The 274,466-nt window shown below is 41.6% G+C and overlaps 2 protein-coding genes and 2 pseudogenes across 31 annotated transcripts; 1 reads left to right on the forward strand and 3 right to left on the reverse strand.

Moving 5' to 3' along the window:
- Window positions 1-19,665: 19,665 nt before the first annotated feature.
- Window positions 19,666-167,392, reverse strand: si:ch211-266g18.10 (neurofilament heavy polypeptide). 30 transcript variants are annotated; one of them, XM_046349866.1, is made up of 82 exons: window positions 167,008-167,390; window positions 151,187-151,396; window positions 150,952-151,035; window positions 150,766-150,858; window positions 150,069-150,212; window positions 149,840-149,938; window positions 149,630-149,749; window positions 148,994-149,113; window positions 148,071-148,121; window positions 147,855-147,881; window positions 137,801-138,061; window positions 136,385-137,647; window positions 123,838-124,530; window positions 113,566-113,634; window positions 113,076-113,219; window positions 103,923-104,024; window positions 103,602-103,682; window positions 102,778-102,861; window positions 90,584-90,664; window positions 90,416-90,463; window positions 82,372-82,419; window positions 82,236-82,283; window positions 81,740-81,784; window positions 79,621-79,668; window positions 72,425-72,472; window positions 72,288-72,335; window positions 72,003-72,047; window positions 71,839-71,868; window positions 71,672-71,719; window positions 68,032-68,061; window positions 67,818-67,865; window positions 67,679-67,726; window positions 67,386-67,430; window positions 67,038-67,085; window positions 66,519-66,566; window positions 66,289-66,336; window positions 66,070-66,117; window positions 65,639-65,683; window positions 65,475-65,504; window positions 65,308-65,355; window positions 64,282-64,311; window positions 64,068-64,115; window positions 63,929-63,976; window positions 63,636-63,680; window positions 63,288-63,335; window positions 62,764-62,811; window positions 62,535-62,582; window positions 62,316-62,363; window positions 61,890-61,934; window positions 61,378-61,425; window positions 60,859-60,906; window positions 60,629-60,676; window positions 60,411-60,458; window positions 59,985-60,029; window positions 59,472-59,519; window positions 58,953-59,000; window positions 58,723-58,770; window positions 58,504-58,551; window positions 58,073-58,117; window positions 57,910-57,939; window positions 57,743-57,790; window positions 56,714-56,743; window positions 56,499-56,546; window positions 56,073-56,117; window positions 55,560-55,607; window positions 55,022-55,069; window positions 54,792-54,839; window positions 54,142-54,186; window positions 53,250-53,342; window positions 53,066-53,113; window positions 45,849-45,896; window positions 45,551-45,634; window positions 41,351-41,395; window positions 41,023-41,088; window positions 39,214-39,261; window positions 39,050-39,097; window positions 30,126-30,167; window positions 26,590-26,631; window positions 26,369-26,413; window positions 22,746-22,790; window positions 21,994-22,026; window positions 19,666-21,778 (listed from the first exon to the last, which is right to left on the reverse strand). In XM_046349866.1, exons 1-82 carry the CDS (start codon window positions 167,027-167,029, stop codon window positions 21,693-21,695), a joined length of 6,735 nt encoding a protein of 2,244 aa, XP_046205822.1. In that variant the 5' UTR covers window positions 167,030-167,390; the 3' UTR covers window positions 19,666-21,692. The 30 variants fall into 30 exon arrangements, with proteins under 30 accessions (XP_046205822.1, XP_046205823.1, XP_046205821.1 ...); XM_046349867.1 differs by having other exon boundaries at window positions 21,994-22,029; window positions 41,041-41,088; window positions 167,008-167,389; XM_046349865.1 differs by having other exon boundaries at window positions 21,994-22,029; window positions 167,008-167,389.
- Window positions 127,154-128,973, forward strand: LOC124035933 (annotated as a pseudogene).
- A 19,108-nt stretch (window positions 167,393-186,500) lies between the features above and the next one.
- On the reverse strand, window positions 186,501-192,457 carry LOC124035934 (collagen alpha-1(X) chain-like). Its single transcript, XM_046349899.1, has 3 exons — window positions 192,326-192,457; window positions 191,791-191,938; window positions 186,501-188,760 (listed from the first exon to the last, which is right to left on the reverse strand). Exons 2-3 carry the CDS (start codon window positions 191,921-191,923, stop codon window positions 186,914-186,916), a joined length of 1,980 nt encoding a protein of 659 aa, XP_046205855.1. The 5' UTR covers window positions 191,924-191,938; window positions 192,326-192,457; the 3' UTR covers window positions 186,501-186,913.
- A 37,802-nt stretch (window positions 192,458-230,259) lies between these two features.
- On the reverse strand, window positions 230,260-251,835 carry LOC124035935 (annotated as a pseudogene).
- Between the last annotated feature and the right edge of the window lie 22,631 nt (window positions 251,836-274,466).

The following is a 274,466-nucleotide window of genomic DNA, read 5'->3' on the forward strand; positions in this document are numbered from 1 at the left end:
TTGTAGAGCATGAACCTACAGGAACGGGCCACCGCCTTGATGTTGGTTGAGAACGACAGGGTGTTGTCCAGGATCACGCCAAGGTTCTTATCGCTCTGGGAGGAGGACACAATGGAGTTGTCAACCGTGATGGCGAGATCATGGAACGGGCAGTCCTTCCCCGGGAGGAAGAGCAGCTCCGTCTTGCCGAGGTTCAGCTTGAGGTGGTGATCCGTCATCCACACTGATATGTCTGCCAGACATGCAGAGATGCGATTCGCCACCTGGTCATCAGAAGGGGGAAAGGAGAAGATTAATTGTGTGTCGTCTGCATAGCAATGATAGGAGAGACCATGTGAGGTTATGACAGAGCCAAGTGACTTGGTGTATAGCGAGAATAGGAGAGGGCCTAGAACAGAGCCCTGGGGGACACCAGTGGTGAGAGCGCGTGGTGAGGAGACAGATTCTCGCCACGCCACCTGGTAGGAGCGACCTGTCAGGTAGGACGCAATCCAAGCGTGGGCCGCGCCGGAGATGCCCAACTCGGAGAGGGTGGAGAGGAGGATCTGATGGTTCACAGCATCGAAGGCAGCCGATAGATCTAGAAGGATGAGAGCAGAGGAGAGAGAGTTAGCTTTAGCAGTGCGGAGCGCCTCTGTGATACAGAGGAGAGCAGTCTCAGTTGAATGACTAGTCTTGAAACCTGACTGATTTGGATCAAGAAGGTCATTCAGAGAGAGATAGCGGGAGAGCTGGCCAAGGACGGCACGTTCAAGAGTTTTGGAGAGAAAAGAAAGAAGGGATACTGGTCTATAATTGTTGACATCGGAGGGATCGAGTGTAGGTTTTTTCAGAAGGGGTGCAACTAGAAACTTGAAATGAAACCCCTTTCTCACAAAATTTGAAACGTGTAATATCTGAAAATGTAGCTAGCTAGACTATCTTACCAGTATACATCATGGTTGGACGTGTCTCCTGTCTGATACCATGCATGGTTGCCCTTAGTTTGACAATGTAATCCAGACTGGTGCTTTCTCCATCTCCTTAGCTATCATACTCAAATTCCACTAATTTAACAACTAGGTCCTCTAGAAAGTGGAGAGCATACACATAACGTTAGCTAGCTAACAGTACACTTTAACTTGACATTAGGTTTAGAGTTACTGACCAGCTCCAATACACAGATGCATGCTATGTGGCAGACCAATCAAAATTCATCTTTCGGCATGTCCAGCACACTCATTATCTCAGCCAATCATGGCTAGCGGGACGGTTGCTCACTTTGTCTGTGGCTTAACCAACTAGGCTCGTAATTTAACCATTTTATTCATATTAACAGATGGCACAAAAGTTTGATATTAAGGCACATTAAAGTTCAAATGTTTGAGAAGTAATTTCTGCCAAAGAATGCATTTTGATTAAAAAAAAACGTTTTACATTCAAACAGCTCTCTTGTGAAGTCATAACTTGTGACATATTTTCCTGAATCAGGTCGTATTTATGATGATGATAGTAATGTTGATGCAAAGTGTGATAAAGATGCTACTGAGGGTAATAATCATGATAATGATGATGAATTTGATGATAAAGCTGACTTTACCTTACCATGAGGAGCTTTCAGCACGTTGCTTTGTAAGCAGCCCTCCACACTCAGGTGTGCAGCTACAAAACAGGATGTAAAAAAAAACATTACCCATTAAACTGCGCATATACTTTCTCACAAACTTAAGACATAAAAGTAAAGCATTGTGATACAAGGTATTTAAATATTCATATCCGACAGCCCTCATTATGTATGAGTAGGATCCCTTCAAGTCATGGTCGATGAGGTAAAATGTCAGGCCTGTTGTTGACATACTTGATCAGTGGGGGTCCTTGCTGAGGGTCTGTGGGGGCTTTGGGGATCTTGTTGGGGGCTGCAGTGCTGGTGGTCTCTCTGTCTGGCTAGGTGGGCACAACCTGAGACTAAACATAGGAACAACGAATAGTGTTTTAAAGATACATAAACAGAACACACACAAAGCTGGATTGTTGTTTATCAAAATAAGTTGTTTCGCACACAAACAAAACTCACTCACTCACTCACTCACTCACTCACTCACTCACTCACTCACTCACTCACTCACTCACTCACTCACTCGTGGAGCAGAGCCTGCTGTCTGGATCATCAGGGCAGGCACACACAAAGCTGTTTGTCTTAGCAAAGCAGAGATGAGTACATCCTCCATTATTCACCCCACAGTGGTTAGTGCCTGAAGGGAAGAGAAAAGGCTTACTTTAACCTGTTAAACTCTGCCGCCCTTGTGTGGCATTTTCACAATGGCACATATCTAATCAAATTGTATTGGTCACATACACACATTTAGCAGATGTTATTGCTGGTGTAGCGAAATGCTTGTGTTCCTAGCTCCAACAGTGCAGTAGTATATAACAATTCACAACAATACACAAATCTAAATGTAAACGAATGGAACTAAGATATATCTAAATCTTAGGACGAGCAATGTCGGAGTGGCATTGACTAAATACAGTAGAACAGAAGACAGTATATGCATTTTAGATGAGTAAAGCATTATGGAAACATTATTCAAGTGGCTGGTGTTCCATTATTAAAGTGGCCAGTGATTCCATGTCTATGTGTATAGTGCCATGCGAAAGTATTCGGCCCCCTTGAACTTTGCAACCTTTTACCACATTTCAGGCTTCAAACATAAAGATATAAAACTGTGTGTAAACTTTTTTAACAAATCAAAAACGGAAAAATTGGGCGTGCAAAATTATTCTGCCCCTTTACTTTCAGTGCAGCAAACTCTCTCCAGAAGTTCAGTGAGGATCTCTGAATGATCCAATGTTGACCTAAATGACTAATGATGATAAATACAATCCACCTGTGTGTAATCAAGTCTCCGTATAAATGCACCTGCACTGTGATAGTCTCAGAGGTCCGTTAAAAGCGCAGAGAGCATCATGAATAACAAGGAACACACCAGGCAGGTCCGAGATACTGTTGTGAAGAAGTTTAAAGCCGGATTTGGATACAAAAAGATTTCCCAAGCTTTAAACATCCCAAGGAGCACTGTGCAAGCGATAATATTGAAATGGAAGGAGTATCAGACCACTGCAAATCTACCAAGACCTGGCCATCCCTCTAAACTTTCAGCTCATACAAGGAGAAGACTGATCAGAGATGCAGCCAAGAGGCCCATGATCACTCTGGATGAACTGCAGAGATGCTGAGGTGGGGGACTCTGTCCATAGGACAACAATCAGTCGTATATTGCACAAATCTGGCATTTATGGAAGAGTGGCAAGAAGAAAGCCATTTCTTAAAGATATCCATAAAAAGTGTTGTTTAAAGTTTGCCACAAGCCACCTGGGAGACACACCAAACATGTGGAAGAAGGTGCTCTGGTCAGATGAAAACAAAATTGAACTTTTTGGCAACAATGCAAAACGTTATGTTTGGCGTAAAAGCAACACAGCTCATCACCCTGAACACACCATCCCCACTGTCAAACATGGTGGTGGCAGCATCATGGTTTGGGCCTGCTTTTCTTCAGCAGGGACAGGGAAGATGGTTAAAATTGATGGGAAGATGGATGGAGCCAAATACAGGACCATTCTGGAAGAATACCTGATGGAGTATGCAAAAGACCTGAGACTGGGACGGAGATTTGTCTTCCAACAAGACAATGATCCAAAACATAAAGCAAAATCTAATCGAGAATCTGTGGAAAGAACTGAAAACTGCTGTTCACAAATGCTCTCCATCCAACCTCACTGAGCTCGAGCTGTTTTGCAAGGAGGAATGGGAAACAATTTCAGTCTCTCGATGTGCAAAACTGATAGAGACATACCCCAAGCGACTTACAGCTGTAATCGCAGCAAAATGTGTCGCTACAAAGTATTAACTTAAGGGGGCTGAATAATTTTGCACGCCCAATCTTTCAGTTTTTGATTTGTTAAAAAAGTTTGAAATATCCAATAAATGTCGTTCCACTTCATGATTGTGTCCCACTTGTTGTTGATTCTTCACAAAAGAATACAGTTTTATATCTTTATGTTTGAAGCCTGAAATGTGGCAAAAGGTCGCAAAGTTCAAGGGGGCCGAATACTTTCGCAAGGCACTGTATATAGGGCAGCAGTCTCTAAGGTGCAGGGTTGAGTAACCGGGTGGTAGCTGCCTAGTGATGGCTATTTAACAGTCTGATGGCCTTGAGATAGAAGTTGTTTTTCAGACTCCTGGTCCAGCTTTAATGCACCTGTACTGACCTCACCTTCTGGATGATAGCGGGGTGAACAGGCCGTGGCTCGAGTGGTTGATGTCCTTGATTATGTTTTTGGCCTTCCTGTGACATCGGGGTGCTGTAGGTGTCCTAGAGGGCAGGTAGTGTTCCCCGTGAGGTGTTGGGCAGACAGGACCATCCTCTGAAGAGCCCTGCGGTTGCAAATGGTGCAGTTGCCATACCCGTTGCCATACACTGTCTGTGTGGGTGGACCATTTCAAATTGTCAGTGATGTGTACGGCGAGGATCTTGAAGCTTTCCACCTTCTCCACTGCAGTCCCGTCGATGTGGATAGGGGTGTGCTCCCTCTGGTGATAGTAATTCAGTTACCTTTGCTTTCTTCAGAACAGGAACAGTGACCATCTTAAAGCAAGTGGGGACAGCAGACTGGGATAGGGAGAGATTTGTCCTTAAACAATCCAGACAGCTGGTCTGCACACGTGGCTAGGATGCCGTCTGGGCCGGCAGCCTAGCGAGGGTTATCACGCTTAAATGATTTACTCATGTTGGTCACGGAGAACGCGACACCACAGTCCTTGGGAGTGGCCTGTGTCAGTGGCACTGTGTTATCCTCAAAGCGGGCAAAGAAGGTGTTTAGCTTGTCTGGGAGCAAGATGTCGGTGTCCACGACGTGGCTGGTTTTCCCTTTGTAATCTGTGATTGTCTCGAGTCTGAGCTGTTGAATTGTGATTCCACTTTGTCTCTGTACTGACGTTTTTCCTGTTTGATTGCCTTGTGGAGGGAATAACTACACTGTTTGTATTCAACCATATTCCCAGTCACCTTGCAATGGTTAAATGCGATGGTTTGCACTTTCAGTTTTGCACGAATGCTGCCATCTATCCACGGTTTCTGGTTTGGGTAGGCTTTAATAGTCACCATGGGAACAACATGTCCTATACACTTCCTGATGAACTCAGTCACAGTGTTTGTGTAAACATCAATGTTATTCTCAGAGGCTACCCGGGAACATATCCTAATTCGCGTGATCAAAACAATCTTGAAGCATGGATTCTGATTGGTCAGGCCAGCATTGAATAGACCTTGGGTACTTCTTGTTTGAGTTTCTGCCTATAGGAAGGGAGGAGCAAAATTAAGTCGTGATCTGATTTGCAAATGGGAGGGCGGGGGGCTTGTAAGCATCTCAAAAAGGCAAGTAGCAGTGGTCTAGTGTTTTTCCTAAGCGACTACAGTCTACAGTCAATGTGCTGATAGAACTTCGGGTAGCGTTTTTCTCTAATTTAATTTGTTAAAATTCCCAGCTACAATAAATGTGGCCTCAGGATATGTGGTTTCCAGTTTGCATAATGTCCAGTGTAGTTCCTTTGAGGGCTGTCGTGGTTTTGGCATGAGGGGGGAATATACAGGGCTGTGAAGGTAACAGCATATATTTTATGTTTCATGAAAGATATTTCGATTTTTTTTAAAGACAATTGCTTTTGATTGGTATATAATTTTGTATTTTTTGACCGTAAATGACGGGATGGAAATCCCTTAATAATATCCTGTTGGAGATAGGGGGCAGTGTTTTCACTTTGAATTAATTGCGTGCCCATAGTGAACTGCATCAAACTCTGTCCTAAATTACTAATATATGCATATTATTATTACTATTGGATAGAAAACACTCAAGTTTCTAAAACAGTTTGAATTATGTCTGTGAGTTTAACAGAACTCACAGGGCAGGCAATCTTCCAAACAAGTTTTGAAATCCTGAAAGTTGGGGCAACTTTGACGTCATCGCCCCCTCCCTTCCGAACAAGTTATGGAACTGGAAACACTTCCTACGTCTTCCACTAGATGTCCTCAATGAGTAGAAAGTGTAATGGAGCATTTGCTGTGAACTTTGACCTAATGGGAGGGAAAATAGTCGGTGTCGCAAGAGAATGCCATTTTGTTGTGGCGCATTTCTCTGTGAGTGCTACGGCTGTTCCAATCAGCCCCAGATGAAAACGAATGATCCGGTTGGAATGTTATTGGATATATATGATTATAACATCCTGAAGATTGATTCTGCACTTAGTTTGACCAGTTTTGTCGACCTGGAATATGTCTTTTGGAAGTTTTCATGCAAGTTATCCTGGACCAGAAGTCAGTTTTTGGGCATGTGAGCTGAAAGTGATAGCAAATGCTGCTACTTGGACACTAGTATTATGGAACAAAACTATTTATTGTGGAACTAGGACTACTTGCACTACATTCTGATGAAAGATCATCAAAGGTATGGGAATATTTATGTTGTAATTTTGTATTTCTGTTTGACTCCAACATGGCGGAGAAATATTGTTACGTCTGAGCGCCGTCTCAGATTATTGCAATGTTAGGCTTTTTCTGTAATGTTTTTAAAAAAATGTGACACAGCGGTTGCATTAAGAACCAGTGTATATTTAATTATATGTAGAACATGTATCTTTAGTCAAAGTTTTTGATGAGTATTTCTGTTATCTGGCGTAGCTTTCTATAATTCCTACGGATATTTTTTTTATGAACATGGCGTCAATGTAAACTGAGATTTATGGATATAAAATGGATATAAATGCATATTATTGAACAAAACATAAATGTACTGTGTGTCACGGTCGTCCTCCTCTTCATCTGAAGAGGAGAGGCGAGAAGGATCGGAGGACCAAAATGCGGCGTGGTATGTGTTCATCATGAATTTTAATTAAGAAAACACTGAACACTGAAACACTATACAAAATCAATAAATGAAATAACAACCGTGAAGCTAATTGAGAACTGTGCTGAAACAAGCAATCAACATAGACAAACACCCACAAACAAACAGTGCAACCCAGGCTACCTAAGTATGATTCTCAATCAGAGACAACTAATGACACCTGCCTCTGATTGAGAACCATACTAGGCCGAAACATAGAAATCCCCAAATCTTAGAAAATCAAACAGACTGCCCACCCCAACTCACGCCCTGACCATACTAAATAATGAATACAAAACAAAGGAAATAAAGGTCAGAACGTGACACTGTGTAACATGTCATATGACTGTCATCTGATGAAGATTTTCAAGAGGTTAGTGATTGATTTTATTTTTAATCCTGCTTTTGTGATTTTATCTTTGGCTGGAAAAAATGGCTACCTTTTTTCTTTGGTTTGGTGGTGGTCTAACATAAATATATGTTGTGTTTTCGCTGTAAAATATTTTGACACGAAACTCTGACAAGATGGGTAGATGAACAAGGTGTTTATCTTTCATTTGAGGTATTGGACTTGTTAATGTGTGGAGGTTAAATATTTCTAAAGAATATTTTTGCATTCCTTGACCCACCTTTTCTGCTTAGCGGGGGGATGGAGTTCCCCTCGGGGTACGCCTCGCCTCAAAAGCTGAATGTAAGGTTCAAGTGCAAGGTTTACTCAACAGATGAAGAAGAGTTTGTAGAGATTCACAATACAATGTTGAACACTTTTACTGTTGTTGAGTAAAAAAATGTGTTTATCTTAGTTCTAAACAAGGCATGTAAAGTGGCTTGCGATAATATCCCCCCCTTCACATTTTTCCTATCTTGTTGCCTTACAACCTGGAATTAAAATATTTTTTTGGGGGGGGTTGTGTAAAGTTGGTGAGGGAGATAAAAGTATTTGACCCCCCCTTACCCTTTGTTTTTACAATGCTGCTACTCGCTGTTTATTATCTATGCATAGTCACTTTACAAATGACCTCGACTAACCTGTACCCCTGCACATTGACTGATTACTGGTACAAGGCATATTGCCTTGTTTCTGTTATTGACTCATTACTGGTACTTCCTGCATATTGCCTTGTTACTGTTATGAAATTTTATTGTTACTTTTATACTTTTTTTTTATACTCACCCCCCCCCCCTGGTAAATGTAGTAAATCAAATCTAATCAAATTGTATTTGTCACATACATATGTTTATCAGATGTTATTGCGGGTGTAGCAAAATGCTTTTTTCTTGAACTGCATTGTTGATTAAGGGCTTGTGACTAAGCATTTCACAGTTGTATTCGTCTCATGTGACAAATACCATTTATTTGGATAGATTTGATTTTAACACATCCTGGCCAGTGAGGATAATTCTAATCAGGGCCAGCCACAACCAAACAGAACCAACCTCGAAATCAAACATTTTATCGAATACACATTTGAGCAAAACTCCAAACTCTATAAACTCATAATAAACCATAACACAGTGAGAGAATCTGTTTACTGTGTTTTATTGAATTACCCAATTACTGACATATATGGCTGTGAATCTTCATTTGCTGATTAAATTATCACATTTCTGGCTTCTCCATGTTAAGCATTAGACCCATGATTGAGTCATTAATACAGCCACGTCTGCCTGACTCTCTCTCCTGCTAATTTACCTCTTCATCCCAAATCAGGCATATTAATAGGCTGCATTCAACATTACCGTTCATTCATCAATCTCGGCTGCTCACATTTGTTTTGCATCATAAGGACAGTGCCATCTAATGGGTCACCTTTTACATCCAACACCGTATGACAACAAACACAGAGTCAGCAAGTCTGTGCTTTCAACATACCAGCATCCTGGTGATGTCATCATATTCTGTATTCTTCTCCCAAGAGTTACAGTATATGACGTGTCCAAATGATAAAAGCTGCTACATCTACCTCTAGTCCTCTACCTCCACTATCTCGCTGTCTTCTCTCTCTGCCTCTCTCCTATGCATCCTCTCTAATTCAAGGGCATCCCTGTCCTATGCTATAACACTGAGCGAAGCATAGGGAGCAACATATTTTCAGCAGTTACATACACACACAAGGTCACCCAGCCCTCCACTAGATTTCTGCCAGTGTGGTAGACACCTAGGATAGGAATGATAGATGCAGTGTTTCCCTACCATTTCTCCCACTGGTCTTCCATCCACCCTTTCTCTCTTTCCCCTCCGGAGTCCATGCTGCAACTGAGGGCATCCACAGAGGAGAGAAGGAGAAAAGGGGGGGAGGAGGAGGGGTGCTCAGCTGGGTCGATAGGATAGGCATACAATTCAAAGCCCTGCTCTGGTTATCCCTCCTTCCTCCTGTCGCCCTAAATGTTCCTGAGCCCAGAATGGGAATATAGGAGTATCGTAATTAAAGTCACTTGGCTCTGTCATAACCTCACATGGTCTCTCCTATCATTGCTATGCAGACGACACACAATTAATCTTCTCCTTTCCCCCTTCTGATGACCAGGTGGTGAATCGCATCTCTGCATGTCTGGCAGACATATCAGTGTGGATGACGGATCACCACCTCAAGCTGAACTTCGGCAAGACGGAGCTGCTCTTCCTCCCGGGGAAGGACTGCCTGTTCCATGATCTCGCCATCACGGTTGACAACTCCATTGTGTCCTCCTCCCAAAGCGCTAAGAACCTTGGCGTGATCCTGGACAACACCCTGTGGTTCTCAACTAACATCAAGGCGGTGGCCCGTTCCTGTAGGTTCATGCTCTACAACATCCGCAGAGTACGACCCTGCCTCACACAGGAAGCGGCGCAGGTCCTAATCCAGGCACTTGTCATCTCCCGTCTGGATTACTGCAACTCGCTGTTGGCTGGGTTCCCTGCCTGTGCCATTAAACCCCTACAACTCATCCAGAACGCCGCAGCCCGTCTAGTGTTCAACCTTCCCAAGTTCTCTCACGTCACCCCGCTCCTCCACTCTCTCCACTGGCTTCCAGTTGAAGCTCGCATCCGCTACAAGACCATGGTGCTTGCCTACGGAGCTGTGAGGGGAACGGCACCTCAGTACCTCCAGGCTCTGATCAGGCCCTACACCCAAATAAGGGCACTGCGTTCATCCACCTCTGGCCTGCTCGCCTCCCTACCACTGAGGAAGTTCAGTTCCCGCTCAGCCCAGTCAAAACTGTTCGCTGCTCTGGCTCCTCATTGGTGGAACAAACTCCCTCACGACGCCAGGACAGCGGAGTCAATCACCACCTTCCGGAGACACCTGAAACCCCACCTCTTTAAGGAATACCTAGGATAGGATAAAGTAATCCTTCTCACCCCCCCCCCTTAAAATATTTAGATGCACTATTGTAAAGTGGCTGTTCCACTGGATGTCATAAGGTGAATGCACCAATTTGTAAGTCGCTCTGGATAAGAGCGTCTGCTAAATGACTTAAATGTAATGTAATGTAATTAGCAGCGGCAGGAGCAGCCAGCGCAAGGTGCTATTAGGTAACCGACTCCTCTCTTCTCCTCTCCCACCGAGAGCCTTTTCTCAAATCATCAATGTTTACACTGTCCCAGATGTACATCTGATGCACTATACGAGAGTAGAAAGACAGAAATAATTGTAGGATGGCTTGGCTGGGCTGAGAAGAGACCTCTCCAAAACATATCCCTCTTCAATTATTCATGGAGCAGATTGATCATGCTCAGGTTTTTCTCATCCTCTCTTTCTCATTATCCCTCTCCCTTTCCTATTTTCCTCCACTCTCCCCTTTTCTCTAAACAAGATGGATGAAAGGAGACAGGGGGATCTGTTTCATCTCCAGAAGGGGGGGGGTGTACACTCCATTAACCCTGACCTTCATGCCACCTTCATGCCTTCTACAAAACTGTGTGTGTGTGTTTGTCATATTTTATTGAACACAGAAGGCATACGAAGCACGATGTATATTGTTGAAATATGATATGTTGTGTATAATATACCGGATCATTTATGTATTATTTCGGTTATGAATGTGCCTTAGTGTACCTTAGTATATGGCTCCCACTTTTGCCCACTTTTGCCCATTGCGCTGTGGCAAGTACAGAATAAATGGAGGAAGTTAGGCCTTGTGTAGTAGGGGTCCTAGCTAGACGCAGGAGCAGCAAATTCTTTTGAAAATATATAATTTCACATAATCTATGATCTATATTAATCAGCGAATACTTTTGTTTGGTTATTTAAAGGAAGAAAAAAAAATGTTGCATCATATCCCTGGATCTCTGTGCTCTTTGCCTTTTGGGAACTTTGTAGACTGTATGCATCAGAAATAACTCTGCTTCAGCTTGGGCAGTGACTATGTCAGCAAGGTAAAGAAGTCACTACAATCAAGCCAAAATAATCCGTAAAGGATATTTAACGGAAGGAAGAGCCGCTTCGGACACATGCTGGATACAGTTCTAACTTTCTATTTCATTCGGGAACGCAAGGACAGCTTAACGGAAAGACTTCAACTCCTAGAATTCTCTTGCCAGAAAATACCAACCCTACTGTTATGATTGTTTACACTGAGCTGCACTGGAAACGCAATCATGGTTACATTAAGACAGCATGGAGCCTGCACGAGATATGGAATAATGTAACCATGATGGCGTTTCCAGTGCAGCTCAGGCTTTTTCTGCCATTGAAACTCTTGGGCGGCCACCAAAGCATTTTTTTGGGACGCCCAAATAAAGAAATGCTGATAATCCGCCCACAAAAACCATATTAACTCCATCAGAAATTATGCATAAAATGTCTGCAATACAGTAATCTCCCGAGCAGAAGGCGGTGCTGGTGTGCACACATCATCTATGGAAAAACAATGTTCAAGACGATACACAACATTTCTGTGTCACCAGAGGATTTTAGTTCCACAGATCAATTATTAGACTGTATTAGTGATTTAAATATTTGGATGGCTCAACTTCCTCCAGCTAAATCAAGACGAGCAAGATAAACCACAAGGTAAAAAAACCTAGGTGTCATTTTAGATTCTGAACTCAATTTCAAATCACACATTATGTATGTGACCAAAATAGCTTTTTACCACCTCAGGAACATTGCTAAGGTGTGGCCGTTTCTTTCTCAGGCTGAAACAGAGAGAGTCATACATGCTTTTATTACAAGCAGGTTTGACTACTGTAATGCCTTCCTGTCTGGTCTATCCAAGGAAGCCATTGGTCAACTGCAAAAAAGTACAGAATGCTGCAGCACGGGTACTGACCAAAACCAGACAGAGAGCACACATTACGCTGGTTTTAATTGTGTACCCCAATACATATTAGACATGCTTTTGAGTTATGTTTACAGTAGGTCCCTCAGGTTCTCTGGCACTGGCCTTTTAACTATTCCAAAGCCTAGAACAAAAGGGCATGGAGAGACAGCCTTTAATTGCAATGTCCCCAGTCTCTGGAATAGCCTGCCAGATTACCTGAGAGAGGCCGAAACAGTGGACATATTTAAAAGAGGTTTTAAAACGCACCTTTATACTAGCTGGTAAATTCGCTCTGGCTATCTACTCCGATTTCAGACCACGGGTAAGATAGTCTAGCTAGCTACGTTTTCATATATTACACATTTCTAATGTTGACAAAGTATTTTCAGTTCAAGTTAGAGTTTACTGTTCGCTCGCTAGTTGTTGGACAAGTCTGAGAGCACTCACTTTGAGATACATCAGTTCAGCAGACAATGCTGTTAGTAGGCCTACGTGCAGTAGACTTAGCTAGCTCTTGTTCATATTTTCACAGAGATACGAAGGGCAACATTGTTTCATTCTTTACCTCTCAAAGCATGAGGCCAAGATTGGAAGCTACGGTAAGGTGACCATGAATACATTTGTGAATATAATGTTTACATAAACTTCTACTTCATTCTAATAATTGCTTTATACAATGTAAGAATTTATTATGTTTGGAAAATGAACTGTTAGTACTAGTGAGCCAGTCACTGAGACTCAGGATGAAGTTATTGAGGAGGAGGAGCAGGTTGAGGGAGCTCAGATTGGGCCAGAGAGACAGTGGTGAGCAACGAGTCTTCATTTAGAGACTTGATCAGCATAGATAATAAATCCAAAATATAATTTGTGACTATGTAAGTAGCTTATAAAGCCTTTAATATGTATTATTAGCAATTTATTCACTGTTTTCCTATTCTCACACTTCAAGTAATGTATTACTAGTTTTTTTGGTGTAAAGTGGTGTAAAGTACTTAAATAAAGTTGCTTTGGGGGGTATATGTAGTTTACTTTACTATTCATATTTTTGACTACTTTTGCATTTACTTCACTACATTCCAAAAAATAATAACGTACTTTTCACTCCATACAAAGTACTTGTTATATTTTTATGCTTAGTAGGACAGGGAAATGGTCAAATTCACATACTTATCAAGAGAACATAGATGCCAGCTTCCACCCCAAGCCGTAAGACTGCTGAACAGTTAATCAAATGGCTTCCCGAACTATTTGCATTGACCCGGTCATGATGTGACTATCATTAATATGAGGACTGCTTTTTATCGAATAATTGCCTACTAGGTTGAATTATTACTTGATTAAATTAATTAGGTAACAATTAACTGTTTAGGTATCTGGGGCACCACGGGAAAACTTTGTTTAATGAGTTACTGTTTTCCCAAATTAACTCAAGAATATATAAATATCCTACCAGTCATCAATGAATAATTTCCTCATATCAGTCTCATTTTGAACAGCGTACACTCCGCAAATCTGCACAAACCCGGGTCTCACTGATCATTCTGTACCACACAAGTTTATTTAATTATTTATTTACTAACAAGCTAAATGATAGCATAAGATACACACACAGTATAGGTTATTGATTAGAAACATAATATGATGACAACGTGTCCCGAGCGGACCAACATATTAATCACATGTGTTTCACAAGATGGAGACTTAAATGAGAGAGAGCGAAAGCGTGAGAGATAAAAAGAAACACTTGGATATGTTTGTAAACTACTTAGTTTAGCCCTAATACCTTGCCCCGAACTGCCGCTCTTATGGGTAAGAATAAATACTAAATACATTTCTGTTGTTTTCAACCAAGATCTCATCGATCACTGCCTCATTGCATGCATCCATAATGGGTCAGCGGTCAAACGACCTCCACTCATCACTGTCAAACGCTCCCTGAAACACTGAAACAGGATATTGACCTCATCCAGTCAGTAGAGGATGCTTGTTTTTTTTTAAATGCCTTCCTCAGCATCTTAAATAAGCATGCCCCATTCAATACATTTAGAACCAGGAACAGATATAGCCCTTGGTTCTCTCCAGACCTGACTGACCTTTAACCAACACAAAAACATCCTATGGCGTTCTGCATTAGCATCGAACAGCCACATGATTTGCAACTTTTCAGGGAAGTTAGAAACCAATATACACAGGCAGTTAGAAAAGACAAGGCTAGCTTTTTCAAGCAGAAATTTGCTTCCTGCAACACAAACTCAAAAAAGTTCATGGATTCTGTAAAGTCCATTGAGAATAAGAACACCTCCTTCCAACTTCCCACTGCACTGAGGATAGGAAACTCACCACCGATAAATCCACTAGAATTGAGAATTTCAATAAGCATTTTTATACGGCTGGCCACTGACACGGCCTGCAACGGAAACATGCAGTCTCTCCTTCACTGCAGCCGAGGTGATTAAGACATTTAAACGTGTTAACCCTCGCAAGGCTGCAGGCCCAGACGGCATCCCCAGCCGCGCCCTCCGAGCATGCGCAGACCAGCTGGCCGGTGTGTTTACGGACATATTCAATCAATCCCTATACCAGTCTGCTGTTCCCACATGCTTCAAGAGGGCCACCATTGTTCCTGTTCCCAAGAAAGCTAAGGTAACTGAGCTAAACGACTACCGCCCCGTTGCACTCACTTCCGTCATCATGAAGTGCTTTGAGAGACTAGTCAAGGACCATATCACCTCCACCCTACCTGACACCCTAGACCCACTCCAATTTGCTTACCGCCCAAATAGGTCCACAGACGATGCAATCTCAACCACACTGCACACTGCCCTAACCCACCTGGACAAGAGGAATACCTATGTGAGAATGCTGTTCATCGACTACAGCTCGGCATTCAACACCATAGTACCCTCCAAGCTCGTCATCAAGCTCGAGACCCTGGGTCTCGACCCCGCCCTGTGCAACTGGGTACTGGACTTCCTGACGGGCCGCCCCCAGGTGGTGAGGGTAGGCAACAACATCTCCTCCCCGCTGATCCTCAAAACGGGGGCCCCACAAGGGTGCGTTCTGAGCCCTCTCCTGTACTCCCTGTTCACCCACGACTGCGTGGCCACGCACGCCTCCAACTCAATCATCAAGTTTGCGGACGACACAACAGTGGTAGGCTTGATTACCAACAACGACGAGACGGCCTACAGGGAGGAGGTGAGGGCCCTTGGAGTGTGGTGTCAGGAAAATAACCTCACACTCAACGTCAACAAAACTAAGGAGATGATTGTGGACTTCAGGAAACAGCAGAGGGAACACCCCCTATCCACATCGATGGAACAGTAGTGGAGAGGGTAGCTAGTTTTAAGTTCCTCGGCATACACATCACAGACAAACTGAATTGGTCCACTCACACTGACAGCGTCGTGAAGAAGGCACAGCAGCGCCTATTCAACCTCAGGAGGCTGAAGAAATTCGGCTTGTCACCAAAAGCACTCACAAACTTCTACAGATGCACAATCGAGAGCATCCTGGCGGGCTGTATCACCGCCTGGTACGGCAACTGCTCCGCCCTCAACCGTAAGGCTCTCCAGAGGGTAGTGAGGACTGCACAACGCATCACCGGGGGCAAACTACCTGCCCTCCAGGACACCTACACCACCCGTTGTTACAGGAAGGCCATAAAGATCATCAAGGACATCAACCACCGAACCACTGCCTGTTCACCCCGCTATCATCCAGAAGGCGAGGTCAGTACAGGTGCATCAAAGCTGGGACCGAGAGACTGAAAAACAGCTTCTATCTCAAGGCCATCAGACTGTTAAATAGCCACCACTAACATTGAGTGGCTGCTGCCAACACACTGTCATTGACACTGACCCAACTCCAGCCATTTTAATAATGGGAATTGATGGGAAATGATGTAAATATATCACTAGCCACTTTAAACAATGCTACCTTATATAATGTTACTTACCCTACATTATTCATCTCATATGCATATGTATATACTGTACTCTACAACATCGACTGCATCCTTATGTAACACATGTATCACTAGCCACTTTAACTATGCCACTTTGTTTACTTTGTCTACACACTCATCTCATATGTATATACTGTACTCGATACCATCTACTGTATGCTGCTCTGTACCATCACTCATTCATATATCCTTATGTACATGTTCCTTATCCCCTTACACTGTGTATAAGACAGTAGTTTTGGAATTGTTAGTTAGATTACTTGTTGGTTATCACTGCATTGTCGGAACTAGAAGCACAAGCATTTCGCTACACTCGCATTAACATCTGCTAACCATGTGTATGTGACAAATAAATTTTGATTTGATTTGATTTGATGTTTTCCACCTGGCTACCCCTACCCCGGTGAACAGCACTGCGCCCCATTTCTGCTTTTCCCAAATCCAGTCAGCTGATGTTCTGAAAGCGCTGCAAAATCTGGACCCCACAAATCAGCCGGGCTAGACTATCTGAACCCTTTCTTTCTAAAACTATTTACTGAAATTGTTGCAACCCCTATTACTAGTCTGTTCAACCTCTCTTTCGTGTTGTCTGAGATTCCCAAAGATTGGAAAGAAGCTGCGGTCATCCCTCTCTTCAAAGTGGGGGACACTCTAGACCCAAACTGCTGCAGACCTATATCTATCCAACCCTGCCTTTCTAAAGTCTTCGAAAGCCAAGTCAACAAACAGACTACCGACTATTTTGAATCCCACCGCACCTTCTCCACTATGCAATCTGGTTTCAGAGCTGGTCATGGGTGCACCTCAGCCACGCTCAAGGTCCTAAACGATATCTTAACCGCCATCGAAAAGAAACAATAGTGTGCAGCCGTTTTCATTGACCTGGCCAAGGCTTTCAACTCTGTCAATCACCACATCCTCTTCGGCAGACTCGATAGCCTTGGTTTCTAAAATGATTTCCTCGACTGGTTCACCAACTACTTCTCTGATAGAGTTCAGTGTGTCAAATCAGAGGGCCTGTTGTCCGGACCTCTGGCAGTCTCTATGGGGGTGCCACAGGGTTCAATTCTTGGGCCGACTCTTTTCTCTGTACATCAATGATGTTTCTCTTGCTGCTGGTGAGTCTCTGATCCACCTCTACGCAGACGACACCATTCCGTATACTTCTGGCCCTTTCTTTGGACACAACCTCCCAGACGAGCTTCAATGCTATACAATTCTCCTTACGTGGCCTCCAACTGCTCTTAAATACAAGAAAAACGAAATGCATGTTTTTCAACCGATCGCTGCCTGCACCTGCCCGCCTGTCCAGCATCACTACTCTGGACGGTTCTGACTTAGTATATGTGGACAATTACAAATACCTAGGTGTCTGGTTAGACTGTAAACTCTCCTTCCAGACTCACATCAAACATCTCCAATCCAAAGTTAAATCTAGAACTGGCTTCCTATTTTGCAACAAAGCTCCTTCACTCATGCTGCCAAACATACCCTCGTTAAACTGACCATCCTACCGATCCTCAACTTCGTCGATGTCATTTACAAAATAGCCTCCAATACCCTACTCAATAAATTGGATACAGTCTATCACAGTGCCATCCGTTTTGTCACCAATGCCCCATATACTACCCACCACTGCGACCTGTACACTCTCGTTTGCTGGCCCACGCTTCATACTTTTCACCATACCCACTGGCTCCAGGTCATCTATACGACCCTGCTAGGTAAAGTCCCCCCTTATCTCAGCCCGCTGGTCACCATAGCAGCACCCACCTGAAGCAGGCACTCCAGCAGGTATATCTCTCTGGTCACCCCCAAAATCAATTCCTCCTTTGCCCGTCTCTCCTTCCAGTCTTCTGCAGCCAATGACTGGAACGAACTACAAAAATCTCTGAAACTGGAAACACTTATCTCCCTCACTAGCTTTAAGCACCAGCTGTCAGAGCAGCTCACAGATTACTGCACCTGTACATAGCCCATCTATAATTTAGCCCAAACAACTCCCTCTTCTCCTACTGTATTTATTTATTTTGCTCCTTTGCACCCCATTATTTATATTTCTACTTTGCACATTCTTCCACTGCAAATCTACCATTCCAGTGTTTTACTTCGCCACCATGGCCTTTTTTTGCCTTTTCCTCCCTTATATCACCTCATTTGCTCACATTGTATATATACTTATTTTTCTATTTTATTATTGACTGTATGCTTGTTTTACTCCATGTGTAACTCTGTGTTGTTGTATGTGTCGAACTGCTTTGCTTTATCTTGGCCAGCTCGCAATTGTAAATGAGAACTTATTCTCAACTTGCCTACCTGGTTAAATAAAGGTGAAATAAATATAATAAAATAAATACAAATAAGTAATGCATGTATATACATGATGAGGGGAATCACCATAAATGCACTATTTCGCAATCAGTCATCTTTCGCTCTCCACAAAAACATACGTGTTAACATTTTGTACAGGCTAAATGGGAATTTAAAGGCATTTAATGTACCAAAGTATCACATTCTTCTGCAATAAATACATGTTTTATGGAGAGGTACCGAAACTGATAGACGGAACAGTATCAATATTTGGCTACACATGTACTTCATTGTCAAAATTCAAGTTGTCACTTTAATTAAAAACATAAAATTAGCCAAGACGCAATTTAACTTAAGTAGAAGTAGGTTTATGTGTTGACTGCTATCCCAACTTGTCTTTCAGAGATTATAAAGTAATCCATCAGAAATGTTATAAATCTGTTCATAACATAGCACAAAAATACATAAAATTGTCATACATGCATTATTATTACCACTATTGTTGATAATATTATAATTATATAAATAATATAAATAATTGTTTATATTACTATATCACTTGATTATATATGATTCCTAAGTTACTATACGCATAACAGAATGGTAAACTGGACTTTTCTCCCCACACCTTATTTCAACCAGTTTACCAGTTGCGTAAATCCTACCAAAAAGGACACTACTCTGTGACACTCATGAGCTATGCAGCTGTTCCTTTTGGTCTATCAATAAATAGATAAGGGATACAAACGTTGATTTTGATCATTAATATATGTATTCTCCTCTCATGTTCCAGTTAGTTTAAGGTCCTTGATGGTGTAATCCAGTGCAAGAAATTATGTTGATACAAATAGACAACAACAACTTTAAATGAGTTCAAAATAGATTATCACACAAAATGAAATATTTCAACGACACCTGATTGCAACAAGTGCATTCCAACGGACGTGTTACCCATTAAAAATTATTCTTCAAACTCATTCTGGAAGTTCAGACAATGGAATGCTTAGAATCAGCACCCCTATTAAAATGAGGAGCATTTTGTAGAAGTATAGATGGTTGATCAGGCTTCAGAACACCATGACTGAGTTTGCCACTTGTCAACTGTGGGAAAGCCAGAGGGTGTTTTATCAGAATCTGGGAGCTCTCATGGACATATAGGTTATGGTTATTCCTTTCCAGACATATAGTACATACAATACAAAAACAACTTCACAGACTTCGAGGCACTAACATAATTGTTTTTAATGTGAGTATGAGGTCCCTATGAATTGATGAAAATCGTTATGCTTCCTCAAAGTTAACAAACGCAGACTGATGAAGAGGAATAGAAGAAAATGGAAGAAAGCAATATAGCCTGAAAATCAATGAGGAAACATATTCAGCAACAATGGAAGTACTATCTCATTGTGAGTTACCATAGTGAACAGAAGGGCAAGAAATGCAACATTAAAAACAAAAACGTCCCACAAAGTAAGGTAAAAATCCACTAAGGTTGTTGTGTCATTTCAGCAAGCAAGTACCTAACATCAGATTTGGACCAAACCTTTTTCTAACAAGGAGTAAGACATGAGGAATCGAAAGAAACTATCAAAAGCCACCCACGGACACCACACACCCCACGCCAATCCCACCCTAAATAAAGAGAATACAGTATTAGTTCTCTATGTTTGACGAATAGTATGGAGCTGTGAGTCAGTGTTATTTCTTCATCCTATGTAATGTATTCTCAGTGAATTTGGTAATGTTTTTTTCTTCCTGTTCAGAGAAATTAATCATTTAAGTTAGGTTAATGCCCCATCCTACATCTTGATATGACAATGTTCTGACCACTAGATGGTGCTGTTCCAACTTGTAGTTATTTTTTTCAGAATCCCCCTCAGTGTTAAAGGGATTGTTCACCCAAATGGCATATTGTTTCCTTAAGCAGTTTAGCATATTGTTCCCTGTAAGCAGTTTAGGGACAAGTTATGACAGCAACCCATGTTTTGGTTTTGTTAATCTGGCCGGTGTTTGAAATGCTAACTTTTTAGCATTTGTGGCACAAATCCAATGCAAGTCAATGGTACCTATATAAGCATTTCCAAACTTCATATCTAAATCATCTGTCAGTAACATAACATCTTTAAATACTTCAGAATGGTTTGGACATGAAGCATGAAAATGCTTATAGAGGTACCATTGACTTGCATTGGAGTTGTGTCTGTTTGCATTTGAGTCAGAGGACAACAAAACCAACACATGGGCTGTTTAATTTATTTGTTCAAAGACTGCTAACAGGTAAGGAAACCAAATGTAATTATGTAATTTAGGTGAACTGTCCCTTTAACATGAAGTGGGGGAGGAATTCCTTAAGAAAAGCAATCCTGGATGTTAGGGTCTACATTTATTGAATGGCCAATTTGGGTGGAATCAATTTGCTTAATTTCTCGAAGATCAAATTATATTTCAACAAAATATTGTTGCAGGAACACTAATCTTATATGTTCCCTAACAGAAACAATTTCAGTACAATCTGAGAAGGTGGGTGTCGAAAGACTCTTTCTTGTGAATTTTTTAGATGGAACGACCCACTGATGTCTTAGTATGAGAGCAATGATATAGAGCCCATGTTCATGTAAATAAAGCGTAATTCAGAGTCCACAGCAACAGAGCAGCAGTCTGTAGTCCAGCCCAACCAAGCTCCTCCCCCAAATTCTAGACCAACACTGCTCGGCTTCCATATGCAGCTCCAATTCAACTGAATGTGATGACAGACAGATAAATTGCTTGCACTGCGCTGAGAATTTGAAAAGTATGAAAGCCAACGGTACAATCTGTGTTCCAATTTGTTTGAATATACCATTCAATTGAGACAACTGACAACTATCAAAGCGGGAATTGAATCAAGCGAATTAGCATGGCCCTAAAAAAGGCTAATCTGCAGATGAAAACACAGTATGCATTGTTTCATTCAAAATACTTATGTCATGATATAGATCAACTCATGCCATATCAGCTATCAAAAACAAAATATAACACAAACACATTTGGACAGGAATGATGTTGGCTACCCATGAGAGCTCAATGAATTCACTCAAAGTGCTTTGCTGTCCTAGGTTTCTGTTGAAGACCAGCTCAGGACGCTAGGCTGCAACATAGCAGTAGTGGATTCCATGGCTTGGTTTTATTATTAACTCCACACTAAAAGGTGTCGCCCATCTCGTCCCATTGCTTTCTATACTGTGCTCTTCACTTGGCAGGGCTCTCACATCTGGAGAGGTGAGAAAGGGTAGAAGGGATACTGGGCCTCATCTTCATCCACAAAAAAGCACTGGAAGTAGGGCATCTCATCTGAAAATTATCCAGAGTATAAAAAAATAGAGACAGTCCACTTCCCATCATTAGCTTATAAATCATTTGTGAAGCATTTATGTTGGCCTTATACTACACAGGGCTTATGAAGGCCTTATAAGTTATACTTGATGAAAAGTGTAACTGGTATGTGATCCATATACTGCTCTTAAAATATAATATTTGGAGTGCTACTGTGTGAAAATAATATTTACCTTCTGTGGCGAAGGGGTCTGTTATAACAGGCTCTGCTGTTGAAGAAAGAGGTGATGATTTTAATGTCACGATGATCAATGTTTCAATGAGTCTAGACGTTCATGAGAAACACAGACTTGAGCTAATTGTTTTGAGGATGGAAACCTCTGTAAGTTACGTTTTGGAAAGAAGAGGTGTGGAATGAAAGAAACGTTGGTCGGGGGTGGCATAACTTGCAGGACTGGTATGCTGCAAGTGTCTTTGTTTTGACATGTTTATTTTCTCTAACTTTGCCCTCACCCTAACCACCCTCTAGCATGCTTAAACCAAACCCTACTCTCACGTGGCTATCTTTTACAAATCTCGTCTTGTTGACACAACTATTAGAAGTTTGGACAACCCTTGTGTTTGATTGCGAACTAGATTGTTGCAAGTCAGAATTATTTTCATAAATACCACTTCTGTTATGCAGCTCCACCCAAGATACATATCTGATTGGTTTGATAAGTGGCAACAGGTCACTATCACTTCTGACTATCTTTCTGCCAACAAATGCTACCCTAACAGATGCTACCCTAACCCATAACCACTTTAACCTCTTGTGCATGCATGCAAATTACGAATCACACAATGTTTAATTTTCTTGTGAGATGAAATTGCTTCAGAATCACGGAGTGCCTTTAGATTTCAGTTGCTGAATAGGATAGAATAGGAATAGAATTAAATAGAAAAGACTAGAATGGAATGGAATATAAAAGAATAGGGGTATTACCCTTTGCTTTCTCTTCTTTGGCAGGCTTCTTCTCAGCAGACTTTTCTATATTAGAAAGGGATACCAATAAAACAATTGTTATGCGTTTCTGAAATCTTCTAACCATTTTTGTGCCATTTACCAGGTTTCCATCCAACCTTTTTATGTTAGTAAAGTACAAAGTACAAAATGTCACAGCAAAATTGTTGGTAAACTATGTCGACAAAACAAAATACGTTAGACAAGGTGGGATCTTTTAGAGTCTGTAAAATTAATTTTGTGAGAAATAGCAGTGGAAACGTCTTTATGCGCAAATATTGATATAATAACCATCTTATTAAGGTTGGTGTCACGACTCCTACCGAAGGTAGCTCCCCTTCCTGTTCGGGAGGCGCTCCGCGGTCGTCGTAACAGGCCTACTTGCTGCCACTGATCCCTTTTCCCCTTTTCCGTTTATTGGTTTCACCTGTGTCTGTTTTAGGCTGATTGGTTTGGCTTTATTTACCAGCAGGCCCGCCTGTGTTTGGGTTTTTTGCTGGACTGTTTAAGTCCCCGTGTTTGGGGCATTTGTTCCCTGTGCACTCCCTAGATAGCCTGCCATTAGGGGCAGGGTTGGTCAGAGAGGCCACGGTTCCACTCCACCAGAGCGTAACTATGATGTGGGGAACCGGGAGTTGTTAGCGGTGGTAAAAGCCCTGAGGGTGTGGAGACACTGGCTTGTGGGGGCTAAGCACCCTTTTCACATCTGGACCGACCACCAGAATCTGGAGTATATCCGGGTAGCTAGGAGACTGAATCCACGTCAGGCAAGGTGGGCCATGTTCTTCACCCGATTCAGGTTCACTCTGTCTTATAGACCAGGCACCCTGAACACAAAGGCCGACACGCTGTCCCGTCTCTATGACACGGAGGATCAGTCCATCGAGCCTACTCCCATCCTTTCAGCCTCGAGGATGGTGGTACCAGTGGTATGGGAGGTGGAATCAGACATCAAGCGGGCATTGAGGGCGGAACCTGCGCCTCCTCAGTGTTCGGCTGGGCCTAAGTACGTGTCGCTTGGTGTTCGGGACCAACTGATTCGGTGGGCTCACACCCTACCCTCATCGGGTCATCCTGGGGTGGCGAGGACAGTGGGGGGCCTCCGGGTGAAGTATTGGTGGCCCACCTTTGCTAGGGATGTTAGGTTTTATGTCTCTTCCTGTTCAGTGTGCGCCCAGAGTAAGGCTCCTAGGCACCTTCCTAGAGGGAAGTTACAACCCCTCCCCGTTCCACAACGGCCATGGTCTCACTTATCAGTGGATTTCCTGACCGATCTTCCCCCGTCTCAGGGGAACACTATGGTCTTGGTTTTCCACCATAATTTCCAAATAAATTCATTAAAAATCCTACAATGTGATTTTCTGGATTTTTTTCTCATTTTGTCTGTCATAGTTGAAGTGTACCTATGATGACAATTACAGTCCTCTCTCATCTTTTTAAGTGGGAGAACTTGCACAATTGGTGGCTGACTAAATACTTTTTTGCCCCACTGTATGTTGTGTTAACCTCTCTATGGTAGGGGGCAGCATTCGGAATTTTGGATTAAAAGCATGCCCAAATGAAACTGCCTGCTACTCTTGTCCAGAAGATAATATATGCATATAACTGGTAGATTTGGATAGAAAACACTCTAAAGTTTCCAAAACTGTTACAATAGTGTCTGAGTATAACATAACTGATTTAGCAGGTGAAAACCTGAGACAAACCTGAGAAAAGTAGTTTTTATTTAATATTTTTAGTTTTCTATTCAATGCCATTACAGTATCAATTGACTTAGGACTCCATTTGTCCATCCACAGTTCATATGCCTTCCACTAGATGTCAACAGTCTTTAGAAATAGTTTCAGGCTAGTATTCTTATAAATGAGGGAGTAAAACCAGTCTGAACGAGTGGACCCCAACGTGACGCAGAGTTTTTTCAGGCGCATGTGCATTTCTTGTTTAACTTTTATATTGACGACGTTATTGTCCGGTTGAAATATTACAGATCATTTAGGCTAAACATCGTTTGACATGTTTCTATGAACTTTACGGATACATTTTGGAATTTTTGTTTGAGCCTGTGGATTACTGAAGAAAACACGCTAACAAAACGGAGGATTTTGGATATAAAGAGACTTCATCGAACAAAAATATATTGAGTAAATGAATGTCTTCTGATTGCCACCATATGAAGATCATCAAAGGTAAGGGATTAATTGTATCTCTATTTCTGAGTTTTGTAACCTTCTGCTTGGCTGGTTACTGTTTGTAATAATTTGTCAACTGGGCTATGTTCTGGGCTAGGTATGTTCTGGGCTAGGTATGCTTTCGCCGACAAGCATTTTATAAATATGTCACTGTGGTTGGTTTAACAAGAAGTTAATCTTTAAACCTATGTAAAATATGTTTTGTTTTCTGAATTTTTATCATGAGAATTTCTGTAATTGAATTTGGCGCTCTGCAACCTCACTGGATGTTGGCCAGATGGGACGCTAGCGTCGCACATACCCTAGAGAGGTTAAGTTCAAAGATTCAAAATACCGATAGAACTGTTGAAAAACCTGTATAAATCACTTCATTCAAATAGAAACAGAACACTTTACATTAAGTTACGGTGTTGGGTTTATTAGTATTTTTAAACAGGTAAAACTCAAACCTAAAACTCATTCAAATTGTGGAATCGTAATTTTGGTGCTTGTCCAATAGCAAGTTTATCTATCTTATGTCTATGGGTGACTCCCTTTTGAAACAAATGTGAAATAAAATGCACTATTATTAAAGAGAGAAAAGAGAGATCCATGCGATGACTCGTAAAAGCGGAAAATATTCCGAAAACTAAGGTGTGGTGAGCTTTCAGCGCCTGTCGGCTGCAGTAGCATCACCCAGGTGGGTGGGTTTGTTGGAGTTTGCTATATGGAAAGGTGGGCAGAACGTCAGAGATGGTGAAATATACAGTACGTCCAGAAGCTCCCGACTTGTCCATGTCTGACTGACACACTCCCCTAGCAGTTACCGCAGTGCTCGCTCCACTCAGTGACCAACGATGCACCGTTCAATTCACTTTTTATTTCCCTAAATCTAATACTTATTTTAATTTAATTTTAGTCTGTATACTGCAATTATGCTTTTAGCTTGAGAATGTGAACAAGATCATATAAACCTTACTACGTATTTAATAAAAGCAATAATTGACTACAGTATAAACCCGTTATTTTACAGTGAAAGAAATGTGAATGAAGTAGCTACTATACCTTTAGGTATGTCTTAATGATAGAAGCGGCCAGCAACGTAATTGTTCACGATTTTGGAAAAGACTGTCCAACTTATTCATCAGGGTTATGAATATAGGGTAATCAATCTATTTAAAGTTAAACACTGGCATAAACTGAGGTTAAAAAAAAGAGCACATAATACAATGTATTCAGGTTTACTTCAGAAACTGCAAAATAAACCAAACAATGATTCATGGCTGTATAGCGTGCTAAATGTATTAAAGCACACACTTCAACTCAAATTGCAATACCCTGAAATTATTCCAAAAAGGCAGTCTAGAATGGATCAAACAAGTTGGCTTTGCAACAACATTCTGGCATTTCTACAGCTGCCAAACAATACATGAATACCTTTCATTACAGGGACTGATTTGGAAGCCTTTTCTTTGGGAGTATCTGCATTGACAGGAGAGAACACAATCTAAAGAAATAGGACCACTCCTTGATCTTCAGACATTTCAGACTGTTTTTAAACAGCATTCAGTAAAGGTAAGGATGATATTTAGATACTGTCAATGTGTGATAATTATAATAATTAACATTGTTGATGTGTCAATACTGGAATTACCTACCTTTTTTCACAGGTCTGGCATTCTCCTTTGGAGCATCAGGCTCTTATTGAAAAAAAGAGAGGGATACAGTGCCTTCAGAAAGTATTCATACCCCTTAACTTATTCCACATTTTGTTGTGTGTGCTACAGCCTGAATATAAAATGAATTACATTTTGTTTCTCTCACCAATCTACACATAATACCCCTTAATGACAAAGTTAAAACATTTTTTGAGTATTTGTTGCATAGTTAGTCAAATGTAATACAGAAATATAGTATACCATTTACATAAGTATTCACAACCCTGAGTCAATACTTTAAAGAACCACTTTTGGGGGAAAAAATTACAGCTGTGAGTGTTTTGGGGTATGTCTCTAAGAGCTTTGCACTCTAGATTGTACAATATTTGCAAATTATTATTTTAAAAGTTCTGTCAAGTTGATTGTTGATCATTGCTAGACAGCCATTGTCAAGTCTTGATATAGATTTTCAAAACAATTTAAGTAAAAACTGTAACTAGGCCACTCAGGAACATTCAATTTCATCTTGGTATGCAGCCAGCCTGAACCAGGTTTTCATCTAGGATTTTGCCTGTGCTTATAGCTGTATTACGTTTATTTTTAATAATAAAAAACTTTTAGTCCTTGCCGATGACAAGCATACCTATAACATGATGCAGCCACCACCATGCTTGAAAATATAAAGATTGGTACTCAGTGATGTGGGATTTTCCCCATACATAACACTTTGTATTCAGACAAAAAGTAAATTTATTTGCCACCCTTCTGGCAGTATTACTTAAGTGCCCTGCTGCAAACAGGATGCATGTTTTTGAATATGTGTATTCTGTACAGGATTACATCTGTCATTAGGGTTAGTATTGTGGAGCATCTTCAAAGTTGATGATCTATACTCAGTTCTCCTAATACAGCCATTAAACTGCCTCACCTAAAGCCCATTCTTGTGGGAAGCTGCTATAAACCACCAAGTGCTAACAGTCAGTATTTGGATAATATGTGTGAAGTGCTTGATAATGTATGTGATATCAACAGAGAAGTTTATTTTCTGGTGATTTAAACATTGACTGACTAACATCAAGCTGCCCACTCAGGAAAAAATGTCAAACTGTAACCAGTGCCTGCAACCTGGATTAGGGTAGTTACGAACAGCATAGGAATTAAATCATCAATCATCACATTTTTACTAACACAGATATTTGCTTTAAAGCAGTATCCAAATCCATAGGATCTAATGATCTCAATATACTGTAATAGCCTGATTGACGAGGAATTGAAAAAATTGTATGGTTGAGAGGGATGAGGCAAAAGGTATGGCAATTAAATCTGGCAGCCCAACTGATTGGCAAATTAAGACATCATGTGACTAGACTAAAGAAAATATTTTTTTAAACTACACTATGAAACAAAGATAGTAAAAATCTTTGGTGCACCTTAAATTACATTTTTGGAAAGAAAATAATTTATTTAGTCAGAAGGTTCATTCATCACAAAGCCCACTGATATTACAAACTATTTTAATGACTTTTTAATTGGCAAGATAAGCAAACTTAGGGATGACATGCCAGCAACAAATGCTGACACTGCACTTCCAAGTACAGTGCCTTGCGAAAGTATTCGGCCCCCTTGAACTTTGCGACCTTTTGCCACATTTCAGGCTTCAATCATTAAGATATAAAACTGTATTTTTTGTGAAGAATCAACAACAAGTGGGACACAATCATGAAGTGGAACGACATTTATTGGATATTTCAAACTTTTTTCACAGTTCAAAAACTGGAAAATTGGGCGTGCAAAATTATTCAGCCCCTTTACTGTCAGTGCAGTAAACTCTCTCCAGAAATTCAGTGAGGATCTCTGAATGATCCAATGTTGACTTAAATGACTAATGATGATAAATACAATCCACCTGTGTGTAATCAAGTCTCCGTATAAATGCACCTGCACTGTGATAGTCTCAGAGGTCCGTTAAAAGCGCAGAGAGCATCATGAAGAACAAGGAACACATCAGGCAGGTCCGAGATACTTTTGTGAAGACGTTTAAAGCCGGATTTGGATACAAAAAGATTTCCCAAGCTTTAAACATCCCAAGGAGCACTGTGCAAGCGATAATATTGAAATGGAAGGAGTATCAGACCACCAAGACCACCAAATCTACCAAGACCTGGCCGTCCCTCTAAACTTTCAGCTCATACAAGGAGAAGACTGATCAGAGATGTAGCCAAGAGACACATGATCACTCTGGATGAACTGCAGAGATCTACAGCTGAGGTGGGAGACTCTGTCCATAGGACAACAATCAGTCGTATATTGCACAAATCTGGCCTTTATGGAAGAGTGGCAAGAAGAAAGCCATTTCTTAAAGATATCCATAAAAAGTGTTGTTTAAAGTTTGCCACAAGCCACCTGGGAGACACACCAAACATGTGGAAGAAGGTGCTCTGGTCAGATGAAACCAAAATTGAACTTTTTTGGCAACATTGCAAAACGTTATGTTTGGCGTAAAAGCAACACAGCTCATCACCCTGAACACACCATCCCCACTGTCAAACATGGTGGTGGCAGCATCATGGTTTGGGCCTGCTTTTCTTCAGCAGGGACAGGGAAGATGGTTAAAATTGATGGGAAGATGGATGGAGCCAAATACAGGACCATTCTGGAAGAAAACCTGATGGAGTCTGCAAAAGACCTGAGACTGGGACGGAGATTTGTCTTCCAACAAGACAATGATCCAAAACATAAAGCAAAATCTACAATGGAATGGTTCAAAAATAAACATATCCAGGTGTTAGAATGGCCAAGTCAAAGTCCAGACCTGAATCCAATCGAGAATCTGTGGAAAGAACTGAAAACTGCTGTTCACAAATGCTCTCCAACCAACCTCACTGAGCTCGAGCTGTTTTGCAAGGAGGAATGGGAAAACATTTCAGTCTCTCGATGTGCAAAACTGATAGAGACATACCCCAAGCGACTTACAGCTGTAATCGCAGCAAAAGGTGGCGCTACAAAGTATTAACTTAAGGGGACTGAATAATTTTGCATGCCCAATTTTTCAGTTTTTGATTTGTTAAAAAAGTTTGAAATATCCAATAAATGTCTTTCCACTTCATGATTGTGTCCCACTTGTTATTGATTCCTCACAAAAAAAAGTTTTATATCTTTATGTTTGAAGCCTGAAATGTGGCAAAAGGTCGCAAAGTTCAAGGGGGCCGAATACTTTCACAAGTATGTATATGTATGTATGTATATGTGTATGTATATATACATACACACACACACACACACACACACACACACACACACACACACACACACACACACACACACACACACACACACACACACACACACACACACACACACACACACACACACACACACACACACACACACACACACACACAAAGGAAAATTACATTTTTGACTGCACTGGGCCTTAAGAACTTACCAAATTTTGGCAGCCCCTCAGAAAAATTGCTTTGTTACATGAAAAAGCTTAAATGCAGCTTAACGTCAGCAGCTGAACACTAGGTAAATACCTGTCTTTACAGGGACATGTTTGGCCGTCTCTTTGGAAACCACTGGTAGTATAGGAAATAAATGTTAGCGTACAATTCAGTCAGTGGAGGCTGCTGAGGGGAGGACGGCTCATAATAATGTCTGGAATAGAGTCAATGGAATGACATCAAACACGTGGTTTCCATGTGGTTGATACCATTCCATTGATTCCCGTTACAGCCATTATTATGAGCTGTCCTCCCCTCAGCAGCCTCCACTGATTTCAGTGTTTGTCAAAAGGGGTTGTAATAGTTCTGTAAAGTTATCAAAAGGGGTGTGAATCTATTATCTAAATTGTTTTGTTACATTACAAAAATTGATTTCACAGTATTAAAAAACACACACAGAGAACAGAGCCTTCACCCCTTGACTTTTTACACATTTTTTTTGGTGTTACAACCTGAATTTAAAATGTATTAAATTTGGATGTTTTTGTCACTGGCCTACACACAATAACACATAATGTCAAAGTGGAATTATGTTTTTCGGAATTGTTATTCATTAAAAATGAAAAGCTGAAATGTCTTGAGTCAATAAGTATTCAACCTCTTTGTTATGGCAATCCTAATTAAGTTCAGGAGTGAATACTTGCTTAACAAGTCACATAAGTTGCACGGACTCTGTGTGCAATAATACATTTACATTTACATTTAAGTCATTTAGCAGACGCTCTTATCCAGAGCGACTTACAAATTGGTGCATTCACCTTATGACATCCAGTGGAACAGTCACTTTACAATAGTGCATCTAAATCTTAAAGGGGGGTGGGGGGTGAGAGGGAATACTTATCCTATCCTAGGTATTCCTTAAAGAGGTGGGGTTTCAGGTGTCTCCGGAAGGTGGTGATTGACTCCGCTGTCCTGGCGTCGTGAGGGAGTTTGTTCCACCATTGGGGGGGCCAGAGCAGCGAACAGTTTTGACTGGGCTGAGCGGGAGCTGTACTTCCTCAGTGGTAGGGAGGCGAGCAGGCCAGAGGTGGATGAACGCAGTGCCCTTGTTTGGGTGTAGGGCCTGATCAGAGCCTGGAGGTACTGAGGTGCCGTTCCCCTCACAGCTCCGTAGGCAAGCACCATGGTCTTGTAGCGGATGCGAGCTTCAACTGGAAGCCAGTGGAGAGAACGGAGGAGCGGGGTGACGTGAGAGAACTTGGGAAGGTTGAACACCAGACGGGCTGCGGCGTTCTGGATGAGTTGAAGGGGTTTAATGGCACAGGCAGGGAGCCCAGCCAACAGCGAGTTGCAGTAATCCAGACGGGAGATGACAAGTGCCTGGATTAGAACCTGTGCCGCTTCCTGTGTGAGGCAGGGTCGTACTCTGCGGATGTTGTAGAGCATGAACCTACAGGAACGGGCCACCGCTTTGATGTTGGTTGAGAACGACAGGGTGTTGTCCAGGCTCACGCCAAGGTTCTTAGCGCTTTGGGAGGAGGACACAATGGAGTTGTCAACCGTGATGGCGAGATCATGGAACGGGCAGTCCTTCCCCGGGAGGAAGAGCAGCTCCGTCTTGCCGAGGTTCAGCTTGAGGTGGTGATCCGTCATCCACACTGATATGTCTGCCAGACATGCAGAGATGCGATTCGCCACCTGGTCATCAGAAGGGGGAAAGGAGAAGATTAATTGTGTGTCGTCTGCATAGCAATGATAGGAGAGACCATGTGAGGTTATGACAGAGCCAAGTGACTTGGTGTATAGCGAGAATAGGAGAGGGCCTAGAACAGAGCCCTGGGGGACACCAGTGGTGAGAGCGCGTGGTGAGGAGACAGATTCTCGCCACGCCACCTGGTAGGAGCGACCTGTCAGGTAGGACGCAATCCAAGCGTGGGCCGCGCCGGAGATGCCCAACTCGGAGAGGGTGGAGAGGAGGTTCACAGTATCGAAGGCAGCCGATAGATCTAGAAGGATGAGAGCAGAGGAGAGAGAGTTAGCTTTAGCAGTGCGGAGCGCCTCCGTGATACAGAGAAGAGCAGTCTCAGTTGAATGACTAGTCTTGAAACCTGACTGATTTGGATCAAGAATGTAAATCAGAGAGAGATAGCGGGAGAGCTGGCCAAGGACGGCACGTTCAAGAGTTTTGGAGAGAAAAGAAAGAAGGGATACTGGTCTGTAATTGTTGACATCGGAGGGATCGAGTGTAGGTTTTTTCAGAAGGGGTGCAACTCTCGCTCTCTTGAAGACGGAAGGGACGTAGCCAGCGGTCAGGGATGAGTTGATGAGCGAGGTGAGGTAAGGGAGAAGGTCTCCGGAAATGGTCTGGAGAAGAGGGGAGGGGATAGGGTCAAGCGGGCAGGTTGTTGGGCGGCCGGCCGTCACAAGACGCGAGATTTCATCTGGAGAGAGAGGGGAGAAAGAGGTCAGAGCACAGGTTAGGGCAGTGTGAGCAGAACCAGCGGTGTCGTTTGACTTAGCAAACGAGGATCGGATGTCGTCGACCTTCTTTTCAAAATGGTTGACGAAGTCATCTGCAGAGAGGGAGGAGGGGGGAGGGGGAGGAGGATTCAGGAGGGAGGAGAAGGTGGCAAAGAGCTTCCTAGGGTTAGAGGCAGATGCTTGGAATTTAGCGTGGTAGAAAGTGGCTTTAGCAGCAGAGACAGAGGAGGAAAATGTAGAGAGGAGGGAGTGAAAGGATGCCAGGTCCGCAGGGAGGCGAGTTTTCCTCCATTTCCGCTCGGCTGCCCGGAGCCCTGTTCTGTGAGCTCGCAATGAGTCATCGAGCCACAGAGCGGGAGGGGAGGACCGAGCCGGCCTGGAGGATAGGGGACATAGAGAGTCAAAGGATGCAGAGAGGGTGGAGAGGAGGGTTGAGGAGGCAGAATCAGGAGATAGGTTGGAGAAGGTTTGAGCGGAGGGAAGAGATGATAGGATGGAAGAGGAGAGAGTAGCGGGGGAGAGAGAGCGAAGGTTGGGACGGCGCGATACCATCCGAGTAGGGGCAGTGTGGGAGGTGTTGGATGAGAGCGAGAGGGAAAAGGATACAAGGTAGTGGTCGGAGACTTGGAGGGGAGTTGCAATGAGGTTAGTGGAAGAACAGCATCTAGTAAAGATGAGGTCGAGCGTATTGCCTGCCTTGTGAGTAGGGGGGAAGGTGAGAGGGTGAGGTCAAAAGAGGAGAGGAGTGGAAAGGAGGCAGAGAGGAATGAGTCAAAGGTAGACGTGGGGAGGTTAAAGTCGCCCAGAACTGTGAGAGGTGAGCCGTCCTCAGGAAAGGAGCTTATCAAGGCATCAAGCTCATTGATGAACTCTCCGAGGGAACCTGGAGGGCGATAAATGATAAGGATGTTAAGCTTGAAAGGGCTGGTAACTGTGACAGCATGGAATTCAAAGGAGGCGATAGACAGATGGGTAAGGGGAGAAAGAGAGAATGACCACTTGGGAGAGATGAGGATCCCGGTGCCACCACCCCGCTGACCAGAAGCTCTCGGGGTGTGCGAGAACACGTGGGCGGACGAAGAGAGAGCAGTAGGAGTAGCAGTGTTGTCTGTGGTGATCCATGTTTCCGTTAGTGCCAAGAAGTCGAGGGACTGGAGGGAGGCATAGGCTGAGATGAACTCTGCCTTGTTGACCGCCGATCGGCAGTTCCAGAGGCTACCGGAGACCTGGAACTCCACGTGGGTCGTGCGCGCTGGGACCACCAGATTAGGGTGGCCGCGGCCACGCGGTGTGGAGCGTTTGTATGGTCTGTGCAGAGAGGAGAGAACAGGGATAAACAGACACATAGTTGACAGGCTACAGAAGAGGCTACGCTAATGCAAAGGAGATTGGAATGACAAGTGGACTACACGTCTCGAATGTTCAGAAAGTTAAGCTACGTAGCAAGAATCTTATTGACTAAAATGATTAAAATGATACAGTACTGCTGAAGTAGGCTAGCTGGCAGTGGGTGCGTTGTTGACACTACACTAATCAAGTCATTCCGTTGAGTGTAATAGTTTCTGCAGTGCTGCTATTCGGGGGCTAGCTGGCTAGCTAGTAGTGTTGTTTACGTTACATTGCGTTAAAAGAACGACAATAGCTGGCTAGCTAACCTAGAAAATCGCTCTAGACTACACAATTATCTTTGATACAAAGACGGCTATGTAGCTAGCTATGTAGCTAGCTACGATCAAACAAATCAAACCGTTGTACTGTAATGAAATGAAATGAAAATGTGATACTACCTGTGAATGCGACCGGGTTGTTGAGTTTATATTCAGTAGACGTTGGCTAGCGTTGGCTAGCTGTTGGCTAGCTAGCAGAGTCTCCTACGTTAAGGACGACAAATAGCTGGCTAGCTAATCCCGGTAAATTAAGATAATCACTCTAAGACTACACACTCTAAACCTAAACAACACAATTATCTTGGAACGAAGATACGAAGACAGCAAAGACAGCTATGTAGCTAGCTAACACTACACTAATCAAGTCGTTCAGTTGAGTGTAATAGTTTTTCCAGTGCAGCTAATCAGTGGACGTTAGCTAGCTGGCTAGTGAAGACTACGTTAGGACGGAGAAATACGATAATTACGCAATTATCTTTGATACAAAGACGGCTATGTAGCTAGCTAAGAAGAAATTGCTAAGATTAGACAAATCAAACCGTTGTGCTATAATGAAATATAATGAAATGTAATGAAATGTAATGAAAAAGTTATACTACCTGCGGGAGCGAAGTGCAATGCGACCACTCGCTCCAAACCGGAAGCAGGATAGTGTCTAACATTATTAATAGTGTCTAACATTATTGTTTTATGACTACCTCATCTCTGGGCCCCACACATACAGATAATTGTAAGGTCCCTCAGTCGAACAGCTAATTTCAAACACCGCCCCACTAGATCCACAGACAATGTAACAGCCATCGCACTGCACACTGCCCTGTCCCATCTGGGCAAGAGGAATACCTTTGTAAGAATGCTGTTCATAGACTTTAGCTCAGCATTCAACACCATATTACCCTCCAAGCTCATAATTAAGCTCAAGGCCCTGGGTCTGAACCCCGCCCTGCGCAACTGGGTCCTGGAATTCCTAACGGGTCGCCCCCAGGTGGTGAAGGTAGGAAACAACACCTTCACTTTGCTGATCCTCAACACTGGGGCCCACAATGTTGCGTGCCTAGATCCCTCCTGTACTCCCTGTTCACCCAAGACTGCATGGCCATGCACGCCTCCAACTCAATCATCAAGTTTGCAGACAACACAACAGTGCTAGGCCTGATTACCAACAAAGACAAGATAGCCCACACGGAGGATGTGAGGGCTCTGGGAGTGTGGTGCCAGGAAAATAACCTCTCACTCAACCAAACAAAGGAGCTGATTGTGGACTTCAGGAAAGAGGCGGAGGGAGCACCCCCCTATCCACTTTGACCGTACCGCAGTGGAGAAGGAGGAAAGCTTCAAGTTCCTAGACGTACACATCACTGACCAACTGAAATGGCTAACCTAATTGACAGAGTGAAAAGAAGGAAGTCTACACCGAATATAAATATTCCAAAGCATGCATCCTGTTTGCAAAAATGCCCTAATGTAATACTGCAAAGAATGTGGCAAAGCAATTTTTACTTTTTGTTCTGAATACAAAGTGTTATGTTTGGGGAAAATCCAATACTACGTATTACTCCCCATATTTTTAAGCATAGTAGTGGCTGCATCATGTTACGGGTATGCTTGTAATCAGACCGGGGAGTTTTTCAGGATAAAAAGAAACAGAATGGAGCTAAGCACAGGCAAAATCGTAGAGGGAATCCTGGTTCAGTCTGCTTTCCACCAGACACTGGGGGATTAATTCACCTTTCATTAGGACAATAACCTATATTACATGGCCAAATCTACACTGGATTTGCTTTACAATAAGACAGTGAATGTTCCTGAGTTCCTTAAATCTGCTTGAAAATCTATGGCAAGACCTGAAAATGGTTGTCTAGCAATGATCAACAGAGCTTGAAGAATTTTGCAAAGAATAATGGGCAAATGTTGCACAATCCAGGTGTGGAAAGCATTTAGAGACTTACTGTCTGAGAAACTTCGCAAAGCAAATTCACGTCATCACGTCATGTGCGCAGCTGAACATTATAAACTGGAAAACACTCGGTCTGTAGAAACAAAACCAATTTTCAATAAATACAAATACAAAACTAGGTTTTGCGTGGATTACGCGACGCGGTTAGCTTTTAACAGCAAGGACCGCTATTTCTTGTCCTGGAATCCCCCTTAACAGACAAGTTTAAGCTTGCTCGATGGACACGCTAAGCTGTTAGCCAACAAGCTAAGGAAGTTGGTATCAGATTAGTTTTTCTCTGGAGAAATAAATTAATGGTTCCAGGGATGTAGGAGCTGCATATATTAGGCACTGTTTCGGGATAAACCAGACCACTTGGAGTTCCAATGCGGAAATTGTTTACTTGCCGAGGACTATAGGCATGTGGTGGCTTCATTGATCTTGCAGGTCGCCAGCCTACGTAAGAAACTGGGGAAACATAGGGTGATAAATGTTAAAATTTTCTACGCCCGTGGCTGGGCTGCATTTGCTCTTGTTGGATGCATCTCCGCCTTTTCACTGGCCGGTGTTGCCCGGAGCTCCACCATCTGATAGCAGAGTAGAAGGAGCTCAGCAAGAGGAGCAAGACAATCACCAATGGTTGCATGTCACGGGCCATGGAAGCCGAAGACGGCGACTTCTCACAAAGCAGTATACACTCCCAACAAGAGGCCTGGAAAGGATACAAACAGTGACCAGTTTCGCCGTCCTGGAGCCTGATCTTCCTGCACCTTCGCTGCTGGGGGTGCCTGTGTCTACAACTACGAAGTTGACAACCTTCATGTGGCAGGCCTCCAAGTTATCCTGCCTATCTCCTGTCCATAAAGGTTTCTTTGAATCCTGAGAAGCGTGGGAGTGGGCAGATTTCCTTGTCCTTCTCGCCAGCTGTGATTCTGGGCTGCTCCATGGTAAGAAATGTGACCGTTCCTTGTGCAAAAACAATGTCTTATCCCGGAGCTTGATAGTGTTTGTGATATCAGAGAGTTATATTTTCTGGGTGATTGAAATATTGACTAGCCACTCAAGAAAAAGCTTCAAACTGTACCCAGTGCCTGCAACCTGGTTCAGGTTATCAGTCAACCTACCAGGGTAGTTAGAAACCACACAGGAATAAAATCATCATTAATTATTGATCACATCTTTACGAAAGCAGTATCAAGATCCGTCGGAAGTAGTGATCACAATATACTAGCCATATCGAGGAAAACCAAAGTTCCAAAGTCTGGGCCTAATATAGTGTATAAGAGGTCGTACAATATGTTTTGTAGTGATTCCTATGAATTTTTCATTATCAATTTTTATTATCAAAAGTATGTATAACATGCCAGCAACAAACACTGACAATACACATCCAAGTATATCTGACCAAATTATAAGAGACAATCAATGTACTTATAAATTCCGTAAAGTTAGTGTGGAAGAGGTGAAAAAAAATATTGTTGACTATTAACGATGACAAGCCACCGCGGTCTGACAACTTGGATGGAAGATAATAGCGGACGATATTGCCATTCCTAATTTGCCACAACTTCAATTGAAGCCTTCTAGAAAGTGCATGCCCTCATGCTTGGAGGGAAGCTAAATTAATTCCGCTATCTAAGAATAGTAAAGCTGGCTCAAATAGCCGACCAATCAGCCTGTTACCAACCCTTAGTAAACTTTTGGAAAAAATTGTGTTTGACCAGATACAATGCTATTTTACAGTAAACAAATTCACAAGACACTTACAGCATGCTTATAGAGAAGGACATTCAAGAAGCACAGTACTTACACAAATTGGCTAAGTGAAATGTGTGATAAAAAGACTGTGGTTTCTGTTTTGTTAGACTTCAGTGAAGCCTTTGACATTATCGATCATAGTCTGCTGCTGGCAAAAGTAATGTGTTATGACTACACACACTGCTATATTGTAGATAAAGAGTTACCTGTCTAACAGAACACAGAGGGTGTTCTTTAATGGAAGCCTCTCCAACATAATCCACGTAGAATCAGGAATTCCCCGAGACAGCTGTCTAGGCCCTTTACTTTTTTCAATCTTTACTAATGAATTGCCACTGACTTTGAGGAAAGCCAGAGTTCCTATGTCGCACCTGGACTACTGTTCATTCGTGTGGTCAGGTGCCACAAAAAAGGACAATTGCAATTGGTTCAGAACAGGCCACGGCTGGCCCTTGATGTACACAGAGATCTAATATTAATAATATGCATGTTAATCTCTCCTGGCTCAAATTGGAGGACAGATTTACTTCGTCACTGCTTGTGTTTATGAAAGGTATTGACATGTTGAATGCACCAAGCTGTCTGTTTGAACTACTGGCGCACAGCTCGGACACCCATGCATACCCCACAAGACATGCCACAAGAGGTCTCTTCACAGTCCCCAAGTCCAGAACAGACTATGGGACGGCACACAGTACTAAATAGAGCCATGACGACATGGAACTCTACTCCACATCAAGTAACTCATGCAAGCAGTAAAATTTGTTTTAAAAAACAGATTAATATGGAACCTTATGGCAGCAGCTAATGATCCATAATAAATATGAATACAAAATACCACGAAAGACTCACAGCTGTAATTTCTGCCAAAGGTGATTATTCAAGATATGGTAGTGTGTTATGTTTCAAATAGTTTTTACAAATGTTAGACTTTTTCTTCCACTTTGACATTACAGCGTATTTTGAGTAGATTGTTGACAAAGAAATTACACATTTTTATCTCACTTTGTAAAACATTTTTTTTTTTTTAAGTTAAGGGGTGTGGAGACTTTCTGAAGGCACTGTACATATAGAAAACAAGCTATATCCAGGGGTCATCTGATCCGGAGGACATGAAAACAGAGAATTAACAGAGATCCAACAGTGATTAAAATGAACAAAAACGACACCTGTACCTTTCGTTACAGTTGCTGGCTTAGCCTTCTTTTTTGTAGCTTCAGGTTCTAAGTCAAATACAGAACAGTTTTGAATGAGACCCTATCTAAATAACAGTCGAAGGGTATTGAGTTGACAGAAGACATGAATGGGTGAGCATGGAAACTAAATCCATACACTGTACCTTTCTTAAGAGGGTCTGGTTTGTCCATCTCTTTCACACCCTCAGGTTCTGAAACAAGTAGGAACAAGAAATGACATAGCATTATTACAGCACGGCTCTTAACTGAAGATACAATAAAAACATCAGCTTCAGGACAAGATGATTTTGCTTTTCCTAAAGCTGATTATTTCACAATTTTTGTTGAAGTGACAACATTACAATGTCATGCAAACATTACGTTTGAGTCAAATATTGTGTAGTGTTGATTGACAATGTAGGCTGTGAGGGGAGGATGTGCCTTTAAATGGTGGTGATGGTGGATGTGCCTTTAAACTGCAGACTCCCACTCCGAGGGTCACGTATTCAATCCCAGTGCTAGCCACTAGTGGTGCGCTGGTCAGCTGTTTGTTCATCTCACTCGCCCGCAATTGCTAATAACCCATCTGCATCCACCTGCCTATAGTTGATAAAGTGAAAACCTGTGGCCCGCTGTAGGTTATAGTCAGAGACTGTTTTTAAATAGGTTTCTAGGCTACATGCTGCTTCTCTCCTGTCATTAGCCTTTATGTTGCCCTTGAAGACGAAATAGAGCTCACCAGAATGTCCTAAATTGTCAGAATGAATGATTCAATCTAGTTGACATTGGTAAAGTTTTCTCTTTCATATCTGCTCCTTTTGAGGAGCAAAGCCATTTGGGGACCAGGGATCAAATGCATAACAAATGCATAACAATGTAAATAGTCTGGGTGGCCATTTGATTGTTCAGCAGTCTCATGGCTTGGGGGAAGAAGCTGTTAAGGTGCTTTTTAGACCTAGACGTGGCGCTCTGGTACTGCTTGCCATGCAGCAGCAGAAAGAACAGTCTATGACTTGGGAGACTGGAGTCTTTGACAATTTTTTGGGCCTTCCTCTGGTCCTGGATGGCAGGAAGCTTGGCACCAGTGATGTATTGGGCAGTACACACTACCCTCTGTAGCGCTTTACGGTCGGATGCTGAGCAGTTGCCATACCAGGCGGTGATGCAACTGGGCATTGTCCGTTTTGCCTCAGTGAATTGACATGAACGTTTTCTGGTGGTTTCCAAAAGCATTTGGCTACATACAGTTAGGTAATAGGCTTTTGCACTAATGCAAAAATAATGAAAGAAAACCCTAATGTAGCCTATAGATATAACCCATCCATCAACCCATCCATCATCCATTTCATGATAATTTCTTTTTTATTTATTTAATCTTTATTAAATAAGCACATATTCAGCATCTCTACAATTGTAAACATAGTCTAAGGAGCATGAACAAGTATTAAGAAATGAGTTACAAACAAACAGAATCATATCAGAATGATTGGTCAGTGTACAGGAAATTATGGATGTCCCCTCACACTGTACAATTAGAAAACCAATCTGTCCATTATTACCACAGTCAAATCAGAGGTGAAATCAGGGGTGCCCCGCATTTTGCACTGAGGCCGTCTTCACTGAGGTTCGGGGAGCCACACTGCATATCATGCCTTGCCATCAAATACTCCTGAATTCATAATGTGGGATGTTTGACACACTTGGAATAGAAGCTTCAAGTATTAGTTGATAAATATAAACCTTTTATGAGTTATATGAGTTATACTTAGAATAATAGAGTATTGAAAATAAACTAGAGAGATTAAACCGTGTCAGTGCCTTTCTTTAGAAGGGCTGGTTTGGTATATTCTTTAAGAGCAGGTTCTGAATCAAATTACACAAATATACATATTTCACCACAACTGAATCAAAATAAATGAAATGACACGTAATTCTATCTTTTGCTAAATGAACGTTTCCCTGAAAAACAATACCTTGAATTGAATCAGTACCTTTCTGTTGAGATACTGGTTTGGCCTTCTGGTTGGGAGCCTCACGTTCTAAACAAAGACACCAATTTAAGATCAATGATAATAGTTCTAATGGAGGTTAGGGCATACATAAAGTACAACTAACAATTTCTATTAAAAAAGTTTCCCAAAGTCAGACATCCGGGAATTGGAAATCTAATGTACTGTATATGCTGTAGACATGAATTACATGCTACCGTTACATAATAAACAACAATGAAATACCAAGGATGCTAGGATTGTTATCAAATAAACTCATTAAGTAAGAGAAGTGGGAGTAAATTCTAATTACCTTTCTTTGCAGGGGCTGGCATGGCCTTTTCTTTAAGAGCAGGTTCTGAAAAAAATGAAAAACCAAAATGTTTACTGCATACCATTAAGTTATATTATGTGTGAGGAACTGAATGGGACAGATATTGTAATAAGAGCCATCCATATTTTGCTATAGCTGCCTCTTTGGCTTTCCCTTTATAAGCTTCAGACTTTAAATCAAACAAGAATAAAAACAATGAGAAGCCATGATAAGTGGAGCAGTACTCTACTAACAAACACAGCTAACAAACAAAAGATGAGCATAAGTATCTAGGTATTCTACAAAAGCCCCAAACATTTGTAGATATGGAACATCAATACCTTTCTGTACATGGACTGTTTTGATCTTGTCTTTGGAAGTGTATGATTTAGCAGGAGAGGTCTGAATAATATCTCTTTGTGCATTTCAATTTTAACATTTTCATTATGCATTACATTTCTTATGCAACAATTTGTGCATGCCTTAGCCAGATATACACTACCGGTCAAAAGTTATTCAAGGGTTTTTATTAATTTTTACATTTTATACATTGTAGAATAACAGTGAAGACATCAACAATGATGAAATAACACATCATGAAGTAAGCAAAATAAGTGTGAAACAAATCACAATATATTTTATTTTTGAGATTCTTCAGAGTAGCCAACCTTTGCCTTTATGACAGCCTTCACCAAACAGCTCAAACTGTCTCTAACCAGGATAGAAGGAGAAGTGGGAGGCCCCGGTGCACAACTGAGCAAGAGGACAAGTACATTATAGTGTCTAGTTGAGAAACCAATGCCTGACAAGTCCTCAACTGGAAGCTTCATTAAATAATACCCACAAAACACTAGACTAACGTCAGCAGTGAAGAGGCGACTACGGGATGCTGGCCTTCTAGGCAGAGTTCCTCTTTCCAGTGTCTCTGCTCTTTTGCCCATCTTTTATTGTTATTGACCAGTCTAAGATATGGCTTTTTCTTTGCAACTCTGCCTAGAAGGCCGGCATCCCATAGTCGCCTCTTCCCTGTTGATGTTGAGACTGGTGTTTTGTGGGTACTATTTAATGAAGCTGCCATTTGAGGACTTGTGAGGTGTCTGTTTCCAACAGTCCTGATCGGTGCTTCGTTACTTGTCTTGGCCAGACGATGTGCCACTGATATCTTTGGCAGCTCTTGCAAGCACCTTGTGTAAAACAGTGCCATGATTGGTAAGGGAGGGTGTGTTGGCTAATTGCTAGCCAGCTTACTAGTTAGTGCGTTAATAGATAGCTAGCTAAGAGACAAATAATCGAATTACAAAAATCACTAACAGAACGGATAAACACAATTTATTTTCAACAAGAATGATAAAAAAATGCGATAGAAATATGATTATATTAATATACTGATGTAATGATTAAACGAGTGACTTCGAGGCTAGTATGGCTACAATCAGGCAACAGGACACGATCCGGACAGGAAGCTATGTATCGTGTAGGAAGTTGAGCGGAAGTGGGCCTTGCTTCGTAGTGCAAAAGGTCTATTGGCATGCTTACTGCATGAATGTCAACCAGAACTGTTGCCAGAAAATTTTAAGAATTTGGCAGAACATCCAACTCATCTCACAACTGCTGACCACGTGTAAACCCTGCCAGCCCAGGACTTCCACGTCCGGCTTGAACCCTTGCCCAGTAATGTGAAATCCATAGATTAGGGCCTTGATTTGCTTTTAACTCAGTAAAACCTTTGATATTGTTGTATTTATATTTTTGTTTAGTATATTTGCCATATATTTTCAACTGTGCTGTTGTGTTTCACAAAAGTTCTGAATCTATATACAGTACCAGCCAAAAGTTTGGATGCACCTACTCATTCAAGGGTTTTCTTTATTTTAATTATTTTCTACATTGTAGAATAATATAGAAGACATCAAAACTATGAAATATCACATATGGAATCATGTAGTAACCATAAAGGTGAACCACTTAAGCCTACCCCTTACTTTTTCGAATATTCTGTTAAAAATTGTGCAACATTTCAGCGTCCTACTATTCATGCCAGGAATATAGTATATGCATATGATTAGTATGTGTGGATAGAATACACTCTGACATTTCTACAACTGGTTAAATCACGGCTGTGACTATAACAGAACGTGTGTTTCATCAAAAAGCGCAAGGAAAACTGATCACCGAAAACTGGAAAAAATATCAATGCGCCACTTGCATGTATTGTCTATGGGGCAGCAAATTAGATGGGGCTGAGATTGCAAGTCCTACAGCTTCCACACAATGTCAAAAGTCTTGTCAATTGCCTGGGTGTTGTTTCTTGGTCAAACGAGTAAGAGAGACCCCATTCCTTCCGGTCTCCGACAGGATGTTTTGGAAGAGAGATTTTAATTTATACCATTTAATTTAATTTTACCTTTATTTAACCAGGCAAGTCAGTTAAGAACATATTCTTATTTTCAATGACGGCCTGGGAACAGTGGGTTAACTGTCTGTTCAGGGGCAGAACGACAGATTTGTACCTTGTCAGCTCGGGGGTTTGAACTCGCAACCTTCTGGTTACTGGTCCAACGCTCTAACCACTAGGCTACGTCGCCGCCCCAACCATGATTTGAAGACGTGGAGCTATTGAATACACATCGCCCCGTGATCAATTTGATAGATTATTAACGTTTACTGATACCTAAAGTTGGATTACAAAAGTATTTTGATGTGTTTTGTGAAAGTTTATCGTCGACTTATTTAATTTTAAAAAATGACGCGTTTTAAAACGCTGTTTTTTTCTGGATCACACACTTTTCATAGATCGATATTTGGGGTATAAATGGACCGATTTAATCGGACAAAAAAGACCCAATAGTGATGTTTATGGGACATATAGGAGTGCCAACAAAGAAGATCGTCAAAGGTAATGAATGTTTTATATTTTATTTCTGCGTTTTGTGTTAATTATTTTGTTTACGTCCCCTTCAGGTATTTCGGGGTGTTGCATGCTATCAGATAATAGCTTCTCATGCTTTCGACGAAAAGCATTTTAAAAATCTGACTTGTTAGCTAGATTCACAACGAGTGTAGCTTTAATTCAGTACCCTGCATGTCTGTTTTAATGAATGTTTGAGTTTTAATGAGTGCTATTAGCATTTAGCGTAGCGCATTTGCATTTTCAGATGGCTAGATGGAGCGCCTGCGTGTCGGGTGGGCTTAAGAGTAAACAAATCAAAATATATTTGAGATTTGAGATTCTTCAAAGTAGCCACCTTTTGCCTTGATGACAGCTTTGCACACTATTGGCATTCTCTCAACCAGCTTCATGCAGTAGTCACCTGGAATGCATTTCAATTAACAGGTGTGACTTGTTAAAAGTTCATTTGTGGAATTTCTTTCCTTCTTAATGCATTTGAGCAATCAGTTGTGTTGTGACAAGGTAGGGGTGTTATACAGAAGATGGTATTTTACCAAATAGGGCTAAGTCCATATTATGGCAAGAACAGCTCAAACAAGCAAAGAGAAGCGACAGTCCATCGTTACTTTAAGACATGAAGGTCAGTCAATTCAATTCGGAAAATTTCAAGAATTTTTTAAGTTTCTTCAAGTGCAGTCACAAAAATCATCAAAGGCACACTTAACAAGCATGGCTAACACAGCATTCTACAGCGATATGCCATCCTATCTGGTTTGCGCATAGTGGGACAATCATTTTTCTATCATTTTTTTTAATCAATATTGCACACAATGATTCCATGCATTTTTTATTAATTTGTAAAAATGTCTAAAAATATAATTCCACTTTGGCATTATGGGGTAAATCTCAATTTAACCAATTTTTTTTAATTCAGTGTAACACAACAAAATGTGTAAGAAATCATGAGGTGTGAATACTTTATGACGATACTGTAAGTACCATGTAAATATGTAGGTATTAGGGACACTTGCTGGAAAGTGGAATCTTAATATCTACTTACTAATGTAAGAATTTTGTATGGTTAGGAAAGAATTTTGGATATGAAAATTGCAAGAATCTCTCTGGCTCTGATTTTTTAAAAGAAAATCAGAAAATCAAATATTCGGTGTACAAATATTGTTGGTTTTGCCTTATCATTGTGCATTGCAAGGTCTAAACAAAACAGAAACATTAAAGATGTGTTTAAAAGTTTAAAATAATGAATACAGTGGGCATAAACATGGATACTATATTTAAGTGATGCCACTTACCTTTCTTTACAAGTACAACTTTAACTCTCTCCTTTGTAAGAGAAGCATTTATGTGACTGTGATTTCTGTGAATGACTTCAGGTTCTGTCAAAAAAAGACCATACAATCCACATCAGAATCTTTCAAGTCTTAGGATGAAAATCAACGTAGAGAAAATGTGTCAATTTCTATTAAACCTGTTATCTCAAAGTTGATTTATGTATTTATTCAAATACAATCTAACAATGGCTTCACTTCCCAAAGTATGAAAACATTCAATGTAAAAAAGAACAATTTAAAAAATGGGGGACGTTACTACCTTTGATTCCAATGTTTGGTCGTGCTTTCCCCAGTGGTGCAACAAGTTCTAAACAAATAAAACAATTTAGTATACTTTATTAATCGCAGTAAATGAACAACTCCAATATCTTAGCTTTGCTTTACCTTTCTATACTGGTGTTGATTTGAAATTCTCTTCTATAGGAACTTCAGGTATTAAAAAACAAAAATGTAATAAGAAGGAATCACATTTTTATGACAAAAAAGACAACTATATTGCAGAATTGGGTTAAAATCCAATCATTTAAGTTAAATTAAATTCAAATTTCAAAAATCTTCAAGTTATGGAACTAAATAAAATTTGGAAAGGTAATTTAATAAAAACAGTTTGGACTGTTTGAATTGGAATGTATTATATTTAGAATTGTATTAGGATCCCAGTTATATATATATCATGTACCAGTCAAAAGTTTGGACACACCTACTCATTCAAAGGTTTTTCTTTATTTTTACTATTTTTTACATTGCAGAATATTAGTGAAGAAATCAAATGATTATTATGAAATAACAAACATGGAATCATGCAGTAACCAAGAAAGTGTTAAACAAATCAAAATATATTTGAGATTTGAGATTCTTCAAAGTAGCCACCTTTTACCTTGATGATAGCTTTGCACACTCTTGGCATTCTCTCAACCAGCTTCATGAGGTAGTCACCTGGAATGCATTTCAATTAACAGTTGTGCCTTGTTAAAAGTTAATTTGTGAAATGTCTTTCCTTCTTAATGCGTTTGAGCCAATCCTAGGCAAGTCAGTGAAGAACTAATTCATATTTAAAAAATAACGGCCTACCCTAACCCGGACAAATTGTGCACCGCCCTATGGGACTCCAAATCACAGCTGATTGTGATACAGCTTGGAATCAAACCAATGTCTGTAGAGACACCTCTAGCACTGAAATGCAGTGCCTTAGATCACTGCGACACTCGTGAGCCCAAATAAACAGTCCATCATTTCTTAAAGACATGAAGGTCAGTCAATCCGGAAAATTTCAAGAACTTTTAAAGTTTCTTCAAGAGCAGTAGCAAAAAACCATCCATCGCTATGATGAAACTGGCTCTCATGAGGACCGCCACAAGAAAGGAATACCCAGAGTTACCTCTGCTGCAGAGGATAAGTTTGTTAGAGTTAACTGCACATCAGAAATTGCAGCCCAAATAATTACGTCACAGAATTCAAGTAACAGGCTTGAACATCAACATCATCTGTTCATAGGAAAACTGCGTGAATCAAGCCTTCATGGTCGAATTGCTCGAAATAAACCACTACTAAAGGACGCCAATAATAATAAGAGACTTGTTTGGGCCAAGAAACATGAGCAAAGGACATTAGACCGGTGAATATCTGTCCTTTGGTCTGATGAGTCCAAATTTAAGATTTTTTTCTTCTAAGAAATGGTGGATATTACTAGCCTGTTCAACCTCTCTCATGTATCATTTGAGATCCCCAAAGATTGGAAAGCTGCCGCGGTCATCCCCCTCTTCAAAGGGGGAGACACTCTAGACCAAAACTGTTATAGATCTACTGTATATCCATCCTGCCCTGCTTTTCTAAAATCTTCGAAAGCCAAGTTAACAAACAGAACCCGACCATTTCGAATCCCACCGTAACTTCTCCACTATGCAATCTGGTTTCCGAGCTAGTCATGGGTGCACCTCAGCCACGCTCAAGGTCCTAAACGATATCATCCCCACATTGTTATTTGTCCTTTTGCACCCCAGTATCTCTACTTGCACATCATCATCTGCACATCGATCACTCCAGTGTTAATGCTAAATTGTAATTATTTCGCCTCTATGGCCAATTTATTGCCTTACTTCCCTACTTTTCTACATTTGCACAGACTGTACGTAGATGTTTTTAGTGTGTTATTGACTATACTTTTGTTATGTGTAACTCTGTATTTATGTGTAACTCGGTGAAACATGCTACCTGTCCCAGATCTGCTGTTTTCAACTCTCTAGGGAGTAACTCTGAGTGATTGGCTATGAAAAGCCAACTGACATTTACTCCTGAGGTGCTGACCTGTTGCACCCTCGACAACCACTGGGATTATTATTATTTGACCCTGCTGGTCATCTATGGAAATTTGAACATCTTGGCCATGTTCTGTATGATCTCCACCCGGCACAGCCAGAAGAGGACCACCCTTCATAGCCTGGTTCCACTCTAGGTTTCTTCCTAGGTTCTGGCCTTTCTAATGAGTTTTTCCTAGACACCGTGCTTCTACACCTGCATTGCTTGCTGTTTGGGGTTTTAGGCTGGGTTTCTGTGCAGCACTTTGTGACATCAGCTGATGTAAGAAGGGCTTTATAAATACATTTGATTGATTGTTATTTTTGTCGTACTGCTTTGCTTTATCTTGGCCAGGTTGCAGTTGTAAATGATAACTTCTCAACTAGCGTACCTGGTTAAATAAAGGTGAAATAAAATTAAAGGAGGTGTGATGGTGTGGGGGTGCTTTGTTGGTGACACTGTCAGGGATTTATTTAGAATTCAAGCTACACTTAACCAGCATTGCTACCACAGGATTCTGCAGCAATACTCCATCTGGTTTGCACATAGTGGGACTATAAAAAAAAAATTCAACAAAACAATGACACACCTCCAGGCTGTGTAAGGGTTATTTGACCAAGAAGGGGAGTGATGGAGTGCTGCATCAGATGACCTGGCCTCCACAATCACCCGACCTCAACCTAATTGAGATGGTTTTGGATGAGTTGGACCGCAGAGTGAAGGAAAAGCAGCCAACAAGTGCTCATTATATTTGGGAAGTCCTTCAAGACTGTTGGAAAAGCATTCCTCATGAAGCTGGTTGAGAGACTAGTCAAGGATCATATCACCTCCACCCTACCTGTTACCCTAGACCCACTCCAATTTTCTTACAGCCCCAATAGGTCCACAGACGATACAATTTCCATCACACTGCACACTGCCTTATCTCAACTGGACAAGAGGAATACATATGTAAGAATGCCGTTTATTGACTACAGCTCAGCATTCAACACCATTGTACCCTCCAAACTCCTTATTAAGCTTGAGACCCTGGGACTCGACCCCACCCTGTGCAACTGTGTCCTGGACTTCCTGACGGGCAACCCCAGGTGGTGAAGTTAGGAAAAAACATCTCCACTCCGCTAATCCTCAACTCTGGGGCCCCACAAGGTGCGTTCTCAGCCCTCTCCTGTACTCAAATCAAATGTATTTATATAGCCCTTCGTACATCAGCTGATATCTCAAAGTGCTGTACAGAAACCCAGCCTAAAACCCCAAACAGCAAGCAATGCAGGTGTAGAAGCACGGTGGCTAGGAAAAACTCCCTGTACTCCCTGTTCACCCACAACTGTGTGGCCAAGCACGCCTCCAACTCAATCTTCAAGTTCGCAGACGACACTACAGCGCTAGGCTTGATTATCAACAATGATAAGACAACCTACAGGGAGGAGGTGAGGATAGGATAGGAGTTTAGGAGTGTGGTGGGAGAGTGGTGTCAGGAAAATAACCTCTCACTTAATGTCAGCAAAACAAAAGAGATGATTTTGGACTTCAGGAAACAGCAAAGGGAGCACACCCCTATCCACATTGACAGGACATTGATGGGAAAGCAGTGGAGAAAGTGGAATGTTTTAAGTTCCTCGGTGTAAATATCACCAACAAACTGAAACATACACAGACAGTGTGGTGCAGTCTGCACAACGCATCACCGGGGGCAAACTACCTGCCCTCCAAGACACCTACAACACACGATGTCACAGGAAGGCAGAAAATATAATCAAGGAGAATAATAACCCGAGCCACTAGCTGTTCACCCTGCTTCCATCCAGAATGCGAGGTCAGTACAGGTGCATCAGATCTGGGACAGAGAGATTGAAAAACAGCTTCTATCGCAAGGCCATCAGATTGTTAAACAGCCACCACTAGCACAGAGGTGGCTGCCTACCTACAGACTTGATATCATTGGCCACTTAAATAAATGGAACACTAGTCACTTAATAAAGCCACTTTAAGAATGTTTACATATCTCGCATTCCTCATCTCAAATGTATATACTGTATCCTTCACTATCTATTCTTTACTATCTATTGCATCTTAGCCGCTCAGTCATTGCTCATCCATATATGTTGTACTTATATATTCACATCCCATTCCTTTAGTAGATATTGTGTTATAGTTTTTGTTGTGGAATTGTTAGATATTACCTGTTAGATACTGCTGCACAGTCGGATCGAGAAGCATTTTGCTACACTAGCAACAACATCTGCTAACCATGTGTATGTCACCAATAACAGTTGATTTGATTTGATTTGAGAATGACAAGAGTGTGCAAAACTGTCATCAAAGCAAAGGCTGCCTACTTTGAAGAATCAAAAATAGTTTTTGATTTGTTTAACACGTTTCTGGTTACTCCATGATTCCATGTGTTATTTCATAGTTTTGATGTCTTCCCTATTATTCTACAATGTAGAAAATAGTAAAAATAAAGAAAACCCTGGAATGTGTAGGCGTGTCCAAAAGTAACTGTATGGATGTTCATTAAGCAAAACACTTCATACTATTTCATAATACTAAGTCCCATATGACTGCGTTGATACAGTGTGGTAGTGGTTGTGCGTTTGACTCCCACGGTAGAATTAGAATTCCCAGTTGTAACGGCTGTTTGAAGAAGAGGAACAAGGTGCAGCGTGGTATGTGTTCATGATTTTTAATAAAACTGAACACTAGAACAAAAAATAACAAAGCGGAAACAAACAAAACAGTTCTGTCTGGTGCAGACACACAAAACAGAAAATAACTACCCACAAGACACAGGTAGGAAAAGGCTACCTAAGTATGGTTCTCAATCAGAGACCACGATAGATTGAGAACCACACCCAGCCAAATACACAGAAATAGAAAACATAGAACACAAACACATAGAATGCCCACCCCAACTCACGCCCTGACCAAACCAAAATAGAGACATAAAAAGGATCTCTAAGGTCCGGGTGTGACACCAGTTAATGGAATTAATGCACTTAGTATAAAATTGACTAAACCAAAGTGAGGCTATAAATGGTTTTAGGACATATTCTTGTAAAAAAAAACACTTAATCTATTAAAAGCAATGCAATATGGTCAAAGTATTTTTCATAGCAAATACTAAACCACCTCCCACTAAGGGCCACAAATATATTACACTTGTTGGAAATTAGATGGATTTTACAACCATACCTTCCTTTATGATGACGGATCTGGTCTATTTTTTCAGATTCTATAAAACATATACTCAGTTATCAAAGAGGTTAGATTATGGTTTACTGTCTGAAACCCCCAGATGGAGTAAAAGGACAACATAATACAATGTACAGTGACTTTCGAAATTATTCACCCCCTTGGCATTTTTCCTACTTTGTTGCCTTACAACCTGGAATCAAAATGTATTTTGGGGGTTTTGGTGGTTTGTATCGTTTGATTTACACAACATGTCAACCACTTTGAAGATGCTAAATCTTTTTTATTGTGAAACAAACAAGAAATAAGACCCCAAAAAACGGAAAACTTGAGCGTGCATAACTATTCAACCCCCAAAGTCAATACTTTGTAGGGCCACCTTTTTCAGTAATTACAGCTGCAAGACTCTTTGGGTATGTCTATATAAGCTTGGCACATCTAGCCACTGGGATTTTTGCCAATGATTCAAGGCAAAACAACTCCTGCAAGTTGGATGGGTTCTGCTGGTTTACAGCCATCTTTAAGCCATATCACAGATTCTCAATTGAATTGAGGTCTGGGCTTTGACTAGGCCATTCTGAGACATTTAAATGGTTCCCTTTAAACCACTCAAGTGTTGCTTTAGTAGTACGCGTAGGGTCATTGTCCTGCTTGAAGGTGGACCTCCGTCCCAGTCTCAAATCTCTGGGAGACTGAAACAGGTTTCCCTCAAGAATTTCCCTGTATTTACCGCCATCCATCATTCTTTCAGCCCTGACGATGAAAAACATCACCCACAGCATGCTGCTGCCACCACCATGCTTCACTGTGGGGATGCTGCTCTAGGGGTGATGGGAGGTGTTGGGTTTGTGCCAGACATAACGTTTTGCTTGACGGCCAAAAAGCTATATTTTAGTCTCATCTGACCAGATTACCTTCTTTCATATGTTTGGGGAGTCTCCCACATGCCTTTTGGTGAACGTCAAAAGCTTTTGATATTTTTTTCTTTAAGCGATGGCTGTTTTCTGGCTCTCTGTGGAGTGTACGCTTAAAGTGGTCCTATGGACAGATACTCCAATCTCTGCTGTGGAGATTTGCAGCTCCTTCAGGGTTATCTATGGTCTCTTTGTTGCCCCAGATTAATGCCTCTCTTTGCAGGATTGTTGTGGTGCCATATTCTTTCCAGTTTTTGATAATGGATTTAATGGTACTCAAAGGGATGTTTAAAGTTTCGTATATTTTTTCATAACCCGTAATCTGTACTTCTCCACAACTTTGTCCCTGACCTGTTCGGAGAGCTCCTTGGTCTTCATGGTGCCCCTTTCTTAGTGGTGTTGCAGACTCTGGGGCCTTTCAGAACAGGTGTAGGTATACTGTGATCATGTGACAGATCATGTGACACTTAGATTGCACACAGGTGGACGTTATTTAACGAATTATGTGACTTCTAAAGGTAATTGGTTGGACTAGATCTTATTTAGGGGCTTCATAGCAAAGGGGGTGGATACATATGCATGCACCACTTTCCCATTTTTTACTTCACCAAATGTGGACTATTTTGTATATGTTCATTACTTGAAATCCAAATGAACATCCATTTAAATTACAGGTTGTAATGAAACAAATTAGGAAAAACGCCAATGGGAATTAATACTTTTGCAAGGCACTGCACATCTCTCTTGACATGATCTGCTTTTGTTTTCTCTTTTGAACATTCAGGTTCTTGAGAATGGAGGACAAGAATAATGTTAGACAATATGTGCCAGTTTGATGTCTCTAGTACACTTGGGGTTGTTTAGTTAATTTAGCCCTAGTAGCTGAATCCAGTTCTTTCTACAGAAATAACATGTTTAGGTGATTGTTTAAAATTAGGAAGAATATAATACTTACATTTAAAACAACATTGGTTGCACAGGATGATTTCACAGGAGGCAGGCCATATCTTTGACCACCCTGTTCTACTCAGTCTAAAAACTACTGTAGTGAAGTACTGTAATACACCAGTACCTTTCTTTGCAGGTGTTGGTTTGGACTTTTCTTTGCCAACTTCAGCCTCTGAATAAAATAAAAACATTTAAGTTGAAAGACTGGCAGGTCAAATTAAAGCTTAATAGCACAAATGTACTAATTCATAGTTAATACATACTGTATTTTAGATGTAAAATCAATTTTAAAAACATTGCTTCAATACCTTTCTCAGCTAGTGCTGGTTTTGCCTTGTCTTTTACAGTTTTCACTTTCTTTGCAGGAACTGGTCTCGTCTTTTCTTTAACAACATCAGCATCTATTTCAAATGTTGATAAGGACATACATGCAGAATAAGATTATTTAATTGGAGTATTGTATAATCTGATATTTAAAACACAAAAAAATATTCTATAGTATAAGTATGTTCTTAAATGTAATAATACTTCTCAAGCCTGCACCAACAAGAAACAAATATTATTGCAATATAACATTCGTGTGCAAAGAGAAAATACATTTATATTGAAATTAGATCATTTGTAAGGGTTGTTTTCACCTCAATTTTTATATTACATTTACAAAATTAATTTACCAGATACTCTTATCCAGAATTTACAGTAGTGGGTCCATTTCCATTTTCTCTGATTTTAGATTTGTCAAATTTAGAACAGACTATAAATAATTATAAACAATGAAAGTATCAAAACTATGCAGTGAATAAAATAAAATAAGATGCAAAAACAAATGTTACATACTAATTACATACTAAACACATTCTTACCTTTCTTTGCAGAGGCTGATTTGACCTTTTCTTTAATAACTGCAGCATCCGAATCAAATGTAACGTAATTGTGTTTCTCTATGAATATAGCAGGAGGATTTTTTTCTCTGAGATTATGTACTGTCTGTAATATTATATTGGTGGTGTTAAAAATCAATACATTGTGTTACCTTCATTTGAAGGAGTTACTTTGGCTTTTTCTTTGGAAACTTCAGCTTCTAAGTTCACGTACATATTGAATGTTTTATAAATAGCATAAATAGCATGAAATGGACACAGGCTGCCTACTTATTATTTGAATAAGTGGAAAATTAATCATTCAAAAATAATTTCATACCTTTCTTTTCTGGGGCTAATTTGGCCTTTTCTTTTGCTTCAGCATCTAAATCAGAAAAACACATTTCATGAAGTATACCTTCTATCATACAAAACAGTCTTACCTGATTCAGACTATCAGGCCAAGCCAAACTGAACTTTGCTCGTTTAGATATTTTATTTTCACATCGTCCTTTCCAGCACAATTCCAGCAGCTATGGTTGATGAGTATCTAGGCCAGCCCAGTATACTGTAGGCTGGCTTGGCTCAGTAATGCGAAAATGGGTTCTGTGGTACACAAAGAATACTTTGCACCTTTCTTTCATGTAGCTGCTTTGGTCTGTTCTTTGGGAACTTCACTGTCTAATACAAGCATTGGACAAGACACAACATGAATCTCAATAATTACGCCATTATACATTTTGAAGCCAGAAAAAAATATCCTATCTGTACCTTCTTTTGAAGGCTCTGGTTTGGCTTGTTCCTTAGTTTCCTTATACTCTAATCAAACAAGAATGATAACATATACAGCAAAGGTTCAAACTGCAATTGATTCAAACCCATACTGAGTATTTTGTTGAGAGAGAAATGAAGCACAATCTGTGGAAGACATCTATTTAGAGTAAGACTAGCGTTTTTTGCTTCATGTCTAAAGAAAAAAGTTATCCATACCTTTCTTTGATGAAGCTGCTTTGGCATTTTCTTTGTGAATTTCAGCTTCTAAAACAATCATTGGAGAAGACACAAAATTAATCTAAAGAATTGAGCCATTTCTTTATTTCTTTGCAAGAGCTGGTTTGGTCTTCTCACTGCTAAATTCAGCTTCAGTAAAATAGTGACTTTCAGCCTCGATCAAGCACTATCAAATTACATATTAACCACAGATTTGAAAACATTTTTACCTTTCTTTGCAGGGGCTGATTTCACCTTTTCTTTAATAACTGCAGCATCTATGTCAAATATTGATACAAACATACATGCAGTATATATGCTTATTTCATTAGATTATTGTATAATCTGATATATATTATACACTAAATTATTGTACAGAACACATATGTTCTTAAACGTAATATACTGCTTATCAAACAATACTCATTATTGCAAAATAACATTTGTGTGCAAAGAGAAAATACATATTTACATTTTAATTAAATAATTTGTTATGGCTGTCTGTTCACCTCAATATTTATTTTACATTTACAATTGTTGTCATTCAACAGACACTCTTATATATATATAATAATAATAATAAGAACTATTTACAGTAGTGAGTGCATTTTCAATTGCTAACTCTGAATTTAGATTTGTCAAATTTGGAAGAGATTATAAACATCTATAAACAATGAAAGTAACAAAAAATATGCTGTGAATTTAAATAAATACAATGCAAACAAATGTTATAACAAATTCCTACTTACATACTAACCACATTCTTACCTTTCTTTGCAGGGGCTGATTTGACCTTTTCTTTAATAACTGCAGCATCTGAATCAAAAGCAACATAATTGTGTTTCTCTATGAATATAGCAGGATACATTTTTTTCTCAGAGATTATGTACTGGGCAGCAGAGTAGCCTAGTGGTTAGAGCGTTGGACTAGTAACCGGAAGATTGCAAGTTCAAAACCCCCGAGCTGACAAGGTGGAAATCTGTCCTTCTGTTCCTAGGCCGTCATTTAAAATAAGAATTTGTTCTGAACTGACTTTCCTGGTTAAGTAAATTTATAAAAAAATATTATATTGGTGGTGATAAAAATCAATACATTCTGTTACCTTCATTTGAAGGAGTTACTTTGGCTTTTTCTTTGGAAACTTAAGCTTCTAAGTTCACGTACAACAGTCCTTACAATAATAACTTATTGAATGTTTTATAAATAGCATAAAATGGACACAGACTGCCTACTTATTATTTGAATAAGTGGAAAATTACCAATTCAAAAATAATTTCATACCTTTCTTTTCTGGAGTTAATTTGGCCTTTTCTTTTGCTTCAGCATCTAAATCAGAAAAACACATTTCATGAAGTATACCTTCTATCATACAAAATGGTCTTACCTGATTCAGACTATAGGGCCAAGCCAAACTGTGCTCGTTTAGATATTTTCTCATCACATTGTCCTTTCCAGCACAATTCCAGCAGCTATGGTTGATGAGTATCTAGGCCAGCCCAGTATACTGTAGGCTGGCTTGGCTCAGTAATGCGAAAACGGGTTCTGTGGTACACAAAGAATACTTTGCACCTTTCTTTCATGTAGCTGCTTTGGTCTGTTCTTTGGGAACTTCACTGTCTAATACAAGCATTGGACAAGACACAACATGAATCTCAATAATTACGCCATTATACATTTTGAAGCCAGAAAAAAATATGCTATCTGTACCTTCTTTTGAAGGCTCTGGTTTGGCTTCGTCCTGAGTTTCCTTGGACTCTAATCAAACAAGAATGATAACATATACAGCAAAGGTTCAAACTGCATTTGATTCAAACCCATACTGAGTATTTGGTTGAGAGAGAAATGAAGCACACTCTGTGGAAGACATCTATTTAGAGTAAGACTCGCGTTTTTGTTTCAAGTCCAAAGAAAGGTATACATACCTTTCTTTGAGGAAGCTGCTTTGGCAGATTCTAAAACAATCATCAGAGAAGACACACAATTAATCTCAATAATTGGGCAATTTATTTCTTTCTTTGCAAGAGCTGGTTTGGTCTTCTTATTTGGTAAATTCAGCTTCTAAGTAAAAATAGGGATTTTCTGTTAAAACTTGAACACATTTTTTTATTTATTCCTAACTGAATTTATATTTGACAAAGTGAAAAGCTAAACATTTGAAAATAATAATTAACTTAATTTACAAGGGCTGGTTAAACGTTGTATTTTGTCTTTTCATTTATATGTTTTGCCTCTATTGAATTTAAAACACATTATCAATACTGAAACAAGCACAACATATGCAGTGCATGACTAAAAATAAACACAAAAATGGCTTGTCTTTGGAAACAGCATCTAAATGCAACACAAATGGGCCATTAAAAAAATGAAACTCACTTTATAATACAAGCACGTGATAATTCAAGGGAACAATAATTGTAAAAACACTTGAATGCTGCTTTGCAGGATCTACTTCTTTGAGATATTCATCCTCTATCAAGCTCTATCTGTCACACCCTGATCTGTTTCACCTGTCCTTGTGCTTGTCTCCACCATCTCTAAGTGTTACCCATCTTCCTCATTATCCCCTGTGTATTTATACCTGTGTTTTCTGCCTGTCTGTGCCAGTTCGTCTTGTTTTGTCAAGTCAACCAGCGTTTTACGCCGTGCTCCTGCTTTTTACTCTGTGTTTTGCTTGTCCTCCCAGGTTTTGACCCTTGCCTGCCTTGACTCTGAACCCGCCTGCCTGACCATACTGCTGCCCTGACCTCGAGCCTGCCTGCCACTCTGTACCTCCTGGACTCTGACCTTGTTATGATCTTTTGCCTGTCCACAACTATTTTCTTGCCTGGCACTTGGATTATATTAAATATCAGCGACTCTAACAATCTGCCTCCCGTCTCTGCATCTGGGTCTTGCTTGTGCTCTTATCCTATCAAATGACATATTAACCACAGATTTAAAAATATTCTTACCTTTCTTTGCAGGTGCTGATTTCACCTTTTCTTTAATAACTGCAACATCTGAATCAAATACATCATAAATGTGTTTCTTTATGAATAAAGCAAGACAACCATTTTTCTCCATGATTATGTACTGTCTTTAATATAATTTTAGTTGTGAAGTCAATTAGTTCTGTTACCTTCATTTGCAGGAGTTGGTTTGGCTTTCCCTTTGGAAAAAGTACAGTCCATACAATAAGATCTTGATATAATGTTTTATAAATTACATAAAACAAGACACATAGGCCTGCCTACTTATTATTTGAATAAATGGAAAATGAAATATTAAAAAATATTTGTTACCTTTCTTTTCTGGAGCTAGTTTGCCCTTTTCTTTTGTTTCAGCATCTAAATCAGAAAAACATATTTCATGAAGTATACCTTCTATCATACAAAACAGTCTTACCTGATTCAGACTATCAGGCCAAGCCAAACTGAACTTTGCTCGTTTAGATATTTTCTTTTCACATTGTCCTTTCCAGCACAATTCCAGCAGCTATGGTTGATGAGTATCTAGGCCAGCCCAGTATACTGTAGGCTGGCTTGGCTCAGTAATGCGAAAATGGGTTCTGTGGTACACAAAGAATACTTTGCACCTTTCTTTCATGTAGCTGCTTTGGTCTGTTCTTTGGGAACTTCACTGTCTAATACAAGCATTGGACAAGACACAACATGAACCTCAATAATTACACCATTATACATTTTGAAGCCAGAAAAAAATATCCTATCTGTACCTTCTTTTGAAGGCTCTGGTTTGGCTTGTTCCTTAGTTTCCTTATACTCTAATCAAACAAGAATGATAACATATACAGCAAAGGTTCAAACTGCAATTGATTCAAACCCATACTGAGTATTTTGTTGAGAGAGAAATGAAGCACACTCTGTGGAAGACATCTATTTAGAGTAAGACTAGCGTTTTTTGCTTCATGTCTAAAGAAAAAAGTTATCCATACCTTTCGTTGATGAAGCTGCTTTGGCATTTTCTTTGTGAATTTCAGCTTCTAAAACAATCATTGGAGAAGACACAAAATTAATCTAAAGAATTGAGCCATTTCTTTATTTCTTTGCAAGAGCTGGTTTGGTCTTCTCACTGCTAAATTCAGCTTCAGTAAAATAGTGACTTTCAGCCTCGATCAAGCACTATCAAATTACATATTAACCACAGATTTGAAAACATTTTTACCTTTCTTTGCAGGGGCTGATTTCACCTTTTCTTTAATAACTGCAGCATCTATGTCAAATATTGATACAAACATACATGCAGTATATATGCTTATTTCATTAGATTATTGTATAATCTGATATATATTATACACTAAATTATTCTACAGAACACATATGTTCTTAAACGTAATATACTGCTTATCAAACAATACTCATTATTGCAAAATAACATTTGTGTGCAAAGAGAAAATACATATTTACATTTGAATTAAATAATTTGTTATGGCTGTCTGTTCACCTCAATATTTATTTTACATTTACAATTGTTGTCATTCAACAGACACTCTTATCCAGAACTATTTACAGTAGTGAGTGCATTTTCAATTGCTAACTCTGAATTTACATTTGTCAAATTTGGAAGAGATTATAAACATCTATAAACAATGAAAGTAACAAAAAATATGCTGTGAATTTAAATAAATACAATGCAAACAAATGTTATAACAAATTCCTACTTACATACTAACCACATTCTTACCTTTCTTTGCAGGGGCTGATTTGACCTTTTCTTTAATAACTGCAGCATCTGAATCAAAAGCAACATAATTGTGTTTCTCTATGAATATAGCAGGATACATTTTTTTCTCAGAGATTATGTACTGGGCAGCAGAGTAGCCTAGTGGTTAGAGCGTTGGACTAGTAACCGGAAGATTGCAAGTTCAAAACCCCCGAGCTGACAAGGTGGAAATCTGTCCTTCTGTTCCTAGGCCGTCATTTAAAATAAGAATTTGTTCTGAACTGACTTGCCTGGTTAAGTAAATTTATAAAAAAATATTATATTGGTGGTGATAAAAATCAATACATTCTGTTACCTTCATTTGAAGGAGTTACTTTGGCTTTTTCTTTGGAAACTTCAGCTTCTAGGTTCACGTACAACAGTCCTTACAATAATAACTTATTGAATGTTTTATAAATAGCATAAAATGGACACAGACTGCCTACTTATTATTTGAATAAGTGGAAAATTACCAATTCAAAAATAATTTCATACCTTTCTTTTCTGGAGTTAATTTGGCCTTTTCTTTTGCTTCAGCATCTAAATCAGAAAAACACATTTCATGAAGTATACCTTCTATCATACAAAACGGTCTTACCTGATTCAGACTATAGGGCCAAGCCAAACTGTGCTCGTTTAGATATTTTCTCATCACATTGTCCTTTCCAGCACAATTCCAGCAGCTATGGTTGATGAGTATCTAGGCCAGCCCAGTATACTGTAGGCTGGCTTGGCTCAGTAATGCGAAAATGGGTTCTGTGGTACACAAAGAATACTTTGCACCTTTCTTTCATGTAGCTGCTTTGGTCTGTTCTTTGGGAACTTCACTGTCTAATACAAGCATTGGACAAGACACAACATGAATCTCAATAATTACGCCATTATACATTTTGAAGCCAGAAAAAAATATGCTATATGTACCTTCTTTTGAAGGCTCTGGTTTGGCTTCGTCCTGAGTTTCCTTGGACTCTAATCAAACAAGAATGATAACATATACAGCAAAGGTTCAAACTGCAATTGATTCAAACCCATACTGAGTATTTGGTTGAGAGAGAAATGAAGCACACTCTGTGGAAGACATCTATTTAGAGTAAGACTAGCGTTTTTTGCTTCATGTCTAAAGAAAAAGTTATCCATACCTTTCTTTGATGAAGCTGCTTTGGCATTTTCTTTGTGAATTTCAGCTTCTAAAACAATCATTGGAAAAGACACAAAATTAATCTAAAGAATTGAGCCATTTCTTTATTTCTTTGCAAGAGCTGGTTTGGTCTTCTCACTGCTAAATTCAGCTTCAGTAAAATAGTGACTTTCAGCCTCGATCAAGCACTATCAAATTACATATTAACCACAGATTTGAAAACATTTTTACCTTTCTTTGCAGGGGCTGATTTCACCTTTTCTTTAATAACTGCAGCATCTATGTCAAATATTGATACAAACATACATGCAGTATATATGCTTATTTCATTAGATTATTGTATAATCTGATATATATTATACACTAAATTATTGTACAGAACACATATGTTCTTAAACGTAATATACTGCTTATCAAACAATACTCATTATTGCAAAATAACATTTGTGTGCAAAGAGAAAATACATATTTACATTTGAATTAAATAATTTGTTATGGCTGTCTGTTCACCTCAATATTTATTTTACATTTACAATTGTTGTCATTCAACAGACACTCTTATCCAGAACTATTTACAGTAGTGAGTGCATTTTCAATTGCTAACTCTGAATTTAGATTTGTCAAATTTGGAAGAGATTATAAACATCTATAAACAATGAAAGTAACAAAAAATATGCTGTGAATTTAAATAAATACAATGCAAACAAATGTTATAACAAATTCCTACTTACATACTAACCACATTCTTACCTTTCTTTGCAGGGGCTGATTTGACCTTTTCTTTAATAACTGCAGCATCTGAATCAAAAGCAACATAATTGTGTTTCTCTATGAATATAGCAGGATACATTTTTTCTCAGAGATTATGTACTGGGCAGCAGAGTAGCCTAGTGGTTAGAGCGTTGGACTAGTAACCGGAAGATTGCAAGTTCAAAACCCCCGAGCTGACAAGGTGGAAATCTGTCCTTCTGTTCCTAGGCCGTCATTTAAAATAAGAATTTGTTCTGAACTGACTTGCCTGGTTAAGTAAATTTATAAAAAAATATTATATTGGTGGTGATAAAAATCAATACATTCTGTTACCTTCATTTGAAGGAGTTACTTTGGCTTTTTCTTTGGAAACTTCAGCTTCTAAGTTCACGTACAACAGTCCTTACAATAATAACTTATTGAATGTTTTATAAATAGCATAAAATGGACACAGACTGCCTACTTATTATTTGAATAAGTGGAAAATTACCAATTCAAAAATAATTTCATACCTTTCTTTTCTGGAGTTAATTTGGCCTTTTCTTTTGCTTCAGCATCTAAATCAGAAAAACACATTTCATGAAGTATACCTTCTATCATACAAAACGGTCTTACCTGATTCAGACTATAGGGCCAAGCCAAACTGTGCTCGTTTAGATATTTTCTCATCACATTGTCCTTTCCAGCACAATTCCAGCAGCTATGGTTGATGAGTATCTAGGCCAGCCCAGTATACTGTAGGCTGGCTTGGCTCAGTAATGCGAAAATGGGTTCTGTGGTACACAAAGAATACTTTGCACCTTTCTTTCATGTAGCTGCTTTGGTCTGTTCTTTGGGAACTTCACTGTCTAATACAAGCATTGGACAAGACACAACATGAATCTCAATAATTACGCCATTATACATTTTGAAGTCAGAAGAAAATATGCTATCTGTACCTTCTTTTGAAGGCTCTGGTTTGGCTTCGTCCTGAGTTTCCTTGGACTCTAATCAAACAAGAATGATAACATATACAGCAAAGGTTCAAACTGCATTTGATTCAAACCCATACTGAGTATTTGGTTGAGAGAGAAATGAAGCACACTCTGTGGAAGACATCTATTTAGAGTAAGACTCGCGTTTTTTGTTTCATGTCTAAAGAAAAAAGTTATTCATACCTTTCTTTGATGAAGCTGCTTTGGCGTTTTCTTTGTGAATTTCAGCTTCTAAAACAATCATTGGAGAAGACACAAAATTAATCTAAAGAATTGAGCCATTTCTTTATTTCTTTGCAAGAGCTGGTTTGGTCTTCTCACTGCTAAATTCAGCTTCAGTAAAATAGTGACTTTCAGCCTCGATCAAGCACTATCAAATTACATATTAACCACAGATTTGAAAACATTTTACCTTCCTTTGCAGGGGCTGATTTCACCTTTTCTTTAATAACTGCAGCATCTATGTCAAACATTGATACAAACATACATGCAGTATATATGCTTATTTCATTGGATTATTGTATAATCTGATATATATTATACACTAAATTATTGTACAGAACACATATGTTCTTAAATATAATATACTGCTTATCAAACAATACTCATTATTGCAAAATAACATTTGTGTGCAAAGAGAAAATACATATTTACATTTAAATTAAATAATTTGTTATGGCTGTCTGTTCACCTCAATATTTATTTTACATTTACAATTGTTGTCATTTAACAGACACTCTTATCCAGAACTATTTACAGTATTGAGTGCATTTTCAATTGCTAACTCTGAATTTAGATTTGTCAAATTTGGTAGAGATTATAAACATCTATAAACATTGAAAGTAACAAAAAATATGCAGTGAATTTAAATAAATACAACAAAATGCAAACAAATGTTATAACAAATTCCTAATTACATACTAAACACATTCTTACCTTTCTTTGCAGGGGCTGATTTGACCTTTTCTTTAATAACTGCAGCATCTGAATCAAAAGCAACATTTGTGTTTCTCTATGAATATAGCAGGATAAAACATTTTCTCTGAGATGATGTACTGTCTGTAATATTATATTGGTGGCGTTTAAAATCAATACATTCTGTTACCTTCATTTGAAGGAGTTACTTTGTCTTTTTCTTTGGAGACTTAAGCTTCTAAGTTCACATACAACAGTCCTTACAATAATAACTTATTGAATGTTTTATAAATAGCATAAAATGGACACAGGCTGCCTACTTATTATTTGAATAAGTGGAAAATTACCAATTCAAAAATAATATCATACCTTTCTTTTCTGGAGCTATTTTGGCCTTTTCTTTTGCTTCACCATCTAAATCAGAAAAACACATTTCATGAAGTATACCTTCTATCATACAAAACGGTCTTACCTGATTCAGACTATAGGGCCAAGCCAAACTGAACTGTGCTCGTTTAGATATTTTCTCTTCACATTGTCCTTTCCAGCACAATTAGAGCAGCTTCGTTTGATGCATAACTATGCCATCCCAGTATACTGTAGGTTGGCTTGGCTCAGTAATGTGAAAACGGGTTCTGTGGTACACAAAGAATACTTTGCACCTTTCTTTGATGAAGCTGCTTCAGTTTGTTCTTTGGGAACTTCACCGTCTAAAACAATCATTGGACAAGACACAACATGAATCTCAAGAATTGGGCCATTATACATTTTGAAGCCAGAAAACCAATATCCTATCTGTACCTTTTATTGCAGGTTCTGGTTTGGCTTGTTCCTCAGTTTCCTTGGACTCTAATCAAACAAGAATGATAACATATACAGCAAAGGTTCAAATTGCAATTGATTAAACACATACTGAATAATTGGTTGAGAGAGAAATGAAGCACATTCTGTGGCAGACCTTTATTCATAGGAAGACTAACGTTTTTGTTTCAAGTCCAAAGAAAGTTATACATACCTTTCTTTGAGGAAGCTGCTTTGGCAGATTCTAAAACAATCATCAGAGAAGACACACAATTAATCTCAATAATTGGGCAATTTATTTATTTCTTTGCAAGAGCTGGTTTGGTCTTCTTATTTGGTAAATTCAGCTTCTAAGTAAAAATAGGGATTTTCTGTTAAAACTTGAACACATTTTTTTATTTATTCCTAACTGAATTTATATTTGACAAAGTGAAAAGCTAAACATTTGAAAATAATAATTAACTTAATTTACAAGGGCTGGTTAAACGTTGTATTTTGTCTTTTCATTTATATGTTTTGCCTCTATTGAATTTAAAACACATTATCAATACTGAAACAAGCACAACATATGCAGTGCATGACTAAAAATAAACACAAAAATGGCTTGTCTTTGGAAACAGCATCTAAATGCAACACAAATGGGCCATTAAAAAATGAAACTCACTTTATAATACAAGCACGTGATAATTCAAGGGAACAATAATTGTAAAAACACTTGAATGCTGCTTTGCAGGATCTATTTACTTTGAGACATTCATCCTCTATGCTCTATCTGTCACACCCTGATCTGTTTCACCTGTCCTTGTGCTTGTCTCCACCATCTCTAAGTGTTACCCATCTTCCTCATTATCCCCTGTGTATTTATACCTGTGTTTTCTGCCTGTCTGTGCTAGTTCGTCTTGTTTTGTCAAGTCAACCAGCGTTTTACGCCGTGCTCCTGCTTTTTACTCTGTGTTTTGCTTGTCCTCCAAGGTTTTGACCCTTACCTGCCTTGACTCTGAACCCGCCTGCCTGACCATACTGCTGCCCTGACCTCGAGCCTGCCTGCCACTCTGTACATCCTGGACTCTGACCTTGTTATGATCTTTTGCCTGTCCACAACTATTTTCTTGCCTGGCACTTGGATTATATTAAATATCAGCGACTCTAACAATCTGCCTCCCGTCTCTGCATCTGGGTCTTGCTTGTGCTCTTATCCTATCAAATGACATATTAACCACAGATTTAAAAATATTCTTACCTTTCTTTGCAGGTGCTGATTTCACCTTTTCTTTAATAACTGCAACATCTGAATCAAATACATCATAAATGTGTTTCTTTATGAATAAAGCAAGACAACCATTTTTCTCCATGATTATGTACTGTCTTTAATATAATTTTAGTTGTGAAGTCAATTAGTTCTGTTACCTTCATTTGCAGGAGTTGGTTTGGCTTTCCCTTTGGAAAAAGTACAGTCCATACAATAAGATCTTGATATAATGTTTTATAAATTACATAAAACAAGACACATAGGCCTGCCTACTTATTATTTGAATAAATGGAAAATGAAATATTAAAAAATTATTTGTTACCTTTCTTTTCTGGAGCTAGTTTGCCCTTTTCTTTTGTTTCAGCATCTAAATCAGAAAAACATATTTCATGAAGTATACCTTCTATCATACAAAACAGTCTTACCTGATTCAGACTATCAGGCCAAGCCAAACTGAACTTTGCTCATTTAGATATTTTCTTTTCACATTGTCCTTTCCAGCACAATTCCAGCAGCTATGGTTGATGATTATCTAGGCCAGCCCAGTATACTGTAGGCTGGCTTGGCTCAGTAATGTGAAAATGGGTTCTGTGGTACACAAAGAATACTTTGCACCTTTCTTTCATGTAGCTGCTTTGGTCTGTTCTTTGGGAACTTCACTGTCTAATACAAGCATTGGACAAGACACAACATGAATCTCAATAATTACGCCATTATACATTTTGAAGCCAGAAAAAAATATCCTATCTGTACCTTCTTTTGAAGGCTCTGGTTTGGCTTGTTCCTTAGTTTCCTTGGACTCTAATCAAACAAGAATGATAACATATACAGCAAAGGTTCAAACTGCAATTGATTCAAACCCATACTGAGTATTTGGTTGAGAGAGAAATGAAGCACACTCTGTGGAAGACATCTATTTAGAGTAAGACTAGCGTTTTTTGCTTCATGTCTAAAGAAAAAAGTTATCCATACCTTTCTTTGATGAAGCTGCTTTGGCATTTTCTTTGTGAATTTCAGCTTCTAAAACAATCATTGGAGAAGACACAAAATTAATCTAAAGAATTGAGCCATTTCTTTATTTCTTTGCAAGAGCTGGTTTGGTCTTCTCACTGCTAAATTCAGCTTCAGTAAAATAGTGACTTTCAGCCTCGATCAAGCACTATCAAATTACATATTAACCACAGATTTGAAAACATTTTTACCTTTCTTTGCAGGGGCTGATTTCACCTTTTCTTTAATAACTGCAGCATCTATGTCAAATATTGATACAAACATACATGCAGTATATATGCTTATTTCATTAGATTATTGTATAATCTGATATATATTATACACTAAATTATTGTACAGAACACATATGTTCTTAAACATAATATACTGCTTATCAAACAATACTCATTATTGCAAAATAACATTCGTGTGCAAAGAGAAAATACCAATTTACATTTGAATTAAATAATTTGTTATGGCTGTCTGTTCACCTCAATATTTATTTTACATTTACAATTGTTGTCATTTAACAGACACTCTTATCCAGAACTATTTACAGTAGTGAGTGCATTTTCAATTGCTAACTCTGAATCTAGATTTGTCAAATTCGGAAGAGATTATAAACATCTATAAACAATGAAAGTAACAAACAATATGCAGTGAATTTAAATAAATACAATGCAAACAAATGTTATAACAAATTCCTAATTACATACTAACCACATTCTTACCTTTCTTTGCAGGGGCTGATTTGACCTTTTCTTTAATAACTGCAGCATCTGAATCAAAAGCAACATTTGTGTTTCTCTATGAATATAGCAGGATAAAACATTTTCTCAGAGATTATGTACTGTCTGTAATATTATATTGGTGGTGTTTAAAATCAATACATTCCGTTACCTTCATTTGAAGGAGTTACTTTGGCTTTTTCTTTGGAAACTTAAGCTTCTAAGTTCACGTACAACAGTCCTTACAATAATAACTTATTGAATGTCTTATAAATAGCATAAAATGGACACAGGCTGCCTACTTATTATTTGAATAAGTGGAAAATTACCAATTCAAAAATAATTTCATACCTTTCTTTTCTGGAGCTATTTTGTCCTTTTCTTTTGCTTCAGCATCTAAATCAGAAAAACACATTTCATGAAGTATACCTTCTATCATACAAAACGGTCTTACCTGATTCAGACTATAGGGCCAAGCCAAACTGAACTGTGCTCGTTTAGATATGTTCTCTTCACATTGTCCTTTCCAGCACAATTAGAGCAGCTTCGTTTGATGCATAACTATGCCATCCCAGTATACTGTAGGTTGGCTTGGCTCAGTAATGTGAAAACGGGTTCTGTGGTACACAAAGAGTACTTTGCACCTTTCTTTGATGTAGCTGCTTCAGTTTGTTCTTTGGGAACTTCACCGTCTAAAACAATCATTGGACAAGACACAACATGAATCTCAAGAATTGGGCCATTATACATTTTGAAGCCAGAAAACCAATATCCTATCTGTACCTTTTATTGCAGGTTCTGGTTTGGCTTGTTCCTCAGTTTCCTTGGACTCTAATCAAACAATAATGATAACATATACAGCAAAGGTTCAAATTGCAATTGATTAAACACATACTGAATAATTGGGTGACAGAGAAATGAAGCACATTCTGTGGCAGACCTTTATTTATAGGAAGACTAACGTTTTTGTTTCAAGTCCAAAGAAAGTTATACATACCTTTCTTTGAGGAAGCTGCTTTGGCAGATTCTAAAACAATCATCAGAGAAGACACACAATTAATCTCAATAATTGGGCAATTTATTTCTTTCTTTGCAAGAGCTGGTTTGGTCTTCTTATTTGGTAAATTCAGCTTCTAAGTAAAAATTGTGATTTTTTGTTAAAACTTGAACACATTGTTTTATTTATTCCTAACTGAATTTATATTTGACAAAGTGAAAAGCTAAACATTTGAAAATAATAATTAACTTAATTTACAAGGGCTGGTTAAACGTTGTATTTTGTCTTTTCATTGTCACGCCTTGGTCTTTGTATTTTGTGTTTTTGTTATATGTTTGGGTAGGCCAGGGTGTGACATGGGTTTATATGTTGTGTTTTGTATTGGGGTTTTATTAGCATTGGGATTGTGTATGATTAGGGGTGTGTCTAGTTAGGCTTGGCTGCCTGAGGCGGTTCTCAATTGGAGTCAGGTGATTCTCGTTGTCTCGGATTGGGAACCGTATTTAAGTAGCCTGAGTTCGCTTTGTATTTTGTGGGTGTTTGTTCCTGTCTCTGTGTTGTAGTCACCAGATAGGCTGTAATTAGTTTCACGTTCCGTTCTGTTGTTTTTGTATTTAGTTTCAGTTATTTCATGTACCGCGATTCTTTCATTAAAGTCATGAGTAACCTACACGCTGCATTTCGGTCCGACTATCTGTTTTCAACAGACGAACGCCGTTACAGAAACACCCACCGCTCACGGACCGAGCGGTGTGTAAACTGGCAGGAGCTAAAGGAGGACTTTATGGACGGTAGAGGCATGGATTATACGACGTGGGAAGAAATCGACAGGTGGGCGGCCGACCCGGAGAGAGTGCAGGAGCCCGCCTGGGATTCCCTACAGCAATGCGAAGAGGGCTATAGACGAATGGAGTCGAAAAGGAGAACTCGGTGACGCAGAGCGAAAACCGAAAGTAACCCCCAAATATTTATTGGGGGAGGGCGCAGAGAGAGAGTGGCTGAGTCAGGGTTCAGACCTGAGCCAACTATCCCTGTTAATCGTGAAGAGCAGTTGCAGTGGGAGAGGCTGCACCACTTGGAGAATTGGACATGGGAGGAGGAATTAGACGGTAAAGGACCCTGGGCTCAGCCTGGAGAATATCGCCGTCCCAAGGAATAAATAGATGCGGCTAAAGCGGAGAGGTGCTGGTATGAGGAGGCAGCATGGCGACGCGGTTGGAAACCGGAAAAGTAGCCCAAAAAAATTATTGGGGGGGGCTAGAAGGGAGAATAGTTATGCCAGGTAGGAGACCTGCGCAAACTCCCTGTGCTCACCGTTGGGCTAGAGAGACCGGGCAGGCACCGTGTTACGCTATGGAGCGCACGATGTTTCCAGTGCGGGTGCATAGCCAGGTGCGGCATATACCAGCCCTTCCTATTGGCCGGGCTAGAGTGGGCATCGAGCCAGGTAAGCTTGGGCAGGCTCGGTGCTCAAGAGCTCCAGTGTGCCTGCACGGTCCGGTCTATCCAGAGCCACCTCTACACACCAGTCCTCCGGTAGCAGCTCCCCGCACCAAGCTTCCTCGATCCAGTACCACCAGTTCCAGCACCACGCACCAGGCCTCCAGTGCGCCTCGCCTGTTCAGCGCAGCCAGTGCTTTTCTCCTCTCCTGCGCTGTCGGAGTCTCCCACCTGTTTAGCGCAGCCAGAGCCTTTCTCATCTCCTGCGCTGCCGGAGTCCCCAGTCTGCCCAGCGCCGCCAGTGCTCCCAGTCTGCCCAGCGCCGCCAGTGCTCCCAGTCTGCCCAGCGCCGCCAGTGCTCCCAGTCTGCCCAGCGCCGCCAGTGCTCCCAGTCTGCCCAGCGCCGCTAGTGCCGCCAGTCAGCCCAGTGCCGCCAGACAACCAGTCTCTTCCAGATCTGCCCGACAACCAGTCTCTTCCAGATCTGCCCGACAACCAGTCTCTTCCAGATCTGCCAGACAACCAGTCTCTTCCAGATCTGCCAGACAACCAGTCTCTTCCAGATCTGCCAGACAACCAGTCTCTTCCAGTTCCGCCAGCCAGCCAGGATTTACCGGAGCCTACTACCTGCCTGAGCTTCCTCTCAGTACTGGGCTTCCTCTCAGTACTGAGCTGCCCCTCTGTCCCGAGATGCCCCTCTGTCCCGAGATGCCCCTCTGTCCCGAGCTGCCCCTCTGTCCCGAGCTGCCCCTCTGTCCCGAGCTGCCCCTCTGTCCCGAGCTGCCCCTCTGTCCCGAGCTCCCCCTCTGTCCCGAGCTGCCCCTCAGTTATGTGGGGATCTGGGTGAGGACTATTAGGCCATGGTCGGCGGAGAAGGTGGATTATCCCAGGACGCGAAGGGGAGGAACAAGGACATTAATGGAGTGGGGTCCACGTCCCGTGCCAGAACCGCCACCATGGACAGACACCCACCCGGACCCTCCCTATGCTTTTGAGGTGCGTCCGGGAGTCCGTACCTTAGGCGGGAGGTTCTGTCACGCCTTGGTCTTTGTATTTTGTGTTTTTGTTATATGTTTGGGTAGGCCAGGGTGTGACATGGGTTTATATGTTGTGTTTCGTATTGGTTTTTTTAGCATTGAGATTGTGTATGATTAGGGGTGTGTCTAGTTAGGCTTGGCTGCCTGAGGCGGTTCTCAATTGGAGTCAGGTGATTCTCGTTGTCTCGGATTGGGAACCGTATTTAGGTAGCCTGAGTTTGCTTTGTATTTTGTGGGTGTTTGTTTCTGTCTCTGTGTTGTAGTCACCAGATAGACTGTAATTAGTTTCACGTTCCGTTCTGTTGTTTTTGTATTTAGTTTCAGTTATTTCATGTACCGCGATTCTTTCATTAAAGTCATGAGTAACCTACACGCTGCATTTCGGTCCGACTCTCTTTTTTCAACAGACAACGCCGTTACATTCATCGATATGTTTTGCCTCTATTGAATTTAAAACACATTATCAATACTGAAACAAGCACAAAATATGCAGTGCATGACTAAAAATAAACACAAACATGGCTTGTCTTTGGAAACAGCATCTAAATGCAACGCAAATGGGCCATTAAAAAAATGAAACTCACTTTATAATACAAGCACGTGATAATTCAAGGGAACAATAATTGTAAAAACACTTGAATGCTGCTTTGCAGGATCTACTTCTTTGAGACATTCATCTTCTATCAAGCTCTATCTGTCACACCCTGATCTGTTTCACCTGTCCTTGTGCTTGTCTCCACCATCTCTAAGTGTTACCCATCTTCCCCATTAAATCCCTTTGTATTTATACCTGTGTTTTCTGCCTGTCTGTGCCAGTTCGTCTTGTTTTGTCAAGTCAACCAGCATGTTACGCCGTGCTCCTGCTTTTTACTCTGTGTTTTGCTTGTCCTCCCAGGTTTTGACCCTTGCCTGCCTTGACTCTGAACCCGCCTGCCTGACCATACTGCTGCCCTGACCTCGAGCCTGCCTGCCACTCTGTACCTCCTGGACTATGACCTTGTTATGATCTTTTGCCTGTCCACAACTATTTTCTTGCCTGGCACTTGGATTATAATAAATATCAGCGACTCTAACAATCTGCCTCCCGTCTCTGCATCTGGGTCTTGCTTGTGCTCTTATCCTATCAAAAGACATATTAACCACATATTTAAAAACATTCTTACCTTTCTTTGCAGGTGCTGATTTCACCTTTTCTTTAATAACTGCAACATCTGAATCAAATACATCATAAATGTGTTTCTTTATGAATAAAGCAAGACAACCATTTTTCTCCATGATTATGTACTGTCTTTAATATCATTTTAGTTGTGAAGTCAATTAGTTCTGTTACCTTCAATTGCAGGAGTTGGTTTGGCTTTCCCTTTGGAAAAAGTACAGTCCATACAATAAGATCTTGATATAATGTTTGATAAATTACATAAAACCCGACACATAGGCCTGCCTACTTATTATTTGAATAAATGGAAAATGAAATATTAAAAAATTATTTGTTACCTTTCTTTTCTGGAGCTAGTTTGCCCTTTTCTTTTGTTTCAGCATCTAAATCAGAAAAACATATTTCATGAAGTATACCTTCTATCATACAAAACAGTCTTACCTGATTCAGACTATAGGGCCAAGACAAACTGTACTGTGCTCGTTCTGATATTTTATTTTCACATTGTTCTTTCCAGCACTGTTCCAGAAATTATGGTTGACTAGGCCAGCCCAGTATACTGTAGGTTGGCTTGGCTCAGTAGTTTTAAAAGGGGTTCAGTGTTCACAAAGACTACTTCGCACCTTTCTTTGATGGAGCTGCATTGGTTTTTTCTTTGGGATCTTCAGATTCTAAAACAATCATTGGACAAGATACAACATCAATCTCAAGAATTACATCATTATACATTCGATACAAGAAAAAAACATCCTATCTGTACCTTTTTTTGCAGGTTCTGGTTTGGCTTGTCCCTTAGTTTCCTTGGGCTCTAATTAAACAAGAACAGTAACATCATATATGAACGATGGTGACGGAGGAGATGGCTGCCATTTTACAGGCTCCTAACCAATTGTTCTTTCTTGTTTTTTTTGTCCATTTACCACCACAAGCCAATGCTGTCACTAAGATAGCACTCAACAAATGGTGTATAAGGGAGTATGCAAACATGAAAATGCCTATCCACAGGCGGCGCTCCTACTGGCCGGGGACTTAAATGCACAGGGAAATTTAAATCCGTTTTACTTAATTTCTACCAGAATGTAGAACCACCTTTACTTCACACACAGAGACGTGTAGAAAGCTCTCCCTTGCCCTCCATTTGGCAAAACTGACCATAACTCTGTCTTCCTGATTCCTGCTTACAAGCAAAAACTAAAGCAGGAAGTACCATTGACTCACTCAATAAGGATGTGGTCAGATGACGCAGATGCTAAGCTACAGAACAGTTTTGCTAGCACAGACTGGAATATGTTCAGGGATTCTTCCGATGGCGTTGAGGAGTGCATCACATGAGTCATTGGCTTCATCAATAGGTGCATCGATGATGTCATCACCACAGTGACCGAATGTACATACCCCAAACAGAAGCCATGGATTACAGGCAACATCCACACTGAGCAAAAGGGTATCGCTGCAACTTTTAAGGAGCGGGACTCTAACACTTACAGTGCCTTGCAAAAGTATTCGGCCCCCTTGAACTTTGCGACCTTTTGCCACATTTCAGGGTTCAAACATAAAGATATAAAACTGTATTTTTTTGTGAAGAATCAACAACAAGTGGGGCACAATCATGAAGTGGAACAACATTTATTGGATATTTCAAACTTGTTTAACAAATCAAAAACTGAAAAATTGGGCGTACAAAATTATTCAGCCCCTTTACTTTCAGTGCAGCAAACTCTCTCCAGAAGTTCAGTGAGGATCTCTGAATGATCCAATGTTGACCTAAATGACTAATGATGATAAATACAATCCACCTGTGTGTAATCAAGTCTCCGTATAAATGCACCTGCACTGTGATAGTCTCAGAGGTCCGTTAAAAGCGCAGAGAGCATCATGAAGAACAAGGGACACCAGGCAGGTCGGAGATACTGTTGTGAAGAAGTTTAAAGCCGGATTTGGATACAAAAAGATTTCCCAAGCTTTAAACATCCCAAGGAGCACTGTGCAAGTGGTAATATTGAAATGGAAGGAGTATCAGACCACTGCAAATCTACCAAGACCTGGCCATCCCTCTAAACTTTCAGCTCATACAAGGAGAAGACTGATCAGAGATGCAGCCAAGAGGCCCATGATCACTCTGGATGAACTGCAGAGATCTACAGCTGAGGTGTTGTCCATAGGACAACAATCAGTCGTATATTGCACAAATCTGGCCTTTATGGAAGAGTGGCAAGAAGAAAGCCATTTATTAAAGATATCCATAAAAAGTGTTGTTTAAAGTTTGCCACAAGCCACCTGGGAGACACACCAAACATGTGGAAGAAGGTGCTCTGGTCAGATGAAACGAAAATTGAACTTTTTGGCAACAATGCAAAACGTTATGTTTGGCGTAAAAGCAACACAGCTCATCACCCTGAACACTCCATCCCCACTGTCAAACATGGTGGTGGCAGCATCATGGTTTGGGCCTGCTTTTCTTCAGCAGGGACAGAGAAGATGGTTAAAATTGATGGGAAAATGGATGGAGCCAAATACAGGACCATTCTGGAAGAAAACCTGATGGAGTCTGCAAAAGACCTGAGACTGGGACGGAGATTTGTCTTCCAACAAGACAGTGATCCAAAACAAAGCTAAATCTACAATGGAATGGTTCAAAAATAAACATATCATGTTAGAATGGTCAAGTCAAAGTCCAGACCTGAATCCAATCGAGAATCTGTGGAAAGAACTGAAAATTGCTGTTAAACAAATGCTCTCCATCCAACCTCACTGAGGTCGAGCTGTTTTGCAAGGAGGAATGGGGAAAAATTTCAGTCTCTCGATGTGAAAAACTGATAGAGACATACCCCAAGCGACTTACAGCTGTAATCTCAGCAAAAGGTGGCGCTACAAAGTATTAACTTAAGGGGGCTGAATAATTTTGCACGCCCAATTTTTCAGCTTTTGATTTGTTAAAAAGTTTGAAATATCCAATAAATGTCGTTCTACTTCATGATTGTGTCCCACTTGTTGTTGATTCTTCACAAAAAAACACAGTTTTATATCTTTATGTTTGAAGCCTGAAATGTGGCAAAAGGTCGCAAAGTTCAAGGGGGGCGAATACTTTCGCAAGGCACTGTATAAGAAAACCTGCTTTGAACCATCAAACAGGCAAACGCATCAATACAGGACTAAGATTGAATCGTACAACACCGTCTCCGATGCTCGTTGGATGTGGCAGGGCTTGAAAACTATTACGGACTAGAAAGGGATGCACAGAGCTGCCCAGTTTCACGAGCCTACCAGACGAGCAAAATTACTTCTATGCTCGCTTCGAGGCAAGCAACACGGAAGCATGCATGAGAGCATCAGCTGTTCCGGACAACTGTGTGATCATGCTCTCCGTAGCCGATGTGAGTAAGACCTTTAAACCGGTTAACATTAACAAGGCCTCAAGACCAGACGGATTACCAGGATGTGTACGCTGAGGATGCGCTGACCAACTGGCAAGTGTCTTCACATAAAACTGCCAAATACTCCACCCAAGTCATAGACTTTTCTCTCTGCTACCGCACGGCAAGCAGTACCGAAGTGGAACGCCTAGGTCCAAAAGGCTTCTTAACAGCTTTTACCCCCAAGCCATAAGACTCCTTCTTATGCTAATCAAATATACTATTTGTTTCCCCCCCAACCCCATTTTTATGCTGTTGCTACTCTGTTTTTTACCGATGCATAGTCACTTTACCTCTACCTACATGTACATATAACCTCAATTATCTTGACTAACCTATGCCCGCGCACATAGACTCTGTACCGGTACCCCCTGTATATAGCCTCGCTACTGATATTTTATTTCTCTTATCTGTTGTTTTTCTATTTTTCTTCTTTGTTATATGTATTTTTTATTTTATTTATTTCAGTTTATTTTAGTAAATACTTTTTAACACTTTTTTTCTTAAAACTGCATTGTTGGTTAAAGGGCTTGTAGTAAGTTTAAGCTCTACAGCTCGTAACAAATCACTAGAATTTTCACTAGATGTTGGAACATTGCTACCGGGACGTGCTTCCATTCAGCCACAAGATTATTAGTGAGGTTGGGCACTGATGTTGGGCAATTAGGCCTGGCTAGCAGTCGGTGTTCCAATTCATCCCAAAGGTGTTCAATGGGGTTGAGGTCAGGGCTCTGTACAGGCCAGTCAAGTTCTTCCACACCAATTTCGACAAACCATTTCTGTATGGACCTCGCTTTGTGCATGGGGGCATTGTCATGCTGAAACAGGAAAGGGTTTTCCACATACTGCTGCCACAAAGTTGGAAGCACAGATGTCATACTCCAACCTCGGCCAACAGCTCCGCCCCCCGCTACTCACCCAAGCCTCTCCAGGTTCTCCTTTACCCAAATCCAGATAGCAGATGTTCTGAAAGAGCTGCAAAACCTGAACCCGTACAAATAAACTGGGCTTGACAATCTGGACCCTCTATTTCTGAAACTATCCGCCGCCATTGTCGCAACCCCTATTACCAGCCTGTTCAACCTCTCTTTCATATCGTCTGAGATCACCAAGGATTGGAAAGCTGCCGCAGTCATCCCCCTCTTCAAAGGGGGAGACACCCTGGACCCAAACTGTTACAGACCTATATCCATTCTGCCCTGCCTATCTAAGGTCTTCGAAAGCCAAGTCAACAAACAGGTCACTGACCATCTCGAATCCCACCGTACCCTCTCCGCTGTGCAATCTGGTTTCCGAGCCGGTCACGGGTGCACCTCAGCCACGCTCAAGGTACTAAACGATATCATAACCGCCATCGATAAAAGACAGTCCTGTGCAGCCGTCTTCATCGACCTGGCCAAGGCTTTCGAATCTGTCAATCACCATATTCTTATCGGCAGACTCGGTAGCCTCGGTTTTTGTAATGACTGCTTTGCCTGGTTCACCAACTACTTTGCAGACAGAGTTCAGTGTGTCAAATCGGAGGGCATGTTGTCCGGTCCTCTGGTAGTCTCTATGGGGTTGCCACAGGGTTCAATTCTTGTGCCGACTCTTTTTCTCTGTATATATCAATGATGTTGCTCTTGCTGTGGGCGATTCGCTGATACAACACTCCTTCCGTGGCCTCCAACTGCTCTTAAATACTAGTAAAACCAAATGCATGCTTTTCAACCGTTCGCTGCCTGCAGCCGCACGCCCGACTAGCATCACCACCCTTGTTGGTTCCGACCTTGAATATGTGGACATCTATATGTACCTAGGTGTCTGGCTTGTCTAAACTCTCCTTCCAGACTCATATCAAACATCTCCAATCTAAAATCAAATCTAGAGTCTGCTTTATATTCCGCAATAAAGCCTCCATCACTCACGCCGCCAAACTTACCGTAGTAAAACTGACTATCCTACCGATCCTCGACTTCGGCGATGTCATCTACAAAATAGCTTCCAATAGTCCACTCAGCAAACTGGATGCAGTTTATCACAGTGCCGTCCGTTTTGTTACTAAAGCACCTTATACCACCGACCACTGTGACCTGGTTGCTCTAGTCGGCTGGCCCTCGCTACATATCGCCAGACCCACTGGTTCCAGGTCATCTACAAGTCCATGCTAGGTAAAGCTCCGCCTTATCTCAGTTCACCCATCCGTAGCACTCACTTCCGTCATCATGAAGTGCTTTGAGAGACTAGTCAAGGACCATATCACCTCCACCCTACCTAACACCCTAGACCCACTCCAATTTGCTTACCGCCCAAATAGGTCCACAGACGATGCACTCTCAACCACACTGCCCTAACCCATCTGGACAAGAGGAATACCTATGCGAGAATGCTATTCATCGACTACAGCTCGGCATTCAACACCATAGTACCCTCCAAGCTCGTCATCAAGCTCGAGACCCTGGGTCTCGTCCCCGCCCTGTGCAACTGGGTACTGGACTTCCTGACGGGCCGCCCCCAGGTGGTGAGGGTAGGCAACAACATCTCCACCCCGCTGATCCTCAACACTGGGGCCCCACAAGGGTGCGTTCTCTCCTGTACTCCCTGTTCACCCACGACTGCGTGGCCACGCACACTTAAAACTCAATCATCAAGTTTGCGGACGACACAACAGTGGTAGGCTTGATTACCAACAACGACGAGACGGCCTACAGTGAGGAGGTGAGGGCCCTCGGAGTGTGGTGTCAGGAAAATAACCTCACACTCAACGTCAACAAAACTAAGGAGATGATTGTGGACTTCAGGAAACAGCAGAGGGAACACCCCCCTATCCACATCGATGGAACAGTAGTGGAGAGGGTAGTAAGTTTTAAGTTCCTCGGCATACACATCACAGACAAATTGAATTGGTCCACTCACACAGACAGCATCGTGAAGAAGGCGCAGCAGCGCCTCTTCAACCTCAGGAGGCTGAAGAAATCCGGCTTGTCACCAAAAGCACTCACAAACTTCTACAGCATCCTAGCGGGCTGTATCACCGCCTGGTACGGCAACTGCTCCGCCCACAACCGTAAGGCTCTCCAGAGGGTGGTGAGGTCTGCACAACACATCACCGGGGGCAAACTGGGGCGGCAGCGTAGCCTAGTGGTTAGAGCGTTGGACTGAGCAGGCAGTTAACCCACTGTTCCCAGGCCGTCATTGAAAATAAGAATGTGTTCTTACCTGACTTGCCTGGTTAAATAAAGGTAAAAATTAAAAACTACCTGCCCTCCAGGACACCTACACCACCCGATGTTACAGGAAGGCCATAAAGATCATCAAGGACAACAACCACCCGAGCCACTGCCTGTTCACCCTGCTATCATCCAGAAGGCGAGGTCAGTACAGGTGCATCAAAGCTGGGACCGAGAGACTGAATAACAGCTTCTATCTCAATGTTAAACAGCCACCACTAACATTGAGTGGCTGCTGTCAACACACTGACTCAACTCCAGCCACTTTAATAATGGGAATTGATGGGAAATTATGTAAAACATATCACTAGCCACTTTAAACAATGCTACCTAATATAATGTTTACATACCCTACATTATTCATCTCATATGTATACGTATATACTGTACTCTATATCATCTACTGCATCCTAATGTAATACATGTATCACTAGCCACTTTAACTATGCCACTTGTTTACATACTCATCTCATAAGTATATACTGTACTCGATACCATCTACTGTATCTTGCCTATGCTGCTCTGTACCATCACTCATTCATACATCTTTATGTACATATTCTTTATCCCCTTACTATGTGTATAAGACAGTAGTTTTTGAAATGTTAGTTAGATTACTTGTTGGTTATTACTGCATTGTCGGAACTAGAAGCACAAGCATTTCGCTACACTCGCATTAACATCTGCTAACCATGTGTATGTGACAAATACAATTTGATTTGATTTGATTTGAAATAAAGATAAAGATTAGGAAGAGCCACTTCCAAAAACATTTTAATATTGTTATGCAGGAACTACTTATTTGACAAGTTCCATCTCTATCAAGCTCTATCAAATTACAAATGCTTCAAAAAATTACAAATTGCTTGTCACGTTCTGACCTTTATTTCCTTTGTTTTGTATTTATTTAGTATGGTCAGGGCGTGAGTTGGGTGGGCAGTCTATGTTTGTTTTTCTATGATTTGGGTATTTCTATGTTTCGGCCTAGTATGGTTCTCAATCAAAGGCAGGTGTCATTAGTTGTCTCTGATTGAGAATCATACATCAGTAGCCTGGGTTGCACTATTTGTTTGTGGGTGATTGTCTATGTTAGTGGCTTGTGTCAGCACAGGTCTCATTTGTAGCTTCACGGTCGTCATTAGTTTCTTGTTTTTGTTACTCCTTTGTATAGTGTTGCAGTGTTCAGTGTTCTCTTTATTAAAATTCACTATGAACACATTCCACGCCGCATTTTGGTCCTCTGATTCTTCAGATGAAGAGGAGGAAGACCGTGACAGAATCACCCACCAACCAAGGACATTGCTTAATAACCGCAGATTTTAAAACATTCTTACCTTTCTTTGCAGGGGCTCTTTTCACCTTTTCTTTAATAACTGCAGCATCTGAATGAAATACAACATAAATGTATTTCTCTATGAATATAGCAAGACCAACATATGTCTCTATCATTATGTACTGTCTGTAATTTTTGTGAAAAAAGTCTAAATACATTGTTTCATTAATTAGTATGTTAATGTATGCATATACACTGTATGTGTGCATATACAGTGCCTTATTCTAAAATGGATTACATTTTTAAAAATCCTCTGCAATCTACACATAATACCCCATAATGACCAAGTGAAAACAGGATTTGTATTTTAAATAAACAGAAATTATTGACAGTATGCAGACCCTTTGCTATGAGACTCTAAATTGAGCTGAGCTGCATCCATTGATAATCCTTGAGCTGTTTCTACTGTACACCTTGATTGGAGTCCACCTGTGGTAAATTCCGTTGATTGGTCATGATTTGTAAAAGTACACCCCTGTCTATATAAGGTCCCACAGTTGACAGTGCATGTCAGAGCAAAAACCAAGCCATGAGGTTGAAGGAATTGTCCGTAGAGGTTCGAGACAGGATTGTGTCGAGGCACAAATCTAGGGAAGGGTACCAAAACAGTTCTGCAGCATTGAAGGTTCCCAAAAACACAGAGGCTTCCATTATTCTTAAATTGAAGAAGTTTGTAACCACCAAGACTCCTAGAGCTCCTAGAGCTGGCCTCCCAGCCAAACTGAGCAATCGGGGGAGAAGGGCCTTGGTCAGGGAGGTGACCAAGAATCCAATGGTCACTCTGACAGAGCTCTGGAGTTCTTCTGTGGAGAAAGAGAAACTCTGCAGCACACCACCAAGCAGGCCTTTATGGTAGGGTGGCCAGACCTAAGCCACTCCTCAGTAAAAGGCACATGAGAGCCCGCTTGGAGTTTGCCAAAAGGCAGCGAAATACTCTCAGACCATGAGAAACAAGAGTCTCTGGTCTGATGAAACCAATATTGAACTCTTTGGCCTGAATGCCAAGTGTCACATCTGGAGGAATCATGTCGCTATCCCTAAGATGAAGCATGGTGATGGTAGCATCATGCTGTAGGGATGTTTACAGCGTCAGGGACTGGGAGACTAGTCAGGATTGAGGCAAAGATGAACGGAGCAAAGCACAGAAAGATCCATGATGAAAACTTCCTCCAGAGCACTTAGAACCTCAGACTGGGGTGAAGGTTCAACTTCCAACAGGACAACGGCCCTGAGCACACAGCCAAGACAAGGCAGGAGTGGCTTCGGGACAAGTCTCTGAATGTCCTTGAGTGGCCCAGCCAGAGCCCAGAATTGAACCTGATTGACCATCTCTGGAGAGACGTGAAAATAGTGGTGCAGCAACGCTCCCCATCCAAACTGACAGAGTTTAAGAGGATCTGCAAAGAAGAATGGGAGAAACTCCCCAAATATTGGTGTGCCAAGCTTGTAGCGTCATACCCAAAAAGACTCGAGGCTGTAAGGCGCTTTAACAAAGTACTAAGTAAAGGGTCTGAATACTTACTTAAGTGTGATATTTCAAAAAATATATATAAATGAGAAAAAATGTCTAAATACCTGTTTTTGCTTTGCCGTTATGGGGTATTGTGTGTAGATTGATGAATAAGGCTGTAATGTAACAAAATGTGGAAAAAGTTAAGGGTTCTGAATACTTTCTGAATGCACTGTGTATGTGTATTATATATATAAATATACATATTTTCATATATATGTGTGTGTGTGTGTGTGTGTGTGTGTGTGTGTGTGTGTGTGTGTGTGTGTGTGTGTGTGTGTGTGTGTGTGTGTGTGTGTGTGTGTGTGTGTGTGTGTGTGTGTGTGTGTGTGTGTGTGTGTGTGTGTGTGTGTGTGTGTGTGTTTATATTGTATTATACTGGGAATATTTGGAAAAGAGACCCATGCCTCTGTCTCTGTTAAAGTAAAGGTAACTTTTTTTTCAAGAGTTGGTTTGGCCTTTTCTTTAGAAAATTAAGCTTCTAAGTTCAAATACAAGTCTTTACAATAAGATATTGATATCACTTTTAATACATAGCATAAAACAGAGACATAGGCCTACTTATTATTGGAATAAATGGAAAAATAACATTTAAAAATTAATTTGACACCTTTCTTTGCTGGAGTTAGTTTGGCCTCTTCTTTTGCTCCAGTATCTAAATCAGAATAAAAAATTTAAAAAATGATGCATTTGTCATTTAGCAGACCTTCTAATCCAGAGCAATTTACAGGAGCGATTAGGTGCGTTGCACAAGGGCAAATTAACAGATTTTTTACCCAGAGCGTTGGGCCAGTAACCAAAAGGTCGCTGGTTTGAGACACCAAGGAAGACCTTGGTGTCTCGAACCAGCGACCTTTTGGTTACTGGCCCAACGCTCTGCTAGGCTACCTGCCGCTATTGTATACATTACAGTCTTTCCTGATTCAGACTATAGAGTAAAGCCAAAATGTACTGTGCTTGTTCAGATATTTTCTTTTCACATTGTCCTTTCCAGCACAGTTCCAGCAACTACTGTTGATGGGTATCTAGGCCAGCCCAGTATACTGTAGCTTGGCATAACTCAGTTGTGAAAAAGGGTTCTGTGGTTAACAAAGACTACTTTGTACCTTTCTTTGATGTAGCTGCTTTGGTTTTTTCTTTGGGAACTTCAGCTTCTAAAACAATCATTGGATGAGACACAACATTAATCTCAGGAACTGGGCTATTATACATTTGATGCAACAAAAACAATCATATCTGTACCTGTTTTTGTAGGTTCTGGTTTGGCTTGCTCCTTAGCTTCCTTGGGCTCTAATCAAATACGAACAAGACAATTTACTGCAACAATTCAGACTGCAATTCAATCTGAGTAAAATAAAACATTGTTTGAGAAATAAACACAGTACACTCACAAAAATAGGCCTAATTACTGTAGACAAAAGTGTTAAAGTGTAGTTAATAAACCTAAACCTCGCCCTAACCTTAGCCCTTATTGCCATAATCCCTAACCTGACTCTATCAGGTTGTTCCATCAATAGAGATGCAGTCTACAGTTTGTTGATAGTTTGACCCTCTGTAAGGGGAGTCACCTTTCTCTCCACTCTTGCAATGTGATTGCTGTGTGACAAACAAATAGTTATGAGATTGACATCTTGCTTTTTGGTAGCGGTTAAGTGCATAGGACCAGTAATCAAAAGGTTGCTGGTTTGAATCACTGAGCCATCTAGGTGCAAAATCTGACGATGTGCCCTTAAGCAAGGCACTTAACCCTTATTGCTCCTGAATGTTGTTTGCTAAAATGTAAATACTCATCTTGTGTCAGAAGTCTCCCTGCTACTTATTGTAAAATATTGCTGGATATATGTTTAACCTTTAATGAAACTGGAACCATATGTGATAATATCATAATTGTTTTGATTGTAGAAGTCAAAGAACTAATAATTTACCTTGCTTTACAGGAGCTGGTTTGACCTTCTCTGTAGCAACCTGGATGCCAGGCTTCCCCAAAAAATAGATCAATCATTTTTGGAGGATTTAGTCTTAAATGTCCTTCAATTCGCAAGAGGCTGAATGTATCTCACCGAAAAAAAGTATCAGAGCGAACGAAATAGCGCCCACTCTGTCTCAGTATATGTAGCCCATCTATCTGATGTGGTCTGGTCAAAAGAGTATGACACTTATCGCCGTAGCATTGAATGCACGGGAAGCCAACGAGCATTTGGCCTATCTTGATATAAAAAGTGTCAAATAATAGCCAATCAGCATTGCGCTAAACTGAGAGCTCAGCTGTGAATGGTCCTGGCACACAAAAAAAATGGAAGCCAGTTTGGATTTGGCTTCACACCAATCACATCACATTGTCATGTTTTACTCCTGTGGCTAGCCAGCTAGCTAAATCATCCCTTTCCTATTTTAGCCATAGATGGAGAGAGGGATTTGAACATGTGGTTTTACATGAACTTATTTGACCATGCTGTAGGTCATGTAACTGTTTGTTACATACAACATGTTTTGTGGACTTCACTGGACCGATGTTGGCTTCTGGTTTTGTGATGAAACAAATGTGTGGTTGAATTTATTCTGTTTTAGGCCTATATATCACATTGTTTAATTTTTATACATTTTTATATATCACATTGTCAAGGCATATCAACAAACAAGTTACAGAGCAAACAGTGCAATTTGTAGGATAGTAGGATGTGAGATGGGAATAGACGATGGAGGAGGAATAGGTATGAAGGACACAGACAGTCAGCCAAGCAGAGGAATTTTCATCGGGGAATGTGTGGTCCAGAGTTGGGAGAGTTACTGCTGCGCCAGACTCCGGCACACCAAATATTGTTTAGTGACATAAAAAATGTACCTGTGGAAAAGACCATCTTTTGTGTTCCTGACTTTTTAAAACTTCAGTCAAGAATACAGTAGCATATGCAGGACATATACACTGAGTATGCCGAACATTAGGAACACCTTCCTAATATTGAGTTGCCCTTAAAACAGCCTCAATCCGTCGGGGCATGGACTCCACAAGTTGTCGAAGGCATTCCACAGGATGAAGGCCCATGCTGACTCCAATGTTTCCCATAGTTGTGTCAAGTTGGCTGGATGTCCTTTGGGTGGTGGACCATTCTTGACACACACGGGAAACTGAGCATGAAAAACCCAGCAGTTCTTGACACAAACCGGTGCGTCTGGCACCTACCACCATACTCCTTTCAAAGGAACTTTTGTCTTGCCCATTTACACTCTGTATCACACCCTGATCTGTTTCACCTGTCTTTGTGATTGTCTCCACCCAACTCCAGGTGTCGCAAATCTTCCCCATTATACCCTGTGTATTTATACCTGTGTTCTCTGTTTGTCTGTTGCCAGTTCATTTTGATCATCAAACCTACCAGTGGTTTCCCCCTTGCTCCTGTTTTGTCTTGTCACATCCTGACTATAGAGAGCCTTTTATTTTCTGTTGGTTAGGTCGGGGTGTGACTAGGGTGGGTAATCTAGGTTGTTTTATTTCTATGTTGGCCTGGTATTGTTCCCAATCAGAGGCAGCTGTTTATTGTTGACTCTGATTGGGGATCAAATTTAGGCAGCCATTTCCCCACTGTGTTTTGAGGGATCTTGTTTATGTGTAGCTGTGCTGAGCCCAGTCCAGGCACGGAATCCAGTCCCGCTTCAAGGCCGGAGCCTTCCTCGGCGCCGGTGCCCAGTCTGGGTGCAGCGTTCAACCCAGCCCGGACCTGTGGGCTGGGCGGGGGCAAAGTCCCGCACCAATGCCACCGATGCTGGATCTGCGGGATGAGTGGGTTCTTCGTCCCGCACCAGAGCGCCAACCGCGCTAGATGCCCACAGCGTCCAAACCCAAGAATGTGAAGGTTCTTGAAAGGATCTGCAAGGACCCTCCCCTATAGAGTTAGGTTTTGCGGCCGGAGTCCGCACCTTTGGGGGGGGGTTACTGTCACGCCCTGACCATAGAGCCTTTTATTCTCTATGTTGGTTTGGTCGGTGTGTGACTCGGGTGGGTAATCTATGTTGTTTTATTTCTGTTGGCTGGTATGGTTCCCAGTCAGAGGCAGCTGTTTATCGTTGTCTCTTATTGGGGATCATATCTAGGCAGCCATTTCCCTACTGTGTTTTGTGGGATCTTGTTTACGTGTAGTTGCCTGTGAGCACTCCATAGAAGCGACTTACAAATTGGTGCATTCACCTTATGACATCAGTGGAACAGCCACTTTACAATAGTGCATCTAATATTTTAAGGGGGGAGGGGGTGAGAAGGATTACTTTATCCTATCCTAGGTATTCCTTAAAGAGGTGGGGTTTCAGGTGTCTCCGGAAGGTGGTGATTGACTCCGCTGTCCTGGCGTCGTGAGGGAGTTTGTTCCACCATTGGGGAGCCAGAGCAGCGAACAGTTTTGACTGGGCTGAGCGGGTGTACTTCCTCAGTGGTAGGGAGGCGAGCAGGCCAGAGGTGGATGAACGCAGTGCCCTTGTTTGGGTGTAGGGCCTGATCAGAGCCTGGAGGTACTGAGGTGCCGTTCCCCTCACAGCTCCGTAGGCAAGCACCATGGTCTTGTAGCGGATGCGAGCTTCAACTGGAAGCCAGTGGGAGAGCGGAGGAGCGGGGTGACGTGAGAGAACTTGGGAAGGTTGAACACCAGACGGGCTGCGGCGTTCTGGATGAGTTGTAGGGGTTTAATGGCACAGGCAGGAGCCCAGCCAACAGCGAGTTGCAGTAATCCAGACGGGGATGACAAGTGCCTGGATTAGGACCTGCGCCGCTTCCTGTGTGAGGCAGGGTCGTACTCTGCGGATGTTGTAGAGCATGAACCTACAGGAACGGGCCACCGCCTTGATGTTAGTTGAGAACGACAGGGTGTTGTCCAGGATCACGCCAAGGTTCTTAGCGCTCTGGGAGGAGGACACAATGGAGTTGTCAACCGTGATGGCGAGATCATGGAGCGGGCAGTCCTTCCCCGGGAGGAAGAGCAGCTCCGTCTTGCCGAAGTTCAGCTTGAGGTGGTGATCCGTCATCCACACTGATATGTCTGCCAGACATGCAGAGATGCGATTCGCCACCTGGTCATCAGAAGGGGAAAGGAGAAGATTAATTGTGTGTCGTCTGCATAGCAATGATAGGAGAGACCATGTGAGGTTATGACAGAGCCAAGTGACTTGGTGTATAGCGAGAATAGGAGAGGGCCTAGAACAGAGCCCTGGGGGACACCAGTGGTGAGAGCGCGTGGTGAGGAGACAGATTCTCGCCACGCCACCTGGTAGGAGCGACCTGTCAGGTAGGACGCAATCCAAGCGTGGGCCGCGCCGGAGATGCCCAACTCGGAGAGGGTGGAGAGGAGGATCTGATGGTTCACAGTATCGAAGGCAGCCGATAGGTCTAGAAGGATGAGAGCAGAGGAGAGAGAGTTAGCTTTAGCAGTGCGGAGCGCCTCCGTGATACAGAGAAGAGCAGTCTCAGTTGAATGACTAGTCTTGAAACCTGACTGATTTGGATCAAGAAGGTCATTCAGAGAGAGATAGCGGGAGAGCTGACCAAGGACGGCACGTTCAAGAGTTTTGGAGAAAAGAAAGAAGGGATACTGGTCTGTAGTTGTTGACATCGGAGGGATCGAGTGTAGGTTTTTTCAGAAGGGTGCAACTCTCGCTCTCTTGAAGACGGAAGGGACGTAGCCAGCGGTCAGGGATGAGTTGATGAGCGAGGTGAGGTAAGGGAGAAGGTCTCCGGAAATGGTCTGGAGAAGAGAGGAGGGGATAGGGTCAAGCGGGCAGGTTGTTGGGCGGCCGGCCGTCACAAGACGCGAGATTTCATCTGGAGAGAGAGGGAGAAAGAGGTCAGAGCACAGGGTAGGGCAGTGTGAGCAGAACCAGCGGTGTCGTTTGACTTAGCAAACGAGGATCGGATGTCGTCGACCTTCTTTTCAAAATGGTTGACGAAGTCATCTGCAGAGAGGGAGGGGGGGGGGAGGGGAGGAGGATTCAGGAGGGAGAAGGTGGCAAAGAGCTTCCTAGGGTTAGAGGCAGATGCTTGGAATTTAGAGTGGTAGAAAGTGGCTTTAGCAGCAGAGACAGAGGAGGAAAATGTAGAGAGGAGGGAGTGAAAGGATGCCAGGTCCGCAGGGAGGCGAGTTTTCCTCCATTTCCGCTCGGCTGCCCGGAGCCCTGTTCTGTGAGCTCGCAATGAGTCATCAAGCCACGGAGCGGGAGGGGAGGACCGAGCCGGCCTGGAGATAGGGGACATAGAGAGTCAAAGGATGCAGAAAGGGAGGAGAGGAGGGTTGAGGAGGCAGAATCAGGAGATAGGTTGGAGAAGGTTTGAGCAGAGGAAGAGATGATAGGATGGAAGAGGAGAGAGTAGCGGGGGAGAGAGAGCGAAGGTTGGGACGGCGCGATACCATCCAGTAGGGGCAGTGTGGGAAGTGTTGGATGAGAGCGAGGGAAAAGGATACAAGGTAGTGGTCGGAGACTTGGAGGGGAGTTGCAATGAGGTTAGTGGAAGAACAGCATCTAGTAAAGATGAGGTCGAGCGTATTGCCTGCCTTGTGAGGGGGGAAGGTGAGAGGGTGAGGTCAAAAGAGGAGAGGAGTGTGGAAAGGAGGCAGGCAGAGGAATGAGTCAAAGGTAGACGTGGGGAGGTTAAAGTCGCCCAGAACTGTGAGAGGTGAGCCGTCCTCAGGAAAGGAGCTTATCAAGGCATCAAGCTCATTGATGAACTCTCCGAGGGGAACCTGGAGGGCGATAAATGATAAGGATGTTAAGCTTGAAAGGGCTGGTAACTGTGACAGCATGAAATTCAAAGGAGGCGATAGACAGATGGGTAAGGGGAGAAAGAGAGAATGACCACTTGGGAGAGATGAGGATCCCGTGCCACCACCCCGCTGACCAGAAGCTCTCGGGGTGTGCGAGAACACGTGGGCGGACGAAGAGAGCAGTAGGAGTAGCAGTGTTATCTGTGGTGATCCATGTTTCTGTCAGTGCCAAGAAGTCGAGGGACTGGAGGGAGGCATAGGCTGAGATGAACTCTGCCTTGTTGGCTGCAGATCGGCAGTTCCAGAGGCTACCGGAGACCTGGAACTCCACGTGGGTCGTGCGCGCTGGGACCACCAGATTAGGGTGGCAGCGGCCACGCGGTGTGGAGCGTTTGTATGGTCTGTGCAGAGAGGAGAGAACAGGGATAGACAGACACATAGTTGACAGGCTACAGAAGAGGCTACGCTAATGCAAGGAGATTGGAATGACCGTTGCGTTAAAAACGACGTTAAAAGAAAACGACAACAATTATCTTTGATACACAGACGGCTATGTAGCTAGCTATGTAGCTAGCTACGATCAAACAAATCAAACCGTTGTGCTGTAATGAAATGAAATGAAAAATGTGATACTACCTGTGGAGCGAAGCGGAATGCGACCGGAGTTGTTGAGTGCGGAAGTTCTATTCAGTAGACGTTGGCTAGCTGTTGGCTAGCTAGCAGTGTCTCCTACGTTAAGGACGACAAATAGCTGGCTAGCTAACCTCAGTAAATTAAGATAATCACTCTAAGAGCCCACAGGTTGTCGATTGGATTGAGGTCCGGCGACTGAGATGGGCATGGCAAAACATTGATTTTGTTGTCGCTGAACCATTTCTGTGTGGATCTTGAGGTATGTTTTGGGTCTTTGTCTTGTTGGAAAGTCCACCTACGGCCAAGTCCCAACCTTCTGGCAAAGGTAACTAGATTGTCCGCCAAAATTGGCTGATACTTGGTAGAATTCATTATGCCATCAATCTTAACCAGTGCCCCTGGACCTCTGGAATTAAAACAGTCCCAAAACATCACTGATCCCCCTCCATATTTCACCGTGGGTATGAGGTGCCTCTCCTTGTACGCATCTCTGTTTCAACACCAAACATGCCGATGCTTTATCTGACCAAAACATTCAATTTTGGTCTCATCTGACCAGAGCACCTTCTTCCAGTCATAATTTAAATGATGTTTGGCAAAATCCAAGCGCTTGAATCTGTGTCTTGGGGTCAGAAAGGACTTTCTTCTGGCAACCGATCCAAAGAGACTGTGGGTGTGGAGGTGGCATCTGATGGTGCTTTTTGAAACCTGGTGACCCCAAGACGCCACCAAGGCCTGCAATTCCTTCACAGTGATTCTTGGGGATTTTATTGCTTCTCTCACCATCCTCCTCCCTAATCTGGGGGGCAAAATGCATTTGCATCCTCTACCCGTGAGGTTTTCAACTGTTCCTTATCTTTTGAATTTTCTAATAATTGCCCTGACAGTGCACAGTGGTAAATTCAATCGTTTGTGAATATTCTTGTAGCCATAACGAGATTTATGAAGGTCTATGACCATCTGTCTCTTTTGAACTGCTAGTTCTTTTGTTTCTTTTGGGATATTTCATGTGTGTTACCTCATTTTTATACCCTAGTGAAACAGGAAGTTATGTAATGGCTCAATATAGTTCCTTAAGACTTAGATAAACATAAATGAGTGGAATATAATTTGTGGTTTAATTTTGGTAGATGTTATTTACAATAATATTTAAGGGTGCCATTAATAGTGAAACCTTGATTTGGAGGACATTGATTTTTATTATTTTGGTTGGTTCCATTGAAACATTAATAAAGTACAGTATTTCATATTTCTCACCTGTTGGTATTTTGAGTTTCACTATAATTATATTGTTTATCTTTGTTTTAAGCATTGTTTGTGCATTGCCAGTCGGGGGGGGGGCAGTAATTTTGGAGCCCAGTGTAGCTTCACGTATCGTTTATTCTTTATTGATTTTTGTGCGGTTCACTTATAATAATAAAAAGTCGCACCGATTTCATACTGCATGACGACCGTGACATGTCTATAGTGCCTGTTATCTAGTTTTCCCGGTTTTGACCTATCTGCCTGCTGTGACCCTGAGTCTGTCTGCAGTCCTGTACCTTTGCCCCACTACTCTGGATTACTGAGCTCTGCCTGACCTAACCCTGAGCCTACTTGCCATCCTGTACCTTTGCCTGCCCATATTCGATTTCATAAACATTTGTTACTCCGACACTGTCTGCACCTGGGTCTTACCTTCAAATGTGATACTCTGAATTGCACACATACACAATACATGTCTTATCTCAAGGCTTAAAGATCCTTAACCTGACTCCTCCCCTTCATGTACACTGATTGAAGTGGGCTTAACAAGTGACATCAATAAGGGATCATAGAATTCACCTGGTTAGTCTAGGTCATGGAAAGAGCAGTGCATAAGAGCAATGTATATGGAGCAGTGTATATAAGTTAAAGGTGAACAAATTGGTTACCTTTCTTAACATTCACCAGCTTAGCCTCCTCCTTTAGAACCTCAAGTTCTATTAGAAATACACAAGAACAGTAGAGTAGTGTTACACAATATTCATGTATCAGACTTCATCCAATGCAGATTTCTATGTTCAAAATGTCCAAGTCAAGAAAGAGTCAAAATATTTTACCTGTTTTTTTCACCTTTACTTTTATGTCTGGTAGTTTAGCTGTCTTTTCTTCCTTAACCTCTTTGACAGGTTTCTTTTTGCCTGCAAAATGTGACAAAAATGACATGACAGTAACATTAATTTAAAGGCAATTTAACAGATTTATAGGTGTCAAAATACAATATACCATGTGTTGGTGTTACAGGGCAAATACAGTATATTCCATCTGGTATCAGTCCTAAAAATAACATACGAATACAGCAAGATGCACCATTCGTTAGTAGTCATTTCTATGTTCTATGCTTGCTTTAACCAGCTGCTTACGGTGTCACATAAGCTTTGAAAGTTTGAGCAATCTACAATATTCATTGCTGTTCAATGGAAATTTCAGTTCATTATACATACCAATTAATTCATGCAGAAAATGTTTAACTCAATTGGCTGTAAACAATATTTTTTTAACTATCAATATATGGCTTCAAAATGTTTGAATACATTTCTCCAGCCAAATTCCTCTGCTTTTTAGCAAGTGACAGGGCTGTCGTTTGACTGAAAAAGTAATTAAGGATGGTGGCTTAACGCTAATAAGTCAAAATCTAAATAAAAGGTATAAAAATAAATGTTTGTCATTTAGCAGACACTCTTATCTAGAAAAACATACAGTTAACCTGTTACTCCTACCCCCTACTTTTTCGAACATTCTGTTAAAAATCGCTCAACATTTCAGCGCCCTGCTACTCATGCCAGGAATATAGTATATGCATATGTGTGGATAGAAAACACTCAGACGTTTATAAAACTGGTTAAATCACGGCTGTGACTATAACAGAACGTGCATTTCATCGAAAAGCGCAGGAAAATCTGATCACTGAAAATGCGAAAATATATCCATGCGCCACTAGAACCCATTGTTGAATGTGAACCACATTAAATGGGGCCGAGTCTTGTCAACAGTCTTGTCATTTGCCTATGATTTGTTTCTTGGTCAAACAGACACGAGGCAGCGCATTTCATCTGGTCTCCGACCGGATATTTTGGTTGAGATTTACCCGGACATTATGTCCAGACATACAGCTATAGAATATACATCGCCTCGTGATCAATTTGATCAATTATTTATGTTTACTAATACCTAAAGTTGCATTACAAAAGTATTTCGAAGTGTTTTGTGAAAGTTTATCGTCAACTTTTTTAATTTAAAAAAATGACGTTACGTTATAAAACGCTATTTTTGTCCTTGAACACACAGTCTTCATAGATCTATATCTAGGCTATATATGGACTGATTTAATCGCAAAAAAGACCCAATAGTGATGTTTATGGGACATCTAGGCGTGCCAACAAAGAAGATGGTCAAAGGTAATGAATGTTTTATATTTTATTTGTGCGTTTTGTGTAGCGACGACTATGCTAATTATTTTGTTTACGTCCCCTGCGGGTATTTTGGGGTGCTACATGCTATCAGATAATAGCTTCTCATGCTTTCGCCGAAAAGCATTTTAAAAATCTGACTTATTGCCTGGATTCACAATGAGTGTAGCTTTAATTCAGTACCCTGCATGTGTATTTTAATGAACGTTTAAGTTTTAACGAGTGCTATTAGCATTTAGCGTAGTGCATTTGCATTTCCAGATGTCTAGATGGGACGCCTGCGTGTCGGGTAGGAGTAAGAGGTTAAAGGTGCAATGATGAATGATATGATTTTTGAAGAAAATAATCTGTTACACTTTGAGCTGATTTTTTGGGCCCTGTGCCTTGTATTTGTATTTGTACTTACTCAGCAAAAAAAAAAATCCTCTCACTGTCAACTATATTTATTTTCAGCAAACTTAACGTGTAAATATTTGTATGAACATAACAAGATTCAATAACTGAGACATAAACTGAACAAGTTCCACAGACATGTGACAAACAGAAATGGAATAATGTGTCCCTGAATAAAGAGGGGGGTCAAAATCAAAAGTAACAGTCAGTATCTGGTGTGGCCACCAGCTGCATTAATTAAGTACTGCAGTGATTCTCCTCCTCACGGACTGCACCAGATTTGCAAGTTCTTGCTGTGAGATGTTACCCCACACTTCCACCAAGGCATCTGCAAGTTCCCGGACATTTCTGGGGGGAATGGCGCTAGCCCTCACCCTCCGATCCAACAGGTCCCACACATGCTCAATGGAATTGAGATCCGGGCTCTTCGCTGGCCATGGCAGAACATGGACATTGCTGTCTTGCAGGAAATCACACACAGAATGAACAGTATGGCTGATGGCATTGTCAAGCTGAAATGTCATGTCAGGATGAGCCTGCAGGAAGGGTACCACATGAGGGAGGAGGGCGTCTTCCCAGTAACGCACAGCGTTGAGATGAACTGTAATGACAACAAGCTCAATCCGAGGATGCTGTGACACACCGCCCCAGAACATGACGGACCCTCCACCTCCAAATTGATCCCGCTGCAGAGTACAGGTCTTGTTGTAATGCTCATTCCTTTGACGATAAACATGAATTCGACCATCACCCCTGGTGAGACAAAACCGTGACTCGTCAGTGAAGAGCACTTTTTACCAGTCCTGTCTGGTCTGTGCCCATAGGCGACGTTGTTGCCGGTGATGTCTGGTGAGGACAACAGGCCTACAAGCACTCAGTCCAGCCTCTTGCAGCCTATTGCGGACAGTCTGAGCACTGATGGAGGGATTGTGTGTTCCTGGTGTATCTTGGGCAGTTGTTGCCATCCTATACCTGTCCTGCAGGTGTCATGTTCGGATGTACCGACCCTGTGCAGGTGTTGTTACACGTGGTCTGCCACTGTGAGGATGATCAGCTGTCCGTCCTGTCTCCCTGTTGCGCTGCCTTAGGCGTCTCACAGTACGGACATTGCAATGTATTGTCCTGACCTCTTGTGGCATGTCTTGTGGGGTATACATGGGTGTCGAAGCTGTGTGCCAGTAGTTTAGACAGACAGCTTGGTGAACTCTCATAAATAAAAGTAGTGATGAAGTCAATCACTCCTCCACTTTCAGCCAGGAGAGATTGGCATGCATATTTAATATTAGCTCTCTGTGTACATCCAAGGGCCAGCCGTTCTACATAGAAATTTGCCCTGTTCAGGGGGGCAAATTGCAATTTCGTAAGTCCTTTTTTGTGGCACCCGGCCACATGACTGAAAAGTAGTGAAGGTGCGACAAAACTAGGGCCTGTAGGACCAGCCTTGTTGATAGTGCAGTTAAGAAGGCAGAGCAGCGCTTTATTATGGACAGACTTCTCCCCATCTTAGCTACTACTGCATCAATATGTTTTGACCATGACAGTTTACAATCTAGTGTTACTCTAAGCAGTTTAGTCATCTCAACTTGCTCAATTTCCACATTATTTATTACAAGATCTAGTTGAGGTTTAAGGGTTTAGTGAATGTTTTGTTCCAAATACAATGCTGTTAGTTTTAGAAAACTTTAGGGCTAACTTATTCCTAGCCACCCACTCTGAAACTAACTGCAGCTCTTTGTTGAGTGTTGCAGTCATTTCAGTCACTGTAGTAGCTTACATGTATAGCATTGAGTCATCCGTATACATAGAAACTCTGGCTTTACTCGAAGTCAGTGATATGTCGTTAGTAAAAATTGAAAAAAGCGAGGGCCTAAACAGATACCCTGGAGAATTCCTGATTCTAAATGGATTATATTTGATAGGCTTCCGTTAAAGAACACCCTCTGTGTTCTGTTAGACAAGTAACTCTTCATCCACATTATAGCAGGGAGTGTAAAGCCTTAACACATACGTTTTACCAGCAGCAAACTATGATAAATAATGTCAAAAGCTGCACTGACATCTAGCAAGACAGCCCCCACAATCATTTTATCATCAATTTCTCTCAGCCAATCAGTAATTTGTGTAAGACCTGTGCTTGTTGAGTGCCCTTCCCTATAAGCATGGAGAAAATATATTGTCAATTTGTTTACCTTTAAATACCATTGTATCTGGTCAAACACATTTTTTTCCAGAAGTTTACTAAGGGTTGGTAACAGGCTGATTGTTCGGCTATTTGAGTCAGTAAAGGGGGCTTTACTATTCTTGGGAAGCAGAATGACTTTAGCTTCCATCCAGGCCTGAGGGCACACACTCTCTAGTTGGCTTAAATTGAAGATGTGGCAAATAGGAGTGGCAATATTGTCTGCTATTATCCTCAGTAATTTTCTATCTAGATTGTCAGACCCTGATGGCTTCTCATTGTCGATAGACAACAATTGTTTTTTCACCTCTTCCACACTGACTTTACAGAATTCAAAAGTACAAATCTTGTCTTTCATAATTTGGTCAGATATATTTGGATGTCAGCGTTTGTTGCTGGCATGTCATCCCTAAGTTTGCTTATCTTTCCAATGAAAAAGTCATTAAAATTGTTTGCAATATCAGTGGGCTTTGTGATGAAGGATAAATGAAGGAGCCAAGTTGGCTTTTTCACTAAAATGTCATTTAAGTTGCCCCAAATCTTTTTACCATCATTCTTTGTATAATTTATCTTTGTTTCATAGTGGTTTATTTTTCTTTCTATATTGTTTTATAAAGCCACATGATTTCTTAATTTGCATTACGTTTGCCATCAGTTGGGCTGCCAGACTTAATTGCCATTCTGTTTGCCTCATCCCTCTCAACCATACCATTTTTCAATTTCTCATCAATCCAATGGGATTTAACAGTTTTTACAGTAATTTGCTTATTGGGTGTGTGCTTATTAATAACTGGAATAAGTACTTTCATAAATGTGTTAAGTGCAGTGTCTGGTTGCTCCTCATTACACACCACAGACCAGCAAATATTCTTTACATCATCATCATATCAATCACTACAAAAGTTATTGTATGACCTCTTAAACACTATATTAGGCCCAGCCTTTGGAACTTTGGTTTTCCGAGATATGGCTATTATATTGTGATCACTACATCCTATGGATTTGGATATTGCTTTAAAGCAAATATCTGCAGCATTAGTAAAGATGTGATCAGTATATGTTGGTGATTTAATTCCTGTGCTGTTTGTAACTACCCTGGTAGGTTGACTGACAACCTGATCCAGGTTGCAGGCACTGGTTACAGTTTTAATTCTTGATAGCCAGTCAAAATTTAAATCACCCAGAAAATATACTTCTCTGTTGATATCACATACATTATCAAGCATTTCACACATATTTTCCCAAGTGCTAACAGATACTGACTGTCTATAGCAACTTCCCACAAGAATGGGCTTTAGGTGGGGCAGATTAATCTGTAGCCATATTACTTCAACAGTATTTAACATGATATTATCTCTAAGCTTTACAGGAATGTGGTTCTGAATATAGACCGAAACATCCTTTGACATTTGTCGTTTTGGTAGATGTTATCACTGTATAAAAGTTTTTATCTAAGGGATTTTCACAGATCAGAAAATGAATGTCATCTGTTAGAAGCAAGTTATTGACTTCATGGACCTTATTTCTTAGGCTACATATGTTAATATTAACATATGTTAATATGTAGCCGTTACAGTGCTAAGAATGTAACTCTGGTTTATAGGTTCATGATTACTGCTTGCAATAGCTGTAGGATAAACAGATGTATTCCTTGCAATTAGGGGAACATAAATTAAATTACTTCCATTGTGTTTGCCAATGCCCCTAAGATCATGTTCATTTGATGCAGCATTATGATGACTCATTGTCACAATGGTAGGGATTAACTGAGCTGGTCTTGAATCAATCATCTTAAATCCAGGAGCCAAGATGATTTCGATGGACTCAATCATTCCTGTAGAGTATCTTCTGTTTCCAGAATGTGTCAAAGTGGTCAATAAAAGTGACTCCAGCAGAGCTACAGTAGTCTTTTAGCCAGATGTGGAATGCCAGCAGTCTGCTGAATCTTTTACACCCGCGGCCCAACAGTGGTACTGGACTTGAAATTATTACCAGTTTTTTGAGTCTTTTAATGCTAAAATCAGTTCTTCCGTTTTCAAATGTTCCCGAACAAGCCCTCCCGATGTCGTTTGACCCAACATGGACTACAGCTGACTACAGAGTCAGCTCCCGGCATCTGTGGTAGAACAGGCGGAAGCAGCATTGTTATGTCCTGTACTCGTGCTCCTGTGTAGCACAGGGTTTTTGCCTTGGGGACCGAGATATTTCTCACCATAGAACTGCCTATGATGACAGCTGTTGATGTTGAATGGGCCGGTCTCTCAGGCAGCCTCGCGGTCAGGAACCCGAGGTAGAAGCCACCAGAGAGGGAGACAGAGCCGAGGACGAAGATGCATGTACCTCCGGATCCGATCTTGATTGGGATGCCACCACGGATGAAGGCGCCGGAACCTCTGGATCCAGGGCGGCAAAGCTGTTTCTGGTCTGTGTCAGTTCCGGGCTCAACATCTCCATGAAGACCCCTGTTGCCAGAGGACGCCTTCTTCAACTTCCTCGGCGAGTGACGTACCTCCATGGCTGGTTGGTTGGGTCGAGATCAGCTTTGTACTCCAGGGAAGGAGGAGATCCCTTCGGGGATGGAACCCTGCCTAGCTCTGGCCAGTCAGCTATGAAGAGCCGACACGGCAGCGAAACTTCCACCAGACCAGAGCGGCATCCAGCTACTGGGGTGGAAGAAAAAGAAAAAGTAGGCGGGCGTGGGTTACCCATTAGCTTATGTAGGTGTGCTACTTGCTTGCTAAGAGTAGCTACTTTGCTCCTGTAGTTCTCTGCAAGCAATCAGTTGCTACATTGAAAGTCAACGTGTTTCACATTGTCCCAGAACAAAGTAAAGTAAACGCAACTCCAGCAATGTTGGAAATGTTCAATAGCAGCCTCCATTAGAGCCCGCAGAGCCAGCTAGGCTCTATACGGTATCTGGCAGGATCCCGGGACAGATAGCAGTGCTCACAGCAATTTAGCCCAACAGAGGCGCAGGATTCAAAATAAAATAAAAGTATATAAAACACGGTCAGCTTTTAAGGTCTTTAGTTCAGGATTCAGTTTCGACGTTCGACAACATCCACATACGTAGTCATTCACTTGCAATAGGAAAAGTGAATGGGAAAATTAGTTCGAAGTTTCCTCACCTGTGTGTCTTATGTACAAAGAAATTACGTAATTTTAGGCAAAAATGATCAAAAGTCACACTGAAATCTAACAAAAAAGCCCCCACAACCTTTTCATCATCCATTTATCTTAGTCAATCACCAGTCATTTGTGTAAGTGCTGTGCTTGTTGAATGTCCTTCCTCATAAGTGTGCTGAGTCTGTTGTCAATTGGTTCCCTGAGAAATTGCAGCGCATGTCAGCAGTGTATGTCAGAGCAAAAAAAAGGCAATAGGTCGAAGGAATTGTCCGTTGAGCTCTGAGACAGGAATGTGTATAGGCACAGATCATGGGAAGGGTACCATTGAAGGTCCACAAGAACACAATGGCCTCCATCATTCTTAAAACGTCTTATGGCTGGGGGGCAGTATAGAGTAGCTTGGATGAATAAGGTGCCCAGACTAAACTGCCTGCTACTCAGGCCCAGAAGCTAAGATATGCATATTATTAGTAGATGTTGATGGAAACCAGTCTGGAGTTTCTAGAACTGTTTGAATGATGTCTGTGAGTATAACAGAACTCATATGGTAGGCAAAAACCTGAGAAAAAATCCAACCAGGAAGTGGGTATTCTGAGGTTTGTAGTTTTTCATCTCATTGCCTATTGGATATCCAGTGTCTATGGGATCATATTGCACTTCCTAAGGCTTCCACCAAATGTCAACAGACTTTAGAACCTTGTTTCAGGCTTCTACTGTGAAGGGGGAGGGAATGAGAGCTCTTTCAATCAGGTGTCTGCCATGAGCTGATCACGCTCGCTCCCGTGAGAGGTAGCTGCGTTCCATTGCACTTCTAAAGACAAAGGAATTCTCCGGTTGTAACATTATTGTAGATCTAAGTTAAAAACATCCTAAAGATTGATTCTATACATAGTTTGACATGTTTCTACGGACTGTAACGTAACTTTTTGACTTTTCGTCTGGACCGAGTGATCGCGACTCATGAATTTGGATTTGTGAACTAAATGCGGGAACAACAAGGACATGGCGGACATGGCGGATATCTGTATGGCTTGTTTTTGTGTCTGAGCGCTGTACTCAGATTATTGCATGGTGTGCTTTTTCCGTAAAGTTTTTTTTAAATCTGACACAGCGGTTGCATTTAAGGAGAAGTGGATCTATAATTCCATGTGTAACACTTGTATCTTTTATCAATGTTTATTATGAGTATTTCTGTAAATTGATGTGGCTCACTGCAAAATCACCTGATGTTTTGGAACTACTGAACATAACGCACCAATGTAAACTGAGATTCTTTGATATAAATATGAACTTTATCGAACAAAACATACATGTATTGTGTAACAGGAAGTCCTATGAGTGTCATCTGATGATGATCATCAAAGGTTAGTGATTCATTTTATCTCTATTTGTGCTTTTTGTGACTCCTCTCTTTGGCTGGAAAAAATGGCTGTGTTTTTCTGTGCCTTTGCACTCACCTGACATAATTGTTTGGTGTGCTTTTACACCACTTTAATTTAAACCACCTTGGTGGGATTAAAAACAAGTTCATCTCTTTAAAATGGTGTAAAATACTTGTATGTTTGAGGAATTGTAATTATGAGAGTTCTGTTGTTTGAATTTGGCGCCCTGCACTTTCACTGGCTGTTGTCATATCGTTCCCCAGTAGCGGGATCTAAGTCATAAGAAGTATTAAATTGAAGAATTTTGGAACCATCAAGACTCTTCCAAGAGCTGGCCACACGGCCAAATTGAGAGAGAAGGCCTTGGTCAGGGAGGTGACCAAGAACCCGATGGTCACTCTGACAGAGCTCTAGAGCTCCTCTGTAGAGATGGGAGAACCTTCCAGGAGGACAAATATCTCTGCAGCACTCCACCAAACAGGCCTTTATGGTAGAGTGGCCAGATGGAAGCCACTCCTCAAAAAAAGGCACATGACAGCCCGCTTGGAGTTTTCCAAAGGGCACATAAAGCACTCTCAGACCATGATAAACAAGATTCTCTTTTCTGATGAAACCAATATTGGACTCTTTGGACGGAATGCCAGGCGTCACGTCTGGAGGAAACCTGCACCATCTCTATGGTGAAGCAAGGTGGTGGCAGCATCATGCTGTGGGGATGTTTTTCAGCAGAAATCGACTGGGAGACTAGTCAGGATCGAGGCAGAGATAAACATAGAAAAGTACAGAGATCAATGACCTCAGACTGGGGTGAAGGTTCACCTTTGGGACAAGTCTCTGAATGTCCTTGATTGGCCCAACCAGATCCCGGACTTGAACCTGAACGAACATCTCTGGAGTGACCTGAACAAATCTGTGCTGCTACGCTCCTCATCCAACCTGACAGAGCTTGAGAGGATCTGCAGAGAAGAATTGGAGAAACAGATGTGCCAAACTTGTTGCGTCATATCCAAGAAGTCTTATGTAAATTTCATTTTTTTGTATAAATTAGCAAGCATTTCTAAAAATCTGTTTTTCCTTTGTCATTGTGGGGTATTGTGTAGATTGATTAGGGGAAAAAACGATTTCATCAATTTTAGAATAAGACTGTAGCGTAACACAATGTGAAAAATGTTAACAACTACAGACCAGTATCCCTTCTTTCTTTTCTCTCCAAAACTCTTGAACGTGCCGTCCTTGGTCAGCTCTCCCGCTATCTCTCTCAGAATGACCTGCTTGATCCAAATCAGTCAGGTTTCAAGACTAGTCATTCAACTGAGACTGCTCTTCTCTGTATCACGGAGGCGCTCCGCACCGCTAAAGCTAACTCTCTCTCCTCTGCTCTCATCCTTCTAGACCTATCGGCTGCCTTCGATACTGTGAACCATCAGATCCTCCTCTCCACCCTCTCCGAGTTGGGCATCTCTGGCGCGGCCCACGCTTGGATTGCGTCCTACCTGACAGGTCGCTCCTACCAGGTGGCGTGGCGAGAATCTGTCTCCTCACCACGCGCTCTCACCACTGGTGTCCCCAGGGCTCTGTTCTAGGCCCTCTCCTATTCTCGCTATACACCAAGTCACTTGGCTCTGTCATAACCTCACATGGTCTCTCCTATCATTGCTATGCAGACGACACACAAATCTTCTCCTTTCCCCCTTCTGATGACCAGGTGGCGATCGCATCTCTGCATGTCTGGCAGACATATCAGTGTGGATGACGGATCACCACCTCAAGCTGAACTTCGGCAAGACGGAGCTGCTCTTCCTCCCGGGGAAGGACTGCCCGTTCCATGATCTCGCCATCACGGTTGACAACTCCATTGTGTCCTCCTCCCAGAGCGCTAAGAACCTTGGTGTGATCCTGGACAACACCCTGTCGTTCTCAACTAACATCAAGACGGTGGCACGTTCCTGTAGGTTCATGCTCTACAACATCCGCAGAGTACGACCCTGCCTCACACAGGAAGCGGCGCAGGTCCTAATCCAGGCACTTGTCATCTCCCGTCTGGATTACTGCAACTCGCTGTTGGCTGGGCTCCCTGCCTGTGCCATTAAACCCCTACAACTCATCCAGAACGCCGCAGCCCGTCTAGTGTTCAACCTTCCCAAGTTCTCTCACGTCACCCCGCTCCTCCGCTCTCTCCACTGGCTTCCAGTTGAAGCTCGCATCCGCTACAAGACCATGGTGCTTGCCTACGGAGCTGTGAGGGGAACGGCACCTCAGTACCTCCAGGCTCTGATCAGGCCCTACACCCAAATAAGGGCACTGCGTTCATCCACCTCTGGCCTGCTCGTCTCCCTACCACTGAGGAAGTACAGTTCCCGCTCAGCCCAGTCAAAACTGTTCGCTGCTCTGGCTCCCCAATGGTGGAACAAACTCCCTCACGACGCCAGGACAGCGGAGTCAATCACCACCTTCCGGAGACACCTGAAACCCCACCTCTTTAAGGAATACTTAGGATAGGATAAAGTAATCCTTCTCACCCCCTCCCCCCTTAAAATATTTAGATGCACTATTGTAAAGTGGCTGTTCCACTGGATGTCATAAGGTGAATGCACCAATTTGTAAGTCGCTCTGGATAAGAGCGTCTGCTAAATGACTTAAATGTAAAATGTAAAATGTAAAAAGTCAAGGGGTCTGAATACTGTATATCAGTATTCAGGCACTGTATATCATTCTTGTAAGACAAAACATGAAAGACATGGGACATTGCACAAGCCCTGCGCTTTTAATATGGCTGTGTTCCTATGGAATTTTGTGTATGTTTAGAGCTCCACCATTGGAACGGTAGTTGGCTGAATTTTATTTCAAACCTAGACTTTCAAATCTCTTATAGAAATAGAAGATAGAAATAGAAATCTCACAAAATGTTTTTTTTTAAACTGTGAATATTGTGTTTGTAGGAGGGTAGTTTACAATATTATACGTTGTTGATCAAATGCCACCAGAGGGTGTCAGAGTTTAAGATCCTAAATTCCTTATGAGCTTAGTTCAACTGTCTACCCCATCAGACTCCAAATATAAGCTTATTTTACTCCAATGTTTGTAAACAAAGTACATGTAATCACACACTATACAGCCTCAAAACATGGTTAAAACGATAATTTTGATATCATGGATGGTCAGACCTTGCATGATTAACTCTGTCTATGAATTTGAGAATGGTTACATTGTTTTTTCCTGCTCCCATCAGACGTTTCGGCTAACACAAGCCTTGGCTTGTGCAAGGCTACTTGTGTTATGTGTTATAGATCAAATTAAGTGTTACCGGTATAAAGAATACTTTTCATTTTCTGAACCACTAGCATCTTAAAACTACAGTCCTTTCCATTTCTGATATTTACTCACATCACATCAAATTGTATTGGTCACATACACATGGTTAGCAGACGTCATTGCGAATGTAGCAAAATGCTTGTGATTCTAGTTCTGACAGTGCAGCAATATCAACAAGTAATCTAACAATTCCACGACAACTACCTAATGCACACAAATCTAAGTAAATGGATGGAATAAGAATATGTACATACTCTATGTGTTGTTTACCACCAACAAGAATTTAAACAATGTACATCTTCAAAAAGGTTAAAACGGTGTATGACATGGACTGTCAGTCCTATGAATATGAATTTCTATGAATTTGAGGGGTTCATCTCCCAATGTTAGGGAACTTATTTTTTGTTTTTCAAATAACAGACTAGTTTTACCTGTCCCGTAATAGCCATTACCTTCTTTATTAACATCAATATGTTCTTTTTTCATGGTGGACTCTTCTGTCTTCCCCACCTTGACAGGGTTCTTGGAATCATCGTCTGAAAACAAAGGCAATACAATATTAGATAATGGATTAATTCAGTTTCACGTCAGTAATTACTTGCTTCTATGCTAAGCCGTTGCATGGGTTGTTACATCCAACTTAGTGCAACATGATACTGTACTCCACAGCAAAGCACTCAGGAATTTTAAGCACGGGAACTTAAATGATGTGTTTAATGTTCTTAAAGGGCAATTCATTCAAAAACATTTAACATTTCTTGGCAGTCCACCGTTCCGTTGTCTTATGGCTAGGAGTTCCGCTAGCGGCACCCCTGACAACATTCCGCTGAAAAGGCCATGGCACCAGGGTCATTCGAGTAGGCAGGATTTAACGAAAATATGTTTGTTTTTTGCTCCCGAGTGGCGCAGTGGTCTAAGGCACTGCATCTCAGTGCAAGAGGTGACACTACAGTCCCTGGTTTGAAGCCAGGCTGTATCACATCCGGCCATGATTGGGAGTTCAATAGGGCGGTGCACAATTGGCCCAGAGTCGTCCTAACGGACTTGCCTTGTTAAATAAAGGTTACATTTTATTTTATTTTAAAAATTAAAAACCTTGCGCAGAAGGCCAGTCCAAGGCAGCTCTGGGCTCAATGCCCTTGTTTTCGTTTGATGTAAAAACATGACACAAGAAGTCAAGGCAGCACAGGGTCACTCACGACCTGCGCATTCCTGCTTTAAATGACATGCTCAATGGGGTTGCAAAGATGTGTAACAAAAAATAACAGTGGCATACCAGATTTCCAAAGAGTTGACTGAGCATCCTTCTTTGTCTCCTTCACCTTTTTGTCCACCTTCTTTTTGGGTTCCACCACAACTTTAATTAAAGCGTGATTGAGTCATGTTTAATAAGCTTTCCAGTTTCTATCTAGAAATTTAAATATTTGTGTCATGTATTGTACACTAACATAAAATATATGATATATTTTGAATCCAAAGTTACCCAAATATACATAACTCACATGCTTGACATTTTAATTTGACTTTTTAAGTTATCACTTAGCCTACAAACCCCAAAGATTTGACATTTGACAGGAATAAACAAAGTAGGCTATACCTTTCTTGTTGAAGAAGTCATGGATGACTTTCTTCTTCAAATGTTTAGTCTCCTTTTTCATCTCCTTCTCCTCTCTGGCAGTCTTCTTTTTTGGCTCTTCTTCTAAATGTAGTGATAACATACATTTTTTGAGTAACATTGTCATTGGATCCCTGAAACTTCTCAAGTTAACTTTTTTACACTAGATCATACAGATTCTATGTAAATGTCATGGGCTCCTGAGTGGGGCAGCGGTCTAAGGCACTGCATCTCATTGCTAGAGGTGTCACTACAGACACCCTGGTTTGAATCCAGGCTGTATGACAAACGGCTGTGATTGGGAGTCCCATAGGGTGGTGCACAATTGGCCCAGCGTTGTCTGAATTTGGCTGGTGTAGGCTGTCATTGTAAATAAGAATTTGTTGTTAACTGACTTGCCTAGTAAAATAAAGGTCCAATTAAAAAAGGTTATGACATATTGGGGAAAGGGGGGACAACATTTTTGTATGCTTTTGCATAGTCCCTAGAAAGTTCTTCATAATTTCACAACAATGAAATATGAACAGAAAGTTGTAATGAGCTGCAGTTATCTTGCAATTTGTTATTCTACCACTAAGTGTGAGCGGTATAATTGGTATTGAACAACAACAGTGCTTTACAACAGTTGAAAGGTCAAATAAACAATAAACTTTAATAAATGATAAATAAAAAATGAATAGCACAAGCTAGCTGTTCATTAAGAGTATGCTTTCTTATTGAACCCTGACGAACATTACAGTGCCTTCAGAAAGTATTTACACCCCTCAACTTTTTTCACATTTTGTTGTGTTACAGCTTTAAATTTCAAATGGATTACATTTAGATTTCTCTTCACAATACCCCATAATTTCAAAGTGGAATTGTCGTTGTTATGGCAAGCCAAATTATGTTCAGTAGTATAAAGTCACATAATAAGTTGCATGGACTCACAATGTGTGCAATAATAGTGATGAACATTACTTTTTCTATCACACACATACAATTATCTGTAAGGTCCTCCCAAAAATGGCACATATTGGTGGACTGGTTAAAAAACAAGAAAAAAAAGACAGACTATCCCTTTGAGCTTAGAGAAGTTATTAATTACACTTTGGATGGTGTATCAATACACTCAGTCTCTATAAAGAAACAGGTGTTCTTCCTAACTCAGTTGCCAGAGTGGAAGGAAACCGCTCAGGGATTTCACCACGAGGCCAATGATGCCTTTAATAGGAGATAGGAGAAAACTAAGGATAGATCAACAACATTGTAATTACTCCACAATAGCAATTGTGGAGTAATTTACAGAGTGAAAAGAAAAAGAAAATATTCTAAAACATGCATCCTGCAACAAAGCGCTAAAGCAATATTGCAAAACAAATGTGGTTGAAAATGGCACATTTGGGCACTGATAAATGCCTAAATCGGAACGCAGTGGCTGTATAGTATGCTATACTGTATATGACATCAGAGCTCTGGCTCTGCGTTTCAGAGTGCTGTATGGGTTTTAACTGACAGCCATTCTAAACTTGAGGACCTCGCGTGACAAGAAGATGCCCCTATCCCTCCCGCTAATTGGACAGCTTTTTGTTGTCTGAGTGAGGGAAATGCTGTAAATTAAGAGGACTATGTATTTTGACATATGAGACATTGAGGATTATAATAAATCCTGCTTTGATTTCATAAAAGCAAGCCAAACACAAAATGTGCACTTTACATTTCCATATCATAAAACTCATGTCATATACACCGTCAACGTTTATGATCACTAGGTTTTTGTACAGTTACAAGATGACATGGCATCCTACCCTGGGTTGTTCTGAACAGAATGAATCTATGACATTCATAGGAAACTGAATGCACACATGACTATGTACACCAAAATTATAATCCATTTCCCTCAATTGCAATGTCAAAACCTAACACTGTAATATTGTGTTTTGTAACTGTTGGCAATAGAACAAGCTTTCAAATGATGCTACCTGTCCCAGATTGGAGCATTTTTGGATTGCATAAACAACAACAATAATTGTGTGATGGTGTGGATGCAGGGTTGTGTTCCAAACAAAACAACTACAAGTGTGCTTGCTCTAGTGTCACAATCGTCGTATGGAGTAGACCAAAGCGCAGCATGGTGTGAATCCATTCTTTTTTATTGAAGGAAGAACACTTAAACAAAAAAAACTACCGTAACGCTATGACAACAAGTGCAGACACAGGCAACTACACATAGACAATAACCCACGAACCACAATACAAAACAGGCTACCTAAATATGGTTCCCAATCAGAGACAACGACAAACACCTGCCACTGATTGAGAACCATATCAGGCCAAAACACATAGAAACAGACTAACTAGACATGCAACATAGAATGCCCACTCATCATACCCTGACCAAACAAAACATAGAAACAAACAACTCAAATAATGGTCAGAGTGTGACATCTAGTTACTCAATGGCACAGCTAGGAGAGCTAAAAAAAGGCACCTTTTAGTTGAAGCCTCTTCTTTGAGTCATAAAAGTGCATTGAAATTACTTAGGAACTGTGCACAATTTGGAGTTGTGTGGCCACTTGGAGAACCAGCTAGTCCTCTCACTGAAACCCTTGTAATTTATTTGTCTTATGTGTCACCTACCCCACATTTTCTGGGTATATTCTTTTCATGTTACTGAATGTATCCACAAATGTGTCGAAAAGTACAGTAACTGTAAAATGCAAAAGAAATCAGTGTAATGTTTGGATTCAGTCTTGAGTCAGGTGAACTGTTGTGTCCTTACCTTTGGTCTAATAATTTCCCCATAATCTCCAAACTATTCCCTTTCAATTGCTACCATGGTTGTGCAAATGCTTTTGATATTTTTTCCGTAAGAAACATTTAAATTTAGCACTATCCACGCAGGTCAATTCCCACGAGTGTAAATGGTTAAAGAAAATATTAAACAGACACAGGTAAATGCAGTATTGGAGGACAAATGGATAGTACCACTACAGGTTAATGGGACATGAATTTAAACTAGATACTGGGGCAAAAGCAATGACAGAAATGCTACAGATACACAAAAAGACAGTGGCAATGAAAGCATGTAATGGATAGACCATTGACACAAAAGGAATATGCTGACTCCAGACGGTTATTTCCGGAGACCTTCTCCCTTACCTCACCTCGCTCATCAACTCATCCCTGACCGCTGGCTACGTCCCTTCCGTCTTCAAGAGAGCGAGAGTTGCACCCCTTCTGAAAAAACCTACACTCGATCCCTCCGATGTCAACAATTACAGACCAGTATCCCTTCTTTCTTTTCTCTCCAAAACTCTTGAACGTGCCGTCCTTGGCCAGCTCTCCCGCTATCTCTCTCTGAATTACCTTCTTGATCCAAATCAGTCAGGTTTCAAGACTAGTCATTCAACTGAGACTGCTCTTCTCTGTATCACGGAGGCGCTCCGCACTGCTAAAGCTAACTCTCTCTCCTCTGCTCTCATCCTTCTAGATCTATCGGCTGCCTTCGATACTGTGAACCATCAGATCCTCCTCTCCACCCTCTCCGAGTTGGGCATCTCCGGCGCGGCCCACGCTTGATTGCGTCCTACCTGACAGGTCGCTCCTACCAGGTGGCGTGGCGAGAATCTGTCTCCTCACCACGCGCTCTCACCACTGGTGTCCCCCAGGGCTCTGTTCTAGGCCCTCTCCTATTCTCGCTATACACCAAGTCACTTGGCTCTGTCATAACCTCACATGGTCTCTCCTATCATTGCTATGCAGATGACACACAATTAATCTTCTCCTTTCCCCCTTCTGATGACCAGGTGGCAAATCGCATCTCTGCATGTCTGGCAGACATATCAGTGTGGATGACGGATCACCACCTCAAGCTGAACCTCGGCAAGACGGAGCTGCTCTTCCTCCCGGGGAAGGACTGCCCGTTCCATGATCTCGCCATCACGGTTGACAACTCCATTGTGTCCTCCTCCCAGAGCGATAAGAACCTTGGCGTGATCCTGGACAACACCCTGTCGTTCTCAACCAACATCAAAGAGGTGGCCCATTCCTGTAGGTTCATGCTCTACAACATCGCAGAGTACGACCCTGCCTCACACAGGAAGCGGCGCAGGTTCTAATCCAGGCACTTGTCATCTCCCGTCTGGATTACTGCAACTCGCTGTTGGCTGGGCTCCCTGCCTGTGCCATTAAACCCCTTCAACTCATCCAGAACGCCGCAGCCCGTCTGGTGTTCAACCTTCCCAAGTTCTCTCACGTCACCCCGCTCCTCCGTTCTCTCCACTGGCTTCCAGTTGAAGCTCGCATCCGCTACAAGACCATGGTGCTTGCCTACGGAGCTGTGAGGGGAACGGCACCTCAGTACCTCCAGGCTCTGATCAGGCCCTACACCCAAACAAGGGCACTGCGTTCATCCACCTCTGGCCTGCTCGCCTCCCTACCACTGAGGAAGTACAGCTCCCGCTCAGCCCAGTCAAAACTGTTCGCTGCTCTGGCCCCCCAATGGTGGAACAAACTCCCTCACGACGCCAGGACAGCGGAGTCAATCACCACCTTCCGGAGACACCTGAAACCCCACCTCTTTAAGGAATACCTAGGATAGGATAAGTAATCCCTCTCACCCCCCCCCTTTAAGATTTAGATGCACTATTGTAAAGTGACTGTTCCACTGGATGTCATAAGGTGAATGCACCAATTTGTAAGTCGCTCTGGATAAGAGCGTCTGCTAAATGACTTAAATGTAAATGTAAATGTACACCGTGTCATCTTTGTTGTTGTTCAACAAACGCTGCTAAGAGACAAACATTACATCACTGGGGCCGAACTCCCTGCCATCCAGACCTCTAAATTAGGCAGTGTCAGAGGAAGGCCCGAAAAACTCCAGCCACTCAAGCCATAGACTGTTCACTCTGCTATTGTCCAGAAAATGGTACTGGAGCATCTGCTCTAGGACCAACAGGCTCTCAAGTCGTAAGACTGCTAAATAGCCTGATAATTGTTAATTAATGGTTACCCGGACTATCTATGACAACACAAACACACATACTCACACACAAACAACACACACACTTTTACACTAATCATATGCTGGTGTTACTCAGTTCTTTATTCTATTGTTATTATTTTCTATCCTGAGTCCTAGTCACTTTAACCTTCCTTCGTGTACATATCTACCTCAAATACCCCATACACCTGCACATTCATCTGTTACTGGTGCTGGTATTATTTTTTTACTCTGCATCATTAGCAAGGGCTCATGAGTAAGCATTTAATGGTTAGTGTCTACACCCGTTGTATTCGGCGCATGTGACAAATACATTTTGATTTTATTGCTAGTTATTGCTAGTTTGACCACCAGAGGGCATCTTTGAGAATTTGATAATATTCCGTAATGGCATTACATAGAATTTAAAACCTTTTTTGTAATAACATAGTATATGGGATTGATTAAGAAATTTGTCTTAATTAATTTGATTAATATTATGATGTTTCCATTCAGAGAAAAATTGTCGGTTTGTAAATTCAAATTCTCGGAGCGCACACTGGACGTTTAGGCCGAGGAGTAGGGTTGATTTGAATATTCTGGCCTTACAACAGGAGTCAAGTACCCATGCTAACGTTGGCTAGCTACTTCCAGACACAAATGAGACCACTCTGACCATATTACTCACCCTAGCAGAGCTGGTATGGCAGTTGTTTTGAAGTAATCACGAAAAAACAGGCCTTTTTTGTGCATTTTTCACCCTGCCAGCTCCTATTCGTTTTATTGAGCACCGTGGCACCAACTCGCCTTCCGAACTTTCTATTCCCAGTTTATTGAGCACCGTGGCACCAACTCGCCTTCCGAACTTTCTATTCCCAGTTTATTGTTCAACGTCACAATGCCTGCTTCACTATTGTTGGCAATGAGACCTGCTCATGTTTTATAGTTGAAATGTAAACAACAAAATGTATACAATAAAAATAATATTGGAACTCTGCGGTTTCCTATGGGGGAAATATAGGCATGTCTGTCTATTTCGCCAAATGTCTTGCAATGTGTATATTTAGATTTATTTCAAGTCGGGTGTAAAATGGCTACCTAGTTAGCGGAGTGTGCACTACTAGCGTTTCAATTGCTGACGTCAGTCGCTCTGAGACCTGGAAGTAGTTGTTTGTCATCGAGCTCGTTTATCATCGATCGCTAGACCAGAAATATTAGTTTTTACTTTTTCATTACGCTCAGTTGACACCATCAAGGTGCAGATGTTTACATCCTACACAAGTTGTTTTTTTCCAGTTTCGTCCGACGAACAGATTGTAGTGGTAAAATAAAAAGGGATACATTTTTTTATGGAATTCTAAGCATCACTCCAGTCAAAACAGGCTCTGCGAATGTTCGATTCCATTCATTTGCCATGGGCTCGCGTTAGTGTTCAGGATTGGCCAACAAACAAGCCGTTTTTCAGTCTTGGGTGAATTTTGTCTCGTTCTATTGTCCAACCTACAGGTAGCCAGAGCAAATTTACGAAAACACCCGCATGTCCATTGAGAAAGCACAACGACTACACCATTTAGCTAAGCTAAGAATGAAGAGAATAATCAAGTCAATTAACATTGTGTAGTTAGATAACCTATAGTTAATATACTGGCAAGTTTGATGTGTAACTTCTAACGTTAGGTAGCTAAGCTAACATACCGGTATATACTGCTGTAATGTTATGCTATGTGGTTCGTAAGGACAGTGTAGCTAACAAATTGTCAGCCAACATAACGTGTAAAGTAACTTATTTGAAAAGTCATTACTTTATTACATCGAGATGCATGCTACCCCTTGGTCGTTAGGGCAAATCTGGTCTGTGATAGGAGGGGGGATTTTCACACCTAGCTAGGCTATTAGACTATTCTTTAGTAAAGGTTGAATAGTCTATTGTTCCACGATGAGCCCTCCTCCCCAACTTGCAACCAATTGCTGTTCCTATCTCATTCCTTTCCCTCTTCCATGCGTCATCATTCTACTCCTGAGTGGCTCGCTTGTGGGTGTGTCCTGGAAGGATATGGCAGCATTTTTGGTTCTGTGTCAAGAATTCTGCATAAAGTAACACTTTTGTATTGTGGTTATTGACAGGCAAATTGTTTATTGCTATGGAGGTACATTTGAGATTTTTGTCAATAACAAAACCTTTTTTATTTTCTATCAAAAATAATTGTTCTGAATGTAACTTTATTCCAACACAAAGGAAGTCAAAGCAGACACCTACGAAGATGGCATCTCAGGTAAGCAGCACTCTGCTGTATTGACGTGTCCTACAAACGATATCTGCTGCTTTGGATTGAATGTTCATATCTCAGTTATTGTTTTCATGTCTATAAAAATAATCTGCTTTCTTTACTTTCAGAGAGCGAGCTGACAAAGGGGTTGAAAATGTAGATATTAACAGATGTTCACTCTCTGAGGAACAGGCCGTGGAAGCTTTATTGCAGGCAAAGTGTCCATAACCAGAGGTAATTAAACTGTGCTGTGTTCTTTTTCTCCATCTCTGCCTGCCTTGTTGTACATGGAACCTGTCTGGAACCTGTCTCTCACCGGTTTCTTGTTTGTGCGGGCTTGTTTTCTGTTAGTCTAGGTTGGCTGTGTGACACTTGTGTCCGCATTTAGGGGTCACGACAAGTCGTAGATCCCAGCTGCAGCACGTGGTCAACTGATATGTAAACTCTTAAATCACATGTTTTATACACTAGGGTAGAAAGGGTCCATTCCATCTTTATGACGCGCTCTCTGGGTTCACTGGGGCATAGCTAGTTACGAGGCAAGGTATCACCATTTATTATGATCTCTTTAGACAACTAAAATCAAAACCTCATCATCACAAAAATACTCTTTCATCTGGATATTTTCCACACAGCGCACAGTATGCAGTCATCACATGTACATTATGAAAACTCCTCAAGTTACAATGTTTTCGTTATAATATCCTCATTTAACTTTTAATAACATCATAAAATAGACATACATTTCTATATTCCATCCATCCTGCTTCCCATCCATTCGGATGTTGAAATATTTTGTCCCAAAGCCATTTATTTGATGTTCTATAGTTTTGGGCTGTAAACTCTTGCAAAGGCACACAGACATTCCAGAAAAAAAAGGAATGTCTAGGCATGGCGTTTGGATGTGACAAGTTCCAGAGTTGTCTCCAGCTTACCTACCTTCACAGCTAACAACGAGCATAAGCCATTATTGATAGTCATCATCAAAATAACCTAAACGAGATGTCGCCTACTATACAAAAGCTCACAATGAAACACCCACAGTGAGCACAGTGAGTAATGTGATCACTACAGATGATTATATTGATGTTCATGTGAATATGATGGCTGATTCTCTTCTTCTTCAAAATACTACCAGGTCAGGTCAGAACTCAGTGTTGTAAACAGACTGCTGCTCAGACAAGAGAAAATACAGATGTTGTGACAGGAAATGCACGAAAGGATACACTAGGGCCACCTCAGAATCAAAAAATGCAAAAGGAGAGCAAGGGATACAGTCTACTGACCTGAAAGAAACATTGAGAGAATGATAGGGAAATGTGAAACCTGTCAGAAACATTACTACAAGGAAGTGAAATATGATACTCGCCAACCTTCCAAAAGCTCCATAGCAAAAGGTTGGTACAGATCTTATTCAGGTGAATGGCAAAGATTACCTGCCGGTGATTGACTACTATTGTAGCTATCCTGAGATGACAATGCTCTCAACGCACAGCAGCAAGCAACGTCATAACACACGTCCACTATCTATAGTGTAGCCTATCATGTGGATCATCATGTGCTTGCTATACGTAATGGAAAAGTAGTCGTCAGCACATAGTCAATGGGCAATGAGATTGACATTGATAGTGTAACATGAAGCTAGGACTGTATGTCCAAGATAGTCTATTTACACATAGGGAACGCTAACTGACAATTGTTAATTAATTGACCCTATAAGGACCCTGTTCCTTGTCCAAGGCTTGCTTACTTATTAATTCACTGTCCCACAGGCTACTTACAGTATGTTTATTGTGGATAAGAATAATGTAAATGTAAGGAACGCTTGATTTTCTATAGATATGTAAATCCCATTATAATTTGGTAGTAGCCATAGAGACAAACAGTACTGCAAGCCTAGCTTACCTTTGGGTCCTGTCTTCTCTGCTTTCTTCACACTGGGCATTGCCTCAGGCTTTGCTTTCTCCTCGGCCTGCTCCTCTTTCTTTTCCGTCTTGTCCTCCAATTTCTTATTTTCTACCTCTTTCATGGATTGTGCATCCCTCATCGCTGTAAGTAAAGACATGATCCTGTGAACAAATACCTCCTTCTCTTCATGTAAAATTAGAGCACAAATCCAGTTGGGTGGTTTCCTGGACACAGATTAAGCCTAGTCCTGGCCTAAAAAGCGAACTCAATGAAAAATCTAACTTTTTAGTCCAGGAAACCACCCCACAATGTTCACAGATACAGTAAGTTTTTACTTCATATGCCAGCCAGCGAATTAGAAAATTAAGTTTGGGCTTATTTGGGGGTATTATTGAATTACAAATCAGTACATCAATCCCTCCCAACTGTAAAAAAGGACGTAGATAGATTTGAATTGAGAAAAAAATAAAAAATAAACATGATTTACCTTTAAGGACCACTTCTACCTCTTCTACTACTTCTTCTCTTGCTTGCCTCTCCTTGGATTGTCTGAGAACTATTACACAAAGAAATACGACATTTTGCAATTAATCCTATAAAATTAAAGGTAGTACATTACAGTGATGGTAATTAGGTAGTTGTGACAGTTAAAGCATGCATTAGTTATATAAAAAAAATGTAATAGCATATTTAGCAGGTGATATGGTGGGGTGGTGGTAACATGGTGTCATGGTTTTGTGTGATGAGACCGTTTAAAAAAAAAAAAAAAAAATTGTACTTAATATTGCAATTTTCCCATCATACAGAACAACTGCATGTCATTTTCTGGTTGTAAACTGGTTTTCTGTAGAAACATGTAAAGATGTAAATTTGATTATTAGATTAGGAAAGACATCATATTTAGGTTCAGATAGTATTTTTTATCTGGTAACTAAGAAAGCCTTAACAAAACCAGTATACAACCTGACCATGACATAAAAAGTAACTTTAGAACCTACAGAGTGTACAAAACATTCAGTTTTGGGTAGTACACTATTCTTGATACCGTTGAGCGTGAAAAACCCAGCAGCGTTGCAGTTCTTGACACAAACCAGTGCTTCTGGCACCTACTACCCACCTACTACACATTCAAAGGCACTTAAATATTTTGTCTTTCCCATTCACCCTCTGAATGGCACACATACACAATCCATGTCTCAATTGTCTTAAGGCTTAAAAATCCTTCTTTAACCTGTCCCCTCCCCTTCATCTACACAGATTGAAGTGGATTTAACAAGTGACATCAGTCTATGACATGTTGTGTACTCTCAGTGTATAACCTCAGAGGTCGGTTGAGCACTCAAAATCAAAATGCACCATTAGGGACAGTTCAACATTTCCCCATCGTAAAAAATATTTTCACATCATAACCATAACCTGTTGACAAATATTACGCCTTTTATATATCCATTGTGGTTGGATAAGGGTGTGCATACCTTGCGAGACATATACAGTATAATGATATGGAGCTAATATCTTTACAGGACCTCAAACAAATATATTAACTTCCAGGCTTTTCATGGTTCCTTAACCTACAATTTAGAGCTTTGTCAAAAGCTTTTGGAGCCCCAGTAACATCCCACATAATGCACACATGGATTGACCCTTCATGTAGTCTAGTGGTTAGAGTGTTGGGCCAGTAACTGAAAGGTTGCTAGATCGAATCCTTGAGCTGGTAAAAATGGTTTGTCCTAACCCACTGTTCCTAGGCTGTCATTGTAAATAAGAATTTGTTCTTAACTGACTTGCCTGGTTAAATAAAATTAAAAAACAAATGTATTTCTAAAATTGTATATGGCACTTATGATTCCCTGCTGTGTGTTTCTACATTGGGTGTCACTCTAGTATGGAACTGTGAAATGGAGAGGCTGGGGCAAGACCTGAACTGGGATACCATTTGGGAAAATTGGCTAACCCAGCACACCCGCTTATACAATAAAGTTGGTCAACCCCAATTAGACATTTTAAGATGAAGCTGATTCCCACTCCAATCTCTCCATTTGGTGTCACTCGAGAATGGATGTGATAGACGGCTGGTTTACGCGGGGTTTATTTTATATCCCATGCTTTGTGGCAGCCTGTACTTGTGTTTTTGTACTTTGTGCTGCCTCACTGGTTCATTGGGCATTTTTTGTGACGGAGTTGCGTTTTGTGCAAATTATTTCCTGTTACAGCTGGACCTTTACCTGGCAACCGTCCACCCGGCTCCTTCGGGCCGTGAGAAGGTGTCCGCCCTAGTCTCAGGCCTCACGGGGAAAACCCTGGACCATTTAGAGGATTTCACCCGCCGCTTCCGGGCAGTCTTCGACCACCCGCCCAAGGGTAGAGCGGCGGGTGAACGTCTCTCATCTGAGGCAGGGGACGAGGAGCGCCCAGGAGTTCGCTATGGACTTTCGGACAGGATGGAACGACAGGACCCTGATCGACCACTATCACTGCAGTTTGTGCGAGGATGTCCATTGGGAGTTGGCGTGCAGGGACACCAACCTCACCTTCAACCATCTGTTGGAGCTGTCCATTCATAACCTGCTGGCCACCTGCGAACGTCCAGACAGGGGTCTGTCCATTCCATCCCCCAGCTCCGATGCCCATGGACCTGGGATGTGCTCGGCTCAGGGAGACTGGAGCAGGTACCGTCTCGTGCACCATCTGTGGCCGCAGAGGTCACACTGCCGGTTGGTGTCGGGTTGGTTCCTCTGGGGGTCGAGGCAGCAGGCAGGGCACTCTGGCGTCACCCCAGGTGAGAAGGCACCATTCTCACCCAGATCCCTCTGTTGCACACATGTTTTTGTTTGTTACTTTACCTGAGTTTTCCCCGCATTCCCAGCTTAAGGCGCTCGCAGATTCAGGCGCAGCTGGTAATTTTATAGACAGATCATTCGCCCATAGTTTAGGGATCCGCATCGTTCCAGTGGCTATGCCCTTCCCAGTTCACGACTTAGACAGTCGACCATTCGGGTCAGGGTTGATTAGAAGGCCACCGCTCCTCTGGGCATGGTGACGCAGGGGGGGATCACACGGAGGGAATCAGTGTCTTCCTCATTGACTCTCCTGCATTTCCCGTGGTGCTAGGCCTACCCTGGTTAGCTTGTCATGACCCCAGGACAAACTATTTGTACACACTATGTGCTTCAGCCCTCAGTGATCCCGTTTTATGAGCTTGTGTGGCCTACCACTTCGTGCCTGAGTAGTTGTTGCTCCTAAACGTTTCCACTTCACAATAACAGCACTTACAGTTGACAGAGGTAGCTCTAACAGGGTAGAATTTGCCGAAGTGATTTGTTGGAAAGGTGGCATCTATGACCCCATGGCAAAGGAGGGCTCTCACGGGGTGGTCGCGAGAGTGCTCGGGGAGGTGTTTAGGGGTTTCCGTTGGTGCTACTATGGTGTAAAGTCCAGACCAGGTCTCCACCGTGCCCATTCCCCCCGAATATGCCAATTTCGCTCTCGCCTTCTACAAAAAGACGGCGACTCAATTATCACCCCATCAACGGGGGGGATTGTGTGATAAATATCCTGGTAGACGCCGCACTTCCCAGGAGTCACGTGTATCCCTTGTCACAGGGAGAGACAGTGGCTATGGAAACATATGTCTCTGAATCCCTGCGTCAGGGATACATTCGGTCCTCCACTTCAACCGCCTCCTCGAGTTTCTTTTTTGTGAAGAAGAAAGAGGGAGGTCTGCACCTGTGTATTGACTATCAAGGCCTAAACAGATCACTGAGGTACAGTTACTTCTTATTGCCACTGCGATTGAGTCAATGCATGGGGCGCGCTTCTTCACCAAACTTCAAACTAGATCTCAGGAGTGCTTACAACCTGGCGCGTATCCGGGAGGGAGACGAGTGGAAGATGGCGTTCAGTACGACCTCAGAGCATTATGAGTACCTCGTCATGCTGTACAGATATATTAATGCTCCATCAGTCTTCCAAGCCTTTGTAGACAAGATTTTCAGGGACCTGCACGGGCAGGGTGTAGTGGTATATATTGATGACATTCTGATATACACCGCTACACACGCCGAGCATGTGTCCCTGGTACGCAGGGTGCTGGGTCGACTGTTGGAGCATGATTGTACGCCAAGGCTAAGAAATGCCTGTTCTTGGCCGACTCACACCACGGTAAAGGAGGTGCAGCGGTTTCTAGGGTTTGCCAATTACCACCGGAGGTTTATTCAGGGTTTTGGTCAGGTAGCGGCTCCCATTACCTCACTGCTGAAGGGGGACCGGTACGTTTGTAGTGGTTGAATGAGGCGGACAGGGCTTTTGGTCACCTGAGGGCTCTGTTTACCTCGGCTCCCACGCTGGCCCATCTGGATCCCTCTTTGGCATTCATAGTGGAGGTGGACGCATCCGAGGCTGGAATAGGAGCCGTGCTCCCTCAGCGCTCGGGTACGCCACCGATGCTCCACAAAACTATGACGTGGGTGACTGGGTTGCTGTTTGCAGCGGTTTGCAGCTGGTTGCAGCTGTTGGCTGTGGTCAAGGCTTTGAAGGCGTGGAGACCGTGGCTTGAGGGGGCTAAACACCCCTTTCTCATCTGGACTGACCACCACAATCTGGAGTACAAGGCGGGCCATATTTTTCACCCGTTTTGTTTTCACCTTTTCTTACAGACCAGGTTCCCAGAACGTGAAGGCAGACGCACTGTCCCGGCTGTATGACACAGAGGAGCGGCCCATGGATCTCACCCCCATACTCCCGGCCTCCCTCCTGGTGGTGCCGGTAGTGTGGGAGCTGGACGTGGACATTGAGCAGGCGCTACGTGCAGAGCCCACTCCCCTCCAGTGTCTCGCTGGGCGTCTGTACGTTCCGTCTGTTGTCCGTGACCGGCTGATCTATTGGGCCAAACATCACCCTCCGGTCATCTAGGCATCGGTCGGACAGTGCTGTCTCAGTGGGAAGTACTGGTGGCCCACTTTGCCAAAGGATGTGAGGGCTTATGTGTCCTATTCGGTGTGTGCCCAGTGTAAGGCTCCTAGGCACCTGTCCAGAGGGGAGCTACACCCCTTACCCATTCCACAGCAGCATTGGTCGCACCTGTCGGGGGATTTCCTTACCAATCTTCCTCTCTCACAGGGTAACACCACAATCCTGGTCGTTGTGGACCGTTTTTCTAAGTCTTGCCATCTCCTCCCTTTACCCGGTCTCCCTACGGCCCTACAGACTGCGGAGGCCTTGTTTACACACGTCTTCCGGCACTACAGGGTGCCTGAGGATATAGTGTTTGATCGGGGAACCCAGTTCACTTCGAGGGTCTGGAGGGCGTTCATGGAACGTCTGGGGGTCTCGATCAGCCAATACCTCAGGTTTTCATCCCGAGAGTAACAGGCAGGTGGAGAGAGTGAACCAGACCGGGGGAGTGGGGGGCATTCGTGCCCTGGGCAGAGATGACCCAGAACTTGCTCCACCACTACTCCACTAACCTCTCCCCCTTCCAGTGCATACTGGGGTACCAGCCTGTTCTGGCGCCTTGGCATCAGAGTCAAATCGAGGCTCCTGCTCTGGATGACTGGTTCAGGCGCACGGAGGAGACATGGGACACCACTCATGTTCACCTTCAGCGGGCCGTGCTGCGCCAGAAAGCCAGCAGTTTGGGTCTGGCTCTTGACACGAAAACCTGCCCCTTGCCTGCCCTGCCGGAAGCTGGGGCCGCGGTTTGTGGGGCCATTTAAAGTCCTGAGGAGATTGAACGAGGTTAGTTACAGGTTACAGCTTCTCCCCGATTACCATATTAACCCCTCATTCCATGTATCTTTCTTCCACCCCCTCTGGACATCGAGGGGGCCCTGTCGTATTCCATTTGCTCCATACTGGACTCGAGGCGTCATGCGAGGGGCCTTCAGTACCACGTGGAGTGGGAGGGGTATGATCCTGGGGAGAGATGCTGGGTTCCGTTGGAGGACGTGCTGGACCCTTCAATGCTGCGGGAGTTCCACCGTCTCCCTCTGGATCGCCCTGCACCTCGCCCTCCGGGTCGCCCCTGAGGCCGGTGTCGGCATGCTGCTGGAGCCGCGCGTCAATGGGCGGGGTACTGTCACGACTTCCGCCGAAGTTGGTCCCTCTCCTTGTTCGGGCGGCGTTTGGCGGTTGACATCACCGGTCTTTTAGCCATCGCCGATCCACCTTCATTTTCACCTGGTATTCATTCCCTCATTTACATGTTGTGTATTATTTTATATCCCGTGCTTTGTGGCAGCCTGTACTTTGTACTTGTGTTTTTGTACTTTGTGCTGCCACACTGGTTCGATGGGCATTTGTTTTGTAACACAGTTGCGTTCTGTGCAAAATATTGCCATTGTAAAGTGCTTTGTCCACTCATCTCTGCTCTTCTGCGCCTGACTTCGATACACACGCTACACTCACCTCTTGACAACTGTCACGCCCTGACCTTAGAAATCCTTTTTATGTCTCTATTTTGGTTTGGTCAGGGCGTGAGTTGGGGTGGGCATTCTGTTTTGTGTTCTATGTTCTATTTCTTTGTGGTTGGCCAGGTATGGTTCTCAATCAGGGACAGCTGTCGATCATTGTCTCTGATTGGGAACCAAACTTAGGTACCCCTTTCCCCCACCTGTGTTTGTGGGAGGTGGACTTTGTTTAGAGCACTTTGCTTGTGAGCTTCACGGTTTGTTTTTGTAGTGCTTAATGTTGTTTGGCGTCATTTGTATTAATAAAGGAAATGTACGCTCAAGACACTGCACCTTGGTCCGCTCCTTCCAACAGCTGTGACAACAACAGTATGTAAATAGTTCTATTTTAAGTTTTTTTGTTTGTTTTGTTTGTATTGTCATGACGGATAATATTTGTAACATGATCCTCCGTTATGTGTATTGTATAAAGTGGAAGATGTTGATCACACCCAAAACATATTTTCACATGACCCTTCCTTTGTACTGTAAAATAAGTTGCACGCCCTTCTTACTCATACAAATCATGTTTACAACCACAAATAACAACTGTAGCAACCTGGTGTTTATAAATGTGGATATCAACTTTTCCCCTTCAGTATGCTTTTGTGGCACGATCGATGACACTCAGGGCTACAGGACAGGAAGGTTGAGGGTTTGCCGACCACCACGGACGAGCTCCCTCTCCCTACCGGTTTCATTACACTACAATCAGAGCCGGCTGCACACAATGATTATCTGCTAGGTGGAAATCTGATTTTCAACATTTTGATGCCATATTTATAAATATATAAAAAATATGCAGTGAATATTCCACCAACAGGTTTCTGTGCCAATGCATCACACAACCAGTTAAAAGCACACCAACTTCGGCACATCAATATGGTTTGCATTTTCAACACCAGAATAAATGGACATTGAAAATCTCGACAAACAGAAAATACATCCCTCCTTACTTTATAGGATTCTTGGCTTGACAATCTCCTAATGTCATTAAACTTTTTGGTGTGTTGTAACATATGTCTCTTTCCATTCATCAAATGGCCTATGCACAGTTTGGATTGATTGATTTTATTTGTCACACACACACACACACACACACACACACACACACACACACACACACACACACACACACACACACACACACACACACACACACACACACACACACACACACACACACACACACACACACACACACACACACACACACACACACACACACACACACACACACACAAGTATGTGGACAGCCCTTCAACTTAGTGGATATGCTGTATAAAATCGAGCACACAGCCATGCAATTTCCATAGACAACATTGTTTGTAGAATGGCCATACTGAAGAGCTCAATGACATTCAACGTGGCACCATCACAGGATGCCACCTTTCCAACAAATCAGTTCGGCAAATTTCTACCCTGCTAGAGCTACCTCGGTCAACTGTAAGTGCTGTTATTGTGAAGTGGAAACGTTTAGGAGCAACAACGACTCAGGCACGAAGTGGTAGGCCACACAATCTCATAAGCTCACCGAGGGCTGAAGCACATAGTGTGTACAAATTGTTTGTCCTCAGTTGCAACACGCACTACCTAACAGTTCGTCAGGAACTTCATGAAATGGGTTTCCTTGGTCGAGCAGCCGCGCATAAGCCTAAGATCACCATGCGCAATGCCAAGCGTTGTCTGGAGGGGTGTAAACCTCACCACCAGTGATGAATCACGCTTCACCATCTAGCAGTCCGACGGACGAATCTGAGTTTAGCGGATGCCAGGAGAACGCTACCTGCCCGAATGCATAGTGCCAACTCTAAAGTTTGGTGGAGGAGGAATAATGATCTAGGGCTGTTTTTCATGGTTTGAGCTAGGCCCCTTAGTTCCAGTGAATGGGAATCTTAATGCTACAGCTTACAATTATATTCTAGACTATTATGTGCTTCCAACATTGTGGCAACAGTTTGGGGAATGCTCTTTCCTGTTTCAGCATGACAACTTATTTTTTTCCTTCGATCAGTGTGGAAGAACAGAGCCCTGACCTAAACCCCATCAAACACTTTTGGGATGAATTGGAATGCCGACTGCAAGCCAGGCCTAATCGCCCAATATCAATGCCCAACCTCAGTAATGCTCATGGCTGAATGGAAGCAATTCCCCACAGCAATGTTCCAACATCTAGTGGAAAGCCTTCCCAGAAGAGTGACGGCTGTTGTAGCATCAAAGTGGGGAACAACCCCATATTAATGTCCATGATTTTGAAATGAGATGTTCAGTGAGCAGGTGTCCACTTATTTTTGGTCAGTGTACATATACACTGAGTGTACAAACCATGCTATTTCCATGACATAGACTGACCAGGTGAAAGCTATGATCCCTTATTGATGTCACTTATTAAATCCACTTCAATCAGTGTAAATGAAGAGGAGGAGACAGGTTTAAAGATGGATTTTTAACCTTGAGACAATTGAGACATGGATTGTGTATGTGTGCCATTTAGAGGGTGATCGGGCAAGACCAAATATTTACAGTAAGTACCTTTAACCTTTGTATGTGCCAGGGCACACCAGTTTCAGTGTGTCAAGAAGTGCTGGGTTTTTCAAGCTCAACAGTTTCCCGTATGTATCAAGAATGGTCCAGCACCCATATGTATCAAGAATGGTCCAGCACCCAAAGGACATCCACCCAACTTAACACAACTGTGGAAAGCATTGGAGTCAAAATGGGCCAGCATCCCTGTGGAACACATTCGACACCTTGTAGAGGTGGCTGTTGTGAGGAAATATATTAGGATGTTTTGTGCACTTAGTGTACACACAGTACAAAGTTTTAAAAGTGATTGCACTATTAAGTCTGGTACTTATTTCCATTGTGATACATATTTTGGGGGGGACAGAAATAGACAAAAAAATGCTCAATTTCCATTCAATTTGCGACAGATTTTCATGTGAATATTCTAAAATCCCATCAGAGTTGTCTTTCCATCAAATTCAATTGTTGCGGATAAAAGTATGCGCTTATGTAAATAATTAGTGCACATAAAAACAACTTTGAGGTTAAATTCCCATTCCCATGCGTTTCCATTGCATATGTGTGGTGTGATTGTTAGTTAGCCTATTGCAGATCTGGGCAATAGATCCACCTACCGTTGTGGCAGGTAGCCTAATGGCTAGAGTGTTGGGCCATTAATTGAAAGGTTGCTAGGTTGAATACCTGAGCTGACAAGGTAAAAATCAGTTGTTCTGCACCTGAACAAGGCAGTTAATAACCCACTGTTCCTAGGCTGTCATTGTAAATAAGAATTTGTTCTTATTAACTGACTTGCTTAGTTAAAATTAATAGAGCAAATGTAAACCAGGGGAAAATGCACTACCCTTCCCTGTGCCCAATAAAAAAGTGCCTACCCCCTTGCACAGTCTTTACATTTTGCTGCCTTAAAATTTCACCTCAAAAGTGAATAAATTAGATTTTTTTCTTATCGATCTACACAACAGACTTCACATTTTAAATGTTGAAGAGAAGTTAACACAACAATTGATCCTTTCATTCTTAAAATAAACTTCAGACAATTCAGAAGAGAGGTTGTTGATTCTGCTCTTCACAAGTCCTCAGTGTCAGTTCCCCAAAATAACACTAGTGCTTACATAGGGAAAATGATGGGAGAGGGACCCAGTCCCGATGGAAATGTCTACCCTCAGAATGCAGAACAGCACACACCCCTATTATCTTTATTTTTTACCATGACTTACACAAAGTGTTCCAGAAAAACTGTTTTCAACATACTGTTAATCGATAATTTGTATCTATTTGTCAATTTTATAATTCGTTTGCCTCACCAAAAAGAGATGGAATAACTGAGGCAGTACGGAAAGTAGATATTGGACTAAGCCTTGAGGGGGCTTAGTTCAATAGGCTCAAGGCTTAGTCCAATATCTTCTTTCCACACTGAAATGTATATAATAAGCTTCTGTTCTAAATAAAACGGCTACAGACAAGGAATCAAAGCAACCAACCACTGGAGTCCAATATGTCAGTCATCCCATTTATGTCAGTTGTCCCAAGTCATTACAGGATTTAAGTGCTAGATGTAGGCGTGCAATTTAGAGAATGGAAAATCATGTAGTGTACAGATGACTCCTCATGAAGGTATTATCTCAAATCGTTAGTCATATTGCATAGGCCCTAATGTACTACATTGCTGCTAAATAAGAATAAATACTTGTTTTATATAGCCAATAGAAAGATAAATAAGTCATGCTAACCATTCTACAGAAAGTTAAGAAGATAAGTGGTGAAAATACTTTTGTTAGTATTATTACCTCTGGCACGCTGAATGTCTTTGTCTTGGTCATCTTTATCCTCGGGCTCCCCATCATGTTTAAGCTGGGCCTTCGATCCCAGTCTTGTAAACATCTTAAAGGGAATTGGAACATTTATCTTCCTTTTGACACCAGCTTTCTTGCTCTCACTGTTGTTGTTGTTTTCATCATCATCATCATCATCATCATCATCATCATCACTGATTTCAGAGTAATCTCCATCAGTATCAGGAAGTTTGGCCATTTCTTCAATGTCAGCCACTACATCAAGAACATCAAGCTTTTCAGCTCCACTGACATCAATATATTCATATTCATCAATTGACTGTTTCAACTCCTCTTTTTCTTCCTCTTCCTCATCTTTTACATAATCTCCATGATCTTCATCACCAAGTTCAATACTGGCATTAGATCCCACTTCTCGAAACAACTGGTTTTGGATCGGAACATTTATTTTTGTGGTGTATGTCTTGGCTCCAACTGAACTCTCTTCATTGTCAATGTCTTCTCCATCTTCAAAATCTTGATCTTTGACGTCAAAGTCATGGGTATCACCCTCCTCTTCATCTACTTCTAAGTGATGAACCTTCTCTTTCTCCATCCTCTTTTCTTTCCCCTCCTCCTCGCGGCCATCAACATTGATTACCTCACCATCCATCGTTTGTTCATGGTCAAGTTCTTCAACATCCCCATCTACATGTGTGACGTAATGGTAACAAATTAAGGTGTTTTTCAAATCTCACATTATTTTCATTAGCAATTTAGGGGTGAGTGGTGGAAGTTGAGCCAAATCTTACATTCAGCATCACTCAGTCAAGAGAAATATAGTATTCTTTCTAACAAAGATATCTACAGTGCCTTTGGAAAGAATTCAGACCCCTTGACATTTTTACATTTTGTTACGTTACAGCCTTATTCTAAAATGTATTAAATCGTTTTTTTTTACCTCAAACTACACACAATACCCAATAATGACAAAGCAAAAACAAAGTTGACATTTTTGCTAATTTATGAAAAATAAAAACTGAAATATCACATTTACATAAGTATTGAGACCATTTACTAAGTACTTTCTGAAGCACCATTGGCAGCGATTACAGCATCGATTCTTCTTGTGTATGACACTAAAAGCCTGGCACACCTGTATTTGGACAGTTTCTCCCATTCTTCTCTGCAGATCCTCTCAAGCTCTGTCAGGTTGCTGCACCGCTATTTTCAGGTCTCTCCAGAGATGTTCGATCGGGTTCAAGTCCGGGCTTTGGCTGGGCCACACAAGGACATTCAGATACTTGGCCCATAGCCTCTCCTGAATTGTCTTGGCTGTGTGCTTAGGGTTGTTGTCCTGTTAGGTGAACCTTCACTCCAGTCTGAGGTCCTGAGCGCTCTGGAGCAGGTTTTCATCAAGGATCTCTCTGTACTTTGCTCCATTCATCGTTGCCTGACTAGACTCCCAGTCCCTGCCACTGAAAAACATCCCCACATTATCATGCTGCCACCACAATGCTTCACCGTAGGGATGGTGTCAGGTTTCCAATAGATGTGACGCTTGGCATTCAGACCAGAGAATCTTGTTTCTCATGGTCTGAGAGTCTTTAGGTGCTTTTTGGCAAACTCCAAGTGGGCTGTCATGTGCCTTTTACTGAGGAGTGGCTCCATCTGGCCACTCTACCATAAAGGCCTGATTGTTGGAGTGCTGCAGAGATGGTTGTCCTTCTGGAATGTTCTCCCATCTCCACAGGGGAACTCTAGAGCTCTTTCAGAGTGACAATTGGGTTCCTGGTAATTCCCTGACCAAGGCCCTTCTCCCCTGATTGCTCAGTTTTGCTGGACGGCCTGCTCTAGGAAGAGTCTTGGTAGTTCCAAACTTCTTTCATTTAAAAAGGATTGAGGCCACTGTGTTCTTGGAGACCTTCAATGCTGCAGACATTTTATGGTACCATTCCCCAGATGGACAATTCCTTCGACCTCATGGCTTGGTCTTTGCTCTGACATGCACTGTCAACTGTCTCACTTTATATACAGTACCATGCGAAAGTATTCGGCCCCCTTGAACTTTGCGACCTTTTGCCACATTTCAGGCTTCAAACATAATGATATAAAACTGTATTTTTTTGTGAAGAATCAACAACAAGTGGGACACAATCATGAAGTGGAACGACATTTACTGGGTATTTCAAACTTTTTTTACAAATCAAAAACTGAAGAATTGGGCGTGCAAAATTATTCAGCCCCTTAAGTTAATACTTTGTAGCGCCACGTCGCTTGGGGTATGTCTATCAGTATTGCACATCGAGAGACTGAAATTTTTTCTCATTCCTCCTTGCAAAACAGCTCGAGCTCAGTGAGGTTGGATGGAGAGCATTTGTGAACAGCAGTTTTCAGTTCTTTCTACAGATTCTCGATTGGATTCAGGTCTGGACTTTGACTTGGCCATTCTAACACCTGGATATGTTTATTTTTAACCATTCCATTGTAGATTTTGCTTTATGTTTTGGATCATTGTCTTGTTGGAAGACAAATCTCCGTCCCAGTCTCAGGTCTTTTGCAGACTCCATCAGGTTTTCTTCCAGAATGGTCCTGTATTTGGCTTCATCCATCTTCCCATCAATTTTAACCATCATCCCTGTCCCTGCTGAAGAAAAGCAGGCCCAAACCATGATGCTGCCACCACCATGTTTGACAGTGGGGATAGGGTGTTCAGGGTGATGAGCTGTGTTGCTTTTACGCCAAACATAACGTTTTGCATTGTTGCCAAAAAGTTCAATTTTGGTTTCATCTGACCAGAGCACCTTCTTCCACATGTTTGGTGTGTCTCCCAGGTGGCTTGTGGCAAACTTTAAACAACACTTTTTATGGATATCTTTAAGAAATGGCTTTCTTCTTGCCACTCTTCCATAAAGGCCAGAATTGTGCAATATACGACTGATTGTTGTCCTATGGACAGAGTCTCCCACCTCAGCTGTAGGTCTCTGCAGTTCATCCAGAGTGATCATGGGCCTCTTGGCTGCATCTCTGATCAGTCTTCTCCTTGTATGAGCTGAAAGTTTAGAGCACATATGTCAGAGTCAAGGCCCGCGGGCCACATCCGGCCCGCGAGAAGGTTTTTTACGGCCCCTGGGATGATCTTGATTTATTATTAGAACCGGCCCGCAGACCGCAGCAAGCCGGCAGCCCGCAGATCTTTTACACGCACCAATACTACATTTCCCACAATGCAACGGTGACGCACCGAGCAGTAGGCTGCTTCATTTCAATATTTATTGGCACAGCAGTTGTCAGCATCACAGTAAAATTAACTTTCAGATACCCATCAAAAATGGCAAAACGGAAGGTGGACACTGAGAACCGGGGGTTTCAAACAAGGTGGGAGTCGGAGTATTTGTTCACGGAGGTAGCTGGAAAACCTGTGTGTCTTCTGTGTGGAGAAAGTGTGGCGGTACTGAAAGAGTATAATCTGAGACGACATTATGAAACGAAACACGCGGACAAAAACAAGAATATGGACATGGAACAAAGGCTACAAAAGGCAGAGGAATTAAAACGAGGCCTCAAATCTCGACAGGCTCTGTTCAAAAAAGCCAAATCACAAGGCCAGGCTGCTGTCAAGGCCAGTTTTATTTTGGCAGAAGAGATCGCTAAATCAGCCCGGCCATTTACGGAGGGGGATTTCATCAAAAACTGCATGATTAAAGTTTGTGACGAAGTTTGCCCAGAAAAAGGCAACTCTTTTTAAATGTGAGTCTGAGCAGAAACACCATTGCCGAGAGAGTAGACCAGTTGTCCATCAATCTAAAAGAGCAGCTTGTGAAAAAGGGAAAAGATTTCATTGCATATTCCTTGGCTGTGGATGAGAGCACCGACATTTCTGACATTGCCCAGTTGTCAATTTTCATCCGCGGAGTGGACTCCAGCCTAAGCGTGACAGAGGAGTTTTTGGCTTTACGTCCTATGCATGGCACAACTACGGGGCATGATTTGTATGAAGAGGTGTCAAGATGTGTAAATGAGATGGAGCTGCCTTGGGAAAAACTCGTGGGTTTGACAACCGACGGAGCACCTGCGATGTGTGGACACAGGAGCGGACTGGTGGAGAAGATACGGGAAAAGATGCAAGAGGAAAACGCGACAGGTGAGCTGACAGCTTATCATTGTATCATACACCAGGAAGCGTTGTGCGGTAAAGCCTTGAAAATGGAGCATGTAATGAGCATCATCACGCGCACAGTTAACTTTATCAGAGCCAAAGGTTTGAATCACCGCCAGTTCAAGGCATTTCTGACGGAGTTAGAAACGGAGCATGGTGATTTGCCTTATCACACAGAGGTGCGATGGCTAAGCCAGGGAAAGGTGCTTCAAAGATGTTTCGAGCTTCGTGAGGAGATTTGTCTGTTCTTGGACAGCAAAGGGAAAGACACAACACAACTCCGAGATGAAATGTTTCTGTGTGAAATGGCTTTTCTGTGTGACATTACGAGTCATCTGAATGCAATGAACTTGCAGCTGCAGGGTCGGGATCGTGTCATCTCTGATATGTACAGTACAGTGAAGGCATTTAAAACCAAACTGACTCTGTGGGAGACGCAGATGCGGAAAGAAAATTTGAGCCACTTTCCCAGCTGCCAGACCATGAAAGAGAAGCTCTCTACCAGTGCGTTCCCGAGCGCACAGTTGGCTGATAAAATAGGTATGCTTGCCGCTGACTTTCGACGCCGATTTGCTGACTTTGAAGCACAAAAAAGCAGGTTGGAACTGCTCGGTAACGCATTTGCTGTTGACGTGGAAAGCTCACCACCAAACCTCCAAATGGAGTTGATTGACCTCCAATGCAATGATGCACTGAGGGCAAAATATGCGGCAGTGGGTGCTGCGGAGTTCGCCCGTTTCCTCCCCGACACAATGCCCCAGCTGCGCATCCAGGCTGCTCAAACGTTGTCTATGTTTGGCAGCACATACCTGTGTGAACAACTGTTTTCTTTGATGAACTTGAACAAAACATCACACAGAAGTCGACTTACTGCTGAACACCTCCACTCAATTCTGAGGATTTCCTCAGCTCAGAGCCTTACCCCGAACATTGATGAACTTGTGGAAAAGATGGGACACCACCAAGTATCACCCTCAACCTCAAACAAGTGAACATTACTGTGCAATCACATATTTAGAGTTTTTACTCAGTTCAAGTTTAAAAGTTAAAGTTTAATATTTGTTTTCACTGCATGTTACTTCTCCTTAAACAAAGTGTTGTTTTTGATTAATAGATTTTTGCACTTTATTTTATTGTATTTCAATCCAATTATATTTTAAAAATATTTCAGTTGAGTGGATGATAGAAAATTGCTATTATTGTTTTTTTCTTTGAAGTAAATTTAGCCCACTTTTGCTAAAATAGAAAATATAGGCTACTGATGGTGCCTTGAATACCGGTTTCTTTCATTTAATGTTCATGTTATGGGGATTTTTATATAAAGGAAATTTGTCTTTTGTGTCTGTTGAAAATTAAAGATTACTGACAGAGCCATAAGAAAATATTGCTTTATTTATCTGATCATATTGGAATATATTTGTTAGGTTTTCAGTAGGTTCAATTAGGTTCACTAGACTATATGCGTCATTTAAAAAATTTTCAATGAACATTCGAACAGTCCGGCCCTCGGCTTGTAGCTAAATTTTTTATTTGGCCCTCCGTCCATTTGACTTTGACACCCCTGGTTTAGAGTGACGGCCAGGTCTTGGTAGATTTGCAGTGGTCTGATACTCCTTCCATTTCAATATTATCGCTTGCACAGTGCTCCTTGGGATGTTTAAAGCTTGGGAAATCTTTTTGTATCCAAATCCGGCTTTAAACGTCTTCACAACAGTATCTCGGACCTGCCTGGTGTGTTCCTTGTTCTTCATGATGCTCTCTGCGCTTTTAACGGACCTCTGAGACTATCACAGTGCAGGTGCATTTATACGGAGACTTGATTACACACAGGTGGATTGTATTTATCATCATTAGGTCAACATTGGATCATTCAGAGATCCTCACTGAACTTCTGGAGAGAGTTTGCTGCACTGAAAGTAAAGGGGCTGAATAATTTTGCACGCCCAATTTTTCAGTTTTTGATTTGTTAAAGTTTGAAATATCCAATAGATGTTGTTCCACTTCATGATTGTGTCCCACTTGTTGTTGATTCTTCACAAAAAAATACAGTTTTATATCTTTATGTTTGAAGCCTGAAATGTGGCAAAAGGTCGCAAAGTTCAAGAGGGCCGAATACTTTCGCAAGGCACTGTATGTGTGCCTTTCCAAATCATGTCCAAGTTGTAGAAACGTCTCAATGATGATCTTTGAAAACAGGATACACATGAGCTCAATTTTGAGTGTCATATCAAAGGGTCTGAATACTTATGTAAATGAGGTATTTCTGTTTGAATTTTTTTATAAGTTAACAAACATCTAAAAACCTGTTTTCGCTTTGTCATTATGGGGTATTGTGTGTAGATTTGAGATTTGTATTTTATTTATATCCATTTTATAATACGGCTGTAACGTAACAAAATGTGAAAAAAAGGCAATTTACATATACACTGAGTATACAAAACATTAAGAACAGGTGAATCCAGCTTTAATCCCTTCTTGATGTCACATGCTAAATCCACTTTAATCAATTTAGATCAGTGGATCCCAAACTTTTTATAGTCCCATACCCCTTTAAACAGTCAACCCCCTCTAGCACCAGTGTCAGAGCACTTTCCAATGTTTTTTTGCCATCATTGTAAGCCTGCCACACACACATTATACGATACATCTATTTAACATAAGAATGAGTGTGAGTTTTTGTCACAAGTATAATATCGTACTTTTTGGAGAAATGTTCTGGTCTGATGAAACAAAAATAGAACTGTTTGGCCATAATGACCATCGTTATGATTTGAGGAAAAAGGGGGAGCTTTGCAAGACAAAGAACACCATCCCAACCATGAAGCACGGCGGTGGCAGCATCATGTTGTGGGGGTGCTTTGCTGCAGGAGGGACTCGTGCACTTCGATGGCATCATGAGACAGGAAAATTATGTGGATATATTGAAGCAGCATCTCAAGACATCAGTAAAGCTTGGTTGCAAATGGGTCTTTCAAATGGACAATGACACCAAACAAAATAGCTTAAGGACAACAAAGTCAAGGTATTGGAGTGGCCATCACAAAGCCCTGACCTCAATCCTATAGACAACTTGTGGGCAGAACTGAAAAGCATGTGCAAGCAAGCAGGCCTACACACCTGACTCTGTCAGGAGGAATTGGTCAACATTCACCCAACTTATTGTGGGAAGCTTGTGGAAGGCTACTCGAAACGTTTGACTCGAGTAAAAAAAATGTAAAGGCAATGCTACCAAATACTAATTGAGTGTAAACTTCTGACCCACTGGGAATGTGATGAAAGAAATAAAAGCTGAAATAAATCATTCAACTATTATTCTGACATTTCACATTCTTAAAATAAAGTGGTGATTCTAACTGATCTAAGACAGATCATTTTTACTAGGATTAAATGTCAGGAATTGTGAAAACTGAGCTTAAATGTATTTGGCTAAGGTGTATGTAAACTTCCAACTTCAACTGTAGGTACGTGGTTGCAAAGGGCATCAGTGTCTTAACAGCACGATTAGCCAAGGCAGGATAGTCTGAGCACAGCCCTATCCAGAAATATAGCAGTGGCTTCAGATTAAATTAAATTTTCACAGAACCGCTTGTTGCAATTTTGTCGAGGCTCTCTTGTTCAGATATCGGTAAGTGGACTGGAGGCAGGGCATGAAAGGGAAACAAATCCAGTCGTTTGTGTCAACCATTTTGGGAAAGTACCTTTATAAATAATTTAAATGTTGAAAGATAATGGTTAAATAATTCCACTCTGAAACCTTATAATTGTATGAAATTGATTAGAATCCTAAAATTATGAATCTGATATGTGTAGTTTTAGTCAGAATTAGGGTAAAACAGTATAAACTGTGTAGTGTAAAAACAGACTGTCTGAGCAAAATGCGGTGCCAACCTGGCTTGGCCTCTGAGAGATTTGGGAGAGGACAGGGAGTACTTCTCAAGGTCTCCCTAATCTTTGTCGGCTGGGTAGTGATACAGTATGTGTGTAGGATACCTACTGGTTGTGTGTGAAGGTATGTGCGTAAGGAGCCAGTATAAAATGGATGGTTTTGTACAACGGGGGAGAGCGCTCTCGTGAATAAACATTTTGACTATTGTAGCTGGGCCTCCGTCTGTTTCATTCAACCACAATCTTACAAACTCTGGGTTGCAGACTGAGTAGTTTAATTGAAGTGGTTTATAAAACATTGAGAAAATAATTATTATCTTAACCTCTTGAAGCTAGGGGGCACTATTTTTATGTTTGGAAAAATAACGTTCCCAAAGTAAACAGCCTATTTCTCAGGACCAGATGCTAGAATGTGCATATACAGTGGGGCAAAAAAGTATTTAGTCAGCCACCAATTGTGCAAGTTCTCCCACTTAAAAAGATGAGGCCTGTAATTTCCATCATAGGTACACTTCAACTATGACAGACAAAATGAGAGAGACAAAATCCAGAAAATCACATTGTAGGATTTTTAATGAATTTAATTTAATGATTTTTAATTAATTTAAATTTGTGGAAAATAAGTATTTGGTCAATAACAAAAGTTCTCAATACTTTGTCATTGCCAACAAAGGGTATATAACAGAGGTCAAACATTTTCTGTAAGTCTTCACAAGGTTTTCCCACACCTGGTATTTTGGCATAGAATTCACTGGCTCGTATGCGAAGCAGTAATTGTTTCAAGACGTCTCCTGCCATGTCACTAATGCGTCGCGAAACAGTGTTTTTTGATGAATCTATTGTCTGTATAGTTTTTTGGGCCTTTTCCCCCAGCATTGTCCCAACCATATCCGCAGCAGCAGGAATAATTAAGACCTCCACAATAGTATGGGGCTCGTCTGTCCTAGCCACTCGGTAGCTCACCATATAAGACGCTTCTAGCCCCTTCTTATTAATGGTATCTGTTGCTTTTTTGTACATTTCTTAGAAAAGGCACTACTCCCAATATAAGTGAACACCAAATCAATGTAGTACTCATAATATTTGTGCCTCTTCGATGGTCCAACGTCCTTGTCTGTTGTTCGGCGCTTTCCTGGGTAAGGGGGCAGTAGCTCTTTGGCTGCATCGGATTCACAACTGTCAGTGTCCATGCTAGCTGGGCTAGCAACAAATGTATAATTACTGATGCTAGCATTGGATGTGCTCATGGAAGCAGAACAACTTGTGTAGTCGACAGGTGCAGTACTGCTGGTAGTAGCAGTACTACCAGTAGAGCTGGTATGTGTCTCTATGGACGCAGGCCTTACTTTTTTTAACCATTTATCCATTTTCGAGCAAACGGAATGAGCAGCAGCTACGTTTTGCTTACATACAGACCGTTAGTAAAATTATCGCGAGAGAGTAGCGGTTCATGTGATTGGATGTTAATTATTTGACTAGGCGACCTGTATTTGACATTGTGTTGTTATTTCGCTGAACACTAAATTGTTTAATTGTAATTTTGGCAGTGAAACGAGGCTATTCAGCTGATAATTGTGTGATTCAGAAATAGTCCACCACCCAAAGGATATCCAGCCAACTTGACACAACTGTGGGAAACTTTGGAGTAAACATGGGACAGCATCCCTGTGGAACACATTCGATACCTTGTAGAGCCCATGTCCTAATGAATTGAGCCAGTTCTGAGGGCAAAAATGGGGGGGGGGGCGTGTTCCTAATGTTTGGTATACTCAGTGTATTTCAGGATATTGTGTGTCCCTCGAAATTAGCAGTTTTGAAAACATATCCCGTCCAAAAAAAGTGGCTTCTTGGCACAACTTACTCCGGCTATGGGACAGGGTTACTTGAGCCGCCTACAAATTTCTGGACTGAATAAAATATTACATTTTTAAATTAGGTCTATCTTTATTTCCCGAACAAAATCAATCATTTCTTTTATATATACACGCAATCACGCAATCACTTTTTTGATATATACACATTACCGGTCAAAAGTTTCAGAACACCTTCTCATTCACGGGTTTTTATCTTTTTAAATGTATTGTCTACATGGTAGAATAATAGTGAAGACATTAAAACTATTAAATAACACATATGGAATAAGGACAAAAAGTGTTGAGATTCTTCAAATAGCCACCCGTTGCCTTGATGACAGCTTTGCACACTCTTGGCATTCTCTCAACCAGCTTCATGAGTTAGTCACCTGGAATTCATTTCAATTAACAGGTGTGCCTTCTTAAGTTAATTTGTGGAATGTCTTCCTTCTTAATGCATTGAGCCAATCAGTTGTGTTGTGACAAGGTAGTGGTGGGGAGGTATACAGAAGGTAGCCCTATTTGGTATTCAACAACCACTGAATAGCATAGTGCTACATTCAATAAATATTACTACAAATATTTATATTCATGAAATCACAAGTGCAATATAGGAAAACACAGCTTAGCCTTTTGTTAATCCACCTGTCGTGTCAGATTTTGAAATTATGCTTTACAGCGAAGCAATCCAAGCGTTTGTGTAAGTTAATTGATCGCACGACAAAACATTAAGTACACTTAGCATCAGGAAGCTTAGTCACGAAAATCAGAAAAGCAATCAAATTAATCGTTTACCTTTGATGATCTTTGGATGTTTTCACTCACGAGACTCCCAGTTACACAACAAATGTTCCTTTTGTTCCATAAAGAATATTTTTATATCCAAAATACCTCAGTTTGTTTGTTTCCCCTGCATCCATATTAAGACAAGAACTTTGTGCAGTCAAAAAAATCATCAAGTGCGATGATGAAACTGGCTCTCATGAGGACCGCCACAGGAATGCAAGACCCAGAGTCACCTCTGCTGCAGAGGATAAGTTCATTAGAGTTACCAGCCTCAGAAATTGCAGCCCAAATAAATGCTTCACAGAGTTCAATTTACAGACATATCTCAACATCAACTGTTCAGAGGAGACCGTGTGAATCAGGCCTTTATGGTCGAATTATTGCAAAGAAACCACTACTAAAGGACACCAATAAGAAAAAGAGACTTGCTTGGACCAATAAACACAAGCAATGGACATTAGACCGGTGGTAATTTTGTCCTTCGGTCTGGAGTCCAAATTGGAGAATTTTGGTTCCAACCGCCGTATCTTTGTGAAGCACGGTGTGGCTGAACGGATGATCTCGGCATGTGTATTTTCCACCGTAAAGCATGGAGGAGGAAGTGTTATGGTGTGGGGGTGCTTTGCTGGTGACACCGTCTGTGATTTATTTATAATTCAAGGCACACTAAACCAGAATGGCTACCACAGCAGTCTGCAGCGATAAGCCATCCCATCTGGTTTGCACATAGTGGGACTATCATTTGTTTTTCAACAGGACAATGACCCAAAACACCTCCAGGCTGTGTAAGGGCTATTTTACCAAGAAGGAGAGTGATGGAGTCCTGCATCAGATAACCTGGCTTCCACAATCACCCGACCTCAACCAAATTGAGTTGGTTTGGGATGAGTCGGACCGCAGAGTGGAGGAAAAGCAGCCAACAAGTGCTCAGCATATGTGGAAACTCTTTCAAGAATGTTGGAAAAGCATTCCAAGTAAAGTTGGATAAAAGAGTATGTCAAGAGTGTGCAAAGATTTCATCAAGGCAAAAGATGGCTATTTGAAGAATCTGAAATGTAAAATATATTTTGATTTGTATAACACTTTTTTGGTTACGACATGATTCCATATGCGTTATTTCATAGTTTTGATGTCTTCACTACTACTCTACAATGTTGAAAATAGTAAAAATAAAGAATAACCTTTGAATGAGCAGGTGTTCTAAAACTTTTGACCCGTTGTGTGTGTGTACACACACACACACACACACACACACACACACACACACACACACACACACACACACACACACACACACACACACACACACACATATATATATATATATATAGAGAGATAATTTTAAGCATATTTTAACAAGCTTAACACGTAACTAACACTGTACCTTTTTGATAACACCTTAAACATTGGCCAGACCCTGGTGTTACCTTATATTCCAGCAAGAATACTTCATTTTTCTCAACTTGCCATTGGCTCAACTTACACATAGGCAAACATTTTGAATATATTAGCCCACACAGGTACAAGGATGCACATTCATGCTAAATTTAAGACCTCATATTGAAGGGTGTAGAGACTCCAACTGATGTGTAGAACAATCTTAAAGTTCTTTACTTTGGTTTAGATACAAGCATCATGACTAACAAAATACATTGATTTGACTTGGTGAAAATCAATGTTTTGGAACCTAGACTCCCTAAATATTTGGACAAATTATATATTGTGTGTATGGTTTCCTAGAAACAAGGGGTGACTCAACTTAACATTACACTCAATTTACCCCACTCTTCCCTACCTTGATATGTTTTATGATCATAAATTAAAATCAGATTTTGTACATTGGACATAATAATATTATATTTTAAATATTTCCAAATACCTTGTTGGTCTTTATCCATATCCTTAGGAAGTACCTCTCCAGCTCTTAGATGGGCCTTAGATCCCACTTTTCTAACCGTCTGTTTTTGGATCCGCACATTTACTTTGGTGGTGTATGTCTTGGCCCCCGCTGAACTGTCCTCATCGTCAATGTCTTCTCCATTTCCAACCTCTTGATCTTTAACATCAAGGTCATCTGTATCATGATTGTCCTTATCAGCTTCATATTCTTCTTGATCATAGTCATTAACAACTTGATCTTTAATTTCAAGGTCACTGTGATCATTTTTATTCCCATCATCAATGTCTTCCTCTGCCTCCTCCTCTTCCTTCTCTCCATCTTCATGATGTTCATCACCAACTTCAATACTGGCCCTAGATCCCACTTTTCTGACCATCTGTTTTTGCATCAGCACATGTCTTTTGGTGGCGTATGTCTTGGTCCCCTCTGATCTGTCCTCATCGTCAATGTCTTCTCCATCTTCAACCTCTTGATCTTTGACGTCAAGGTAATTTGTGTCATCATTTTCCTCTTCAGCTTCATATTCTTCATAATCATCATCCCCAACGACTTGATCTTTAATGTCAAGGTCGCTGTGATGATCATGTTTATTCTCATCATGAATGTCTTCCTCTGCCTCCTCCTCCTCTCCATAATGTTCATCTCCAACTTCAATATTGGCCCTAGATCCCACTTTTCTGACCATCTGTCTTTGGATCTGCACATTTATTTTGGAGGCGTATGTCTTGGTCCTCTCTGAACTGACCTCATCGTCAATGTCTTCTCCATGTTCAACCTCTTGATCTTTGACATCAAGGTAATCTGTGTCATGATTGTCCTCATCAGCTTCAGCTTCTTCATGATCATCATCAACAACAACTTGATCTTTAGTGTCAATGTCACTGTGATCATCATGTTTATACTCATCAATGTCTTCCTCTGCCTCCTCCTCATCATATTCATGATGTTCATCATCAACTTCAATATTGGCCCTAGATTCCACTTTTCTAAGCATCGTTTTTTGAATCTGCACATTTCTTTTGATGGTGTATGTCATGGCTCCCTTTGAACTGTTTTCATTGTAAATGCCTTCATCTTCAACACCATGATCTTTGACGTCAACCTCATGGGTATCACCCTCCTCCTCCTCCTCCTCCTCATCTAACTCTAAGTGATGATCCTTCTCTTTCACCTCCTTGCTAACATCCATGATTTCTTCATCGTCCATTGTTTGTTCATCGTCAAGCTCTTCAACATCACAATCTACATCAGTGATGTAATGGCAACAAATTAACATATTTTCCCTGTCTTTAATTAACTTTAATAGCTATTTACTTTGATATGATGACTACCTTATCATAAATAGAAATCACATTTTGGACATCATAGCTAATGATATGAAATATTTCCAAATACCTTGTTGGTCTTCATCCATATCCTTAGGAAGTACCTCTCCAGCTCTTAGGTGGGCCTGAGATCCCATGACTCTAAGCATCTGTTTTTTGATCCACAACTTTTTTGGGGTGGTGTATTTCTTCACCCCCTCTGAACTGTCATCAGTACTGTCCTTGTCTCCTTGCTCTTCTTCAGCCTCTTTGACAGCATCATCCTTCCCCGCCACAACTGGAGTGACGCGTGCAGGGTCATCGTCCTTTGTAGTGCCTATCAATTCTGCAACTGTGTCACCAAGCCACTTTGTCTTTATTATTGACTTTACCATCTCCACATCTCATTAGCATTCGTCAGAAGTGAGTTGGTGCAGATGCAAACACGCAAACATTAAGACATTGACAGAGTTATGGAAATTAAATGGCAACACATTCCAAAATTCGTCATATTCATACAAGATACACCACATGCTGCACTCGGATTGGCTGATTTCCTTTTTTATCTAGCCTGCAATTATATTCAATTGACACTTTTATCTAAATGGTTGTGTTGACTGTCTATCATTTGTTGCATAGATGAAAACTGTTCCAGACATAAAATCTCTAAGCAGTCATCCATTAAATAATCCCTATTGAAATACGATGCCAACTGTTTAACTTTTTCCTTGAGGGAATATAGACAACATCTATTTACTTTAAACCAGTAGTGAACATTTGAATTGCAACATTTAGTCTGTGGTCAGTCAATCAAACAGATAATGCAGAAACAATGCAAGAGGGGTACAAGACAACATGGAAGAAGAGAATGCAACTCCTAAACCAATATATTTCCATTTCAGAGGCACCTCATGCTTTACAAACTTCAGTAAATCAAATAATTGTTAGGGGAACAATATGAACACAAATAAGGATGAATGAATACATGAAAACAGAAACAAACTGTTACAACGAAGGAACTGTCAGTGTGTGTATTTACAATTTGAATGGGGAAATACAATTAAGTCAGTCACCAATTCCAAAACCACAATGACATTTTAGTTCAGACATTTATTGAATTATTACTAAAGCTCTAATATGATGAGCACGAAATAATAACATTTTCCAATGAAACATAATTATTGTCCCATTAGTAGTCTACATGCATTAACTAAAATTATTCATACCCGTGAATTATTCCACATTTTGTTACAGCCTGATTTCAAAATAAAAATCTCACCCATCTACACACAATACCCCGTGGCAAATATTTGTTTTAATGTTAGCACATTTATCGAAAATGAAACACAGAAATAGCTCATTTACATAAGTAGCCACACCCCTGAGTCCATACATTGCAGAAACACATTTGGCAGCAATTACAGCTTTGAGTCATCATGGGTATTTCTATCAGCTTTACACATCTGGAATTGGGGATTTACTTAAGCTCTGTTAAGTTAGATGGGAGTGGTGGTGAACAATATTCTTCAAGTCTTTCCCACTGATTTTCAGTGGGATTCCAAGTCTGTGTTTTGGCTGGGCCACTCAAACTTTCACATTCTTGTTCTGAAGCCATTCCATCATTGCTTTGGCTGTATGCTTGGGGTAATTGTTCTCAAGACATAGCACTTTGCGTTCAAGCCAAAGAGTTACATTTTTGTCTCAGCAGACCACAGAATCATTTGCCTTATGCTCTCTCAAGTATCTTTTCGCAAACTCCAGCCATGCTGTCATGTGCCTTTTTCTCAGAAGTGGCAACATTTAGTCAGTGGTCAGACGGAAGTCTGCCCACTCTCCTGTAAAGCCCAGGTTGGTGAAGTGCTGTAGAGACCGTTGTCCTTCTGGCATGTTCTCCCATCTCAGTCTAGGAACTCTAGTTCTGTCAGCGTAGTCATTGGGTTCTTGGTCACCTCCCTGATCAAGGTCCATCTTGCCTGGTTTCTCAGTTTGGTCGGACAGCCAGCTCTAGGCAGAGCCTGGGTAGTTCCATATTTTTTCAATTTCCCAATGATGGAGACCACTGTGCTTTTGGAAATGTTCAACACTAGAAATTTTTTATACCCTTCCCCAGATATAATTATATCTCAGAGATCATCGGAAAGTTCCTTGGGCTTGATGGTATAGTTTCTGCACTGACTTGCACTGTCAACTGCGGGAAATTATATAGACAGGTGTGTTTCTTTCTAAGGTTGCAAGATCGAATCCCCGAGCTGACAAGGTAAAAATATGTTGTTCTGCCCCTGAACAAATCAAATCAAATGTATTTATATAGCCCTTCTTACATCAGCTGATATCTCAAAGTGCTGTACAGAAACCCAGCCTAAAACCCCAAACAGCAAGCAATGCAGGTGTAGAAGCAAGATGGCTAGGAAAAACTCCCTAGAAAGTCCAAAACCTCGGAAGAAAACTAGAGTGGAACCAGGCTATGAGGGGTGGCCAGTCCTCTTCTGGCTGTGCCATGTGGAGATCATACAGAACATGGCCAAGATGTTCAAATGTTCATAAATGACCAGAATGGTCAAATAATAAAAATCACAGTAGTTGTCGAGAGAGCAGCAAGTCAGCACCTCTGGAGTAAATGTCAGTTGGCTTTTCATAGCCGATCATTAAGAGTATCTCTACCACTCCTGCTGTCTCTAGAGAGTTGAAAACAGCAGGTCTGGGACAGGTAGCACATCCGGTGAACAGGTCAGGGTTCCATAGCCGCAAGTTGTAGTGACATCTAAAAAATTATCAAAAGAAAATGGATGCACCTCAGCTCAAATTGGAGTGTCATAGCAAAGGGGTGTGAATTCTTATGTCAATTAGTTATTTCTGTATTTCATTTTCAATACATTTGCTGCGAATCGTACTACACTGGCTCTGACATTGGATGTGGCAGGGCTTGCAAACCATTACAGACTACAAAGGGAAGCACAGCAGAGAGATGCCCAGTGACACGAACCGAGCAGACGAGCTAAACTACTTCTTTGCTTGCTTCAAGGCAAATAACACTGAAACTTGCATGAGAGCACCAGCTGTTCCAGAAGACTGTGTGATCACGCTCTCCGCAGCCAATGTGAGTAAGACCTTTGAACAGCTCAACATTCACAAGGCTGCAGGGCCAGACAGATTATCAGGATGTGTACTGCGAACATGCGCTGAGCAACATTTCACTGACATTTTACATTTACATTTTACATTTAAGTCATTTAGCAGACGCTCTTATCCAGAGCGACTTACAGATTGGTGCATTCACCTTATGACATCCAGTGGAACAACCACTTTACAATAGTGCATCTAAATATTTTAAGGGGGGGGTGAGAAGGATTACTTTATCCTATCCTAGGTATTCCTGGGGTTTCAGGTGTCTCCGGAAGGTGGTGATTGACTCCGCTGTCCTGGCGTCGTGAGGGAGTTTGTTCCACCATTGGGGAGCCAGAGCAGCGAACAGTTTTGACTGAGCTGAGCGGGAACTGTACTTCCTCAGTGGTAGGGAGGCGAGCAGGCCAGAGGTGGATGAACGCAGTGCCCTTATTTGGGTGTAGGGCCTGATCAGAGCCTGGAGGTACTGAGGTGCCGTTCCCCTCACAGCTCCGTAGGCAAGCACCATGGTCTTGTAGCGGATGCGAGCTTCAACTGGAAGCCAGTGGAGAGAGCGGGGTGACGTGAGAGAACTGGGAAGGTTGAACACTAGACGGGCTGCGGCGTTCTGGATGAGTTGTAGGGGTTTAATGGCACAGGCAGGGAGCCCAGCCAACAGCGAGTTGCAGTAATCCAGACGGGAGATGACAAGTGCCTGGATTAGGACCTGCGCCGCTTCCTGTGTGTCGTACTCTGCGGATGTTGTAGAGCATGAACCTACAGGAACGGGCCACCGCCTTGATATTAGTTGAACGACAGTTTGTTGTCCAGGATCACGCCAAGGTTCTTAGCGCTCTGGGAGGAGGACACAATGGAGTTGTCAACCGTGATGGCGAGATCATGGAACGGGCAGTCCTTCCCCGGGAGGAAGAGCAGCTCCGTCTTGCCGAAGTTCAGCTTGAGGTGGTGATCCGTCATCCACACTGATATGTCTGCCAGACATGCAGAGATGCGATTCGCCACCTGGTCATCAGAAGGGGGAAAGGAGAAGATTAATTGTGTGTCGTCTGCATAGCAATGATAGGAGAGACCATGTGAGGTTATGACAGAGCCAAGTGACTTGGTGTATAGCGAGAATAGGAGAGGGCCTAGAACAGAGCCCTGGGGGACACCAGTGGTGAGCGCGTGGTGAGGAGACAGATTCTCGCCACGCCACCTGGTAGGAGCGACCTGTCACGCAATCCAAGCGTGGGCCGCGCCGGAGATGCCCAACTCGGAGAGGGTGGAGAGGAGGATCTGATGGTTCACAGTATCGAAGGCAGCCGATAGGTCTAGAAGGATGAGAGCAGAGGAGAGAGAGTTAGCTTTAGCGGTGCGGAGCGCCTCCGTGATACAGCAGTCTCAGTTGAATGACTAGTCTTGAAACCTGACTGATTTGGATCAAGAAGGTCATTCTGAGAGAGATAGCGGGAGAGCTGACCAAGGAGCACGTTCAAGAGTTTTGGAGAGAAAAGAAAGAAGGGATACTGGTCTGTAGTTGTTGACATCGGAGGGATCGAGTGTAGGTTTTTTCAGAAGGGGTGCAACTCTCGCTCTCTTGAAGACGGAAGGGACGTAGCCAGCGGTCAGGGATAAGTTGATGAGCGAGGTGAGGTAAGGGAGAAGGTCTCCGGAAATGGTCTGGAGAAGAGAGGAAGGGATAGGGTCGAGCGGGCAGGTTGTTGGGCGGCCGGCCGTCACAAGACCGAGATTTCATCTGGAGAGAGAGGGAGAAAGAGGTCAGAGCACAGGGTAGGGCAGTGTGAGCAGAACCAGCGGTGTTGTTTGACTTAGCAAACGAGGATCGGATGTCGTCGATCTTCTTTTCAAAATGGTTGACGAAGTCATCTGCAGAGAGGGAGGAGGGGGGGAGGAGGATTCAGGAGGGAGGAGAATGTGGCAAAGAGCTTCCTAGGGTTAGAGGCAGATGCTTGGAATTTAGAGTGGTAGAAAGTGGCTTTAGCAGCAGAGACAGAGGAGGAAAATGTAGAGAGGAGGGAGTGAAAGGATGCCAGGTCCGCAGGGAGGCGAGTTTTCCTCCATTTCCGCTCGGCCTTCCGGAGCCCTGTTCTGTGAGCTCGCAAGTCGTCAAGCCACGGAGCGGGAGGGAGGACCGAGCCGGCCTGGAAGATAGGGGACATAGAGAGTCAAAGGATGCAGAAAGGGAGGAGAGGAGGGTTGAGGAGGCAGAATCAGGAGATAGGTTGGAGAAGGTTTGAGCAGTAGCGGGGGAGAGAGAGCGAAGGTTGGGACGGCGCGATACCATCCGAGTAGGGGCAGTGTGGGAAGTGTTGGATGAGAGCGAGAGGGAAAAGGATACAAGGTAGTGGTCGGAGACTTGGAGGGGAGTTGCAATGATTTTTCAACCTCTCCCTGTCCGAGTCTGTAATACCAACATGTTTTAAGCAGACCACCATAGTGCCTGTGCCCAACAACACTAAGGTAACCTGCCTAAATGACTACCGACCCGTAGCACTCATGTCTGTAGCCATGAAGTACTTTAAAAAGGCAGGTCATGGCTCACATCAATATCCCAGAAATCCCAGATCCACTCCAATGTGCATACCGCCCCAACAGATCCCCACATGATTCAATCTCTATGGCACTCCACACTGCCCTTTCCCACCTGGACAAAAGGAACACCTATTTGAGAATGCTATTCATTGTCTACAGCTCAGGATTCAACACCATAGTGCCCTCAAAGCTCATCAATAAGCTAAGGACCCTGGGACTAAACCCTCCCTCTGCAACTGGATCCTGGACTTCTTGGTAGGCCGCCCCCAGGTGGTAAGGGTAGGTAACAACACATCCGCTACACTAATCCTCAACACAGGGGCCCCTCAGTGGTGCGTGCTCAGTGTCCTCCTGTACTCCATGTTCACTCATGACTGCACGGCCAGGCACGAATCCAACACCATTCCCCCTCAGGAGAATGAAAAGATTTGGCATGTGTCAGCAGATCCTCAAAAGGTTCTACAGCTGCACCAGAGAGCATCCTGACTGGTTTCATCACTGCCCTAGAAATCATCAAAGACATCCAGCCACCCTAGTCATAGACTATTCTCTCTGCTACCGCAAGGCAACCAGTACTGGAGTGCCAAGTCTAGGTCTAAGAGGCTTCTAAACAGCTTCTACCCCCAAGCCATAATGCTCCTTAACTTCTAATCAAATGGCTACCCAGACTATTTGCATTGCTCCCTCTTTTACCCTGCTGCTACTCTGTTGTTATTATCTATGCATGGTGACTTTGATAACTCTACCTACATGTACATACTACTACTAACTGGTACCCCCGCACATGAACTCTGTACCGGTAACCCCCTGTATATAGTCTCACCATTGTTATTTTACTGCTGCTCTTTAATTACTTGTCACTTTTATTTCTTATTCTTATCCGTATTTCTTTCAAACTGTATTGTTGTTTAGGGGCTCGTAAGTTAGCATTTCACTGTAAGGTCTACACCTGTTGTATTCGGTGCATGTAACTAATACAATTTGATATGATTTTTTTAAATGACTAAAAACATGTTTTCACTTTGTCATTATGGGGTATTGTGTGTACTGTAGATGCAACTGTGTGGGATCTGACCATAAGGCGCTACAGAGGGTAGTGCGTATGGCCCAGCAGATCACTGGGACCAAGCTTCCTGCCATCCAGGACCTATAAACTAGGTTGTGCCAGAGGCCCAAAAAATTGTCAAAGACCCCAGTCACCCAAGTCAGACTGTTCTCTCTGCTACCGCACGGCAAGCGGTATCAGTGCAACAAGTCTAGGACCAAAAGGATTCGAATGCGAATTTTCACAGCTTTTTGTTAAAAATCGTGCAACATTTCAACGTCCTGCTACTCATGCCAGGAATATAGTATATGCATATGATTAGTATATGTGTATAGAAAACACTCTGAAGGCTCTAAAACTGGTTAAATCATGTCTGTGGCTATAAAGAACGTGTTTAGGAGTAAAAATCAAGGAAAACTGTTCACAAAAAACACCCAAAAAATATTCACCCGCCAGTCTGTATTGTCTATGGCAAGAGAAAATAGATAGAGTCCCGTTTACAATGACTACAAATTCCACACAATGTCGCCGGTACTGGCATTTCATTGCTTGTTTATCCTTGGTGGGATGACGTATAGGCACTTCCTGTCTTGGGGTACACCGAGGAAGTTATGAAAGTGAAAAAATGGACGATGATTTCAAGACTTGCTGCTATCGAATACAGATCGCCCCGTGATCAATTTTATCGATTATTAATGTTTATTAATACCTAAAGTTGGTTTACAAAAGTAGTTTGAAGTGATTTGTAAAAGTTTATAGGCAACTTTTTTAATTTAAAAAATGACTTTACGTCTTGTAAAGGTGAATTTTCCTGGATCAGACGGCCTTCATAAATGGACATTTTGGGTATACAATGACGGATTTAATCGAAAAAAATACCCAATTGTTTATGGGACATATAGGAGTGCCAACAAAGAAGCTCGTCAAAGGTAATGAATGTTTTATATTTTATTTATGCGTTTTGTGTAGCGCCGGCTACCGCTAATTCTTTTGTTTTGGTCTCGTTCAGGTATTTCGGGGGGGTGCATGCTATCAGATAATAGCTTCTCATGCTTTCGCCTAAAAGCATTTTACAAATCTGACATGTTGGCTAGATTCAACGTTTAGCTTTAATTGAGTACCTTGCATGTGTGTTTTAATGAAAGTTTGAGTTTTATCGAGTACTACAGTTGGCGCTCTGAAATTTCCGCTGGTTTTGGTCCCTGTACAGGGACCGCAGCCGTAAAATGTTAACAGCTTCTACTACCAAGCCATAAGACTGCTGAACAATTAATCAAATGGCCACCATTTTTTACATTGACCCCCGCCGGTACTGGTACCCCCTGTATATAGCCTCGTTATTGTTATATATTTTTCTTGCGTTACTTTAAAAAAAAAACTTTTGTTTATTTAGTAAATATTTAATTTACTCTGTTTCTTGAACTGCGTTATTGGTTAAGGGCTTGTAAGTAAGCATTTCACAGTAAGGTCCTGTTGTATTCGACCCATGTGACAAATACAATTTGAGATGGGTGAGAAGAAAACACATTTTGAATTCAGGCTGTAACAAAACAAAATGGGGAGTAAGTCAAGGGGTATGCATATACATTCTGAAGGCACTATGCAAAATTAGATTATGAAATAGTGAAAAAAAATGTTCACGCCACAGAGCATTATTACAACTCAGTAACCACATTTCCATCCAAGTCATACTGTCTAAAAAAAAATTATCACGACAGCTATGATGGAAACAGGACATTTTTAGGTGTCTATACATGAAATATGTGAGAAATGGCGATGGAAACTATGGTGGCAAAATTGCAAATTATGTTATAATACTTGTATTGCATCCAATGGTTGTTTTATTCGACATAATAGAGTATTCTTATAGCTATTGTGTGGATGGGCCTCTGGGAGATAACAGCGATTTACGATGTCTTTGGGTGATAAAACCTAAAGAGCATACCAGAGCATGAGCTAATGTTTCTGTTCCATATGGTACCAGAGATAGATGGTTCCAGTTTGAAGTTGGCGGGCCAGTCACTGGTCTATACAATGACAACTTTCATACAAATCTTAACCTTGTGACCCATTCTATATATCTGTTGTTCGTCATGTAGGTTGAAAGGGGTGTATTTTTACTATAAAAGATCTCAGTAGCATTTGTGTCGCCGCTCTCAACGAATCATCAGAGACAATATATAATAATATATGCCATTTAGCAGACGCTTTTATCCAAAGCGACTTACAGTCATGTGTGCATACATTCTACGTATGGGTGGTCCCGGAGCTTAAAAAGCTCTCACTATTAAAGATTTTGTTTAAGTATAACTCTGACTTGTGTGATAACTTTGTCTCTCCTCATTTGATAGTAAAGAAATGAACCACCACAAAATGCCTTTATGCACAAATATTGATATTATTGATATAATATTGATTTAATAACCATCGTATCAGAGTAACGGTGTGTTGTCCTCCTCCCATTACGACTCGGGAAACCATACAGTTTATTAGGCTACACATGAAACTAGTTATGATGAATTTCACAGGGTGGTGAATGTGCACTGTGATGTTGATGCGCCCTTCCAATAAATACCGAGGGTCTTATTCTGGTGACATGATGATCGATGCTTGACTGCTGTTTGACGAATACTAATATTCTCGCTCTTATCCATAGTAATCTCATCATGCAGACTATACCTGCACAGCCTACTGTTGGCTAGAGTGCATGTGTCAAGACAAGAGTAGGAACATTTGCTATTCAACGCAACATGTTTTGTGAAGAAACTATCGGTATAGTTGAAACTGCAATGGAAACATGTTGAACTTTAGATTTTTATTTTAATTTTGTGTGCACTACATCACGCACTGATTTTATTCTTATGCGGATTCTCGTGTATTGACATGAAAATCTGTCACCAATTAGGTGGAAAGCAAGTTAGTGTCAGACTGTTACAAATACAAATCCATTTTGCAAGGCAATAATGATTAGTACAGGCAGCCATACCTTTGCACACTGAATGAGATTGGCTGATTTTAACACGGGAGACCGAGATTTTCAAATACTCTCAACTATTGCCATGGATGATACAAAGCAAAAATATTCTGTAGATCATTTTGTAATGAGGAAAATATTGTAACTGATCACATTCAAAAATATTATGTGACAACCTCAGTCGCCCCTTATAACATACCATAATACAACTAGATTTACACAACCGAACAAACAAAACAAAAACATTTCAAGTCATCAAACAACATCACACCACATGAAAGCAGAATTCCACAGCCGGATCAAATGAGTTGACAATTGATGAAACTCTACATTTGTTACTGTATTAACATCATCCTTTGGTAATATAATATAATAATAATAATATATAATAAATAATATAATATAATAATAATATAATAATAATAATATGTGGTAGTGGTGACAATTGGTGTACGAACGATTGTTACGTACCTTTTTCCAGGGGTGGCAAAAACTGTCCTAGGATTGGAAGTAGGAAAAACATTGATTTGATTGAAAATCTATTGATGAAATGAAAGGGAAGAGATTTCATCAAACAACCTAATAGTAAATCTACAGTATCGTGAGCATTTGCTTAAAAATCAACCTCAACAAATTCTAAGAGAGTTTGGTAATTATTAACTAACTGAGAAATGAACAAAAACCAACCTTTCTTCCTTATCCCATGCATCACAGATGCTGGTATAGTACTAGGTTCATCTACACCCAAAAGAAAACAGACATGTGGGAGTCAATATCTTGAAACATACATGTTATTCCTAATTTCACATGAGAAAATCATGTGCTTATGTAAAGAGATTTGCATACATTTGAGTTACTTGAGCAGATAACAAGTAAAGGCCCAGTGTAGGGAAATACACTGAGTGTACAAAACATTAGGAAAACCTTTTGCCATCAGAACAGCCTAAATTCGCCAGTGCATGTACAAGGTGTCGAAAGCATTCCACAGAGATGCTGGCCCATGTTGACACCAATGCTTCCCACAGTTGTGCCAAGTTGGCTGGATGTCCTTTGGGTGGTGTACCATTCTTGACACAAACAGGAAACTGTTGAGTGTGAAAACCCAGCAGCGTTGCAGTTCTTGACACACTCAAACCAGTGCTCCTGGCACATACTACCATATCCCGTTCAAAGGCACTTCAATCATTTGTCTTGCCCATTCACCCTCTGAATGGCAGACATACACAATCCATGTCTTAAGGATTAAAACCCCTTCTTGAAATTGTTTTCTCCCCTTCATCAACACTGATTGAAGTGGATTTAACAGGTGACATCAGTAAGGAATCATAGCCTCATGAAATCACCTGATCAGTCTATGTCCTGGAAAGAGTTCCTAATGTTTTGTACACTCTGTGTATAGCCAGAACAGTATCATGAATGAGATGGTACGTTATTGATGTCAGGTCCAAAATGATTAGCACCCTTGAGAAATAATACAAATACTGAGCAATCTTTATCAATGGTGCCAATAATGTTGGACCTGACTGTATGTCACATGTCACATTATCTACGTCCTATTATTGTTCCTATGCCATAGAATGCATATGATGGTCACACATAACCAGGTATACCTTTATCATCCATAAGCATGTTGGACAGATAATCCATGAACATGTTTTTCCCATCTGCAATCTCAAGCACTGCATCTGTGACCACTTTCACAGGGTCAAAGTTCATCACAGGAATGACCCCTAAAGATGCAAAAAGACCATTAGCTGGTGGTGTTCCATTAGGATATGAAAATAATTGGATTGAAAGAACTTGATCTTTGAAAGATACGTTTTTTAAATATTTTTTAATATTAAGTTCAGTGGTGGTCTTGTGTTCCCAGACAAACCATGAACCAAGAATGGCTAGAGGCTAGGCTTGTTCAATGGTAACTTCCAAGACATGACATACAGTAACACAGCTTCATAGCAATTGAATAAGCAAATTCATACATTATTATTACTGTTCTCTGAAAATACCCACTAATACAGGGGTGTCAAACTCATTCCATGGAGGGCCGTGTGTCTGCAGGGTTTTAGTTTTTCCCTTTCAATTAAGACCTAGACAACCAGGTGAGGAGAGTTCCTTACTAATGAGTGACCTGAATTAATCTTTGAAGTACAAGGGTGGAGCGAAAACCCGTAGACATTTCCGTGGAATGAGTTTGACATGTGCTCTAATACAAGCTACTTGCTAAGCTTGTTGCTATGTATAAGTACCTTGATCGCCTATTAGCAAGTTGGAGACATAGTCTACAAGTATGTTCTTCTGCTCAATGACAATCCCAAAGATTCTTCTGAGAACCAGTATGGGATCGATGTTCACTTCTTGAGGGATACCTGTTCATAGGAGAGGTGAACTGAAAATTCTGATAATCCATGCATTGATTTGAACAATTTTGCAGTAAATAGTTCTACAGAAGTGCATACCTGGCAGAAGGTCCCAAATGTAGGTTCCAGTAGAACTTGTACAGTCAGTGATAACATGTACTATGTCTACTGCATTGATGTTCACTGCATGGAGAAGGGCTGAGCATAGAAGAAAATATGGAGAGCTCATCACATGTAATAAGGTAATTTACTTTTTATCCATACCAACAAAGAAATTAAATAATTATATAAAAAATAAAAAAATAATGTTATAACAATGTGGACATACCCTGCAAGATATCCAATATGGCATCCAATAGAACACAGAGTGTGCCTTGTATGTGACCCACGACTCCACATATAGAGTTATTTGTGACATTGAACACACCTCTGCCAATAATCACCGGGTCAATGTAGCTCAGGTAAAAGTTTCCTGAGAAAATAAACATTTTCAAATATGTCATATTAATTTACTAGTCCAATATAGTAATATCTAAATAGTTGCAGAAGTTAGGTGTATCTTGGTGTTTTAAATTAATACAGTGGGGGTGGCACAGATGAATTATTGCACAGCACTTGAGTTGAATGTTTAGATTATGTGTCGTAGGTGGATCTAAGGAAAAATCACCAAGCCTATAAAAAGAAATTCTAGCATTTTTATTCTATTCATAATCAGGTTGTGTAGCTTTTCTATTAGCATTTTGAATGATTGAACATGGCATATAATGTTGGAATTAAATACAGATTTTCAGAAGAGTTGCGTTTCTGTGATGTATTTCCGTGATAGGAAGTTACAAGTACTAATCAATATTGCAGTGCAAAGTCAAGTACAGTGCAATATCATTAATCGGTCTTACTTGGAGTCCCGGCCTAACGTTCATTAACTTTAGGAAACAAAACAAATTTACCCCCCCCCCCCCGCAAAAAAAATCCCAAAACATTTCAAGAACATAAGACCAATTTAACACCATTGGGCATCCTTATACCGTCATCATCAGAGAGGAAGTCCACAAATAAGTCTTTTACATCTTTGACAGCATCCATGTGGTCCAGACTCAAATGAGGAGCAAATGCACATTCTGAGGACACAGTAAGAAAATGTATATTGCTTTACACAGTTTTTAAATAGGACAGGATTCTGCAGAAAAATATTACAAGATATATATAGCTACCTTGAGCCTCATAGAACATGTTGGACATTCCCTCTACAGCATCATTAACAGCTTTCATGGGATCCAAAACTATATCTTGAATGTCTGCAAAAAAGCATTGTGAAAAACATTGGGAACTAGGGTTAGGGTAAGGGTTTGGGAAGAAAATATACTGTAAAACATGAAATATGTTCAAATATTTTCAAAATAATGGTCTCCATTAGACTTAACAAATTTCAATGAAAGATAGACTTACCAGTGACCCCTTTATATTCTACAACATCAAACATCATGAAGCCTGCAGTAATCCAGGAGAGAAGGAGGCTAATAGTCACCACTAACTCTACAGAAAAGGTTAGTTTCTTGAGTATTCCAAACCCTTGGGCCTTAGGAGGGGATGATGGGGGCACCACGTTCCCATTCAGCCCATCGGCTACAGCAGCTGAGATGGACTCCACCGCTGCACCTGGAAGCATGAGAAAACTTTAAATTGCTGCCAGTAATGCATGATCGTCATACTTACTCTATACTAGTGATTCATCTTGGGGCTGAGTGAGGAGTAGCAATTCAACAAATCAGGTAGCTATTATGTCAGTGATATTTCCTATTATAGTAGTGATATCTTTAAATATGCCACAAAGCTTGGAATATGTACACGTCCTATTAAGTGCATGGCAGTATAATTGTTTTCAATACCCAGTTAACACAAATAAATACAACACAAATAGTTTGACATTCAATAGGTTATTTACTGGTCTCTAGACAGATGAATCCTCAGGTGTTTTTGGTACCCTTATTATACACTCTAAAAGAAAAATGCTACTAGTGTTATCCCTCAGCTGTCATAAGACAGCTTTAGCCACATGTTTGTTGTGGCTAATAAGTCTAAGGCCCCATCCAGACAGGGACAGACCTCACTTTGTTATAGTGATGCCAGTGACTCAGATGTGCAAAGTTGACTCAGTCAACTTCTGGGGTTTCTGCAGAGGAGGTCAAAGAGAGGTGGATGTAGTTGATGGTTTTTAGCGTTACCTTTTCTGGGGCGGTGCCAGAACCAGTTGGACGGGCATTTGATTTCCATATGGGGGCATGTTTTCTTCATGGGTGGTCCCGTGATAAAAAAAGTATTTTATCATAAAGCCATAATTTAACTGTAAATATGTATTACCAACTCATCTTGGGTATGTATATTAGCTTTCCACATGTGGATTTGGGGATTTTCGCCTTTTCTCAATCTCTGTTAAATGTGACCCGTTTCAGGAAGCTAGGCATATGTCACAAGTCACAGGAGAGACTTTTTATCATTTTCATGTGCCTTAATAACAAAGTTGTATGCCATCTGTAAATGTGAATACAAATGTTAAATTATGAGCTGTGTTTGTTAAGCCACAGAAAAAGTCAACCTTCCCACTAACCATGATTGGCTGAGATAATGAGTGTGCTGGGCATGCTGAGAGAGGAGTTTGGATTAGTTTGGCATATACAGGCATGAAGGCTGTTTGAGCTGGTCAGTCTGTTGGTAATCCTGTCGAACACGGCTTTAAAAAAATAAGTATTGTGTAGTGGTGCTGCATAAGTGTTGCTCTCCACTTTCTGGGGGATCGAGTTTTGAAATCAGTGGAATTAGAGAATGAAAGCTAAAGAGTTGGAGAAAATGGATTACATCTTCAAACTAAGGAAAACTGTGGCATGGCATACGTGACATGCATGATGATGTATACGTGTAAGATAGCTAGCTACAATTTCAGATATTACACATTTATAATTTTGACAGAAAGTGGTTTCACTTCAAGCTAAAGTGTACTGCTAGCTAGCCAACTAATGCTAGCTGGCTGGCTCCCTAGCGAACATTAAGTTATTATTCGTATCCCAGAACCATTTGCTTTGCTAGTTAAAGCCTAATGTTAGCTAGCTAACATTGAACCTCGTTGGTTAGCTCCCAGCAGATTCATGCAGGGTAGCAACGACAGAATTTGGCACTATGTTCATTGTTGTTTAACTGGCAGGCTAACTGGCAGGCTCATAGGCTAACGTTATGTGATGTGTGTGATCTTACATGTTGTTTATCTAGCTAGGTTTATTGTTTACCTAGCTAGCTACATTTCTTAAGCTAAAGTGTACTGTTAACTAGATAGCTAACGTTAGCTGGCTGGCTCCCTAGCTGATGTTATTGTTCCTATCCCAGAGCAATTTGCTTGGCTAGTTAGAGCCCAATGTTAGCTAGCTAACATTGAACCTGGTTGTTTAGCTCCCAGCAGATTCATGCAGGGTAGTAACGACAGGATTTGGCAATATGTTCATTGTTGCTTAACTAGCTAATGTTAGGTGGCTGGCTCGTTTGCTAAAGTTGTTAACCAAGCTAGGTTAATTGTTTATCTAGCTAGCTAGCTACGTGTCTTAAAACTTCTTATGGCTTGGGGGCAGTATTTCGACATCTGGATGAGAAACGTGCCCAAAGTAAACTGCCTGTTACTCAGGCACAGAAGCTAGGATATGCATATAATTGGTATATTTGGATAGAAAACACTATAGTTTCCAGAACTGTTAAAATAATGTATGCGAGTATAACAGAACTGATATGGCAGGCGAGAACCTGAGGAAAATCCATCCAGGATGTGGGTATTTTCAATTGAATGCCTATTGAGTATCTAATGGGTTTGGACCTAGATTGCAGTTCCTTTGGCTTCCACTAGATGTCAAGTATTTAGACATTGTTTCAGGTTTGTTTTCTGATAAATGAAGAAGGAGACCTTTCAGTGGACTGCAGTGCTGGTTTGCGGGTGTGACTGAGTGCGCGCCCTTTGTTGTTTTTCTCTCTATTGAATACGCTATTGTCCGGTCAAAATATGATTATTTAAACAATTGACAACCTGAGGATTAATTATAAACATCGTTTGACATGTTTCAATGAACTTTACCAATACTATTAGGATGTTTTTGTCTGCATGTTTTGACCGCCTTTGAGCCAGTGGATTACTGAACAAAACACGCCAACAAAACTGACATTTATTGTGTAGCTGGGACTCTTGTGACTGCAACCATATGAATATGAATAAACATCAGCTATCCGAGCAGCTAACCGATCGCTGCAGCTGTACATAGTCTATTGGTAAATAGCCCACCCATTTTCACCTACCTCATTCCCATACGGTTTTTTATTTATTTACTTTTCTGCTCTTTTGCACACCAATATCTCTACCTGTACATGACCAGCTGATCATTTATCACTCCAGTGTTAATCTGCAAAATTGTATTATTCGCCTACCTCCTCATGCCTTTTGCACCATTGTATATAGCCCATTTATTTCTACTGTGTTATTGACTTGTTAATTGTTTACTCCATGTGTAACTCTGTGTTGTCTGTTCACACTGCTATGCTTTATTTTGGCCAGGTCGCAGTTGCAAATGAGAACTTGTTCTCAACTAGCCTACCTGGTTAAATAAAGGTGAAATAAAATAAAAAAATTAAAATAAAAAAATATCTTCAAAGATAAGTGATTAATTTTAACTAGATTTCTGACATTTGTAATTCCTTTACTTGGTTGTAAAATGTTTGTATGCTTTTGTAAGCGGGGTGCTGTCCTTAGATAATTGCATGGTATGCTTTCGACGTAAAACCTTTTTGAAATCTGACAAAGCAGCTGGATTAACAATAAGTTCATCTTTAAGCCGATGTATAACACTTATGAAAGTTTATTATGACCATTTCTGTATTTTGAATTTGACGTTCTGTAATTTCACCGGATGTTGTCGAGGTGGGTCGCTAGCGGAACGCCTGCACCAGAAAGCTTAAGGTAAAGCGTACAACACTCATTGAATATGGTCATTGTCAGTAAACGTGGGCAAAAAATCATAATTAAATTGTTTCCAGCAGAGCTGGTTAGGCTGTTTCCATGTTTTCCAGAGGTAAACAAATAATTGGCCGGAGCGTCAAGTGTGTGCTCTGAACGGTCTGAGAGCAAAATTATATGGATGGGGCTGAGACTTAAAAGAGGGTGTGAACGGTGCTGAATGGGTGTAGACAAAGAGCTCTTCACTAGATACCAAAACTGTCATGTTTTGTCTTAGATTGTCTTGTCATTTTGCTTTTCCCTCTGTTCATTTTCCCCCTGCTGGTCTTTTTAGGTTCGTTCCCCTTTTTCTCTCTCCCTTCCTCTCTCTCTTCTCTCTATCGTTCCGTTCCTGCTCCCAGCTGTTCCTATTCCCCTAATCAATCATTTAGTCTTCCCACACCTGTTCCCGATCCTTTTCCCTGATTAGAGTCCCTATTTCTCTCCTTGTTTTCCGTGGGCAGCGGAGCTGACTCCCTGTCGGATCCTTGTCTATTGTTCACCGTGCTGTGTCTATGTATCGCCCTGTCGTGTCGTGTTTCCCTCAGATGCTGCGTGGTGAGCAGGTGTCTGAGTCTGTTGGGCCGGGCAACAGTTTTTCAAGTGCCTTCCCGAGGCAACCTGCAGTTCTTGATCAAGTCTCCAGTCTGTTCTCGTCATTACGGGCAGTCTCCGCAGTAGAATTATGCCTTTTGATTGTAAAGTTACTTTACTGGATTAAAGACTCTGTTTTCGCCAAGTCGCATTTGGGTCCTCATTCACCTGCATAACAAAAACATTCAAATGTCTTTTTTTTTCAAAATTAAGTTCTCAAAATTAAGCAGAATTACTTTCCCATTCCTCAAAAATGCACTGTATGATATATCATTTTGTAGCTCTGAGTCTCTACTTTCATCCAATGTAATTACACACCATTTCAAATTTTGTCACAAATAAGATTCAATGGGATTTGACTGGGCTTTGGCTGGGCCACTCGAGGACTTTCTTGTTCTGAAGAGCTCTGAGTCTCTACTTTCATCCAATGTAATTACACACCATTTCAAATTTTGTCACAAATAAGATTCAATGGGATTTGACTGGGCTTTGGCTGGGCCACTCGAGGACTTTCTTGTTGTGAAGCCATTCCAGCATTGCTTTAGCTGTATGATCATTGTCCTGTTGGAATGTAAATCTTTGCCCCAGTCTAAGGTTGTTAGTACTCTGAAGCAGGTTCTCATGAAGGACTAGCCTGTATTTTGCTCCATTCATTGTTCCCTCTATTCTTACCAGTCTCCCTGCCACTATGAAGCATCACCATAACATGATGATGCCACCACCATGCTTCACGGTAGGGATGCTGTTAGACAGGTGATGAGCTGTGACTGGTTTTCTCCAGACAGCGCATTTTATTTAGACCAAAGAGTCAAATGTTTGTCTCATCTGACCACATAATAATTTGCCTTATGATCTGTCCTTCACGTGCATTTTTGCAAATTCCAGGGGTGCTGTCATGTGCCACAGGTGTGGTTCCATCTGGCTGCTCTCCCATAAAGTCCAGATTGTTGGTGTGCTGTAGAGACGTTGTCCTTCTGGCAGGTTCTCCCATCTCAGCCAAGAAACTCTGTAGTTCTGTCAGAGTGGTCCTTGGGTTCTTGGTTACCTCCCTGACAAAGGTCCTTCTTGCCCCGGTTGCTCAGTTTGGTCGGACGGCCAGAACTAGGCAGAATCTGGGTAGTTCCATGTTTTTTTCCAATTCCCAATGTGTAATAAGTCAAGGAGTATGAATACTTTTTGTATTTATATATAACTAAAATATAAACGGCACATGTGAAGTTTTGGTCCCATGTTTAATTGGTCCCATGTTTAAGCTGAAATTAAAGTTCCCAGAAGGTGTCCATGCACACAAGCAGCTTATTTCTCTCAAATTTTGTGCAAAAATGGTTTTACATCCCATTTAGTGAACATTTGTAATTTTCCAAGAAAATCCATCTACCTGACAGGTGTGGCTTATCAAGAAACTGTTCAAACAGCATGATCATTACACAGGTGCATCTTGTGCTGGGGACAATAAAATGGCACTCTAAAATATGCAGTTTTGTCACACAACACCATGCCACAGATGTCTGAAGTTGAGGGAGCGTGCAATTGGCACGCTGACTGTAGTATTGTCCACCAGAGCTGTCGCCTGCCGTAAGTTGCCTCCAACTTCGTTTTGGAGAATTTGGCACTACGTCCAAACGACCTCACAACCGCAGACCATGTGTAACCATGCCAGCTCAGGACCTCCACATCTGGCATCTTTACCTGCAGGATCATCTGAGACCAGCCACTCGGGCAGCTGATGAAATTGTCGGTTTGCACAACCAAATAACTTACAAACGGTCAGAAACTGTCTCAGGGAAGCTCATCTGTGTGCTCGTTTTCCTCACCAGAGTCTTTACCTGACTGCAGTTCGGCAGCATAACCGACCTCAGTGAGCAAATGCTCACCTTCGATGAAAGAGACTTTCTCTTCATGGATGACTCTCGGATTCAACTGTTTTGGGCAGATGGCAGCCAGCGTGTATGGTGTCGTGTGGGCGAGCAGTTTGCTGATGTCAACATTGTGAACAGACTGTCCCATGGTGGTGGTGGGGTTATGGTATGGGCACTATGGACAATGAACACAATTGCCTTTTACAGATGGCAATTTGAATGGACAGAGGTACCGTGACGAGGTGCTGAGGCCCATTGTCGTGCCATTTATACTCATGTTTCAACATGATAATGAACAACCCCATGTCGCAAGGATCGTACACAATTCCTGTAAGCCAAAAATGTTCCAGTACCTCAATGGCCTGCATACTCCCCAGACATGTCACCCATTGAGCACGTTTGGGATGCTCTGGATTGACGTGTACGACAGCACGTTCCAGTTCCCGCCAATATCCAGCCACTTCGCACAACCATTGCAGAAGATTGGGACAACATTAGAGGCCACAATCAACAACCTGATCAACGCAATGGAAAGGAGGTGTGTCACACTGCATGAGGCAAATGGTGATCACACACCCCTACCAAGGTATCTGTGGCCAATATATTAATATCTGTGTTCCCAGTCATGTGATTAAGGCCTAATGAATTCATTTCAATTGACTGATTTCCTTATATGAACTGTAACACAGTAAAATCGTATAAATTGTTGCATTATATTTTTGTTCAGTGTAGTTTATCATTGTATCATTTTCATGGAATTTTTGTGGTAATTAAATACAATTTACACAACAGATAGATCTAATCTTGAATGCTGATTGGTTAAACCCATGTTCCAGCCGGTGTCTAATCCACAAGTTACCACCGGCTAAATCTTTGACGTTAAAAATGCCTATTTACTCTGTTCCATCTGACTGCACAATTCACTGTCTCAGCACAGCCAGGCAATTTATAGCCTTGATCTCCACTATAAAAAGCATCTAGACATCATCTCATATGTATTTTTTTTCTTTTAGACTACCATTTCGTTTTCAAAATCAGAGATTTGTATAAACCATTGTCTGTGTCTCTCCGACATCATTGTTTCAATATTCAAATTCAATCTCCAACTGTCCCAAAATATTGACCGTGTCGGGAGTCGGAACACCCATGCCAAATCATGAATCAGCTGGCATCATTTTTTATGGATATTTACAAAGAAATGTTAATTGAGAAAATGTCAAACAAAACGAAGTGCAGCTAGTTTGCAGTCTTTCCGGCTTCAGTGGTTCTGTTAGCTGCGTGTTAGGTTAACTCCTCTGAACAACAGTGTCCTGATGAGAGAGCAAATGTTTTATGCCAGGCGAAATTGCGCCTCATTAGCTCATTGTTATGAATGTCTCCGAATAAATGTCACTAGAAAACAGCCTAAACAAATGCAAATGCAGCTTCTTTGTTGTTATTATGGCAGCACTGTTTGACGTGACTGTAAATTAGCTGTAAATTGTTGGCTAGCTAGGAAGCAAGGGATAAGAATGTTACCAACCAGTATGTTAATGGGCATTTAGAGCAAGCTAATGTCCATAGATATAGAAAAAAACTTAATGACTGGGTTGAGTCTCTGGCAACTGAACCGATAGAACGAACAACCAGCCGGCTTGGGTAGCAATATCTTGTGGAAGGATGAAATAGTACTAATTAATCAAAATAACATATTTTTTGTTAAATATGTCAATCATTATTTGAATATGTTGGTAACCTGTTGTATAAAAGTGATAACGCCCTTGAATCAGGTATTTAGAGGATATATTGGCACAGTTTGCCGGCCCGAGACAAACACCCATGCCAATATATCTGCCAAACACCGGCTTCTCTGGCATTATCACTTAATTATTTAGAACTTATTTAGCCCCCATGCTAAGGAAGCACTACATCCCTGTTACCTTTGCACGTTCATCCAAAATAATTCTAGCATCCGAACAGTGCAAGGTGCACCCGACCAACTTTTCTTAAATGTACAAGTCTTAAACTGCCACCCCGAGTGAACACCCCCCTGTCTTACTATATTTAGCCATGCACACATGTGACTGTAAGTCGCTTTGGATAAAAGCGTCTGCTAAATGGCATATATTATTATTATTATTATTATGTAATGTATCTGATAGATAGACAACAATGACAAGCCTATCAACAATGACAAACCACCGGGGTCTGACAACTTCGATGGAAAATTACTGAAGATAATAGATGATATTGCCAATCCTATTTGCCATGTCGTTAATTTAAGCTGACTAGAAAGTGTTGGGTAGGAAGCAAAAGTTATTCCCTTACCCAAGGACACAAGCCCCCTTTACTGGCTCAAATAGCCGACCAATCAGCCTGCTAACAACCCTTTGTAAACCTTTGGAAAAGATTGTGTTTGACCAGATACAATGCTATTTTACAGTAAACAAATAGACAGACTTTCAGCATGCTTAAAGGGAAGGACATACAACAAGCACAGCACTTACACAAATGACTGATGATTGGCTGAGAGAAATTGACGATGAAAAGATTGTGAGGGGCTGTTTGTTAGACTTCAGTGCGGCTTTTGACATTATTGATCATAGTCTGTTGCTGGAAAAACGTATGTGTTATCGCTTTACACCCACTGCTATATTATGGATGAAAAGTTACCTGTCTAACAGAACACAGAGGGTGTTCTTTAATGCGAGATTTAAGGAAAGCTAGTGTGTATGTATACGGATAACTGAACAGTATACACGTCAGCTACCAGTCACAGAAGTTGACTGCAACACTTAACTTAGCTGCAGTTAGTTTCAGAATGGGTGGAAAGGAGATGTGTTAGTCCTAAATATTTCTAAACCTAAAAGCATTGTATTTGGGAAAAATCATTCACTAATCCCTAAACCTCAACTAAATCTTGTAATGAACAATGTGGTGATTGAGCAAGTTGAACTGTCATGGTCAAAATATATTGATACAACAGTAACTAGGATGGGGTGAATTCTGTCCATAATAAAGAGCTGCTCTGCATTCTTAACAGCACTATCAAAAATGCAGGTCCGACAGGCCCTAGTTTTGTTCCACCTGTTCAGTTGTGTGGTCAAGTGCCACAAAGAGGGATTTAGGAAAATTGCAATTGGCTCAGAACAGGGCAGCACGGCTGGCCCTTGGATGTACACAGAGAGGTAACATTAATAATATGCATGTCAATCTCTCCTGGCTCAAAGTGAAGGAGAGATTGACTCACATCGCTACTTGTATTTGTGAGAAGTATTAACATGTCTGTTTGAACTAATGGCACACAGCTCGGACACCCATGCGTACCCCACAAGACATGCCACAAGAGGTCTCTTCACAGTCCCCAAGTCCAGAACAGACTATGGGAGGTGCACAGTACTACATAGAGCCATTGACTACATGTAACTCTATTCCACATCAAGTAACTGAAGCAAGCAGTAAAATTAGTTTAAAAAGCAGATACAAATACACATTATGGAACAGCGAGGACTGTGAAGCAACCCACAAATATAGTCACAGACACATGCATACAAACACAGTAACATAAGCACTATACCCACACGTACACATGGATTTTGTGTTGTAGATATGTGGTAGTAGAGTAGGGGCCTGAGGGCACAGGAAGAGTAGCTGGTGTCTTGGCAGCAGCTAATGGGAATCCAAAATGAATACAAATACTGTTTTTGGCCAGACAACATCAGATACGTGGGCTATACATACTGAGACAGAGAGGGCGTTGTTTCGCTCGCTCTGATGCTTTATGTGAGATTGGTGAGTCTTTCTGTCCATGCTAATCTCGGTCAAAATAAAGTATCACTATTTAATATTTTACTTATTTATATGGCCAGCCCATAATGCGTCCTTTTCTTCCTTACCCTGGATGCTAACCCGGAACCCTTTGCACAATACTACAACATACTCCAGAGAAGCACTGTGCATACAACTAACCCAGAAGAGTCAAGGCATTTTTGGATGGGGCCTTAGACTTATTATCCACAAATATGTGGCTAAAGCTCTTTTACGACAGCTGATTAATATTACAGCTGGAGCCCGGGATTTGAGTACAACAGAGCACATCATATGGCGTCAAACCATGGGCGAAATTCCCACAGAACAGGTCGATTCGTCCTCAACAATTTATTTCAACTCAATTTAAATTTATTTTGGGTTGGGGGCCCCTTGGAGGTCAGGGTTCCCCCAGATATCATATGAACACGTCATAAACAGCAGCAAAATGTGTACAATTGCAGGAAATTATTATTTTCTCTCATCCTCATGGCAAAATGTAATGAATAGCATGAGATGAGCTATAAAACAGCAACTTTGTCTCTCAGCCGCATGACAAAATATGTAGAAAAGCATTATAAGACTGCACATTTTTCTCTGACCATGGCAAAGTGTGTTGAAATGCAGGAAGTTAGCCGTTTTCCTAAATAAGTCCATTTAACCCTCCCAAAAAAATATATATTTTGGGCGGGTTGGGAGGCTCTCTTGAGGTAGGTGCCCCGGTGTCCCAAATAAATTAATCTGACTGTTCGGACAGACTGGGTCTCCTCTGCTCAGCCGCTCATATTGTTCATTAATTTAGTTTTTTTTTCACTGGTTGAAAAAAAAAAAGTGGCTGCTCCATCGAGTTTAACGAGATGAAAATGCCACTGGCACTGACCCGGCACCCCTGGTAGGCTAAAATCGAACACACCAAAACAGTACCACATCTTCAACTTTGTTCCTGTCATATAAAGAAAACCTTCCAGAATGACGAGTGGATGCTGACAGAATACGGTTAGGCGAGACTCAGGAGTCGGGATCAACATTCAATGGTATGTTCACACTCTAATACTGCACACTATGTGACCAAAAGTATGTGGACACCTGCTTGTCGATCATATCATTCCAATTTCATGGGCATTAATATGGAGTTGGTCCCGCCTTGGCTGTTATAACAGCTTCCACTCTTCTTTGAAGGCTTTTCACTAGATGTTGTCACATCTGCTCCCACTACGCCATCTGGTGTTCATCCAGTGTCATCCTAACCTGCTGTTCTCCCCTTGTACATTCTCACACTCTCGCTCTCTCACTCCCTCCTGCTCAGTCAGTTGTAAGCTTAGCCTTTACTCCTATTACTCTGCTGTGCTTGTTTCCCTGCCTTACACCGTTTTGTCCTCTCGTTGCAGTTAGTGCTCTGTCTCTTGCTCCTGTACCACATCTCACCACCCAACCACCTTCCTCTGGTCTTCACTCACCACCACTGCCTTGGATTCTCCTCAGGACCTGTTTACCCTGTTAAACTCAGTCAACTCCAACCTCTACATTTCAGTTTTTTCTGTAATTCATCTGAGCTACCCCAGTTCTGCACATCTCATCTCTAAAAAAAAAAACATTTTGGTTCATTCATCCATGCTTCTGCATCCGAGTCCGCTCTTGGGCTCCCCTGTGTTCGCTCTGTGTAACAGATGTTGAAACATTGCTGCAGGGACTTGCTTCCATTCAGCCACAAGAGCATTAGTGAGGCCGGGCACTGATGTTGGGCTTTTAAGGCTGGCTCGCAGTCGGCGTTCCAATTCATCCCAAAGTGGTTCGATGGGGTTGAGGTCAGGGCTCAGTGCAGGCAAATCAAGTTCTTCCACACCCATCTCGACAAACCATTTCTGTATGGACCTCGCTTTGTGCACAGGGGAATTGTCATGCTGAAACAGCAAAGGGCCTTCTCCAAACTATTGCCACAAGTTGGCTGCACAGAATCATCTAGAATGTCATTGTAGAGTTAAGACTTCCCTTCACTCTAACTAAGGGATCTAGCCTGAACCATGATAAACATGCCCAGACCATGATTCCTCCTCCACCACACTTTTCACAGTTGGCACTATGCATTCAGGTAGGTAGTGTTCTCCTGGCTTCCTCCAAACCCAGATTGGTCTGTTGGACTACCAGATGGTGAAGCGTGATTCATCACTCCAGAGAACACGTTTCCACTGGCAGGTGGAAGCCAGGCGTCCAATGGCGGCGAGCTTTACACCACTCCAACCAACGCTTGGCATTGCGCGTGGTGATCTTAGGCATGTGTGCGACTGCTCAGCCATGAAAACCCATTTCATGAAGCTCCCGACGAACAGTTATTGTGCTGACATTGCATCCAGGGGTTTGAAACTCTGTAGTGAGTGTTGCAACCGAGGACAGATGATCGCTGCACGCTTCAGCACTCTGCAGTTCCGTTCTGTGAGCTTGTATGGCCTACCACTTTGCAGCTGAGCCGTTGTTGCTCCTAGTCGTTTCAACTTCACAATAACAGCACTTAAAGTTGACCAGGGCAGCTATAGCACTGCAGAAATGACAGTCACTTAATGTCAGCTAACAATTGCTAGGTTAGTCTAGCCAGCTATCTAAACTTGTGTACTAATGGCCAAATACCAACCGAGCACACAAGGCATGTGCCCACTGGCCCTGTCCTCCAGGGGTCCCCCATTTATTTTGTTAGTCACTCTCACTCATATCATTAACATGGCATACATGTGTAGAATTGCAGAAAATTAGCTGTAAAACAGGAAAATCATCTTTGCCCCATGGCAAAACGTGTAAAGACAGCTTGCTTTAAAACTGCAAAACTCCCCATGGAAAAAATGTGAAGAACTGCAGAATGTGTGTGTGTGACAAGCTTTGCACCCTATGCCCTAAAAGGATCTCCGGACCCCCCCCCCTCTTAAACCATTCATCCCTTCCGATATCTAAAACATAATTTTGCCCTTGTATGTACAGTTTTTCTATAATCACATCACACTATAATCACATCAGTTTGGTTCATTAGCTGTGTTTGAACACCCATACTAACATACTGTATACTACATACTATTAGTTTATTTTAGTATACTGTAAACAAATGTTATCCTTCAGTTGAGCGTACTAGAGCTTTGCCTGTCTACCGGAAGTTGATGCTGTTGCTAGCTTGTTAGCAGAACAAATGACTAGCTAAACAATTTACGATTTTTGGTGTGTTCGTAAATTCAATCTGGAGTCCGCTCTGGACGTTTGTAAATCCTGAGCAGTCAGTTTGTAATTTCAGAGCGCACACTGGACGCTCTGGCCGAGGAGTAGTGTTGATTTGAGCGTTCAATGATAGTCAAGCACCCATGCTAACAATTTAACCATTCTGTTTTTGTCAACGTTTACTGACTTAATCAATGGGTGTAGAACGTATGTAAATTTGTCAGTTATTCTACATGAGAATGCTCTGAAATTGGAGTAGATTAAGTTATTACAGTTTTATTAAGTTACGTTATACATTATGTTGGCTGACAATTTGTTAGCTACGCTATCCTTACGAACTGCATTGTTAATTAATGGTCCTGCCGTACATACCTACACGCACGATATGGTCACAAGACACAGGCCTCCTAATTGTCCCTAGAATTTCTAAGCAAACAGCTGGAGGCAGGGCTTTCTCCCATAGAGCTCCATTTTATGGAATGGTCTGCCTACCCATGTGAAAGACGCAAACTCGGTCTCAACCTTTAAGTCTTTACTGAAAACTCATCTCTTCAGTGGGACATATGATTGAGTGTAGTCTGACCCAGGAGTGTGAAGGTGAACGGAAAGGGTCTGGAGCAACGAACAGCCCTTGCTGTCTCTGCCTGGCCGGTTCCCCTCTTTCCACTGGGATTGTCTGCCTCTAACCCTATTACAGGGGCTGAGTCACTGGCTTACTGGTGCTCTTTCATGCTGTCCCTAGGAGGGGTGTGTCACTTGAGTGGGTTGAGTCACTGATGTGATCTTCCTGTCTGGGTTGGCGCCCCCCCTTGGGTTGTGCCGTAGCGGAGATCTTTGTGGGCTATACTCGGCCTTGTCTCAGGATGGTAAGTTGGTGGTTGGTGATATCCCTCTAGTGGTGTGGGAGCTGTGCTTTGGTAAAGTGGGTGGGGTTATATCCTTCCTGTTTGGCCCTGTCCAGGGGTATCATCGGATGGGGCCACAGTGTCTCCTGACCCCTACTGTCTCAGCCTCCAGTATTTATGCTGCAGTAGTTTGTGTTGGGGTGCTAGGGTCAGTTTGTTATATCTGGATTACTTCACCTGTATTATCTGGTGTCCTGTGTGAATTTAAGTATGCTCTCTCTAATTCTTTCCCTCTTTCTCTCAGAGGACCTGAGCCCTAGGACCATGCCTCAGGACTACCTGGCATGATGACTCCTTGCTGTCCCCAGTCCACCTGGCCGTGCTTCTGCTCCAGTTTCAACTGTTCTGCCTGCCTGACCTGTTCACCGGACGTGCTACCTGTCCCAAACCTGCTGTTTTCAACTCTAGAAACAGCAGGAGTGGTAGAGATACTCATAATGATCGGCTATGAAAAGCCAACTGACATTTACTCCTGAGGTACTGACTTGCTGCACCCTCGACAACTACAGTGATTATTATTATTTGACATGCTGGTCATTTATGAACATTTGAACATCTTGGCCACGTTCTGTTATAATCTCCACCCGGCACAGCCAGAAGAGGACTGGCCACCCCACAGCCTGGTTCCTCTCTAGGTTTCTTCCTAGGTTTGGGCCTTTCTAGGGAGTTTTTCCTAGCCACCGTGCTTCTACACCTGCATTGCTTGCTGTTTGGGGTTTTAGGCGGGGTTTATGTACAGCACTTTGAGATATCAGCTGATGTATGAAGGGCTATATGAATTAATTTGATTTGATTGATTTTCACTATCTTTTCCGATTTCACAGCACTCTTGTCATCTGAGTGTGCTGGAGTGCAGAATAACTGATGAATAGAAGAATGCTCACCACCCTTTGAATATGGCTGATGTCAGTAAACGTTGGCAAGAAACCGCATTATTACATTGTTGCCAGCAGCACAGTTACCAGCACTCTGGATAGCATGAACAGCCTAACCAGCTCTGCTAGGGTGAGTAAAATGGTCAGAGTGAGGTGTTCTTTAATTTGTGTCTGGAAGTAGCAAGCCAACGTTAGCTTGGGTGCTTGACTGCTGTTGCGAGGTCAGAACACTGGGATCAACTCTACTCCTCAGCCAGAGCGACACTCCAAGAGCTCTGAATTTACAAACAGACAATCTGACAACGCTCTGTCTGTAAACTGTCTAGCTAGTCATTTGTTCTGCTAACAAGCTAGCAAGAGGTTGCATAGCTACAGCATCAACTTCCGGTAGACAGGCGAAGCGCTAGCACGCTCAACTGAAAGGATACTGTTCATTTACAGTATGCTTAAATGAACTAATTTTATGTAGTATATACACTCACTAGGTATGTAGTATACAGCATGTTAGTATGGGTATTCGAACACAGTTCATGTATTGCATGATTCCCTTCCTCCAATAAAAAAAAAAATGAAGGATGGTGAATGAATAACTACACACCACACACTCAACTGAGCAATACAGACCTTTTCACAGTTGGTGACATTTGTGATTCAATGCAAGGTGTCACTGACAAATACTGCGTCACACATTACATTCAAACACTAAGTCCTGGAGACTTTATTTAGCACCCGTAGTTAAATATGAACAATGTTTGCTGTGTTACATAAGGTGGAGAAAGTATTTAATGTCTATCTTAAGATGCTTTATAGCCTTGAAATAGCGGGCACTTCAGCTGTCATGTTACAGGGGCAAAAGTGCTAATCGTATATGCAGTATTTTTAGCAATCAACTTTCAACACATTTCCTCATCATGAGACGCCAGAGAAACAAAAGTAATCCAAATAGTATATTGCTTTAATGATGCAAACTATGTTTTAGCAAACAATTCTGCTCCACACAAAGTGAACATGCAGAACACTTTGAAAGACGTACCTTCAGGGGCTGCTTCAGGCATGTTGATATGAAAACTTAATTTCAAGTGTGTCGTTTGGAAAGCTTTTATTCAAGAGGTTAGCAATGTCTTTCAAATCGAATTGGAATCCACTGATTAAGGAAATTGTGACCGTATCAATGAAGGTAGTGCCCCTTATTTTTCCCAATATAATCCACACGTTGAATTTGTCAGAAAAAGTTGGAAAAAAAAGTTCAAATGAAAAGGTGATTGGAATTTCAAAGCTGCCCGTTTTGAAGCATTGCAGAAAATGTATACGTATGATGGCGAAGGAGAGCAAAACAGGAGTGGGGAAAGCCAAGAATAGGGCAGGGGAGAGACTGCAGATCCCTGCTGAAATGCCCACCCAGTATTATTGGTGCCTCACATGGGTATAGCACAAGGGGGCTTCAAGGTAACCTTATCCCACCACAGCCTAGTTTATTCTTAGTCAGGGCTCAATACAACAGTCGCTCTCTCAGGCCTTTTTTGGCTGTTGGGGGTTGTGCTCAGTGGTCTGACCAGGGAGAACTCAACTGGAAGGGGTATCACGCGTCTTGTAGATGGACAGATTGACTCAACGTCAGAGGTTAAGTGACAGCTACTAAGGAAAGGAAACAACAACACTGCAGTATAAATAGAAGGGAAATGAAATGTGATGCCTCCCCAATCATCATTCTTTGATTCAATTTGTGAATATGTAATACAATTAAATGTAAAAGCTATTTATTTCAAATGTTTTTCCCCTTTTTAAAAATTGAAATCACTTCCTGAATTAATTGTCTTCAATTCAAATTGGGCCCAACTCTGCAGTGAAGGCCACATCTGCACTGCATAACAAAGCTGACTATGACTATCGAGGAATCATTTTTTAAATATTCGGCCAAATCCAAGCCTGAAACTTCACGACTGCTTTGAAATTGCTGTTCAGTGAGTGTGAATGGCATGGTATGCCACATACATCGTAGACCTAGATAATACACTATTGTGGCAGTGACTTAACACAAAATCGTGATAAGAAAGTGGTTAAAGCTGGAATCCTTAGTTGCTACATCCATTTTAGAAGTGCAATCGAAAAGTATTCAGTCCCATTTACTTTTTCCACATGTTACAGCCTTATTCTAAAATGGATAACATTTTTATCTCCTCAATCTACGCACAATAACCAATAATGACAAAGCGAAAACAGGTTGACATTTTTGCAAATGTATAATTTTTATTTTATTTATTTACATAAGTATTCAGACCCTTTGCTATGAGACTTGAAAATGAGCTAAGGTGCACTCTGTTTCCATTGATATTTTTTGATAACTTAATTGAAGACCACCTGTAGTAAACTCAATTGACTGGACATGATTTGGAAAACTACGCACCTGTCTATAAAAAGAAAAAGGTCCCACAGTTGACAGTGCATGTCAATAGAGGAATTCTAGGATTCTTCCTAGAGCTGGCTGCCCAGGTAAGCTGAGTAATTGGGGGAGAATTGCCTTGGTCAGGTAGGTGACCAAAGAACCCAATGGTGATTCTGACAAAGCTACAAAGTTCATCTTTAGAGATGGGAGAACCTTCCATAAGGACAATCTCTGCAGCACTCCACCAATCAGGCCTTTATGGTAGAGTGGCCAGATGGAAGCAACTCTTCAGTAAAAGGCACGTGACAGCCCACTTGGAGTTTGCCAAAAGCCACCTAAAAGACTCAGACCATTAGAAACAAGATTCTCAGGTCGGATGAAACCAAGATTGAACTCTTTGGCCTGAATGCCAAGTGTCACATCTGGAGGAAACAAGGCACTGCTCATCACCTGGCCAATACTTTCCCTACAGTGAAGCATGGTGGTGGCAGCATCATGCTGTGGGAATGTTTTTCAGCAGCACGGATTGGGAAACTAGGTCAGGATTGAGGGAAAGATGAATGGAGAAAAGTTCAGAGAGATCCTTGATGAAAAGCTGCTCCAGAGCGCTCAGGACCTCAGACTGGGGTGAAGGTTCACCTTCCAACAGGACAATGGCCCTAAGCACACAGCCAAGACAATGCAGGAGTGGCTTTGGGACAAGTCTCTGAATGTCTGTGAGTGGGCCATCCACTTGAACCTGACCGAACATCTTTGGAGAGACCTGAAAATAGCTGTGCTGCGACAGTCCCCATCCAACCTGACAGAGCTTGAGAGGATCTCCAGAGAAGAATGGGAGAAACTCAAACAAATACAGGTGTGCCATGCTTGTTGCGTCAGACTCAAGGCTATAATCTCTGCCAAAGGTGTTTCAACAAAGTAATGAGTAAAGGGTCTGAATAGTTCTGTAAATTTGATATTTTGTAACAGCGTTCGTCTGTTGAAAGAGAAGCGGACCAAAATGCAGAGTGGTGGTTACTCATGTTCTTTAATGAAAAATGAACGATACAGGAAATAACTTAATATACAAAACAAACTAAACGTGAAAGGCTGTATAGGTTCTTGTGAAAACAAACACCTAGACAGGAACAATCACCCACAAACAGTGAAACCCAGGCTACCTAAATATGGTTCCCGATCAGAGACGAGAATCACCTGACTCTGAGAACCGCCTCAGGCAGCCATAGACTATGCTCGACAACCCTACTCAACCACAATCCCAATACCTACTAAACCCCAATACAAAAACCCACCAAAATAAACCCATGTCACAACCTGGCCTGACCAAATAAATAAAGAAAACACAAAATACTAAGACCAAGGCGTGACATATTTCAGTTAAAAATGTTATACATTGGCAAATGTTTCTAAAACCTGTTTTTGCTTTGTCATTATGGGGTATTATGTGTAAAAAACAAAACAATTTAATCCATTTTAGAATAAGACTGTAACGACACAAAATGTGGAAAAAGGCAAGGGGTCTGAATACTTTCTGAATGCACTGTATACCCATTGATTCTTGAACTAATTATTAAGCTTCATGACCTTAGTTCAACTGTTCTATCAGAACCCAAAACACAAGCTATTTTTACTAAAATATATAATATGTTAACACTATTGCCTGGCTAAAACTATTTTATATTATGGATGGTCAGTCCTTGCATTCATAGCCCTGTCTTTTCCTTTCCTTGGGAGCTGTCACTTAACGTCTGACAACTGAGTCCATCTGCGTCCATCTTCAAAACATAAGTGTGAAGCCCCTATCAGCTGAGCTCTCCCCCATCTTTTTCTTTTTTCTTTTTCACCTTTATTTAACCAGGTAGGGTAGTTGAGAACAAGTTCTCATTTGAAACTGCGACCTGGTCCAGATAAAGCATAGCAGTGTGAACAGAGAGTTACACATGGAGTAAACAATTAACAAGTCAATAACACAGTAGAAAAAAAGGGGAGTCTATATACATTGTGTGCAAAAGGCATGAGGTAGGCGAATAATTATAATTTTGCAGATCAACACTGGAGTGATAAATCAGATGGTCATGTACAGGTAGAGATATTGGTGAGCAAAAGAGTAGAAAAGTAATGAAATAAAAACAGTATGGGGATGAGGTAGGTAAAAATGGGTGGGTAGACTATGTACAGCTGCAGCGATCGGTTAGCTGCTCAGATAGCAGATGTTTGAAGTTGGTGAGGGAGATAAAAGTCTCCAACTTCAGCGATTTTTGCAATTCGTGACAGTCACAGGCAGCAGAGAACTGGACCAAAAAGCGGCCAAATGAGGTGTTGGCTTTAGGGATGATCAGTGAGATACACCTGCTAGGGCGCGTGCTACGGATGGGTGTTGCCATCGTGACCAGTGAACTGAGATAAGGCGGAGCTTTACCTAGCATGGACTTGTAGATGACCTGGAGCCAGTGGGTCTGGTGACGAATATGTAACGAGGGTCCGCCGACTAAACATATAGGTCGCAGTGATGGGTGGTATAAGGTGCTTCAGTGACAAAACGGATGGGACTGTGATAAACTGCATCCAGTTTGCTAAGTAGAGTGTTGGTAGCAATTTTGTAGATGATCGCCGAAGTCGAGGATCGGTAGGATAGTCAGTTTTACTAGGGTAAGTTTGGCGGCGTGAGTGAAGGAGGCTTTGTTGCAGAATAGAAAGCCGACTCTAGATTTGATTTTCGATTGGAGATGTTTGATATGAGACTGGAAGGAGAGTTTACAATCTAGCCAGACACCTAGGTACATAGATGTCCACATGTTCAAGGTCGGAACCATCCAGGGTGGTGATGCTGGTCAGGCGTGCGGGTGCAGGCAGCGAATGGTTGCAAAGCATGCATTTGGTTTTACTAGCGTTTAAGAGCAGCTGGAGGCCACAGAAGGAGTGTTGTATGGCATTGAATCTGGTTTGGATGTTAGATTTGGATGTTAGCACAGTGTCCAAGGACGGGCCGGAAGTATATAGAATGGTGTCTGCGTAGAGGTGGATCAGGGAATTGGATTGAAATCTGTGGCACCCCCACAGAGACTGCCAGAGGACCGGACAGCATGCCCTCTGATTTGACACACTGAACTCTTTCTGCAAAGTAGTTGGTGAACCAGGCAAGGCAGTCATCCAAAAAAACGAGGCTACCAAGTCTGCCGATAAGAATATGGTGATTGACAGAGTCGAAAGCCTTGGCAAGGTCGATGAAGACTGCTTCACAGTACTGTATTTTATCGATGGCGGTTATGATATCGTTTAGGACCTTGAGCGTGGCTGAGGTGCACCCGTGACCAGCTCTGAAACCAGATTGCACAGCGGAGAAGGTATAGGGGGATTCGAGATGGTCAGTGACCTGTTTGTCGACTTGGCTTTCAAAGACCTTAGGCAGGGCAGGATAGATATAGGTCTGTAACAGTTTGGATCCAGGGTGTCTCCCCCTTTGAAGAGGGGGATGACTGTGGCAGCTTTCCAATCATTGGGGATCTCAGATGATATGAAAGAGGTTGAACAGGCTGGTAATAGGGGTTGCGACAAAGGCAGCGGATAGTTTCAGAAATAGGGTCCAGATTGTCAAGCCCAGCTGATTTGTACGGGTCCAGGTTTTGCAGCTCTTTCAGAACATCTGCTATCTGGATTTGGGTAAAGGAGAACCTGGAGAGGCTTGCGCGAGTAGCTGCGGAGCGGTTGGCCGAGGTTGGAGTAGCCAGGCGGAAGGCATGGCCAACCGTTGAGAAATGCTTGTTGAAGTTTGATAATCATGGATTTATCGGTGGTGACTGTTACCTCGCCTCAGTGCAGTGGGCAGCTGGGAGGAGGTTCTCTTGTTCTCTATGGACTTCAGTGTCCCAGAACTTTTTGGAGTTGGAGTTACAGGATGCACATTTCTGCCTGAAGAAGCTGGCCTTAGCTTTCCTGACTGACTGCATGTATTGGTTCCCGACTTCTCTGAACAATTGCATATCGCGGGGACTATTCGATGCTATTGCAGTCCGCCACAGGATGTTTGTGCTGGTCGAGGGCTGTCAGGTCTGGAGTGAACCAAGGGCTATATCTGTTCTTAGTTCTGCATTTTTTGCATCTAAAATAGTGAGGAAGTTACTTTTAAAAGAATGACCAGGCATCCTCAACTGAAGGGATGAGGTCAATGTCCTTCCAGGATACCCGGGCCAGGTAGATTAGACAGGCCTGCTCACAGAAGTGTTTTAGGGAGCGTTTGACAGTGATGAGGGGTGGTCATTTGACTGCGGCTCCGTAGCGGATACAGGCAATGAGGCAGTGATAGCTGAGATCCTGGGTGAGGACAGCGGAGGTGTATTTGGAGGGCCAGTTGGTCAGGATGACGTCTATGAGGGTGCCCTTGTTTACAGATTTAGGGTTGTACCTGGTGGGTTCCTTGATGATTTGTGTGAGATTGAGGGCATCTAGCTTAGATTGTAGGACTGCCGGGGTGTTAACCTCTTGCTCCTACCTGGCACGCAGGCTTCCCATCTAGAGATCTGGAAATGCAAATGTGCTACGCTAAATGCTAATAGTATTAGTTCAAACTCAAATGTTCATTAAAATACACATTGAATTAAAGCTACACTCGTTGTGAATCCAGGCAACAAGTCAGATTTTTAAAATGCTTTTCGGCGAAAGCATGAGAAGCTATTATCTGATAGCATGTAACACCCCAAAAGACCCGCAGGGGACGTAAACAAAATAATTAGCATAGTCGGCGCTACACAAACCGCACAATAAAATATAAAATATTCATTACCTTTAACCATCTTTCTTGGCACTCCTAGATGTCCCATAATCACTATTGGGTCTTTTTTTCGATTAAAATCGGTCCATATATAGCCTAGATATCGATCTATGAAGACTGTGATAAACAAAAAAAATAGCGTTTCATAACGTAACGTCATTTTTTAAAATAAAAGTCGACGATAAACTTTCACAAAACACTTCGAAATACTTTTGTAATGCAACTTTAGGTATTAGTACACGTTAATAAGCGATAAAATTCTATAGGTGTCAGTCTGGAAAAAATGTCAGGAGAAATCTCAACCAAAACAATCGGTTCCCTTGATTCGGTTTGACCAATAATCAAAGCCGAAGCAAATGACAAGACTAGACATTGTGTGGAAGCTGTAGGTACTGCAACCTCGGCCTCATTTAATTCGGTTCACCTTTAACAATTCCTGGACGTGGCGCATGGATTTTTATTTCCATTTTCAGTGATCAGATTTTCCTGCACTTTGATGAAACGCACGTTCTGTTATAGTTACAGCAGTGATTTAACCAGTTTTATAAACGTCTGAGTGTTTTCTATCCACACATACTAATCATATGCATATACTATATTCCTGGCATGAGCAGCAGGGCGCTGAAATGTTGTGATTTTTAACAGAATATTTGAAAAAGTAGGGGGTAGGAGTAACAGGTTAAGCATATCCTAGTTTAGGTCACTTAACAGAACAAACTCTGAAGCTAGATGGGGGGGGCCATCAATTCACAAATGGTGTGCAGGGCACAGCTGGGAGCTGAGAGGGGGGGGGGGGTCGGTAGCAGGCGGCAACAGTGAGACTTATTTCTGGAGAGAGTAATTTTCAAAATTAGTAGTTCGAACTGTTTGGGTATGGACCTGGAAAGTATGACATTACTTTGCAGGCTCTCTCTGCAGTAGACTGCAACTCCTCCCCCTTTGGCAGTTCTATCTTGACAGAAAATGTTATAGCTGGGTATGGAAATCTCAGGATTTTTGGTGTCCTTCCTGAGCCAGGATTCAGACACGGCAAGGACATCAGGGTTAGCAGAGTGTGCTAAAGCAGTGAGTAAAACAAACTTGCATGCATGAAGCCAAGGCTTTTTCGATCACAGAAGTCAACAAATGAGGGTGCCTGGGGACATGCAGGGCCTGGGTTTACCTCCACATCACCCGCGGAACAGAGGGTAGAATGAGGGTGCGGCTAAAGGCTATCAAAACTGGTCGCCTAGAGCGTTGGGGACAGAGAATGAAAGGAGCAGATTTATGGGCATGGTAGAATATATTCAGGGCATAATGCGCAGACAGGGGTATGGTGGGGTGCGGGTACAGCGGAGGTAAGCCCAGGCACTGGGTGATGATGAGAGAGGTTGTATCACTGGACATGCTGGTTGTAATGGGTGATGTCACCGCATGTGTGGGAGGTGGGACAAAGGAGGTATCAGGGGTATGAAGAGTGGAACTAAGGGCTCTATTGTAAACTAAAAGAATGAAAACTAACCTGAACAGTATACAAGGCATATTGACATTTGAGAGAGACATACAGCGAGGCATACAGTAATCACAGGTGTTGAATTGGGAGAGCTAGCTAAAACAGTAGCTAAAAAGGTAGGTGAGACAATAGCTAATCAACTAGCACAACAACAGCAGGTAAAACGGCGTTGACTAGGCAGGGAGGGTCGGATTAACTACACAGAGCCTGAGTGCGGCTGGGGCCGACAGATAAAACATAAACAAGCAGAATGGAGTACCGTGATTAATGGACAGTCCAGCATGCATCAGCTATGTAGCCAAGTGATCAGTGTCCAGGGTGCAGCGGTGGATGGGGCAGGGAAGCTAGACTGGCGAGTATTATACAGGTTTTAAAAAACTGGCTGGCTGTGCAGAAGGTAAAAAAGGTAAAAGCTGCTAGCAGTGGCTAACAATGAGCTAGTAGCTAGTTAGCTGGTTAGCTTCTGGAGGTTCTTGAGTGTGTTCTAAAAATTAAAAATAGCGATTCCGTATCACATTGGTTACCGGAAGGTATAAATAAATTAAAAATCGAGAAGAGATTGAAAGTAAATATGGGTCCAGTGAGTGGTTGGGACGCGGCGATTCAGACAGTTAGCAGGCCTGTGCTAACAAGCTAACAGTTAGTAGGCCGGGGCTAAACAAGCTAGCAGGCCGAATTAGCAAGCAAGGAGATAGCAAGGGCTAGAAAGTTAGCCTTTGGGGGACGTCGCGATGGGGTGAGTCTTTATGCCTCTTCATGCGGTGTCAGAGATAGAACGGTCGTGGGTCCGGATATTGTAGCCCAGGAGTATGCTTCGGTGGTAGCACAGGAGCTCTGGCCGGGCTAGCTTCAAGCTAAGTGGGTGTAAACGCTCGCCAGGAGTATTCATCCGGGGTTGCGGTTCGCTAGTTAGCTAGTTGTGAAGATCCAGCTGAAAATATTCTGTTTGCGGTGGGAATCCGGGGATAAAAAAAAGAATAGGTCCGTTATGCTCTGGTTAGAGTCGCGTTGTTCGAACTGGCGAGAGCTTTCCGAGCTAAAGGTTAGTTGATGACCGGTTAGCTGAAGTCCGCTAGCAATGGTTTGCTGACTGATAGCTGGTAGTTAGCTGGCTAGCTTCAGTTAAGGGGTTCCGGATCCGAAGTAAATATAAATACTTTAGAAAAAAACAGATCCGCGCTACATTGGGTGAGGCGGGTTGCAGGAGAATATTTAGAAGTTGACGTTTAGTAAAATGTTTTAAGATATGCGAAGAAAAATATGTAAAAAAACGATATATACAAGGGACACGACACGACAAGATGTCTGACTGCTACACCATCTTGGATTCAAAGCACAAGGCGAGTCTCAGTTGCAGACACAGAAGGCAGATGGTTGGAGTCTTACAATGTTTAATAATCCAAAGGGGTAGGCAAGAGAATGGTCATGGACAGGCAAAAGGTCAAAACCAGATCAGAGTCCAGATGGTACAGAGTGGCATACAGGCTCAAGGTCAAGGCAGGTGGGTACAGAGCCCAGAAACAGGCAAAGGTCAAAACCGGGAGGACTAGAAAAAGGAGAATTGCAAAAGGAGTACGGGAAATACACTCTGGTTGACTTGACTAAACATACAAGACGAACTGACAGGGATAAATACACCGGGGAAAATAAGCTACACCTAGAAGGGGTGGAGACAATCACAGGAACAGGTGAAACAGATGAGGGCGTGACAGTCAAACCACTCAGCCGCAAAAAAAAAAAAAAGCCAAAAAAAGGTTGGCAATAGTGTTGTTTGGTGACTAAGCCATTCCCGGAAGCAAAATGAGATGATTATTTCTCACGACAACCCAGCTGCACAGATGTGAGTGTGTAACAATTATAAAAATCTATGTGTGACGGTCAATCTTCTGTGCACGAACAAAGACAATTGCTTTATTTACCTTAATAAATAAATCGTCTTTGCTTGTGCACGGAAGATTGACACACAGAGAGCTCAACTGTTGGGGCATCACACTCATGTCTTGACTCAGACGGAAGTCAGATGGAAGTCATATTGAGACCTGCACAATACAAAAACACACACATCAATAAGCAAGTATAGAGAAATGTAAATATAAACAATATACACATTAAGATACAAAACAGAGGCAGTTAAAATACACTGCACACTGCCCTATCCCATCTGGACAAAAGGAATACCTACATAAGAATGCTGTTCTTTGACTTCAGCTCAGCATTCAACACGATAGTACCCTCCAAGCTCATCATTAAGCTAGAGGCCCTGGGTCTCAACCCCACCCTGTGTAATTGGGTCCTGGACTTCCTGACAGGCCGCGCCCAGGTGGTGAAAGTTGGAAACATCTTCACTTCGCTAATCCTCAACACTGGGGCCCCGCAAGGGTGCATGCTCAGCCCTCTCCTGTACTGCCTGTTTACCCATAACTGCATGGTCAAGCACAGCTCCAACTCAATCAACAAGTCTGCAGACGACGCAACAGTAGTATGCTTGATTACCAACAACGACGAGACAGCCTACAGGGAGGAGGTGAGGGCACTCAGAGTGTGGTGTCAGGAAAAAACCTCTCACTTATCAATAAAACAAAAGGAGATGATTGTAGACTTCAAGAAACAGCAGAGGGAGCACCCCCCTATCCACATTGAAGGAACAGCAGTGGAGAAGGTGGGAAGCTTGAAGTTCCTCGGTGTACACATCACAGACAAAACTGAAATGGTTCACTCACACAGACAGTGTGGTGAAGAAGGCACAACAGCATCTCTTCAACCTCAGGAGGCTGAAGAAATTTGGCTTGTCACCTAAAACCCTCAAACTTTTACAGATGAACAATTGAGAGCATCCTGTCTGGCTGTATCACTGCCTTGTATGGCAACTGCAAACTACCTGCCCTACAGGACACCTACAGCACAGGAAGACCAAAAATATCATCAAGGACAACAACCACCCGAGCCACTGCCTGTTCACCCCGCCACCACCCAGAAGGTGTGGGTAGTACAGGTGCATCAAAGCTGGAACAGAGACTGAAAAACAGCTTCTCTCAAGGCCATCAGATTGTTAAACAGCCATCACTAACAGAGAGGATGCTGCCTACATACAGACTTGAAATCATAGGCCACTTTAATAAATGGATCACTAGTCACTTTAATAATGCCACTTTAATAATGTTTACATATCTTACAGTTCTCATCTCATATGTATATACTGTATTTTATACCATCCATTGCATCTTGCCTATGCCGCTCTCTCATTGCTCATCCATATATTTATATATTCTTACTCCATTCCGTCACTTAGATTTGTGTGTCCTAGGTAGTTGTTGAATTATTAGATTACTTGTTAGATATTGCTGCACTGTTGGAACTAGAAGCACAAGCATTTTGCTTACAATTATAAGCAAAAGCATCACACTTTCAAATTATATCTGCTAACCATTGGCATGTGACCAATAACATTTGATTTGATTTAGTAGATGCAGGACCTACAGCACTGGAATCATTAATTTACCTCTCCAGACAAAGGCTCCATTGAAAAAGTAATCTGGGACTAAGTTTGTTAGCTTGATGGCTAATGTTAGCAGCTTACATTTTAGGAGGAGAAATGTAAGAGTGGCATTGACTAAAATACAGTACAATACAGCATGTACATATGAAACAAGTAAAGTAGAAGGTAAACATTAAAGTGACTTGTGATTCCATGGCTATGTACAGTTGAAGTTGGAAGTTTACATACACTTAGGTTGGAGTCATTCGGTCTGCCCTTGAACAGGCAGTTAACCAACTGTTCCTAGGCAGTCATTGAAAATAAGAATTTGTTCTTAACTGACTTACCTAGTAAAATAAAATAAAATAAATTAAAATAAATTAAATTATAATAAATGTAATTAATTTGTTTTTCAACCACTCCACAGATTTCTTGTTAACAAGTCGGTTAGGACAGCAACTTTGTGCATGAGAGAAGTAAATATTTCCAACAATTGTTTACAGACAGATTATTTCACTTCTCATTCACTGAAGTTTGCATACACTAAATTGACTGTGCCTTTAAACAGTTTGGAAAAATCCAGAAAATTATGTCATGCTTTAGTAGCTTCTGATAAATTATGTCAATTAGCCTGAGTCAATTTGAGGTGTACCTGTGGATGTATTTCAAGGCCTACATTCAAACTTAGTGCCTCTTTACTTAACATCATGGGAAAATCAAAAGAAATCAGCGAAGACCTCAGAATTGTTTTTGTAGATCTCCAAAAGTCTGGTTCATTCATGGGAGCAATTTCCAAACAGCTGAAGGTACCACACTCATCTGAACAAACAATAGTATGTAAGTATAAACACTGGGACCGCGCAGCCGTCATACCACTCAGGAAGAAAACGAGTTATATATCAACATAACCTGAAAGGCCGATCAGCAAGGAAGAAGCCACTGCTGTAGAACCGCCATAAAAAAGACAGACTACGGTTTGAAACTGCAGATGGGGACAAAGATCATACTTTTGGAGAAATGTCCTCTGGTCTGATGAAACAAAAATAGAACTGTTTGGCCATAATGACTGAAAGATTAGTGGAATCTGTGTGGGTAGCTGGACAGGTAGGATGACTGACAGTGAAGGTGAACATGTGGTCATGTGTCAGGTGACAGAGGAATGGATGAGACTGAGGCAGGAATTCATTTAACCATAAAGTGGTATAGTTACTGAGTAGTCTGTGCTGCATCACAAAGGAAACAAATAACATGTATCCAATCAAATTCATAGTCAAAGATCATATCATTCATTATTAAAATAATTTAGGGAATTCAACAGTTCACTTCATTAAGAAGTCAATAGTAATCATCCGCGAGTCATTTAGGCTCATAACTATTTATTATAAATCATGAAAGAATACAAACAGTGAATGGTTATACAATCTATAATCCCCATTAACAACGTCAATCAATTAGCAAACAATGACGTTTCTCATTTCACTCTTTCAATTGTCTTCATGTGTACATATAATTAATTTCAATACATATGAACCATATCGATTGCATAATTGGCCTATGAGGATCCGTAGGGCCGTGATCATTGACAATTCACATTACACAATATGTTTGAAGCGTGCGCTCCAAGCCGCGCTCCTCGGTAATAACTATAAACAATAACTGAATGGCCCACTCTCCCGATCGCCACAGTTAATTCAGATGAAAGGAAACAGTCGGTGGACTTACGTGGATTCATGGACGCACAGAACTTCTGCATCAGATAGAGTTAAGGAAGAGAAAGCAGCAAGATCAGGCGATGGCAATTTCCTCCTTTTATGGAGTTGAGATCTGTCGGACATTTCCACCTGACCTAATTAATGCGACCCTGGCCCAGCTGAGTAAATGGCAATGAATTAAAGGATTATTCCACCACTAAAATGAATTGTGCTTCCTTTTCTGTGGCATTTGATACTGTTGATCATGCTATTTCATTAAACAAGTTGTCCTCGATTGGCCTGGGCTCTGACGCATGTTCATGGTTTCATGATTATCTTAGTGACAGATCTCAGGCCATCTTGATTGAAGTTCAAACTTCTTGAAGTACATAAAGGTGTTCCACAGTTGTCGACAGTAGCTCTTTTCACTATTTCTATACATGGAACAAATATATAAACGCACATGTCGTGTTGTTCCCATTATTCATGAGCTGAAATTAAAGATCCCTGAAAAGTTCAATACGCACAAAAAGCTTACAGTGGCAAGAAAAAGTTTGACATAAAATTCTATCTGATATTCATCTAAGTCACAACAATAGACAAACACAGTGTGCTTAAACTAATAACACACACATTATTGTATTTTTCTTGTCTATTTTGAATATATAATTTAAACATTCACAGTGTATGTTGGAAAAGGTATTTTCACCCCGAGGCTAATGACTTGGAGTCAGGAGTCAGGAGTCAACTAATTGGAGTCAGGAGTCAACTAACCTGGAGTCGAATCAATGAGACAAGATTGAAGATTCTGGTTAGAGCTCCACTGCCCCATAAAAAAGACTCACACAATTTGAGTTTCTATTCACAAGAACCATGCCTCGAACAAAAGAGATCTCAGAAGACCTAAGATTAGGAATTGTTGCCTTGCATAAAAGATGGAAAAGTCCAAGGTAAGACAAATTGTCTATAAATGGAGAAATTTCAGCACTGTTGCTACTCTCCTTAGGAGTGGCCGTCCTGCAAAGATGACTGCAAGAGCACAGCGCATAATCCTCAATTAGTTTAAGAAGAATCCTTGAGTGTCAGCTAAAGACTTAAGGAAATCTCTGGAAGATGCTAACATCTCTGTTGACGAGTCTAACAATACATAAAACACTAAACAAGAATGGTGTTCGTGAGAGAACACCATGGAAGATACTACTGCTGTCCAAAAAAAAACATTGCTGCACGTCTGAAATTAGCAAAAGATTATCTGGATGTTCCACAGTGCTACTGGCAAAATATTCTGTGGACAGATGAAACTAAAGTTGTGTTGTTTGGAAGGAACACACAACACTATGTGTGAAGAAAAAAAAGCACAGCACATCATCAAAACCGCATCCCAACTGTAAACTATGTTGGGGCTGCTTTGCTGCCTCGGGGCTTGGAGAGCTTGCTATCATCGATGATAAAAAGAATGTTATGCAGGTGAGTGAGGACCCAAAAGTGATATAACGGAAACAGAGTCTTTTAATGTCCAAACAGGGAAAACACAAATCCTCTAGTTTAACAGGAGAGTCCCCCTTCTAGTTGTTGAGGAGAGTTGCAGGGCTAGCGGCAACAGACTGCAGGTCCCTTCGGGTAGGCGCGGGCCGTAGAGGATAGAGACACCTGCTCACACGTAGTATCCGATGACGAGGCAGAATACAACTGGACGGAACAAAAGCAAAGCAAACAGCAAACAAGAATCCGACAAGGACAGAAGCAGAAACAGAGAGAGAAATAGAGACTTAATCAGAGGGCAAAATAGGGGACGGGTGTGAAAGAGTAAACGAGGTCGTTAGGAGAATGAGGAACAGCAGGGAGCAGGAACGGAACGATAGAGAGAGAGAGGAATAGAAAGAGAGAAAGAAACCTAATAAGACCAGCAGAGGGAAACGAAGAGAAGAGAAAGCACAGGGACAAGACATGACAATACAATACATGACAATGAATTCCCAAGTTTATCAAGAAATTTCGGAGGAGAATGTAAGGCTATCTATCCGACAATTGAAGCTTAACAATCGTTAGGTGTATCAACAGGACAGCAACCCAAAAGACAGAAGTAAATCAACAACAGAATGGCTTGTACAGAAGAAAATACGCCTTCTTGAGTAGCCCAGTCAGTCCTGACCTCAACCCGAATGAGAAGTTGTGGCATGACCTCAAGAGGTTTGTTCACACCAGACATCCCAAGAATATTGTGGAACTGAAACATTTTTGTAAAGGGGAATGGTCCAAAATTCCTCCTGACCATTGTGCAGGTCTTATCCGCAACTACAGAAAACATTTGGTTGATGTTATTGATGCCACATGAGGGTCAACCTGTTATTAAATCCAAGGGTTCACATACTTTTTCCATCCTACACTGTGAATATTTACACAGTGTGTTCAATAAAGACATGAACAATTATAATTGTTTGAGTGTTATTACTTTAAGCAGAATGTGTGAGTCTATTTCTGTGACTTAGATGAAGATCAGAAAAAATGTTATGACCAATTTATGCAGAAATCCAGGTAATTCTATAGGGTTCACATAATTTTTCAGATTTTCTTTTTAATAAATTTAAATAAATGTTTTGCTTTGTCATTATGGGGCATTGTGTGTAGATTGATAAGGAAAAAGTGTTATTTAATCAATTTTAGAATAAGGCTGTAACTTAAGAAAATGTGGAAAAAGTGAAGGATTCTGATTACTTCCCGAATGCACTGTAGTAGCCATATCTTGGAAAACCAAAGTTCCAAAGGCTGGGCCTAATATAGTGTATAAGAGGTCTGATTCTTTGCTCTGTGGTGTGTAATGGGGAGCAGTTACTAATAAGCATGCACCCGTTAAGAAAATCACTGTAAAACTGTTAAATCCCCTTGGATTGATGAGGATGTTTAAAAAATGATGGCTTAGAGGGACGAAACAAAGGAGTGGCAAATGAGTCTGGCTGCACAATCAAATGTCAAACAAACTGCAAATTGAGAAATCATGTGACTGAAATGAATAAAATGAATAAAATGAAGAAGCTACATTATGAAACAAAGACAAATGATATAAATAATGATAGCAAAGAGCTTTGGAGCACCTTAAATTCATTTTTGGGGGAAAAGGACACATTTGCTTCATCATTCATTGAATCAGATGGCTCATTCATCACAAAAGCCACTGATATTGCCAATTACTTTTGTGATTATCTTCCTTGGCAAGATTATAAAACTTAGGCATGACATGCCAGCAACAAACGCTGACACTACACATCCAAGTATGAATTATCAAATTATGAAAGACAAGCATTGCCATTTTGAATTCTGTAAAGTGAGTGTGGAAAGGTGAAAAAATTGTTGTCTATTAACAATGACATACCACCAGGGCCTGAAAACTTGGATGGAAAAGGATAATAGCGGACGATATTTCCACTTCTATTTGCAAATTCTACAATCTAAGCCTACTAGAAAGTGTGTGCCCTCACGCCTGGAAAAAGCTAAAGTAATTCCGCCACCCACTAATGGTAAAGCCCCCTTTATTGTCTCAAATAGCCGACCAATCATCCTGTTACCAACTCTTAGTAAAATTTGGGAACAAAATGTGTTTGACCAGATACAATGCTAATTTATTATAAACAAATTGACAACAGACTTTCAGCATGCTTAAAGGAAAGGACATTCAACAAGCACGGATGGCACTTACACAAATTACTGATGATTGGAAGAGAGAAATTGATGATAAAATGATTGTGGGAGCTGTTTTGATAGAATTCAATGCGACTTTTGACATTATCAATGAAAGTCTGCTGACGGAAAAAAATATATTTTTTATGACTTTACACCCCCTGCTATATTGTGGATAAAGAGTTACGTGTCTAACAGAACACAGAGGGTGTTCTGTAATGGAAGATTCTCCAACATAATCCAGGTAGAATCAAGAATTCCCCATGTCCCCTTACTTTTTTCAATCTTTACTATTGCCATGCCTCTTTCCTTATGTAAAGCCAGTGTGTCTATGTATACAGATAACTCAACACTATACATTTCAGCTACTACAGCGATTGAAATCAATGCAACACTTAGCAAAGAGCTGCAGTTAGAGGAATACATATCACAGTAAAAACGGTTGCAGGCCGGAGGGCCATCAAAAAGTGCAGATCAGAAAGGCCATCAAGCGAAACAGACCAATGATGTGCGGGCAAACAGTGGGAGTATCTATGACATTCTGAGGACTGGGTAGGGTAGGGGGCCCACGCCCTCCACCTCCTTTCCCTCAGCGTGGAGTTCTGAGCTGGGAGGGTGGCTTTGGCACCCGCTCGAGCTCGGTTCCCAGCATCTCCATGTCACCTGGCTTGCCCCCGACCGGCTACCACCCTCCTTTCCCCGTTAGGCAAGGCTGCATGGCGCACCTGCGGCCTCGTCCGAAGGGGATCAGGGGTTTCCAGTGAACCGGGTCTTCCCACCTCGGTCTCCAACATCAAGCGATTGGGTCTAGGCCAGGACCCTCGTACGGCTCCGGGTACCTAGCCAACCGCACTGCGCACAGGCAGTTTAATGCCTCCCCTTACCGTCGCACGGCGGTGGAGCACCGGGATGCTTTTGTTTCAACATAAAACCTTTTTGTGAACTATGTCCTCTCGCTCTGGCGAATGGCGTGCAAGGGAACGGAGGGCAACTTCCCCAACCATGCCTAGCCACTATCCTCAGCGTAAAAACATACTGTCTATTGATGTGTCCCATTGTCTGGGGACAACGGGGGTAATATTTGGTCGAAGTTGGTCATTAGAGTATGCAGGCTGAAGGGAATAAACAAGGAGTGGCATGGTAATGAAAGTGACTTCCGCTCACAATACAAATATGCACACTTGGTAAATTGCGAGGGGACTGAACAGTAACAGGTATCATTCACACCGGCAAAGCTTACACAGTCTTCCATTTCCATACAATGGCCTCTACCATCTGATTCTGATTTGGTGTTTTGTAAGTATAAAGGAGAGAGCAGCAGACACAACTGGGCTTTTTTCAGTCTACCACAGCTGCACTCGAGACAAATTTAAACCATCCATTTACTCTGCTCCCAGATTAGCTCTATACCTCAAACACAGCCACGGCAATAAGGGAGTGTTTGACATGTAATATTCCTGCCCCCACACTCTGTACTGGGCCTCCTTTTTGGACCTGAGGCTTGTGGTTCCAACCTCATGTACATGTCTGTATGAGTCTTACATGGATCCAGATCCTTGCCTGCGTCCCAATTGTCTTAACTTTGCACCACTATCTTTCTCATAAACATTGATATTTGAAATGATTGGATTTCACTGTTTTGCCCTGCTTATCCAGTCATTTTAGATTAGTGCTTACGAAGGACAGGTGAAGAGTTGAAAACACTACAGCTGTTCGGACATGACCAAGGTGTCTACAACTGTTTCCCACCCTCTGATTGCCAGTGCGCTACCTTCCTTTATATCCCACCTCCATTCCACCTCCCACATAACCATGAGCTTCTCACAAGATGGCAGCCACCTTAGATGCCTATGGCTTGTGGCAGCTAGTCCCCAGTTTCCTCCACCCAGAGTCTGTCTGGCCAACCCCACCTAACCACCACCCCTCTTTTCCAGTGAGGATTAAACAACATTTGGCCTGCCATCTTGTGGCCTGCCGGATATTCCCTGACCCTATCCCACCACCTATTTTCAGCCACCAGCAGCCAACCAAGGACATATCATGTGGTAGAGGCCCCTTTCTTTAGATCCCCAACATGTTCCCAGTACAGGATTTTATTTACAATGTGTGTGCATAAGATACAGTTTAGTACGCTGTGTTGTTTTTGAAAGTAGGTTTTAAAAATGCTGTGTGGTGTAATTGTCAATTTATAGTATGACATACAGTATGGATTTACTGTTCCTGAATGATATACTTGTTCTCACATGCTTAGGTATTTAAAGAAGATTATTCAGTTGAGAAATGTTGGTCAAGCTTTCATAATTTCCTTTAGTAAAAGAATAATTTAATATTTGAGAATACTCTATTTCCATATTGTCCATTTGTGAGCGACTGGGTTTAAATTAGTATTTTTTTCTACACTCACACAGGAGTAATTAAGGCCTAGTTTTACACATACATATAATTATTATAATTTTGTATATTTTGATTTGGGGTGCACTAACTGTGGCCATGTACACACCACAACAAAGTTCGCCTGCTGAGCTATAGTATAGGCAATAACTAGGTTAATGTCTTCAAGTCTCAGGCAAGTTTATATATGCACAATTTTGGTAATGTTTCTACTTACTCAGTCAGATAAACTCATGGGTACCATAATCATGTCTCTGTTTGCATCTTGAAGGAAGTTAAAGGTAGTTTCGCTAGAAACTAGCGTTAGCGCAATGACTTGAAGTCTTCGGGATCAGCTAGCATTCTAGATACTGTTATGACTTAAAATTGTGACTAGAACATCAGTGTTCTGTGTGCATTTTAATGGCCTTTGCATTGTTTGAAAAAGTCCCACTCACACCAAAAAAATGTTTAAGGCATCATTTATTTTGGTCATTATGCTTTACATGACTAGGAATATTTGGGGATATAATAATGTTGTTAATAAACCATTTGTATTTGTATGACAGTATTTTGTGGTGTGTTATATCTTGTATTATTTCTAATAGTCAATTTAACCATTGCCATTTTACAATATTCAAGTCACATACAAAAAAGTCAGGTACAAAATGGTGCACAGAAAGTAATTATGAACTTTTAATAAGGTTATCGAATCGGTCACCAAAAACAAGGTTGTACAAAAACACAGACATACACAAAACAAGAATCACCTGCTGTAATAATAATTTAAAACAAAAACTTTTTCAAGACACAACATAGCCATAACATCTAAATTTCACATGTTGCCTCCACTCACAAAAAATACAATTCTTAATCATTGGTAACTTTGTTGATTGCCTCCCCATCCCTGATAACCTCTTAGATAAATTATTTCCTTCTTCTTAGCACCCATTTCTTGGATTTTTCAAGTCGAGATGCTTCTATTACTCAAAAAAAGAGACAACTGCCTGGTTGGGAAAGACAGAGTTTACTTGTTTGAGAAATAGCTTGCAGATTTAGTTGTGTTGCTATTGGGTGACACCGTATCACGTTGAAGCGATAAGGAACCCAGAGAAAGAGCAGTGGACATTCTCAGCGGCAAAAACGCCATTGGCCTCATCATCGGGAATCTGAAGGTAGACTGTGTCGTTCACATCGAGCATAAGGACAGTGCTACCGGACATCTGGTCCAGGAAGCCCTTGTTGTACTCATCATAGCTGAACATGACTGGCTTGTCGTTCTTGTACAGAGCCACCAGAGCATGAGCCCCATTCACGTGAATGGTGTATGAGAAGTAGTAGACTCCAGGAACCTGGCAAGTGAACTGCCCAGTGGTAGTGTCATAGTGATTCTCCGCATTGTACACCTCATTGTCAAACTTAATAGGTTCCCCAGATGGAGGATAAGGCTTAGCCAGAGAAACAGAGAAAGCAGACATAGGGGCCTTAACAAGAGTAGGCACCATGACCTCACCCATGCCCATGCTCTTTTCGAAAAAGAACTCGCCGGGAGGACCAGGTGGGCCGGGAGGGCCAGCAGGGCCTTGGCCACCATCCTGACCATCAGCACCAGGGAGACCAGGGGGACCGAGAGGGCCAAGGATTCCCTTAGCGGCCAGTCCAGCTGGGCCAGGTGCTCCAGGGAGACCCGGGTGTCCTTTAAGGCCAGGTGTACCTGCGGCACCAGTAGGCCCAACAGGTCCTCTGGGACCTGAGGCTCCAGCAGCTCCAGCCTCACCTGCCTCACCATTGCGCCCTGGGAAACCTTTGGGCCCGGCAGGTCCTGGGACACCTGAAGCACCAGTTGAACCTGTGTGACCAGTGTCACCTTTGTTACCTGGAGCTCCAGTAGCTCCTGTGGCACCAGTTGGGCCTGTTACTCCAGTATTACCTTGCTTTCCCTGGAAACCTTGTGCTCCCTGATCTCCCTTATATCCCTTTGGTCCCTGGGGTCCCAATGCACCTGTGTCACCTTTGGGACCCATTTCCCCAGTATCTCCCTGGAAGCCTCTTGCACCCTGAGGACCAGTGAGACCCATGGGCCCAGTAGCACCAGTAGCACCGGTATATCCCTGTGCTCCTGGCTCACCCTTCTGACCTGTTGTGCCTGTGCTTCCTACAACTCCCCTCTCACCCTTCTGTCCATTTGCTCCTGGCTTTCCATATCCAGGGATACCGGGAGCACCAGTTGCTCCTGTTGCTCCCTGATGACCTTTAGGACCAGCTGCACCAGGCATACCTGGAGCCCCATTATCACCTGGTTTTCCAGGCATACCTACACCAGGAGCCCCTGTGTGGCCCTTAGCACCTGGCAAACCCATGGGACCAGCGCCCCCATCCCTACCTGGGCTACCTGACTTTCCTGCTTCACCAGGGATTCCTGGCTTGCCTGGCTTCCCAACTCCGGCTGCTCCTGGCTGCCCAGCTGGTCCCATAGGTCCCACAGCCCCTGTCTCACCTTGTGCCCCTGGGATACCCACTCCTCTATCACCCTTAGCTCCTGGAAAACCAGGCATACCTGGATGTCCCTTAAGGCCTGTTTCCCCTCTTGGCCCCATTGCTCCGGGCAGACCATGAGGTCCAGGCTTGCCAGTGGAAGAGATCCCAGCTGGTCCGGAACGACCAGTAGGTCCAGGCATGCCCCTAGGCCCTTGAAGTCCAGCTGTGCCCACCTCTCCTTTCTTGCCAGCTGCGCCAGGAACACCAGGCTTACCAGGCCCACCTGAGGGACCAGGTTTGCCAGGTGCGGAGTGGCCAGCAGGCCCGGGCGGTCCGACAGGGCCCTCGGGTCCCGGCTGTCCCACAGCACTTTCCCCTGGAGGGCCAGGTGGGCCAGGGGGGCCTTCTGAGCCGGGCTCACCTGGTGCACCGGGCTCTCCCGCCACCGACACCACTGTGAGGAAATAGCAAGTCACCTTATTAATACCACAGATTAAAAATTATCCTCTTGTAATAAATGTGTTATTGGCAAAAGTCTGTTGGAAATATGTTTTACATTTTCAAAAACAAATTCAAGGAATAGTAATTAATATGTACTATCATGTGTTCTCTGCTGGTTAAGAATTACCACGGTTGTCTGCTATTGTCACTCATTCTCAAATTAATATTATTTTAATTGAAATAATAGTAAGATAGATAATACCAATAATAACACCATTTACATATGTGGGGCAGCATTTCTTATTTGATGTGTTTTATTGGATAGGGTATAGAGATGGAGGTGTACAGTAGAGATGAAAGATAAGTGGAAAGAGGGTGCTATAGAGCGGTGGGTCAGATTCGAACCCATGCTCACAGCTGCACAGTACATATGATCTAAGGCAGCGGATTAGACTGCTAGACCACCCTAGGAAACAAATGGGGGAACTTTGGATCGGAAATACAAGTTTTAAAGCCTGCGTACAGCTCATAATATTGTGCAATGTAGTATTAAATCCCCAGTATTTTGTTTGAGTGATGGAGGACTGATGTTAATTTTTGGACATGAAAAATGAAGAGGGTTCCAACTTTGAAGAAGTACAGTAATGTGTTACACTCAGCAATTGTCAGAGGAACAATAATAATTTGTAGCTCTGTATTGCTTCCATATTCAAATGTCATGTACATGTGTGAATCCACTTGTGTTTTTATACTATGATTCCCAGAATGCAATTCACCTCCAGACCATTTACCAAGATTGCGTGTTACATTGTTGTTTTGGGTAGGCAAGTTAGTTAGTTAGCCTAGTTAACTATCTAGACAGAAGTAAGACAAGGTGTTTCCCAATTTAACCTCGCTCTGGTTGACATTTGGTTCACACCTCCTTTTTCTGGAAACTGAGTCCTGGGGCTATGTAAGAAGGGCTGATTTATGAACAGCTCCCTCCGTCCATGTAATCTTATTCATTGCAATCTATAATATAAAACTGATTCTAAATCAGCACTACTACTCAGAGACATGTGTAATATATATATATATGCCCACTGATCAATGGCAAAGTGTCGGTGTACTCTATGTCATTCAATCTTTTTTGACACTTTTACTCAAAATGTTTATTAATTAAATTGAGAAAACAACCATGTCTACATGCATATTGTGGTCAGAAAAATACTGAGATACTGAGATGCTTGTAGATTACTAATAGAAAAGTGTTTTGTTTCATCTTTGATTGTATAGAATGTTTCTATTTCATACTGTAGGAGTTTTGACTTCTATGTTATTTGTCTTGTCTGTACTAAACACGTCACCACACATGAAGGTCCTTCTCAGGAAATAAGTTGTTGGAATTTTATTGAATTAATTTAATTTAATAATATAAATTATTGTATAGCTAACTGAGCATGCAGTGTGATGGCATAGTGGAATTTACATTTTCCCGAACTTTCTATTGCTGCCCTTTTGTCCAGCAAATGTATGTTAAACCTGCTTGGTGGAGTGAAGTAAATCGTCGCACAATGTGAACTAGGAGGAATTACCCCTTTAAGTGCATTGGGTATGATAGTATAAACTGCTGAAATCAAACCTGCATAGACATTTAAACCTGCTCAATTATTAGCTAGAAGTAATCTTCTGTTTTCAACCTGTTCTTATTTCACACCTCCAAAAAAGCAGACATTTCTGACTTAAGAAACTGTAGTATGGGGAGAAAACAAACATTTGTATTGCAGGATGGTGGCATTTAAGGGAGTTGCTTTTCGTTTGCTTTTTTGTGGTCACATGACCCAGGGTGTAAAAGACACATCTCCTTGGTCAAATGTAGAGGCCCAGTTTAGGTTAATTTAAAACAGATGTATTTACTTTTTGAAAGGCACACCCAAACAACCACATTGCTGGGTGATTGAACTGTAATTGACAGTGTTAAAATACATATAACATTAACAAGAGGCACCCACTATTTTACACATTACTTCATATGATTTAAAAATACAGTTGATGACTATTGAATTTTACTTTAATTTGCTGCTGCAAGAATTTGAATTAATTGCAAGGTTAACATAAGAAGAATCATAAAATGAAGTAATGCATTTGTTAACTACAGTATATATATGACTTAAACAAAAATGCAGTATCAGTACTGTTACCATCAGTTAGGTATGGCAAAGTCAGCTATTCATTACAATAGAGAATTTATAGACAGCTCAACTTGTAGTATTTCATGTGCTGTTTTCAACTCAACACATTTTGACATTTTATACATGACTTAAATGAGCCATCAGCTGAATTTACAAAGCACCCAAACTTCCAGAACTGAAATGTTCCTTTAATATGTAAAAAGAACTACTGAAATGTCAGCAGATCCTTATGCCCCACTAAGTTCTACACAAATGAATTACTGCTCTAACTGGTCATCCTAAAATCACTTCTTAAGACCTACTGAAGGTACAAAGAGATTGACTGAAAATACAGTACAAATAACATTTTAAATCAATTGCAGTAAAGACATCATGAAGGTCAAAAACACTCAGTCCTAGAAATATAACAAACTTTTGAAGATGTATTATTTAGCCTTAGTGGCAGAAATAACATGTAATAACACATTGTACTCACTTCAGACAGTATGCAACATAATGTGTTATACATGTGCTACTATGAAAGTCACAAGGCCTGAAACAGCCATTGGATAAAGATCCAGATCCCAGTAGCCAATGACTACACTACATTTGATTTGGTAAAAGCTCATGTTTCAAATTAGAGAAGTGCTCTCGCACTAACTGTATGTCTGATTGTCCCTGTGCAAGAACTGAAAGCTGAAATCATCAGATGTAAATTACATGGTAAGTGGACAAATTTGCAAATTAGTATGTTTATGGTGAAGTGTGAAGAAGTTAGATGTATGATTGACTATAGTTGAACTGTCACATTGAAATAGCTGTGATAGAGTTTCAATGGACAAAGACATCACTGGACCATACTAGGCAATGCAGATTAGGATGCTGGTTCTTACCGTGACTCTTCACAGAGTAGGGCTGGTATTGAGGGGCGACCTTCATCACCTTCTTCACCACATATGAACCACTACCATGAACAGCCGTCAAGGCCACCAGGAGGATGAGGATGCTCAATACTCGTACTTCCATTTTCTAAGTTTAAATCTGCAAATTAAACAACAAATATTAAATACTGCTTACACATCTTTAGAAGTTGCAATAATGACAAAATGATTTAGTAAACCAGGGACTTTTCTTCTCTCTGCACACTGCACATACACCGGATTGCACACATTTCAGATTACATGTAAGTACAACAAATGAGATAGATATCATGGAATCCATTTGAATAGTGAGTCTCAGCCTCCTAGATATCTCATCCTGTTCTCACAGAACTTTGTCTATCCTGCTTGGTTTTATAAAGGCACCAAAATATTTTCCACCTGCCCTGTCATAGCTCACATCCAGTGGGAGTAGGAGTCAGGCCTCAGAAGGGCCCTAGTGTTCACTACCCCAAGAGATGAAGAGGATAGAGAGGAAGAGCACACATACCGGCATGCAGTTGAATGAGTATGAGTTCCAAAAAGGGGTAAGAAATCTTCAGCACCACTGTCCTTCTACTGCTGCTGTATATCCTTAGGTTAGTAGCAAGTTGGAGAGTCTGCTGCCTCCCAGTACAATGATGTGAGTATTTATACAATATCTGCCCCTTACATCATAAAAAAGCCACCACCACACAAGTACCTCCCTTCTCAGAGCTAAACTGTAATTTGCTGACAGATCTGCCCTATGCAGGCATGTCACATCAGGATGCCTATTTGCTTTGAATATTTAGACAAATGATAAGATCTTATTTTAGTCTTCTAACCCCAACTAAAAATTAATCAGGTTTAGACACATGTAAAATGGTTTACTATTTAGTTTTAAGACTATTTACAATATTTGCTCTTGTTGGGTTTTGAGTGTAAATTTCCTCTACCTGGTGTGGTGAACTCAGAGCTAATCTAGATGTAGATGACAAAATATACACTACTGTTCAAAAGTTTGGTGTCACATAGAAATGTCCTTGTTTTTGAAAGAAAAGCACATTTTTTGTACATTAAAATAACATCAAATTGATCAGAAATACAGTGTAGACATTTTTATGTTGTAAATGACTATTGTAGCTGGAAATGGCTGATTTTTTAAGTGGAATATCTGCTAACACAACCAGCCATTGGAACACAGAAGTGATGGTTGCTGATAATGAGCCTCTGTACACCTATGTAGATATTCCATAAAGAATCTTCAGTTTCCAGCAGCAATAGTAATTTACAACATGAATAATGTCTACACTGTATTTCCGATCAATTTGATGTTACTTTAATGGATAAAAATGTGCTTTTCTTTATAAAACAAGGTTATTTTTAAGTGATGCCAAACTTTTGAATGGTGTGTTTATTTCAGATTCAGTTTATCAATGATAAATAATCACATTTATCAGAAACATGTTAAATGTTTTATTTGTATTTTTCATTATTCCATGACCCTCTACAAAAATATCCAGCTAAAAAAAATCTAGAAACAACCCTGGGTTTTTGGTGCCCATATAGTGGAATAATTGCCTCAGAAAGATGGCATTTGAGGATAGGATATGCATCCCCAATTTACATCTGTCCCAACTTGTCTGTATTTGACATGCCTGTTACCTTTCCAGACTGCCTGAACATCTCCCACCCCTCCTATGATAAGGTAAACTAAAACACTGGATGTGCAGCAGAGGTATGGGCAGAAACAAAGTATACTGGCTCCTCTTTTGACCAAATATTCCAACAGTTATAATAGGACCTAAATCTACATTTACCTAAGGCTGAACGCACTTGGCCTTTTACCCTAAAATGAACATAGCAGCATGGATTATGTTTGGTCAGCGTGTCTGTTTGATTGAGAACATAGGGAACCTTTCATTTTGTCCACTATTTCAGGCCTAACAGTTTATAGTCCTTAACTTGTGTATTTTTGTTAGTGCTTCACCCTCAAAACAGCCATTAAAGCTATAAAAAGAAGTACTGGAAAAGCCATTTGTGTTGGACTAGTTTTATCTCTGCCTGGTGAATGCAGTGTAGTTTGTGGTGGATAGCCGGTGCTCTTGAGATGCAGTAGCAAGATCTCAACACAAGGGGGCATGTTCTGCCAGTCAACTTCCTTGGGATGAGAAGTGGCCTTGCCTCGGACTGGCCTTCTTATTTTTGGAATCTTCTACCATATACACTACAAGTCAAAAGTTTTAGAATACCTACTCATTCAAGGGTTTTTTCTTTATTTTTTGTACTATTTTCTACATTGCAGAATAATAGTGAAGACATCAAATCTATGACATAAGACATATGGAATCATGTTACTACTACCAAAAAAGCTTTAAACAAACCAAAATACACTACCGTTCAAAAGTTCGGGGTCACTTAGAAAGGTCCTTGTTTTTGAACGAAAAACACTTTTTGTGACTATTGTAGCTGGAAACGGCAGATTCTAAATGGATTATCTACAGTACATCTGAGTACAGAGGCCCATTATCAGCAACCATCACTTCTATGTTCAAATGGCACGTTGTGTTAGCTTATCCAAGTTTATAATTGTAAAAGTCTAATTGATCGTTAGATAACCCTTTTGCAATTATTTTAGCACAGCTGAAAACGGTTGTGCTGTTTATAGAAGCAAAAAAACTGAACTTCTTTAGATAAGTTGAGTAACTGGAGCATCAGCATTTGTGGATTCGATTACAGGCTCAAAAAGGCCAGAATCAAAGACCTTTCTTCTGAAACTCGTCAGTCTATTTTTGTTCTGTGAAATGTAAACTATCCCATGCGAGAAATTGCCAAGAAACTGAAGATCTCGTACAACGCTGCATCCCTTCACTGAACAGCGCAAACTGGCTCTAACCTAGTCTGTAATTTCTGAATTTCGTCCACACCACATAAGAAATGCATACACCGAAATACTAATAGTTTTATAACACACAAGTGGCCATAAACAATGCATAGGTTACTCAACATACAGGTTGAGTCATAAAAACCTTTTGAACGTAGTACCATTTATGGATTATTTCCTGCAGTTTAAATGCACTGACTGATTTGTATGTCTACTTGCATCATAATGGCAAATAGGGGTGAAGACAGGGGTGAAGAGGAAGGGGTATGCTGTACCAGGATTCTGTGGAGGATTCCTATATTAAACCTGTCACCAAGAAACCCCTTCCACAGAGGTTATAATTAAACATTCCTAGAACATGAAACTTGTTTGAACTTTTCTAATTTTAGAATTAGACCGAATTAACTGTAATTTTCCTAAGTGCTGCCTTGCACAGTTATACGGGCACAAGGTGAGACCCAGTTGCAGACACGGGAGGCAGATAGTTTGTGTCTTTGATATTTATTAATCATTCCAAAAGGGGTAGGCGAAAGAATGGTCGTGGCTAGGCAAAAAGGTCAAAAACAGTTCAGAGTCCAGGAGGTCCAGAGTGGTAGGCTGGCTCGAGGTCAGAGCAGGCAGAATGATCAGGCAGGTGGGTACGGAGTCCAGAAAACAGGCAAGGCTCAAAACCGGGAGGACTAGGAAAAAGATATTAGAAGCAGGAGTACGGGAAAGCATGCTGGTTGACTTGAAATACATACAAGACGAACTGGCACAGAGAGACAGGAAACACAGGGATAAATACACCAGGGAAAATAAGTGACACCTGGAGAGGGTGGAGACAATCACAAGGACAGGTGAAACAGATCAGCGAATGACAATAGTTGATAGTTATAACACTTAATTGTGTTTGACAAACATTGTTTTAACTTGTCACTATCAAATGAAACACTGAAATATCCAAGATTAAGTAGTGTAAAGGTGTCTAATTTCTAAAACATTGGAATGAGAGCAAAATTAATGTGACATTAGATAATTCTATGCAGTTAGCTGAAGATGCTTCCAGGCACCTACTACAAATGCCAAGCATGTTTTTAATTCTGTTCATACATGTTCCACCCTTGAACAACTCTGTATTCATTACTGTGTGTTCTATAGTGCTGTGAAACTGCTGCTGTACCTTTTACTGTGGTGGCATCCAGTATTTTCCTGTGCCACCTATTCTGATAGGCCTTGGCCATACTGTATTATTTCAAACTCTGACTCTGTTTGTGTTTATGGCCCACATAAGAGGCCTGACCATCCCAATTTTAGTCATTTTTAGCTAAATGACAGAGCAAGAGAGGGTGCAGTCAGGATTTTATACATTTCTAGGTTCAGATAATTCTAGTTCACTTTTTTTATTTTAAACAGTGCTAACCACAAGCAGCCAAACACATTTTCTGTTTTTAGATCGTTTTTTATTTTATTATGCTTCTATATCTAAAGGAAACAAAATGCATGATGTGCCTTAGGGCTAACACTGTAATTTGGTTACTTTCTATGTTTTCCCAACATAGCATTTTGTCATGTTCTACACTCTAGCATGCATCTATGAATTACTCAATGTTCTTGTACTTGGTGGTAGTATCCTGTATTATAAGACTATGAAAAAACATGACTTATTTTTCCCTCGTCCTCTGCTCAACTCATTACTGTTAAACAGTGACTTGATTAGGGTAACTGCCTTATAAATGAACATATTGTCTATTGCTGTGCACTGTAAAATACACAATACACTTCAGAATCGCCACTTCAGAGACATGATATATGATCCAAACATGTTCTTACTGACCGTTGATGATTTGTCATTCTTACTCCTGCACATACTGAAAAGTTCATGCATATGCTTGTGAAATTGTATGCCAAACATATTATATCTTTCCTCTTTTTGAAAATAGATGTATTAAAGGATAAAGAAGAATAAGAGTGGGAAGTAGAGACTTGGCAACTTCTCTTATGACCTTACTGGAGTGGTCTGCAAACACTGTCCTACGGATATCCTGGGTCTCTTTATGATGGAACACACAGTAAGAGGGTTTAAGACCACTGCTAACACTGAATTCACAGTAGCACTTGTAGTGTTTCAACTTGTGGGATAATAACAGTGTCTGGAAAAAAAATTCCCATTTGGTATGTTTTTGTGCACTTCAGTGCCCAAAAACTGATGTTTCAGATTTCTCCTCCTGCTGACCGGACCTATCCACACCCAGGAGAAGTGTATAATTGGCAGTTGATGTAAGGGAGACCAAACCCAGCACGTGAGCTAAACTAAGGCTAAAGATATCCCATCATGGCTGGGATACGGATTTAAAGTTTCAACAAACTCAATGTACCACTAAGAGGTACTTTGAGCTTTATGAATGACTGATTGGTAGAGAAATTACAGGGTCCCAAAGACAAACATCCCCGAATGGATCCGTACGTGGAACGGTCCTGAGGAGTGGCGGTCACAGAAACAGGTCAATTCCTAGTCATCATAAAATATTGTGTCTTAGTTGGTAATTCATTGAAATGTAATGTGTTCTTTAATTAATTACTTGAAGATGTGAGCTCTTGATTGTTAGGTTAAAAGTATTCTTGTTGCAATAGTGATTTTCTTTCTATGGTTATGCTATTCCCGGGGTATTCTGGGCCTTTAAACTGCTAATCCCTGAAAGCACCAAAAACTGGTATAATGTCAGCCAACCAGATACTGTGTTACTACTCCCGGAAGAAAAACTTGAGAGGTGATTGGATTCATTGTAATCAAGAAGGATTGTAATCAAGATAGCACTTTCCATATGACAGATTTCTTCCAATTCATTACCTTGTAAAAATAATGACCATAATGTTTTTGAATTTCCCTGTCTTGTTTCTATTCTACTGTGGCTTGTCTTCAAAAATTCCCAAACAAACAGAAGACAGTCTTAATGATGCAGGCAAACATGAATGCTTATTGTGTAATCATTTAAGGGTATCAAAGTTAAATAAAGCCATCTTAAATGGGTTCTTCAGCACGTAAGTGTTGGTGGTGGAGTCCTGTATTTAAGCATAATAACTAATCCAAGACAGAAAGCCTATGAAAATTGCAGGTGTAGCTGTCTTCATGGGATAATTTCAGCACCAGCATGCAGCTGTCAGTGTGAAAGCAATAACAGACGTGAGTGTCATTTTAGACAATGCAGAATTAACTATGATGCCAATCATTTGTGAAATTTTATTGACTTGAATTAATATGCTTCTGACTCAAACTCTGTATGGTAAACTTTACTTCTCAATATCCTGTACCTCAAAGTATATGTGATTGAACTAGGGTTGCACATTTTGGGCAATATTTAGGGGAGGAAACTTTCAGTAGGAATTAACGAGAATATATGGGTAATTCCTGGGAATATATGGGAATTAATGGAAATATAGGCAAATTAATATCAATACCATTTAAATGTAGATGTTTTTTTTGCATTGGATATACAGTATTTATTACCATATCATATGAAGACAGAAACATAAACCTTTTGCCTTTTCAGAAGTAGACATAATTGCAAATGATGAAATCCTTCTAATAGAAATAAAAAAAATACAATTTAGTTACAAATTGAACTTTAATTAAATGAGTTGACTCTTCACATGGGATTATTTCACTAAACAACAAAAGGGAATATTGAAGGATCCCCAATGATCCATCGCATCCCAAAAGACGCTTTCAAAATACATCTGTAAAAAGTCTAGAAACCAAAACGTTGGTTGGCTTCCTCTCAGTTGGAAAACTCTTGAATATCAGACTCTGAGGCCTCATCTTCACTGTCACTTTCCAACCCTGTTGATGATGGCTCATTGTCAGGCTCAAAAAGCCTCAAATTTACCCAAATGGCCACCAATGTAGTGGGTTCGATCCCCGGGACCACCCATACGTAGAATGTATGCACACATGACTGTAAGTCGCTTTGGATAAAAGCGTCTGCTAAATGGCATATATTATTATTATATTATTAATGTTTCAACCCCTGTATTGGTCAGCCTGTTGCGTGCTTTGGTGTGTGTTCCCAAACAAGGACCAGTTGCGCTTTGAGGCGAATGATGTTGGTGGGATTTGGAAGATGATGGACGCAACAGCGGAAAGAGCCTCAGATCCACAAAGTCCCTTCCACCAGGTGGTTGATGAGATATGTTGGCACAACTGCCATATTGCAAAGCCCTTGCTTGGATGTGTGCTTTGCCAGGCTGCCAAGAACCTTGCCCTCATCCAGACCAATGTTGAGAGACACGGTAGTGATGATACCATAGGCCTTGTTGATGTCTGCACCAGACAGGATGCTCTTGCCAGCATACTTGGGGTCCAACATGTACGCTGAGACGTGTATGGGCTTCAGGCAGAAGTCTTCACGCATTTTTATGTATTTCAGGAATGCAGTTTCCTCTGCTTGGAGCAACAGTGAAGTTGGCAGGGCAGTACGGATTTCTCCCCTTACAGTGGTTCCTCCTTTAAAAGTTGCGTCATACTGCAGCACACCCTGCGTGCTGCTGCAGCATTCTGTGGCACATCATTTAATTCTCAACTACTTCTTCTGTTACTGCAAGTTATTGCTAGTTTGACCACCAGAGGGCATCTTTGAGAAGAATTTGATAGTATTCCGTATTGGCATTACCAGAGAATTTCAACATTTTTAGTAATAATATAGTGTCATGTTTTGTCTTATTTTGTCTTGTCATTTTGCCTTTCCCTCTGTTCGTTTTCCCCCTGCTGGTCTTTTTAGGTTCGTTCCCCTCTTTCTCTCTTCCTCCCTCTCTCTCTTCTCTCTATCGTTCCGTTCCTGCTCCCAGCTGTTCCTATTCCCCTAATCAATCATTTAGTCTTCCCACACCTGTTCCTTATCTTTTCCCCTGATTAGAGTCCCTATTTCTTCCCTTGTTTTCCGTTCCTGTCCTGTCGGATCCTTGTCTATTGTTCACCGTGCTGTGTCTATGTATCGCCCTGTCGTGTCGTGTTTCCCTCAGATGCTGCGTGGTGAGCAGGTGTCTGAGTCTGCTACGTTCAAGTGCCTTCCCGAGGCAACCTGCAGTTCTTGATCAAGTCTCCAGTCTGTTCTCATCATTACGAGTAGAATTATGCCTTTTGATTGTAAAGTTACTTTACTGGATTAAAGACTCTGTTTTCGCCAAGTCGCTTTTGGGTCCTCATTCACCTGCATAACAGAAGGATCCGAACAAGAATGGACCCAGCGACTATGGATTCTCTCTACTCTACTCTCGAGTTCCAGGGAGCGATGCTCGGCAGACACGAGCAGGAATTGTCTGCTGCTCGGCTTGCCGTTGAGACCCTGGCCGCTCAGGTCTCCGACCTCTCAGGACAGTATCAGAGTCTTCGTCTCGTGTCACCAGCTACTTCCGGTTCTTCCGAGCCTCCGGAACCTAGGGTTAATAACCCACCATGTTATTCTGGGCAGCCCACTGAGTGCCGCTCCTTTCTCTCCCAGTGTGATATAGTTTTCTCTCTCCAACCCAACACATACTCAAGAGAGAGAGCTCGGATTGCCTACGTCATATCACTCCTTACTGGTCGGGCTCGGCAGTGGGGCACAGCTATCTGGGAGGCAAGCGCTGAGTGTACTAACAATTATCTGAACTTTAAAGAGGAGATGATAAGGGTTTTTGATCGCTCAGTTTTTGGGAAAGAAGCTTCCTGGTCCCTGTCTTCCCTATGTCAAGGTAATCGATCCATAACGGATTACTCTATAGAGTTTCGCACTCTTGCTGCCTCCAGTAACTGGAACGAGCAGGCGTTGCTCGCTCGTTTTCTGGAGGGACTCCACGCTAAGGTTAAGGATGAGATTCTCTCTCGGGAGGTTCCATCCAGCGTGGATTCTTTGATTGAACTCGCTATTCGCATTGAACGACGGGTAGATCTTCGTCACCGAGCTCATAGAAGAGAGCTCGCGTTAACTGTGTCTCCCCTCTCTCCGACACTACCGTCTTTCCCCACTGACTCAGGTGTTGAGCCCATGCAGCTGGGGGTATTCGCATCTCGACTAAGGAGAGGGAACGGAGAATCACCAACCGCCTCTGTCTCTATTGCGGTTCCGCTGGTCATTTTGTCATTTCATGTCCAGTTAAAGGCCAGAGCTCATCAGTAAGCGGAGGGCGACTGATAAGCGCTGCTAGACGGTCCTCTCCGTCAAGTACATGTACTACCTTACCGGTCCATCTACGCTGGACCGGATCGGCAGCTTCCTGCAGTGCATTAATAGACTCTGGGGCAGAGGGCTGTTTTATGGACGAAGCCTGGGCGCGGGAACATGACATTCCTCTCAGACAGTTAGGGAGCCCACGGTCATGTTTGCCTTGGATGGTAGTCCTCTCCCAGTATATTATATGAAACACTACCTTTAACCCTCACTGTATCTGGTAACCATAGTGAGACCATTTCTTTTTTGATTTTTTGTTCACCTTTTACACCTGTTGTTTTGGGTCATCCCTGGCTAGTGTGTCATAATCCTTCTTTTGATTGGTCTAGTAATTCTATCCTTTCCTGGAACGTTTCTTGTCATGTGACGTGTTTAATGTCTGCTATTTCTCCTGTTTGTTCTGTCCCCTCTTCTCAGGAGGAACCTGGTGATTTGACAGGAGTGCCGGAGGAATATCATGGTCTGCGCACGGTCTTCAGTCGGTCCAGAACCAACTCCCTTCCTCCTCACCGGTCGTATGATTGTTGTCCTGTTCTCTTCAAGAAGCGTTTTGCATCCGCTCCTATCCTTGTTGCACCTGACGTCACTAAACCGTTTATTGTTGAGGTTGACGCGTCGGGGGTGGGCGTGGGAGCCATTCTGTCCCAGCGCTCCGATACTGACGATGGGGTCCACCCTTGTGCGTATTTTTCTCATCGCCTGTCACCGTCGGAACGTAACTATGATGTGGCTAACCGCGAACTGCTCGCCATCCGTTTAGCCCTAGGCAAATGGCGACAGTGGTTGGAGGGGGCGACCGTTCCTTTTGTCGTTTGGACTGACCAAAAGAACCTTGAGTACATCCGTTATGCCAAACGACTGAATGCGCGTCATGCTCGTTGGGCGTTGTTTTTCGCTCGTTTCGAGTTCGTTATTTCTTATTGCCCGGGTACTAAGAACACCAAGCCTCATGCTTTATCCCGTCTCTTTAGTTCTTCTGTGGCTTCTACCGATCCCGAGGGATCCTTCCTGTTGGGCGTGTTGTCGGGTTGACTGTCTGGGGAATTGAGAGACAGGTTAAGCAAGCACTCACGCACACTGCGTCGCCGCGCGCTTGTCCTAGTAACCTTCTTTTCGTTCCTGTTTCTACTCGTCTGGCTGTTCTTCAGTGGGCTCACTCTGCCAAGTTAGCTGGCCATCCCGGCGTTCGGGGTACGCTTACTTCTATTCGCCAGCGGTTTTGGTGGCCTACTCAGGAGCGTGACACGCGCCGTTTCGTGGCTGCGTGTTCAGACTGCGCGCAGAAGAAGTCTGGTAATTTTTTTTCTGCTTCTGCTCCTGGTCTTGCTGGGTCTCAGTCTGTTCCCTGCCATCGCATCTCTCCTGTTCTTGTTCCTGCCCTTGCTGTGTCTCAGTCTGTCCCTAGTTGTTACTCTCCTGGCCTGTTTGGTCCTGTTTGCTCTAAAGCTTTCAGTTCTCTACCCGTGTCTCATTTTTTTTTTTTTTTAGAGTAGTACCCTAGTTTCCCTTTTTATCGTTTTTCGTTACGGTCCTGAGGAGAGGAGTTGGGTTCTTTCTCGGGACGTGCTGGACCGTTTGATCTATGATTTCCTCCGTTGCCGCCAGTGTTCCTCCTCGAGAGCGCCAGGAGGCGCTCGGTGAGTGGGGGGGTACTGTCATGTTTTGTCTTATTTTGTCTTGTCATTTTGCCTTTCCCTCTGTTCGTTTTCCCCCTGCTGGTCTTTTTAGGTTCGTTCCCCTCTTTCTCTCTTCCTCCCTCTCTCTCTTCTCTCTATCGTTCCGTTCCTGCTCCCAGCTGTTCCTATTCCCCTAATCAATCATTTAGTCTTCCCACACCTGTTCCTTATCTTTTCCCCTGATTAGAGTCCCTATTTCTTCCCTTGTTTTCCGTTCCTGTCCTGTCGGATCCTTGTCTATTGTTCACCGTGCTGTGTCTATGTATCGCCCTGTCGTGTCGTGTTTCCCTCAGATGCTGCGTGGTGAGCAGGTGTCTGAGTCTGCTACGTTCAAGTGCCTTCCCGAGGCAACCTGCAGTTCTTGATCAAGTCTCCAGTCTGTTCTCGTCATTACGAGTAGAATTATGCCTTTTGATTGTAAAGTTACTTTACTGGATTAAAGACTCTGTTTTCGCCAAGTCGCTTTTGGGTCCTCATTCACCTGCATAACACATAGTACATGGGATTGATTTTAAGAAATTTGTCTTAATTCATTTGATTCCTATTATAGAGTTTGAAATGGTGATGTCACTCGCTCTGAGACCTGGAGGTAGTTGTTCACCTTTTATTTTTGTATTTGTTTTATTTTACCCTTTATTTAACTAGGCAAGTCAGTTCAGAACAAATTTTTATTTTCAAAGATGGCCTAGGAACAGTGGGTTAACTGCCTGTTCAGGGGCAGAACGACAGATTTGTACCTTATAAGCTCAGGGGTTTGAACTTGCAACCTTCCGGTTACTCGTCCAACGCTCTAACCTCTAGGCTACCCTGCTCTGCAAGGGGATGCTTCGAGGGTGGCTTTTGTGTATGTTTGCAGAGGGTCACTGGTTTGAGCCCAGGGGCGAGGGGCGAGGGGGGCGAGGGGCGAGGGGCGAGGGGCGAGGGGAGGAACAGAAGCAAAACTGTTACTCAGGTTAAATGTGAAATGTGGCAAAAGGTCGCAAAGTTCAAGGGGGCCGAATACATTCGCAAGGCACTGTATGTAAGTCTGGGCAGCGAGCTCGTTTGTCTTCGATCGCTAGACCAGAAATAGTCAAACATTTTATTTTTTCCCTAATTTTTCATTACGCAGACATAAGCTCAGTGAACACTATCGAAATGCGGATGTTTACTTTCTACATAAGTAGTTTTTTTCCAGTTTCGTCCAACAAACAGATTGTAGTGGTAAAATAGAAAGGGAAACATTTTTATGGAATTCTAAGCATCACTCCAGTCAAAACAGGCTCTGCAAACATTCAATTCCATTATTTTGCTCTGGGCTCGCGCTAGTGTGCCAGCTTAGCCAATGTTCTTAAGCCGTTTTGACTTGTTCTTTTGTCCACACTATAGATCGTCAGAGCGAATTTACGAAAGCACAAGAATGTCCATTGAGAAAGCACAATTACTACACAATTTAGCTAAGCTAAGAATGACTAGAATAATCAAGTCAATAAACATTGTGTAGTTAGATTGCCTATAGTTAATATACTGGCAAATTTGATCTTTAACTACTAAAGTTAGGTAGCTAAGCTAACATACTGGTACATACTGCCGTAATGATATGCTAAGTGGTTCGTAAGGACAGCTTAGCTAACAAATTGTCAGCCAACATAACGTGTAAGGTAACTTATTTGAAAAGTCATTACTTCATTACATTGAGTAGCAAGCTACCCCTTTGTTGTTGGGGAAATCTGGTCTGTGATAGGAGGGGGGGGCTCACACCTAGCTAGGCTATTAGACTATTCTTTAGTAAAGGTTGAATAGTCTATTGTTCAGCGATTAGCCCTCCTCCCCAACTTGAAATTGCTGTTCCCATCTCATTCCATTCCCTCTTCCACATGTCATCATTCTACTCCTGAGTGGCTCGCTTGTGGATGTGCTGTCCCTCTAACTGCTCTGAATACCTCTGCTGATCCTAGAGCTATTGTATGCAGTAATCATGTGCCTATTAACCATATTTATACTGTTAGCACTGAGGCAGTGTGCCCTAGTAGGAAGTCCACTCTGTGCATCTCACCCTGCACTAACATAAATAACATGCAAATACCTACTTCTGCTAAGCTTCCAAGTAAAGCAATGAAAACAAGTAAGCAACCCGGAAGAAAAGTTCCCAAAATAGCCTACGTTAAAATTTGTAGCTTAAGAAACAAGGTTCATGAAATCAATAATTTGCTACTAACAGATGACATTCATATTCTGACTATCTCTGAAACTCACTTAGATAATACCTTTGATGATACAGTGGTAGCAATACAAGGTTATAACGTTTACACAAAGGACAGAAATGGCAATGGCGGAGGTTTTGCTGTTTATATTCAGAACCACATTCCTGAAAAGCTTAGAGGATCTCATGTTAAATACTGTTGGCTACAGGTTCATCTGCCTCACCTAAAGCCCATTCTTGTGGGAAGTTGCTACAGACCACCAAGTGCTAAAAAGTCCATATCTGGATAACATGTGTGAAATGCTTGATAATGTATGTGATATCAACAGAGAGGTATATTTTCTGGGTGATTTAAATATTGACTGGCTTTCATCAAGCTGCCCACTCAAGAAAATGCTTCAAACTGTAACCAGTGCCTGCAAACTGGTTCAGGTTGTCAGTCAACCTACCAGGGTATTTACAAACAGCACAGGAATGAAAGCATCAACTTGTATTGATCACATCTTCACTAATGCTGCAGAATTTGTCTTGAAAGCAGTATCTAGATCCATCGGATGTAGTGATCACAATATAGTAGCCATATCTAGGAAAACCAACGTTCCAAAAGGTTGTATAAGAGGTCATACAATAGGTTTTGTAATGAGTACTATGTTGTTGATGTAAGGAATATTTGTTGGTCATTGGTGTGTAATGAGGAGCATTACGCTACGGTTGACACATTTATAAAATTGCTTATTCCAGTTACTAATAAGCATGCACCAAATAAGAAAATTACCGTAAAAACTCTTATATCCCTGTGGATTGAATGGTTGAGAGGGATGAGGCAAAAGGAATGGCAAATAAGTCTGGCTGCACAACCGATTGGCAAACGTATTGCAAATTGAGAAATCATGTGACTAAACTGAATAAAAAGAAGAAACTACACTATGAAACAAAGATAAATGACATAAAGAATTATAGTAAAAATGTCACACCCTGACCTTAGTTTGCTTTGTATGTTTCTATGTTTTGGTTGGTCAGGGTGTGAGCTGAGTGGGCATTCTATGTTACATGTCTAGTTTGTCTAGTTCTATGTTTGACCTGATATGGTTCTCAATCAGAGGCAGGTGTTCGTCATTGTCTCTGATTGGGAACCATATTTAGGTAGCCTGTTTGGTGTTGGGTTTTGTGGGTGATTGTCCTTGTTCCTGTCTCTGTGGTTTGCACCAGATAGGACTGTTTTAGGTTTTCACACGTTTGTTTTGTAGTGTTTGTGTTTATCTGTTTTTATTAAACATGAATCAATATAACCACTCTGCATTTTGGTCCGCTTCTCCTTCACCACAGGAAAACCCTTACAAAAAAAGCTTTGGAGCACCTTAAATTACATTTTGGGTAAAAATGGCAAACTACTTTAATGATTTTTTTCATTGGCCAGATTAGCATATTTAAGCAGAACATGCCAGCAACAAATGCTGACACTAGACATTCAAGTATATCTGACCTAATTAGACAAGTATTGTAATGTTGAATTCAGTAAAGCGAGTGTGGAAGAGGTGACAATGACAAGACAATGATAAGCCACCGGGATCTGAGAACTTGGCTGGAAAATTACTGGGGGTAATAGCGAACGATATTGCCACGCCTTTTGCCATATTTTCAATTTAAGCCTACTATAAAAAGGTCCTCCAGAGAAAGTTCCTTTGGAACCGTCATGCGATGTCCCAAGCACTAGTAAAATGAAAGTCCTGAGAACGTCCTAAACAGGTCCAGACATGGGAATGTACAGGGAACTAGACAAATGTCACCCAGAAAACCTTCCCTTGTGACCATCACATGATGTTCTTAGAACGTCAGTGCAATAACTTTGCACCGAAACATTTAAGTGACACAATGGGAACATTGCTGAATGTCCTCAGGACATCCTGTTTGCTGGATTAATGCTATTCACATAATAGTGCATTCACAAAATTATACATCCTTTTTCACCAGTGTTTTATGGGAACATACAATATGGAAGCATGACTTTATATACAACATGGTCACTGTTCCCATGGTAATACTACGTGATTAGTGACATCATGTTATACCTCATGTTTCACAATGGTATGTATTTTAAGAAAGATTTGAGGTTTGGGTGATTAGACAATGGAAACCAATGCTTCACTGTGATCTTAATAATGAACACATCCACCCAACCAAATACCATACCAACTGACAAGTGAGAAATATAGAACAAGTTTATTCAAATGGACTTGAAATTGTAATTAATACATGTACAAAACTTCACTTTAATACGTTTTGTATTGAATTTTTATAACTTATGACATTGCCGGGAAAAGCTTGTTCTTTGGGGAAGTTGTTTACATATTTTTAGATCCAAAAATGGTAACCGGTCAGCCCTGAAATATTCTCAGACAGAATGCTGTATTGCCCAATGGATTATCCTTCACTTTAAGATGAGGATTGGTTAATCCTTTAGCATTTAGAAATATTCCAATGACATTTCAAGGCCAGAACTGAACCAGGGTCACTGATTGTAGTATTTAGGAATACTAGAAAGCAGTAGATCATACAAAATAAATGTCTCGTTAATTATGCACATTTGGGTTTTAAAAACCTTTTATAGCTTAACAGGCTTTCTGTTGTGGTAATGGGTGTGTTTGCCTGTGGAATGTGTTTTGGCGCTAAATGTCTAATTATGTGTGGAGCTACATTTTAAAGTTTCTCAGGGTACAGTAACTCAGATAGTGTTTGCTTTGTAATCAGTGATGTCAAACTCCAGATGAGGTTCAGTCTCTGAGATTAAGGTAAAAATCTAGCTGTGATTTATTGGTCAAGAAGATGGAAGTAGTTTCACATGGGACAAGATATCAAATGTTTTGCAACCTTCCTCACTTCTGCTTGGTGTCTACTGTTCCCAAATTTCAAGACCTTAGGCCAAACATAACTACTTGTCTAAAAATGTAAGGATTTCTCATTAGAAAGAAACAAATCGTTTACTGATGATGTTCGCCTTACTCTTCTAAACTTGCTCACACTGTACATATATTTTTATATTGTGTTATTGACTGTACGTTTGTTTATGTGTAACTCTGTGTTGTTGTTTTTGTCGCACTGCTTTGCGTTTATCTTGGCCAGGTCGCAGTTGTAAATGAGAACTTGTTCTCAACTGGCCTACCTGGTTAAATAAAGGTGAAATAAAATAAATCATTTCTTTTGAGAGAACTTATATTTGAGAAGTATATTCTGTAACTCTACCAGAGATTGAAAAATAATTGAGCCTTACAGACTTTCCATGAGTCAGCAGCTTTATTTGGACCTCTTCCCAGAAACTCCAATGCACCAGAGATGAAAAATGATACACAGTGGCGTTTATTCATGGATGCCAAGGGAAGCCAAGCTTCCCCAAAAAATGTACCAAGAAGAAAATAATAAACTTTAAAAAATATATATTTTTCATCTCTCTGTTTCATAAATTTCATTCAATTTGCAAGAGGCTGAATGTTCAACAAAAAATGTAAGTGTGTAATGTATGACAAAGTCATAGACTGTTTAGGCTACATGAAAGAGGAGGGTGGCATTGGTGTTTCTTTACAAGTAGGGTGAGTCAACATGTTCTACTTGCACGCACGCACACACAGAAATCCTCAACATGGACAGCCACATCCTATTTAGCTTACGTTGATTGGTCTAAATCGTTTTTTTTTTCTCTCTTTTAGTTGTCACTGTATTAGACTAAGCATACTGTAGGTGATTAGATGGTGTTGAAATGTTGAAGTTGAAATGGTGCTGGAAAAGTGGAGGCAGCGCCTGTTTTCTTTGCAACTTGCAGTAACTCAACATGGTTCTAAATCAATAGATGTTTATTAGTCCAGAAATGTTGTAAACATTAACTTGCTTGACCATATTGCAGGTCATGTAACTGTTTGTTATATATGTTTTATGGAATTCACTGTACAGATGTTGCTGTCTGGTTTTCTGATGAAACAAAGGTATGGTTGAATTTATTCTGCCAATATCTTCATATTGTCTCGGCCTTAGGCCTATATACAGCATCACTTTGTCAAGGTATATGAACTAACAGGTTACATGCTGTGTAGAGCAAACAATTCAATTATCACAACACAGGTTGTAATATGGCATTATTTTCCAGGCTTGACTTACCCAGTGATTTTAACTGGGGAATACATCTGGATATTAAAGTCATGCCCGTCGAATTCAGGATCCACATGGATCCCATTGCCTCAGGAATTGCCCTGTTGTGTCAGATCCTGATCTGTTTCACCTGTCTTTGTGCTTGTCTCCACCCCCCTCCAGGTATCGTCCATCTTCCCCATTGTCCACAGTGTATTTATACCTGTGTTCTCTGTCTGTTGCCAGTTGGTTTTGTTTGTCAAGCCTACCAGCGGTTTTCCCCTTGCTCCCTCCCATCTGTTTCTAGTTTTCCCGGTTACGACCATTCTGCCGACCCTGAGATTGCCTGCCGTTCTGTACCTTTTGGACTCTGATCTGGATTACCAACCTCTGCTTGCCCTTGACCTGTCATTTTGCCTGCCCCCTGTTCTAGTAATACACTTTTGTTACTTCGACACTGTCTGCATCTGGGTCTTCCCTAAAACGTGATATGTTGAATGGTCCTGATGGTTTGAAAATGACTCATTGTAGACCAGGAGTCCTCCAATTCTAAGTTACTTCTGAATGAAAAGTAAATGGTGGGTTAAGGTACAGGATCTGATTAAACAAACTATGGATGCTCCTGTGAAAAACAGGTAGGGTGCCAGGAGGTGTCATTTGCCACAAACCAAGTCTTTTTATTGATCTAAAATGGAGTCGTTACTCTGTACAGTACAGACCTTCAAGATAATATAATTTGACTTCAGGTCACGGAAGGAACTAAAGTTTCTATGTGTTTATAACAGCTATAATGCAGGGCTCACTTGTAAAATAGACACTGGTCTCAATGGTGACTCCTTGAAAAATAAAAATTGGTCAAATGTATCCTGGCATGGTCAATTTGTGGGAGTACACCTCAAATTAAACTCACCTTGCCAGGGATTTTTTTTTCACTCCATATGGAAGGACATGTATACTCTCTGTATCGTCAATAGTTAGCACCATCATACTGTGTACGTCTTGTGAGATTAGCCAATATTCAAATAATTAGTGCTTCATTTCCATTTTCCATTTAATCAATTTAGCAGACGCTCTTATCCAGAGCGACTTACAGTTAGTGCATTCATCTTAAGTTAGCTAGATGGGACAACCACATACCACAGTCATAGTAAGTGTTTCAAACTGACTTACAGTATATCACCTCAACATGGACAAAGCAAGTCTGTTCTTCGATACTGCGACCAACCCACCAGACGTGGGCAACATGGTAAAGCTTATGTCTTGACGTGGGAGGACTGGGTGGGCGCCTGTGGTCGTTATCTCTCCCCTCCTCTGCGTCTCTAGTGGGTCACACTACACATTTCCCAGAGTGGCACTTCTCAAAAACCAACTGTAAAGAAAGCTATGGAAATTACAGTGTTGCCTTAGAAGGAAAAAATAGATATGTTTTGATCATCCTTAAGGCTATTTATTCCCAAACTTACTCTGCCCAGCTATAGCATTAGTTTTGTCAGGGAAAGTAGAAATTAAAGAAGGTTCAATCCTTTAGGTTTTCTTGTACCTTAACATTATTGCTACCAGGGGTTGCAAATTAAGATTTGCCTTGTCTTTCGGTGACCACTAAGGGACATGATGCAGTAATTGGTGGCTATGTGTCTGAAAATGGTTAGGATGCACAGCATCGTATATTCATTGCTGTCAAAGCAGCAGCTACTCTTCCTGGGGTCCAGAAAAATGAAGGCAGTTTATACAATTTTAAAACATTACATTCACAGATTTCACAACACACTGTGTGCCCTCAGGCCCCTCCTTCACCACTACCACATACTGTATCTACATGACTAAATCCATGTGTATGTATTGTGCATATGTGTGTGTGTGTGTGTGTGTGTGTGTGTGTGTGTGTGTGTGTGTGCGTGCGTGCGTGCGTGCGTGCGTGCGTGCGTGCGTGCGTGCGTGCGTGCGTGCGTGCGTGCGTGTGTGTGTGTGTGTGTGTGTGTGTGTGCATTAGAAATTAGAACATGAAGGACAAACAATACAGCATAAAGACACTATCAAACATGTATCAGTCTTTCCGCAACAGAGCCATCCTTATGTGTGAGAGTGCGTGTGCATGATAGTGATATAAAATAAATGTCATAGTTACCTTTTCATGGTCGCAATCTTGTGAAACCCGAACCCTCCAAGATCCCCCCACAGTTCCCCAATAGCTGTCCCTCAACCATTCGAGACCCCTCCCACAGTCGCCCCCCCCCGGAAGAGAAAAAGCGAAAATTAATTAATTCATCAATTCCATTCCCCACCCCCAAGCACCCCCCAATACACCGACAACCAAGAGAATGAACTAAAGAGAAAAAAGGAAAATACAGAAGAAAACAGCAGACAACATTGCAAAGAAAATAAAACAAAATAATATGTTTAAAACAAAGGACATCAAGCACAAGTGAAATCATAACAGCAATGCCAACTGTATATGTTTGTGTGCATTTCTGGCACTATTACATGTATGTGTGTGTTCTCGTATGTGTTTATTTGAATGAGAGTGTGTGTATATGCATGTGTACCAACACCTACATGGCACAGCCTCAGGCAAACCGGCATTAGTTGTAAAAACACTGAGTGTCATTCAAATGTACTTTTATTATGTTTTATTTAGACTTTTTTTCCGTTATCTTTTGACCATCATTCTCTCTCTCACACAGCAACTCCACTCCTACTTGTCTCCAATTCCACATACCAACCCTCAGCTTCCCTCAGCCCATACCATCTATCTCTGCTGGCCACCCACTTCGTGTTTCTACGCAACACATATCTTTCAACTATGCTATGATGTTTAACGTACAATTTCAATGTATCTAATAGAATACATACACGAATAGAATCTACAGATTGCGTGTTGAAGATAAATACTTTTACTAAGAGTATTAATTAGTATATTAGTAATTGACTGACTCGGTCTCTCCAGATCTCCTGACAGTAATATTTCTAGGGTAAATTTTAGATCAATGCTATGCATTTTCAGCCATTCCTGAACCTGAGACCAGAAACAGGCTACCTGTGTCATGTATTGTCATATATTGTCATGTCTTGTCCCTGTGCTTTCTCTTCTATTCGTTTCCCCCTGCTGGTCTTATTAGGTTTCTTTCCCTCTCTCTATCCCTCTCTCTCTCTATCGTTCCGTTCCTGCTCCCAGCTGTTCCTCATTCTCCTAACGACCTTGTTTACTCTTTCACACCTGTCCCCTATTTTTCCCTCTGATTAAGTCTCTATTTCTCTCTCTGTTTCTGCTTCTGTCCTTGTCGGATCCTTGTTTGCTGTTTACTGTGTTCTTGTTCCGTCCTGTCGTGTTTTGCCTATCATCAGATGCTGCGTGTGAGCAGGTGTCTCTGTCAGCTACGGCCCGCGCCTACCCGAAGGGACCTGCAGTCGGTTGCCGCTTATCCTGCAATTCCCCTCTACTACTAGAGGATTTCTGTTATCCCCGTTTGGACATTTCCTGTAAAGGATTGAGGATTATGTTATTTTTGTTTGGACTTAAATAAACTCAGTTTCTGTTAAGTCGCTTTTGGGTCCTCACTCATTTGCATAACAACCTGAGGACAATACCAAAATAAATGGTCTATTGATTCTGTATCCTCACAACAAAATCTGCAGAGCATCGATGATTTTATGCCCCAAATATTCAACATTTTGTTGGTGGCAGTAATTCTATATAATAATTTTAGTTGAAAAGCAAAGTCTTGAATCTTGAGTTTTTTTATATATCAACTCATACCGGTACATCAAAAATCTGTTCCCAACTATTTTGCAATCTGTATGGCACAGTTGTGAACATTCTGGTCCTCAAATTAAACTAGTATACTTTCCTATTTATGCTATTTTTATTCCTCTGCCAGTTTTGATCCGTTATATTGGACAGACAGACCAGTTCCCTACCTCCTCCCGCTGCCACCCACCTCCTCCATTTTTGGGGCTATGCTGTAATCAATTGGTTGTATTCTTGGATTGAGCAGACCTTTCCGTACAATTCTGATCACTACATGAAGGACATAACTCTACCATTACAATTTACAATATCATTTAAGAACAAAATACCCTTGTCAAACATCTTTCCCATAAATACAGGCATTTTATCAACCAGTACATTTGAGTTCAGCCAAAATATTTGTTGTAATATTGTTCTATCTTTTCAGGGGGGAAGATTTTGAAATTGTAGCCAGCTCTGCAATGCTTGCTTGAAAAGGACAGATACTTTGAAAAAGGTATCATTTTCAATTTATCGAAAATGAGACATGGCAATCTGCACAAAGGCAAAAAGGCAATTTTTAAACAATGGATGAGCTTTTCTTATTAATCTACAACATGTTTGTTTGTTTATGTGCGACAAGGTGCGACAAAACTAGGGCCTGTAGGACCTGCCTTGTTGATAGTGTTGTTAAGAAGGCAGAGCAGCGCTTTGTTATACAGACTTCTCCCCATCTTAGGTATGACTGGATCAATATGTGTTGAACATGACAGTTTACAATCTAGTGTTACTCCAAGCAGTTTAGTCATCTCAACTTTCTCAATTTCACATTATTTATTACAATATTTAGTTGAGGCATAGAGTTTACTGAGTGTTTTGTTCCAAATACAATCCTTTTAGTTTTAGAAATATTTAGGGTTAACTTATTCCTTGCCACCCACTCTGAAACTAACTGCAGCTCTTTGTTGAGTGTTGCAGTCATTTCAGTCGCTGTAGTAGCTGACGTGTATAATGTTGAGTCATCCGCATACATAGAAACTCTGGCTTTACTCAAAGTCAGTGGCATGTCGTTAGTAAATATTGAAAAAAATGCCTAAAATGGGTGCATGCTTATTAATAACTGGAATAAGTAGTTTTATAAATGTGTCAAGTGCAGTGTCTGGTTGCTCCTCATTACACACCACAGACCAGCAAATATTATTTACATCATCAACATATGAATCACTACAAAACGTATTTTATGACCTCTTATACACTATATTAGGCCCAGCCTTTGGAACTTTGGTTTTCCTAGATATGGTTATTATATTTTGATCATTACTTCCTATAGAATTTGGATTTTGCAGCGTTAGTAAAAATGTGATCAATACATGTTGATGATCCAGGTTGCAGGCACTGGTTACAATTTTATTTTTCCTGAGTGGGCAGCATGATGATAGCCAGTCAATATTTAAAATCACCCAGAAAATATACTTCTCTGTTGATATCACATGCATTTCACACATATTATCCAAATACTGATTGTTAACACATGGTGGTCTATAGCAGCTTCCCACAAGAATGGGCTTTAGGTGAGGCAGATGAACCTGTAGCCATATTACTTCAACAGTATTTAACATTAAATTGTCTCTAAGCTTTAGAGGAATGCTTTACAGGAATGTGGTTCTGAGTATAGACCATATGTTAATATGGGCTTTCTGAGTTGCTTGATTGTTTTAATGCTTTACTGGGAAGCTTATCAGAGGTAGACTTACTCATGTTATTTACATTGGAGCTGATAGTGCAGGGTGAGCTGCATAAAGTGGTCTTCCTACTATTGCACACTGCCTCAGTGCTAACAGTGTAACTCTGGTTTATAGCCTCATGATTACTGCTTACAATAGCTGTAGGATAAACAGATGTATTTGGTGCAGTTAGGGGTACATAAATTATATTACTTACATTGTGTTTGCCAATGCCCCTAAGATCATGTACATTTGATGCAGCATAATGATGACCCATTGTCACAATGGTAGCGATTAACTGAGCTGGTCTTAGATCATTTACCAGTCATTGTTTCAGCGCAGCCTTGAAATGCGTGGACAGAGTCCAGGAGCCAAGATGATTTGGATGGACTCCATCATTCCTGTAGAGTATCTTCTGTTTCCAGAAGGTGTCAAAGTTTTCAATAAAAGTAACTCCAGCAGACCTACAGTAGTCTTTTAGCCAGATGTGTAATGCAGCAGTCTGCTGAATCTTTCACAGCTGCAGCCCAACAATGGTACTGGACCTGAAATTATTGCCTGTTTTTTTTAGTCTTTTAATGCTAAAATCAGTTCTTTAATAACCATTTTCAAATGTTCCGAGCTAGCCCTCCTGATGTCGTTTGACCCCACATGTACTATGACAGTGTCAGCTCCTGGAATCTGTGGTACAACAGTCGGAAGCAGCCTTGTTATGTCCTGTACTCGTGCTCCTGGGTATCGGTCTCTCAGGTAGCCTCACGGCCTGGTGAGACTGGGAGCTCTGAGGATCTGAACCCGAGGTAGAAGCCACCAGAGAGGGAGACCGAGCCGAGAACGAAGACACAGGTACCTCTGGATCCAGGGCGGCAAAGCTCTTTCTGGTCTGTGTCAATTCAGGGTTCAACATCTCCATGGAGACCCCCGTTGCCAGAGGACACCTTCTTCGACTTCCATGACCAGTGACGTACCTCCATGGCTGGTTGGTTGGATTGAGATCAACTCCGTTCTCCAGGGTAGGGGGAGACCCCTTCGGGGATGGAACCCTGCCTAGCACCGGCCAGTCGGCTGTGGAGAGCCGACATGACGGCAAAACCTCCACTAGACCAGAGAGGCATCCAGCTACTGGGGTGGAAGACAAATAAAAAGTAGGTGGGCGTGGGTTCCCCATTAGCTTGCTAAGAGTAGCTACTTCGCTCCTGTAGTCCTCTGCAAACAAGCAGTTGCTACATTGAATGTCAATGCGGTCCACATTGTCCCGGATCAAAGCAAAGTAAACGCAGGTCCTTCAACGTTGGAAACGTTCAATAGCGGCATGCATTTCAAAGGCTAGCTGAAGTTTTGCGTCACTCCCCCTATACGGAATCTTGCAGGATCCCGGGACAGATATCAGCGCTCAGAGCAATTTAGCCCAGGATTCAAAATAGAATAAAAGTACATCAAAACACTGTCAAAACACTTTTAAACCAAGGTCTTTAGTTCAAGTTTCAGCGTTCAACAGGTTTCAGTTTTGGCGTTCGACAGTGTTCAACAACAACAACCATACATCACCCTCTTATGACGTCAGTGTCCATTCAGATCAGCAGTCTATGGACAAGGTATGACAGTAATCCATGCTTTGGTTTTGGCCAATGTTTCAAATGCTAACCATTTAGCATTTGTGGTACAAATCCAACTAGTCAACATTACTTAGAATTATGAGTATTTTCTTGCTTCATGTCCAATCATCCCAAAGTATATAAAAATATATATTGCAATAAGAATTTGTTCTTAGCTGACTTGCCTAGTTCGATAAAAAAATACTCTTAAGACTTTCATGGGGATCATTGATGCATTTAAGCCTCATGCTACAATTTCTGCTCCCCCGCAGAAATCTAATTAACATAATAATTTAAAAAACATCAAATTCTCTATGTTTAAGGCGTTTAAAGGTTCTCTCTTTTGATGACTTCTGTAACCGTAATAGCCTTGGTTTCATGCATGTTAACAGTTTGTTTTATTCACTGCTTTAGCACACTCTGCCAACCCGGATGTTCTAGCTGTGTCTGAATCCTTGTTTAGGAAGACCACCAAAAATTCTGAAATTTTCATCCCAAACTACAACATTTTCAGACAAGATAGAACTGCCAAAGGGGGCGGTGTTGCAATCTACTGCAAAGATAGCCTGCAGAGTTCTGTCCTACTATCCAGGTCTGTACCCAAACAATTTGAACTTCTAAAAAATCCACCTCTCTAAAAACAAGTCTCTCACCGTTGCTGCCTGCTATAGACCACCCTCTGCCCCCAGCTGTGCTCTGGACACCATATGTGAACTGATTGCCCCCCATCTATCTTCATAGCTCGTGCTGCTAGGCGACCTAAACTGGAACATGCTTAACACCCCAGCCATCCTACAATCTAAGATTGATGCCCTCAATCTCATACAAATGATCAATGAACCAACCAGGTACCTCCCCAAAGCCTTAAACATGGGCACCCTCATAGATATCATCCTAACCGACTTGCCCTCTAAATACACCTCTGCTGTCTTCAACCAAAATCTCAGCAATCACTGCCTCATTGCCTGCATCCGTAATGGGTCAGCGGTCAAACGACCTCCACTCACTGTCAAACACGCCCTGAAACACTTTCTAATCGACCTGGCCGGGGGAACCTGGAAGGATATTTATCTCATCCCGTCAGTAGAGGATGCCTGGTTATTTTTTATAAATGCCTTCCTAACGATCTTAAATAAGCATGCCCCATTCAAGAAATTTAGAACCAGGAACAAATATAGCCCTTGGTTCTCCCCAGACCTGACTGCCCTTAACCAACACAAAAACATCCTATGGCGTTCTGCATTAGCATCGAACAGGCCCCGTGATATGCAGCTGTTCAGGGAAGCTAGAAACCATTATACACAGGCAGTTAGAAAAGCCAAGGCTAGCTTTTTCAAGCAGAAATTTGCTTCCTGCAACACTAACTCCAAAAAGTTCTGGGACACTGTAAAGTCCATGGAGAATAAGGACACCTCCTCCCAGCTGCCCACTGCACTGAAGATAGGAAATACTGTCACCACTGATAAATCCACTATAATAGAGAATTTCAATAAGCATTTTTCTACGGCTGGCCATGCTTTCCACCTGGTTACTCCTACCCCGGTCAACAGCACTGCACCCCCCACAGCAACTCGCCCAAGCCTTCCCCATTCCTCCTTCTCCCAAATTCAGTCAGCTGATGTTCTGAAAGAGCTGCAAAATCTGGACCCCTACAAATCAGCCGGGTAAGACAATCTGGACCCTTTCTTTCTAAAATTATCTGCTGAAATTGTTGCCACCCCTATTACTAGCCTGTTCAACCTCTCTTTCGTGTCATCTGAGATTCCCAAAGATTGGAAAGCAGCTGCGGTCATTCCCCTCTTCTTGACCCAAACTGCTACAGACCTATATCTTTCCTACCCTGCCTTTCTAAGGTCTTCGAAAGCCAAGTCAACAAACAGATTACTGACCATTTCGAATCTCACCATATCTTCTCTGCTATAAAATCTGGTTTCAGAGCTGGCCATGGGTGCACCTCAGCCACGCTCAAGGTCCTAAACGTTATCTTAACCACCTTCGATAAGAAACATTACTGTGCAGCCGTATTCATTGATCTGGCCAAGGCTTTCGACTCTGTCAATCACCACATCCTTATCGGCAGACTCGACAGTCTTGGATTCTCAAATTCTTGCCTCGCCTGGTTCACCAACTACTTCTCTGATAGAGTTCAGTGTGTCAAATCGGAGGGTCTGCTGTCCGGACCTCTGGCAGTCTCTATGGGGGAACCACAGGGTTAAATTCTTGGACTGACTCTCTTCTCTGTATACATCAATGATGTCGCTCTTGCTGCTGGTGAGTCTCTGATCCACCTCTACGCAGACGGCACCATTCTGTATACTTCTGGCCCTTCTTTGGACACTGTGTTAACAACCCTCAAGGCAAGCTTCAATGCCATACAACACTCCTTCCGTGGCCTCCAATTGCTCTTAAATACAAGTAAAACTAAATGCATGCTCTTCAACCGATCGCTGCCTGCACCTGCCCACCTGTCCAACATCACTACTCTGGACGGCTCTGACTTAGAATACGTGGACATCTACAAATACCTAGGTGTCTGGTTAGACTGTAAACTCTCCTTCCAGACCCACATCAAACTTCTCCAATCCAAAGTTAAATCTAGAATTGGCTTCCTAATTTGCAAAAAAGCATCCTTCACTCATGCTGCCAAACATACCCTTGTAAAACTGACCATTCTACCAATCCTCGTCTTCGGCGATGTCATTTACAAAATAGCCTCCAATACCCTACTCAACTAATTGGATGCAGTCTATCACAGTGCAATCCGTTTTGTCAACAAAGCCCCATATACTACCCACCATTGCGACCTGTACGCTCTCGTTGGCTGGCCCTCGCTTCATACACGTCGGCAAACCCACTGGCCCATGTCATCTACAAGACCCTGCTAGGTAAAGTCCCCCATTATCTCAGCTTGCAGGTCACCATAGGGGTGTAGGGGTGTAGCACGCGCTCCAGCAGGTATATCTCTCTGGTCACCCCCAAAACCAATTCTTTCTTTGTCCGCCTCTCCTTCCAGTTCTCTGCTGCCAATGACTGGAACGAACTACAAAAATCTCTGAAACTGGAAACACTTATCTCCCTCACTAGCTTTAATTAAGCACCAACTGTCAGAGCAGCTCACAGATTACTGCACCTGTACATAGCCCACCTATAATTTAGCCCAAACAACTACCTCTTTCCCTACTGTATTTTTTTATTTTTTTATTTTGCTCCTTTGCACGCCATTATTTTTATTTCTACTTTGCACATTCTTCCACTGCAAATCTACCATTCCAGTGTTTTACTTGCTATATTCTATTTACTTTGCCACCATGGCCTTTTTTTGCCTTTACCCGCTTATCTCACCTCATTTGCTCACATCGTATATAGACTTGTTTATACTGTATTATTGACTGTATGTTTGTTTTACTCCATGTGTAACTCTGTGTCATTGTATGTGTGGAACTGCTTTGCTTTATCTTGGCCAGGTCGCAATTGTAAATGAGAACTTGTTCTCAACTTACCTACCTGGTTAAAGGTGAAATAAAAAAAAATAAAAAAATATGTTTTTACCATGATAGTTTTACAATCCAGGGTTACTCCAAATAGTTTAGTCACCTCAACTTGGTCAATTTCCACATGATTTAGTTAAAGATTGAAAAAGTAAAGGGCCTAGACAGCTGCCGTGGGGAATTCCTGATTCTACCTGAATGATGTTGGAGAGGCTTCTATTGAAGAACAAGTCAAGGGGTCTGAATACTTTCTGAATGCAGTGTAGATTGCTCTGAATCAATGATATAGCAGAGATTGGAAAGCCATAACACATACATTTTCTCAAAAATAGGTATGGTCAATAATATCAATGACTGCACTGAAATTACAGCACCCACAATCTTATTATTACTCAATTATTTCAACAAATCATCAGTCATTTATGTCAGTGCTGTACATGTTGGGTGCATGCTGAAAGTTTGTTGTAAACCTTTTTTACCATTTGCTAAGAGCTGGCCTGACAGGTCAATTATTATTATTATTATTATATTATAGCCATTCTTAGGTTGCGGAATGACTTTGGCTTCCCTCCAGGTCTGAGGACTAACACTTTCCTCTAGGCTCAGATTAAAGATATGACATACTGTATAGGACTGTCTATAGAGTCAGCTACCATCCTCAGTAGCTTTCCATCTAAGATGTCAATGTCAGGAGGTTTGTCATTATTGATCAAATATAATTTTTACACCTCTCCAACAATATTACAAAATTCAAAGTTACAATGATTTTGTTTCATTATTAGTTTTTTTCTACATTAATACAATGTCTCGCTGTTCATTGTTGGCATTTCCTGCCGAAGTTTTCCCACTTTGCCAATTAAGTAATCATGAAAATAATTGGCAACATCAAATGGTTTTGTGATGAAAAAGACATCTGATTCAATGAAGGATGGAGTTGAATAGGTCTTTCTGGCCATAATTTCATTTAAAGTACTCAAGTTCTTTTTACATCATTCTTTATATCATATCTTGGCTTCATAATACAGTTTTGTCTTCTTTTTGTTGAGTTTATTCACATAATTTCTCAATTTGCAGTAAGTCAGATGTGCAGCCAGACTTATTAGCCACTCCTTTTGCCCAGTGTATTTCAACCATACAGTTTTTCAATTCCTAATCACTCCATGGAGCCTTAACCCATAAGAGTCCAAGCCCTGTCTAGGCTGGGGGAGGGGTTCTACTAAGCAATATGGTATTGTTTTAAGAAGATCATACCATACTGTTTGATTTTGAATTTTAAGCCTTTTTGGACTTACTGCTATTAGCCCATACAAACACATTGCATAACAGATTCATTACATCGAACAACAGATAGTCCCCCCCCAAAAAATCTAAAGTATGTTTCTTCTGAACTGTCTGTCCTATATCTGAGAGATAAAAGAAAGATCAGGGAACATCTTTCCATAAAGGGGTCATAATAGTTTGTAGCCAAACCTTTCACCCGACACATATGATTTTGTGAGAGACAAGGAAATGAGGAAATGCAATGAGGAAATGCAAAATAGGCAGATTTGATGAATTGAGACTCATCCAATGCATAAAAAAACGTATCTTTAGCTTAAATTGATGGATTTTTATGGGGATTTTTGTATTATGCTAATTAGAACTTTCTATTAAAATGTATTGAATTTAGATTATTTATTTATTTTGGGATATGAATACTTAGTATATTCACTTCACTGTCAGACCATTTTATTGGTAAACTACAAGGCTGTATTTTTTAGTGATCCAATACTTAATATGGTAGACAGTTTTAATACAGAAAGGTTAGACAAATTATTAAGATCCTCTATGAGGATGTGGATTTCAAAGAAAACATGAGTTGTCAGTCTACAATGATACCTTTGATTTTAACTTCTTCAGGCTAGGGTCTATTTTTCTCCACTTCCTGTCTGACTGACGTGCCCAAAGTAAACTGCCTGTTGCTCAGGCCCAGAAGCCAGGATATGCATATAATTGGTACCATTAGATAGAAAACACTTTGAAGTTTGTGGAAATGTTCAAATAATGTATGAGACTATAACACAATTAATATGGTAGGAGAAAATCCAAAGAAATACCAAGAGGGAGCCATGCTCTTTCAATGGAAGGCTATGGGTCCTATGCAATTCCAGCTCCCAGATTGCAATTCCTATGGCTTCCACTAGATGTCAACAGTCTTTGTTCAAGGTTTTAGGCTTATTTCTTCCCAGATGAGTAATCATTTTGAGTTTTAGTACAGGGAGTCAGAGTTGGAAATCAGTCTGTGGGTGCATGACTAAGAGGACGCGCACTTTCTAATTTAGCTTTTCTATTGAACATACTTCTTATGAAATATTATAGTTTAATTTAACTTCTTGCGGCGACCCATCCCGGATCCGGGATCGTGACTACGGCTCAAGCTCATTACCATAACGCAAAATGCAAAAAAATATTCTTAGAAATATTTAACCTCCACACATTAACAAGTCCAATAGCTCAAATGAAAGATAAACACCTTGTTCATCTACCCAGCAAGTCAGATTTCTAAAATGTTTTACGGCGAAAACATAGCACATATTTATATTAGACCACCACTGAAACAAAAGACGAGAGGCAGCCATTTTGTCCCAGAAAATATAAAATTATAAAAGCAGGATTAAAAAATAAATCATTCACTAACCTTTTGAAAATCTTCATCAGATGACAGTAATAGTACATGTTACACAATACATTTTTTTTCAATAATATGCCATTTATATCCATAAATCTCTGTTTACAATGACGACATTTCAAAAAATGCTACTCAAATGTCCGGAGAAATGATGATAGCTCCGACAGATAACGTCAGATAACAAGCAATAAACATGACTAAATATACATGTTCTACATATAGTTACAAAGATACACTTCTTCTTAATGCAACCGCTGTATTACATGTATTTTTAACGTTACAGAATTCGTTCACTGGCTATACAATGAGACGGCGCTCAGATATTAGCAGTATGTCTCCTCTACGTTTGGAGTCCACAGAAACCCAAAATAACCACATAAATATTCCCTTACCTTTGATGTTCTTCGATCAGAAGACGTAGAAGGAGTCATACTTACCCAATACATCGTTTGGTTTCACGTTGTGTGTCTCTGTATTAGCATATGCTAACAGCTTCAGCTGAAATGCACCCAAAATGACTTCTGGTCCCGCACTCTTGCACATCAAAACTTCAAATTTACATTTTATATGTCAACTAAACTGGTCAAACTATGTGCAGAATCGAGCTTTATGATGTTTTTAACATGTAAAACAATGATCAGCGCGAACAGACAAACCGCCTTCAATTGGTGTTTCTTGGAAAAGAAGGTGCCCCAAATCGGCCGCGCGCAATAGAGTGCATGTATTTGAAAGTGACCCGAACATTTTCGCACGCCAAACGACGAGGGCTCGCGAGATTCTCACAATGAACGCGCCATTTGAAAGCAGGCATCGCGCTGAACACATACATACTGTTCCCAGATCGGTAGCTGCCTGGGAAGGGTGGGGGCGATGACGTCAAAGTTGACCCAACTTTTCTCTTGACAAGAGAGAGTTTGGGAGAAAGGCTGCCCTGAGAGTTCTGCTTTACATACAGACATAATTTAAACGGTTTTAGAAACTTTAGAGTGTTTTCTATTCAATAATAATTATTATATGCATATATTAGCAATTTTGGGAAAAATTATTTTCAGTTTACTATGGGCACGCACTTCCTCCAAAGGGGGCAGTATTGAGGCCTAGTCTTAAGAGGTTAACCTCTTTGGGCTAGGGGGCAGCATTTTAGCCAAAGCATAAACTCATCATCTTGACCCTGGGAGAACTGCAAACTGTTCTTCAGGTCCTGGAACTCTCTGGTCAGATCTTCCGTTATTTTATTTGTTGATGTTACCAGTATTTGGACGCAACACTAGAAGCTATTTTCTTGTTGATGTAACAACTATTTTGTTTGTTTAGAAGATCCTTCACCTGTGATAGACACATACCACTCTTCTCAATGGTACTCGCACCGGCTTTGGTCTTTGTCATCGTAGCAAGATAGGCTACGCTGTTACTCATCACAGTTTTAGGCAGGGCACGTCACAGAGTAGAAACCGCAGCATAGTCACACTCCCGGGACAATCCGTCGTCCTAGCTGCAAGGGCTGTGGGTGTGTAAAAGTTGCTAAGGAAACCTGGCTAGCTCGATAGCTCGCTACCTAACGTTAGTAAGAAGCTAGGCTAACATCTGTCAAACGAGGGAAAATTAAGATCTTCTCTGGAGCAAAATAAACCTGCTATTGTTCCCTGCTATTGTTCCCTGTAATACATTTAACGTCTTACTTAATGTGATGGTGAATAAATAGGTTTGTTAATTCAGTTATTTTTCAAAATAAACCGACGAGAAAGATACATGTTTCAGAGAGAGAGAGAGAGAGAGAGAGAGAGAGGGGAGAGAGAGGTGTGTGTGTGTGCGCCTCTTTAACTTGAGATTAATTGTTGTAATGTACTAATTATTTTAAGCATTGATTCTTATTTTCAGTATTATCTGAAACAAATGTGACAACATATCATTAGGTCTCATCGTCGAGTTGCCGCTGTCAACACACTGACTCAACTACAGCCGCTTTAATAATGGGAATTGATGGGAAATTATGTAACTTATATCACTAGCCACTTTAAACAATGCTACCTAATATAATGTGTACATACCCTACATTATTCATCTCATATGAATATGTATATACTGTACTCTATATCATCTAATGCATCCTTATGTAATACATGTATCGCTAGCCACTTTAACTATGCCTGTCATGTTTTGTCATATATTGTCTTGTCATTATGCTTTCCCTTCTGTTCGTTTCCCCCTGCTGGTCTTTTTAGGTTCGTTCCCCTTTCTCTCTCTCCCTTCCTCTCTCTCTTCTCTCTATCGTTCCGTTCCTGCTCCCAGCTGTTCCTATTCCCCTAATCAATCATTTAGTCTTCCCACACCTGTTCCCGATCCTTTTCCCTGATTAGAGTCCCTATTTCTCTCCTTGTTTTCCGTTCCTGCCCTGTCGGATCCTTGTCTATTGTTCACCGTGCTGTGTCTATGTATCGCCCTGTCGTGTCGTGTTTCCCTCAGATGCTGCGTGGTGAGCAGGTGTCTGAGTCTGCTACGTTCAAGTGCCTTCCCGAGGCAACCTGCAGTTCAAGATCAAGTCTCCAGTCGGTTCTCGTCATTACGAGTGGAAATTGTTTTATTTGATTGTATTTTTACTTTAGTGGATTAAAGACTCTGTTTTCGCCAAGTCGCTTTTGGGTCCTCATTCACCTGCATAACAGAAGGATCCGACCAAGAATGGACCCAGCGACTATGGATTCTCTCTACTCTACTCTCGAGCTCCAGGGAGCGATGCTCGGCAGACACGAGCAGGAATTGTCTGCTGCTCGGCTTGCCGTTGAGACCCTGGCCGCTCAGGTCTCCGACCTCTCAGGACAGTATCAGAGTCTTCGTCTCGTGCCACCAGCTACTTCCGGGTCTTCCGAGCCTCCGGAACCTAGGGTTAATAACCCACCATGTTATTCTGGGCAGCCCACTGAGTGCCGCTCCTTTCTCTCCCAGTGTGATATAGTTTTCTCTCTCCAACCCAACACATACTCAAGAGAGAGAGCTCGGATTGCCTACGTCATATCACTCCTTACTGGTCGGGCTCGGCAATGGGGCACAGCTATCTGGGAGGCAAGCGCTGAGTGTACTAACAATTATCTGAACTTTAAAGAGGAGATGATAAGAGTTTTTGATCGCTCAGTTTTTGGGAAAGAAGCTTCCTGGTCCCTGTCTTCCCTATGTCAAGGTAATCGATCCATAACGGATTACTCTATAGAGTTTCGCACTCTTGCTGCCTCCAGTAACTGGAACGAGCAGGCGTTGCTCGCTCGTTTTCTGGAGGGACTCCACGCTAAGGTTAAGGATGAGATTCTCTCTCGGGAGGTTCCATCCAGCGTGGATTCTTTGATTGAACTCGCTATTCGCATTGAACGACGGGTAGATCTTCGTCACCGAGCTCATAGAAGAGAGCTCGCGTTAACTGTGTCTCCCCTCTCTCCGACACTACCGTCTTTCCCCACTGACTCAGGTGTTGAGCCCATGCAGCTGGGGGTATTCGCATCTCGACTAAGGAGAGGGAACGGAGAATCACCAACCGCCTCTGTCTCTATTGCGGTTCCGCTGGTCATTTTGTCATTTCATGTCCAGTTAAAGGCCAGAGCTCATCAGTAAGCGGAGGGCGACTGATAAGCGCTACTAGACGGTCCTCTCCGTCAAGTACATGTACTACTTTACCGGTCCATCTACGCTGGACCGGATCGGCAGCTTCCTGCAGTGCATTAATAGACTCTGGGGCAGAGGGCTGTTTTATGGACGAAGCCTGGGCGCAGGAACATGACATTCCTCTCAGACAGTTAGGGGAGCCCACGGTCATGTTTGCCTTGGATGGTAGTCCTCTCCCCAGTATATTATGTGAAACACTACCTTTAACCCTCACTGTATCTGGTAACCATAGAGAGACCATTTCTTTTTTGATTTTTTGTTCACCTTTTACACCTGTTGTTTTGGGTCATCCCTGGCTAGTGTGTCATAATCCTTCTTTTGATTGGTCTAGTAATTCTATCCTTTCCTGGAACGTTTCTTGTCATGTGAAGTGTTTAATGTCTGCTATTTCTCCTGTTTGTTCTGTCCCCTCTTCTCAGGAGGAACCTGGTGATTTGACAGGAGTGCCGGAGGAATATCATGGTCTGCGCACGGTCTTCAGTCGGTCCAGAACCAACTCCCTTCCTCCTCACCGGTCGTATGATTGTTGTTCTGATCTCTTTAAGAAGCGTTTTGCATCCGCTCCTATCCTTGTTGCACCTGACGTCACTAAACAGTTTATTGTTGAGGTTGACGCGTCGGGGGTGGGCGTGGGAGCCATTCTGTCCCAGCGCTCCGATACTGACGATGGGGTCCACCCTTGTGCGTATTTTTCTCATCGCCTGTCACCGTCGGAACGTAACTATGATGTGGCTAACCGCGAACTGCTCGCCATCCGTTTAGCCCTAGGCAAATGGCGACAGTGGTTGGAGGGGGCGACCGTTCCTTTTGTCGTTTGGACTGACCAAAGGAACCTTGAGTACATCCGTTCTGCCAAACGACTGAATGCGCGTCATGCTCGTTGGGCGTTGTTTTTCGCTCGTTTCGAGTTCGTTATTTCTTATTGCCCGGGTACTAAGAACACCAAGCCTCATGCTTTATCCCGTCTCTTTAGTTCTGCTGTGGCTTCTACCGATCCCGAGGGGATCCTTCCTGTTGGGCGTGTTGTCGGGTTGACTGTCTGGGGAATTGAGAGACAGGTTAAGCAAGCACTCACGCACACTGCGCCGCGCGCTTGTCCTAGTAACCTTCTTTTCGTTCCTGTTTCTACTCGTCTGGCTGTTCTTCAGTGGGCTCACTCTGCCAAGTTAGCTGGCCATCCCGGCGTTCGGGGTACGCTTGCTTCTATTCGCCAGCGGTTTTGGTGGCCTACTCAGGAGCGTGACACGCGCCGTTTCGTGGCTGCGTGTTCAGACTGCGCGCAGAAGAAGTATGGTAATTTTTTTTCTGCTTCAGCTCCTGGTCTTGCTGGGTCTCAGTCTGTTCCCTGCCATCGCATCTCTCCTGTTCTTGTTCCTGCCCTTGCTGTGTCTCAGTCTGTCCCTAGTTGTTACTCTCCTGGCCTGTTTGGTCCTGTTTGCTCTAAAGCTTTCAGTTCTCTACCCGTGTCTCATTTTTTTTTAGAGTAGTACCCTAGTTTCCCTTTTTATCGTTTTTCGTTACGGTCCTGAGGAGAGGAGTTGGGTTCTTTCTCGGGACGTGCTGGACCGTTTGTGATCTATTTGTAAGTCGCTCTGGATAAGAGCGTCTGCTAAATGACTTAAATGTAAATGTAAATGTAAATCTATGATTTCCTCCGTTGCCGCCAGTGTTCCTCCTCGAGAGCGCCAGGAGGCGCTTGGTGAGTGGGGGGGTACTGTCATGTTTTGTCATATATTGTCTTGTCATTATGCTTTCCCTTCTGTTCGTTTCCCCCTGCTGGTCTTTTTAGGTTCGTTCCCCTTTCTCTCTCTCCCTTCCTCTCTCTCTTCTCTCTATCGTTCCGTTCCTGCTCCCAGCTGTTCCTATTCCCCTAATCAATCATTTAGTCTTCCCACACCTGTTCCCGATCCTTTTCCCTGATTAGAGTCCCTATTTCTCTCCTTGTTTTCCGTTCCTGCCCTGTCGGATCCTTGTCTATTGTTCACCGTGCTGTGTCTATGTATCGCCCTGTCGTGTCGTGTTTCCCTCAGATGCTGCGTGGTGAGCAGGTGTCTGAGTCTGCTACGTTCAAGTGCCTTCCCGAGGCAACCTGCAGTTCAAGATCAAGTCTCCAGTCGGTTCTCGTCATTACGAGTGGAAATTGTTTTATTTGATTGTATTTTTACTTTACTGGATTAAAGACTCTGTTTTCGCCAAGTCGCTTTTGGGTCCTCATTCACCTGCATAACAATGCCACTTTGTTTACATACTCATCTCATATGTATATACTGTACTCGATACCATCTACTGTATCTTGCCTATGGTGCTCTGTCCCATCACTCATTCATATATCTTTATGTACATATTCTTTATCCCCTTACACTGTGCATAAGACAGTAGTTTTGGAATTGTTAGTTAGATTACTTGTTGGTTATTACTGCATTGTCGGAACTAGAAGCACAAGCATTTCGCTACACTCGCATTAACATCTGCTAACCATGTGTATGTGACAAATAAATTAGATTTGATTTGATTTAAAGAGGGTAGTGTGAATGGCCCAGTACATCACTGGGGCCAAGCTTCCTGCCATCCAGGACCTATATAACAGGCGGTGTCAGGGGAAAGCCCATAAAATTGTTAGAGACTCCAGTCACACATAGACTGTTTTCTCTGCTACCGCACGGCAAGAGTTGCCGGAGCGCCAAGTCTAGGACCAAAAGGATCATAAACCTTTTCTACACCCAAGCCATTAGACTGCTGAGCAATTCATAAAAATCGCCACAGGACCGTTTGTACACTGCTGCTCCTCGCTGTTTGTTTGTTCCCTATGCATAGTCACTTCGCCCCACCTACATCTACAGATTACCTCATCTAGCCTGTACCCCTGCACACTGACTCGGTACCGGTGCCCTCTGTATATGCCTCGTTATTGTTATTTTTATTGTGTTTCTTTTTATTTATTACTTTTTATTTTAGCCTACTTGGTAAATATTTTCTTCTTCTTGACCTGTACTGTTGATTAAGGGCTTGCTTGTAAGTAAGCATTTCACAGTAAAGTCTACACTTGTTGTATTCGGCGCATGTGACAAATAGTTTGATTTGATTTGATACCACCAAAACAACAGCTATGTGGGTGTGGGCTATCGCCGCTTGATGCTTGATCTGATTGAATCTAGACCTAAATGGTTGTGTTTTGGCCAATCACTTTTGATATTTTCACATCAGATCTTTTTCTGATCTGATTGATCAACAGACCAATTTGTGAAAAAAAATATCAGAATTGGGTTTCTGTGTGAAAAATTTGTCTTTTGGGGTGGTAGGTTTTACATATATTTGCACTTAGGTGAAGGCTTTTAAACTAATTTCTACTGTATTTGTTGGTGTATGCTGATGCTTTCCTCCATATCTGGAAAGTTAGAATGCTTGAAACAAAAAATAAAGCAAAAAGTATTTAATCAATGATCTACAACTGAACAAAAAAAGTGAAGTGTTAACAGTGTTGTCACACAGACAATTATACATATTTATCTTGAAATTTGAAAATATATTCAGATTAGATGAATATATATATTTTTGAATCCCTTTTTCTCCCCATTTCGTGGTATCCAACTGTCTTTTAGTAGCTACTATCTTGTTTCATCTCTACAACTCCTGTACGGGCTCGGGAGAGACTAAGGTTGAAAGTCATGAGTCCTCCGATACACAACCCAACCAAGACGCACTGCTTCTTAACACAGCGCGCATCCAACCCGGAAGCTAGCCACACCAATGTGTTGGAGGAAACACAGTGCACCTGGCAACCTTGGTTAGCACGCACTGCGCCTGGCCCGCCACAGAAGTCGCTGGTGCGCAATGAGACAAGGACATCCCTACCGGCCAAGCCCTCCCTAACCACGCTAAGCCAATTGTGTGTCGCCCCACGGACCTCTTGGTTGCGGCCGGTTATGACAGAGCCTGGGATCGAACCCAGAATCTCTGATGGCACAGCTGGCGCTGCAGTAGATGAATATCTAATAATATTTATTTGAATTAATTGTCCCCATTTCAATCGTGTGGTTAGTTTCCTTCACTGAGTGTTAGAAACCTTGTAGTTTGAAATCATCATGTGACTCCCATCCTGAGAGGAAGTCTGTCAGCATTTTACACCACTTATTCTCAGCCTAGGAGGACAATGTGTCCAGGAAAAAGTAGGTGACTATATTATATACCGTATGAACTGGGGTATGTTTAGTAAGGCGCAACATTCTGAATGTTGTAGAAATGTAACAGGCCATATGAAAAAGCAAGTGTTACTCCGATATGTAAAGTTTATCTGAAAGGTGTTTCAGCCATTTAAATAAGGTGACATAACTTTATATACATTTACATGTATATACATGTATGTACAGTGTCTATTTTCCTGCAAGTATAGTGCAATGTACATGCATTCTATATATGTCGTGTCTAATTTCCTGTAGGTATAGTGCACTGTATGTGACCTGACAATTAGTTACATCCTCTGGATGGCGTTATTGCTACACATTTCTCTGGTTTAAGATGGTCATACCAGAAACAGCCCTCCATGTGTTCAGTACAACAGACAAAACACATATAACCACACTACTTTTATTCATTAAGACAAAGCGGTGCTATTCATTTAACATCACAGATGCATTCATAAATCAAGGTCTGAATTTAGATTTGAACAAAAAATAAACCTCTCAATTTAGATTGTCACCTTATTTAAACTACTATTACTTTGATTTGAATAATGATGAAAACATAAAACATGCAAACAAGCAAAGACTACTGTGCAGACAAATTAATTGATGTCAAGTACATCCCTGTCATTTAGATTATCACAAGTGAGATTATTCTGTAAATCATACATTTAATTTATCATAAGATTATATTACTACTCTTGAAGGGGGAAGCTACAGGTGTACATCAAAGGCTCCTCTCCTCACAAACGTCACAACACTGAAACAACAATAGAACGATATAAAGGTCAATATAGTGACCATCTGCTGAGGTCACTTCCTGCTGGGTAGGGTTTTGGTGTGGTGTTTCAGATATGTTGTAGTATGGTTCGAGTGTGGTGTGACCTGTGCTGGATTGTTAAAAGGTCATAAGGGTGTAATCTCCCCAGTGAGGTCACTTCTCTCTGCCGCAGTCGGTGCACAGGATGTCGTCACGCTGGGTGAGGAAGCCACGGCCCACTAGAGACACGGAGCACTGCATACAGGTGAAACACTCGCTGTGCCACTGGCGCTCCTCAAAGGAGATGTACTTGGCTCCTGCCAGACCTATCACACAAGGATGCAGACATGGGTAGAAGCTCAGTTGCATACTCCTTTAACTTGGCATAAGGCGGCAGGTAGCCTAGTGGTTAGAGCGTTGGGCCAGTAACCGAAAGGTAGATCGAATCCCTTAGCTGACAAGGTAAAAATCTCTTGTTCTGCCACTGAACAAGGCAATTAACCCACTGTTCCTAGGCTGTCATTGTAAATAAGAATGTGTTCTTAACTGATTTACCTACTTAAATAAAAAGGTAAAATAATAAATAAGGATTTGAGGAGTATGCAATTGAGATTCTTGCACAGACACACATGTAACACACCTAGGGCTCTATTTTAACAAAGCAATGGTAAATCTAAGCGCTGGCTGTAGTGCTATCGTTATTTTCACAGCCTTAATTATGAGTGAAATAACTGGCAACGGTGCGAAAGAGCTGATAAATAAACAAGGTGTTAATGTGTTCCATGTCTTAATACTGCATGCGTTTGTCTCAAGTTTTGCAGCTTATTGACCGTCTGTGTTGTCATCAATTCCAAGTCGGCTATGGGAAGGGAATATTCTCTTCCTAGTCCTTTATGGATTGATAATACAGTTTATTAAATAGTATAGGCTACAGTAACGAGTAATAGCAGCAGTAAAAAAAACTGCTAGTGTTTCCCCAATAGCCTCTATGTTTGGAGTGTTGGCAGTCAACATTGTTGTAATTGCCTACATCCATCGCACTTCTAAAATATATATGTTTTATTGTATGTGTGGGGCACGTTCTCAATAAGCAAAATATAGCCTAGGCATACTGTTGATACTCAATTATAGGACCAAATAATTGTAATATGTTTGAAAGAGTGCGTCTTTGGTAACCTGGTGAAAGGCGCTCTTTGGAAAGCATGTTCATGTTTTTTTATCATGAATTTTGTTCTGAAGACAGCTCTGATGAGTGGTCACAAACTGGTACAGCTACAAAGTCATGCAATTTTATTTTAAACCTAACTCTAACCTTAACGCTAATGTTAACCACACTGTTTTCATTCATTTTTACAATATAGCCAATATTGAATATGCAGCATGCCCAATTAGCGGAAATCGCTCAGTTCTGCCTCAAGAACAAGACTCATTCCAATAAACGTCAACCTGCCTTTGGAAATGGATGCTTGAACAAACAAAATTAAGTATGCAGATGTGTGTGTGTTTTAGAATGTGCCGTATTGTTTCAATTCAAGGCACTGAATCAAAGGGACCGCAGTTGAGATGGTGAAAAGCTTCAAGTTCCTCGGCGTACACATCACTGACAAACTGCAATGGTCCACTCACACAGACAGTGTGTTGAAAGCCCAACATCGCCTGTTCAACCTCAGGAGGCTGAAGAAATTTGGCTTGGCACCTAAAACCCACAAAATTTTACAGATGCACAATCGAGAGCATCCTGTCTGGCTGTATCACCGCTTGGTATGGCAACTGCACCGCCCGCCACACCATCTCCAGATGGTGGTGCAGTCTTCCCAACGCATCACCGGGGGCAAACTACCTGCCTTCTAGGACACCTATAGCACCCAATGTCACATGAAGGCCAAAAAGATCATCAAGGACAACAACAGAACAAGAAGCACAAGCATTTTGCTACACTCGCATTGGCATCTTCTATCCATGTGTATGTGACAAAGAAAATTTGATTTGTACATCTGCTAAACACATTTGATTTGACAAATTGAGCATTTAAAATGTTTATGGATAGGCTATTTTGCAAGGCAAGGCCACTTATTTCTGTTGATATGGCATTCTAGGAGGACTAAATACTGGAAGAATGTGTCTTTGGTTTTATTTTTATTTTACCTTTATTTAACTATTTTATTTTTTATTTTTTATTTCACCTTTATTTAACCAGGTAGGCTAGTTGAGAACAAGTTCTCATTTGCAACTGCGACCTGGCCAAGATAAAGCATAGCAGTGTGAACAGACAACACAGAGTTACACATGGAGTAAACAACTAACAAGTCAATAACACAGTAGAAAAAAAGGAGAGTATCTATATACATTGTGTGCAAAAGGCATGAGGAGGTAGGCGAATAATTACAATTTTGCAGATTAACACTGGAGTGATAAATGATCAGATGGTCATGTACAGGTAGAGATATTGGTGTGCAAAAGAGCAGAAAAGTAAATAAATAAAAACAGTATGGGGATTAGGTAGGTGAAAATGGGTGGGCTATTTACCAATAGACTATGTACAGCTGCAGCGATCGGTTAGCTGCTCAGATAGCAGATGTTTGAAGTTGGTGAGGGAGATAAGTCTCCAACTTCAGCGATTTTTGCAATTCGTTCCAGTCACAGGCAGCAGAGTACTGGAACGAAAGGCGGCCAAATGAGGTGTTGGCTTTAGGGATGATCAGTGAGATACACCTGCTGGAGCACGTGCTACGGATGGGTGTTGCCAACTAGGCAAGTCCGTTCATAATGACGGCCTACCAAAAGGCCTCTTGCGGGGACCGGGGCTAAAAAAATACAAATAGGACAACACACATCATGACAAGGCAGACACCACATCACTACATAAAGATAGACTTAAGACAGCACAACATGGATTGCAACACAACATGACAACATGGTAGCAACAACATGGCAGGAGAACAACATGGTAGCAGCACAAAACATGGTACAAACCTCTCTTGTAAAGAATATTTACTGGTCTGTGGTGTGTAATGAGGAGCAACCAGAAGCTGCACTTGACACAATAAGTCTGGCAAACATACTGCAAATTAAGAAATCATGTGACTAAGCTAAATAAAAAGAAACTATAAAATGAAACGAAGATCAGTTATTTAAAGAATGATAGTAAAAAAGCTTTGGGGCACCTTAAATGTAATTTAGGGGAAAAAAGCCAACTCAGCTCCATCATTCACTGAATCAGATGGCTCATTCAACACGAAGCCCACTGATATTGCCAACTACTTTAATTACTTTTTCAAAGGCAAGATAAGCAAACTTAAGGATGACATGCCAGCAACAAACGCTGACACTACACATCCAAATATATAAGACCAAAGCAGTTGAGACAATAATTGTACTTTCGAATTCCGTAAAGTCAGTGTGGAAGAGGTGAAAACAATATTGTTGTCTGTCAACAATGACAAGCCACCGGGGTCTGACAATCTGGATGGAAAATTACTGAGGATAATAGCAGACGATATTGCCACTCCTATTTGCCACATATTTAATTTAAGCCTACTGGAAAGTGTGTGCCCTCAGGCCTGGAGGGAAGCTAAAGTCATTCCGCTACCAAAGAATAGTAAAGCCCCATTTACTGGCTCAAATAGCCGACCAATCAGCCTGTTACCAACCCTTAGTAAACCTCTGGGGAAAAAATGTGTTTGACCAGATACAATGCTTGTCTAACAGAACACTTATTTAATGGAATCCTCTCAAACATAATCCAGGTAGAATCAGGAATTCCCAGGGTAACTGTTTGATTTTTTGATTTTTACAAACGGCATGACACTTACTTTGAGTAATGCCCGTGTCTATGTATACGGATGCTACTACAGCAACTGAACACTTAACAAAGAGCTGCGGTCAGTTTCAGAGTGGGTGGCAAGGAATAAGTTAGCCCTAAATATTTCTAAAACTAAAAGCATTGTATTTGGGATAAAACATTCACTAAACCCTAAACCTCAACTAAATCTTGTAATAAATCATGTGGAAATTGAGCAAGTTGAGGTGACTAAACTCCTGGGAGTAACGCTAGATTGTAAACTGTCATGGTCAAAACATATTGATACAGTAGTAGCTAAGATGAGAATTTTATCCATAATAAAGTGATGCTCTGCCTTCTTAACAACACTATCAACAAGGCAGGTCCTACAGGCCCTAGTTTTGTCACACCTTGACTACTGTTCAGTCGTATGGTCAGGTGCCGCAAAAAAATATTTTTTGCTGCCCGGTTCTGAGCCAAAATTGAAATGGGCTCAAAACAGGGCAGCACGGCTGGCCCTTGGATGTACACAGAGAGCTAATATTTATAACATGCATGTCACTCTCTCCTGGCTGAAAGTGGAGCAGAGATTGACTTCATCACTACTTGTATTTATGAGAGGTATTGACATGTTGAATGTACCGAGCTCTCGGACACCGATGCATACCCCAAGAGGTCTCTCTCTTCACAGTCCCCAGAACAGACTATGGGAGGCGCACAGTGAAAACATAGAGCCATGACTACATAGAACTCTATTCCACATCCATTAACTGATGCAAGTTGGAAAAATATATTTTAAAAATATTTTAAAAAACACATGGAATAACGGGAGTGTGAAGCAACACAAACATAGGCACAGACACATGCATACACACACGATAACATATGCACTATACACACACATACACTTGGATTTAGTACTGTAGATATGTGGTAGTGGTGGAGTAGGGGCCTGAGGGCACACAGTGTTTGGTGAAATCTGAATCTATTGTAATGTTTTTTTAAATTTGATAAACTGCCTTAATTTGTCTGGACCCCAGGAAGATTAGTTGCTGCCTTGGGGGATCCATAATAAATATAAAATACAAATACAAACATTATTGTGCATAGACAACAGCACAAAGGGCAAAAAGGTAGTGACAACAATACGTCACGCGAAGCAGCCACAACTGTCTGTAACTGTCCATGACAGTCTTGAATGAAGAGATAAAACTGTCCAGTTTGAGTGTTTTTTGCAGCTCGTTCCAGTCGCTAGCTGCAGCGAACTGAAAAGAGGAGTAACCCAGAGATGTGTGTGCTTTTGAGACCTTTAACAGAATGTGACTGGCAGAACGGGTGTTGGAGGGGCACTGAAATTGGGGATGGAAATTGGGGATGGATAGCGTAATTAAGTATGCAGGTATGTGAATAATGAAAAGGCACGATAGCAAAAACCTCATATTTCAAAGCAATCTCAGTAGAACATTTAAAACCCCTTTATTCAAAGGCTACTTGGCTAATGGCCAGGATTAAAAGACACACCTGTGCAATGCTGCTAAACCAGCCAGGTTAGGCTATGGTTGTTTTTTCATCAAATGAAACAGGGAGGAAACCAATAGTTTGTTCCAAATACCAGATTCACAAAAGGCATAGGCTGAGTTTCGCTCTCAAAATCCATTATATTATCAACTGCGTTACCGCTAAGACCTGCTTTTGTGAGTCTTAAGGGCACATGTGCCTTGCTCAAGGGCACATCCACAGATTTTTCACCTTGTCGGCTCAGTGATTCGAACCAGTCAACATTCGGTTACTGGCCCAATGCTCTTAACCGCCTCCTTAGTGCCAGAAGAAAACAGCATACTATGCAGAATAAAGTGCCCACATATGATGTTACAAACACCAACAGGTGATGTGTGATTGCATGGCATAAATAGAGAATATTAATAGAAAAAATGTAGCATGAAGGGTGACAAAATGAATGACAATATTCGTAGAGTGACTCACTGGTGATGGGTTTGGTGCAACCCACACACTTCTTGGCATAGAGGTTGCTAAAGCAGTCCAGACAGTAGGGGTAGTTCTCTCTGGAGGTGAAGCGCTGTCCTGATAGCTGCTTCTTACAGCCGATGCACAGGAAACACTCACGGTGCCAGGGTTTGTCATTGTAGGTCACCCCACCGGTCGTAATGGCCTTAAGGAGATATACACACATGACACGCCAGCACAGCAGGGGCGGATGACACAAGTCCTAGTTTCAAGTTATGTCACATGCACAAGTAGAGTTAAACAATGCAATAAACAATAACAATGTATTACTAGAAAGAAAAAAAGAAAAGAAAAAGAAAAATATGAAATACACAAACTAAGTAAGCATACAAAATACAGGAAATATTTAAAAAGTCAGTCCCAATACCAGATTTACATGTGCAGGGATACTGGAGTGATGGAGGTAGATATGTATAAGGGTAAGTTGACTAGGCAACAGGATATAAGACAAGCAGAGTAGTATCAGTTTGCTTGTGAGTGAGTGTGTGGGTGGATGTGTAGCGTCAGTATAAATGTATGTGCATATTATGTGTGAGTGAGCAAATTATGGAGTGATTGTTTTTGAGTGTGTTGGAGTGACAGTGTGTGCATGAGTGTGTAGGGCCATGTGAGTGTGCATAAAGACAGTGCAAATCCTGAAATAAAAGGTAAATAAAGATACAAGGTAAACTCGGTCCGTGTAGCTATTATGTTAATCTTTTCTTAGTCGTATTGCTTGGGGATAGGAGCTGTTCAAAAGCCTGTTTGTGTCAGACTTGATGCACCGGTACATCTTGCCATGTGGCAGCAAAGAAAATAGTCTATGGCTTGGGTGGTGGGGGCCTTTGACAATTTTCCAGGCCTTCTTCCTGATATAGATGTCCTGAATGGCAGGGAGCTCGGCCGCAGTAATGTACTGGGCTGTCCTCACAACCCTCTGTCGTGCCATGTGATCAAGGGCGGTGCTATTGCCATACCAAGCAGTGATGCAGCCAATCAATATGGTCTCAATGGTACAGCAGTAGAACCTTTTCAGGTTTGAGGGTCCATGCCAAACTTTTTCAACCTCCTGAGCGGGAAGAGGCCTTCTTCACGACTGTGCGTGTATGTTTGGACCATTTTAAGTCTTTAGTGATTTGGACAGAGGAACCTGAAGCCGTCTACCTGCCCCGCTGACCCCCCCCCCCCTTTTGATGTGGACGGGGCCATGCCCGTTTCCTGTAGTCCACAACCTGCTCCTTGGTCTTGCTGACATTGAGGGAGAGTTTGTTGCTCCTGCACCACATTGTCAGGTCACTGACCTCCTCCCTGTAGGCTGACTCATCGTCGCCGGTAATCAGGCCTACCACCGCCGTATGATAGTCCTTATGATAGAACTTCCATGTGCCCTAATTACAAACTTGAATGGGATCCATAAATAGGAATACAAATATTAAATCCAGGTGTTATGAAACCAATAACTAGCCTACTGATTTTGCTTCACTCATTAGGTCTCGGGTCTTAGGCCTAGCTATAGTACATGGTCTGTAACCTCATTTGATGTGTGCATTAATGTGAGAAATCAGCATTTGAGGACAGTGTTGAATGCAAATGTGCCCAGGGAGACCACAACCTTACCTTGGTCCAGGGCCAGCTCTGTCTTGACTCATTTGGGTCGGTGAGCCCAAATTGATTGTTATTTTCAGATGGTGACAGAAACAAATATATACAAAAAGAAAAACTACAAAAAGGCATTCCCAAACTAAAGATTCAAACATAAACAAAAAGCCTCATGGCCAACAACCAAATCAGTAGCATAACAGCTTGCCAGCTGGTGCCAGCACAGCACTTGTACCTGGGTGCTACTGCCCCCTAGGGAAATGGAGTGTGGTAATGGTAGTGAGCTGTAGTGGGCTGTCTAAATGACCTAACCAATTCCATAACACCTTCCCCAACAAGAAAAGAAAAGACCTCACATAGTCACCAATATCTATTTTCCTTCCTAAAATGTGTATTTTCCATAAACTTCCTTAACCCTTTACACTCGTACCCGGGTTGAAAATAGCAGATTTGGACACTGATAACTGCCCAAATTGGAACGCAGTGGCTGTACAGTAACATGCTATACATTACGTCAGAGGTCAGGGTCTCGGCTTCATAGCTCTGTATGGGTTTTGACTGACAGCAGTTCTGAACTTGAGCAGCACGCGCGATAAGAAGTTGCCCTATCCATCCTGCTAATTGGACAACTTTTTAAAATGTTTTGTTATCTGAGGGAGGGAAAAGCTTTAAATTAAGAGCACTTGAGGTATTTTGAAAGAGGAGATGTTGAGGATTATAATAAATATCTCTTCGATGTCATACAAACAAACCAAATACCCTAGGTTGTCTTGAAGAGAATGAGCCTATGTTTGTTGTATTGGGTAGAACATTAATGAAAACTTGATGGAAAACCAACTGGAAGTGAGTACACTGGTGGATCTGACTTTTCCACCAAACTCAATTCTTCACGCTCCTGATTCTCACAACACACAGCTGCGTCACCCTGCAAAACCTAGACGGGGTCTTCCAGCAAATTCTCACTAACTGTACAACCTGACTGAAAACACTCTCCTCCCTTCCATAGCTCAGAGAAAAACGTGTCAGCTAAAGTAACACACACACAACTTCATGGTCAGCCTGCTGAGGAACCACAACCTACCCTACTTTGGCCAAGAATGTACCCCCTAAATTGACACATAAATCAACCTTGTCCTCAACCTGCATAGGGTACACTACATCACATATCTCTGCCAAGAAGTTCTCAGCTCGAGACACAAAAGACTCACCTTCCTCTCTAGGGAGAAATATTTCTGGGTAACCACTGTCTAGTTTTGCAAAGAACGTTTCCTCCAATTCCCCATACAAATCATCTCTTCCCTATCGGATTTGCCATCAGCACTCTTCTGAACATAAGTAACTTCAAACTGGGGATACCTCAAAACTCTCCTTAAGAGACACAGCCCTTTGACACACCTGACTTTTCACTGAGGTTACACAAACCTGATCGCTTGTGGAAACTAGCTCCACTCTGATCACTGGAGGAAACTGGTTAAGCAACAAGACTGACAGGTAACACACATATTCTCCCCTCTATTCATCCCTACTCATCTGCTTGTTCAACAGTGCTATCTCCTGTTCTAGCCTAGCCATTTCCAACATTCTTCCTCCTGACTGCTATCCATCAGAACCCCCGGCAAGCACTCAGCACTGCCACCTCTAACTTGCTCAATTCCTCTTCTATTTCAACCTCTGGTATTTTTGTCACCTGACATAACTGATCCCTCTTGAAAAAAAAACACTATCCTCAATATATGCACATGTCCCTTCTGACTCAAACACCCCGTAATCAAAATCAATACGCTAAACAGAACCTATTAAACTGACTGACAAAAATCACAATTAGCCACTACAATAATAACACAATAAAATAACAATAATGAGGCTATATACAGGGGGTACTGGTGACAAGTCAATGTGCAGTGGTACAGGTTAGTCGAGGTAATTTGTACATGTAGGTAGGGATGAAGTGACTATGCATAGATAATAAATAGCGAGGGGGTGCAAATAGTCCGGGTGGCCATCTGATTAATTGTTCAGCAGTCTTATGGCTTGGGTTTAGAAGCTTTTAAGGAGCCTTTTGGACCTAGACTTTTTTTTATGTAACCTTTATTTAATTAACTAGGCAAGGCATTTAAGAACAAATTCTTATTTACAATGATGGCCTACACCGGACAAATCCAGATGATGCTGGACCAATTGTGCCCCGCAATATGGGACTCCCAATCACAGCCGGGAAGCTCCGGTACCGCTTACCATGCGGTAGCAGAGAGTACAGTCTATGACTTGGGTATTTGACCATTTCTGGGGCCTTTCTCTGACACTGCATAGTACATAGGTCCTGTATGGCAGGAAGTTTTGGCCCCCATTTATATACTGGGTTGTACACACTACTCTCTGTAGCGCCGAGAAGTCGCCATACCAGGCGATGATGCAACCATAGAATTTTTTGAGATCTGTGGACCAATGACAAATCTTTTCAGTCTCCTGAGTGGGTGCAGTCGTTCACGAAGGTGTTGTCGTTCACAGCTGTCTTGGTGTATTTGGACCATGATAGTTTGTTGGTGATGTGGACACCAATGAACTTGAAACTCTCGACCCGGTCTACTACAGCCTAGTCGATGTGAATGGGAGCGTGTTCGGCCCTCCTTTTTCCTGCAGTCCAAGATCTTCTCCTTTGTCTTGCTCACGTTGAGGGAGAGGTTGTTGTGCTGGCACCATGCTGTCAGGTCTCTGATCTCCTCCCTATAGGCTGTCTCATCGGTGTCGGTGATCAGGCCTACCGCTGGTGTGTCATCAGCAAATTGAATGATGGTTTTGGAGTCGTGCTTCGCCACGCATGGGTATACAGGAGGGGACTAGGCATGTACCCCTGAGGAGCCCCCATGTTTGTTGATTAGCACAATGGTTAAGAGCCTGTAAAACAGCAGCCTTCAACTCTGGCGCCATTACTTAATCTGCCCCAATTGAGCACCCAAATGTTAAAATGGAAATATGCAACATTTTTGTCTACATGAAAAAAAATCACATAGAAATGTGAGTTAAAGATCTATCATTCTACTTGAAATCATGTCTACGAAGCGGTATATCTATTCTATGTGCACTATTTCTATGTTTCCCGTTCATCAGTTTTGTTTTTGCGTCTTTTACTTTCGGTTTTGTACACGAGCCTCAGACAGCTGAAACAACAATATTTTTGGACCCGGAAAATATATTTCACAGCAGTTTAGATGGAATAATGATTCTCTATACTATACTATATAATATTGTCACATAATCTGAAATTAAGTGAACTATTAGAGTTTTAGCAACCTGGAAATGGCAGAGCAATTTCTGAATAGTGCAACTTTAAAATGTATCCCGGAAGAGCACCCACATGTTACAAAACCAATAACTAGCTTACTGATTTTGCTGCACTCATTAGGTTTAGGGGCCTTAGTGCTACAGCACCCTGGGGGAATGGAGTGTGGTAGTGGCAGTGAGCTGCAGTGTGCTGTCTAACTAGCTAACCTATTCCATATCACAGGATCCTTCCTATCTAGCCATAATTGGCTGAGATAATGAAGGGGTTAACCATGCTCATGTGTGGGTCTCTAGCACTGAACAAAATCTTTCAAGGGCATTTTTCTCCTACTTGTCTTCTAAGTGAGATAAGCCTTTTATTAACTTTTAAAACAGCATAACTTTACCATGCTTACTCCAATCACAGTGTATGATATATCATTTTGGAGCTCTCAATCTGAACTAATGGAAAACAAATTGGGTTGAGTCTTGACATACACAACACATACAATTACACATTATTCTAGAGTGCTGCTTATGTCTACATCCTAAAATATTATGTAATGGTGTAAATATAAACCTGTAAAAGAACTGTCACTATTTAACATACAGTCTAAACCATGAGACTGCAAGATTCTTACTTTTTTACAGGCACAGCACTGATAGGCAAATTGCTTCTCAAAACAGGACACGCAGAAGTAGCCGTTGTCTTTGGGGATGAAGGACTTGGTTCCTATTGGTTGCTGGCAGCGATGGCACAGGAAGCAGGTCTCATGCCAGCTGTTCCCCTTGTACTCCATTTTGCGGGAACCTAACACAGGCGAAGGACAGCTTAGTCAGCACATGGAAACAAGACACGAAAACCTACTGCACCAGTCAAGGCACCTCAGAAAAGAAAGGAGATGACCATCCTACTGAAAGAATTTCATGAAATATTATTTTTAGATAAAATATGTGAAATATATTAACATCACCAAATAACTGATAAAAACACTTGGTTTTCAATTAAGGTCTACAGTAGCCTCAACAACACTCTGTAGGGTAGCACCATGGTGTAGCCGGAGGACAGCTATTTTACATCCTCCTCTGAGTATAACAACTTCAATACAAAACCTAGGAGGCTCATGGTTCTCACCCATAATAACTGACTTACACAGTAATTATGATGACTTCCAGAGAACATCCTCCAACCTATCAATGCTCTTGCAGCATGAACTGACATACAATAACAGTCAAAAGTTTGGAAAACTTACTCATTCAAGGGTTTTTCTTTATTTTTTGTATTTTCTACAATGTAGAATAATAGTGAAGACATGAACACAATGAAATAAAACATATGGAATCATGTAGTAACCAAAAAAAGTGTTAAATCAAAATATATTTGAGATTTGAGATTCTTCAAAGTAGCCACCCTTTGCCTTGATGACAGCTTTGTACAGTCTTGGCATTCTCTCAACCAGCTTCATGAGGTAGTCACCTGGAATGCATTTCAATTAATGGATGTGCCTTGTTAAAAGTTAATTTGTGGAATTTATTTGATTCTTAATGCGTTTGAGCCAATCAGTTGTGTTGTGACAAGGTTGGGGTGGTATACAGAAGATAGCCCTATTTTGTTATGCAGGTGAATGAGGACCCAAAAGCGACTTAACAGAAACAGAGTTTATTCCAGTCTTAACAGAAAACGAGTAATCCTGAATTCCTTCACAGGTAATGTCCAAACAGGAATAACTGAAATCCTCTACTGTAGAGGGGAACAACAGGAGAAGCGACCACAGACTGCAGGTCGCTTCGGGTTGGCGCAGGCCGTAGCTGAAATAGACACCTGCTCACACGCAGCATCTGAAGAAGGCAAAAACACGACGGAACAAGAACACAGCACAGCAAACATCAAACAAGGATCCGACAAGGACAGAAGCAGAAACGAAGAGAGAAATAGGGACTAAATCAGAGGGCAAAATAGAGGACAGGTGTGAAAGAGCAAACGAGGTAGTTAGGAGAATGAGGAACAGGTGGGAGCAGGAACGGAACGATAGAGAGAGAGAGGGATAGAGAGAGAGGAAAAGAAACCTAATAAGACCAGCAGGGGGAAACGAATAGAAGAGAAAGCACAGGGACAAGACATGACAATATATGACAAAACATGACAGTACCCCCCCACTCACCGAGCGCCTCCTGGCGCACTCGAGGAGGAACCCTGGCGGCAACGGAGGAAATCATTGATCAACGAACGGTCCAGCACGTCCCGAGAAAGAACCCAACTCCTCTCCTCAGGACCGTAACGGGAGACGATGAAGAGGGAATCTAGGGCAATAACTCTTATAAAAATGAGACACGGGTAGAGAACTGTAAGCGTTAGAGCAATCAGGACCAAACAGGCCAGGAGAGTAACAACTAGGGACAGACTGAGACACAGCAAGGCTAAGACCAGGAACAGGAGAGAGGCGGTGGCTGGGGACAGACTGAGACCCAGCAAGGCCAGGAGCAGAAGCAGGAAGAAAGTTACCGGACTTAGTCTGTGCGCAGTCCGAACAAGCAGCCACGAAACGGCGCGTGTCATGCTCCTGAGTAGGCCACCAAAAACGCTGGCGAATAGAAGCAAGCGTACCCCGAACGCCGGGGTGGCCAGCTAACTGGGCAGAGTGAGCCCACTGAAGAACGGCCAGACGAGTAGAAACGGGAACGAAAATAAGGTTACTAGGACAAGCGTGCGGCGACGGAGTGTGAGTGAGTGCTTGCTTTACCTGTCTCTCAATTCCCCAGACATTCAACCCGACAACACGCCCCTCAGGGAGAATTCCCTCGGGGTCGGTAGAGGCTACAGAAGAACTGAAGAGACGGGATAAAGCATCAGGCTTGGTGTTCTTAGTACCCGGGCGATAAGAAATCACGAACTCGAAACGAGCGAAAAACAACGCCCAACGAGCTTGACGCACATTGAGTCGTTTGGCAGAACGGATGTACTCAAGGTTCTTATGGTTAGTCCAAACGACAAAAGGAACGGTCGCCCCCTCCAACCACTGTCGCCATTCGCCTAGGGCTAAACGGATGGCGAGCAGTTCGCGGTTAGCCACATCATAGTTACGTTCCGACGGCGACAGGCGATGAGAAAAATACACGCAAGGGTGGACCTTATCGTCAGTATGGGAGCGCTGGGACAGAATGGCTCCCACGCCCACCTCTGACGCGTCTACCTCGACAATGAACTGTTTAGTGACGTCAGGTGTAACAAGGATAGGAGCGGATGTAAAACGCTTCTTGAGGAGATCAGTACAACAATCATACGACCGGTGAGGAGGAAGGGAGGTGGCTCTAGACCGACTGAAGACCGTGCGCAGATCATGATATTCCTCCGGCCCTCCTGTCAAATCACCAGGTTTCTCCTGTGAAGAGGGAGCAGAAGAAACAGGAGGAATAGCAGACATTAAACATTTCACATGACAAGAAACGTTCCAGGAAAGGATAGAATTACTAGACCAATCAAAAGAAGGATTATGACACACTAGCCAGGGATGACCCAAAACAACAGGTGTAAAAGGTGAAAGAAAAATGAAAAAAGAAATGGTCTCACTATGGTTACCAGATACTGTGAGGGTTAAAGGTAGTGTTTCACATAATATACTGGGGAGAGGACTACCATCCAAGGTGAACATGACCGTGGGCTCCCCTAACTGTCTGAGAGGAATGTCATGTTCCCGAGCCCAAGCTTCGTCTATAAAACAGCCCTCCGCCCCAGAGTCTACTAATGCACTGCAGGAAGCTGCCGATCCGGTCCAGCGTAGATGGACCGGCAAGGTAGTACAGGTACTTGACGGAGAGGACAGAGTAGTAGCGCTTATCAGTCGCCCTCCGCTTACTGATGAGCTCTGGCCTTTAACTGGACATGAAATGACAAAATGACCAGCGGAACCGCAATAGAGACAGAGGCGGTTGGTGATTCTCGGTTCCCTCTCCTTAGTCGAGATGCGAATACCCCCCAGCTTCATGGGCTCAACACCTGAGTCAGTGGGGAAAGATGGTAGTGTCGGGGAGAGGGGGGACACAGTTAACGCGAGCTCTCTTCCATGAGCTCGGTGACGAAGATCTACCCGTCGTTCAATGCGAATAGCGAGTTCAATCAAAGAATCCACGCTGGATGGAACCTCCCGGGAGAGAATCTCATCCTTAACCTTAGCGTGGAGTCCCTCCAGAAAACGAGCGAGCAACGCCTGCTCGTTCCAGTTACTGGAGGCAGCAAGAGTGCGAAACTCTATAGAGTAATCCGTTATGGATCGATTACCTTGACATAGGGAAGACAGGGACCAGGAAGCTTCTTTCCCAAAAACAGAACGATCAAAAACCCGTATCATCTCCTCCTTAAAGTTCTGATACTGGATAGTACAATCAGCCCTTGCCTCCCAGACAGCCGTGCCCCACTCCCGAGCCCGTCCAGTAAGGAGAGATATGACGTAGGCGATACGAGCAATACCCCTGGAGTACGTGTGGGGCTGGAGAGAGAACACTAAATCACACTGGGTAAGGAACGAGCGACATTCAGTAGGCTCCCCAGAGTAGCACGGTGGGTTATTAATTCTGGGCTCCGGAGACCCGGAAGCCCAGGAGGTAACCGGTGGATCGAGGCGGAGATTGTGAATCTCCTCCGAGAGGCCGGAGACTTGGGCGGCCAGGGTCTCAACGGCATGTCGAGCAGCAGACAATTCCTGTTCGTGTCTGCCTAGCATCGCTCCCTGGAACTCGACAGCAGAGTAGAGAGAATCCGTAGTCGCTGGGTCCATTCTTGGTCGGATCCTTCTGTTATGCAGGTGAATGAGGACCCAAAAGCGACTTAACAGAAACAGAGTTTATTCCAGTCTTAACAGAAAACGAGTAATCCTGAATTCCTTCACAGGTAATGTCCAAACAGGAATAACTGAAATCCTCTACTGTAGAGGGGAACAACAGGAGAAGCGACCACAGACTGCAGGTCGCTTCGGGTTGGCGCAGGCCGTAGCTGAAATAGACACCTGCTCACACGCAGCATCTGAAGAAGGCAAAAACACGACGGAACAAGAACACAGCACAGCAAACATCAAACAAGGATCCGACAAGGACAGAAGCAGAAACGAAGAGAGAAATAGGGACTAAATCAGAGGGCAAAATAGGGGACAGGTGTGAAAGAGCAAACGAGGTAGTTAGGAGAATGAGGAACAGCTGGGAGCAGGAACGGAACGATAGAGAGAGAGAGGGATAGAGAGAGAGGAAAAGAAACCTAATAAGACCAGCAGGGGGAAACAAATAGAAGAGAAAGCACAGGGACAAGACATGACAATATATGACAAAACATGACATATTTGGTAAAATAACAAGTCCATATTATGGCAAGAACAGCTCAAATAAGCAAAGATAATTGATAGACCATCATTGATTTAAGCCATGAAGGTCAGTCAATGGGGAGAATTTCAAGAACTTTGAAAGTTTCCGCAAGTGCAGTCGCAAAAACCATCAAGTGCTATGATGAAACTGGCTCTCATGAGGACAGACACAGGAAAGGAAGACCCAGAGTTATCTCAGCTGCAGGGGATAAATTCATTGCAGTTACCAGCCTCAAAAATTGCAGCCCAAATAAGTGCTTTACAGAGTTCAAGTAACAGACACATTTCAACATCAACTGTTTCTCAAGAGACTGCGTGAATCAGGCCTTCGTGGTTGAAGTACTGCAAAAAAACTAAAGGACATCAAGTCAAGTCAAGTCAAGAGACTTGTTTGGGCCAAGAAATATGAGCAATGGACATTAGACCGGTGGAAATCTGTCCTTTGGTCTATGAGTCCAAATTTTGTTTTTTTCAACAGGACAGTGACCCAACACACCTACAGGCTATGTGAGGAATATTTGACCAAGAAGGAGAGTGACGGAGGGCTGCATCAGATGGCCTGGCCTGCACAATCACCCGACCTCAACCCAATTGAGATGACTTGGGATGAGTTGGACTGCAGAGAGAAGGAAAAGCAGCCAACAAGCGCTCAGCATATGTGGGAACTCTTTCAGGACTGTTGGAAAAGCATTCCAGGTGAAGCTGATTGAGAGAATACCAAGAGTGTGCAAAGCTATCATAAAGGCAAAGGGTGGCTACTTTGACAAATCTAAAATCTAAAATAGATGTATATTTGTTTAACACTTTTTGGGTTACTACATGATTCCATGTGTGTTATTTCATAGTGTTGATGTCTTCACTATTATTCTACAATGTATAAAATACTACAAATAAAGATAAACCCTTGAATGAGTAGCTGTGTCCAAACTTTTGACTCATACTGTATGTTGTCCACTCAATCAAAGCACAGCAATCTGGTAGTGAAAGCTACAGCTAGCTGCAATGCAATGCGTAAGTAGTTGACTCAAAGAGAAAGAAAGACAATAGTTTAACACTTTTGAACAAATTAATTTCTTAAAAAATTAAGGAGAAGCAGCAGCAGAGAGAGAGAGAGAGAGAGAGAGAGAGAGAGAGCAACATATATTTCGTTATATTTTTTTCACTTTCACTTACCTAGCCAGCTAATGCAGCTAGCAATTTTAGTCTACTCAAAAACAGTTTTGAAGAGAGATGAATGGTATTTATTTAAGGCTATCCAACAGATTGTGGGGGCTGTTTTGTTAGACTTCAGTGCGGCTTTTGACATTATCGATCAGTCTGCTGGTGGAAAAACATATGTGTTATGGTTTTACACCCCCTGCTATATTGTGGATAAAGCGTTACATGTCTAACAGAACACAGAGGGTATATTCTTCAAAGGAAGCCTCTTCAACATCATTCAGGTAGAATCAGGAATTCCCCAAGGCAGCTGTCTAGGCCACTTACTTTTTTCAATCTTTACTAATGACATGCCACTGGCTTTGTGTAAAGCCAGTGTGTCTATGTATGCTGATGACTCAACACAATACACATCAGCTACTACAGCGACTGAAGTGATTGCAACACAACAAAGAGTTAGTTAGTTAGTTCATAATGGGTGGCAAGGAATAAGTTAGTCCTAAATATTTCAAAAACTAAAAGGACAAGTCATTCCTAAATTATTATTAAACCTCAACTAAATCTTGTAATAAATAATGTGGAAATTGAGCAAGTTGAGATGGCTAAACTATTTGGAGTAACCCTGGATTGTAAACTATCATGGTCAAAACATATTGAAGGATGTAGGAAAAATGCAATTGGCTCAGAACAGGGCAGCACGGTCGGCCCTTGGATGTACACAGAGCTAATGTTAATATAGTGCCTTCGGAAAGTATTAAGACCCCTTGACTTTTTCCACTTTTTGTTACGTTACAGCCTTATTGTAAAATGGATTAAATAAAACATTTTTCTCAGCAATCTACACACAATACCACAAAATGACAAAGTGAAAACAGGTTTGTACAGACTTTTGCAAATGTATTACGAACAAAGACAGAAATATCTTATTTTACTTAAGTATTCAGATTCTTTGCTATGATACTCGAAATTGAGCTCAGGTGCATCCTATTTTCATTGATCATCCTTGAGATGTTTCTACAACTTGATTGGAGTCCAGCTGTGGTAAGTTCATTTGATTGGACATGATTTGAAAAGGCACACACCTGTCTGTAAGGTCCCACAGTTGACAGTGCATGTCAGAGCAAAAACCAAGCCATGAAGTCAAAGGAATTGTCAGTAGAGCGACAAGACAGGATTGTGTCAAAGCACAGATCTGGGGAAGGGTACCAAAAACTTACTGCAGGGATTGATTGTCCCCAAGAACAAAGTTGATTTCATCATTCTTAAATGGAAGAAGTTTGGAACCACCACAACTCTTCCTAGAGCTGGCCATCCGGTCAAACTGGTTAATCAAGGAGGTGACCAAGAACACGATGGTCACTCTGACAGAACTCTAATTCTTCTGTGGAGATGGGAGAACCTTCCAGAAGGAAAACCTTCCCTGTAGCACTCCACCAATTAGGCCTTTATGGTAGTGGCCAGACATAAGCCACTCCTCAGTAAAAGACACGACAGCCCACTTGGAGTTTGCCAAAAAGGTACCGAAAGACTCTCAGACCATGAGAAACAAGATTATCTGGTCTGATAAAACCAAGATTTAACTCTTTAACTCCTTCAGCGTCACGTCTGGAGGAAACCTGGCACTATCCCTACGGTGAAGCATGGTTGTGGCAGCATTATGCTGTGGAGATGTTTTTCAGCATCAGGGACTGGGAGAAATGACAAATGAGGCCATTCTCATAAAAAATAAAATCATCCCTCCTAATCTTCAATGGCAGCAACTGCCACTGTACTGCACATGCAGTAGTAGTCCTGCAGAAATAGAACACCTCCACCAATAGGGACTGAGCAGTAGTGGTAGTTATTGACATATCATATCACGCATTTTTCAGGGAAGAACAATGTGAACTAAAATACATATTTTAGAATAATCAATATCATCATCAATGTTGTCCTACAGCACCTGGCATGATGGTTTTCTTGCAGGTGGAGCATTTGGAGGAGTACTCATGGGAGTAACACTCTGTGCAGAGAAGTTGTTCATCCTTAGCTGCAAAGGGCTTTTCTACCAGGGCGGCTGCATTTGGCACACTTGAAGCACTGCTCATGCCAGTGGCAATCCTTATAGGACAGATCCTATCAAACAAACATACAGACAGTGTTAACCATGTAATGGATTGATTGGATAGATGGTTATTATTGCCACAGCAATTTAAATTATTAGATTGAAGAATTTGAAAGAATATGATTTATAAATAGTACCTTACTAAGATTACTGTGTTCCTTATCAACTGTCTTACCTCATCATCACAAAAAAAAGTTTGGTTGTTGGTATTGTTGGTTTTTGTTGTCATTGGCGAATTTCTGAAGAAATTATATATAGCTTAAAACCATGTTTTTTTTAAGCCATTTTGTTCCCATGGAAAGTCATTCTTTGAGAACAACAATAATTCATGTCAAAATGTCATGGGATGCAAATTTTTGTTGGTAGTCCATTCTTTGTTTGAAGGTATGTGCACTTAAGGAGTGTGGCTTTAAGACAGTGATGCAGTTCAGTTAATTAGATGTCTATATAGACCTTGGAAATATGTTTTTCACAAATTTGCTGGTTCAAACCATCACTTAGGAAAGGTTTTAAAGCCCCAATGCAGTGTTTTCAATTTGTGTGCTTATTTCATGAGCCTCCTTTCGCTATTGAAATGCTCAGTCTGACCGTGTGGCTGTGTTGATAGAAATGTAAATATACATATTTACATACATAGCCCTGATTGGCAGATAGGATCATCTACGCTGTAGAGGGCCTACCCCCTTACTCCTTCAAAGTAGGAGGATACATATGCAAATAACATATGATTGGTCATTGGTCAGAACAATCAGAACAGATTGTGACATGATCTGGGCCAAAAACTCCATCCCACCTGAACAGGCTGAAATTCCAGGTGTTTATTTTTTCTTCAAAAACCACTTACACTCAATGTTATTTTGACCTCATGGTGTGGAAATATCGTTACAAAAACAGAAAATCACATTTTTTACTGGACTGCCACTTTAAACCTAACAATCGTGTACTTCAGTTTCGCTGACGTGCTTATGTACACTGAGTATACCAAACACTAGGAACACCTTCCGAATATTGACTTGCACCCCCCACCTCCCCCATTCTTGATAGACATGGGAATCTGTTGAACGTGAAAAACCCAGCGATGTTGCAGTTCTTCACACAAACCGGCGTGCCTAGCACCTACCACCATACACTGTTCAAAGGCACTTAAAAATATTGTCTTGCCCATTCACCCTTTGAATGGCACACATACAATCCATGTTTCAATTGTCTCAAGGCTTTAAAATGTTTCATTTTTATTTATTTAAATAGGCAAATTAGTTAATCTGTCTCCTGCCCGTTATCTACACTGTTTGGAGTGGATTTAACAAGTGACATCAATAAGGGATCATATATTTCACCTAGAATCACCTGGTCATCTCATAGATGAGCAGGTTTTCCTAATGTTTTCTATACTCAGTATATAATAATATAATAATAATAATATCATACGCTATACACATGAAAATATGCATTATATGGGGTCAGTACAGAATTCTTACCTTACAGTTGCACCCAATAGGCAGAGAGCACACTTCACAGCAATTGGAGAACAAGTTCTCATAGCACTTAGTGCAGTACTGAGTATCCTCCTTCATAACATATTTATTTCCCAACAAGGACTCCTTGCAGTAATGGCAGTCAAACCGCTCTGTAGACATGCTTGCTCTTTACCTGCAGGTCAAAGACAAAGAAATTAACAACAAGAAAATGCCAAAATATTATTTGCATCCTGAGGAAAAACACTTCCTTCCTGCAATCAGGATCCAACCAATGTCCTTCCCCGTATATTTCAATGTCGTCTGAATTCTAAGTGATGACTTAAAAATATATATTTACCTCTGATGATGTTGCTTCCAAGGAGAGACTGAATTGAGGGCTGCAGAGTGAGGACCAGGCGTGTGGATGGAGAAGGGTAAACCAGGATTAAGTGGGCACATCATTGAAAGGCACATCTATAAATACTAGCCCTCTTATTACCAGTAATCTCTGAGGAGAACGTAGTGTTCCACTACACACTTCTGCACCTTTTAAGGGAGTTTGTGCTGAGCATAATTGGCATACATTTATGTTGGTTAAAAAGTTGTGGTTATAACTGTGAATATTGTGGATGGGGAACGCATGTTTGTACATGAGACGTTTCATATGAATCTTATGGTTTACATGTTTTTGAAAATAGCAATGAAAACTGATGACTAAAGTAAGGAATACATCCTGAGGTAATGTGGTTTATGGCCAATATATCACGGCTAAGGTTATGTTCTTATGCATGATGCCTGGATACTGCCCTAAGCCGTGTATTGGCCATATACCACAAACCCCCAAGGTGCCTTATTGCTTAATTGAATCCTTAGTTTACATTGACCATTAAATAAATGTAAAAAATTGGTCACCAACGTAATGTGGAATAAAAATAAATATTTTGTCATACCCATGGTATACGGTCTGATATACCACGGCTGTGAGCAAATCAGCATTCAGGGCTCAAATCACCCAGTTTATAATGGGGTTTATACCACGGCACTGTAGAATACTCGTTTCTGATTGGCTTGAAGGGCATTCTAGAGCGTGCATTATTTATGCAATAAGGCATGATTGGGTGTGGTATATAGCCAATATAACACAGCTAAGGGCTGTTCTTAAGCACAACGCAACGTGGGGTGCCTGGATACAGCCTTTAGCAGTGGTATATTGGCTATATACCACAAACCCCTGAGGTACCTTATTGCTATTATAAAATGGTTACCAACATAATAAGGTCATTAAAAAGTAACGTTTTGTCATACCAGTGGGTGATTAGGTCTGATATACCACGGCTGTCAGCCAATCAGCATTCAGGGCTCGAACCACCCCTTTATAAACTGGCTGGTTCGAGCCCTGAATACTGATTGGCTGAAAGCAGTGGTATATCAGACCAAATCACCCAGTGCCAGACGTCACTAAAGCTCTTGTGGTTGAATGGAAGCAAGTCCCCGCAGCAATGCTCCAACATCTAGTGGAAAGAAAAGTGAAGGCTTTTAAAGCAGTAAATGGGGTACCAACCCCATATTAATGCCCATGATTTTGGAATGAGAAGTTAGAAGAGTAGTGTCCACATACTTTTGGTCATGTGGTGTATCTTTCAAAAAGCATGTTGATGAGTTAATAATGAAAATAGGCTCATTCAATAGGAACATGTCCAGTCTTTCGTTAAAGTGCAGAAACCAAATGATTTAGTCAACATTCATTCCGTTTATTGACTATGGCGATATCATCTATATGAATGCAGCTGTCACTGTATTGAAGCCATTGGACGCAGTTTATCATGGCGCATTGCACTTTATAATGGGCGATAGGCTCAGCACATATCATTTCATTTTGTATCAGAAAGTAGACTGGCCCTCTTTGAAGTCGCATAGATCAATGCATTGCATTCTTTGTCTATAAAGCCCTCTTGCATAAACTTCTGCCATACCTTACCTCATTGTTAACCTTTACAACAACAAAATAATCAGGAAATCTTTCAAACAGGATTTCTTGAAAATCTGGGAATTTGGGGAAATAATTTTGCGACCCCATTTGCAGGCCTGATGTGGCCTGTAAACCATCAGTTTCAGGCTACTGTATTAGGGTAACACTAGGTATCAATTAAGGCCTGATAGGATATGTAATGTATTGTTATAACATATGCTAAGGAACTGACTTGGTGAAGACCACAGGACTGAAAATGAACAAATTCAACAACCATGTCTCTGTCTAACAAATACAGTCCTGGGTGGTAACTCTACTATTCACTCCAAAAGGCAAGGCACAAAGGGAAATTCAAATGGAGGTGTGGCTTTCTGTTAGATATTTTTTGGCCACCCATGATTGGAAGAGTGGTACCAGTTTATGTGGTCTATGGTAGAGGTAAGATGTTGTCAATTACTGTATTCGGAACAAATGGCTTTGTCACTGTGGTGGTTCACTATAAAGGCAAATTTACCTTTTCTAAAAGCATGCTTTTGTAGCTGTAGACTGCGGATAATTCTAGAACATTTGCAAAGATACTACACTATTTAATATTGGTTGTTCTTTGGATGTCACAGCTGTGTGTCTGCACACACTTGTGGCCTATGTATATGCCTTAACCACATAGCAGTTGCAGATGGCTTAGTGCGACGGGCCTGATTCCAACTTAAGAAATGTACGCCTTCCCTATGAGGGCCTTCTTACGCACTTCTGAGTAGATGTTATTTAGCCTTACCTTATGCAGGTGCGTAATGTGCTTTACAGGCGTGGTTCCCTTGCGCGGCCTGAATACATTTAACTAAGCTGCTGAAAACCCTCCCAATTGCTGGCCAACATATTTTCTTGTGGAGTTTTAATTTAATAGGGTTTTCAGTATATTTATCTTAAGCCATTCCTATAAATACAGTGTACCTTTAATTACAATTTTGTCAACAGACTCTCCATCGAGAAAACGGGTTCAGAGTATAGGGATCAATGAAAGAACACCCTTTAAATATATACAGTATTAGTCTCTGTTTCAGCACCAACTTGTAAATACATTTAAAAATCTCAGATTTTGTCAATCATTTAGGAACATTTTAGGGTTAGGAAAGTATGTATGAATCATTTAAAAAAAGCTTGTTTGGAAAGCCTTTACACACAAAATACTGTATACTGTGTACAATAAGAGTTGAACAATAGTACTATAAATATACCCTAAATCTCACTAATCATGGAACTCTTGACACCAGTCCAGTCGTCATGAACTGTTCGCCACGCTCCAGGTTTAACCTGCTACGTGTGGTCTGAGTTCCACAATGATTCAAATAGGCATTCCCAAATTATTGCACAATGTTAACCTAATATGATCCACTAATGCTAGTGACCCTCAGGAACAACTCCACAGACATGAGAGAGGAAAGAAAGATAAACAGAATTAAATGGAATTTGTCTCCATATGGAAAAATCAGCTAAAACAATTGCTATGTGTATTTAAAATCCCCTTCTCCAAACGGATTACTCATTTATCTTGGTCTTATCAATAGCTCTTATCAATTTATAAATTACAATGCATGGAGAATGCTGTTATTTCTATTGGCAAAATATAAAGTAGATGCTTGGAAACGTCAGGTTCGTTCAACCTTATTCATAGTTTCCTCGCACGTAAAGGTGGTGGAATTATGAGGGAATTAACTCAATGTCAGAATATGGCATATCTTTCTCCGCCACACCTTAATTTCTTAGATCTCCACCCCAAACGAAAAGTGGGTGAATAGCACGTTATTCTCATGCTTAAGTTCACACACAGAGAAAAGTGCATAAAAAGGGAATTTACACACTCTTAACTAGGGTCAGAATCGGCCCCAAAGTGCTTAGTGGTTGCCATGCCCTCTCAGTCGCTATTGCCAGTGCCTTGGCTTCTGATCAGATGGAGGGAACTGTGGGCCTGCAGAGACTCAATCGAACTGTGCCAAATTCTTAGAAAGTAGGGAGTTTATGAGCTAACAGTGAACCAACACTGATTATACAGTATCTGATATAGAGTTAGTCCTGTTGCGTAGATTGTATAGATAGTGAAAATATTTTTGCACCAATCTCCCATTGACATCCCATTGACATCAATGCATGATCTATTCAAGAGTTCGAGTAACAGTCCACACATTTTCAAGTTCAGGAGGAGAGTTTATGTGAACTGGATGAATTATACAACCCTGTGAGACCCCAGGTTGCAAAAATGCAACAGGTCCTAAACTCATGTCAAACACTGCATAGTTGACCTCCTTAGACCCAGATGTATCTTTTAGTAGCACTTGTTGTGTGTCATGTCTTTTCTTAAGATGTAGTGACTTTTTACAAATACATAAATAAATAGAGAAACAAACATTCTGAGTTATTTTTAGAGGAATTTTTGTAATTGTTGCAACAACATGATGAACAAAGCCATGTCATGGTGCAAAAACCATGTGTGAAGTGCAAAACATACTGTACCTTAAACCAATTTCTTCAGAAATTCAAAGAGATTATGCATTATAAGGAGGCGATTATTGTGCAAGATTTAAGTAAACTGAGCAAAATTAAATCATGCTGCCAGGTTACAATAATGTTTATAGTAAATTGGGTGCTTTTGAACCATAGAAATGTGAATTGTGAATGTATGTGGTCAAATAAATAACCCAGTTGTCCTTTTGTCACCTAGTTAAAAATCCCAGTTGATTCTTTTTGACTGGCAGACAACAAATTATATTTTAATCTTTGAGCATGTGATCATATCTTTTTTCAAGAGGATCAGGAGGCGATCATCTTATATAAATAGCCTCGGAAGACCACCAGTCCAGAGGATTAGACAGGAAGGTCAGTGGCTGAGATGAAGCCGAGAGGAATGCAACTCCTGTTATGGGCTTTTCCTCTGCTGTCAACTCCACAGTCAAACACATTGCTGACATTCAATTCCCATACATGTCAAGAAATTCCCATATGTAAATACATTGTATTAGGCTACACAAGTGAGACTAGCCTCACTGATTGGTCGATTTTTAGTGGGAGGCAAACTCTTATATTTATTTTGTTATGTGCTGTGTGATCAAATACTATTTGTGGGATAGCAGAGGTTTAATTAGTATTGGCCTGCGAGCAGTATTCATCTGAACTTTACCAGTTGTAATATAATGTTAGCTATCATGTTTGCTAACTTCATATGATCGAGGAATTAACTACTAATTATGCTGTGATGTTGTACCAGTTGAGACTGTAGACCAACTGCACTTGAACTATTCACACACTTCTAAAATGCGTGGATTGATTGACATGTCTGTCTGCATTGTAATGTACAAAGACATAGCAGATGTGACATATATTGATGAGCAAACAAAAGGGCACAGATCTCATGCTGGCTTAATCTGAAAGTGGTCATGAAAAAGCACTTTTGAGTACCAGTTTGATATAAATACCAAAACATTGACAGCTGTGCAATATAGATTGCAAATAAATTGGGAAGAGATTTCCGATGTACCGATTCCATGGCACATGGGTTATGAACTGATACAAAACAACACTGGATTCAAAACAAGTTTTTCTATTTACTATACAAAAATTTACAAAAATGTTTTTTCTTTATTTGCATTATTTGTACATTGTAGAATAATAGTGAAGACATCAAAACTATGAAACAACACACATGGAATCATGTAGTAACAAAAAAAGTGTTAAACAAATCAAAATATATTGTAGATTTTCAATTCTTCAAAGTAGCCAACCTTTGCCTTAATGACAGTTTTGCATACTCTTGGCATTCTCTCAACCAGCTTCACCTGGAATGCTTTTCCAACAGTCGTGAAGGAGTTCCCACACATTGCTAAGCACATCGGGTCATTGTGAAGGCCAGGTCAACGGATGCAGCACTCCATTACTTTCCTTCTTGGTCAAATAGCCCTTAAACAGTCTGGAGATGTGTTGGGTCATTGTCCTGTTGAAAAACAAATGATAGTACCACTAAGCGCAAAACAGATGGGATAGCGTATCGCAGCAGAATGTTGTGGTAGCCATGCTGGTTAAGGTTGCCTTGAATTCTAAATAAATCACGACAGTGTCACCAGCAAAGCACCCCCACACCATCACACCTCCTCCTCCATGCTTCATGGAGGACATATCGAATTTGGACTCATTAGACCAAAGGACAGATTTCCACCCCATCTAATGTCCATTGCTTGCGTTTCTTGGCCCAAGCAAGTCTCTTCCTCTTATTGGTGTCCTTTAGTAGTGGTTTCTTTGCAGTAATTTGACCAGGAAGGTCTGATTCACTCAGTCTCCTCTGAATAGTTGATGTTGAAATGTGTTTGTTACCTGAACTCTGTAAAGCATTTATTTGGGCTACAATTTCTGAGGCTGGTAACTCTAATGAACTTATCCTCTGCAGCAGAGGTAACTCTGGGTCTTCCTTTCCTCTGTCGGTCCTCATGATAGGCAGTTTCATAATAGTGCCTAGTATTTTTTGCGACTGCACTTGAAGGAACTTTCAAAGATATTGACATTTTCTGGGTTTGACTGACTTTCATGTCTTACGGTAATGCTGGTCTGTCGTTTATTGTTTCATTGTTTGAGCTGTTCTGGCCATAATATGGACTTGGTCTTTACCAAATAGGGCTATCTTCTGTAAACCACCCCTACCTTGTCACAATACAACTGATTGGCTCAAACGCATCAAGAAGGAAAGAAATTCCATAAATTAACTTTTAACAATTGAAATGCATTCCAGGTTACTACCTCATGAAGCTGGTTGAGATCATTCCAAGAGTGTGCAAAGCTTTCATTAAGGCAAAGGGTGGCTACTTTGAATAATCTCAAATCTCAAATATATTGTTTAACACTTTTTTGGTTACTACATGATTCCATATGTGTTATTTCAATCTTTGGATGTCTATACTATTATTCCACAATGTTGAAAAATCCTGGAAGGATTTGGTACTGTAGGGATACGACCATCCCACCTCTACATATTTTTCTACGAATAGACAGAATCATTAGATAATTTGTTTTGGTACTGTCCATGTAACCTGTTTTTGGTCCCAGTTTCCAGAATGGCTGAAGAATTACAACATTTACCTGCATCAAATTCTGCAAATAATGCTGCTGCGTGATTTCAAAAAGTTACTTGAGCAATAGTATTAATGCCAACAAAACAAAACAAATTTACAATGTGTAAAACCTATGAGAATAGAAAGGTTCAGAACATTTGTGAAAAATCACAGCACAGTTGAAAAATATATGTCAAATTGAATTCAAGCCTGGATGATGTTCAGAGATAGGGAGGGGTTGAGAAGCGCTGAAAATGGGACTAAAAACAAAAAAGATAACTATTGTAAAATATAATGTTTATGTAAAATGCATATACAAAGTATTCAGAACCCTTCAGAACCCTTGACTTTTTCCACATTTTGTTACTTTTTGTTACATTTTGTAGCCTTATTCTAAAATGGATTTAAAAATGTTCCTCAGCAAACTACACATAATAGCCCATAATTGTCACCCGCTGATCTGTCTCACCTGTCTTTGTGATTGTCTCCACCCCCCTCCAAGTGTAGCCTATCTTCCCCATTATCCCTTGTGTATTTATACCTGTTAGAGTCAACCAGCGTTTTGTGCCTCAGCTCCTGCTAATCCCCCAGTTTCTCTTTTTTTGTCCTCCCGGTTTTCACCTTGCCTGTCCTGACTCTGAGCCCATCTGCCTGACCACTCTGCCTGTCCCTGAGCCTGTATGCCGATCGGTACCTCTGCTACCCTCTGGACTACCGACCTCTGCCTACCTTGAGCCTGCCGGCCGTCCTGTATCTTTGCTCTTACTCTGGATTATCGACCCCTGCCTGCCTTGATCTGTCTTTGCATGCACCGTTGCTACCATAAACATTGTTACTTCGACAGTCTGCATCTGGGTCTTACCTTGATACCTGATAACAATGACAAAGCAAAAACTGTTTAAAAAAATTGCACAGTTATTAAAAATTTAAACCTGAAATACCTTATTTACATAAGTATTCAGACCCTTTGCTATGATACTCGATATTGAGCTCAGGTGCATCCTGTTTCCATTGATCATCCTGGAGATGTTTCTACAACTTGATTGGAGTCCACCTGTGGTAAACTCAATTAATTGGACATCATTTGGAAAGGCACACCTTTCTATATACGGTCCTACAGTTGACAGTGCATGTCAGAGGAAAACCCAAGGCATGCGGTCGAAGGAATTGACAGTAGAGCTCTGAAACAGGATTGTGTCGAGGCACAGATCTGGGGAAGGGTACCAAAACATGTCTTCAGCATCGAAGGTCCCCAAGAACACAGTTGACTCCATCATTCTTAAATGGAATAAGTTTGGAACCACAAAGACTCTTCCTAAACCTGGCCGCCCAGCTAAACTGAGCAAACGGTGTAGAAGAGCCTTGGTCAGGGAGGTGACCAAGTACCCGATGGTCACTCTGACAGAGCTCTAGAGTTCCTCTGTGGAGATGGGAGAACCTTCCTGAAGGACAACCATCTCTGCAACATTCCACCAATCAGGCCTTTATGGTAGAGGGGTCAGACGGAAGCCACTCCTCAGTAAAAGGCACATGACAGTCCGCGTGGTGTTTGCCAAAAGGCACCTAAAGACTCTCAGACCATGAAAAACAAGATTCTCTGGTCTGATGAAACCAAGGTTGAACCGGTTGTCCTGAATGCCAAGGGTCACGTCTGGAGGACACCTGGCACTATGCTGGTGGCAGCATTATGCTGTGAGGATGTTTTTTAGCACCATGGACTGGGAGTCTAGTCAGGATCAAAGCAAAGATGAACAGTACAAAGTCCTTAGAGATCCTTGATGAAAACAGGCTCCAGACTGTGGCAAAGGTTCACCTCCAACAGGACAATGACCCTAAGCACACAGCCAAGACAATGCAGGAGTGGCTTTGGAATAAGTCTCTGAATGTCCTTGAGTGGCCCAGCCAGAGCCCAGAGTTGAACCCGTTTGAACATCTCTGGAGAGACCTGAAAATAGCTGTACAGCAACGCTCCCCATCCAACCTGACAGAGCTTGAGAGGATCTGTGGAGAAGAATGGGATAAACTCCCCAAATACAGGTGTGCCAAGCTTGTAGCGTCATACCCAAGAAGACTTGAAGTTGTAATCGCTGCCAAAGGTGCATCAACAAAGTACTGAGTAAAGGGTCTGAATACTTATGTAGATGTAATATTTCCATTTTTTAAACCTGTTTAAGGGGTATTGTGTGCAGATTGATGAGGGGAAAAAAACATTTAGTACATTTCAGAATAAGGCTGTAACTTAACAACATTTGGAAAAAGTCAAGGGGTCTGAATACTTTCCGAATGCACTGTAGTATGTATACGCTGGAAGTAGAAGCCTAAGTGTTGTTGTGTATTAGTTTACACCAATTAGGGTATGGGTGGTAGGGTTAGGGGAAAATAATGAAGGAAAACAAAAATATATATATATATATACAGCTGAAATCGGAAGTTTACATACACTTACGTTGGAGTCAATAAAACTCATTTTTCAACCACTCCACAAACTTCTTGTTAACAAACTATAGTTTTGGCAAGAACATCTACTTTGTGCATGACAGAAGTAATTTTTCCAACAATTGTTTACAGGCAGATTATTTCACTTATAACTCACTGTATCACAATTCCAGTGGGTCAGAAGAATACATACACTAAGTTGACTGAGCCTTTAAACAGCTTGGAAATTCCAGAAAATTATGTAATGGCTTTAGAAGCTTATGATAGGCTAATTGACTTTATTTGAGTCAATTGGAGGTGTACTGTGGATGTATTTCAAGGCCTACCTTCAAACTCAGTGCCTCTTTGCTCGACGTTATGGAAAAATCAAAAGAAATCAGCCAAGAATTCAGAAAAACAACTGTAGACTTCCACAAGTCTGGTTCATCATTGGGAGCAATTTCCAAATGCCTGAAGGTACCACGTTCATCTGTACAAACAATAGTATGCAAGTATAAACACCATGGGACCACGCAGCCGTCATACCGCTCAGGAAGAAGTGTTCTGTCTCCTAGAGATGAACGTGCTTTGGTGCGAAAAGTGCAAATCAATCCCAGAACATCAGCAAAGGACCTTGTGAAGATGCTGGAGGAAACAGGTACACAAGTATCTTTTTCCACAGTAAAATTAGTCCTATATCGACATAACCTGAAAGGCCACTCAGCAAGGAAGAAACCACTGCTCCAAAAACACCTTAAAAAGCCAGACTACAGTTTGCAACTGCACATGGGGACAAAGATCCTACTTTTTGGAGAAATGTCCACTGGTCTGATGAAACAAAAATAGAGCTGTTTGGCCATAATGACCATTGTTATGATTGGAGGAAAAAGGGGGAGGCTTGCAAGCCCAAAGAACACCATCCCAACCTTGAAGCACGGGGGTGGCAGCATCATGTTGTGGGGGTGCATTGCTGCAGGAGGAACTGGTGCACTTCACAAAATAGATGGCATCATGAGGTAGAAAAATTATGTGGATATGTTGAAGCAGCATCTCAAGGCATTTGTCAGGAAGTTAAAGCTTGGTTACAAATGGGTCTTCCAAATGGCCAACCCCAAGCATGCAAAGGAAAACAAAGTCAAGGTATTGGAGTGGCCATCACAAAGCCCTGACCTCAATCCTATGGAAAATTTGTGGGCAGAACTGAAAAGGCCTGTGCGAGCAAGGAAGCCAACAAACCTGACTCAGTTACACCTGCTCTGTCAGGAGGAATGGGCCAAAATTCACCCAACTTATTGTGGGAAGCTGGTGGAAGGCTACCCGAAATGTTTGACCCAAGTTAAACAATGTAAGGGCAATGTTACCAAATACTAATTGAGTGAATGTAAACTTCTGACCCACTGGGAATTTGATTAAATAAATAAAAGCAGAAATAAATCATTATCTCTGCTATATTGTTCTGACATTTCACATTATTAAAATAAAGTGGTGATCCTAACTTACCCAAAACAGGGCATTTTTACTAGGATTAAATGTCAGGAATTGTGAAAAACTGAGGTTAAATGTATTTGGCTAAGGTGTATGTAAACTTCTGACTTCAGCTGTATATGGGAGATTGGAAATTATGCAGACAATTGCACTGATGGAAGCCACAATCTATCTGCAATATTAAAACTGATCTACCCCCAAATACATAAAGAGCACTTCCGTGTAAGCATACATTAACACATTGAGGATTGCTTGGCACTGTTGAGCACTGTCTGCTCGACACTAAAGCTTGGATTATAGTTATTGCATATAGTGTGTGTGTGTACTGCATGTGTTTCTGCATGTCTTTACAGCATCACTGATTCAAACCCTAATAGTTTAGAAGAGGATGTGTCCAATAGGGCGATAGCATATTTCCTATTTATTGGATAGAGTAATGTGTGCTAAAATAGCAGTGGGATGGATTGGAACCCATGCTACAGCAGCATATGTGTTCTGGAGACAGTGGCTTAGACCGCTACACCACCCTAGGCCACATGATTAACATTTTAACATAATCAATTGCATAAGCTGTGTTAGGCAAAATCTTACTGATCCTGCATATTATTTTGACTGCTTAATCTTCTGACATTAACCTATGGACGCCCACCAACTGATGTCATACTTAACCCTTGCCTTATCAGACCTTGTCTCAAGTGTCTCTAATGCGTTCACTCATTATAGCAAGGTGTCAGTGAGCATTCTTAACAAAGAGGCTTCAAGAAAATAAGATGACTACTTTGTCCATTGAGGCGGTGACTTGTTGGAGAGGAGGAGCGATGTATCCTTTTGCGGCACAACGCTTCCCTGAAATGAGACTGTCAGTTGCCTGGCATGGTGATGACAGGATAAGTGGATCCATTGGGTTGAGATGGGGCTTGTTCTAGGGGTTAATGAGAGGCCTCACACAAACCTGTTCCTCAGAGCCAGGCGATAAGCTTTCTCCGCCATGGATACCCAAGGGCCAGGCTCTTAGCAAAGTACTCTGCCTAAACAGGATAGCCTCAAAGGGGTTATGCAGGGGACAAGGAGGCACAATTGCAAATTGTGATCGAGCAAAACATTTACACCCCTTCAGGGATGGTCTGTGAGTGCCTGTGAAATCAGTTCCCTCCCACTCTTGCCAAGTTAGTCATCATAGGAGTGTGACAAGGCCTGTCAACAAGCCAGACATATGAACTATTCTGCTAAGGAGGAGCTAAAACCTATAACACATTGAGGAGGGCAAACGTCTACTGTTTAAATGATCTGTTAGAGAAATATCTTGACAACGAGAGTAGAGTAACAAAGGTGGCAGAATTACAGTAAAGCATTCATATGACAAGTATACAGCATGCATCTGACAGGTTTGAAAGCATGTCATCGATCAACAATTTCTTGATCTATGAAATTAAAATCAACATATTGTTCAAACTAAAAAGACCATAGTCTAGGCAAATGGTTGAAAATAGAAGGCAATCTTACCTTTCTGGAGAAGGCTGAAATGTTATGCAAGCTTCAGGCAGCTGGAGAACCCCAAAAGACCAGAGCAACTGCCCACTAGAACTCTTTCCTCTACGTTATCTCCTGCTGTGTGGATTGCAAAAATATTTTTCCAAAAGGATAACTTTACTGCATGGCTTTCTGAAAAATCACTTTGGATACTAAAACAATTCTACACAAATACACAAGCTCAATTTTCTAAGGAAAATAAAAACATCTCAAAATTGTTGGACCAGTAGTGGTAAGAATGACAGGAATTTTAGTTGGACAACAGTATACTCTTGGTGAATTGGCTGTGGGATGGGGGCCATCAGGAGAACTGAAACAAACAAAAACTTCTGAAATATGTCACCTATTTTTGTAAACTAGTACAGCACTGAGTGCAGTGTTGGCTTCTTTAGTCAAGGCATCGATTCAATCATATCAAACGTTGGCATACATTTTGTTGTTTTATCCATGTGAGAGATGCAGACTCGGTCTCGACCTTTAAGTCTTATTGAAGACTCATCTCTTCAGTAGGTCCTATGATTGAGTGTAGTCTGGCCCAGGGGTGTGAAGGTGAAAGGAAAGGCACTGGAGCGACGAACCGCCCTTGCTGTCGCTGCCTGGCCAGTTCCCCTCTCTCAAATGGGATTCTCTGCCTCTAACCCCATTATGGCGGCTGAGTCACTGGCTTGCTTACTGGTGCTCTTCCATGCCGTCCCTAGGAGGGGTGCGTTACTTGATTGGGTTGAGTCACTGATGTGATCTTCCTGGCCGGGTTGGCGCCCCCCTCGGGTTTGTGCCGTGGGGGAGATCTTCGTGGGCTATACTCAGCCTTGTCTCAGGGTAGTAAGTTGGTGGTTGAAGATATCTCTTGTAGTGTGAGGGTTGTGCTTGGAAAAGTGGGTGGGGTTATATCCTGCCTGTTTGGCCCTGTCCGGGGGCATCGTCGGACGAGGCAACAGTGTCTCCGGACCCATCCTGTCTCAGCCTCCAGTATTTATGTTGCAATAGTTTATGTGTCAGGGCGCTAGGGTTAGTCTGTTATATCTGGAGTTTTTCTCCTGTCTTATCCGGTGTCCTGTGTGAATTTAAGAGGCCTCACAAGTCCTGAACTGGCAACTTCATTAAATAGTACTCCACTTTTAATTCTGGTTAGAGCCAGTTTGAGGTGTTCTGTGGAGGGAGTAGTACACAGTGTTGTATGAGATCTTCGGTTTCTTGGCAATTTCTCGCATGGAATAGCCTTCATTTCAAAGAGCAAGAATAGACTGATGAGTTTCAGAAGAAAGGTATTTGTTTCTGGCCATTTTGAGCCTGTAATCGAACCCACAAATGTTAATGCTCCAGATACTCAACTAGTCTAAAGAAGGCCAGTTTTATTGCTACTTTAATCAGAAAAACAGTTTTCATCTGTGCTAACATAATTGCAAAAGGGTTTTCTAATGATCAATTAGCCTTTTAAAATTATAAACTTGGATTAGCTAACACAACGTGCCATTGTAACACAGGAGTGATGGTTGCTGATAATGGGCCTTTGTACGCCTATGTAGATATTCCATAAAAAAAATCTGCCATTTCCAGCTACAATAGTCATTTACAACATTAACAATGTCTACACTGTATTTCTGATCAATTTTATGTTATTTTAATGGACAAAAGTTGCTTTTCTTTCAAAAACAAAGACATTTCTAATTGACCCCAAACTTTTGAACGGTACTGTATATGTGTATAAAACAATATAATTAAGCACACAATAACAAAATAAACATATTTAATAAAAGCAATCACATTCAACTACATAGAGGTCCTCAATCAGTAACATAAACTGCCTGAGTGGTACCAGCACATCAAACTGCAGAATGTTCCACAAATTAGGGCTAAAAAAACTAAACGCAGATTTTCCCAAATCTGTGGAGACTGAAGGGATCTCCAGTGTTATCCAATCCTGATAACGGGTTTGGTAAGTTATGATTCTTAACTTAATTAATGAAGTTACATATTTCAGATTGATTTGCAAATAAATAAAATGGAATGCAGCTCTCTTTTTACAGACTGAGAGGTCCAATCAACATTATTACACACACTACATTAATGACTCCTAAAATTGTCCTCTGTGATAAACATTTTGCGGAATGGTAGACTGCGTCCAATGGTTTCAAAACAGAAGTTACCACATGCATGTAAACAATATCACCAACATCCTATGCAGGGAGAAGCATTGTAGAACAATCTTTGTCCTATTTTCAATACTGAGGCATGATTTATTTATTTAAAAAAATATCTTGGATCTTAGCTTCTTAGTCAGATTTTATATATGTGTTATGAAGGACAACTTGTCATCAACCCAGACACCCAGGTACTTATACTGAGGAACAAGCTCAATTTGGGATCCATTTGTAGAGCAAATATGCAGGTCCTCAGGGTCATGTAACGGCTCTCTTCTATCTCCTCCTCTGACGAAGAGGTGGAACAAGGATCAGACCAAAATGCAGCGTGATGATGATTCATGATATATTTTAATGAAGGAAGAACTATACATGCAGAAACTACAAAAATAATTAAATGAAATAATGAAAACCGAAACAGCCCTATCTGGTGCAAACACAAAGACAGGAACAATCACCCACGAAAAAAGTCACAGAATATGACTGCCTAAATATGGCTCCCAATCAGAGACAACGATAATCACCTGACTCTGATTGAGAACCGCCTCAGGCAGCCATAGACTAATTAGACACCCACCAAAACCCCAAAACACACCACGATAACCCATGTCACACCCTGGCCTGACCAAATAAAGAAAGAAAACACAAAATACTAAGACCAAGGCATGACAGATCAACATTTCATGACCTAGAGAACACCAGGAGCTGGGTTTTACTTATATTTAACACTAATTTAAGATCTGTAAGTGATGCTGCACTGAGGTGGCACAGGAATACAAAACTGTGTCATCTGCATAGAGATGAATGTTACAAGTACTAACAGTGTCATTAAAATACAAGAGGGGGTGTGTGTCTTTGTCAATAACAGTTGGTGCGTGATGTCTAATATTGTAGAGTACCTTATGATAAGCCGTGGACCACACTAGCTACCGAGAGATTTCTCATCTATATTATTCGTAGCCGTCTATTTACCACCACAGACCGATGCTGGCACTAAGATCATACTCAACCAACTCTATAAGGCCATAAGCAAATAAGAAAATGCTCACCCAGAAGCGGAGCTCCTAGTGGCCAGGGACTTTAATGCAGGCAAACATAAATCAGTTTTACCATTTTTTTTACCAGCATGTCACATGTGCAACCAGTGGAGAAAAAAACTCTAGACCACCTTTACTCCACACACAGAGATGCATACAAAGTTCTTCACCGCCCTCCATTTGGCAAATCTGACCATAATTCTGTACTCCTGATGCCAGTTTACAAGCTAGGATAGGATAAGTAATCCCTCTCACCCCCCCTTTAAGATTTAGATGCACTATTGTAAAGTGACTGTTCCACTGGATGTCTTAAGGTGAATGCACCAATTTGTAAGTCGCTCTGGATAAGAGCGTCTGCTAAATGACTTAAATGTAAATGTAAATGTAATAGTAATGGACCCAAAATCAAACCCTGAGGTATACCTTTTTCAATCTCAAGAAATTCAGATTTAAGCCCATTTGTCCAAGTTCTGTTGCTAAGATAATTCTGAAACTATAAATAGGCTTTATATCCTAGGCCTATTCTTGATAACTTCTTCAGCAAAACAGACTGATCAACAGTGTTGAACACCTTGACAGGTCAATAAACAAGGCAGCACAGCTCTTTTTAGCATCCAAGGCATTGACAACATAATTAACAACTACTGTGGTTGCTGTGGTAGTACTATGCCCAGGCCTGAACCCTGATTGGTGTATTTTAAAAATACAATTAAAAATGAACAAAGTTGGAATCAAGGATTTAAGAATCTTAGCTAAACAAGTTAGTCTTGAAATAATAGTTGTTCATCTGTATCCCAACCCTTATGGAGTGGCAGCACATATGTGGATTTCCATGCCGTTAGTTATCTTTTATTTATTTTTATTTAACCTTTATTGAACTAGGTAAGTCAGTTAAGAACAAATTCTTATTTACAATGACGTCCTACCCCGGCCAAACCCTAACTGCCCTATACTTCCTGATAACAATGTTAAATAAAAAATGTGGGCTACTGAGCCAGCAATAAAGGGAGCTGCACACTTAAGCAGACCAGGCTCCAAATTATCAGCCCGTGTGGATTTTTTGTGTCTAATGTTAGCAAAGCATCCAGGACTTCTTTATCAGTGAATTTCCGAAAAGAAAACTCCTTACCAGCATTTTCATTATTATTCAATAGATTTTCACCATGAACATCCAAACTACTCTATTCAAGAGCTGGCTTTGAAATGCATTCAAATATATAGCCCGCAGAGATAAAATGGTGATTAAATGCATTAATGATATACATTTTGTCAGTAATAGGGACAGAATCTAAATGAATTTATTGGAGGAGAGAAGAGGAGACACATCCCTTCAGCAGCATAATAGCTTTCCAAAATGTAGTGTATTAACATAATAATCAGATTAGGCTTTTTTTAACTAGTTTTACACACAGATTTCTCAATCGCCTGAAAGACTGCCAGTCTGGGCCCGAGTCTGTGAATCTAGTTTTGGCCCAGGCAGCATCTCTGTTGTGTATTTTTATTTTTTCTTTATTACACCTTTATTTAACCAGGTAGGCCAGTCTAGAACATGTTCTCATTTACAACTGTGACCTGGCCAAGATAAAGGAAAGCAGTGTGACAAAAACAACACAGAGTTACACATGGGATAAACAATAGTACAGTCAATAACACAATAGAAATATCTGTATACAGTGTGTGCAAGGAGGTAAGGCAAACAATAGGCCAATAGTGGCAAAGTAATTACAATTTAGCAATTAACACTGGAGTGATATATGTGCAGATGAGGATGTGCAAGTAGAAATACTGGTGTGCAAAAGAGCAGAAAAACAAAAACAAATATGGGGATGATGTAGGAAGTTGGTTGGTTGAATGGGCTATTTACAGATGAGCTGTGGACAGCTGCAGCAATCGGTAAGCTGCTCTGACAGCTGACACTTTAAGTTAGTGAGGAAGATATAAGTCTCCAACTTCAGTGATTTTTGCAATTCGTTCAAGTCATTGGAAGCAGAGAACTGGAAGGAAAGGCGGCCAAAGGAGATGGTGGCTTTGGGGATGACAAGTGAAATATACCTGCTGGAGCGCGTGCTACGGGTGGGTGCTGCTATGGTGATCAGTGAGCTGAGATAAAGCAGAGCTTTACCTAGCAAATACTTATAGATGACCTGGAGTCGGTGAGTTTGGCAAAGAATATGTAGCGAGGACTAGCCAACAAAAGCATACAGGTCGCAGTGGTGGGTATGGGGCTTTGGTGACAAAACTGATGGCACTGTGATAGACTGCATCCAATTTCCTGTGTAGAGTGTTGGAGGCTATTTTGTAAATGACATCGCCGAAGTCAAGGATCGGTAGGATGGTCAGTTTTACGAGGGGATGTTCGGCAGCATGAGTGAAGGATGCTTTGTTGCAAAATAGGAAGCCGATTCTAGGTTTAACTTTGAATTGGAGATGCTTAATGTGAGTCTGGAAGGAGAGTTTACAGTCTAGCCAGACACCTACATATTTATAGTTGTCCACATATTCTAATTCAGAACTGTCCAGAGTAGTGATGCTAGTCGGGTGTGTGGGTGAGGGCAGCGATCGGTTGAAGAACATGCATTTCGTTTTACTAGCATTTAAGAGCAGTTGGAGGCCATGGAAGGAGTGTTGTATGGCGTTGAAGCTCGTTTGCAGGTTTGTTAACACAGTGTTCAAAGAAGGGCAAGATGTATACAGAATGGTGTCATCTGCGTAGAGGTGGAAAAAAATCACCCGCAGCATGAGCGACATCATTGATATATACAGAGAAAAGAGTCAGCCCGAGAATTGAACCCTGTGGTACCCCCATAGAGACTGCCAGAGGTCCGGACAACAGGCCCTCCTATTATGATAAGCCCTCCGGTCATGATATCGTTTAGGACCTTAAGCGTGTCTGAGAAGCACCCGTGACCAGCTCGGAAAATAGATTGCATTGCGGAGAAAGTACGGTGTGATTCAAAATGGTTGGTGATCTGTTTGTTCACTTGGCTTTCGAAGACTTTAGAAAGGCAGGATGGATATAGCTCTGTAACAGTTTGGGTCTAGGTTGTTTCACCCTTTGAAGAGGTGGGTGACTGCGGCCGCTTTCCAATCTTTAGGAATCTCAGACGATACGAAAGAGAGGTTGAACAAACTAGTAATAGGGGTTGCAACAATTGCGGAGGATAATTTTAGGAAGAGAGGGTCCAGATTGTCTAGCACAGCTGATTTGTAGGGATCCAGATTTTGCAGCTCTTTCAGAACATCAGCTGTCTGGATTTGGGTGAAGGAGAAGCGGGGGGAGGCTTGGGCCAGTTGCTGCGGGGGGTACAGGGCTGTTGATGTTTTATTGACAACAACCTATTAGCCTGATACTTGCTACGTCCTGTCATGCTAAACTAGCTGTATAACTCTGTGAATATATGCATATTTCTGCCTTGGTTAATTCCTATATTGAGATATTAGCCTGTATTATCAACATTTCTGCCTCCTGTGGTTCATATTAACATGTGAACATTTGAGTAATTCCTGTTGTTTTGTATTATATTTCTATATGTAACCTTGTAATTACAAGGTAATTACAGCTTTATTATTCTGTGCCTTTATTTGTATGTAATTACAGTGCTTTATGCCACCAATCTGCACTTTATTGGTTATTAATCCTTAATAGTCTACTGACGCACCCTAACAAGGTTACAATCTAAGTAACATAATAAAAAAATTCTGTGTAAATCCACCAGTTTAAGATAGAGATATCAGACCATGCAAAAAAATATAAAATTTGCATGTCCTGCATCTCAATCCACCACATCCGACCTACAGTATGTCGGCCTTCCACATCTGCGGTGGAAGGCGGCCAAGCTACAGTGTTATTTGTCAGTCCATGAAACATCCCAAAAATTGGTCTTCTCACAAACACGTTGGTAGCGTCTGAAAGGTTTGGCCTACAAACCACGGTAATGTCTCGTAGATATAGGACAGACACTTCAAAACCTTATTCCTTATGATACATTTTTGACTGTCTTTTTTGCCATTTATGAATGTGTTATTCAATGTGTTTCCATGGGCTATAGTAGTAAAGGCCAAATTCAATATTTTATCAAATAATTTTAAAATACTTTTTGGGGATACCTAAAGATGTCCTAACATTCTACATCAAAACAGCTAAATTAACTATGGTATGGCCATCTCAAAACAATTCCATATGTTAGCTTAGTAGAACCCCTCCCCAATCGGTTTAGACTTTTAGAGGTTTTAATAGCTAAAATGGCGGCACCCTCCTGTTACCTTACTGTTCATAATTGGTATGCTTCTTTATGGAGTTGTACCTAGTGGCCATTTTATGTACTCTCGCCTTACTATAGCTTACAAGTGATGTTGTATTTTATATGCAATAAGTTGTGGCTGTTAATGCTATTTATTTGGCTGCTGCCTACTTGCTTATGTATATTACTTTTTGTGTACTCTCTCTATTTCAGAGACCACTCAAACGCTCACACACCATTCTCCTACCATGCACCACATGGAATAGTTTGGACTCAACCTTTCCTTCTAACAAAAGAAGTACATCTGTAGGAGTCATACGCCAGTCAAGCCAGTTACGAATCTAATGGACCACAATTTGGATGGGTGGATTTATAGTTTATTAGTCTAATTGAGGTGTAGACAATAGAACATCACACATTTGAGTGTTTGAAATTGTTACGCGGCTGCATAGGATTTGTCAGATTCTAAAGTTGTGTGGTTTCGTTGCATCCAATGGCAGTGTCCACCATAACGCAAGGAACCGCTTGTGGATTTGACCGTTCAAATGCAGTTCCAACTCCGACACTGCCAAAACAACCGCTACCTCCCAAGTCTGCGAACTTGGACAAAAATGACTGAACAATCAGATGAAATACTGAAATTCAATTGTCTATTATTCTGGGTTATGGTTCTATTCAGAATTTCACATAATAATTCATGAGAACACTACAGTATTTCATACTTAAGATTCATGCAAATCTCACATTGACATTGAGCATACTTATCTCAAGTTAGGCTTTGGCCCACAGTGTCCAACTGAGGCAATGGATTAATCTGTGTCAACTCTGCATGTCAGAAGGGATGACTGTGAATGCCAAAGTGCTAGTGAGGATTTCGGGTAACTAACAACAGTCAGAGGATTGAGGTGTTACCATCATAACACTGGGCCCTTGCTCTCATCAATCATGTATCAGTGCATGTAGCCCGCTATTTATACCAGTGTGGATCATGATGGCACAATTTACTGCATGCAGAGATGGAGATAGAGCAGCTGGAGCAGCCGCCGTTCAAATTTGACAAGAGACAATTACAAAAAAGTCCAAATGCAGTCGAACACCTAATATTTCACATTAAAGGGATATTTTACTCAACAAAAACATACATTGAGTGTACAAAACATTAAGAACACCTTCCTAATATTGAGTTGCACACCCCTATTGCCCTCAGAACAGTCTCAATTTGTCAGGGCATGGACTCTACAAGGTGTCGAAAGCGTTCCACTGAGATGCTGGCCCATGTTGACTCCAATGTTTGCCACAGTTGTGTAAAGATGGCTGGATTTCCTTTGGGTGGTGGACTATTCTTGATACACACGGGAAGCTTTTGAGCCTCAAAAACCCAGCAGCGTTGCAGTTCTTGACACAAACCATTTCGCCTGGTACCTACTACCATACTCCGTTCAAAGGCACTTAAATATGTGTCTTGCCCATTCACCCTCTGAATGTCACACATACACAATCCATGTCTCAATTGTCCGTCTGCTAAATGACTTAAATGTAAATGTAAATGTCTCAATACTTAAAAACCCTGATTTACCATCAATATGAGATCATAGCTTTCACCGGATTCACCTCGTTAGTCTATACGTCATGGAAAGAGCAGGTGTCCTTAATGTTTCATACACTCATTGTATTTGAGTATTTTCTTCATTAGTCCACTGTTTGTATTTGTATTTATTATGGATCATCATTAGCTGGTGCCAAGGCAGCAGTTACTCTTCCTGGAAATATTACATTTAGCCTTAACAGTTAGCATTAGCTCCTGAGTGGCGCAGCAGTCTAAGGTACTGCATCTCAGTGCAAGAGACATCTCTACAGTCCCTGATTTGAATCCAGGCTGGATCACATCTGGCAGTGATTGGGAGTCCCACAGGGCTGCACACAATTGGCACAGCAACGTCCGGGGTAGGCCGTTATTCTAAATAAGAATTAGTCAAAACAAATCAAAATATACTTCGTGATGACAGCTTTGCACACTCTTGGCATTCTCTCAAACATCTTCACATTGGAATGCTTTTCCAATAGTCTTGAAGGAGTTCCCACATATGCTGAGCACTTGTTGGCTGCTTTTCCTTCACTCTGCAGTTCAACTCATCCCAAACCATCTCAGTTGGGTTGAGGTCAGGTGATTGTGGAGGCCAGGTCAACTGATGCAGCAGTCCATCACTCTCCTTCTTGGTCAAATAGCCCTTACACAGCCTGGAGGTGTGTTGGGCCATTGTCCTGTTGAAAAACTAATGATAGTCCCACTAAGCGTAAACCAGATGGGATGGCGTATCGCTGCCGAATGCTGTGGTAGCCATGCTGGTTAAGTGTGCCTTGAATTCTAAATAAGTCTCACCAGAAAAGCACCCCCACACCATCACACCTCCTCCTATGTGCTTCACGTTGGGAACCACACATGCAGAGAACATCCGTTCACCTACTCTGCATCTCACAAAGACACAGCGGTTGGAACCAAAAATCTCAAATTTGGACTCATCTGACCAAAGGACAAATTTCCACTGGTCTAATGTCCATTGCTCATGTTTCTTGGCCGAAGGAAGTCTCTTTTTCTCATTGGTGTCCTTTAGTAGTGGTTTCTTTGCTGCAATTCGACCACGAAGGCTTGATTCATGCAGTTTCCTCTGAACAGTTGATGTTGAGATGTGCATGTTATTTGAACTCTGTGAGGTGCAATCTGAGGTGCAGTTAATTGCCGATTTCTGAGGCTGGTAACTCTAATGAACTCTAAAGTAACTCTGGGTCTTCTTTCCTGTGGCAGTCCTCATGAGAGCCAGTTTCATAATAGCACTTTATGGTTTTTATACTGCACTTGAAGAAACTTTCAAACTTCTTTAAATATTCCATATTGACTGACCTTAATGTCTTAAAGTAATGATGGACTGTGGTTTCTCTTTGCTTATTTGAGTTGTTCTTGCCATAATATAGACTTGGTCTTTTACCTAATAGGGTTATATTGTGTATCTTGTCACAACACAACTGATTGGCTCAAATGCATTAAGAAGGAAAGAAATTCCAAAAATGTACTTTTAACAAGGCACATCTGTTAATTTAAAGGCATTCCAGGTGACCTACCTCATGAAGCTGGTTAAGAGAATGCCAAGATGGTGCAAAGGGTGGCTACTTTGAAATATATATATATATATATATTGATTTGTTTACACTTTTTTGGTAGAA

This window comes from Oncorhynchus gorbuscha, linkage group LG05 (genome assembly GCF_021184085.1).
Source record: "Oncorhynchus gorbuscha isolate QuinsamMale2020 ecotype Even-year linkage group LG05, OgorEven_v1.0, whole genome shotgun sequence".
In the NCBI taxonomy this organism is placed as follows: Eukaryota; Metazoa; Chordata; class Actinopteri; order Salmoniformes; family Salmonidae; genus Oncorhynchus; species Oncorhynchus gorbuscha.

Coding starts and splice junctions, on each gene's coding strand:
- si:ch211-266g18.10 (XM_046349865.1), bottom strand. CDS start 167,029: ATGCCTGAAGCAGCCCCTGAAG. Junction 68,062..71,671: donor ATCAGCACCTGCAAAGAAAG/GTAAGAATGTTT, acceptor TGATTGTTTTAG/AATCTGCCAAAGCAGCTTCC. Junction 56,118..56,498: donor ACCAGAGCCTTCAAAAGAAG/GTACAGATAGCA, acceptor TTTCTGATTTAG/ATGCTGAAGCAAAAGAAAAG.
- LOC124035934 (XM_046349899.1), bottom strand. CDS start 191,923: ATGGAAGTACGAGTATTGAGCATCCTCATCCTCCTGGTGGCCTTGACG. Junction 188,761..191,790: donor CTACTCTGTGAAGAGTCACG/GTAAGAACCAGC, acceptor ATTTCCTCACAG/TGGTGTCGGTGGCGGGAGAG.